This window comes from Sciurus carolinensis, chromosome 6 (genome assembly GCF_902686445.1).
Source record: "Sciurus carolinensis chromosome 6, mSciCar1.2, whole genome shotgun sequence".
Taxonomy (NCBI): domain Eukaryota; kingdom Metazoa; phylum Chordata; class Mammalia; order Rodentia; family Sciuridae; genus Sciurus; species Sciurus carolinensis.
In genome coordinates this window covers 120,490,948-120,779,305 of record NC_062218.1, presented here as the reverse complement: position 1 = coordinate 120,779,305, position 288,358 = coordinate 120,490,948, and the positions used below count along the sequence as shown (strand labels likewise).

Below are 288,358 nucleotides of genomic sequence, written 5' to 3'. Positions count from 1 at the left end.
TAAAATCCCAATAGAATCATCTGAAAAAAATATCCAAAAGAGTAAAGGAGTTTAATGAATTTGCCAAGCACAGAATAATCATTAGGAAAATATCATCAAAAGACCTAAGAGAGAGAGATTTGTATCCCTACCTCACTCTACATACAGAAATAAGTTCAAAATGATGTAAAAGATTAAAATGAACAGACCCTAAAGATGGGTTACCAGAAAGCATATACAAAGACTTTCTAAATTCTCTAAACTTGACTACAAAAGTAGAAATCATAAACAAAAATGATTAATGTGACTACATAAAAATTTTGCAATCTCTACATAACTGAAATAAAAACCATAAAACAAGATGAAAAGCAAACTATAAACTAGGGAAAATATTTGCAACATATATAGTAAAATATGTTAAGCCCACAAGTCAAAGAATAAAAATACCCCAAAAGACATATGAATAGAGAATGTGAATACACAATTGAAAGAGAAAATACAAGAACATGAAGGAAAAAAAATAATGCCAAGTTAAACATCACATACACTTTTACCTATTAATAAGAAAGTATGTTATTAGCAAGAACTTCTCCCAAATGTTAATTATGTCTATCTCTGAGAAATAGAAGTATATGTGGTATGTATTTTCTTATTTTTCTTACCTATATTTTCTAAATTTTGTATGAGAAACATGTAAATTTTGATAAATAGATAACAGAAATAGTTTTATAACCATTCTGTCCATTCATTTCCACGTGTAAGAAGATAATTGTTCTAAAAAAAAAAAAAAAAAAACCACTCCTGTAACCACCTGTATGTCAAGGGAAGGACCACCCAAAGAAAACCAAGACGTCTGAAGTGTTTACCACTTAATCTTGGAAACAGGAAGTCCACCAGTCCAACTTTCAGGATCGTCTTTCATGACAGAGAGGAAAGGTAAGTATGGTGGTGGGGAATGAGCAGGCTTACAGTCGTAATCTGTCATGCAACAGTAAGAACTCTGCCTCCTACGGAAGTTATTCTATTTATTCGTTCATTCTAAAATTTAAATTCAGAAGTTTAGAAATGATATTAAAATCAAACTGGATCAAAGGGCCAGATGTTGCAGGCAGGATGACTAATCAAACAGAGCTTGGGTAATGTGTTCCACGCTTTGCTCAATGGGAAGTAATTACTCTAACATTAGCTTTACAGTGTTTAAACAACCATTTCATTATATTTTTTTCTACACTGATTAAATTTTCTCGGCATTTCTAATGCATCATTACATCTGCCTTGCATTTAGATAATACACAGCATTGCTACCCATTAAAAAGTCCCTATTCTCTTTCATCACCTTAATAAATCTAATTTGGTTTTATTTGCATAAAGTTTGCTAAAGAGTGATTACTTCTTCTATGAATATCATACCTTGGGTGGAAACATCTCATCTATCACTTGGCTAAAAACAGTTGTTCACAGAGGTGCAAGTGTACTCCTTAGCATAGTCACTACAAGTGTTTTGGAGTAAAAGAAAATTCATAGTTCAACTGTCACTGCAGAATTACTATAATGCTTCCCAAGACTGCTGAGGGGTGGATGTAAGAGCCATAGGACCATCTAAGGCACTTTGTTTCTTGTTCCTAAATTTATAGCCTGAGGAATTATAATAGAGAACAACAACATTGAGAATAATAAACTCGCATTTTAGACTTCTGCTTCAGTATTCACATTTGCCCTCAACACATAGAGACTCAGGACATTGTAGCTCCTACTCAAGTAAATGGACTGTAAAGTAATCTCAGGAAGAGATTAGCTAAGATGAAAAGCAGTACAAGGGTATCAAATATGCCAGGCAATCACTTATAGAAACTAAAACTGTGCTAAGTTCTCTGGGGAACTTTTTTAAGCATTGCAAATAAATGGATCATGTTGGTGAACTATTATGTGGTGACATTGATTCTGCCTTTTGAACTTAGGGTTTTGATAATTGAAATTCAAAACCACTGAACAAGTGCCCTTGGAAATCAGTTGAAAGAACACAAGGTCCTAAAGGGGAAGAGAATATCAACTGGAGTCAAATGTGCTGTACTCTGCATTTGCAAGAAAGATGCTGATAATGGGGATGGAGTGGAGGAGACAACCTCTCATGTAAGCCTTGTGGCAGAATAAAGCTCAGCAAAAACAGATTCCACCTAGCATTTGGATTCACCCTCGTGTCTGATTCTATGTTGCCATTCATTCCATAAACATAAGCCACCAGTGTTTACTTTCACCAATGCCATGTACTATAAAATTTACTAAATCCAAGTTCAAAGTCTTGTATTTCAAGACCCTGAAACTTCTCCTCTTATACAGATCACTCTCTTCCTGGTCTCCACTTCCTGGGTTCTTGAGCACCCTCATGGGCCTCTGTCTACAGCTCACTGTAGGGTCCCATGCTGCCTGTTCCACTTCATCCCGGTCTCATTAATGAATCCTAAAAATACAGCAGGAATTATAGTCATGGTCTCTGCTAGGCTTGTGTCCAGTGATGAGCCAGGGGTCAAAGACAAGTTGCAAGTTTTTATTCTTAAAAAATAGAATTCTATGTAAAAAGGAGCTTGACTTCAGAACTAGCTATCTAAGTAACTAACTATGAAATCTTTAAGGTATGAGAAGCCTAAGAATTACAAGGGCAATATGATAATTTTTCCTTTATTCCAGGAGAGAAGAGCTGGGAATGCAACCTGCTCAGTATGACCCATTGCCTCTCCCGCTCCAAGATTCCTGTGTGGATTCCTGGGTCTCTGATTCCAGGTGTGTTATTTTCTTAACTCTCTTCTCTCTACTAGAATTATCATCTTTTGTGTAAAACATACATACAACTTTTCTTTGTTCTAGACCACTAGAATAATAAGTGCTTTTATTTGTTATTGCTCAAATTATCCAGTGGTCAAAACCCTTATTTCAACACAATTAATCTCATCTACCTATAAAGAGGAAATAAACAGATTTGATCAATACACCCCAAGTTGGGACTAACTAGTGGTGAGGTGAATGCTAACTCTGAGAAAGGCTGGGCTTTGGGCATTTCCAGGCACTGAGTCCAGTCTCTACGTGAGTCTCTTGCCTGCATGTAGCTACGTGCTCAGGCATGTTTCCAGAGATGCAAGGACACCAACCAGACCCCTTAGCTTAGCTTGTACTTTGTTCTTTTAAGTTCTACGGTAGAGTATACACATATGAAAAAAAGGAAATGGTGATTATTCTTAGAAAAAATAAATTAAGAATATAAAATCCATTGTTATTACCTTGTACTATCACCAGGATGGAATCCTGAGGAGTTCCCCAAAAAGTGAACCTCAATAAAGTCTGGGGGCAGGGTAGGGTGTAGTGTTGAAGAGAAATTTGCTGGCTTCACCTTAGCTAGGCATATTTTTAAATGCAAAATCTATAGTGTAGAGACATGATCTAAGAGGGTATTTTTAGTCCTCTTTGTGTTGGTGACATGACTTGTTAATCATTACCTACTAGGTATTATATTCTTTTCTTCTTTGTTTTTGATGAAAAATCTTTATTAATTTTCCCAGTAGGGAGTTTTATCATTCTGTTTTGTGAACTTAAACAGTACCACCTTGATGTAACATGGAGGTTTTGATCAAGAGTATGACATGCAGATGAAGTAATCAGATCCTAAAACTATAAATCATGGAGTAATCTATTGGTCAAGAAAAAACATTCTCAGACCTGTTTTTTTAGGTCCAGGTCAGGAGAGAGGTTATTTATGGACTTGTGGATAAGATCTAATAATTGACTTAATAGCTTATTTGTGACCAAAGTTAATGAAAGTAGAATTTCAAATCTGTACTTTAAAGCATGTAAAGTGAACTTTAAATCATGACCACTCTGATTTTGTCCCACATGTCTCCCTTCTACCTATTTTTATGTTTTCTATCCTGTCTCAATATAACATATGAATATTTGGACTAAATCATAGATTAAACTCTGCTGGGCTATCATTTAGCATTTAGCAATATAATTTTGTAGAAGTCTTCAGAATGTTCCAGACCAGGGATCTATAAGTGTAGTTCCACCCCAAAAACATTAACCTCACTTGCTAACTTGTCAAATTCTCTGGCTCAATTCCAGGTCCAGGGAATTAAAAAGCCCTGTGCAATCTGGGATTTAACTGCCCCCTCCAATGATTCTGAAACAGGTCAAAATTTGAGAAGCACTATTTTAGACTAACCAGTCTCCCAAATTTCACTGACTTTGTAAGAGTTTCTTAACAGATTTTTGGTTACGGGGGAACCCTAAAATAGATACCTAACCACATGCATCAATTAACACAGTATCCAGCAACCCATGGAAGAGAATGAGAACATCCCTATGGGGTTTCAGGCCAGATGAAGGGTATGATAATGGACTCTTCAAAGTATCACCAAAGAGAAGAGGAAGGTTAGACTGAGCAGCAGGTCTTCATATTAGTGGAGTCTATGGCTCTTAGGGCAGTCTATAAATCTTTGAGGTCCCTTGGGATCCTGTAGTTTTATGTGTACAGGAACAGAAGGGGCCAGTAGGTTGGTCAGAGAGAGAACATAGGGATCAATAGGTATGAAGGGCAGCAGCAGCACAGACTGCGTGGTCTCACCAGGAGCTGCAGAATGATGGACAGCAGACCACAGAGCAGAGAGATTGCTTACGTGTAAGAATCTCTGCTTCCCAAGGATATATAGAAGGAGAAACTTGGAATCAGGATGCAAAAATAGACAGAACTATTTATTAGCAAAGTCACTGGGTGTCAGCATATTGATTTAAACAGTTTTGCTACACATGAGGTGCCATTCTTTTAAAAAGTAAAACTAAGAAACATAAGGGATATATGAAAAAGTCTACATATATCTAGTGTCATGGTATGTATATGAGGTGTTCCTCAAAAGCTCCTATTAATGAAGGATTACTTAGAGGTAAAATGATTAGCTTATTAAAGGTATAACCTATTCAATCCATCTTAGTTTGAATGGACTGACTAGGTGGTAACTGTAAGCAGGTGGAGCATGGCTGGAAAAGGTGGGTCACTGGGGCATGCCCTGGAAATGTTCTTCTTCAGTCCCTTCTTCTTCTTCCTTCTCTCTGCTTTCTGACCTTGCTTGTTTTCCTCTGCTGGGCCCTTCTCCTATGATGTGCTGCCTAATCTTGGGCCCAGAGCAATAGAATTAACCATCTATGGAATGAAACCTCTGAAACTGTGAGCCCCAAATAAACTTTTCCTCCTCTTAAGTTGTTCTTGTCAGATATTTTGGTCACAGCAATGCAGGAACTGACTAAAACATCTAGTGTATATAGGAGTAAAAAAAAAAAAAAAATTCCAATGTTTCCATTACCTGCTTCTCTGACAGACCTGTTACTTGCCTCAGCAGAATGGTTTGGCATAGAATGAACCACACGAAGGTTCTCACATCATTTCTTACCACAGCCTCCTCTAAGTCATCACTCACTGCCACAGGTGCTGCTGAGGAAACTTTTCCCATGGGGAAGGTCCTAATCCTCCCCTAGCTAGGATACCACCTGAGCTATATGGGATGATAATTCTGCCCTGTCCCCTCCCCCAATACTCCCTAGTCCTTCTAGGTTATCCCTCCTACTCCACTTTTTATCCCCAACTTTATGTGTATTCTCCAATAGGGTCTCATTTTCTGTCTTTCCCCAAGCCCTTAAACCCTTGCCCTGTACCCTATATTTAGTCAGAGGCAAACTCCTCTTTATCCTCACTCTGCTTCTTGCTCCAACTGAAATGTGGTAACAGTTCAAGGATATGGTGTCTCCTGTGCCTCCTCAGCAGTGTTTTTTTGTTTGTTTGTTTTGTTTTCTCTCCTGTAAAAATTTAACCCTTTAATTGAAGTTTTTTCCCCACCTCCAGAGATTGAATCCAGGGCTTCACACATGCTAGGCAAGCATAGTACCACAGAGCTATATCACTAGTTCTTTTTATTTTGTATTTTAGGACAGGGTCTCCCTAAATTGTGCAGCTGGCCTCTAACTTTTTGATCTTCCTACTTCGGCATCCCAAGTCACTGGGATTATAGTTGTGCACCACCAGAACTGGCCCAAGTTGGAGATTTTTGATCCCTACCTACCTGCTGCCACCCGCAGCAACAATTCTACGGGAAGGAATCAGAGGCGGACTGGGAATGAACAACTTCTATTCTCTTTTTCTGGGCTGCTTTCTTGCTTGCTTGTTCACTAGTTTATAGAGGAAGAGAGGCTTGCTTGCTTGCTTTCAAAGAGGGTATGCTTATTAGAGAGGCTACGCTTTCAGAGGAGCTATTTCTTAGAGTTCTGCTGCTTCTTCTTAGAGGTATGTCCTGCATCCTGCATCCTAAAGGTGTGTGCTAGAGGTGCATGCTAGAGGTGCTTCTTAGTGGTGCGTCTGCCGTACTGCGTCCTTCATTCTGCGATCTAGAGATGTGTCCGTTCTCTTCCGAGGTGAAGAGAATGTCTTATATACACTAAAGCAGCCAATGAGCTTAGGATTAAATAGCACGATTGGAGCACGCGCCATGGTACCAATCAAGAAAGAATGAGGGACATGTGTTGACCACTAGCACAGAAGAGAATCAGGCAAAAGGTCATGAGAGATCACGCCATGTCAATACTAATTATGCGCCACCTCTTGGCCCAAAGCCAGCTGCCATCTTAGGGCTACTTAAACATGTCTCTTCAACTACCTGTTACTGCCAGGACCTGTGTCTTCCTCCCCTTCTCTGAACTTCATCACTAGCCACTAGTGCTGTCATCAACTGACCTTGCAGTCATTTCCCTTCACTAAGAGACAGACCACATGATTTGATTGTGGTTTTATCTCTGACTTTTTCAACATTTCTGGCAAGCTCAATATCCATCTGTACCAGGTTCTCTATGTCCTGGTCTCTCATTCTCTAGACCCTTTATCTACTTGCTCCAGGTGTTGCCATCACACTACCTCCCCCACTCTCTAGTGCCTCCTGAACTTCCAGATCACTTACTTATGTGGAGATTCTCATCATTCTTCCTCCCGGCAGGGACTTCCAGTCCATGCATCTCCCTGCACTACATCTCCCCGTCCATCACCCTTCATGCTCTCACTTCCCTCCCACCCAGCTCTGCTCCATCTTAAAAATAATCCTTTGACCCACCTCTCACTCCATATTCTGCCCATTTCTCTCCTTTCTTCACAGAAAAGCTTTTCATGCCTCTCCTAGATCTATTTACTCCAATCAAGTTGTATGCACCACTTCAAAAAAAAGGGTTTCTGTCAAGATCATCACCAACCTCCATCTTAAATCCTTTTTCTGCTCCCATTTCAGTCAATCTCTGAGAAACTTTTGCCACAATTGAAAACCCCCTAGAGGATGTCATGTCACCCCCCTTGTGAGGATGTCACAAGGTTCAGTCCTTGGCACTCTTCTCTTCTCTACCTTGATGATCCCAAGGATGTCTCCTCTGATACCTTTCTGTTGTGTATATAGATACAACGAGTGGGACCAGAGAGATGCTAGGGCAATACTACAGAGTACACCTGGTGAATGTTTCCTTCCCCTCACCAAGTCATGTTATCATGACATTACCTGAGTCCACAGCAAGTTGAGGCAACAAAATCTAAACCATCCACAAGACTCCTCTAGTCGTGTCCTTACTTTTATCCTACTTCAGAATGCTAATGGTTAGGCCATGGCTACTCAACACGACAGAATTATTGGTCTCTAGGATCAGTTTTCACATATTTAAAGTAAATATAACTTTTCTAAAACACTCTAATAAGGATTAAACAAAGAAAGCACAAATCAAAGAGTTTGCACATATAGGTGGTAAGTGCCTATTCCTGTACCCGTTCAGACAGTGAATCTCAAAGAAAAATAATTATGACTAAGGTAATCAGGAAAAGCTTAAAAAAGAATTAGCAGTAAGTTGAACTTTGAAACTGAAAATAATTTTGAAAAGAAATCACAAATAAAGACACAAAGAAGAAGAAAAACAAAGTAAATATGGACAGAGGTATGTACACCAAATTGCTGGGGCATAGTGTTGAAGATTAGCCATAGCCTGCTCTCATCAGTCTTCATAGGACCTAAAGTCCTGACTCTGCACTTCAGTCCCGAGCATCTGCTGACAGGACACAATGATACTAACTGCCTCTCTCGTCATGGCCTGTTGTCTATGACCAGGATCCTCAGCTTGCTATTCAGTTTATCTGTCCTGACTTACTCATCTTACCTGCTTCCAAGGTCTTTTCAGAACTGCTTCAATACCCTAACATGCTCTCATCTCAGTCCTAGGGCACTGGCCTGTCTATCAGCACCCAACCTCCAACTCCACCAGGAAGAGACCACTAGGCAAACTAGAGCAATTGTCCCCATTTGAGGGGAAAAACTAATCTAGAATGAAAAGGGCAGGTGTAGGACATACTATGAATTTAAAATTAATGTAACTACTAGGAATAACTCCACAAATAAGAATCAACCTCCAGGAATAGAAAAACAACAATAAAAAATAGGAAAATAAAGAGAAGCTAGGTAAGAAAGATGAGCTCAGCTCTGACACATTGATCATTTCCCAATATTCAATCAACCTTTATTTACAGATGAAATAAAACAGGTTTGGGCCCTGTCTAGATGAAGTTTTAGAGATCTGCACTATGATATGTCACAATCTTTTGACCAAGTATTCACATTTTTAACTTGCATTTTTAAAATGCAGCTGTCATTTTAGAAGACCAAATCAGACAGAAAACTATTTTCTACTTGGCCTTTGTTCTGACTTCAATTCTCTTGGAAATATCCAAGAAGGTCTCAGTTGTCTAGTGGGAATGTCAGTGAACATAACTGATTTCACCTGGAACACAGAGGCGCCTCTGCAAAGCTAGAACCATAAACCACTAAGCCTAGAAAAACATTCACTTTTCAATATTGAAGGAAGGGATTGCTGAACTCCATGCTTCACATCTCAGAATAAAAGCATTTGGTGAATAACTCAATAAGCTTAAGCTAGAAGCCAGAAACACTACCAACAAGGAACCATTAGATTTCACCAACTGTGGTAAATATAGGTTTTGTGGCTACTATTCTTGGTCTTTTGTTTGAATAGCTTTTTAGATTCCTAGCTAAAATAGTAGGATTTATTTAAATTAGTACAAAACCCAAAATAACCTTATTAAGGATTAAATATTTTCCATCCAGATGGTTCCTTACTGGAAAGAAAAAAAAGATAAAGGAAGGAAGGAAGGAGGGAGAGGAGGGTAAAAGGGGAAGGAAAGAGAAGGGAAATTACATCATGTTTGACCCCAAGAGTTTATTTCCCTGATCATTTTATTTCTCCTTATTTGTAACTGTTTTATAACAGTCTTATTCAGATATGTCACATACCATACACTTTGCTTATTTAGAATATAAAAGACAATGGGTTTTAGTACATTCACAGCTGTGTAACCATCACCACAACCACCTCAGAACATGTCCATCACTTCAAAAGGAAATTTAGTCCCCTTTAGCATTAACTCCCTTTGTATTTTTAAACTATATAGATGCATCATATGAAGGGGGTTTGATCAATGTAAAATAAATCAGTGGTATTGAATTCTGACTAGATACTGACCTGCTGAAATCGCTGAGCCTCCTCCCTATGAGGAAGTCAGCACACATTATTGATAAGAGGCTTAAGATCAGCCTCAACTGAGGCTTCCTCCTCAAAATAGCTAGAATAATTTGAAAAGAGTTGAAATAGGAATGAGTACCTGACCAGGTGGTTCAAAATTATTTAATCTCTGTCCTTCTCTAAAATCTTCTCTCGTTGCTGTAGAAGTACTGTGCTAGCTATAGTTATACCAGATCTGATCCTAGAGAAAACCTGTTTGTTAATTACACAATAAAGGAATAAGAAAGTTGCATTATAGATATTTTACCCTATTAGTTCATAATACCACCTGACGAATGCACCTCACCAAACTATCCTGAGTTTTTCCATTCCTCTGCAACCAAAGTCTCCTTAATCCAAAACTGGGATTGGACCACCATTTGACCCAGCTATCCCACTCCTCGGCCTATACCCAAAGGACTTAAAATCAGCATACTACAGAGATACAGCCACATCAATGTTCATAGTTGCTCAATTCACAATAGCCAGAGTGTGGAACCAATCTAGATGTCCTTCAATTGATGAATGGATAAAGAAACTGTGGTACATATACACAATGGAATATTACTCAGCCAGAAAGAATGATAAAATTATGGCATTTGCAGGCAAATGGATGAAATTGGAGAATGTCATGCTAAGTGAGATAAGCCCATCTCAAAAAACCAAAGGACGAATGATCTCACTTATAAGTGGATGATGATACATAATGGGGGCTGGGAGGGGGGCAAGAATGGAGGAAGGAAGGACTGTATAGAGGGAAAAGAGGGGTGGGAGGGGTGGAGGGAAGGGAAAAAATAACAGAATGAAAAAAAAACTGGGACTGGTTTGCTATTCAGGTTCAGTAATCTTGTCCATGACTCTTCCATTCTAAAGGATGAAATTTACATTGCAGATCTTCTATAGTGTGCCTGTACATCTTGAATAATCATGAACAGGGTTTATTTGGTTCTTGCTATAATGGGTAGAATTGAGGAAAGTGGAATGTATTTTCTTCCCTCATAGCTTTTAAGTTCGCACAACATTTATTTCCTTTACCCTGTACAAATGAGTGACTGTTCTACGACATCTTAGAAGCCTCCTGAACACCAGTGCACAATGAGAGACACTGATGAGAGTATTTCTTCCCCTGGGTGGGTAAGGATATGGGCCTTCTTAGTTCAGGTGTACGCATCAGACACTAAGCCACTTGAGACCAACTGTCAAGGATCCTACGTTCCCTGATTTAAAAAGTAAAACCCTCTCATGAAACTGGGGTGTTGCCTGCCAGCAGGGTCATTACCATGGTGAAGAAATAGGTAGAGAAATCATTCTTCACCCTAACAGATGAGTTTTCCCTCACAAAACTGATGAATATAGAATACCTTCTTAGACTCAAAGGCAAAAAGTACAGGGAATTTTATGGAAAATGAGAACTTTCTAAGAATTAGTTTTAAATTGAATTTTCTGCTCTTGAGATATTTGATAAACTCCCTGTCTCTCCCACTAAAGGTCATGCCAAAAAAATAACGTATATGATTATCCACAGTGATCATTGATCTGGGCTAGGGCTTAGTAGTGGCAAGTTTATACCCAAAGTTCAACAAAAACTGTTTATTTATGAGGAAATTATTTGCAATTTAGCATCTTCTAATTTTAAAAGCAAGTTCTAATTTGAATTTTTCTTTGGAATTGCAAGGAGTATGCTCTAATAAAAAAATCAAGGATGAAAAATGTGAGGATTATGGGGAGGAAAGAGATTTTAGCAGCTGTATAGGAGGGTGGGGCATGGGACCTAGACTCACATCTGGCTTTAAATCCTTGTCTTCAAGTCATTCTACAACTGCTATGAATGAGAATTTATTCCCATGAATAAGAGCAATTGCTACAAAGCAATTTAGCCCAAGATAGACAGTAGAATTGACATCAAAGTTGGTTTCTTTTTAGTAAATGTTTTAATGAGTTTTGATAATATAAAACATTTGAAGTATCTTTATATTTATATATAAATTACTATCTAGATATTTCAATTGTAGAGTCACATTTGACATGTGAACAACACAAATGAATTAGAATATAATAGATAATTTGAATTATAGTCCCAAGATGCAAAAACAACATAAACATAAATTAAATGTCATAAATATATATGAGCATAACTTAGAGCTGCAACTTGTCTTAATAAATATGTTTTAGGAGCCAATACTATTTCTGTACTTTATGATGGGAAACTACTGATAGAAAATCAGGGGGGGAATGGTGAGGTTTTCGCCATGAATTTACAGTCCGTTCATACAAATCAAACATCAGAAAAAATTCTGTAGTCCTCACACGTAGTTTAATTCCCCTTTTTAAAAACTAGTTAGAGTTATACAGCAGTGATGCCAACTAACATCACAATGTGGCACTAAGTAGCACAGATTAATAATTATGTGCTTATATTCTTTAGAATTCTACTTTTTTAATTATTTTTTTATTTTTACAGACTGCATTTTGATTCATTGTACACAAATGGGGTGCATCTTTTCATTTCTATGGTTGTGCACAATTTAGATTCATACCGTTCATATAATCATACAAGTACACAGGGTAATGATGTCTGTCTCATTTCACCATTTTTCATACCCCCCTCTTCCCTCTCATGTCCCTCTACATAATCTAAAGTTCCTCCATTCTTCTCTCACCCCCCAACCCCCCACTCCCATTATATATCATCATCAATTTATCAGGGAAAACATTCAGCCTTTGGTTTCACTTACCATGATATTCTCCAATTCCATCCATTTATCTGCAAATGCCATAATTTTAATCTTCTTCATGGGTGAATAATATTCCATTGCATATATATACCACAGTTTCCTTATCCATTCATCTGTTGAAGGGCATGTCTAGGTTGGTTTCACAATCTAGCTATTGTGAATTGAGCTGCTATAAACATTGATGTGACTGCAATACTGTAGTATGCTAATTTTAAGTCCTTTGGGTAAAAACCGAGGAGTAGGTTAACTGGGTCAAAATATGGGTCTGTTCCAAGTTTTCTGAGGAATATCCACACTGCATTCCAGAGTGGCTGCATCAATTTACAACTCCACCAGCAATGTAAATGTGTGCCTTTTTCCCCACATCCACGCCAACATCTATTATTGTTTGTGTTCTTGATAATAGCCATTCTAATTGGGGTGAGATGGAATCTTAGGGTAGCTTTGATTTGCATTTCTCTTATTACTAGAGATGCTGAACACTTTTTTATAACTGGAAATCCATATGCAGTAAAATTAAATTAAACCTCTATCTCTCACCCTGCACAAAACTCAACTCAAAATGGATAGAGGACTTAGGAATTAGACCAGAGACCTTGCACCAAATAGAAGACAAATTAGGCCCGAATCTTCATCATGTTGGCTTAGGATCAGATTTCCTTAACAAGACTCCCAAAGCACAAGAAATCAAAGCAAGAATCAATAAATGGGAAGGACTCAAACTAAAAATCTTTTTTCTCAGCAAAGGAAATAATCAGGAATGTGAAGAGAGAGCCTACAGAGTGGGAGAAAATCTTTTCCACACGCACTTCAGATAGAGCACTTATCTCCAAAATTTATAAAGAACTTACAAAACTTTATACCAAAAACACAAAGAACCCAATCAATAAATAGGTCAAGGAACTGGAGAGACACTTTACAGAAGAAGATATACAGGCAATTAATAAATATATGAAAAAGTGTTCAACATCTCTAGTAGTTAGAGAAATGCTCATCAGAATTCTACTTTTTCACCTGTGTGCTAGCTAATGATTTATAAAACAGAGATTCTAACAAACCAAATCTTGAAAGAGACTAGAGGAAGCAGGGCACACCAACTGGTACATTTTTAGAACATGAACCACAAGTTATCTCAAAATCCTCAACCCTGAGGATGCCTGTAACCTATATTTCATTTTTGATAGTATTAAACGTTGGGTGTATTCTAATCAGTTACCTACTTGGATAACTTTTCCAAGTATGAGATGTTTTAATTTTCTAGCCAACACAGTCATATTTTTTCCTCCCACAAAAAAATAAAGAACCAAGAGCCATAAATTATATCCTGAATTTCTGTTCCTTGACCCATCCTAATCTATAGCTTTTTGCCTTTTATAGGATTTACCCAACACGGTTCATCCATCTGATCTGCCTAGTCAAGTCCTTGCTAACTAAATAAAGGGGGGTGGGTCCTTGAGCCACTGTAGTTCAACATTCACAGCAATCCCCTGGGCAGGAGGCCAATCAGGGTTCCCTGGGAATCTTGGTTTCTGGATGGAGCGGTCCTCTGTCTTCACCATGTCAGTGTGGGGAGGATCCCTGCAGCAGTTTTAATGTATTTACACAACAGGATTTTTTCCAAAGTGTTGGCCCAGGATAAAAGCAAAGGCATAACTAAAGACCCACAGTCTGGAAGTTTCACAATAAGTCCTGCTTAAGAAATCAAAAAGACTACCATGAGAGAGAGGTATTCATGAGAGAACACAGCGTGTTAGAAAGTGTCAGGGGGCAGACTGCTAGAGGAAGTAAAAACAAAATGCATGGAAAGGGCCAGAAAGAAGCAGGAAGAGCCACTGGGTGGCTTTTTATGTGAGCCAGTTATGCAATTCTGGAGGAAGAGCTTCAGCTGACCTCACTGGCCTGCCTAGGTTTTTTCTGTACAATCATCTGGCAATGTTCAAGAAAGAAAGCTTAGCACTGTTAAGAGGAAATGCCCCTGGATCTTCCCTCACCTTGCTTCTCTCAAGCAGTCTGAACATCCTAGGGAGGCAGTTTTGTCTTTTGAAGAATGAGGATAAAGAATTTATTTGCCAGAAGACAAAGCAGTTTGAAGTATAAGGTTGTCAACTGACAAACATATGGAGGGAAAAAGATCATGTATATTCTTTAAGACTGGCACTGGAATTGGGCCTTAAAGTTCTACCTGTGGTTTCATCAGTTCCACCCAAGAGGAATTGCCTCCGCCACTGGACTACATGATCAGGACCCTCTTAAGCACCGTTTGTTCATACCAGATACTGCAGCCAAAGTCTAAAGTTTTTAATTAGCTAGAACAATCTGCAGTATTGTAAAAGCCTTGCAATTAAGCAATGCTAATTACCAGTGAATTATATATCAGCCATTTAAACAGAAAATACATTTCTCTCTGCTGGTTACTTTCATGTCTTGCACAGTTAAATCTGCCCTGATGGGCAGCAGTCACTTGCAAGACACAGAATTCTATAAAAGCCATCTGCCACTGGTCACAGTCACTGCCTCCTCTCAGGGTGGCATCCACCAAGGGTAAGGGAGTGGCATAACCAGAGGAAACACTAGGATCTCAGGGATAAAATGAGGTATTTCCTACTCTTCATGAGGCTGATTGTAATCATAGCCAGAACTGTAAGAAGAAGAGATAGAATGGAAATCCAAAGCAAGCTGGAGAAAGAACCAAAGGCCTGGTTTGCAGGCACAGAAAGTCAAAGCCTTCTTTAACCTGCAGGTCAGGGACAACTTTGCTCCAAGGAATCTGTAAGGCATTGGAGAAAGCTCCCCAAAAGTCCAGCGTAAGAACAAAGAGAAAAATACAAAAAGCCTGCAATTAAAGACAATTAAGCCAGTATATGAGAAGGGAAATAGGAAAACCAGCTTTCCTGCAAAGGTCAGCTGCAAACTAGGGCTGGACAACGTGAAATCTGTACAGAGGAAAGGTTTGCCAACTTCATCAGGGAGGGGAGTGGCTAGGGGAGATCAGAACTTGACATATAAGAGGCTTAAGTCCTGAAGAATTAAGAAAAAGATGCCTACCAGGAATGCCAGGAAAAGAGGACACACATGCAGGATACTGGAAACAACAGGACCAAGGGTCTCCAGGTCCTAGAGACAAACTTCCTCCACTGACCAGGAATCTGGCTTCTAGCTCTAGGCCCATATCTTGAAGTCAAGAATTGAAGGAAAGGATCTGGTTCCACCCTGGCTACTCTATCACCCTCCACCCTCCTCTTTTATCCTTATGTCTTTTAATCTTTTTTACCTCTTTTATCCTCTCATCTGCTTTTCTTAATTCATACTGGCATCTAGATGTCTCCCAACCCCCTTTCTTGTCAATTATTCCTCCTCTTCTTTCCTTTCCTCTCTTTTTTGTGTTTCCATTCCTTTATCTCTTTCTTCTCCTTCCACTCTCAAATTTCATTACTATAATTTCATCAATGTGGAATTTTGACAAATTGTTCCAATAGGGGGAGACGGAGAATTGTAGAAGTGACAGATTAAGGGTATTGAAGTGAGTATAATTCATGCTACTCTTTCTGTATACAATTTTTAAACTAAAAGATCAAAATAAATTTGCAGACCGATTCCAGGACTTCTTCCTAACTCACCATCCAGGGAAGACACATTGCTTTTACTTAGTTCATCAGCAATGCTCTGAAACATACCCTTGAAGGTTACAGCAGCAGTCTATCCACAGCCCGGAAACTACATGGAATTTACACTCCTCAGAGAACATCCTCCCACAGTTCCAAACAGGATGAAATGTTAGCATCAAATAAAACAACCTTTCTTGTTTCATTTTTTCTGTTGCTTTCAAGCTTAGAAAATTGTCCCTTTAGTTTAATAGCTGCCTGTATCTTCTATGTGTTTTATGTGTTTGTATTTTACACTTAACTCTTTAAACTTTTTTGAGATTTATTTTTATATATGAGATAGGATTGGGAGGAAACTGATTTCCCCAAAACTGTGAACTAATCTATGACTTTCCCATTGATTTATAATTATTCCTTTATCATATTTTAAGTTTGGGTATACTGGTATCATACTAATGCCCTATTAAAGAATGACATATAATAAGCCCCTTTCGACTGTATAGAGGGAAAAGAGAAGTGTGAGTGGTGGGGGGAGGAAAAAATAACAGAATGAATCAAACACCATTACCCCATGTAAATGTATGATTACACAAATGGTATGCCTCTACTTCACGTACAGAGAAACAAGATGTACCCCATTTGTATACAATAAAAAAAAAAAAAAGCCCCTTTCCCTTAACTACCTACAACAGTGACAGTTTCAGGGAGTTTGTGATTTTTCCCTGCGGTCACCATTACATGAGTAATATCATCACTAGTGTGTAGCACAATTCATAAAGGAGGTCTCACTGTGAGGAGTTTGAGTTGTTCTCAGCAACACCAAAAGATTCAGATTGCCACAAACGAAATCCAAAACAAATCTTAAACCTTCTCATCAGTTCCTCGGTTTTACATCCCTATGAAGAACTCAAATCCAGGTGACTAAGATGATGTAAAGCAACCCCAGAGAAAATCCTCCTCACTCTGCTGCAGGTGTGTTCTTTTCAGGAGACAGAAAACCAAACCCTTAGATGAGATTTTCCTTGCATTGTTTAAAGTCTCTGCAATCAGGAGGTTAAAGGAGACAAATCAAATTCTGTCAGGGGAAGTTGTGCTCAGCCACAACACAGTACTAACTTCATTTAGACAGACAATAGACATCTATCAAGATCCTCCCACCAAGACCTTCAGCTGTCTGGGACCATGAAAATGTAGCAAGATATCTAAAGACCTGGAATATAAAACCATGCTCCCTGTCCCAGTTTCTTTAACAGCCTGAAAAATTAGTTATTGAAGACAACAAAATGAGTATCAAAAAGAAAAGGGAACCTCAGAATATGGAAGCATTAAATAAGCTTACCCACATACTTTTTATTTTTTATAGAAACATCATTGTACTCTGACAGAAAGACCAGTTTAAAAAGTTGCTTATGACCTTCTGATATATTCCCCTGGGTAGATGAAGCACAGATTTCCCAGCACAAAGTGATGTTCCTAACTGTGCTAAGAGAATCTTAAATCACTACAATTTAAAAATGTGAGCTCTCATTTAAAAATAAACTAGCTACTACAATAACTACAAATGAAACAGTCTCAAGAGAAAATTCCTATCAAGGTTTGAAATCATTTTGTCAATTGTAACTTCCACTCTTCAAAATTCTTTGTTTCTCAGTCTCCTTCAATACTCTGAATTAATTAAATCATCCCTGACTTCTTTCCACACCTCACCTAGCAGAGTAATTTATAAGTATGTTTTTATGGCACAAGCTTTTTGTGTGTGTGAGAGAAAGAGATTTATTGATTGATTTTGAGAATGAATAGATTAATTCAAGTTTTTGCTATGAACTATTAGCTCATAATTTGAAAAGATTTCCCTATACCCTATGCAAACACAATCACAAATTTAAAATAATTAAAGAGCAAAAGAGGCTCTAAACTCCAAACTTACAGAACTGATAAATTTGTGATTATTTGTGTCTAAAGAGGAGATTCTTTCTAAAAGTCTCACTGCTAGTTTCCTTTAAGTAAAAATTTCGCTTGGAGTTTTTAAAATAGTTGTACATTTCTAAAAATTCTAGCCACAAGTAACTTTTCACATAAACAGGTGTTACACAAAAGAAACAAAACTTTCATATGTTTACCTTCAAACCATATCACTCGGTTTATAGTGTGTTAAAAATCTGACACATAATTTTCTCACAAGAATACTTCATCTTGGAGGGAGGGTTGGTGGAAGAGTCCTGGTCAGATAAACAATAATGGCAGAGTAGAAAAGGGTAGCATGAAGAAGACTCTCGAGGTGTGTAAAAAGCAAAGATTTCCCCTCTAGCCAGCTGAGGTTTATGTTGTCTGGTCAGTGGGCAAGACCAGGACTTGTTGTCACAACCCATCATCCTCAAGATTGCAGACCATCAGGTGAAAGCAGGCACAATGAAACAAACATACTGTGCTGTAGACAATGTGTTGTTCTTCAGAGGACAGTGAAAAACATTGTCTTAGCCCAGGCAAGCATATCGGCATGATGGCATCATAGACATCGGAGATCCAACAGAATCTTGTTACTCCATTACTATTTGTCATATTACACCAGTGGGTAATCAGCAAATTTGGCTAATATGTAAGGTCGAAGCTGAATTTAAGTTGCAGGGGAAGCAAGCAAAAGTCTGTCCCCCTGAACTTGGCCTAAAAGTCGAGATGGAGAAGGTATGAATTGGGGAAGTACTTCACATGGCAACAATTGCAGAACATGAGTGTAATCCTAACTGTAAGCAAATCATATTTATTAAATATGGTAACTGTAGTTCTCACAAAAAAGGCAATAGCCAGTGTTCATTTAACAGTCAAAAAAAAAAAAAATAGAACCTGCTGATGAGAAATTATTGACTTGGGGAACAAATAGAAGTGAATGAATAGACCCCAAGGAAAAAGCAATGAACCTGGTCCCGTGGGTGCCCAAAGGAAGATCCTATATTCATGCATCTGATTTTGGGGGTCTTACATATAATCAACTCAAATTCACTTTTCAAGTCCAACATCTACTCTTAAAATTGAATCTACTGTTCATGAGCTCTGTTAGCTTGATCTCTGGTCCCAAGCCCTTCCCAAGACGTTGATGTCCTCTGGGCATCTGAGTGATGCAGTGTAAAGACCCAGAGTCCTTCACATTCTCTTTCACACTTGGGAGACTGAGGATTCATGTATTTAAAGATCAGGGGCATAAAAGAAGCAACTTACAGACTCAGTGTACAGGGTGAGATTTTTTTAAATCAATATTCAGTTTCATAACTGGGAATCCATGAAGAGAGAACAAACCATGGAAAAACAATTTTACGGTGATTGAGATGATACAGGTTCCTGGAAAAGAAAAACAGTTCAGTTTTTAAGGACAAATAAACAAAGTCAGTTCAAGCATTGAAACAGAGTATAAAAAAGATATGGCAGTAGACTGAAAGAGCACATTGGGTCTTGAATAACTTAAGTGTTTCAAGCAGTGAAAGGAGATGTGCCTAAATGATCACCAGCACCCTCCACAGCAGCCTTAGCCTGAGAGCAGGGACTGTATCTCTCCTGTTTTCATCCAGGAAGCACTGGCAACCTGCACTTCCTATTGAAATCGAGTGATGAATGACAGTCAAAACGAACAATGTGTTGGTAAATTTTGTACTCTTCCTATTCAAATTGGAACAAATTAAATCAGAGCAAACTAATTTTCTACCAATCTCATATATGCCAACAGAATTCTTAAAGGACTATCTGACAGAACAGGGAACTTAAATTCAAATACCTTATAGAAGATCTAAGTCAGGAGAATTTTTGCGAACAAAAATAAACAAGGAAACACACTTAAACATTAGGTTTTAAAACTAATAATCTAGACTAGTGAACATTTACTATTTTCATGTTTTTAGTTCCACAATGACACCGACTTTCACTAGACTTGTGGCAGTCATTTTAACCAGGAGCAACCAGAAATGAGAAAAATGACCTAGATCAGCCAGCAGCTCTCCCCACAAGCAGGCTTTATATCCAAAACACATTGTGTCCTGAGTGGCTAGAGCAACTTTCTGTAAAGATGAATTCAAATTTTATATGATGTTACTTGCTTTCCCCTTGGTGAAAATCTCTCAGCTGGCTCAAAGCTTTTATCTATGTCTTTTTTTTTTTTTTATCTGAATAAGCAGTGATAAGTATTTTGTATCATGGGCATGGGGTCTTATCCTTCATTGAGAAAAGAGATCCCATTTATTTCAGTCACTGCTAATTCCCCAACAGAACTGACAAAACCCCACCATTGTTCCAGCAGCTATATGCAGAGCCCCATGGGATGAACAGTAATTCTTTTAAAATCAATCAGGTAATCCTAATGCTCTTGGCTAGTGATTTGCTTACAACTGGGCATGTTCCCTACTTCTGATCAATGAAATAAAGTATTTTCTTCTATGATACAGAGGGAAATATAAGGACAAAAATTTTCACCTCTACCTCCTTATATCAAGTGTCTCCTCCAAGTTCACCAGTTGTGACCGAGTTGAGTTTCTTTAAAAAATCTCATGGTAGAGATCGCACCCAAGTCCTCTTAAGATAACTGCAGATCATGTACAAAACATACATCCTCAGAGTATCTACTGGCCACTTAAAGGGAGGAAAAGTATGTACGACAAGCAAATAGACCAGCATGATCTGTACAGGGTCTGTTCAATTTAACAACAGGAGAAGACACCTGACCTAGGGACAAAAAGGTGGAAGAAGGGGGAAGTCTCACGGATGTGAGCTTGATCATTCTTGAGCAGGTACTGCCTTCACCTGTGGACATCCGACTCAGACTCCTTCACTCTTCCAATGTAGATTTTCACTAGCAGTTCTCCAGGGAGATTCTAGGCTGTAGTCTCAGATTGGGGCTATATCATTGGTCCCTCTTGTTCTGAAGTTCCAGTTTCTTGAACTGAATAGCTACTGGTTCTTCCAGCTCTCCAGCCTGTAGACAACCATTATGGGACCATCTGGCTTATGATCCCATAAACCAATATAATAAATCCTCTTTTATAATCACACATATACAAATCCTGTTGGTTCCATTCCTCTAGAGAAGCCTAACAGTGGATCAGACATTTGTCATTTAAAGACAGGTTCAAAAAGAAAAGTTACTTTTCTCTCCCTCCCCCAGCCCCTGAGTACCTACCTCCCTCCTCCTCTTCCTCCTCCTCTTCTTCCTCCTCCTCCTCCTCCTCCTCCTTCTTCTTCTTCTTCTTCTTCTTCTTCTTCTTCTTCTTCTTCTTCTTCTTTTTACTCTCTTTCTCTCCCTCTTTCTCTCTTTCTCTCTCTCATTTAATCAAAAGAGAATTGACAGTTGGTGAGGAGGGAATGGATCTAGGAGACCATGAAAAGTTGGGACTAGGTCAGCTACTATTGCTACATGTAAAAAACTTCAGAGAAAGGTGTTGACTGAGAACAGATAACTGAGCACTACTCAGAGATGGCCTCCAGGAAAACGTGGAGAGAATAGTTTGGTTTCTGCTGGCTTTCCTATATGTGGATTTCTTCCTAGCAGGAGATTCTTTTAGATGCTTATTTTATTTAAACTCCTCCTAACATTTTGCAAGTAATCCCTCTCTTCTATAGGTTTCTTCTTCCTTGCTTCTCTGACAAGAGGCTCCTCTGCTTTGTTTTCTGCCTGTCATTTCTTCTCAATCTCCTTAGAGGGCTGCTTTTCCTCTGCCAATCCTTCAAAGGTTAAGAATACTGGGTCTCCCCATAAGACCTTTCCATTCACATGTCCTCAACGCTAGCTGGAAGCTCTCAGAACATTTTTTTTATTCTGTCCAACTAACATGCCTGCTTGGAAAAATCACATTTGCCTTTATTAAAATAATAACTCAGTTATTTATCACATGACTTTACATTTTTCATTTCTAAGGGTGGTTTCTAACTCTGTAACAAAGGCTGACATAAAGTTCTCAACACTATGGTTCCTAAATTTGTAATGACAGTCCTTCAACAAGCACCTGAGGAACACATTTTAGTAAAAGAATCTAGAGCAATAAAATAGTAAAACTCAGCTATCTTCTGTTTAAATTTGTTCAAAGGATTCTGTTTTTTTATATACAGGAATCTTATAATTTTTATAAAGAAAAGTATGTAATCAAGTAATTATGAGAAATAAAGTTAGCTATGAGTTGGAACAAAAATCACTGTGTGTGCATATATGTATGTGTGTGTGTGTGTGTGTGTGTGTGAATGTGTAGTAAGAAGGTAGTCAGGAATGGAATCGTATCAGAGAATTGAAAAGAAATTTAGATCATAATATCCCATTGTCTCAGTTTATAGACAAGGCATCAGAGAACCCATGATTTTCCCACAGCAATACAGCTTACTCATGGTAGAGTTGGACAGTCATAGAGCTCACCTGACTTCTTGCCCAGCACTCTTGCTAGTTCCCCATGATTTAGCAACTGTTCTCAAACATATCAAGAGCAAAATGACAAGAAGGCCCTTGAGGATTGAAGACAACCTAGTCAGAAGGGCACTTATCCTCTCCACAGAATCTCCCTCTATTACAGCACTTTCTTCACCTTAAGCTCCTGCATATGGGAGCAGGAGGCAGATGTTCTGAGAGCAGGGGTGTGAGAAAGGAAAACTCACACCTTCTCTTTGATGAGCTTGGAAGGACTCAAACTGCTCTCTCTTGAGTAGTAAAGACAGCCGCTGAGATGTGGCAAAGATTTGATCTAAGATCTTGAAGTCCCACACTCATGAAATCACCCCAGGAAGAGAAATAGGATAAACTTTAAATTACATTTTGTAATTTAAGCCAGGGTGTGAAATAAATTAAAATTAGAAAAAGTGATGACAGATTAGAGGTTAATAGGAAATATGCCAAATTATTTCATTAGAAAATCACTCTAAATTACTGTATTTAAATACAGGAAGGCTATTCTTTTCAATATTTCCAATGTTCAACTTTTTTTAAGATGCCCATGTGAATATGTATGTGTGTTAATGCATACATATTTGTATCTATATATGTGCATATATTTACATATGCATTTGTTTACTAAGAAAGGAGAGAGAGTGAGAAAGTGAAACTGTTGGAGCTTGAACAGAGAAGCTCATCTGAATTGGGAAAAATAAAATCCTGTAGTTCAATCACCAGGCATCTGCTACTTAGTAATAGCATCACCAGTTTGTAAGTTTAGCTTTTTTAAAGGGTAAAAATGAATCTTTTAAAAAGCACATTCAAGTTTTAAAGTTACAGACACTATATAGTTATAGTCATATATTTATTATATAAAAATAAATATATAACTATAAATAGCTAAAAATATATGTAACTATATCTATAACTATATATAGCTATGTCTAACCAGATATAAAACTAGAAATATGTAAGTAATAATAAATACAAAAAACAAGAAAAAATTTTGCAGATTCTAATTGAATTTTTCATATATTATACCAAGAGAAAATATTCAAATTTCTCAATGGAGGACAACATTACCAAAAGACAAGAGAGTTATTGAACTGTGCTTTGATTGAATGACTACACTGAGTCCAAAATTTCAGGAACATTTTACTGCCTACTTGGTGCAGCCAGCCTATGCCAGATCATTTATACCCAGGGATACCCACTACAGGGTACAGTTAACATCTTTCTCTCTAGAACAGCATTGCCCACAGCCAAAGTGTAGCATATGCTTCAGAAGCTAATTTTTTAACACTGCAGGCATGGGTTAAAATACACTTTAATAGAATTGTTCAGAACCAACCTGCAAATCTCAGAATCTCTGCAATATTCTTTATTAGCCTTCACACTTAAATCTTAGTTCCAAATCAAACTCTTTTGCCCAAAGTCACCTTCTCCCAACTCCAAGCAGATCTTCATTTTTTCCCTTCCCTTCCCCACAAACCCCTTGAACATTCTCCCAAATGTGGCCCCACCCATGGACATTGAACACATTAAAGACTGACTTCTCAGCTCTCCAGTTTTCCAAATCCTTTATTCTATTTTCCATGATGGTCAAGTTTCATTAAATCTTGCCCTACACCCTCACACTTTTTAATGATTCCATCTTTTCATATAATTTCTAATTATCTACTTCTTAGGTCCTTCCCCTCAGAACCACCTGCTGAGACTTACACTCACTCCAAATCGAGCAGATCCATCTCAAACAGTGATCCTCACTCCCTGCAGACACTAACCTACATTAAAGTCAATACACAATATCATCACTCTCAGTCCACTAGGTAAAAGTGTTCACAAACATTTCAGGAAGTTTTCTGTAGCAAGAAAAATTTCAAAGTCCAACAGAAATGAATTTTTGTCCTTGGAGACTGTCACTAGCACCCCAGTTCACCACAGTACTTAGCCTCAGGAAAGCAAGTAATTCACTTATCTGTTGTATTTTTAATGTCTTTACCTCTTGTCAGTGCACTGCTCTGTTTATAAGCTGCAAAATGTTTGGGATCAAATGTCTGCTCCTCAAATCTGCTACTTTTGGCAGGGTTTTCAGCAATACCTCAGGGTACTATTTTGGACAATTTCAGGAATTCTCTGTGTAAGCTTACATAGGGCCATTCTCTTAAAATGCACTGGGTTGCACATTCTCATTTGGTACATATTATCTAGCAGAAAAAAAAATGTCCTAAGTTTAGTGCAGCAAGAGCAAAGAAAGAAAGAAAAAGAAAAAAGTATGTTGTACTCTTCCCTCTGAACCACCAACTAAATCACCCCCCTAGCAGACAGCATATTGCATTTACTGTCTGTTCACTAACTAGAAGGTAAGCTCCAAGGAAGGCAGGCATTTATCTTTGGTCTCTGGTTAATCCCATTGGCCTATAAATAACACTATAAATAAAAGTGCCTGGTACAAAGTATAAGTTCAATAAATATATTTCTAATTTATTATTAATTAATTTCCTGCTATAAAAGTTTATCCTGAATGTTTTGGCACTTATGTAGAAACAAGATGTATACTTTGAATTGGAAAAATATCTCATGGGTTTTGAGTAAAGACTAAAAGGAGCTCATGAACATTTCATTCTACACTAATGTTACACATTATTCTATGAGGGATGAAAAACATAACATTCCTTTGTGTTCCAAATTGAATCAAGTCTGGCCCAAGACCCCACAGTAAAACATTCTTCAAAAAATTGAATAAAAGTCATCTTTGAATTACTTCCCATTTCTACTCTTTCAAACAAAAAAATCTAGAGCTATGGAATTCAAAGGTATGGGACTAGGGTCAGTTTCTTGGTCACTGATACTCTTGATTCATTCTCTCTCTATCCCACACTCCGCCATGGGGACTTTTGGTGACACTCCCAAGATGATAACATCTACTACTGGCCACAAGCATGGCCATTTCCACATGAGATTCCAAAATCCAAAAGGGAATTGCTTCCCTGGCATCAGATCTCCACCACTAACTAAAACTATGAGCCCTGATTCCTTTCCCAGTCCTCAAGTGTCATCCAGCATTCTAGAATTCCTCTCAGTTGCCTTTTAACAAGCAGAATACAGTTGTCCATACCCACGTTATCTTCTGTCATGATAGTGTAAAACAGCCTATTTAAGTGAATAGACTCCAGAAACACAGAAAGATCTGATCTGTGTTTCTCAGGAAACAAAATAATCCAAGCATTTGGATTATGTGGTGGCAGAGAGGGGAAATTTCAGTTAGGACTGAGTTCAGTTGCTTGTGGTATAAACTACAAAACAATGACCTAAAAAAAATCGACTTTTATCTCTCTTAATTTTTATCTCACACAGAGCTGGAATGGAGACTTCTATCCTAATGCTCCAGGACCCTTAGCATGTCACCTCATGTCTCATGGCAATTGCTCAAGCATTGGCCTTATGCTAATAAGCAGAAAAGTAAAGGGTAAGGGTGAGCGCCAGATGTCTTTTAAGATTCCCTTGGGCAGCTATAATCTTTCATTACAGCTCATTGGCCAGTACCTACTTACCCAGCCAGACTGTTTAAAATAGAAGCTGAAAAATGTCATCTTTAACTCACATGGCCATATTAGATACTGGGAAAGGCAACTAACTGTCTATAGTATGGAAGTTGAACATTGATTCTGCTCTTTCCCAATAAGTTGGCAGGAATGAAATGCAAAACTCAAAGATTTCTCAATAGGACATCAAGTTGTATTAAAATTTTGATAAATAATTCTTTCCCTCTTCCAAATTTAAGATGCACATCATGTTTCAATTGCCACTTGCCCCTCACTTTGGATCAAGGTTAAGGATAGAGACAAAGTTATTTGTCATCAGGATCTTCTCATAAGACTAAGTCTCAGATAGATGAAAAGATATTCATGAGAAATATAGTAATAAAAGAATGAGAGGCAAGAGAAGCAAAATCTAAAATCAGGCCTAATTTCAATTCTGTGAAGGTTGGGCATGAGGCATTGAAGTAATAGAGTAGGTGATATTAATGGTTCTCACCTCTTCTCCCACCGAATTATATGCTTGAAGAATTTGCATTATTGGTTTATATCCCCCAGAATCTTCTATGTAGCCAGCACATAACTTTGTTGCATTGAATTGAAATGGATAATAATGTAAACAGACATGAGAACTTCTGTGAAAAGAAGACAATACAGAGTTGAAAATGTTTTAAAACTGATATTATTTCAGAAAAGAGCAGTGCACCAAAAGTCGATGTACCTGGGTTCTATAACTCTCTTCAGTAGTTATTGCTTATTTGACCCCAGTTTCACCATGTGAAAGTGGAAATTTTACCTCTACCCCTGTCCTCCTCCTTCAGATTTTAATGACAAATAAGTGTTACTTGCAAAGGATTTATAGGATATTCCTCTTTTGTGTGCTTCCTAAATCTACAAGACAAGTACACAAGATCAAGGAATCTGCAACTTGAGGGATAATCCAAACAAAAGGACACAGGAAGCCAGATTGGGGTGAAGTGCCAAGCTGCAAGGCATTGGGGAACCTGCCAATACAGCTTCCTGAAGCATTCAAAATAATGATCAGAAGCAGCAAACACTAATCTCACAGGGAAAGACCTGCGTGGCAGCAGCTAGATCCTCTGCCTCCGGTCAGAGCCTCTGACCAGGTTCCCATCCATTTTATGCCACTGCCATGATCATAATAAATACAATGAGTAGTGTTGTGCTCAGGCATCCTTGAAAGGCCCAGGAATCATCAGGAAATAAGCACTCTGACTTGAGAGGATTTTCCAACCACCATTCAAACACACCAGTCATATACTTCCCACTTGAAGGATTCTACTCAATGTCTTTTGGAAAATCACGATGTGGTTTTAATTAAAATTGAGACTTTATCACCAAATGAGGTAGAGGGCTATCTTTACTTCTGGTCAGTTATTTATGAGGATATTAAACTGTGTCTCTGGGTCTTGAAAATAGGGGAAATTGATCAAGTTTAGGGAAGGTTACTCAGATGAAGAGATAATTTGATCTGAAGTTGAAGAATTAAAATTATCAAGTGAAAAGAAAGAGGAAGAAATGTCCAGACAAGGGAACAGCCTGTGCCAAGCCCCAGTGGTAGGAGACAACAAAACCTATTCACAGAACTGGAAGAAGAGCAGTTTGAGTGGAGCATGAAGAACAAAGATGAGGCGTCAGTCAGGATTCTTTGGTTGTGAGCCACAGAAGTCAACTCTGCCTCAATGTTCATAGGATTTCATGTCATCAAATTTACTGTTCATCTCACGAATACATTTTTGCATCTAGAATGAAATGGCTTGGGTACTGGGGTGAGGGAGGCAGCAGGCACAGACTGCTTTGGGAAGTAGAGACTTCACAGTCAGAAAGTAAGAGAAAGAGTTGTTCTAAGATATGGATGCAGAGCCAAAGAGGGCTCATTTTGAGATTAGGAAGTCTGAAGTACATTCAAATGCCAATGAGAGAGAGAGGTTGAGTATGCAAGAAAGAAGGAATAATACTTAGTACAGGTTTACAAGTAGCAAATAAGTAAAAATAAAAAGATCTAAGTGAGAATCAAGATGTAATAAGACTCAGATTCAACTCTTAAGACTATTGACTCAACTTTCCATTCCATCTTTCTCTGCCTGAGTGACCTCATGAAAGTCCCTAATTACAGGCTACCTTTAGATTATTATAAAAATTCAGTGAGTTACCTGTAATCCCAGAAACTCAGGGGCTGAGACAGGAGGATCGCAAGGTTGAGGCCAGTCTCAATCAATGATTTAGCCAGGCCCTAAGCAACTTAGTGAGAACCTGTCTCAATATAAAAATAAAAAGAGCTGGGGATGTGGCTCAGTGGTAAAGCATCCCTGGGTTCAATTCTTGGTACCAAAAAAGAAATTTTTTTTAGCAAGTTAATATGTGGGAACTTCTTAGAGATTTACAAGGGTTAGTTATTTCTGTTGTTGCTGGATTTTGTCATCCATCTATATCTTCTGAAAGATGTAGAAACTGTCTGCTCAGATTTCTCTCAAGGGCCTCCAAAAGCTAAAGGCACTATGGTTATCAAGAACAGTAAGGATAATTATAACCCAAAGGGACTTTTCATTTATATGATAAAGTCTAATATGATTGTTTTTGGTTGACAAAGCTCTTGAAACCTAAAAATATAATCAAAAACATAATTTCTAGATAGTACTTTTTCAGTCTTTAGGGTTTTAGTATTGTTTTGGGGGGATACTAGAGATGGAATCTAGGGAGTTTTATACCACTGAGTCACATCCCCAATCCTTTTTATTTTATTTTTTATTTTGAGACAGGGACTCACTAAATTGCCTCTTTAGGGCCTCCTCACTAAGTAAGTTGCTGAGCCTGACCTCAAACTTGCAGTCCTTCTGCCTCAGCCTTCCAAATCCCTTAGATTACAGTCAAACACCACTATGACCAGCAGTCTTTGTTTTTGAACCACGAGTACTTTTTAACTTGACTGATATACCAGAATTGAGACATATGTCAACATATTTTACTTATTTAGTTAACTTTAGAAGTTAAATTTCTCAGGAATTTTTTGGCCCCAAGTTTGGTAAACAAAGGAACTATTAAAATGGTCTAGGGCTGATGAAAATTTGGAGAAAGTCAAACAAAGTTAATTATTTTTATTATCCTTTGTTTTATAAGGTGAGAGACCAAATCTTGGTTATTGTTGGAGAGAAAAGATTTTTTTTTTCTCTTTCATAGTCACAGCCCCTATAACAAAAGAAAATTAACAAGACAAAAGCATAACAAATTCATTTAAGATGTTTTATATAACAGGAAAGATTTTAGAAATGAAGATTCAAACAGAAACCTGTATTTTTATGCTTATATCTAACGAGGACATGGACAGCTGTAGAGAATAATGAGGCAAAGGGGGTATAATCTAATGGCAATAAGCAGGAGGGAACTTAAGGCCTGTTGGTTTAGATTATTCTCTTGCCCTGTCTTCAGCAATGAGGACCTTCCTGTCCTATAGGTATGGAGAAGGCACCTCTCACTGGAGGGTCTGATAAACTGCTTCAGCAGAAGGATAGTCAGTCAGGTTTTACGAGCTGCTTAGGAGACAAGGGCAAGAATGTCCTTTCTGTTTCTGAGGTTTCTAAAAAGTCAAGGTGCAATATTTGCAGGCAGAGGATCGGGGTGGAGGGTGCCCTATCATTACCTAATGTCAATTTTGAAACTTTAAAAATATCTTAGCAGTTCCATTATTTTGAAATTGGGAAAGGCAAAAATCAAGACAAGCTGCTAGGATTACATGTATAATTCCGATTCTGTAACTATATGTTAGATAATATATATTAAAATTATAAATTCTTATGCTTCCTTTTCATAAGAATTTCAAGAGTAAACATTTTTTAAATGATTTTCACATTAAACAATTTTATATTTTATAATAGTAAATAATTTATGAAACACTGATAATATATTATGTCTTTAATATGAATAAGGAAATTTAGAAAGTTTATTCATGAGAAATTTGCATTTGTCTTATAAAATTTGAGTATTTTTAGACTGTGGTAAGAGTGAGAATATCTAGTTGTTCTTAAATCAAATTCTTAAGTTATTCTTGTAATCTGGCAACTGAGGCCATTAGTTTAACTCATATTTGAACTGTTTTATTCTGCAGAACTTCAAATATAAAAAGAAAAGTTTTACTGAGAAGAGCTAAAGGGGGGGAATGAGACCATGGGAAGTGGGGAGGAAGCTAACAGAGGGTAATAGGGAAGGTGGACACAATCAAATTGTTACAAACATATAAAAATGTAACAAGGAAACCTATTATTTTGTAAAAGTAATAGGCACTAATAATTATAATTTATCATTTTTTAAAAGAGCTAAAGTATTTTAAGTATCAGATGTGAATTTTTTTCTTTTTAAAATTATTCTCTTTTCGAATTCACATATGTTCTCTTTTTGCATTTTGATTCATTGTACACAAAATGGGGTACATCATTTCATTTCTATGGTTGTACACGATGTAGATTCATACCTTTCGTGTAATCATACATGTCATAGGGTAATGATGTCTGTCTCATTCCACCATTTTTCATACCCCCACTCCCTCTCATTTCCCTCTTCATAATCTAAAGTTCCTCCATTCTTCTCTCATGCCACCACCCCCCTACCCCCATTATATATCATCATTTCACTGATAAGTATCAGGGAAAACATTCAGCCTTTGGTTTTGGGGGATTGGCTTATTTCACTTAGCATGATATTCTCCAACAAAAAAGCTCCCAAAGAGTTTGAGCAACCTTGTACTCTAACTCATTTCTCTCTCATATAAAGTGCTTCTTAAATAAGCTTGTTAATGTCAAAAGTTCCCCCAAAGTTGGAAATGGGTATAAAGTTTCATTCTGTGAATCAGTCATTATTACAGTATATGATTACATGACCTGTGTAACTCTACATCACATACAACCAGACAAATGAGAAGTTATACGCCATTTATGTTTGATGTGTCAAATGCATTCTACTGTCATGTATAACTAATTAGAACAAATTTTTAAGAAATTTCAGTTATTCTAGATGAATAAGTTCTAGAGATCTGCTTTATATCATGATACTTATAGTGAACAGTACAATATCATACATTTCAAATTTTGTGAAGTGGATAGATCTCATGTTAAGTGTTATTATCATAAGTACAGAGGAGGCACAAGGAAACCAAGGGAGGTGCTAAATATGTTTATTGTCTTAACTGTGACAAATGTATCATGGATGTTTGTATATGCTTGAACTCATCAAATTACATACTTTAAACGTGTAGGTTTTTTTATTTTTTTAGTTGTCAATGGACCTTTGTTTTTTATTTATATGCAGTGCTGAGAATTGAACCCAGTGCCTCACATATGCTAGGCAAGGGCTCTACCACCGAGCTACCACCCCAGCCCAATGTGTACTTTTTTGTATAACCATTATACCCTCAATAAATTTGTTAGAAATTTTTTAAAAAGTTCCCCCAAAGTAGTCATTTCAAATGTCTATTGGTAAAGTTATATTTTTCAAAAGATAAACACAGGAATGTAGATACACAAGTCAAAGTTCTTCCAAGAAGTAGTACAAATTTATCAGCAAGGATACCAATGGGAAACTGACTAGCTCTGGTCAAGTGAAAATAATGCTTGTGTATCTTTCAGATCAAAATCAATAGCCTCTAATAGACACAGTATATGGAAAAGAAATCTCTGCAGAAAACAATTTCTTTTTGTTTGTTGTTTGTTTGTTTGTTTTTTATGTTGTGCTGGGGATGGAACCCAGGACCCTGTGCATATTAAGCACACACTACCACTGAGCTACATCCCCAGTCCCATAAAAGACAGTTTCTTTAATCAGACAAGGATAAAATGCACCAAGCCAAATTTGCCACGATGATGTAAATCCAATGAGAATTTCTAAACTCATTAGATCCTGGCACCTGCTTGAGGGAACTTTATGAGATCTCTGTGTCCTCTTGCCCTATGATCTCCTTAGAGACATAAACAGTATATGGACATTCAGCAGGCCAGATGATAGCAACAAATCAATGCTTTGGGAGACCTTAGCCAGGGAAAATGAGTAGAAATCTAATCAGATAACCAAAGTCCTAGGGACCAAAGTTAAGATAAACCTCATGCTGCTAAAGGGCTCAACTAAATAATCCAAGAGCAATTCAGTGCTAAATTTACCTCATAGCCGTGGGCAGACTGGCCTTTAGTAGGTAGAGACTGACCCAAGGGGTCTCAAAGGTGCACACTGTTACTGAGGTGAAGTCTCTGAAGAAAATTTTATCCAAATCTCAGTAAAAACTACAGCTGATAAGACCCAGTATCCAAGGGCCACTAGAAGCACAAAGTTAGGTTCATTCACTTGCAGCAGCATGTTGACCTGTCAAGCAGCTCAAGCAATAGGAGTTAAGGAAAGGCACTGTCAGGCTGGGGGTGATTATATTTAATGGTCTTGGCAGGGATTTTTTTCAGAATTTGTAGACAATGCTGCTGGAAGTGTCAGCAATTATCTATTTAGAACACACAAGTTCATTCAGAGTTGCTATCAGATCAGCTTTGTCTATGCTCTCATTTAGAACTTATAAGTCTGAAAACTTTGGTGTTAAGAAGGTTTGAATTTAGATCATCTGTGACACATTTCATGTCTGGGTTTTGAATGGTTTATCTATTTTGCAAGTCAAGTGTATTTTTTAGTTCTCGTTCCTCTTACAGTTATCAACCCTTCCTTTGGAGGCAGCGTTTATTTAATCCTTCTGCTATCCTTAATACCACGTTATTGCTATCCATTTTTTACAGATGAGTCTGATCCTCAAAATGCATGCTAGGTGCAGGGATAGAGCCAGGATTCACACAAGGGTCTGTCTCCAAAGCCTGTACCCTTGTTCACTAACCTGGGCATTCCCCTGGAAGTTGAACCCTGTCTCTGCTACTTATTAACCTTACGAGTAACAAGGTGTGGATTTTTCTCTGGAGCCACACTTCCTCCACCTTGTGTGATCTTGGTGGGATGTTCAGAGTTCCTAGCACCTCAGGGACTGAAGCAGATCCCTCCCAACTGTCCCTTAGTTCCTTCCACCCACATCTCTGAGGCCTCCCTAATTCCTGGCTTATCTGAGGCTAATCTAGTTTTTCCCTTTAATTTAGGCCATCTCACATATTTCTAGTAAAGTCTATTCTTCATTGGGTTATCCAGAAACTATTTCTATTATTTGTGAAAGTTCCTCATCACAACAGTGACAAGTATATGCCTCTTGGAATCAATGTGAAGATTAAACAAAATATTGCTTACAAAGCAGTTAGCTCAATACCTAATACACAGTAAATATCTTAGCTACTCTTACTACTATTGATACCAATAATAACAATTGTGGATATCCAGAATGAGACAGATTTAGCAGCCCCCACTACAGAAAATTGATTTTCTCTTCCTGATCATCAAGTACCCTTGTCTAATTATGGCATGAACTGAATTAAAAATCTGCTCTAAGGACTATTTCTTTGCCATCTTGCTCCATTTTTAGAAAGTGGTAATTCCATCTATAGGTTTATACAGACCTGCTGTCCCAAAGAAGTTGTTTTATTTTTCCTAGGACCATTAATGCAACTTGGATAAGGAGATCTAGACCTGTGGTTGGCCTATTTAATGGTTGGCTGGGCAAGTAACCATAGAAGGAAAGTAATTTGGTTACCTTTTCACAATAATATGAAAGAAAAGAAAAACTTCCCACAAAAAGTCCATACTGCACAGCTGTTATTGAAGGTGATTCTGGCAAGAAAATACATTTACCAGCCTTCCTTGTATTCAGAGATTTGACTAGATCCTGCTAATGAAATGTGAGTAGAAGTAATGTCTATCACTTTCTGGATTTGGCTTTAAAACGGGAAGTAGACAAGAGCAATGGGCAACAAATCCTGGTTTGCCTCCGCCTCATAGCCTTCTCACTTACTTACTTAAAGCAAAGGACTTGGAGATTTTAGGGCAATGTAGACCTGCAGGATGGTAGGAGCCAGGATCCCAAATTACCACATTGAGGAAAGCTCTCTTCCACTAACCAGGGAAACTCACAGTGTTATAGAACTGAAATTTTGTGGCGAATTTGTTGCAGTAGCTATCACCCTAACCAAAACAAAAGTTGAAATTCCAATTTAAACACTCACACATAATTACAAATCTTTCCTTAACATGGTTACAATTTAAGGCAAGATATAAAGAAATGGTAATCAAAGGCAAATGTTAAGACATTTCTGATTAAGCTTTATATGTGAGCATCACAATCTGCTGATCCCAATAATGTGATTCTTATAGACAAATGGTTTATTTTTTACCTCCTCACACCTGAAAACTAGGATAAGTTCCCAGATGTAATAGTAAATATCAAAAAAAAAAAAAAATGGCCTGTAGGAAGTATTGAATCTTCTTATGAGGAAGAGGGGAAATACAGTTTGCTCCCAACAGTTCAACTGAAAAATATTTTTCTAGGCCCAACTATATTTCCCATCAACCTTTTCTAACAATCAAAACTGTAACCAGGAAATACACATCACAGCTATACATCAAAACAGTTTTGCTTCAGAAAGTCTACCATCTGCTTTATGCTGTCGTGTATCTATCTGCTTAAACTTATCAGAACAGGTTAACTGTCTTGATGCCCCTCCATTTAGCAATCCCAACATCCCTCCCTCTGTTTGTCTGATTTGCATCTTTTCACTTTTTATTTCAAATTACTGTATTCATATTAAGTTAGGACTATGAATGCTTTCTGATCATCTTCCTCCAACCAGAAAATTTCTTCAACATCTGATCTTACCAATTTACTGCTACACTTCTCTCCAGCCCCAGAATTTCAAATAATCATAAAAAAATTATTAAATTCCTTGAGATGATCCTTTCAGAGGTGAGCACTGCTTGGACTGGGCCCTTTCCTTCCTAAACCTACATTTTAGACACTGTTTGACTCAACGGTTTTCAAACCAATAAAAAGTAGTGTCTTAACATTAAGCAATTAAAACCTTAGACAAAGTGAATTCTTGCTCATTTGAAAAAGGATTGGACTCATGGAAGAATTCAAGATGAAATATAAGTACAAGACTGGCAGTTAAATATTTCTTGCTTGTATTTTTTAGGGTGTGTGTTTTCCTGAAACAATTTAATGCACTAACTTTATATGTTGAAGTGCATATTACTTAGTTTACTGGAAATTCCTGGGTTTTCTATAAATTAGAAGGCAGCAAGGCATCATAAAGGATATAACAACCTGTATATGAAAAAACTCCATTCACATTATATCCTGGGAAAGGAAAAGGTGGCATTGAAAACAGAAGTAAGCAGTACTAACTGTATCATAGGCTTCCTTTCATTCCCACAGGTAATAATATAACAGCTTTCTTCGGTTCCCTCTGCTGAATGTAAATGCAGTTTTATAAGCGTTTTGAATGTCTACTGTAGAAAGACTGTGGAAATTAAAAGATGAGTAAGTCATGTTCTCAGGCTTCAAGGGGCTTCTGGTCCAGAGAAATAGATACCACAAAGGGAATTAGATCTGGGATAATGAAAAAGCTCCAGAGATAGATAGTGGTGAGGGCTGCACAATAGTAGGAACGTATTTAGTGCCACTGAACTATGCACTTAAAATGGTTGAGATGGAATATTTTATGTTACGTATATTTTACCACATAGAAAAAGGAAATTAGAAACTCTTTCCTCTCCTTCTTCTGTCAGAGGAAGAATAAATAAAAATAAATCAAGTGGTGCTAGCACTACTTCTTGAGTGAGAAAGAATTAGAAGAAGTGTAGTTTTGTTTTTGTTTTTGTTTTTCTATTTGGGACACTGTCAGGCCCAGGCAGCTGGTAGTCTCAGTTGCACCTCAGCACCATCTGGGCTGTGTGTTACTCCTATAGGGTAAGATTGGAGTCAGGCCAAGGGTAAAGGCTCCTTCCTGGAGATGTGCATGCCTATAAGATCTCTGAGTAAAACGAATGATGTTGAAAAGTTGCTCACTTTACAGATGCAATGGTTTGGATATGGTGAGATTGTCCCCTCAAGAGTGCAGGTGCTGGGTGGGAGTCTAGTGCCTCTGTGATGATGAGAGAGTTGATAACAGTTTTTAAGAGGTGGACTAGCGGAAGGTCCTTGGGTCAAAGGGGGTGCACCTTCCAAAGGTCCTAAAGTATTTTTCATGGATCCTGGTTAATTTTCATGAGAGAGTTGTTAGAAAACCTGAGGCTGCCCCCCACCCTTGACTCTCTCTGGTGATGTGATTTCCTCCTCCCTCATGTTCCCATGAGATGATATAGCCCACTCCAGAGCCTGCACCATACTATTTGGACTTTCAGGTTTCAACACCATGAGCTTAAGTCTCTTTTCTTTATAAAGTTAACCTGTCTCTGATATTCCATTACAGTAACACAAAATTGATGAATACAAGTTGCTAAATAAAGGCAGCACCTTGCTCAAGCTTTCACAAAAGAGCAAGGCTAGTTTCATGGGCTTGAAACCAGTTCAATCACAGAGGGCTTCAAGCTCAGAATGGCTTCCTGTGCAGTGCTCTGTTGTGAACATCTCAAATTCTTTTTCTTCCTTCCTTCCTTTCTTTCTTTCTTTCTTTCTTTCTTTCTTTTTCTTTCTTTCATGGGCCTTTTTATTCCTCAACCTACATTTTATACACTGTTTGACTAAGCAGTTGCCCAGCCTGAGCCTCAAACTTGCAAACCTCCTGCCTCAGCTTCCCAAGTCCCTGGGATTATAAGTGTGCACCACCATGCCCAGCTTCAAGCTTCTTAATTTCTATTTTTTAGAAATGTAATAAGTAGGTAGGTAGCAAGTCCTGCAGAGGAAGGAGGATTTAGCCCTTTTTCCCTCCAGAACCTTGGGAAGTCCAGAGAAGGGCTATTCTCAGGAGAATGCAGCATGAAACATTTCTCACACTGAGAAGACAAACAAAACTGAGGGGGAGAAAATCTCCAATGGAAAGAAGTTGTCTTACCAGACCAAGAAATCCAAAACCTGGAGTTGCATGAATGTGTAGGAGTGGGATGAGATATGCACACAGTCAGAGCTCAGGCAACTTATAAGCTTCTCTTCAAAACCACAAGGCAACTTATGAGTTTACTAGAACTTCCACTTACAGAAAATCTGTCTTAGAATACTCAGGCTTTCAAAAATGTCTTTATATATTGACATTAAACTGAGTCATATGGGCCTGCTAGACGGTAATGGAACAAAGGCTGAGATGGGAAAGTCAGCTTTGTCCCTTTCCTTCTGAGCTCCCACTAAGAAAGGCCTTGATAAAGTTCTCCATCACCCCACATTCAGACTTGCAGGAGATTTTCTGCAGTAATGGAAACCCCCACAATGCAGGAGGTGCCAAACAAGCTCCAAACCCCATGGCTCACACATCCCATGGTAAAGACTGTCCCACGTGGAAAAGGAAGGGTTCCAGGGTTCCCAGTGCTGTATTGACAAATGCATTATGTCATTGTCACATAATGTTTATCCGTTTTTTACTCTCAATTTTTTATCATATATGTATATATTAACTGGCCTATTGAGGCCAGTAAGCTCATTGGAATATAAACTTGATTTTTGTTTTTCCTGTTTTTTTTTTCTCTTATAGCTATCCCTATATAAGTAATACCTCCCTTAATATCATCTCAACCCAATTCCACAAGTTTTCAGACACTGTTATACTCAGTTTTTTTCACTTCTGTGACTGCAAGATCTGACCAGCACAACAGTAGAGGAGAAAAAGCTTATTTGAGGGCTCGTGGTTTCAGAGGTCTCGATCCATAGACAGCAGGCTCCTTTCCTTGGGCTTAAGGTGAAGCAGAACATCATGGCAGAAGAGTGTGTCAGAAGGAAGCAACTCACATAATGATCAGAGAGCAGAGAGAAAGACTCCACTTGCCAGGTACAAAATATATACCCCCAAGTATATTTGTCCCACCTCCTCCAGCCACACTCCACCTGCCTTCAGTTACCACTCAATTAATCCCATCTGGTGATTAATTCACTGATTAGGTTAAGGCTCTCATAACCAATCACTTCTCCTCTGAACCTGATTACATTGTCTCACATGTGAGATTTTAGAGGACACCACATCTAAACCATAACACTGACTTACACAAACAGTACCCTTTCCATTTCTAAGACTCAGTCCTATTAATTTAAAAAACTTCGGGGGCTGGGGCTGTAGCTCAGTGGCAGAGCGCTTGCCTAGCACGTTGTGAGGCACTGGATTCGATCCTAGCACCACATAAAAATAAGTAAGGGCATGCGTCCACATACAACAACAACAACAACAAAATAATAATTAAAAAAAAAAAAACTTCAACCTGGTATTTAATTCAGATCCTTTTATCTACCTTCACCCCACCTCCAACCTAAGAATAGACCAGAGCTTTGACTTGACTGACCTGAAGTGGATAGGTAGGTGGCACAGTCTAACTTCCACCTTCTCTTCTACCTTTCCTACCCACTGCTGCTTCCTCCCTGTGGAAGGAAGGGTGGGGCTGACTGAATCCAGCTGTTGTCCTCCTGAGTTTTTAGTAACTGCCATTCTCGCTCACTGTATATACGCTTCAGGTGGCTAGGAAGGGTGGAGGGCAGCCCCAACATCACTCACTGGTAGAAAGTTCAATTCCCTGGTAAAACGTACATCCCAAAAAGGAACAAAAATGGCAGCCAGCATTTTGAAAGGTTGCCCTTTAAAGAAAAAAAAAAATTCACCTGGGACCTACACTTGGCCTTAGGAAAAGAAAGCATCTCTTCACAGAATGTGAATGGGGGGCTCTTTTTCTTCCCCTTGTTTGACTATGTAGAAGGAGGGTGGTTGGTGGCAGAGCTGCTTTCTGAATTTGTGTGCATCCTAACCCTGAGGGGAGATAGCCGAGCATCCTACTAGCTTTGCTCTGAACTTAGAATGTAGAGTTTAGCCATTATTCAGTGGTAATCTGACAGTTTTTATGTTACATTTATATTAACTTTATTTAAAATAAGAATTATTATAATAATATATGGCCTGTGGATGATGTTAATGGTGTATATAGAGAACACTTTTATCACACAGCAAAGGGACTCTTCACCAAGCCTACAGAAGGATTGAGGACAATTTGATAGAGGAGCAAATGTCTTACCTAAGTCAAAATTGAAAAGTAGAAATTTTCCTACTAGAAATATAGAGACGAAGCAAGGTTTCTCAGCCTTGGCATTATTGACATTCAGGCAACATAGTTCTTGATTGTGTGAGGCTATGCATGTATTCCTTTACACACTAGGTAACAGTAGCTCCTTTCCTCAAGTTATAACAAACAAAAAGATCTCCAGACATTGCCAATTGGTTGAAATTGCCCCTGGTTGAAAAGCACTGGGGAAGAATCTTAAAGGCAGAGAGAAAATCATAGCTAAAAGTACTAGATATGAAAGAGCATGCCACTTCTGTTCACGTACTATATTACAGGAGTATGAAGTAAATGCAGAAAGTGTTGAGTATAGGAATGAGAAACCTGGGACCCTGATAAGGGCAGGGTGTTTAGGCCTGCAGACATGATGGTGAGCCACAGAAACAGAAGGACATACCTGGATTTGAACTTCAGACAAATGGCAAGAGGGCATGGAAGGAGCAGGACTTCAGGTTGTTGCTCACTCAGGAGCTTTGTTGAAAGTCAAGACCATAGGTGATGAAAATCTCCTGAGCTGGAGGAGTGGAAGGAAACTGAGATTGAGGTGCCTTGGAGAAACACAACTGATGACAGACCAATTAGGAGGGATAGGCTTATCACATTCCTGGGTTAGGAGGAGAAAAAAGCTTGGAAGTGTTGAGTTGTGGATGCTCTCTTGTTGGTGAATTTAAGAGTTTAGCTTCCTTCCATTTTGACAGTTTTCTGAATTTTTCAAGAATGAAACATTCTGAGAATTCAAGTGACAAAAATATTTATATTTTGGCCCTGAGCTCTTTAAGTAACTTATTTAACACACAAAGCATCACAAACAAACTGCTAGGCTTTGTCAATAGTTTAGAATCCCTCATTTCAAACTTATTTTGACATTACTTCAACAAGATTCAAACTACCAATGAAAAGTTATCATGGTTTCAATATTATCTCTAGAAAACAAATTTTAAATACATAATTTTAAAAGAGAGAAAGAGAGAAAGGCCAAGGTACTGCCTATAAAGAGAAAAAGGAAACTCTTTACAAAGAATTCAATACTAATGACTTTGTCCTAGGTTGTCACTTTTCCCCAGGAGAGAACAGGGCAACAACCTTACTTTGATACATTACAAATCAATTCCAATGCAATCTTATTTCTGTAAAGGAAAACTATCAACCAACAGAATAGATATAAAAGCAAAGCTATACTGTTATAGCACTGATAAACAAGCATCATTATTTTTTTGTTTTTGTTGTTGTTGTTTTTGCAGTAATGGGAATTGAACCCAGGGCCTCATGCATGCTAGGCAAGCATTCTACTGCTGAGGTAAATTGCCAGCCCTACAGCATCAGTAATTTTTAATATCCTATATGGAGTAAATCTTCTAAAAGGATATTTGTCTTCTAAACAAACTTCTTGTGGTAAGCAACCCAGCAAGTTAAACTCCCCTTATTATCCTCTTTTTTTCCTGTTCTTTCTAGTGACCCAGATCATTTAAACTGATGCATATACATAAAAAAAAATCCTGATAAACAGCAGCTAAGAGAGAACAAGAAAGGGGCAGAATTCAGCTCCAGTGATATAAATCTCTAAATGCAAATCCAAAACTTGACACAAGGCTACAACAGTGCCCCCAAATGACACAAAAGGGCATTTGCCTGATTTCTTTTTCCATGGGTTAATGTTGCAAGAACATAAAAAAGATTCCATTTCCTGCTGGACATATTCATTACCAACGACTTGCAGGTCCAAATGAAGATCTGGAGACTCTCCAAACAACATAATGAGAGGAGGAAGGAAATGAAGAAAATAGGGGAGGAGGAGAGTTAAGAGCAATTTGCACTTCTCTTTATGTTCCAAGCTTGTTTAACTGACTATAATCAATATCACTATTTACTGGATTTCAGCTAAGTTGCAAGGCAGGTGTCTGCATTAGGAAAGCCAACTTCCAGGTTGAAACATTACATATGGGATAGGACAAGGGTAACTATACTTCTTAGGCATCTCTTGATTAATGGTACCTGTGTTTCATTCCTGGTTACCCATTGCAAATTGGTCCTCTACCTAACATAGTCCTAGTAAGTAAAACAGGAATGATGCAGCCAAAATATTCTGTGAATAAAGGCTATGTTTGATGTCTACTTTGACCTCATTAGAATTACCTCCAAAGCAGTGCAACTCAAAGTATGGTTCACAGACCAGTAGCATTATCATCTAGAAATGTATTAGAAATCCTGAATGACAAACGTCACCCTATATTTACTGAATGTATCAGAATTTTATTTTTAATAAGATGTGCAAGTGATATTGGTGGTTCAAGGACCACATTTTGATAGCATTGCCCTAAAACCATACCACTAATCTGCAAACTGTCCCTAGTTCACTACTAGATGAGTACAGAATTTGAATGTAAGCATTTAAAATACTTATAGTTATTTGACCTTGTGGTCATATCTAGGCACATACGTAGTGAGGACTCATCTCTTACAATAGAAAGATTTTCAGGTCTCGTGATAAGTTAGATGTGGCACAAGCAACTACCAATCATGGACAAAAGAATCACTTGTTGTCTTGATGGATTTTTAAAAATTTTTTAATAGTGCTTTATAAGTATACATAATAGTGGGATTCATTGTGACATGTTTGCATATGCACACAACATACTTTGGTCAGTTTCGTAACCTAGTATCTCATTATCCCTCCCCTCCTCTCTCCCTGGTCCCCTTCTAATTTTCATGAGATTTCTCTCCCTGCTTCCCCACTTCTTTTTCCCCCTTTTTCCTCTTTAGTTTCCACATATGAGAGAAAACATATGACCCTTGACTTTCTGAATTTGGCTTATTTCACTTAACATAATGTTCTCAAGTCCCATCCATTTTTCTGCAAATGACATAACTTTATTCTTCTTTATGGCTAAATAAAACTCCATTGAATATATATATATAAAAAAATATATATATATATCACATTTTCTTATGCATTTATTGTTAATGAATACCTAGACAGGTTTCATAATTTGGCTATTGTGAATTGTGCTCCTGTGAACACAGATTTTCATGTATTGCTACAGTCTGATGACTTTAATTTAATATGGAGGAATTGCACAGCTGGGTCATTTGGTAGTTCCATTCTTAGTCTTTTGATAAACTTCTACACTGATGTCCATAGTGCTGTACTAATTTAAAATCCCACCCAGTGTGAAAGTCCTTCTTCCCCACATTCTCACTAGCATTTATTATTATTTGTGTTCTTGATGACTGTCATTCTAACTGGAATGAGATGAAACCTCGGTATAGTCTGATTTGCATCACCGTGATTGCTGAAGATGTTGAATATTTTTTCACATTATTTGTTGGCAATTTGTATTTCTTCTTTTGAGAAGTGTCTATTTAGTTCCTATACCCATTTATTGATTTGGTTATTTGGGTTTTGGTGGTAAGCTTTAAAAATACTTTTTATAGTCTAGATATTAATTCTCTGTCAGAAGAGTAGCTAGCAAAGATTTTCTCTGATTCTACAGTTTTCTCTTCACATTCTTAATTTTTTTTTACCATGCACAAACTTTTTAATTTGATGCCATCACATTTGTTAATTCTTGGTATTATTTCCTGAGCTTTAGGGGTCCTATTTAGGGTGTGTTAAGAGTTAGTCAGCTTTTTGTCACTATGACCAAAAGATCTGATGAGAACAACTTAGAGGAGGAAAAGTTTATTTTGTCTCACAGTTTTGGAGGTTCAGCCCATGGTCTGCCAACTCCATACCTCTGGTCCCAGTGTCACGGCAGAAAGGCATGGCAGAGGACAGCTCCTCAGTTCACAACATTCAGGAAGCAGAGAGAGCTCTGCTCACCAGGGACAAAATATAAACCCGTGACCCACTTCCTCCAGTCACACCCTACCTGCCAATAATCACCACCCAGGACAGTATTCCTTCCAAATTATAAATCCAGCAAGTGGTTTAATACAGTGACTAGGCTACAGCTCTCAAAAATCCAATCACATCACCTCTGAATGTTCCTGCATTGTCTCATGCATGAACTCTTTTTTTATCGTAAACAAATGGGATACATGTTGTTTCTCTGTTTGTACATGGAGTAAAGGCATACCATTTGTGTAATCATACATTTACATAGGGTAATGTTGTTTGATTCATTCTGTTATTTTTTCCCTTCCCTCCACCCCTCCCACCCCTCTTTTCCCTCTATACAGTCCTTCCTTCCTCCATTCTTGCCCCCTCCCACCCCCCATTATGTGTCATCATCTGCTCATCAGTGAGATCATTCGTCTTTTGATTTTTTGAGATTGGCTTATCTCACTTAGCATGATATTCTCCAATTTCATCCATTTGCCTGCAAATGCCATCATTTTATCATTCTTTATGGTTGAGTAATATTCCATTGTATATATATATATATATATATATATATATATATATATATATATATACCATAGTTTCTTTATCCATTCATCAATCGAAGGACATCTAGGTTGGTTTCACAATCTGGCTATGGTGAATTGAGCAGCAATGAACATTGATGTGGCTGTATCTCTATAGTATGCTGATTTTAAGTCCTTTGGGTATAGGCCAAGGAGTGGGATAGCTGGTCAAATAGTGGTTCCATTCCACGCTTTCTGAGGAATCTCCATACTACTTTCCAGAGTGGCTGCACTAATTTGCAACCCCACCAGCAATGTATGAGTGTACCTTTCTCCCCACAAGCTCGCCAACAACTACTGTTGCTTGTGTTCTTGATAATCGCCATTCTAATTGGGGTGAGATGGAATCTTAGTGTAGTTTTGATTTGCATTTCTCTTATTACTAGAGATGTTGAACATTTTTTCATATATCTGTTGATTGCTTGTACATCTTCTTCTGTGAAGTATCTGTTCATTTCCTTAACCCATTTGTTGATTGGATTATTTGTATTCTTGGTGTAGAGTTTTTTGAGTTCTTTATATATTCTGGAAATAAGTGCTTTATCTGAAGTATGAGTGGCAAAGATTTTCTCCCACTCTGTAGGCTCTCTCTTCACATTGCTGATAGTTTCCTTTGCAGAGAAAGCTTTTTAGTTTGAATCTATCCCAGTTGTTGATTCTTGCTTTTATTTCTTGTGCTATGGGAGTCCTGTTAAGGAAGTCTGATCTTAAGCCGACATGTTGAAGATTTGGACCTACTTTTTCTTCTATAAGATGCAGGGTCTCTGGTCTGATTCTGAGGTCCTTGATCCATTGTGAGTTGATTTTTGTGCAGGGTGAGAGATGGGGGTTTAATTTCATTCTGTTGCATATGGATTTCCAGTTTTCCCAGCACCATTTGTTGAAGAGGCTATCTTTTCTCCATTGCATATTTTTGGCCCCTTTGTCTAGTATGAGAAAATTGTATTTATTTGGGTTTGTGTCCATGTCCTCTATTCTGTACCATTGATCTACCTGTCTATTTTGGTACCAATACCATGCCATTTTTGTTACTATTGCTTTGTAGTAGAGTTGAAGATCTGGTATTGTGATACCCCCTGCTTCACTCTTCCTACAAAGGATTGCTTTAGCTATTCTGGCTTTCTTATTCTTCCAGATATGCATGAACTTTTAAAAAATTAATTTTATTGTAGTTGGACACAATATCTTTATTTTTATGTGGTGCTGAGGATCAAACCCAGTGCCTCACACATGGTAGGCAAGGGCTTTACCACTGAGCTACAACCCCAGCCTTCATGCATGAACTTTTGAGGGACATCTCATAACAAACCATAAGAGATTACATGTTGGAGTGTTGACCCTGTTTTCTTCCAGTAGTGGCAGAATTTCTGGCCTAATTCTTGGGTGTGGGGTAAGAGAAAAGAATCTATTCTTATTCTTCTATATATGGATAACCAAATCTCCCCAGCACCATTTGTTTAAAAGGCTGTCTTTTCTCCAATGTATGCTTTGGGCGCATTTATCAAGGATCAGATGAATGTGTCTGTGTGAGTTTAATTCTGTCTTCTACCCTGTTCTATTTGTCTATGTGTCTGTTTTATGCTGGTAGCATGCAGTTTTTGTTACTATAGCTCTGTAGTATAATTTGATGTCAGGTATATTGATACCTCCAGCTTTGCTTTTTTTTTTTTTTTTTTTTTGGCTTAGAATTGCTTTGTCTGTTCTGGGTCTTTTATTTTTCCATATGAATTAGTACTGTTTTTTCTATTTCTGCAAAGAATTCATTGATGTTTTGCTAGGCATCACATTGAATCTATAGATAACTTTTATTAATATGACTATTTAACAATATTAATTCTCTCTCCATAAACATGGAAGGTCTTTCCATCTTCTAGTGTCTTATTGAAGTTCTTTCTTCAGTGTTATGTAATTTTCATTATGGAATGTTTCACCTCCATGGTGAGATTTATTGCTAAAAATTTTTTGTTTTGTTTTCATTTTGAGTCTACTTTGAATGGAATTGTCTTCCCAATTTCTTTTTTGGCAGATATATTATTGGTATATCAGAAAGCTATTGATTATTGTATGTTGACATTGTATCCCACTTTGCCAAATTTGTTTATTAGCTCTAGAAGTCTTCTGGTGGAGTTCTCTGGATCTTGTAAATAAAGGATCATATCATGTCATGATGGATTTTAATGGAAATTAGTCCTTAATCATAGTGTCTAAAAGCACTACTTTAAAGCAGAAGTCAGCACATTTTTTTTTTTCTACAAAGAGATGGTTAGTAAATATCTCCGGCTCTATAGACAATAGGTCTCCGTCATGAGTGCTTAATTCTGTCACTATAAAATGACAGTGGACAATATGTAAGCAAGTGATCATGACTGTATTTCAATAAAACTTTATTTAATAAAATAGGTGGAGGGCTAGATTCAGCCCACAGGTAGTTCTATGCCAACTCTTGTTTTAAAGGATGAGTGTTATCCAAATACGATGCCACCAGAAGATGTGCTGAATTCACCTGGCCCAATATAAACCCTTCATTTTTCTGTATATTTATGTGACACATAGTAATTATACATATTTATGGGGCACAGAGTAATATTTCAATAATATATACAATGTGTTATGGTCAGAACAGTGTAATTAGTGTTATCTATCACCTCAAATATTCATTGTTTGTATGTGTTGGTAACATACAAAATTCTCTCTATTGGCGATTTTAAAATATACAACTAATTATTGTCAACTGTGCTATAGAACATTAGAAGTTATTCCTCCTATCCAACTACACACCTGTACAGGTTAAACATCCTCTCCATTCCCCCTTCCACCCTACCTCTTCCAGTCTCTCAACTTCTTTTAGAAGTTCTTTTCTACTCTCAACTTCTATGAGATCAACTTTTTTAGCTTCCTCATATGAGAGAGAATGTGCAGAATTTGTCTTTCTGTGCCTGGTTTATTTCATTTAACATAAGATCTTCAGGCCTATCTGTTTTGCTGCAAATGACAGGATTTCATTCTTTATATGGCTGGATAATATTCTATTGTATATATAAATCATATTTTCCTCCTCCATTCAGGTGTTCATTCAGTGTATGAACACCTAGGTTTATTCCATATCTTGGCTTTTGTGAATAGTGCAGCAATAAATGCAGTAGTGCAGATATCTCTTCTGAATACTGATTTCCTCTCCTTCCAGTAGTGGAATTGCTGGATCCTGTGATAGTTCTATTTCTAGTTTTTGAGGAACCTACATCTGTTTTCCATAATGACTGTACTAATTTATGTTCTCACCAACAGCATGAGAGTCCTTCTGGCTCTGCATACTCACAAACCTTTATTTGTAGAAACTGAGGATAAAGTGGAACACACAGTCAAGGTCCCCTGCTTTTATCAGTGATTTTCCCTACCTGCAGTAGCCACAAGAGAAATAAAAACTGCTCCTCCCCTTGTGTTCCTATAATGTGGGAAGTCCATTAGGACAAGAGCTAACACCTCTGGACAATCCTCAGCTACCCGAGAAAAATAAGAGAATCAAAAAGGAAATGTTTGTATCAGAGAAAATATTAAGTCTCTCTTCCTCCACTTCGGGGGTTTGTAAACTATAGCCCACACACCAAATCCAGCCTGCTGCCCATTTCCATGAATAAAGTTTTATTGAAACAAGATTATGCCATTCATTTGTGTATTGCTTATGGCTGCCTTCAAACTGCAGAAGTAGTGTTGAATAGTTGTAACTAAGACCCTGTGGCCTTCAAAGCCTACACTATTTACTGTTTGGGTCATAACCCAGGCCCCTTTTTCAGAAATCTATAAGCAGATTGTTTTTTGTCATCAGTAGGACTACTTCCAACTACTTCCACTGGAAAATCTTCCTCAAGTAAACAAAATGGCACAGATCCTTCTTGCTGAGTTTCTCCCAGTTTCTTAATAGCTTTCAAATAAGTAAGTCCTTGAACTATTAAAACTCCATAGATGGAGTTATTTATTCATGAAGTAGTCTACTTTTCATGTAAAGGAAGCAATAACTTGGTACCTTTTTACATTGAATTTATACAAAGAATATCAAAAGCCTTGACACACACAAAGTTTGACAGGGTGGACAATATCAAACCTGCATCTAGGCCTCTTGGAACAGTACCAAAGTTGGTGTGCGGAACAGGGAGAATAGTTGCTAAACAAACAATTTCTCTTATTTCCCAGAGAATTGGGGGCTGTTTTTGTTAAAGTTTCAAAGAATGGAAAGCATCATAAATACAGGGAGAAAACTTCAACACACAAACCTTCCAGACTTTGAATTCACAGTACACTTCTAACACCCCAGGAAAGTAGGCTACAATGGTTTGAGTAAGAGCATAAACACACACACACACACACACACACGCACACACACACGCACACTGTGTAACATGGTACTAACAAAACACAGTTGTTTCACTTTTAGACAGTTGGAGGGCAGCAAGTGCTGCATCATTTAGCTAGTTCTCCAGATGAACCTTATAAATACTACTAGTGCCACCTTCTGGTCATCTGGTTCTATTGCATGCCTCTTGTCAAAAAGCTTCATTTGTGGCTGGAGTTGTGGCTAAGTGGTAGAGCATCCACCTAGCACAGGTGAGGCACTGGTTTGAGCCTCAGCAACATATAAAAATAAATAAAACAAAGGTATTGTGTCCACCTACAAATAAAAAATACATTTTTTTAAAAAAGCTTCATTTTCCCCAAGTAATGTGTATCATAAATCATGGACCCCCTAGGAAAAGAGATCCTCAGGGATGTCTCAAGAACCATATTGATTATAGAAAGCCCAGACCAAGTTGACCTTAAACTAACTTTGTTTGGGGGGTGGAGTACCAGGGATTGAACTCAGGGGCACTCAACCACTGAGCCACATCCCCAGCCCTATTTTGTATTTTATTTAGAGACAGGGTCTCACTGAGTTGCTTCACGCCTCACTGTTGCTGAAGCTGGCTTTGAACTCAAGATCCTCCTGCCTCAGCCTCCCAAGCTTCTCGGATTACAAGCATGCACCACCATGCCCAGCTTGAAATAACTTTTAGGATCAGATGTTCCCTTGAGCTGACTGGTTAGTCACATTACAAAGATCAGGAGAAATTCCCACTCTACTTCTTGATTCCAAAATCTTGAGAACTCCTCAGTGGCAAGAGAAATGTGGCTATATGATTAATCTTTGACTACCTCACAGCTCTCCCATTCCCTAAAGACATCCAGGAAAAGGGCAAGTCACTAGAGATGACAGGTAAGTCACCCTTTGGAGCCACTTTACCCGGGCAAAGAGGAAAGCAAGCCCCACTCAATTCCTAGGTATTAGAACAGGTTTCTTAAGCAGGCTTCCATGCTCCTCATGGGAATACCATGGAAGCCAGAGAATGGTAGGAAAGCTAGTTGCTCTTCAGGTTTGCATCTCTTACTGCAGAAACTGGGTTAATAAACAAAGGGACCATCCAGAAACTGCCAGGCATAGTCCTCCGACACAGTTACAAGAATCAAACCCAACTTCTTCCCAGACCAGAGCTCTCTTCCTTCCTTGTCTTTGGGCCTAAACATACACTGAATAGAGAACAGAGCAGGGCCTGGATAAGAGGTTTTAAAGGAAGGAAAGGCTTAAAACATGACAGGGTGGAAAGGTCCAAAGAGAAATACATGAGGGCATGGGGGGAAAGTGAGACCTTAGCTGTCTCTCCCTTGACAGAAATGTGGTCCCAGCCTCCCTATACAAATCCTTTTGCTTCTGATTTGAAAAACATTTGGCTTTCTGAAAAGTAAAAACTACCTGAGACCTTTTCTTAATCCATCTTGTACAGTCTGAGTTGACGTCAACAAGTCACAAAGGGAGTTTCTACCAGTCCTCCTGGACCCTGTAATGATGACAGTGAGACAGGACCAGGATGGCCCAGAATCCCAGAGGGAGGGAGCGGAAGGATGTTCATAGGATCCTCTGGGCTCTGTCAGGAGGAGTGAGAAATGCATCCCCCTGAGGAGAAAAGGCATTTGTCTCAAAGACAAATGATTGTGTTGGGGGAAAATGTCATACTTTATGAAGCCAATGGTAAAAGGAAGCAAACTGCTGTCTCCTTGGAATGTTAGAAAACCAGTCTGTGTGCTTAGAAGATGCTGTTATTATTTATAATTATAGCTGTGACTTATAGGTGAATACCATCTTCTTTTATCAGATAGGCATTTATTATCTCTGTTTTACTGATGATGAAACTGAGGTATAGGTAAGATCAGTGACTTTTCCAGAGTCAAAAGGGAACAGGTAGAAATCATCCCAGTTCTGATCCCAAAGCTGTGCTCTGTCTACTCTGCCCATACTTCCATGATCATACTCTTTATTTTTCTCTCACAAAATAGTCTTCAAAATGAGCAATTGTATTGCAATGTCTGCATTTCTGAAATGAGGACCCAAAACACAGTTTCCACATTGGGATCGTAATGCAGACATGCTCCTCTGCACTACTCACTCCTTCCTCCAAACTCCAACTGAAATGGGACAGGGGCTTTGAAGTTGGCTACAGCACCAGCCCTTCTTGCAGCCAGAGCCACAGTAGATGTTCCAACTCTTACACAGTCTTAGTTCAGGTCACTACAGCAAAGCACCATAGATTGGGTGACTTATAATCAACAAAAAAAATGTATTTTTCATGCTCTGGAAGACTAGAAGTCTAAGATCATTGTGTCAACATGGCTTCTCTTGAAAGGCCTCTTCCAGGTTACAGACGGCTGACTTCTTGTTGTCTCCTCACACAGCAGAAAAAGTATTCCCTGCGTTTCCTTTCATAAGGGCACTTATCCTACTCATGAGTGTCCCACCCCCATGACATCATTACCACCCGACCTCATCATCTTCTAATACACTACAGGCTAAGATTCCAACATTGGTTTAAGAAAGATACAAATATCATTCCATTGCACCCAATCAATAGCCTGAAATACACTTCCCATACTCAGCCCCACACAGTCATCATCTCTTTGCCATCTTTCACTCTTTCTCTGGACCCTGCTAGGGTGAGAGAAGGGCTTATGATGTGTGGTAGGTCCTGATCCATGATACAGTTTCACCAGCCACAGACCTCCCACAGCAGATGCTAATGGCTTGATGATCAACATGTATCTGAAACATTTCCACAGTAACCAGAGAAGACCCCAAAGACAGCACACAGACCCAGAAAAGGACTAGGTATCCTATACTGACCTCCTTGAGCTCACCTTCAATGATACCACATGGCACCATGGGGAGCAGAAAGTGGAGGAGCAAATCTTTGAAAGAGAAGAAATATGCTTTTCAGGTAAGAAGTTTGAATCTTGAATTTGAATGAATATTCATCCAAAGAACACAAGCAAACTCAACAGAAACTTCAAAAACAGAAGAGGCCAAGTTACCAAAATACCAAGAACTGGAATGTTTTCTATTTATTTCTTTCTGCTACCAACTGAAATATAGGATGGAGGACAAGATGAGATTACTAATGTGAATAACAAATATTATTTTTTCTTTGTACATTTAAATTCTTATGTGTTAATGTTGTCCCATGTGTATGTGTGTGTCAGTTTTATGTTAAATAGCCTCATATTCTTTTGACCTGGTGAGTCCAGAGTTCAGCAAGGCATTTTTTTAAAAGCCTCCCATGACATCTTTGTGGACAAGATGGAGAAATGCAGGACAGATGATAGAGCACTTAAGTGAACTCTCATGTTGCCTGTATTTTGTTCCTTTGTGCACATCAAATTTTCAGGGAAACATTAACAAAAGAGGATTTTCCTGTAAGAGAAGGACCAGAATGATGAAGAATCTGGTAATCCTCTCCTAGGAAGGATGGATGCTTTATCTTAGAAAAATGAAGAGTCTGGGAGAAGGAGCGGAGGGGATATGCGTCTTTGTTAAAGTAGAATGAGTATCAGTTGGAGGTAACCAAGGTTCAAACCATGAATCTTTCTTCACTACAAGATGCTTTGTGTCCTCCTTATTCATTTGCCATGCTGTGTATTGTGACTCCACTATTTTCCACAATATTTACAGGTCAGAATAAGCAGTTGTTACGATTTGGATATGAGGTGTTCCCCAAAAGCCCACATGTGAGACAATGCAAGAAGGTTCAGAGGAGACACGATTGGGTGTGAAAGTCTTAACCCAATCAGTGAATTAATCCCCTGATAGGGATTAACTGAGTGGTAACTGAAGTGGTAGGGTGTGGCTGGAGGAGGTGGGCATTGGGGGCGTGGCTTTGAGGTACATATTTGTATCCGACAAGTGGACACTTCTCTCTCTCTCCACTGCCTGACCATCACATGAGCTGCTTCCCTCTGCCACACTCTCCAGTCATGATGTCCTGCCTCACCTTGAACCCTGAGGAATGGAGCTGGACTTCTATGGACTAAGACTTCTGAAACTGTGAGCCCCTAAATAAACTTTTCCTCCTCTACAGTTGTTCTGGTCAGGTCCTTCAGTCACAGCAGTGAAAAAGATGACTGAAACAGTGGTGCAGGATGCCTCCTCTCCCTCTGTGCATCCTCCTCTCCCTCTGTCCTGCCTCCTCTCCCTCTGTGCATCCTCCTCTCCCTCTGTCCTGCCTCCTCTCTCTCTGTCCACTCTCCTCTCCCTCTGTCCATCCTCCCGCTGAGAGATAAAAAGTCAGAGGTAATGAGGTGACAGCAAAACTAGGAATGCTGGGAGAAGAATCAGCAGCCCCAAGGAGGTGCCCTAAGTTCATATTCTCATGTGGTATCTCTGGTGCAAGTCCAAATGGAAGGCAACAGGGTTCTATCACAAAGCAGAGGAAATATGCTTCAAAATTGTCAAGTAGGGTAGAGATGGTAGGAAGGCAAAATCTGGAGCAAGTCTGTGTCCAGGGAAATTGTTACAGGAACTGGTGGTGATGGTGTAACACCGCCAAGTGCAAACCCAGCAGAAACACAGCTAGAAAGCTAACTTCAACCATCCACCACCCTGGTTAGAAGAAAGATCACCCCACCACCACCACCACCCCCTAAAAAGAAACTGCTGAAGGAGAAAGACATAGAGAAAGCCCAGAATGAAGGGGATTCATCTGGCCCAGAGAAGATCAAGAAAGCTGCCCCCATCCTAGACCTGGACCACAAAATTGCCTAATTGCACCCACATTAGGATGATTGTTTGACTTAAATATAATTGGTCTTTAAGTTATTTCTTATTCCTACATCCTTGGGAAAAATAATATATTAAACCATTTCAATGCATTAATACTTTAGTGCTACTTCTTTCCAATAATGGCTTTCATCTCTAGTATTGGCAAATAGCTAGGATCCAGGCTGCAAGATTAGAAATCTACTTTACTTGGTTTAGGTAACTGATGGAAAACCAAATTCTGGCATGATGCACTGCCTGGGACTGGAGTGTCTTTGCAGACATAGCAGAGAGGAACCCAGACAGCAAGGTGGTCTGAAAATCCTCAGTATGAGTATCTGGAGGTGAGGACAAGTAGAATCTGGGACCTGGGGAACAGGAGAGAGACAACAGGAGAAGATGTATGAAGACTCCAAAGGCAACCTCATCCACCTCAGAGTTCACCAGAGAATCAGGCCTGTCCATTGCTGCTTTATTTCATGTCTCTTTGTCAACAGAAAAATGTACATGTATTTACTCAGTGAATTTCTACAATATTTCAAAAAAAATTCTTAACAGAAAAGCTAAAAGAAAACCACTTGCTCATTCATAAAATTAGATTTCTTGCCAAAATTAGATCGCTTTACCTGAGATCCTTAAGACTAAATTTTAGACCTTTGCCTTTTGCAAAATACAAGGGTGCAATCTCCCTTTACCCATTTTTCATACTCAAAACCCAGTAAATAACTAGAAAATATGGGATGGGGAAAACATGCAGGAAACCAAACAAAACGCTGCAAAGTCTGTGCTTTCAACACATGAACTTGACTTATTTGTAAGCCAGCTGATTCTTCCTTAGAAACAGAAAAGAAAAGAGAAGCCCAGGAATATCCTAAAAGCAGGGTACACTAATAGTTAGAAGTGACAATTTTCAGGGGAAAAAAGAGAAATATAATAAAACCAAGTAGAAAGTCTAACAACCAGGGGTCAAGTGCAGAGGAACAGAGCTCTAGTTGCTTTAAAGCCCTTGAGGATATTGGAACATCAAAGTTCACAGTTAAGGTTCAGTTGTTAGGAAAAGAATAAGACTAAATGATTCAGGAATACTTATCAACAAATCATGTCTGGCAACACTTATTATGGGTATCTTATGTTGGTGTCCTACTAGTAATTGAAATTATTTACTATTTTCAATGTATCCCTGGGCATGTCAGAGTTAAACATTAAATTACTGAACTCAGATCTTGAAATGATGAGAGATAACACTTTAGGAAAATGTGGAAAGAGTTAACATAAGCAATAAATTAAAATATTAAAGGGACACAAATATCTCTCAACAAACACACAAAAAAGGATTTATTATAAAACAACATGGTACAAAAAGATGCCAGTGGGAAAGGATCAGAGAATGACCAGACTGACCTATGACAGTCCCTCACTTCTGACGCCGTGAGGCGGAGAAAGAGCACAGAGGCTCCCAACCTGATAAGTCAGGTGTTCAGTGTTATTAGGTAAGGGTCTTCCTATTCCAACTCACTTGCTGGAACCTGACACTGACTTAGGTATTCCCTAAAGAGGATGCAATGGTCTAAATATTTTTATTCCTCCCCAAATTCATATATTGAAGTACTAACCCCCAAGGCAATAGTATAATGAAATGGGGCCTTTGGGAAGGCAATTAGAGGCTGAGGACAGTCTTTATAAATGGGATTTTACCCTTATAAAATATGCCAAGGAAGCTAGTTTGTCCCTCCTGCCATGTGAGCACACAGAAGGTGCCAGCTATGAACCAGAAAATGAGCCCTACCAGATAGCTAGTCTGCTGATGCCTTGATCTTAAGACTTCTCAGTGAGTAATAGATGTTTGTTATTTACAAGTCACCCAGGTTAAGGTGTTTTTGTTTTAACAGCCACGATGGACTAAGATAGAGGAGTCATCTGCCATAGATCTAAAAAGAGCTCATTCCACCCCACCCAGCAGTCTATGTCAAAGACACATCAAACAGAACATCATTTGTGAGAAGTTCACAAGGATTCCTAGGACTTAGATGGAAAGAAGACAGACTATAAAGTGAATTTCCTAATTAATACACTCCGTATCAATATATTTTCTTTAAAAAGTCTACATGTAAAAAATGTTAAATATGATTGAACTTGCACAGGTCAGCATGAAAGTCAGAAAATGTATCAGGTACTGAGAATAATAAATTTTGTTGACACAACTAGTGCTCTTATAAAATATTATTTCTTCTTTAATAAACTATTTTAAAGGACAGGAGAATCACGTTTTTAAGTAAGGTAAATTTCAGTGTATGTGGTAAATGATTGTTGAGTTTCCCACTTCCATTCTATCTTTTCATGCCTCTGATTTTTGTTTGAGAACTTGCTCTTTGTTAGTCTCATGGAGAGTTCAAGTCATTGACCCAGGCCTAAGCCAACCAGTGCGTGGTATTTCCCTACATCACAGTGAAGGTTCAGAGGTGGGTGTGACCTTACTCATTTCAATCAGAGTGAAACCCCACAAACTTTACAGGACTACCTGGAAAAAAGACAGAAAAGTAGTGAGGATATGAGGTAGGAACAACACAGCTGACCACTGGGAATTTAGCTCAGAGAAAGCAAAAAACAAGATATAGAGAGAAACAGGGGCCCAGTAATCCCATCTGAGCCCCTTCATTAAACAGCCCTACATATACCTTTCACTTTCAATAGCCATTAAATTCCCCTTTTGCTTAGGCTAATTTGGTTGTTTTTTTGTTGTTGTTGTTAATAACCACTAAAATCACAGGTTGTAAAGATTTCAAATAAGTGAGATGTTACTATACGTAAATGAATATTTATAGAGCCAAAATATGTATAAATAATTACATAATTTTTGTTCTAATTAGTTATACATAATAGTAGAATGCATTTTGACACATCATACATAAATGGAGTGTAACTTCTTATTCTTCTGGTTGTACGTGATATAGAATCACATCAGCCATGTAGTTATATGTGCACACAGGGTAATAATGCCAGATTCATTCTACTGACCTTCCTACCCCTATACCCCACCCCCTCCCTTTACTCCCCTCTGCCTAGTCCAAAGTTCCTCTATTCTTCCCTAGCCACCACACCCCTTATTGTGAACTAGCATCCACATATCAGAGAAAACATTAGGCCTTTGCCAAATTGACTTATTTCACTTATCATGATAGTCTCCAGTTACATCCATTCACCCGCAAATGCCATAATTTCATTCTTCTTTAAGGCTAAGTAATACTCCATTGTGTATATATACCACATTTTCTTTATCCATTCATCTGTTGAAGGACACCTAGGTTGGTTCTATAGTTTAGTTCTATGAGTTGAGCTCCTATAAACATTGATGTAACTCTGTCACCGTAGTATGCTGATTTTAAGTCCTTTGGGTATAAATTGAGGAGTGGGATAGCTATGTCAAATGGTACTTTTCACTTGCATCTATAGATCATGTTTTCCTCTTCAGCTAAACCTTAGGAATTATGAATTCTTCCTAATCATGTCTTCTTTTTTTTTTTTTTTTTTTTTTTTTTTTTTTGTGGTGCTGGGGATTGAACCCAGGGCCTTGTGCTTGCAAGGCAAGCACTCTACCAACTGAGCTATCTCCCCAGCCCCATGTCTTCTATTTTTTGCAGCTGTAACCTAAAGTATATGGGCTATTTCCTCTTGTCACCTTATGCCCCCAAAATAGGGATTCTTTTTTTCTCTTTGTATTATCCTTAAATTTTTCCCACTAAAATTTTTCATTTTTAAAAAATTTTCTTAACTCTCTTCAACTGAGATCTACTATGTAAAATTTCCTCTAGCGTGAAAACTTTCCTTGAAAATTGCCATGAGTGAAAAGATTGCATTTGAAAAAATAATTCATAAATTATTTTTAGGGATTATTCTCAGACGTAAATACTGTATTTGAAAACAGAAATCACCAAAACAGGGACAGACCTCAACAGATCAGCAAGGCTTTCTTCATTAAGCAGCAGGAGAGAAAATGGCAACCGGTTACAAGCAGGCTCTGATTTTTTTTTTTTTTTTTTTTTTTTTGAAATTTAAAAGACTTATATTTCTGAAAGAATCAAAAAGAACAAAATACTTATGAGTTAACTAAATCAAGGAGGTGAAAGACTTGTACATCAAAAAATATGAAAAATTGCTGGAAGTAATTAAGGAGGTCACAAATACATGGAAAGATACCTATGTTCATGGATTGGAACACTTAGTATTGTTAAGATGTCTGTACAACCCAAAGTGATCTACATATTCAATACAAACACTATTGAAATCCCAATAATGCTTTTTGCAGAAATAGAAAAATTTCTCCTAAAATCAATATGGAATCTCGTAGAATACTAAATAGTTAAAATCATCTTGAAAACAAAGTTAGAAGTCTCATGCTTCAAAAGTTATTACAAAACATCAATAAACAAAATAGTGTGGTATTGGCAAAAGACAGACATGTACATCAATTGAACAGAACAGAATAAAGATCCCAGATATAAACCTTTGTATATATGGTCGAATAATATCCAGCAAAGGTGCCAAGTCTGATTTTTATAGAGTTTAAGTGAAACTTGAATCATTGCAGAACACATCGATTGGGCAGTCAGGGGAGCAGTTGTGAAAGTTCAAAGCCCATTGTTGCTGGGAAATGGTGAAAGTCCAGAGCCCGCTATTTGCCTCCCCAACCCAACCGCCCACATCCAACCCTGGAGATTCATTGTCCTCCTTCCTCCCTGGGGCTTGTTGTTCCCCTCTCTCCCTGGGGGTTGTTGCTTCCCATATCCTTCAGTATTTGGTCTACATAACACTAAATTGCATATACAATATATAGAAGTAGTTTTAAAAGTGATTAGGGACCCAATCCAAAATACAAATAACTGCCTGTGAGTAAAACAGTAGAAGTTAAGACACTTTCTGCATCCATCAATGTGAGTCTAGTGTGAAGGCGTGCTATCAACTGATCATACATTAGGTTGTCATCTCAAACCCAAGTCACTCTGCCTCAGCCTCAGAACCAGTCCCCAGATCTTCCACTAGGTCAGCCTAATTTCCCCCAGACCAGCTCAAGCTGGCTCTTTCTCTCAGTAGTGTTCATACACCCTGGGATAGAGACAGTTTTCAAAGTGTTTCTTTTTGATTATAAATGAAGTGGTCATTGAAGCCAGGAAAGCCTCCTCCTTGTGGGGCTGACCTCAGACCATGCCCACATTCCTCAGAGGTAAGAACAGCAGCTGGAGCTGAAAAAATGTCAGTCAGCAGTTTTGCACACATGAAATTTGATTCATTTGCACGATATATGTGGAGACCACTGTTTGTATCTAACTAAGCATATTAGCTGTTTTCCTTGTGAGAACACAAAAGAGTCACTGAGAGTGAAAAGAAATCCCTATCTGATGAGAGGAAACCTGAGGGGCTTCCAGCAGGGCTCTGTGCTGCAGGCCTCATTTCATCCCCAATGACTTGGCAGAGGCCTATTTAAAGGAGGTCACAGGTACTTACCTTTCTTCCCCGTCTGTTTCAATCTGTTTTATGGAGGTGAGAAAATGCCAATGCCAATGCTCATCCTCGAGCCCTCAATGCATTCATTCTGCAGATTTTCTTCATGACAAAAGGAATGTCACTATAATAGATTAAGCCTTGTTTAGTCGTAAGATAGATTTCTTCCCTCAGCTACACTGATTATGTCCACCCAGTTCTGTCATTTCTACAAGTGACGCTTTTGAGAACAGAATAGTGGTGAGCACTGAATGGCCTAATACATCCTTAAATATCACCAACCTCTAGTAATACTGCAACACTGCTCACAAGTAACCACACAGGAGGCGAGAAGCTTGAAATATTACTTACAACTGCAGTTATTTGATTGTTAAGCTAACACGTGGAAAGTAAGATACAAAGAATCCTGAAGAGTTGATGTTCCAAAAATCTAACTACATTTGCCCTTGTTTGTATGTTTAAATATGTTAGTCATTAGCCTCAGTTAGTGTATGTTTTCATTCAACAAATATTAATTAAATGTGTACTTTATGACAGGCACTGAGCTCTATGCTAAATACATACAATAATGAAAAAGAAATATCTGCCTCAAAGTTTTTTCCTTTGGGCAAGGAAAACAAGAAAATAGGCAAGATTCTATAGTAAAGGTTGTAGATTGTTGAGGAAAATGTAAAATGTATATGTATATAGATGTGTTACCAAAATGGGTCACAGTTAACTGCCAAGAAGCTTCTCAGGGGGCCTCACCCTGGTAAATTTCCATGTACATGGCCTGATCTGCTCCCTGGAAGTTTCAGCAATCTGATTTTGTCACCTCTGAGCATGAATCTATCTCTGTGCATCAGTTTATATTGACTGAGTTTATCAACATTAATGTATAACCCAGAACTCTAATTAATCAGTTTACAATAAAACTTCACATTGTCACATAGATCATGGATAGAAGTCATTCTATTTCTGAAGATATATCTACCTATACACTCAATCTCACTTATACTCAGAAGAGCATTCAAATGGGTATAGAATCAAAACTAGGGGAATTCTTTGATGAGTTCAGGCAATGAAGACATGAGACATCCATCTCCACACTTGAGATACCTGGTGAGGATACCTGATTAGTTAAGACCATAGTTACATTATCCCTGACCAAGGTGAGAGAATGCATTTCCTGCTGACCAAACTACATCCTCAGTAACTAATTTAAGTTTTAATATATCTCATTTTAGTGTGTGTACATTTTTTTCTAGCTGCAAATTAAGAGCAAAATAAAAATCACCCATAATCACCTTCTATATTTTAGAATGTATTCTCCCCCAATCTTTATCCCATTTGTAAAAGTAAATTGATAGATGAATATGTGTGTGTGCATGTATATAGAAAGGTAGGTACATAAATAAGCAGAAGACCATTAGCCTGACAGTGTCCCCATACTTTTCTACCTAATAAATCACAACCTAATGTAGCGGTATATTTATATTTTATATACATATATATGTATATGGATACATATATAACCACAAACTAGAGATGTTTCAATGTTTCATGTTGTTAGTATGGTGTTTAGTTTCAAAGATATTAAGATCAGCATCTAAAATAATTTAAAGTAATTGAAATATTTGTAACAGTATCTTGCCAAATAAAAAGATAATGCAGGAATACATTGAGCAGAAATTTTTTAAAGTCCCACATTATCTTTTTTTGAATTTTTAAAATCTGACTTGTTCTCTCATCTCTTATACCTTTAATTCCCCCACACACGAACACCTTCTCATTTAGTCTCAAACCAACAACCTCTTGTGCTCATTCCATTTTCTTCTTGAACTTCTTCCATTGTGACTCTGGCTATTACCCCAATCAGCATCAGCACTGTTTACCATGAATCTTCTCCACTAATCTGTAAGCAAAGCGAGGGAAGCAACTATGTCTTTCTTCTTTCCCACTGAGTCCCAGTACCAAGCAGGATGTGCTTAGCACAGTTGTTGATCACTGTACAAACACACACACACACACACACACACACACACACACACACATACACACATATACACCTATACAGTGTCTTATAGAATCAAATTAATCCTCTATATACCTTTGAATCACATTTTATATTGTGAGCAATTTTCCAAGTTGTAATTTCATCTTATATACCATATCTTATTTATTCTATAATATTCCATTATAGAACTGTTTCATAGTTACATCATTTCCTTATCTATATATTTCTTTACTTTTTCTGTGTAAATAATGCATCAAAAAACAGCATTTATATAATCATCTCTGATTAATTCCTTAAAATAATTTTTTAGAAATGGAATTGTTGGACTTGATTCAATGAACTTTATCAAGCCTCAATGCACATTGCCAAATTGCTTTATAGAGAATACTTGCAACTATTTCATTCAGGTAGAGTGGCTTTCTCCCTGAACCCTTAATGGTAGGCACAGAGTACTAAGGTTTGTTTTTATCTTTTCAAAACTGAAATTTGAGAAATAATATATTTCTACTATATATATTAGTTCCTTCAGGAAGCACAGACCTGACCTGGGATACAGCATATGCTAAATCCTATGAGTTATACAGTTAAAGTTTCCAAGGTGACCCAATGTCCCCTATTTCCAAATTGATGCCTTAAGTTTGTTCAGAATAAGTCCTCACTGCTGCTCCTAGAAGAGATACTAGATGTCCCCATGTGCAGTAGAAAGAAGCATGAACAACTCTGGAGAGAATATGGAAGGCTTTTGAAGAAAAAAATAATCAAAAGAATTTTGATGAACGTTTTACAACTCAGACATTGAAGGTAAGTGCATGTACTCGGTGGGCTTCAATGAGTCATGTGTCCTCACATCCAAGTCCTTGCATAGTCACCTTCCACACTGAATCTAAGTCTGGCTAATGTGATCTGCTTTGGTCAAGGGAACATTAGCAAACATGACCCAGCAGCAACTATATAAGCATCTTTCCACTGGAATTTGCCCCTACCATCTGAAGAAGCCCAGGTGAAAGACCAAAGTCAAAAAGTCATTCCAGTGACCCCAGTTGAGACACCAGGCACATGAGTATGGCCATATTAGACCAGCAGCCCCAACCAAGCTGCTGAGTGCAGGTACAAGAGTGAGCTCAAATTAAACTAACAGAAAAATCATCCAGATAATGTTGTTTTCAACTGTAAATCTAAGTGGTTTGTGGTACAGAAATTGATAACTGATCCAACACATTCTAAGCTTAAGAAATGGCATTCATTTGGCATGTACTGAGGAGAAAACTTGCATGTTTTTTAAAGTAATTGGATGATGTGACAAGGGCTGCAATATTTGAAAGTAGTAGGACAGAGAAAGGAGTGCTCTCTACTTGGTTGGTCAGAGGTTTCACAGGGAAAAAAATACATGAATTTTGTCTTGAAAGATAACCCAACAAACTAAGAAAAAGATTCTAATAAGCAGAGGAAACAATGACATTGTAGAAGTGAGAAGCCAAACTGGATGTTCAAGAAACTGTACATGATTTTACCCAGGAAGAGTAGAGATAGTTATTGTGGAGAAGCAAAAAATGAAACTCTTTAGACTCAGATAAGAATGAAATAAAATCCTAGTGTCCCATTTTGTAGCATTATGTGGAAGAGTCAGAATAGAAGTCAGTGTGTGCTCTTAAGCCTTCACTCTTAAGCCTGTCTCTCTAGAATGCCCAATATATTTCTGCAGGATCTGAATGCATCACTGGTGTATAATGTCACATTTCAGTTTGACCACAGGTGATAAGGAATTTGGTTGAGGAGAAGTATTCATCAGTGTTAGGTCATATCTCACTTTGTATAACTCATTCAGTAATAAGTTCATTCCAGTCCAATATCTAACTTATCATATGATTCAGAAAACTTTTTGAAAATTGTCATTATTATTACAGCAATACGATATAACTTAACCCAGCAAACAAATTTAACAAGACGTGGGGAATGGATATAGAGATCTGAATAATATCCAACAAAAAAGACATGAAACTAGCAGCAACAACATTTAAAAGGTCACATTAATTGTTTATGCTAATTAAAGAATTAGATCCAAAGTTGTTATTTTAAGCAAGTCACTGAATATACAGATATTGAAAGTAAAATGAAGCAGTGTCTGATCTTTAGCTGGCAATAGTAATTTAATGACTAAGTCTCTGAACTCTTTTTCCACACAGAGGCAGAATTTTACATTAGTAAGAATAAAATGTGACAAATAAAAGGATAGTGGGAAGACAAAATCAAAATTTAGTTTGTATATATTCATGCTGGTATTAGCTGTGCAATTATTGTGGTATGTACAAGGGAGAACCGTCACTTGTAATTTGGTCTTGGAAAATGTGCAAGGCAGCAAGTCCCAGACCCAGCTCTCTACAGAGATATACACTGTGAACATTAACTGACCCCAGAATAGACTGAGCTCCTTTAACCTCATTAGCTGTTGCTATCTACAGAAGAGTCTATCTCTGGATCCAGATAAGGAATGACAGACCATGCAACAAAATTAGTGAGGGTCAATAGAACAAGAGTCAGCAGTTAATCGATTACAAAAGGAAAGCTTCAGTGAAAGGAGACAGACCCCTGTTTTCTTAGGATAATCAAATGCCTGACTCATGTAGTCTCATAAAATTGACCTTTTTTTTTTTTTCTTGGTCTAATTGACTGATGCCTAAGTATTACATAAATCTTAGGTATCCTCAAGATAAGACTATATTACTAAACCCAGACATCTGATTACTTTCATTCCACATGAGTGACAGTCCAGTGAAATAGATGGATGTCTTTCCCACCAAGACAAGCTTGCTTTGAAAGTGTCCAAGGAGCACTGTATAAGCATTTCTGAGGAACCATGCTGATGAGATAAAACTTCACTATCAGCGGTAGAGATGAAGTTGTAACTACAAAATACATTAGACACAGAACTGCCACTCTAATTTCTGTTTTGCTTATTCAAAACTGACTTCAGTCTGGTATTTTATAACCTAAGATTCTATTTTAAATATTCAAATATTAGACTTAGAGGGGATTTGAAAACTTTTCTAACCCAATAAATCACCCTACTTTCAAGTATAGTATCTCTGGAGATCAGACCATAAATGTGCATGAAGAAAGGAAAGGGGGAAAAACAAACTGTTAAAATGAAAACCAAAATCTCAAATCAGCACATTTCATTTTTTGAATCATTATAATTGCAAGAAAATTCCCCCATAAATTGAGGCTAAATATGATTCTCAAAATTTCTACTCCAGTGGCACCTTCTGGAAATTCATATGATTAATCTAAGTACATTTGTTTTTGTGTGCAAACAAAACTGTATTATTTAAACCTAATATTTTCTACTCTCACAACACTTTAGTGTTTATTTAAGGAAGCCTCCCATCAATTCCTATCTTTTCACACAAATATTTTTCATGAACTTAATTATATATCCTTAAAATAAGTAGTTTCTAGAAGCTTTTAATTCCTCTCCAGATGTGGTGACACATGTCTGTAGTAATCCCAACAACCTAGGAGGCTGAGGCAGGAGTATAGTAAGTTTGAGGCCAGTCTTTGCAACTTAGGAAGGTCCTAAGTAACTAAGAGAGACTCTATCTCAGGGATGTGACTCAGTGGTAGAGTGACCCTGGTTTCAATCCCCAAGACCAAAAAAAAAAAAAGTTTAATCTATTACCTCAATCAGTAATTATTTATAGGAACACCTTAAAATGCATGTATTTATTTTTATATCTTTATAAAATACATATATGTCATTTTGCTATTATATTAGCATATTGTAAGATACATACAAAAGTGATAGGAGAAGATCTAGAGATGACAGAAAATTGAAATCTTGCAAGTCATGGGGGTGGGGGTAATAGTTGAGTGAAGTAACCAGAAAGGGTATTAAGGAAATTCACAATATAGATTTGCAGAAAGACTTAGAAACTAGAGACAACATGTAAAAGTTGTGGTGGTAGCTAAAAATATGATAATTAACAGATTCTATTTCTATTCCATGTTGCTGAATGACATCCCTCACATAGCAGCCTACCCTGTAGATTGGTTTACTTTATAGAAAGTTTTGCATGGTTGAGTGAATCAAAGTTGTGAAATGAGAGTAATTAAGTTAAATTTCACATGCATGGAAAAGTAAAACCTCCAACCTCTTTCCTTAACTCAGCTAACAGACTAAGGTTAGTCAAGTTTATTCCATCCTTGCATGAGACTTGTGAGTCCTCTCTGGGGGAATGGAGTTGATCAAAGAAGAGCTACACCATTTTGCAATTCCAGCATGGAAAGAATCAGCTCACTGACTTATTCACTTACCGTGAAGATCTCCAAAAGAAGATCACATGAAGAGAAATTTCATTAAGCTTTTCCCTCTCACTTCCTGCCTTGCCATGGGATCTCTCCATCTTACACATGCTTCTACCATTGTGAGGCCATCTACCATGAGGCACTCACCGAGGTCAAACATATGAGACCACCCAATCTTGAACTTTCAGTCTCCAAAGCTTGAGCCAATTAGCTTAGTTTCTTTATAAAGTACTCAACCTTGGGTATTTTGTTATAGTAACAGAAAACAAAGAGTTTAAGAAAAAGTATTGTACACATGAAACAAAAATAGTCTGCCATAATAAAAATATATTCATAGAAAAAGATTTTTTTTTTGGAAATAAAAGTTTTAGAAAAACAATTCAACATAAGGATTAGAAGATACAGTTGATAAAATAAACTGGAAAGTAGAACTAAAAATGAAGAGACATATCAGGAGATTGATTCAGCAAGATGACAGAATAAGAGTTCCTCTAGCTTATCCCCTCACAGAAACATCAATATGAACAATTCATGCACAAACACATCTTTATGAAACCTAAGGAATTCAAGTGAGAAATTATAGAACTTGGGTAGACCAGAGAAATAAGAAAAGACGCATTGACAAGAGTAAGAAGGACAGTTTCATATTATGCAGATCACCACTCCCTGAGCCTGCATAGCACAGTATGAGAGTCAGCCTCTATATAGGAAGAAAAGTCAAATGAGCACCTGACTTTACCAAGAACCCCAGCCTCAGACTACCTCAGTGGATCTTGGTACTAAGTCAATTGCTATTATTTAAATGTGTGCTCTCCAAAATTCAGGTGTTTAAACTTAATGATGAGTACAATAGTACTGAGGTGGGCAGCCTTTAAGAGTCGATTAAGTCATAAAGGTTTAATGTTCATGAATGAGCTAATACTTTTATAAAAATAGGTTTCTAATAGCATTAATTATTCTTGCTTTTTCAACCTCTGCCATGAATAGACAGCATTCAATTCCTCTGGATACAACAATAAGCACCATACAGGGTGGAAACACTGTGCCTCTCACCAGACATTGACACTCTGAAGCACTTGATCTTGAACTCCCAAACTCCAAACTTGTGAGGAAACATTTCTATCGTTTTTAAATTACTCCGTTTCTGATATTTTGTTATAGTAGTATAAACAGACACTGACAATGTAGAACCAAACTTCAGACCAGCTCTCAAAGACCCAGGTTCTGGCCTTCCCCAATACCAGGCCAACCCATAGGGACCCAGATTTCAGGACAGCCCCACAGATTCAGAATACTAGCCCATCCCCATGTACTATTATAAAGACACCCTAAAGATCCCTAGAACCAAACCAGCACCTAGGATCTAGGATTACCACCACAAATCCAGAAACCAGGACTACATGGTGGAATCTGCTCTTGGACCCAGGAGCCAGGACCACACCAGTAAACCCAAGCTTACAGGTTAGTCTGGGTAGACCCAGGTACCAGAACAACCCTTGAGTGGACTGACCTTTTTTTTGAGGGCCATTCTGCCCCAGGGCTTTAGCAGAAATTCCGCACAGGTATCCTCGCCAACTCACCAAAAATCTCTGGATAGGTTTATGTTATGGTTTGTGTGTGAGATGTCCCCCAAAACCTCATGTACGAGACGCTGCAAGAATATTTTCAGAGGTGAAATGATTAGATTATGAGAGCTGTGACAGACCTAACAGTGGATTAATCAATTTGATGGATTAATAACCTGAAATGACTACTGTACTAGGTGGTAACCATAAGCATATAGGGTGTGGCTGGAGGAAGCAGGCCACTGGGGTGGGTGTGCCCTTGGGGAGTATATAAAATTGCATATCTTGTCCTTGGCTCCTTGTGCATCCACACCCTCTCCTCCGCCCCCACCCCTGCTTCCAGGTTGCTGGGAACTGAGCAGCCTTCCTCTGACAGGTACTCCAGTCATGATGTTCTGCCTTGTCTTAGGCCCAGAGCAATGGAGTTTGCCAACCATGAACTGAAACTTTGAAATCATGAAGCAAAATAAACTTTTCCTCTTCTAGGTTATTCTTTTCAGGTATATTGGTCACAGTCACTAAATGCTGACCCACACAACTAACTAGTAAAGGGCTTTACCTGCTGAACCCAATCTATAAAGACCAGTACAGGCACCTACTTCTTAAAATGTTCACATACCCAAAAAGGCCAACAGGAGATGAATAATCGGGCAAATATGACACCACCAAAGAAACAAAATAAAGTGCCAGTCACTGACCCTAAGGAAATGCAGATCTATGAACTGCCTAAGAATTAAAAATAAATGTCTTAAAGAAACCCAGAGAGCTGCAAGAGAACATAGAAAGACAACTAAATGAAAATGTGAAAATGATATTTAAACTAAAGGAGAAGTTCAACAGAGAGAGAAGAGAGAGAGAGAGAGAGAGAGAGACAGAGACAGAGACAGAGAGACAGACAGACACTTCACTTGGCAGAATACCCCAAAGGCACACCTGTAATCCCAGCCACTTGGGAGGTTGAAGCAGGAGGATTGTGAGTTTTAAGCCAGCCTCAGCAACTTAGCAAGGCCCTACACAACTCAGTAAGACTCTGTCTCTAAATAAAATACAAAAAAGGACTGTGGATGTAGCTCAGTGGTTAAGTGCCCCTATGTTCAATCCCCAGTACCAAAAAAAAAAAAAAAGAAAAAAAAAAAAAGAAAAGAAAAGAAACATATGAGAAAAATAAATAAAAGATGTTATATTGGCAAGAAAGAATTAAAATTATCTCTATTTCCAGATGACATGATCCTATATGTAGAAAATTTCAAAAACTTCAAAAAAGTGAATTAAGTAAAGTTACAGTATACAAAATCAAAATATAAAAATTTGTGGCATGTTTGTATGCAAATAATAACCTTGCCAAAAGAAATCAAGAAAACAATTATTTTATTATAGCACCAAAAATAAATATCTTATAAATAAACTTAATCAAGGAGGTGAAAATTTGGCACACCAAAGGCTATAAAAATACAAACTGATGCAAGAATTTGAAGATAACACAAATAAATGGGGCAAATATTTCATGTTAATGATCAGAAGATTAATACTTTTAAATGTTCATATCACCCAATGCAATATACAGTTTTAACACCATCCCCTCAAATCCCACGTTATTTACAAAAACAGAAAAAAAATCTTTAGATTTGTATGGAACCACAAAAGATTTCAAATATCAAAAGCAGTTATGAGACAGAAAAACAAAATTGGAGGCAACATCTATTTAAAATTATATTACAATTTAACATAATTATAATATACTGTACTATATATAGTATAATATATATTGTATATATATACAATATATACTATATTATATATATACAGTATACTATATATATACAATATATACTATATATATATACACATATATATCTGTATACATTTTAATTTTAAAGGGACTTCCATAATATTTTCCATAATAGTTGTACCAATCTATGTTCTCACCCATATGAGAATGGTATGGTATAGCATAAAACAGAAGTGTAGGTCATGGAACAGAACAGAAAAAAATAAATAATCTGAACAAGGGCACCCAGAAGACATAATGGACATGTTAGACATGTTAGACATGTTAGAAAAATTGGATTTTCATATACGGGAAAATGATATGTTAAAAAAAAAACTGGATTTTCATATATAGGAAAATGAAGATTGTATACAAAAGCAACTCAAAACAGATGACTTAAACATATGAATGGAAGCCATAAAGCTCATACAAGAAAGCATAGGAGACCACCTCATTGACATAGCCTTATCAATGACTTCTTATATATAACATCAAAAGCTCAGTCAATAAAACCAAAACTCCGCTTATCAGCGAGATCATTCGTCCTTTAGTTTTTTGAGATTGGCTTATCTCACTTAGCATGATATTCTCCAATTTCATCCGTTTGCCTGTAAATGCCATAATTTTATCATTCTTCATTGCGGAGTAATATTCCATTGTATATATATATGCCACAGTTTCTTTATCCATTCATCAACTGAAGGGCATCTAGGTTGGTTCCACAATCTGGCTATGGTGAATTGAGCAGCAATGAACATTGATGTGGCTGTATCTCTGTAGTATGCTGATTTTAAGTCCTTTGAGTATAGGCCAAGGAGTGAGATAGCTGGGTCAAATGGTGTTTCCATTCCAAGCTTTCTGAGGAATCTCCATACTGCTTTCCACAGTGGCTGCACTAATTTGCAACCCCACCAGCAATGGGGGTGGGAGGGGTTAGCATTAGGTTTAGGGTTAGGTTTAGGGTTAGGGATAAGGAGAGCGGTAAGAATGAAGGAAAGAAGGACTGTATAGAGGGGAAAGAGGGGTGGGAGGGGTGGGGGGGAAGGAAAAAAAAATAATCAAACATCATTGCCCTATGTAAACGTATGATTACACGAATGGTATGCCTTGACTCTATGTACAAATAGAGAAACAACATGTATCCCATTTGTATACAATAATAAAAAAAATAAAATAAAATAAAAAAACAAATAAATAAATAAATAAATAAAACCAAAACTAAGAAACTCAAACTCAAAAGTTTCTGCACCGTCAAGGAAAACAATTTTTAAAAAATGAAAAGGCAGCTTATGGATATGGAAAAAATGCTTGCAAACCATACATCTGATAATTTATACAAAATTTAAAAAGAGCTCATACAACTCAATAAGAAAACGCATCATTCAATTCAAAAGTGGACAAATGATCTGGATAGACATTTCTTCAAAGGGGACTTAAAAATGGCTAACAGGTATTAAAGAGGTACTCAATATCACTAATCAAAGAAATACTAATGAGAACAACTGAGATATCACCTCACACCCATTAGGATAGCTATAATCAAAAGTTGGCAAATAGCAAGTGTTGGCAAGGATGTGGACAAAAGGGAACCCTTGAACACTTTGGGTGAGAACGTAGATTGGTGCAACCATTATGGAAAATACTATGGAGGTTCCTTTAAAATTAAAATAGAACTACCATATTATACAGCATCTCTCTGAGGAGTATATACTCAAAAGAAATGAAATAATCACCTTATAAAGGTATCTGCACTCCCACATTCATTCCAGCACTAGTCACAATACCCAAAATACAGAAATAAGTCTGTCGACAAATGGATAAGAAACTTTGGTAAATATATACAGTGGAATATTTTTAAAACAGGCGATTCTGCTTATTACTACTAAACTAATTAACTAAATAATGTTTGGGTCTATAGGACAATATATTAAATAAAAGAAATCAGAGACAAAAAGGAAAGTATTGCATGATCTCACATGAACGTGGAATCCCCATACAAGGCACAGAGATAGAGAATAAAAGAGTGGTTACCAGTGGCAGGTAAGGGACAGAGAAAATAGGGAGATTTAGATCAGAGGATACAAAGTAGCAGATATGTAGGATGAACAAACCTAAAGATCTAATATATAACATGAGTTCCATAGTTTATATATTACATTTAAGACTTTGCTAAGTGAATAGATTTATAGCTGCTTTTGCCATCCTGGGGAAGGGAGAACTATGTCAAATAATGGATATGTCGATTTGTTTCACTAAAGTAACCATTTTATTTATGCACCATATAACACCATGTTGTACCCTTAAATACATACTATAAAGTTTAATAAAGCAATAATGTAACTTTAAAATTTCTCAAAGAATAGGTTTAAATATTTCTACCATAAAAAACGATGATGTGATAAATGATGTTAATTAGCTTTATTTGATCATTCCCCAACACATACATATATCAAAACTTCACATTGTACCCCATAAACATATACAATTATCATTAGTCAATTAAAAATTAAAGGATGAAATATCTTATGAAGAAAAAGATTTCTAAAGTTTGAAACAGTCCTTATCAGAACTATCAATCAAGACCTTTTCAGATAAACAAATTCTCAAAAAACTTCTCTTAGACATATCTTTTATCAAGAAGCCATCTCCAGCAAAATGAGAGATTAAATCAAGAAAAAGGAAAGCAGTAGTTAAAGAAAACTGGGGGGAAAAAAAAAACAAAGAAAAGAGGCAAGAGAAATTCCCAGAATAATGGAGACCTAGATAGCAGACCTAGATAGTAATGATTATCACAATTGTAGAAACACTAATTATTTCATTAAACAAAAATTTTGTATACTTACGCCAAGACATTGGCAGTAAGGCAAAAATATGAATACGTAAAATACAGGAGAACAAGATTCTTAATCTTTTATAATAACAGATCATATTTAAAACAGAAAAATCTAGAAACTGTAATGTAGGTGTATTATTTATAAATGCAGAGGTAAACTGCAAATGAAACAGCCTTTGTGGGAAAGAGATGAAGCAGCAATGGGTGTAACTAGAAAACACTTTTTATTATAATCCCTTTTTTTTCATTTTTAAACTCTTTGTCTTTATATATATGTTTAAATATACAGGTTAGTTTCAAGACGGCGGCCTAGAGGGCGGCTGCATTTCATGTTGCTCCAGGACGCAGGATGAAAAAGAGGAGATAGTGAGAGACTTGGGACCAACTCAAAGCTGCCGGGTGAGTCTCTCCCGTTGGGGAGGCGTCCCGGATGGGGCGGTAGCCCCGGAACGCAGGGAATTTGTGAAGTGGAGTTACTCGGCGAGACGCCCCTCCCCCCACTGGAGCGGTAAACATGGACAACTGGGATCATCGTAGAGGAGGTGGCTCAGCACAGCGCTTGGACTTGGAGCAACCACTGGGGCTCCGGGCGGCTGCCTGAGGAGGAGCTGCGTGGCGAGCTGTTTAGACCCAGAACGACCGCTTCTGAACACTGGGGGGTTGCCTGGAGGAAGAGGAGAAGCACGGTGGGTCGCTTGGTCTAGGAGTGACTGCATCGGAGCCACAGGCGGTTGCCAGAGAAGGAGCTGCGAGGTGAGCTGTTTGGACTCAGAACGACCGCTCCTGAACACCTGGGGGGTTGCCTGGAGGAAGAGGAGAAACACGGTGGGTCGCTTGGTCTAGGAGTGACTGCATCGGAGCCATAGGCGGTTGCCAGAGGAGGAGGCGAGTGGTGAGTTGATTGCACTCAAAGCGACCGCTCCTGAACACCGGTGGCCTGCCTGGAGGAGGAGCGCGGTGGGTCACTTGGTCTCGGAGCCACCGCCCCTGAACACCCGAGGGGCTACCCCGAGGAGGAGGAGGAGGAACAGGGCGGGTCACTTGGGCTTGGAGTGACTGCCTAGGGCTACGGGAGGTTGGCAGGAGGAGGAGACGCGAAGTGAATTGCTTGGACTCCTAGTGACTGCGTCAGAAACCGGGCTGCTGTCCGGTGGAGGAGGTGTGTGGCGGGTCTCTGGGTATCGGAGCTATTGTACAGGGCTCCAGGTGGCAGCTCAGAGGATAGCCAGGTGATTAGGTGCAGAGTAGGGTCCCAGGAGCCAGGTGGCTTCTTGCTGGAAGAGCCACACAGAGACACGCCTAGGGGCGGAGCGAAGTTTCCAGGACTGCGGGCAGATTATCTGGGAGAGGCAGCCTAAGGAGACTCGCCTGCGGAGGGTGAGGCTCCCAGGCCCAGGAGGTAGGTCCGGGCCCCTGGGAACGTTGCAGAGTAAGGCAACCCAGCCCAGGCAGTAGTTGTAGATTGAGGGGAACCTCTAGGAGGGGAACTGACCAGCGAGACGTCCCCACCGAGTGAGTCTTCCCTACCGGGAGAGGTTTTCCCACAGGGACAGTAAAACCAGAGACACAGGCACAAACAGGACTTGCCTCAGCCCGCAGCCTAGTTCCCCATTGGATGACCATTGGTCAACAAGTGGAGACACCTCTGACCACTAGCAGGGAATATATGCCACCTGAGGGTCACCACCCTAGAGAGGCAGCTTCCTCGTGGAGCTCCGCATTATCAACTTCCTCCAAGACTTCAGGCTACTGAAGGATAAGAGGGATATACTAGCAATCTTCAGGGACATTATAAGTTGATAGAGGAAATCTGCAATATCTTAATGACCCACTGATTCCTGAACAACATGAGAAAACAAGGGAAGAAAATGCCCCAAACAAATCTAGATGTTACATCAATAGAATCCAACGACAGCATGGCAGAAGAAATGACAGAAAGGGAGTTCAGAATGTACATAATTAAAATGATTAGGGAAGCAAACGAGGAGATGAAAGAGCAAATGCAGGCATTGAATGGTGAGATGAAAAAGCAAATGCAGGCATTGAATGATCGCACCAATCGACAGTTAACAGAGCAAATTCAGGAAGCAAAAGATCATTTCAATAAAGAGTTAGAGATATTGAAAAAAAACCAAACAGAAATCCTTGAAATGAAGGAAAAAATAAACCAAATTAAGAACTCCATAGAAAGCATAACCAATAGGATACAACACCTGGAAGACAGAACTTCAGATATTGAAGACAAAATATTTAACCTCGAAAACAAAGTTGAACAAACAGAGAAGATGGTAAGAAATCATGAACAGAATCTGCAAGAACTATGGGATATCATGAAAAGGCCAAATTTGAGAATTATTGGGATTGAGGAAGGCTTAGAGAAACAAACCAAAGGAATGAACAATCTATTCAATGAAATAATATCAGAAAATTTCCCAAATCTGAAGAATGAAATGGAAAATCAAGCACAAGAGGCTTATAGGACTCCAAATACACAAAATTACAACAGACCCACACCAAGGCACATTACAATGAAAATACCTAACATACAAAATAAAGACAGAATTTTAAAGGCTGTGAGAGAAAAGAACCAAATTACATTCAGGGGGAAACCAATACGGATATCAGCAGATTTTTCAATCCAGACCCTAAAAGCTAGAAGGGCCTGGAACAACATTTTTCAAGCTCTGAAAGAAAATGGATGCCAACCAAGAATCTTATACCCAGCAAAGCTTACCTTCAAATTTGACGATGAAATAAAATCTTTCCATGATAAACAAAAGCTAAAAGAATTTACAAAAAGAAAACCAGCATTACAGAACATTCTTGGCAAAATATTTCATGAGGAAGAAATAAAAAATAAAGCAGCAAATCAGCAAAGGGAGGAATTATCCTAAAGGAACTGTCAAATAAAGGAGGAACCAAGATGTGTCAAAAATTTTAAATATGAACCAAATGACTGGGAATACAAATCATATCTCAATAATAACCCTGAATGTTAATGGCCTGAATTCATCAATCAAAAGACATAGACTGGCAGATTGGATTAAAAAGAAAGATCCAACAATATGTTGCCTGCAAGAGACTCACCTCATAGAAAGAGATACCCATAGACTAAAGGTGAAAGGATGGGGAAAAACATACCATGCACATGGGCTCAGCAAAAAAGCTGGAGTATCCATCCTCATTTCAGATAATGTGGACTTCAAGCCAATGTTAGTTAGAAGGGATAAAGAAGGACATTTCATACTGCTTAAGGGAAGCATAAATCAGCAAGATATAACAATCATAAACATCTATGCCCCAAACAGTGGCTCATCCATGTATGTTAAACAAATCCTTCTCAATTTTAGAAACCAAATAGACCATAACACAATAATACTACGTGATTTTAACACGCCTCTTTCACCACTGGACAGATCTTCCAAACAAAAATTGAACAAAGAAACCATAGATCTCAATAACACAATCAACAATTTAGACTTAACAGACATTTATAGAATATACCATCCAACCAAGAGCGAATATACTTTCTTCTCAGCAGCACATGGATCCTTCTCTAAAATAGACCATATATTATGCCACAAAGCTAATGTCAGCAAATACAAGAAGATAGAGACACTACCTTGTATTCTATCAGATCATAATGGATTGCAGTTAGAAATAAATGAAAGAGTAAAAAACAGAAACTACTCCAACACCTGGAGATTAAACAATATGCTACTATATGATGAATGAATAACAGAAGATATTAGGAAGGAAATTTAAAAATTCTTAGAGGTAAACGAGAACAAAGAAACAACATATCAAAATCTCTGGGACACTATGAAAGCGGTACTTAGAGGAAGATTTATTTCATGGAGCGCATTTAATAAAAGAAGTAAAACTCAACAAATCAACGACCTAACACTACAGCTCAAAGCCCTAGAAAAAGAAGAACAGACCAACACCAAAAGTAGTAGAAGACAGGAAATAGTTAAACTCAGAGCTGAAATCAACGAAATTGAAACAAAAGAAACAATACAAAAAATTGACAAAACAAATAGTTGGTTCTTCGAAAAAATAAACAAAATTGATAAACCTTTAGCTACACTAACAAAGAGAAGACGAGAGAAAACCCAAATCACTAAAATTTGGAATGAACAAGGAAATATCACAACAGACACAAATGAAATACAAAACATAATTAGAAGCTATTTTGAAAATCTATACTCCAACAAAATAGAAAATTTCGAAGACATCAACAGGTTTCTAGAGACATATGAATTGCCTAAACTGAACGAGGAGGACATACACAATTTAAATAGACCAATTTCAAGTAATGAAATAGAAGAAGTCATCAAAAGCCTACCAACAAAGAAAAGTCCAGGACCAGATGGGTTCTCAGCCGAGTTCTACAAAACTTTTAAAGAAGAACTCATTCCAATACTTCTCAAAGTATTCCAGAAAATAGAAGAGGAGGGAACTCTCCCAAACTCATTCTATGAAGCCAATATAACCCTGATTCCTAAACCAGACAGAGACACATCGAGGAAAGAAAATTTCAGACCAATATCCTTAATGAACATCGACGCAAATATTCTCAACAAAATTTTAGCAAATCGCATACAAAAACATATTAAAAAGATAGTGCACCATGATCAAGTGGGTTTCATCCCAGGGATGCAAAGTTGGTTCAACATCAGGAAATCAATAAATGTCATTCACCATATCAATAGACTTAAAGTCAAGAATCACATGATTATTTCGATAGATGCAGAAAAAGCATTTGATAAAATACAGCATCCCTTCATGCTCAAAACACTAGAAAAAATAGGGATAGTGGGAACATTCCTTAACATTGTAAAGGCCATCTACGCTAAGCCCATGGCTAATATCATTCTAAATGATGAAAAACTGAAAGCATTCCCTCTAAAAACTGGAACAAGACAGGGATGCCCTCTTTCACCACTTCTATTCAATATCATCCTTGAAACTCTAGCCAGAGCAATTAGACAGACAAAAGAAATTAAAGGGATACGAATAGGAAAAGAAGAACTCAAACTATCCCTATTTGCTGATGATATGATTGTATACTTAGAGGAACCAGGAAATTCCACCAGAAAACTTTTAGAACGCATAAGTGAATTCAGTAAAGTAGTAGGATATAAAATCAATGCACATAAATCTAAGGCATTTCTATACATAAGCAATGAATCTTCAGAAAGAGAAATCAGGAAAACTACCCCATTCACAATAGCTTTGAAAAAAATAAAATACTTGGGAATCAATCTCACAAAAGAGGTGAAAGACCTCTACAATGAGAACTACAGAACACTAAAGAAAGAAATTAAAGAAAACCTCAGAAGATGGAAAGATCTCCCATGTTCTTGGATAGGAAGAATTAATATTGTCAAAATGGCCATACTACCAAAAGTGCTATACAGATTCAATGCAATTCCAATTAAAATCCCAATGATGTACCTTACAGAAATAGAGCAAGAAATTATGAAATTCATCTGGAAGAATAAAAAACCCAGAATAGCTAAAGCAATCCTTGGCAGAAAGAGTGAAGCAGGGGGTATTTCAATACCAGATCTTCAACTCTACTACAAAGCAATAGTAACAAAAACGGCATGGTATTGGTACCAAAATAGAAAGGTGGATCAATGGTACAGAATAGAGGACACGGACACAAACCCAAATAAATACAATTTTCTCATACTAGACAAAGGGGCCAAAAATATGCAATGGAGAAAAGATAGCCTCTTCAACAAATGGTGCTGGGAGAATTGGAAATCCATATGCAACAGAATGAAACGAAACCCATATCTCTCACCATGCACGAAACTAAACTCAAAATGGATTAAGGATCTTGGAATCAGACCAGAGACCTTGCATCTTACAGAAGAAAAAGTAGGTCCAGAGCTTCAACATGTCGGCTTAGGACCAGACTTCCTCAACAGGACTCCCATAGCACAAGAAATAAAAGCAAGAATTAATAACTGGGATAGATTCAAACTAAAAAGCTTTCTCTCAGCAAAGGAAACTATCAGCAATGCAAAGAAAGAGCCTACAGAGTGGGAGAAAATCTTTGCCAATCATACTTCAGATAGAGCACTAATCTCCAGAATCTATAAAGAACTCAAAAAACTCTACACCAAGAATGCAAGTAATCCAATTGAGAAATGGGCTAAGGAAATGAATAGACACTTCACAGAAGAAGATCTACAAGCAATCAACAAACATATGGAAAAATGTTCAACATCTCTAGTAATAAGAGAAATGCAAATCAAAACCACCCTAAGATTCCATCTCACCCCAATTAGAATGGCGATTATCAAGAATACAAGCAACAACAGGTGTTGGCGAGGATGTGGGGAGAAAGGTACACTCTTACATTGCTGGTGGGGCTGCAAATTAGTGCAGCCACTCTGGAAAGCAGTGTGGAGATTCCTTAGAAAACTTGGAATGGAAACACCATTTGACCCAGCTATCCCACTCCTTGGCCTATACCCAAAGGACTTAAAATCAGCATATTACAGAGATACAGCCACATCAATGTTCATAGCTGCTCAGTTCACAATAGCCAGATTGTGGAACCAACCTAGATGTCCTTCAATTGATGAATGGAGAAAGAAAATGTGGTATATATATACAATGGAATATTACTCAGCCATAAAGAACGATAAAATTAGGGCATTTGCAGGCAAATGGATGAAACTGGAGAATATCATGCTAAGTGAGATAAGCCAATCTCAAAAAACCAAAGGAAGAATGATATCGCTAATAAGTGGATGATGACACATAATGGGGGGTGGGAAGGGTTAGTGTTGGGGTTGGAGTTGGGTTTAGGGAGGGGGGCAGGAATGGAGGAAGGAAGGACTGTATAGATGGAGGGGAAGGGTGGGAGGGGAGGGGGGGAAGGGACAAAATGGCAGAATGAATCAAACAACATTGCCCTGTGTGGATTTGTGATTGCACAGATGGTATGCCTTTATGGCATGTACAGACAGAGGGGCAACATGTATCCCATTTGTTTACAATTTTATAATAAAAAAAAAAAAAAATGAACCTAATGACCAGGAATACAAATCATATCTCAGTAATAACCCTGAATGTTAATGGCCTGAATTCATCAATCAAAAGACATAGACTGGCAGATTGGATTAAAAAGAAAGATCCAACAATATGTTGCTTGCAAGAGACTCACCTCATAGAAAGAGATACCCATAGACTAAAGGTGAAAGGATGGGGAAAAACATACCATGCACATGGACTCAGCAAAAAAGCTGGAGTATCCATCCTCATTTCAGATAATGTGGACTTCAAGCCAATGTTAGTCAGAAGGGATGAGGAAGGACATTTCATACTGCTTAAGGGAAGCATAAATCAGCAAGATATAACAATCATAAACATCTATGCCCCAAACAGTGGCTCATCCACATATGTCAAACAAATCCTTCTCAATTTTAGAAACCAAATAGAACATAACACAATAATACTAGGTGATTTTAACACGCCTCTCTCACCACTAGACAGATCTTCCAAACAAAAATTGAACAAAGAAACCATAGATCTCAATAACAAAATCAATAATTTAGACTTAACAGACATTTATAGAATATACCATCCAACCAAGAGCGAATATACTTTCTTCTCAGCAGCACATGGATCCTTCTCTAAAATAGACCATATATTATGCCACAAAGCTAATGTCAGCAAATACAAGAAGATAGAGACACTACCTTGTATTCTATCAGATCATAATGGATTGCAGTTAGAAATAAATGAAAGAGTAAAAAACAGAAACTACTCCAACACCTGGAGATTAAACAATATGCTATTATATGATGAATGGATAACAAAAGATATTAGGAAGGAAATTAAAAAATTCTTAGAGGTAAACCAGAACAAAGAAACATCATATCAAAATCTCTGGGACACTATGAAAGCAGTACTTAGAGGAAGATTTATTTCATGGAGCGCATTTAATAAATTAAGTAAAACTTAAAAAAAACGACCTAACACTACAACTCAAGACCTAGAAAAGAAGAACAGACCAACACCAAAAGTAGTAGAAGACAGGAAATAGTCAAACTCAGAGCTGAAATCAATGAAATTGAAACAAAAGAAACAATACAAAAAATTGACAAAATAAATAGTTGGTTCTTCGAAAAAATAAACAAAATTGATAAACCTTTAGCCACACTAACAAAGAGAAGACGAGAGAAAACCCAAATCACTAAAATTTGGAATGAACAAGGAAATATCACAACAGACACAAATGAAATACAAAACATAATTAGAAGCTATTTTGAAAATCTATACTCCAACAAAATAGAAAATTTCGAAGACATCAACAGGTTTCTAGAGACATATGAATTGCCTAAACTGAACAAGGAGGACATACACAATTTAAATAGACCAATTTCAAGTAATGAAATAGAAGAAGTCATCAAAAGCCTTCCAACAAAGAAAAATCCAGGACCAGATGGGTTCTCAGCCGAGTTCTACAAAACTTTTAAAGAAGAACTCATTCCAATACTTCTCAAAGTATTCCAGAAAATAGAAGAGGAGGGAACTCTCCCAAACTCATTCTATGAAGCCAATATAACCCTGATTCCTAAACCAGACAGAGACACATCGAGGAAAGAAAATTTCAGACCAATATCCTTAATGAACATCGACGCAAATATTCTCAACAAAATTTTAGCAAATCGCATACAAAAACATAATAAAAAGATAGTGCACCATGATCAAGTGGGTTTCATCCCAGGGATGCAAAGTTGGTTCAACATCAGGAAATCAATAAATGTCATTCACCATATCAATAGGCTTAAAGTCAAGAATCACATGATTATTTCGATAGATGCAGAAAAAGCATTTGATAAAATACAGCATCCCTTCATGCTCAAAACACTAGAAAAAATAGGGATAGTGGGAACATTCCTTAACATTGTAAAGGCCATCTACGCTAAGCCCATGGCTAATATCATTCTAAATGATGAAAAACTGAAAGCATTCCCTCTAAAAACTGGAACAAGACAGGGATGCCCTCTTTCACCACTTCTATTCAATATCATCCTTGAAACTCTAGCCAGAGCAATTAGACAGACAAAAGAAATTAAAGGGATACGAATAGGAAAAGAAGAACTCAAACTATCCCTATTTGCTGATGATATGATTGTATACTTAGAGGAACCAGGAAATTCCACCAGAAAACTTTTAGAACGCATAAGTGAATTCAGTAAAGTAGTAGGATATAAAATCAATGCACATAAATCTAAGGCATTTCTATACATAAGCAATGAATCTTCAGAAAGAGAAATCAGGAAAACTACCCCATTCACAATAGCTTTGAAAAAAATAAAATACTTGGGAATCAATCTCACAAAAGAGGTGAAAGACCTCTACAATGAGAACTACAGAACACTAAAGAAAGAAATTAAAGAAAACCTCAGAAGATGGAAAGATCTCCCATGTTCTTGGATAGGAAGAATTAATATTGTCAAAATGGCCATACTACCAAAAGTGCTATACAGATTCAATGCAATTCCAATTAAAATCCCAATGATGTACCTTACAGAAATAGAGCAAGAAATTATGAAATTCATCTGGAAGAATAAAAAACCCAGAATAGCTAAAGCAATCCTTGGCAGAAAGAGTGAAGCAGGGGGTATTTCAATACCAGATCTTCAACTCTACTACAAAGCAATAGTAACAAAAACGGCATGGTATTGGTACCAAAATAGAAAGGTGGATCAATGGTACAGAATAGAGGACACGGACACAAACCCAAATAAATACAATTTTCTCATACTAGACAAAGGGGCCAAAAATATGCAATGGAGAAAAGATAGCCTCTTCAACAAATGGTGCTGGGAGAATTGGAAATCCATATGCAACAGAATGAAACTAAACCCATATCTCTCACCATGCACGAAACTAAACTCAAAATGGATTAAGGATCTCGGAATCAGACCAGAGACCTTGCATCTTACAGAAGAAAAAGTAGGTCCAGAGCTTCAACATGTCGGCTTAGGACCAGACTTCCTCAAACAGGACTCCCATAGCACAAGAAATAAAAGCAAGAATTAATAACTGGGATAGATTCAAACTAAAAAGCTTTCTCTCAGCAAAGGAAACTATCAGCAATGCAAAGAAAGAGCCTACAGAGTGGGAGAAAATCTTTGCCAATCATACTTCAGATAGAGCACTAATCTCCAGAATCTATAAAGAACTCAAAAAACTCTACACCAAGAATGCAAGTAATCCAATTGAGAAATGGGCTAAGGAAATGAATAGACACTTCACAGAAGAAGATCTACAAGCAATCAACAAACATATGGAAAAATGTTCAACATCTCTAGTAATAAGAGAAATGCAAATCAAAACCACCCTAAGATTCCATCTCACCCCAATTAGAATGGCGATTATCAAGAATACAAGCAACAACAGGTGTTGGCGAGGATATGGGGAGAAAGGTACACTCATACATTGCTGGTGGGAATGCAAATTAGTGCAGCCACTCTGGAAAGCAGTATGGAGACTCCTTAGAAAACTTGGAATGGAACCACCATTTGACCCAGCTATCCCACTCCTTGGCCTATACCCAAAGGATTTAAAATCAGCCTATTACAGAGATACAGCCACATCAATGTTCATAGCTGCTCAGTTCACAATAGCCAGATTGTGGAACCAACCTAGATGTCTTTCAATTGATGAATGGATAAAGAAACTGTGGTATATATATATACAATGGAATATTACTCTGCCATAAAGAATGATAAAATTATGGCATTTGCAGGCAAATGGATGAAACTGGAGAATATCATGCTAAGTGAGATAAGCCAATCTCAAAAAACCAAAAGAAGAATGATATCGCTAATAAGTGGATGAGGACACATAATGGGGGATGGAAGAGTTAGTGTTAGGGTTAGAGTTAGGTTTAGGGAGGGGGGGCAAGAATGGAGGAAGGAAGGACTGTATAGAGGGAAAAGAGGGGTGGGAGGGGTGGGGGGAAGGGAAAAAAATAACAGAATGAATCAAACATTACCCTATGTAAATTTATGATTACACAAAAGGTATGCCTTTACGCCATGTACAAACAGAGAAACAACATATATCCCATTTGTGTACAATAATAAAAAAAATTAAAAATAAATAAATAAATATACATACACAAGTATATATATTTCATTCACACATAAAAAAGTTGTTATAGGGAAAATTTAATAAGTCTACTATTTTCTTCCTAATACTTAAAGGATTGTGAATCAAGTTGGGTGTGTTCTCCACTTTGGAGACCATGATTTTATACAATAAGATACAATGTTATTTTAATCAAGCCTTTCTAGAAACTTTGCATGTAAGTAATATGCAGAGAACACTCTGGCCTATCTCAAATAATTTATAAAAGACATTTCATTTAGAGCCAGGTATCTGCCTAGACTAAGTCATTTCTAAGTGTCCAGCAACCCTATGTCCTTTTCCTGCAAAAAAAAAAAAGAGATTCTCATACCACAGTGTTCAGAAAATCACCTGGAACATAGATAAAAAATACAGATTCCACATTGTGCATAGCTCAGTGCATTTCTGTTCAGTAAAAACTACACTAGGACCTGGGAATCTGCATTTTTACTATTGTCACTGGTGATTTTATGTCATTGATGTCAGGTCTTAAGAAGGAAACATAAAGGTGCCCTTCTTAAATTCCATGCATTAGAGTCAAGGGTTGGTAAACTTTTTGTAGAAGGGGCTAAATAGTTAATATTTTAAGCTCCACTAGCAATAAAGTCTTTATCGCAGTCACTCATCTATACTGTCAAAGTGTGAAAATAGTCATAAATAATATGTAAAGGAAGGAATGTGGCTATGTTCCAATAACAATGTAGAAATGGACACAGAAATTTGACTTTCATGTAATTTTTACTAAATATTATTACTAAATATTATTATTATTTCAATTTTTTTCTACCATTTTAAAAATTTAAAAACCATTCACAGTTCCAGGGTCTTGTGAAGAGTGGGCTTTATTTGCCATCAGGCAATAGTTTACTGACCCCTGCTTTAGGGTACTGCACAATCAGTTATGGTTTGGGTATGAAGTGTCCCCCTAAAACTCCTGTATTAATGCAGGTGGTGCAATGATTAGGTTGTGAGAGTGTGGACTAATCAGTGGATTAAATCATTTGGTGGACTAATAATTTGAAAGAACTACTAACTGGGTGGTAACTGTAGGCAGGTAGGGTTTGGCTGGAGGAAGCAGGTCACTGGCCAGGTACCTTTGGGGTTTTTATTTACCTGGTGCTTCATTTGCTCTGTTTCTGCTTCCTGGCTGCCTTGAGCTGATTAGCTTTCCTTCATTTCACCCTTCCTCCAAGATGCTATGCTCACCTTGGGCCCGGAGTAATGGAATCAGTCAATCATTGACTGAACCTCTGAAACTGTAAGCCAACTTAAACTTTTCCTCCTCTGTTGCTCTTGTCAGTTATTTTGGACACAGCAATGAAAGTTGACTAACATAACCACTAAATAAGCACTGACCCACAAGAGCACTTGGAGAGAAGGAAGCTCTAGAAACCAAAACTAAAAAAGATCTGTGACTCAACATAAATCAACCATCTAACTCTTAATACAAACAGAATTAACTGTGTAAAATTGGTCCTTCCTCTCTTCCACACGTATTCTATCAGGGAGAATGATTTATGACCTCCTTTCATCCTCTATGGTCTTACCCCATTCTTTCAGAAATTTCTTTGATGATTATATTAATCTGATTTCACCCACATAAAAATACTGATTAGAAAGGTGAAGCACAGCATGCTCTCCTCCAAATCTTCTTTTTCTTTTAGATTAGGATTTCCTTCAAGAATCAGGCTTTCTATGGGACTTAAAATTACCTTCTTAACTTATCCATATATATTTTTGAGGTTGTATAAGTAATTCAGAATTTAGGACATCCACTAATACACTTAAAAGTTTAAATTTGTCTGAATCGCTAACTACTGTCTGTCATACTGGACAAGAGTTTTTAGCATCCCAATATATCACTCATTCTTCTTCTCATTTATTTGATAATATTATGAATAATAATATAAAATATATGGATTAATAAGAGTATATAATTATAATTAAAACTGTTTTAGAGTAATGGATCTCTAAATTGAATTGGGGATCATAAATATGATCATTTTGACATCAGTTATTAGGGTTTCAGAAGTAGTCCCTTGACCAGAACATTAGGATGATATTTTTTTCAGGTTTCAGGCTTCCATTAAAGATAGTCTGATATCTGTGAGGTCTTACCTGTCTTGCATTTTTCCTTTTCAAGCATCCATATTTAAAGTAGAAATTATTTCAATTAAATACTAACTTCTAATTAAGCTTTTCCCCTTTAATATTTAGTATAAAAATATATATGCCAAGCTGACTTGTATTTTCTAATCAAAATGTTGTCATTATTTTAAATTTTGCAAATAACCAAATAAACTAACCAGTATATCTTCTTATATCTTCAAGTTACAAATGAGAGTGCTTTGCAATAATATATTTGAGACAATTCCAAAAATCAAATTTGCATATTAAAGGTTCAAGTTATCTACCTTTGAGTTCATCATGAAAGGCAAATAATGATTCTAAAATGTAGTATTTAATAGTCTGTTAGAAATTGAAAATAAAAAGGAAACACACTTCTGTGAAGGGTCTCTTTTCAGTAGACACTGTAATAATTGCAGGGCCCTGAAAATGAGTTGCCTATAATCTACTAGCAGCTCAGGTCCATTTGCCTCTTAGGTACCACTTCAAATTCAGACAAATATTTTCAAAAAGTAAATGAAACTGTGATTTGTCCAGTCCTTTCATTGTTACTGATTCAATCAATTATCCAACATTGAAATTCCTTCAAGACATTCAAAAAATGTAAATGTTAGCAGCAGCCAAAAAAGCAGATGTGTAAAAATGTAGACAAGAGAAGCAAGTTTTGGCATTTCAGCTTTATACTTGGTTTAATTTCACAGGGACCTATGTTATTTCCAAATCAGTCTGAATTATTCCCTAAAATTACACCACACACACACACACACACACACACACACACACACACACACATAGTCCCCCAACCTCTCTCCCTCCCATTTACTGCTCCACATCCACCCCACTTTTGACACTCTCCAGAAAAGCTAGCATCTCAACAATTTAACATTCATTTTCTAAAATTAGAATGTTTCCTCAGGTGCTCACTCTATAACATATGCTTGTAATGTGTTGTCTCAACTTAAGGAGTAAAAATAAAAATAAAACAAAGCATCAAGATCTCAATAAAAACTTGCAATTTACAAGAAAGCAACAGGGACATAACCACTTTTGCAATACTCTCTGGCATAAATCTTCAATATCCCCTGCTCTCCTCCAGATATAAACATGCTAGAGAGATGAAAAGAACAATGGAATGTGAGCAGCCTTTGAAACTAGGATTGAGTAGGGTTTTCACTAACCTGCTGCTTCTTTCTGTTATTCTTTATGATGCACCTAATGAACTTTTAAAGAGTCTGTCCATTCTAAAGCTGATTACTACACATCCTTTAACAGCAATTTGTTGATGATTCCTATATAATGAAATTTATCCTCAAAGACTGCCATTAAAATTAAAAATGTGTAAAATATTTCAAGTGTAGAGTGAAGCAGTAGGATATGCCCTCATGGATTGTCCCTGTCTCCACCACAAGGAACAAAGACTGAGCCACACAATATACACACAGTGTATAATGAAATATGATCATTTCCCACCAAAAGACTTACACTAATACATCTAGAAAACTTCCACATGCACAGCAAAATCTGAAATAATCTTAAACAGACAAAAGCAATACTTTAAGTTGATTTTTTGAACCATAAGATCAGACAAACAGTGATAGCAATGTTAGCAGCCCCACCCAAAGCACACTATTAGGAGGATGGAAATGCCTTTCTTAGTACCTTCTTTGACTAGACAGAGTTAAATGTAAGTACACACAGCAACACTAAGACAAAAACTGTAGGTTCAAATGACAACAGAAGACAGGCAGGTAGTATAAATGATGGGTTAGGCCAGGGAGAAGTAGAAATAAGAATGTTGCCTAAAGGGGGCTGGTAACACTGACCTCCATTCTATTGTTGCCAGAGAGACTAAATCTTTTAAATTTTTTAAAGAAGGTAGAAATCTTGATTTTTAAGTAAGATTCCCCAATGTGAAATTCCAGTAGCTGCTTTAAAAAATTAAACAGGGTGTAAGTCATGATAAAAGTTAGTCTATGAACCCCTAGTCTGTCATACATACCCTAGAGAAATTATCATAATCCCTACTACTCTGTCATGCTGGAGCAACTCTTTGGAAGAGTATGTAACAAAATTGAGAAAAGTACCACAGAATTATGCTTCATTATGACATTTCCCAGGGCCAAACACTGGGTACTTTGGTCAGAGAAACATGGGATCATGACCAGAAGTGAACTAAGGTAATGCTGACTCTCTCTGTCAATGACTACCTTAGTAGGTGAGATGTAAAAGTGAAGTGGCAGAGAATGCCGAGAGCCTCTACAGAAGGCGGCTGGCCTTCTGCAGGCAGATGATCTAGCAAACAGAGCTGGAGGACAAAGTTCTAGCACATCATACAGATGTAGCCCTAAGGCTGGGCTCCCAGCTCCTCATCATGCCAGAGGTGCTCCCCACCAAGAATTCAACCCCAATTCCAGGAGCAGGGCCCCCTGCTAAATGTAGCTGTGTTTCATTCCTCTGCACTGTTTCAGAGGTGACAGGCACCAAGGCACTCACTGCACACCTCCTAAGTTTTCTGCAATAGATGCTATCACAGGCCTGGGTGTGCATTCTGGTCACTCAATCTTGGGAGACCTTTAAATGGACCTAGAGGAGGATTTAGGAAGGAAGCAAAGAGAAGCTCATTATGCAGGTCTAGACTTTAGATGAGAAGGATGATAGGAGTCTTTGAGATAGGAATATGGTCGAGCCCAGGTGCCTAAGGTTGAAGATAAAATGGTGATTTAGGGAGGATAGAATAGGCATAAATGGATTTAACAGCAATTCTCCTTGGTCAGAGCTCTCAGTACTCGTCGACAAATCAGGGTCCAGTGAAAGAAAAGAGAGCCAAGATTCACAACTAGTAGTAGGAAGCTAATTGTTTTTCTTACAAGAAAGAAGACTGCTTAAAGAGTGCTATAATGTTACAACTGGCAGCTACATCACGATCAGCTCCAGATTTCTCTGGAGAAAATTCCCACATCTAGATACAGATCTCAAAATGTTAGGATCCAGAGCAGCATGCTCACAATCCAGAGCACCCTCTCTGCACCAGGAGGATCAGACTAGCTGCTTACTAAGACTGTACTACATTTCTTTGTGTGTAGCATAACTGTGAATGTAACTGTCAAGAGGCCTTCAGGGCTCTTCTGCTGCTGGTCCTGCGAGTTTCATTCTTTAATAGTTCTCCTGGGCAGGTTGACAACCTGCACTCTAATGCAATGACAAACCATTAGCTGGTCCATCTTCAGCACTCAGCAGGAGACAGTCATAATATAAAGTCAAGGAGGAGTAATTGGGGAGGGAACAGTAAGGCTTTAAGTGTAAAGCCCTTAAGCAATAAATTTGGCCTTTGCCTCAAATGGTAACATACACAGTCTAAAATTCAGTGTGTTGCAGGGACCAATATTTCTCTTTACTCTTGCTGATTTTTGAGTGAGCCAGACAGTTTGAGAGCACGATCTTTGGTATTATGAAGTGGATGTGACATAGATTTTGTCATTCATTTCCTTCTCAAAAGGAGTGGGAAGATCCACCATTGACATTGTGTTTGAAATGTTGTCTCCAAGTCTGTTGCAGAACTTCTATTGGAACCTTAAAAGCTGATAATCAGAAGCATGGCTTATAATAAAATCAGGCTAAATCACTCTAAGAATAAAAAAGAGAATTTTGAGGATTATTTTTTCTAATATATGGGTAAACAAGTTGAAATGGGAGAAATTCTTCTGATGTAAAACCTGTGGCTTATAAAACACTGCAATTGTGCATGGCTAATTGGTGGGATCACAGGAATGCATAATAAAAACTTTTATTTGCAAAAGTAGAAAACTCGGATTTCAGATTAGATCACTTAAGAACATACTTTATAGAAAAAAAGGCATTAGAGATCTATGAGCCATCTGTGACCCTATTTCCATTGCATACTTTATGAAGCTCTAAAATAAAAAGTTAAAAGAAGTTCTATGAGATGCATAATGTCTATTAATGAATCATTATTTTAGAATTTTTCATATATCGCCCAATTCTCTTTTCTATATTACAATAATATATTTAAGGCCTACTTATACCATAATATAATTTCAGAAATATTCTTCTATATTTCTTCATAGGTTTTTTTTTATTATGCCTGCTTATTCACAAATACCTAAATAATTAAAGAAAAGAGATCTCAACATTAGCCTTGAAATATACGTCGCTTTCTTTGTTGCGTGTGTGTTGGTGTGCACATATTATGTATAGTGCAGGACTTATAAATAGAAAGCATTTTTTTTTTTTTTTTACCTTTTGGGGAAACTCTATATTCACATCAAGTAGTGCTGGTACAACTCCAGACAACAAGCACTCAAGCTCCTTCTGGTTCTATTTTTTAAAAGATCATTTTGACAGCTCTAATTATGGCACACAGAAATGCCAGTCAGGTAGCTGAACTTGCGTTTCAAAGACTAGCCCTCAGGACTAGATTTATTAAATATTAAATATGAGCATTAAGAATATCATGCATTTTACATAGAACATGACTTTCTCACTGGAATCATTGGTCAGTCCAGTCCCTTGCTACTATCTTACCTGAATTATGCACAAGGCATGACATTTTCCTGCAGAAATCAGCAAGTTAACTGGAACAACCTTTCTGCAGTATGGCCCTGTCAACGTATATTATGCTTCTTTTTCTGAATTATATTCTGATGATAATAAAGTGAAGTAGGTTAAGAAAAGAAAATTAATTTTCTTTATAAAAAATACTAATGAAGCTGTTACTTCTGGCAGAGATTCACATGTTAAGCCCAGCAACATCCTGGGCTTAAAAGGAAATATCAAATTCTTTTCCCTACTCAAAAAAGAAGTGGATGTGACATGATTTCTAAAGTGATAAGGAATTAATGACTAGATCACAAGGAGTGAGACAAACATTGTAATAGAACAAGTATATTAAAAAAAATTTATTGTTGTTGTATTCTCCGTTTTAAAGACCTGGATAGAATTAAAAGATTTACTAAAGACTACTGATGATTAAATTACTGTGATTAAAAGTTAAAGGAAAGTAACAGATCATGTGCCTACGATTAACATTTCATTTATTTCTACTAGACTAATAACTACAAAAAAGAATATTAATTGTGTGATCGGGTTTTTAAGAATAGAATTTATTTGAGGAACAAGCATCTGTATAAAAATATCCTTGCATCATCAAGTTTTCCTACCTAAAACTCAAAATATAGAAATGAGTTGTAAATGTAATCATTCTGATGACCCTGAAACACTGTACCTATCTTCTGAAATGCAATTTCAGTTGCAAAGATACTAATCATGTTCAATATCTTCTTAATGTTAAATATAAATTATTGGAAAGTGGATATATTTTATGCATCTTAACTCACAAATAATTATAATACACAATTAGAAAGAATAATACATTCTCCAAAAATTCCATATAAATCTGAGTTCTACTGTTCTTTTAGAGTTGTTAATAAATCTTCAAGAGTGAAAACTCAAGGAATTTTTCTTTTGCAAGATTTGTGTTGATGGCTCCCAAGAGATGAACTAGAGAAAAATTTATCTTATGAGATGTGCAAAGGGAACCAATTTGTTTTATTATGCAGGCAGGATACTCTCTTCTATATCTTTATCTCAGGTGCAAGAAAGGACTTCTATCCAGTAGAAGGAAAATTCTTTCATATAATTATCTTTGCAGCAGTAAACATGGATTTGCTTTTTCTTTCAAATGCAGGCTAAAATAAGTTCTTCTGTGCTATACTGAGATATATTAGAGACAAGTTTCTCTTGTAGCATAGGAAGTACAGAGTGATAGCATGTAGATCTCAGGAATAATAAAAACCCAAGTTCAAAGTTGATTATGCCACAATCCGCTGTTGCCATTTCATTTAGAAAAAAAAATTAAAGCCTCAGCCTCCTTGTTTGTGATATATATATCATATATATTTGTGATATATATATACACATACATGCATATACATACACATACATATATATATATATATATACATATACATACATACATATATATATGTTAGCTTTCCATTACTGTGACAAACTACTTAAGACATTCGACTTAGAGAAAAGATAGTTGGGTGTGGTGGCACCCACCTTTAATCCTAGCAGTTCAAGAGGCTGAGACAGGAGGATTATAAGTTCAAATACTCAGCAATTTAGCAAGGTCCTAAGCAACATATCAAGACTCTGTCTCAAAATAAAAAATAAAACTGGCTAGGAATGTGGCTCAGTGGGTAAGCACCCTTGGATTCAATCCCTGATACCAAAAAATTAGAGAAAGAGAAAAGTTGAAGGTTTCAGTCCATGGTTGATTGGCCTACGGGTGGTGAAATAAGCTGCTCACCTGGTAGCAACTAGAAAGAGAGAGAAAGAAACCAACATCCTATAATCCCTTCAAGGGAACACCCCAATGACCTAACTTCCTTCCAACATCTACACCTTTTAAAGGTGTCACTACTGACCATGGCATAATACATGGGCATTTGGGGGTCATTCCAGATCCAAACTATGTCATCTATCTTTTGTGTGTGTGTATGTGTATACTTTGAAAGAATGTAAGAGTTGATAATAAAAAGCAACAGTCTTGTGGCTGGGGGTTTAGCTCAGTGGTAGGTCACTTGCGTAGCATGTGCAAGGTCCTGGGATCAATCCCCGGGGTTGTTTCCCAGGGTGGTAATGTTGGGAGGTGGTATGGACCTTTAAGAGGAGGTCTGGAGGAAGTCCTTGGTCAATTAGGGCCTGCTCTTGAAAGGAATTGTAGGACCCAACTTTCTCTGGCTTTTTTGAGATGTGACCACATGCTATTATATATATGCTCACCATGATGTGCTGCCATCCACTGCCCTCACAAGGGGCCAAGTCAATGGGTCACCTAACTAGGACTTTGAACCTCCAAAACTATCAGAAAAATAAATCTCTTTTTCTTCATAAGTAGCCTGTGTCAGGTATTTCATTATAGAGATGAGAAGCTGACTAATACAAGAGACTTACTTGAAGGCCAAAAAAAAAAAAAAACAGCTATTATATCCCTTTGTCCACAACCAGTCATAAAAGATGCTATAGGATTTCATCTTCTGGTGTGAAAGGCTTCTCACAGTACTGCTACTGTTGAAGAGAGATTATTAGGAGGACATTTGACTTGTTTATACAGTTAATAATGTGATGAGTAATAATTTCTTAAGAACCCTAAAAGCATAATTCATTGATACAGTTGACAATAATATGACTAAATTTACTGTATAACAAATATTATTCTCATGATGGGTATATTCATAATAGGAGATTTATAACATTGACAGGAGAACCAGTCCCTTGGTTAAAAGAGGCCACACCTGAAAAACCTCATCCTCTTCCAGATTTGACATACATCCAGAGACCCAGGACTCTGAGCTATTGCCATAATTACATGAATTTTGTGGAGCATGGCTCCCAAATGAATATATTTTGAATATGGAAGGATGTGAATTGTTCACTTGCAAAATATGGATGCCAAGAATTCTTATCATTCCTGTACATGCATACCAATCCTCTCATCAAGAGATGGAGTTTTGTTTCATTTTGTTTAAAATTCAATTTACTTCCTAATTTTCACTGAAGAGAATATGGTAAGAATTATGTTATGTGAATTCCAGGACTCAGGCTACAAGGGTCCTAAAAACTACTGCTTTCACTTTCTTTTGGGGCTGAGACACTATGTCAAATAATCTGGTCAATCTACTGAGTAGGTTACACTGGAAAGAGACCCTGGGAGTCTGTTGCTGCCATTCTAGCTGAGACAAAAGTCATGCAGATGAAGCCGTCTTGGATCATCTGATGACTACAGCTGCATGAGTAATCCCAGATTAGCAGAGGAACTGTCCGTTTACTTGAGACCAGATCATATCCAAATACGGATCAAGTAAATGGTGGTTGCCTTAAAGCACTAAGTTTGAGGTGGTTTGTTATGAAGCTGTAGATACTAAACGTGAAGACATTTGTGATCATGTAAATAATCACCAAGCACAACTTCAGTAGAGAAGGATCTTAATAATTAGGTAGACAAGATAACACAATCTGTGTATGTTAGTCATCTTCCCCTGCCACCATCCCAGCTCCTGCCCTTGGCTCATGAACACTGTGACCATGAAGACAAGGATGAAAGTTACATGTGGACTTAGCAACATGAATTACCACTTGCCAAGCCTGATCTGACTACATAGTGATGTGCCCAAACTTTAAGTGCTCAAGATTCAGAAAGTAACAGAGTCCAGCACTACTCCATGGCTGGAACAACCAGACATTTAGCAACAGGTTAACTATACTGAACTATTTCCATCATGGAAAAAGCAGTGCTTTATTCTCAATGGGATAAACATTTACCATGGATAATGATTTGTCTTCTCTGCCCACAAAGCTTGTATCAAAACTACATTTGAGGACTTGGAAAATTTTTTATTCATTGTCATGATGTTACATGCAGCATTGTTTCTGAGCAGGGAACTCCTTTTATAGCAAATAAAAGACACTTGCATATTGGAATTTACTGGTATTACCACATTTCCTAACAACTTGAAGCAGTTGGTCTAATAAAATGTGGAATGACCATTTGAAGACTCATTTCTGACAAAAAATGGAATAACTGTAAGGTTGAGGTTATATTTTCCAAGAAGGGTATATGCTCTAGGTCAGCAATTAATATATTGTACAACTTTTTTTACAGTCACGGTTCCAGAAATAAAGAAGCAGAAATGGGACTGACTCCTTCTTCAACTCTAATGATCAACTAGCAAAAATTTTGTTTCCTGTCCCTGCAATTCTAAAATCAACTGGTTTATATAGCTCAGTTTCTAAGGGAAGAATATTTCCATCATGAGAGAGAATAGTGGTTTTATTAAACTGGAAGTTGAGATTTCTGCACACCAATTTTGGTTCTTCATGCCAGAAAACCAACAGGAAAACAAGAGGCTTACAGTACCAAGGAAAACTGGGTTTCCAAGAACAAAGTAAGGGTGAGAAGTTTGTCTAGGATGGAGATTTTATAGTGCATCTCTCAGTTCTCACATGTTCTGTGATAAATTAATGGAAAACTAAAAGAACCCAACAGAAGCCAGTCTTCTTTGTCACTGATCCTTCAAGAATTAAGGTTAAGATCCACTTACCATGCAAGGAACCAAGATCAGCTGAGTAACTGTTGAAGGCAAAGGAAATGTTGAAGGGGTAGTAGAAAAAGAAAATAAATAAAACCACATGCGCAGTTACAGAAATAATGAGTTGTAATGGTTATTTTGATGTGTGTGTGTGTGTGTGTGTGTGTGTGTGTCTTCTCCCTCCTATACCCCTTTTAACAGAAGATATCGTAATAATGGTTAACATATACTTTTATGTCTCCATATTTAAGTTACAGAATATAAGAGGTGGTATGAGGTCCAGTTGTAAGAGAAATAAACATCACCCAAAGATAGATCAAATTGTACTTTGTATATCTTTTTCCAGGAAGAAATTAGCATGTTTTCAGTTGTTCCAGAGATAACTATGCCACAGTAAATAAAAGCACATTTTATTATTGTTCTTATTTGGATGTTAGATATAATTAAAAGAGATAGATATGAAAATCAAGTAAAAGGAAGATTGTAAAGTGACCATAGTCACTGTATTATCAACTTGATTAAACTGGAAACTCTATTTCCCAGAATTCCATTTCATTTTAGAATCCAGGTTAAAGTTAGCCTGAAGAGGAAGGTGCTTGAGATTTGGGAGGTGTACATAAAGCAACATCCATTACTCTCTGAAAGTCAGATAATGTGCCTGGTAAATAAAGAGAATCCTGGTAGCTTGTCTTCAAAGTCTCCTTTTCTCTTTTCTTCCCTGTCATGCTACCTACACAGCAGCAGCCCTGGCCCACTAGCAGATGCCTGACTGAGAACGCAGAGACAGTGGCTATTTAGAAGCAACACTCTTCACAAGTTTCCCTTTACATTCTCACTTTGGTGGCGAATAGTGCTTCACTTCTCAGATACTTCCCTTCAACATCTCACTTGCCCACCTGTACCAGTGCCTCAGGAAGACTAGGTAGTGACTCCTTTTCTGATTCTCTACTCCCCTTTTTGAACCTTCTCTTTTTCAGTTCCTCATAATTGTATAAGGTCTTACTATAAGAAATTCCTTTTCTATAACAATATTGGTTCTACTTCTCAAACTTAACCCCAATATAAGGTCAAGGCACAGATAATGTCCTATTCAGTTTCGTGCTGCTGTAACAGGTTGGGCAATTTATAAGACAGAAATTTATTTTGTTATAGACCTTAAAAATGAAAAATTCAAGATTGATGGGCTGATATCTAGCAAGAGCCTTCTTTCTGCATCATCCCAGGATGGAAGGCAAAAAGGCAACAGAACAAAGAGACAAATCTGCCTTTTTTTAAAGATACCAATCGTACCCAGGAGGGAGGAACCCTCACTGCCTAATCTCTCTTAGCCTCACCTCTTAATAGTGTTATAGTGGCAATTCAATTTCAACATAAATTTTGTAGAGGACATGCAAACCATAGGTTTTGGGCAGGGGGAGTGAGGGGAGGATACTATCTCTTTTTCTAATATAAAACATTTAAGCTACAAAATTTCCCTTTAAGGACTGCTTTAAATGTACCTCACAAATTGTCATTATAACTAGTTTCAAAATATTTACTAATTTTCTTAATAACTCTTTGACCCAGAGGTTATTTAGAAGTGTGTTGCTTAATTGTCAATTACTGATTTCAACTAATTTACACTGTATCCTGGAACATGCTCTGTTGACTTTCAATCATTTGTAGTTTTAAAATTTAAGACACAGACAATGGTCTGTCCTGAATGTTCTATATGCACTTAAAGAGCCTCATATATCCTGAGTTTTGCAGTATAATGCTCTACAAATGTCGATTAGGTCAAGCAGGTTAACAGTGTTATTCAAAATCTACATCTTTTTTGTATTTTTCCAATTTTGTATTTTTCCTTTGGTTCTGTCAAGTTTGCTTCATGTATTTATAAATTCTGATTTTGGTACATACACATTTAGAATTGTTTTCTCTTAATGAACTGATCCTCTTTACCACTGATAATCTTTGCTTGTAGTCTATTTCATATGAGATTAATACAGTGTACCAAATTTCTTTTGATGGCCATAGTATATCTCTTTCATGCTTTTACTTTCAAGATTTTGTTAAAAAAATATTAATGTCTGTTATAAATGTCATACTGTTGGCTCTCACTATTTTATTCAGTGTGATTAATTCTGTCTTTCAATTGGGACGTTTAGTCTGTTTACATGTAATGTAAATTATTAATATACATGGCTATAAACTTAAGTTTGCTTTTTGTTTTCTATTTGTCACCTCTGTTCTTTATTACTATTCTTTCTTTCCTAGTGTCCTTAGGGTTAATTGAATATATGTTTAGTGTTTCATGGTGGTTCATTTTATTTTCTCTATTGACTTTTTACTTTATGCTTTCTTCAATTATTGATCTGACCAGCTGTTCCAAGGAAATGCTCTGATGACAGAAATATTCTATATCTTTGCTAAACACAATAGTCATTAGTCATATATGTCTGTGGAACAGCTGAAATATAGCCAGAGCAACTGAGGAATTGAATTTATTAAGTTAATTAAGTTTTAAATGAATGAAAATAGGTGTGGTTAATGGCTTTCATACTAAACAAAGCAAATATAGGAATTACAAAATGCTTCCTCATTCAAAGTGATTTTCATATCACTTTGGAAGCAAAACTACATTTACACTTCTTTGAATCATTTATTGCTACCATATATTTTAATGACAAAACAAAAAGTTGGTTCTTTGAAAAAATAAGTAAGATTGATAAACCCTTAGCCACACTAACAAAAAGAAAGAGAGAAAACTCAAATTACTAAAATTTGTGAGGAAAAAGGAAATACCACAATGGACACTACTAAAATACAGAAGATAATTAGAAAGCATATTGAAAATTTATACTCAAATAAAATATAAAACCCTGAAGATATTGATGAATTTCTAGAGAACTATGATCTACCCAAACTGATACAGGAGGACATACACAATTTAAACACATCAATTTCAAGCAATGAAATGGAAGAAACCATCAAAAGTCTACCAACCAAGAAAAGCCCAGGAACAGATGGATTCTCATCCAAGTTCTATAAGACCTTCAAAGAAGAATTAACACCAATACTCCTCAAATTATTCCATGAAATAGTAAAGGAGGGAACCCTTCCAAACCATACTATGAGGCTAGTATCACCCTTATACCAAAACCAGACAAAGATACATCAAGGAAAGAAAACCTCAGACCAATAGCCCTGATGAACATTGATGCAAAAATTCTCAGTAAAATTCTGGTAAATCACATACAAAACATATTGAAAATATAGTGCACCAGGATCAAGTGGTGTTCATCCCTGGAATGCAAGGTTGGTTCAACATATGGAAATCAATAGACGTAATACATCTCATCAATAGACTTAATGTTAAGAATCATATGATCATCTCAATGGATGCACAAAAAGCATTTGACAAAATATAGCACCCCTTCATACTCAAAACACTAGAACAACTAGGGATAGTAGGAACATATCTCAATATTATAAAAGTTATCTATGCTAAGCCCAAGGTCAACATCATTTTAAATAGAGAAAAATTGAAAGCATTCCGTCTAAAAACTGGAACAAGACAGGAGTGCCCATTTCATCAATTTTATTCAACATAGACCTTGAAACTAGAGCAAGAACAATCAGAAAGACCAAAGAAATTAAAGGGATACAAATAGGAAAAGAAGAAATCAAACTATCACTATTTGTTGACAACATGATACTATATTTAGAAGATCCAAAAAATTCCACTAGAAAACTTCTAGATCTAGAACACATAAATGAATTCAGCAATGTAGCAGAATATAAAAATCAACACTCATAATTTAAAAGCATTTCTAAACATAAGTTACAAATCCAGTGCAAGAGAAATTAGGAAAACTAACCATTCACAACAGCCTCAAAAAAAAAAAAAAATACTTGGGCTTCAACCTAACAAAAGAGGTGAAAGACCTCTACAATGAAAACTATAGAACACTAAAGAAAAAAATTGAAGAAAACCTTAGAAGATGGAAAGATCTCCCATGTTCTTGGATAGGCAGAATTAATATTGTCAAAATGGCCATACTACAAAAAGTGTTATACAGATTCAATGCAATTCCTATTAAAATTCCAATGACATTCTTCATGGAACTACAAAAAGTAATCATGAAGTTCATTTGGAAGAATAAGAGACCCATAATAACCAAGGCAATCCTTAGCAAGAAGAGTGAAGCAGGAGGCATCACAATACCAGACCTTAAACTATACCACAGAGCAATAGTAACAAAAACAAAAACAGCATGGAATTGGCAACAAAATAGACATGTAGACCAAAGGTACAGAATAGAAGACCCAGAGACAAACCCACATAAATATGGTTAAATCATACTAGGCAAAGGTGCCAAAAACATACAATGGAGAAAAGATAGCCTGTTCAACAAATGGTGCTGGCAAAACTGGAAATTCATATATAACAAAATGAAATTAAACATCTATCTTTCACCCTGCACAAAAATCAACTCAAAGTGGATCAAAGACTTAGGCACTAGAACAGAGACCCTGTGCCTACTAGAAGAAAAAGTAGGCCCAAATCTTCACCATGTTGGCCTAGGACCTGACTTTCTTAACAAGACTACTAAAAGTGCAAGAAGTAAAATTAAGAATCCACATATGGGATGAATTCAAACTAAAACGTTTCTTTTCAGCAAAGAAACATCAATAACATGAAGAGAGAAAGCCTACAGAATGGGAAAAAATCTTTACCACATGCACTACCAATAGAGCACTAATCTCCAGGACAAATGAAGAACTCAAAAAAACACCAAAATCCCCACAAATAACCCAATCAATAAATGGGCTAAGGAAAGGAACAGACACTTCACAGAAGAAATACGACTGATTAACAAACATGAAAAAATGTTCATCTCACTTCAGTCAGAATGGCAATTATCAAGAATACAAGCAATAAAAAGTTTTAGCAAGGATGTGGGGGGAAATGTACACTCATACATTGTTGGTGGGACTGCAGATTGGTGCAATCATTTGAGAAAGTAGTATGGAGATTCCCAAGGAAACTTGGAATGGACCCACTATTTGACCCAGCTATCCCACTCCTTGGTTTATACCCAAAGGACTTAAAATCAGCATACTACAGTGACGCAGCCACATCAATGTGTACAGCATCTCAAATCACAATTAGATAAACTACAGGACCAACCTAGATGCCCTTCAACAGATGAATGGATAAAGAAAATGTGGTACATATACCCAATGGAATATTACTCAGACTTAAAAAAGAATGAAATTATGGCAACTGCAAGTAAATGGATGGAACTAGAGAATATCATGCTAAGTGAAACAAGTCAATCCCCAAACACCGAAGGTCAAATGTTTTCTCTTCCCTTTAATTTCTCCCACCTTTCTGGTCATTATATTCAGACTTTCCTATAAATATTAGGGATTATTTTCTATGAACATTGTAGAAACTCTGGATCTGAAGAGTGTTGAGTTTGAGTTTTGTTCTAATAGTCAATCACCTTAAATTTTTGCAGGCTTGATTTTATGCTGTTAGGGTGAACTCTACTTCTCTTTTGCTGTTAATCCTAGAGCTAATCACTTAGTCCTGGGATTTAGTTTTTTCTCCAAACGAGGTTTTAATGGATGGAAAGTCTGTGGTTTATACCCAATCCCTCTAACTTGGCAAAATTTAAATCCTCCAACTCTGTCTCCATTGAGTTTGGCAACCTGCTGAAATCTCTGTCCAGTTCGCTTGTCTTCCAGCTTTTCTTTATTTTTTGTAGTTGTAGATGGACAGAATGTCTTTGTTTATTTTTATGTGGTGCTATAAGGATTGAAACCAGTGCCTCATCCATGCTAGGCAACTGCTCTGCCACTGAGTTACAGGCCCCTACCTTCTACTTTGTTTTCCTTATGGGCTTCTTGGAGTCCCACCCACTCAGGCAAAATTCATAGGTCAGCCAATAATTTAACAGCAAGTTATATGTAGGGTCCCCCTTCCACAACTCAATTTCTACTCACTCTACAATCCCAAACTCTGTCCTTAGTTCTACTCACTCTCTACCTGTGTGGACTGGATAGGGTTCTCAGGATAAAAGTCACATAAAAGTAAATGTCATTCAAGGTGGGGTCCTTTCTTTGAAGGTTAAGATCTTACTCTCAAATGAACTCACACAGTTTTCTTTTTTCTTTTTTTAATTTGGGAGGTTTTTGCTGAGAATTTTTGATTGTTGTATTTGTGGAATTTTTTTTTCTGATATAAGTCAATGGGCCAAACTAAAATTTTGCTTTTTATGTTTATGGTTCACCTCCAGTCTCTCATTGTCCTACAAAAGAATCCAAACATATCTTCCCATTTGAATACTTTCTATTATTTATTCTCCATACAGCATAATGATTATTTTAAAACATAAAAACAGATTATGTTGCTCTCTAGCTCCTGTACCTATGACTAACTGAAAAAGAACTTTCACAAGATACCAACCAGTTATGATTAACATTTGCCATGCCTCCTTAGGCCTCCTAATTTGAACTATAATGTGTCATATTAGCTTTTTAAATTCAAGAACATATGGGTTTGGCCTAATTTCCCTCTCCCTGAATCTCTAGAGAATTCCTAGAATGTGCTCTGTTTTGAGCCTTTAGCAGGTCACATGATTAAAAATACCTTACCGTGTGTCTATTAAAAGCACAAGAGTAAATTAAATGAGGTAGGTAGATAAAAGCACCTAGAAAAATCCAATCCAATAAATGAGTAATAATAATAAAACTGTGTCAAAGTCTTTGGAAAATGGTAAGCTAGTCAAAATAATCAAACTTTATACTTTGATATGAAAATTGTCTTTATATATCCTTAGTACTAATTCACACCTCCAGTGTGTTAAATTTGTTACATAATCTTCATTACTTTATATTTTCATATAAGTCACTTCCCCATAAACAATCACCTGGAGGATTTAGACACTGCATGTTCTGACCTTAAGGTGAATCCCTTATCTCAGACATCAAGTCATCTTCATCCAATCAGAAGTACAAATCTTCCAGGTTAGTTATCATTGTATCAACTCACCTCTAGGGTTTTCTATATAACCCATTTCTTACCGTTCATAGCCTTACAAATTTCATTCTATTTTTAAAAACTCATGGCCAGTCATCAACAGAATAACTATGTTACCCTGTTTAGCAAATACTGTATCATTTTACTATTTTTCTAGTCCACATCCATTTGAAAAAAGTGCCCTAATTTATATAATAAATTTAATCATTAGTGAACTTCCCTTCCTCTAGATATTTCCCTTACCATAAGAGAAACCTGATGTCCCCAGAGGACACTGCTTATCCTGTAGCCTTCTCAAACGGATGCCACTTTTGCACTTACTTCCCTTACATCCCCAAACCTAGAGACAAGGTGTGTTTCCACAGAGATGGCCAATGTCATTTCCCAACTCAGTCTCTTCCCATTTCATTAAAAACTTCAACTCCCTTTGACATTATTACACTTTACCCTCCTTGTTAACATTACCTGTTGCTTTCCTGTCATCTCTGCTCATTCACTGACAAATTTAGAATCTATTTTCTACCACTCTTGTTCTCTTCTTGAGAACTTCCAGATCCCAAAAGTAAGTCTTCTAATTTCATATCCTCTTGATTCTCTTAACATTCATAGCTCTAAACATGTTTTTCTAAGTTTCAGTATCATTTCTATATTCATACATTGCTGTTATTATCATCAATATTATTAATAACTGTACAAAACCTTGAAATATCAATTTCAAACTTCCTGTTCTCTGCCCCTCACCATCCAGTTTATTTACTGCACAATACCCATTCGAATAATTTTCTGACTTCATTAAAATTTCTAGTCAATGACCACACCAATATTTTACTATCCATAGACTGGCTGTCTTTCTTATCCTCCTTACCCAGCCTAGATTCCTTAGTCTAGTACTATAACAAATTTACTCCCTATCAACACCCCAATCCAATTATTTCCTTACTGTAGAATGTGGCGCCCATATGCACACACACAATCACATCACCATGGTGGCTATATCTGCTTCAATTTTATAATTATACCTGAAAGGGGCAAACAACAATGCCAGTAAGTTCCCCCACTTCTTCTAGATTAACTATTTGTTTCCTCTTTCACTCCATACATACATCTCAATATCTCTCTATACACTTCACTGATAACTTAGTCACTTTCTTCAGTAGAGGAAAAAAAATGATAAAAGAAATGTAGACATCAGCAGTGGAAACATGGAAAATGTGGCATTAATTCTATAGACAGAGCCTATGAACCAGCACTTAACATGTTCCTAAAGAAACAACTTACACACAGTCATCCTGGTCCTGCTCTGACTTAATAGCCCTATAACAATGTATTTTTCATAGGGTTGAGAAGTTTTTATCCAAGACTACTCCTTTGATAAGAGGAAAACAAACTGCACTGACTGGAGACTAAAGAGTTCAGTGGTCTCAAGATCTGTTATATTAAGTTCCAGACAAAATCAGGTGCCATGGGCCAGAATGACCAAAGTTGCTTTAGGTCTTTAGCATATTTTTTAATTTTTAAAATTTTATTACAATTATAAATTTGCACTCCTTTGGATTTCACTTAGACCCTCGTGAGTAAGACATACAAAATAGAGATTTAGAAACCTAATGCAATCCAACTGCCAGTTAAGAGCTAGGAGCGGGTGCTTGGGCGGGACCTTCTGGAATTTCCCCCTAAAATCCCCAATAAAAGCTGGGGCACAAATAAGGAAATTGTTGCTCTTCTCTCTGAGAGGATCCACTCTCTCCCTTGAGGATGCTTCCCCCACCTTCTTCTTTCTCTTGTAATAAGCTTTGCTATACTTTTACTACACCTCATATCTTGCTTGAAATCTCCTCTTGCAAAGACAGAAGAGCCGAGAACACATGCAACTTCTAATAACAAGATGAAATTTATCTCATTTTTTCCTTCAGTCAAGTTTACCAACCTACCCAGACTACTAGTCTTAATGTCTTCTTTTTAAATCCTCACCTTTGATCTTTTCGAACTATTATTTTTCTGAAATGCCTTTCGTAACTACTGTGAGTAAATCTCATCACATTCTACAACAGAATTATTTTTGTGTCAGTTATGAATACTTGAAATTATTTTACTATGGTTGAATTCCAATCTCCAGAATTTCAACTTGTTGAACACAGGAATTCTGTCTTCTATATCAGTTTATTCTCTAGTACCTAAAAGAGTACCTGACATATAGGAAATGCTAAATAAAAATATATATTGAATAAATATATGGTTTATTGGACTAATTCCTAAGAACTAGTAATTAAGTAAACCAAGATCTATTTACTTGGAGACATAAAAGAGTTTACAGAAACTGCTCATATATACTGAAGTCTGATTTTTATACAGATATTCAAATCTATTTCACTAATGACATACCATTATCCAAAATAATGGTAGATGAATGAGTATATACATACCCAAGAGACTCTGTTTCTGCTGCTAAATACTAGAAATGATTCATATATTTCATATTAAATATTTATGATATTTTAGTAACGGATTATTGAGACTTATCAGAAAAATAAAACAAAGTAACTACATTTAAAAAAATTATTCAAGTAACTTTTGTAACCAACAAAAAATAATAAAGGCATTTTCCCAAATAACTTTATTATTAGCAATTTAACTATTTCTTTCAAAATTAAAATGAAGCTTGGCATTATATTAATAATTTACTGAATACTGGATATTACAAATCAGAAATGCTTAGCTCTAAGTAAAAACTATTATTCTACTCCTTCAGTGAAGGCTTTAATAGACCAGGACACATAAAACAAATGAAATCAATTAGTATAAGTGAAAAACCAAAACCTGCTATTGTAATTTATGAAATAAACACTTTATAAATTAAAGAATTAGTCACCTTTTAATATATTTTACTCTAAGTGTCTTTGTTTCTATTTTTACCATATTTACTAAATGGATTATTTTTATAGACTATATATGTTTTGAGTGAAAGTCTTGGGTGTCATTGTTTGCCACACAGAATTTGCATTTGCAAGTTCTGAAAGTTACTAAAAAAATACGTCTTAATATATGATGTCAAAACACTGCTTTTGTTTCTATAATCTTTGACAATTACATATTTTAGTCATCTTTTTCACTGCTATGACTTAAAGATCTGACCAGAACAATTTTAGGGGAGGAAAAAAGTTTATTTGAGGATTCACAGATTCAGAGGTCTCAGTCCATAGACAGGCAGCACCATTCCCTGGAGCTTGAGGTGAGGCTGAACATCATGATAGAAGAGTGTGGCAAAGGGAAGCGGCTCGCATGAAGATCAGAAAGCAGAGAGAGACTCCACTCACCAGATACAAAATATATACCACCCCAAAGGCAGGTCCCCAGGTACCCACCTCCACCTGCCACACCCTACCCATCTCCAATTACCACTCAATTAATCCCATCAGGGAATTAATTTACTGATTGTGTTAAGGCTCTCATAATCAATCATTCCTCCTCTACAACTTCTTGCATTTCCTCACACATGAGCTTTTGGAGGATACCTAACATCTAAACCATAATATTACAGAAATTGAAAAAGGGACATTTAAATTTTAGACCCAAATCTGGATTTTTAATATACATTTTAAAATAGTTCTTCATTTATTTTACTGGGGAATAAGCAATTTTAAAAGTAAAACTTTTAATTAAAAAATAGTAAACATATATGCCTATAAGATTTGATGACCACATTGGAAATCACTATCATTTTTCATATCAACTCATGTTTCCCAAAAAACATTACACACACACACACACGCACACACACACAATGTAAGGGGTTTTCCCCCTTTAAATAATATATTTGAAGGTAGAAATGGATAAATGCTACTAGCATGCAAAATCAATGAGAAATATACCTGTGAAAAAGATAATCCTGAGGTAGATGTACTTTTTAAAAATGTTTTAATTCCTTATTTCTTTTTTAAAAACTTTTTTTGCATGTATTTATATATATATGTATATATATATTTTTTTTTTTAGTTGTTCATGGACCTTTACTTTATTCATTTATTTATATGTGATGCTAAGAATTGAACCTAGTGCCTCACACATGCTAGGCAAGTGCTTTACCACTGAGCCACAACCTCAGCTCATAATTCCTTAATAGATTTCTAAACAAGAAAAACAGTAAGTCATACAGTATGATTTCCTATTCAAAATGTTATCTTATCAAAGGACATTCTTATCAAAGTATATCTATTTGTTTTTTAAAAGTCTTACATTTAAAAATTTTCTTTTAAAATTAATTCTATGTTTAGTTCAATTGAGTAATTGTTAAACACTAAAAAACGAACAAACAATTGCTTATTAAATATGCTTTTATAAAACAGTAAGAAAGATGCTATGGTTTGAATATTTGTGTCCCCTCAAAATTTACAAACTGAAACTCTAACTCCCCAAGGATAATGGCATTAGGCATGGGACCTTTGGGAGATGATTTGGTAATGAGAGCAGGGCCTTCATGATTAGTATCAGTGTAAAAGGGTGAGCTCACCCTACTAGCATGTGAGGACACAGCAGAAAGCACCATCTCTGAACCAGAAAGCAAGACCTCACCAGACACGGAATCTGCTGGCATCTTGATCTTGTACTTCCCAGGCTTCAAAACTATGAGAAAGAAATTCCTGAGTAGTTTATAAACTACTCAGTTCAGTATTCTACTATAGCAATTAGAATGAACTAAGACAGGGGTCAAATAATTGGCATGCTGTAAAAAGTCCTAGAGTACTCCATCCTGCACAAATTTTAAGTAGAAAGTCATCATCGATTCAGACCTCTATAGGAACCTTTAGCAAAGAAAAATAGTTATTCAAGATACATGAATAATTTATAAAAACAAAAGACCTAACATACATGATAAGTTTAGAAACAATGGGGGTCATGAAAGTGAAAGAAGGAAAGAGGATTCTGGGAAAGAGAAACAAAGTATGAAGAGAAAAGAAGGGGAATATGCTTTAAACCAATCCAGGAAATCCAAATTTAGATTGGATGAATTAAGAAATTATTATTCATTCTTAAAAAAAAAAGTCTACTTATAGGACACAATTAAATGCAAAGTTTCATTACATCTAAAACATAGTATTATTTATTTATAAAAATATCCATTCATAACTATTTAAAGGAATACATCTACATAATAATGTACAGTTACATAAAAGTTTTTAACTTACTGGGCCGGGAATCTAGCTCAGTGTTGAGCACTTGCCCAGCATGTGGAATGCCCTAGGTTCAATGCCCAGAACAAATTTAAAAGGAAAAAGAAAAAAGAAAAAAAAAAAGAAATTTTGAGTTTATTAGTCTGGCCTAATCTTTTATTGTAACATCAACAAAATTTACTTCTATTCTAATAACAAATGCATCCAAGAGTCAAAAATTTACCTCCCTGAAAGCTAGCAAATTTGATGAGGAAACAAGAAGTTACATAGCAGTACTTTTCTATATAATTAATGGTAGTGAGGAATGTGTTTCTTTCAAAATCTTCAAAACAAAACCTAAAATATGAGTGAGCTTGTCTAAGAAAAGCTGTGTTTGGAATCCTAAAGTTCAGGAGGAAAACTTTTCCTAATATAACTGTCATATTCCACATACAATTGATCACAACTCCAGGTGTAGAAAGTTGCCACATCCTGTGATTTACCTTGTATACTCCAGTTTTCAACCCTTTTATGTGTGAGAACCTCTCGAAATAGCATCCCTCAGTACACATAGTGATTTTAAACCTATCATAAATGCGTTAAGAGAACAGTCATTTTGTGCGTGAGGAAATACTATTCTCTGAGTTAACATGATTCAAATAACAACTCACAAAACAATCTGTACTATATCAAAGTGCAGTTAGAGTGTACACATAAAGTCGACTATCAGCTACAAATCCAAAAATATGAAACTAGTTAGGGAAATCAAGCAAACATAAAGCATCTGAATTCAAAAGCCAACTAATACAACAAAAAAATAACAATTTTTAAAAGTCATGTTAAATTTGTGGTTAAAATACACACGTACTTCTACATATTCTGAGAACTTTTAGTAACTAAAAATAATAAAATTTAAAACTTACTTAAAACTGTTTACTAAGAACAGTTGACTAGACAAGAACTGTATGCCAGAGAAGATTAAGTGGAATCACCTTGTTAATAGATTAAATGGAATTACCATGTTAACAGGTTAGTAAAATTAAGTTAAAAAATAATTAAAATCAGTTAAGAAATGAGTAAAATAATTTAGAAAACTACATAAACTTTCTTAAAAAAAATTTATACATTTCCTGAAACAGAATTTTAGGCTTTTCAAGTACTCAAAAAATAGTCTAAAATGCATTTAAAAAAGATAAAAGTGGACATTATTTTTAAAAGTCAACATAAATTGTAGTTTTGAAAATATAAATGGCACCTTATGGAGGTTTTTCTTAAATCAGTAATAACACTAGAGGAAATTTGTGAAGTTTGATTTCAACATAAAAATTTACTGCAAGATGATTTTAACCACTTAAGAAATAATTACACATTATTATTTCTTTGTTAATACAAATAATGTTAATTAGGTATTAATAATAATACCTAATTTAAATTAGGTATTTCAGATAATTGCGCTAATTTGTTTTTAAATCCAAAAATAAGCCAACAATGCAAAACAGAAATCTAACTTTTGTTCATTATTTTAAAGTCTTTTCTGCATAGTTTCCCTAAACATTCATTATAATTCTAATTGTGACTAGCCTTATAGCTTTTAGTAAAGGTCTAATCTAGGTCAATGATAAATAAATGAGCAAGAAAATTGTTAGAAACTGCCCTTGGTATATACTCATTTTATGCGCACGCGCACGCGCGCGCACACACACACACACACACACACACACACACACACACACCTTTATCATGCTTTCCTTTAAATTGCATGTTTAGCTTTTCCTTCCAACTGAACTTGGGATTAATGGAAACTCTAAAACTCTAGATATCATAAAGAGAGACCAAAACAAAGTCCTTTCTTTTTGCTAACATGTAACCTAACAGTAGTAGATTTAAGTTGGATATAAATAAACATTGTATATATTTCTCTTATGCTATATGAAAACTCAGAAAATATTTCCCTGACAGGGTAGGGGAAATCTGATGTCTCAAATCAAAAGTTTCACTCATTAAAACAGATTTAAATAGCCCAACTTAAAGAAATGTGTTCTTAAAATTACAGTTGTATTATATTCTACTTCAGTTATTTCCATATGGAAACAATAAAATCTAGTTTATCAGTTAGTCAATAAACCTGTTCAATGAATGCTAAAAAATCAAAATTTATCTAGAATTATAACAAATGGGAATGTATGCTATTTCAAAATAACATGCAAAAATTCAGGCAATATTCAGAATACTTAAATCACATTGCCTGAGTTGAGGTTTAGCTCCTATAGAATAAAGCTTTCTTATTCTTTTATACTCTTTCATGAAATAAAATTTTGATCTAAACTATTTGATTAACATTATTTTCTTTTGCTATATGTACAGGATGCATTCCATTATCGGCCTATGCCTAGTTACCCAGAAATATTAATGGAATAATACTGTTTCAATTAGGCACAATTTTCTTCCACTTTAAAACCAGAATTTTTCTAAGCCTAGTACTATAACTAATCATATTTTAAATTATGGATTTAAAAAATGTAGTAGAGGCACATTTTTTAAACAAATACAGTATAAAATTTTGCTTTTCAGAGTCAGTGAAATTTTTGTTTTATGCTGTATGGCTATTTGCTTTACTTCCTTCTTCACAACAAAATTAGAGCAACCTTCATTCTTTAGAGTCAGAAATACACAGGCCTAAACTGTATTAAAACATAACATGGTATTTTCAGTTAAAAAGACAGGTAATCTAGCACCAAAAGAATAATTTGTACTAAATTTTAACACTATTCATTAATAGTTCCATTTTCCTGAGTTTGCGTTTGTTTCTTGGCATTGGCTTAGGATATAAGCCATTTTTCAGAAGATATTCCTTGCTGAGACGAATTTGAGCACCATGCTGAAGCTGGAAAGAGCATAAAGCTTGAAGAGGACGAAGCAAAGTCTGTTAAAGAAAAAAAAGAAACTGAAAATTTATCTGTGACAAATCATGATACCCTACGTTTTTCTTTCAAAAACAAAGGTAATATTGTCAATATTTCTATATAGGCAATAAAGTCTAAACCAAGTTTTACACTTTATTCAAACATGATAAAAATTGTTGCTATAGTACTAAGTTACTCTGTAACAAGCAGACAAAAGAAACCTTTAGATACAAAGATAAATACAATGAATTAGTTAATTCAGTTTCAATAACAAAGAAATGCAAACTTACTGACAATGACAACTGAAGGGTGACAGTGACAGGTTAGTGGTTTACTTCTCTCACACTAGTCCATGGACCACATGCAAGTTAGAGACCTGGGCTTTATGCATACGAAATCATTCTACCTACACGTGTACCTTTCTAAGTTCAAACACCTATTGGGCCAAGCATGGAATAGAAACACATAAACTGGGTAGACTTACAAGCTAACAGAGAAGATGGGGGTTGTAATACAACTATAGTACACACTCTATAAAGTTATTTAAATTAAAAAAAAAAACTTAAAAGATACTATGTCAGTGTTTTAAATACATTTTGGGTCAGATTCTTTTCTTGGGCTTACTCTGCTTTAAACCTTTTAATAGCAAAAATTTTTGACTGACTAGATCAGTAAAGGAACATAAAGAAAAACTCTTAAGAACAAGAATTTCACAATACCTATGTGAAAATTTATTTCTCCACATATACAACATAAGGGTAGAAAAGGGTTTGAATTTACAACAAACTGTTACGAATTGTGGCAGTAACTGAAAGTCACTTCACCATATCCATTATGGTCATCCATATTTAAGGAACCCCAAATTTTAGTAAGGTGGCAAAGTGTCCAGCTAGTAATTGACTAATGTCTTAGACTACCCATGGAGAGGTAATAAAAGTCCTGAGTGGGGCTTCCAGAGATACTCTTTAAAATAATAAGTTTAGCACAGGAACTTTTGCCCTTTCTTTCTGCTTAAAACATGATTGCTAGAAAAAGGACAACCATCATGTAACCACTAGGCATAAATATGAAGATTAAAGTCAAATATATAAGATGATGGAGAGAAAGAAGAAATCTGGGTCTCCAGTGTCCTTTCCTAGGTGCATTCACAACCCAGAACCACTCATCTCAGAACATCTAATTTACAGGAGAAAAATGAACACCCACTGATTTTATTTTATTTATTTAATTTTTATTTTTTATTTATTCTTTTTAGATATACATTACAGTAGAGTGTATTTTGACATACATACATAGAGTGTAACTTATTCAAATTTGGATCCCATTCTTGTAGTTGTACATGAGATGCAGTTATACTGGTTGTGTATTCATATATGAACATAGGAAAACTATATCCAATTCATTCTACTATATTTCCCTTCATTCCCCTTCTTCTAATCCAAAAACTTCTATTCTTTCCTCCTTCCCCCACATATCAGAAACAACATTCAGCCTTTGATTTTTCTGGGATTGGTTTATTTCACTTAGCATGATAGTCTCCAGTTCCACCCACTTGATGGCAAATGCCAAAATGTCATTCTTCTTTATGGTTGAGTAATAATCCATAGTGTATCTAAACCACATTTTCTTTGTCCATTCATCTGTTGAAGGGCACCTGGGTTGGTTACATAGCTTTGCTATTATGAATTGAGCTGCTATAAACATTGATATGGTTTCATCAGCGTAGTATGCTGATTTTAAGTCCTCTGGGAAAATTCTTAGAAGTAAACAAGAACAAACATCATATCAAAATCTCTGGGACACTATGAAAGCAGTACTTAGAGGAAGATTTATTTCATGGGGCACATTCAACAAAAGAAGTAGAAATCAACAAATAAACGACTTAACACTACAGCTCAAAGCCCTAGAAAAAGAAGAGCAGACCAACACCAAAAGTAGTAGAAGACAGGAAATAGTTAAAATCAGAGCCAAAATCAACGAAAATGAAACAAAAGAAACAATACAAAAAATTGACAAAATAAATAGTTGGTTCTTCGAAAAAATAAACAAAATTGATAAACTCTTAGCCACACTAACAAAGAGAAAGAGGGAGAAAACTCAAATTACTAAAATTCGGAATGAACAAGGAAATATCACAACAGACACAAGTGAAATACAAAACATAATCAGAAGCTATGTTGAAAATCTATACTCCAACAAAACACAAAACCTCGAAGACATCAACAAGTTTCTAGAGACATATGAATTACCTAAACTGAACGAGGAGGACATATACAACTTAAATATCAATTGGATCCCATTCTTGTAGTTGTACATGAGATGCAGTTATACTGGTTGTGTATTCATATTAAACCAATTTCAAGCAATGAAATAGAAGAGGTCATCAAAAGCCTACCAACAAAGAAAAGTCCAGGACCACATGGGTTCTCAGCCGAGTTCTACAAAACCTTTAAAGAAGAGCTCATTCCAATACTCCTCAAAGTATTCTATGAAATAAAAGAGGAGGGAACCCTCCCAAACTCGTTCTATGAAGCCAATATTACCCTGATACCTAAACCAGACAGAGACACATCTAGGAAAGAAAATTTCAGACCAATATCCTTAATGAACATCGATGCAAAAATTCTCAACAAAATTTTAGCAAATCACATACAAAAATATATTAAAAAGATAGTGCACCATGATCAAGTGGGTTTTATCCCAGGGATGCAAGGTTGGTTCAACATCCGGAAATCAATAAATGTCATTCACTATATCAACAGACTTAAAGTTAAGAATCACATGATTATTTCGATAGATGCAGAAAAAGCATTTGATAAAATACAGCATCCCTTCATGCTCAAAACACTAGAAAAAATTGGGGTAGTGGGAACATTCCTTAACATTATAAAGGTCATCTATGCTAAGCCCATGGCCAATATCATTCTAAATGGTGAAAAACTGAACCCCCTAAAAACTGGAACAAGGCAGGGATGCCCTCTTTCACCACTACTATTCAACATCATCCTTGAGACTCTAGCCAGAGAAATTAGACAAACCAAAGAAATTAAAGGGATACGAATAGGAAAAGAAGAACTCAAACTATCCCTGTTCGCTGATGACATGATTATATATTTAGAGGAACCTGGAAATTCTACCAGGAAACTTTTAGAACTCCTAAGTGAATTCAGTAAAGTAGCAGGTTACAAGATCAATGCTCATAAATTCAATGCATTTTTATACATAAGTGATGAAATCTTCAGAAAGAGAAATTAGGAAAACTACCCCATTCACAATAGCATCAAAAAAAAAAAAAAACTTGGGAATCAATCTCACAAAAGAGGTGAAAGACCTCTACAATGAGAACTACAGAACACTAAAGAAAGAAATTAAAGAAAACCTTAGAAGATGGAAAGATCTCCCATGTTCCTGGATAGGCAGAATTAATATTGTCAAAATGGCCATACTACCTAAAGTGCTATACAGATTCCATGCAATTCCAATTAAAATCCCAATGATGTACCTCAAAGAATTACAGCAAGCAATTATGAAATTCATCTGGAAGAATAAAAAACCCAGAATAGCTAAAGCAATCCTCAGTAGAAAGAGCGAAGCAGGGGGTATCGCAATACCAGACCTTCAACTCTATTACAAAGCAATAGTAACAAAAATGGCATGGTATTGGTACCAAAATAGGTAGATCAATGGTACAGAATAGAGGACACAGACACAAACCCAAATAAATACAATTTTCTCGTACTAGACAAAGGGGCCAAAAATATGCAATGGAGAAAAGATAGCCTCTTCAACAAATGGTGCTGGGAAAACTGGAAATCCATATGCAACAGAATGAAATTAAATTCCTATCTCTCACCCTACACAAAACTCAACTCAAAATGGATCAAGGACCTTGGAATCAGACCAGAGACCTTGTATCTTATAGAAGAAAAAGTAGGTCCAAACCTTCAACTTGTCAGCTTAGGATCAGACTTCCTTAACAGGATTCCCATAGCACAAGAAATAAAAGCAAGAATCAACAACTGGGATAGATTCAAACTAAAAAGCTTTCTCTCCGCAAAGGAAACTATCAGTAATGTGAAGAGAGAGCCTACAGAGTGGGAGAATATCTTTGCCATCCATACTTCAGATAGAGCGCTAATTTCCAGAATCTATAAAGAACTCAAAAAACTCTACACCAAGAATGCAAATAATCCAATCGACAAATGGGCTAAGGAAATGAACAGACACTTCACAGAAGATGATGTACAAGCAATCAACAGATATATGAAAAAATGTTCAACATCTCTAGTAATAAGAGAAATGCAAATCAAAACTACCCTAAGTTTTCATCTCACCCCAATTAGAATGGCAATTATCAAGAATACAAGCAACAATAGGTATTGGCGAGGATGTGGGGAAAAAGATATACTCATACATTGCTGATGGGGTTGCAAATTATTGCAGCCACTCTGGAAAGCAGTATGGAGATTCCTCAGAAAGCTTGGAATGGAAACACCATTTGACCCAGCTATCCCACTCCTTGGCCTATACCCAAAGGACTTAAAATCAGCATACTACAGAGATACAGCCACATCAATGTTCATTGCTGCTCAATTCACCATAGCCAGATTGTGGAACCAACCTAGATGCCCTTCAGTTGATGAATGGATAAAGAAACTGTGGCATATTTATACAATGGAATATTACTCCGCAATGAAGAATGATAAAATGATGGCATTTGCAGGCAAATGGATGAAATTGGAGAATATCATGCAAAGTGAGATAAGCCAATCTCAAAAAACTAAAGGACAAATTATCTCGCTGATAAGTGGATGAGGACATATAATGGGGGGTGGGAGGGGTTAGCGTTAGGGTTAGGGTTAGGTCCAGGGTTAGGAATAAGGATGGTGGTAAGAATGAAGGAAAAAAGGACTGTATAGAGGGAAAAGAGGGGTGGGAGGGGTGGGGGGGAAGGGAAAAAATAATGAATCAAACATCATTGCCCTATATAAATTTATGATTACACAAATGGTATGCCTTTACTCCATGTACAAATAGAGAAACAACATGTATCCCATTTGTATACAATAATAAAAAAAAAAAAGTCCTCTGGGTATAAACTAAGGAGTGGTTTCTGAGGAATCTCCATACTGCTTTTCAGAATGGGTGCACCACTTTGCAACCCCACCAGCAACAAGAGTGAACTTTTTCCCCACGTCCTTGCCAACATTTATTGTTACTTGTATTCTTGAAAACTGCCATTCTGACTGGAGTGAGATAAAACCTTAGAGTAGTTTTAATTTGAATTTCTCTAATTGCTAGAGATGTTGAACGTTTTTTTCATATATTTGTTGACGATTCATATTTCTTCTGTGAAGTACCTGTTTGGTGCTAAATTTTTTAAGTTCTTTGTATATTCTAAAGATTAATGCTCTATCTGAGGTGCTGGTGGTAAAGACTTTCTCCCATTCTGTAGGCTCTCTGTTCATAGTCTTGATTATTTCCTTCATTGTAAAGAAGCTATTTAGTTTGATACCATCCCATTTATTGAATCTTGATTTTACTTCTCATGCACTAGGAGTCTTATTGAAGAAATCGATTCCTAAGATAACATGATGGAGAATTGGGCCTACATTTTCTTCTAGTAGGCACAGGGTCTCTGGTCTAATGCCTAGGTACTTGATCCACTTTGAGTTCAGTTCTGTGCAGGGTGAGACAGGAGTCTTATTTCATTTTGCTACATATGGATTTCCAGTTTCCCCAGCACCATTTATTAAGAGGTTATCTTTTCTGCAATGTACGTTTGCACCTTTGTCCAGTATGAGATAGCTGTATTTATGTGGGTTTGTCTCTGTGTCTTTTATTCCATTGGTCTTCAAGTCTGTTTTGGTGCCAATACTGTGCTGGTTTTGTTTCTATAGCTCTGTAGTATAATTTAAGGTTTGGTAATGTGATGCCTCCTGAATGTCTCATTCAGTTGATTCAACACTGATGTATAGGAATACAATTGATTTATGGGTGTTGATTTTATTTATTTGCTTATTATTTGTTCTATTTAGTTATACATGACAGCAGAAAGCATTTTGATTCATTGTACACAAATGGAGTACAAATTTTTATTTCTCTGGTTGTATTTGATGTAGAGTCACACCATTCATGCAATTTTACATATATATATGATAATAATATTTGTCTCATTCCACTGTCTTTCCCACTCATTCCCTTCTGCCCAATCCAAAGTTCCTCCATTCTTCCCTTATCCCCTTCCCACTATGTATCAGCATCCACTTATCAGAGAAAACATTTGGCCTTTGGTTTTGGGGGATTGGCTTAACTTGCTTAGCATGATATTCTCCAACTCCATTCATTTACCTGAAAAATATCATAATTTTATCTTCTTTAAGGCTGAGTAATATTCCATTGTGTATATATACCACATTTTATTTACCCATGCATCTACTGAAGAGCATCGAGGTTGGTTCCTCAGTTTAGCTATTGTGCATTGAGTTACTACAAACATTGATGTGGCTGTGTCATTGCAGAATGCTTATTTTAAGTCCTTTGGGTATAAACTAAGGAGTGGGATAGCTGGGTCTAATGGTGATTCCATTCCAAGTTTTCTAAGGAATCTCCATACTGATTTCCAGAGTGGTTGCACCAATTTTCAATCCTGCCAGCAATGTATGAGTGTACTCTTTCAACCACATCCTTGCCAACACTTATTATTGCTTGTATTCTTCATCATAGCCATTCTAATTAGAGAGAGATGAAATCTTAGAGTAGTACTGATTTGCATTTCTCTAATTACTAGAAATGTTGAACATTTTTTCATATATTTCTTGATTGATTATATATCTTCTTCTGTGAAGTGTCTGCTCAGTTCCTTAGCCCATTTATCGATTGGGTTATTTGTATTTTTGGTGTTAAATTTTTTGAGTTCTTTATAAATCCTGGAGATTAGTGCTCTAAGGTGGGTGTGGTAAAGATTTTCTCCCACTTTGTAGGCTCTCTCTTCACATTATTGTTTCCTTTGCTAAGAAGAAGTTTTTTAGTTTGAGTCCATCCCATTTATTGATTCTTGATTTTATTTCTTGCACTTTAGCAATCTTGTGAAGGAAGTCTGGTCCTAAGATAAAGATTTGGGTCTATTTTTTCTTCTATTTGCTGCAGGGTCTCTGGTTTAATACCTGGGTCTTTGATCCATTTTGAGTTGAGTTTTATGCAGGGTGAGAAACAGAGGTTTAATTTCATTTTGTTACATAAGAATTTCCAGTTTTGCCAGCACCATTTGTTGAACAGGCTATCTTTTCTCCATTGTATGTTTTTGGCATCTTTGTCTAGTATGATTTAACCATATTTATGTGGGTTTGTCTCTGTGTCATCTATTCTGTACCTTTGGTCTACATGTCTATTTTGTTGCCAATTCCATGCTGTTTTTATTACTATTGCTCTGTGGTATAGTTTAAGGTCTGTTATTGTGATGCTTCCTGCTTCACTCTTCTTGCTAAGGATTGCCTTGGCTATTCTGGGTCTCTTATTTTTCCAAATGAACTTCATAATTGCTTTATGTAGTTCCATGAAGAATGTCATTGGAATTTTAATAGGAATTGCATTGAATCTGTATAACACTTTTTTATAGTATGGCCATTTTGACAATATTAATTCTGCTATCCAAGAATATGGGAGATCTTTCCATCTTTTAAGGTCTTCTTCAATTTTTTCCTTTAGTGTTCTATAGTTTTCATTGTAGAGGTCTTTCACTGCTTTTGTTAGATTGATTTCCAAGTTTTTTTTTTTTTTTTTTTTTTGAGGCTATTGTGAATGGTTAGTTTTCCTAATTTCTCTTTTAGAGGATTCATAACTTATGAATAAAAAATGCATTATATTTATGGGTGTCGATTTCATATTCCGCTACATTGCTGAATTCATTTATGAGTTCTAGGAGTTTTCTAGTGGAAAATTTTGGGTCTTCTAAATACAGAATCATGTCATCAGCAAATAGTGATAGTTTGATTTCCTCTTTCCTATTTGTATACCTTCGATTTCTTTGGTCTGTCTAATTGCTCTAGCTAGAGTTTCAAGAACTATGGTGAATAAAAGTGGCGAAAGAGGAATTTTCCATCTTGTTCCAGTTTTTGGAGGGAATATTTTCAATTTTCCTCCATTTAGATGGGCTTACATAGACAGCTTTTATAATATTGAGATATGTTCCTACTATTCCTAGTTTTTCTAGTGTTTTGAATATGAAGGGGTGCTGTATTTTGTCAAAGACTTTTTCTGCATGTGAGATAATCATGTGATTCTTGTCCCTAAGTCTACTGATAAGATGAATTGCATTTATTGATTTAAGCATGTCAAACCAACCTTGTATCCCTGGAGCGAACCCCACTTGATCCTGGTGCACTGTTTTTAATATGTTTTTGTATGCAATTTTCCAGAATTTCTTTGAGAATTTTTGCATCTCTATTCATCAGGGATATTGATCTGAAGTTTCCTTTCCTTGATGTGTCTTTGTCTGGTTTTGGTATCAGGGTGATACTAGTTTCATAAAATGAGTTTGGAAGGGTTCCCTCCTTTTCTATTTCATGGAATAATTTGAGGAAGATTGGTGTTAGTTCTTCTTTGAGGATCCTGTAGTACTCAGCTGAAAATCTGTCGGGACCTAGGCTCTTTTTGATTGTAGGCTTGATGGCATCTTCAATTTCATTCTTGAAATTGATCTGTTTAAATTTTCTCTGTCCTGATTCAGTTTGGGTAGATTATATGTCTCTAGAAATTTGTTGTCTTACAAGATTTTCTATCTTATTTGAGTATAAATTTTCAAAATAGTTTGAGATTATCATCTGTATTTCAGTAGTGTCCACTGTGCTATTTCCTTTTTCATCACAAACTTTTGTAATTTGAGTTTTCTCTCTTTCTCTTCATTAGTGTAGCTAGGGGTTTATCAATTTTATTTATTCATCAAAGAACCAATTTTTTGTTTCTTTGACTTTTTGAATTTTTTGTTACAATTTATCCATTTAGGCTCCGATTTTAATTATTTCCTGTCTTCTACTGCTTCTGGTGCTTATTTGTTCTTCTTTTTCTAGGCTTTGAGATATAATGTTTGGTTATTTATTTGGTGATTTTCTATTTTTTTTAATGAATGAACTCAGTGCAATGAACTTTCAGAACTGTCTTCATAAGTGTGGCAGAGATTTTCATAAGTTGTGTTGCTATTATTATTACCTCTGAGTATTCTTTTAATTCATCCACGATTTCTTCTGCTATCCATTGGTCATTCAATAGAGTATTATTTAGTCTCCATGTGTTAGAATAGCTTCTGTTTTTTAATTTTGTTGTTGATTTCTAATTTCATTCCATTATGATCTGATAGAATGCAAGGTATTATCTCTATTTTTTGGTATTTGCTAGGAGTTGCTTGTGGCCTAAGGTACAGTCTACTTTATAGAAGGGTCCGTGTGCTGCTGAGAAGAAAGTGTATTCAGTCATCGATGGATGAAATATTATATGTATGTCTGTTAAATTATTGATTGTATTTTTTAGTTCTATAGTTTCTTTCTTTAGTTTTTGTTTGGAGTATCTCTTCAGTGTCGAGAGAGGTACATTAAAGTCACCTAGTATTATTGTGTTGTGGTTTATTTGATTCTTTAAATTGAGAAGGCTGTGTTTGATATATGTAGATACTCCATTGTTTAGGGCATAAATATTTACAATTGTTATGTCTTGTTGATGTATAATTCCCTTAAGTAATATGAAACACTATTGAATTTAACTGCTGCTTAAATGCAGTCAAACACAATTCTTAATCAATATATACCAATGGAAAAAAGGATGAATATTTTGCTTTACAAAATATAACTGTTGAAAGTCCCTCAGGTATATTCTCATAATTTTTCAAAACAAAACAGGAGGTAAAATGGGTAAATAAGTATATATTACTCTACAGAGGGGACACAGTGAACGACCAAATTGTAAAACATCATACGATATCTAGGAAACATAACTGGGACTATATACAGATTGAAACAACTAAAGCGTCTATTGATATTTTAAGACATTTATTACATTCTTCATATATAGGAGAATACTAATGTTCTTTTAGTCAAGAACCTGGAGTTTTTCTTAAAGATAAGATTCTGGGCTGGGGATATGGCTCAGTTGGTAGAGTGCTTGCCTTGTATGTATAGCACCCTGGGTTCAATCCCCAGTACCACTAAGAAAAAAAAAAAAAAAAAAGATAAGGTACTATCAATTTACTGAGGTAATTAAGGGAATGAATGTTGGAGATAGATCTATAAGCGGTCCACCTCCTTCTAGGTGATAGTCACTTGGGTTACTAACGAATATTCCAGTGTTCCTTAATGGTAAATGATCAGGTTACATTATCACCCTTTGAAGTTAGGCATGGCCTAAAGAAATGTGAACTAAAGTAATGTGTGTCACCTCTGGGCAGAAGTGTTAAAAGTGGTATAGGATTTACCACCTTACTTGCCTCTTCCTTGATGAAAGTGGAATGATATATCCAGATATTTTCTCTACCAATTCAGGTTCCCAACTGACTTCAATGAGCAAAGGTCCTCCAGGCAATACCACTGGACAGCATCAAAGAGCCTGTTGTCAAGTGATGCCATTTTAAGTTCTTACAGTCTAACCTGGACTCCCTTGACCAATTGCTATCACTTACCAGGTATGTATTTTAAGTTACATAACCTCTCTTTGCCCCATTTTTTATATCTAAAATAAAAAAAATAATACCCATCCCACAAGCCTTTTATCATAGTACTGAGATGATGCAATAAAATACTGAACATACTACTTGATAATAAATGATAATGTTTCCATATAAATAAAGATCATCATATCTGAGGCAATATGAAAGTCTGAGAGACTGACTGATTTAGGGAAACAAAGAAAATCCTCCACTTAAAAGTAAGTTAATTTCTAAATGTGTATTTGAAGAAACCAGTGCTTTTCTTTTGCCTGTATGTGCAGAGACTCTTTTTAAGGGACCATTACCACCAGCCTTAAAGCTTTTTCACATTTATGTTTTCTTTTAATTTTTTTAAAGCCCAAGTCATGCTACTTTTGGGAGCTAGGTTTTCAAGTCATGCCACTTCCAGGTGCTTGAAAAATGCTCTGGAATAAAGGAAGAGAATGAATGAAAAGACTGACAGAGCTATCCATTCTGAGTTCTTTATTTTGAGGGATCCTATTTCTGAAGAATTAAGCCATGAAAATTTACCACTCTTTTGTATCATCTTAAGGTTTTATTAGAATGTCCCTAATTAAAAGTTATTGAGCAAAAATGTATTTCATAGCTTTCTTCTCCAGGAAAGGAGAACACCTGTGTTCAGCACATACTATAACTTTGTCTATACCTATGTTCAAAACAGACATGCTAATTTTTTACTGAAATTGATTTGAAGGGCTAGACTTAGAGTTCCCCCACATAATAAAGTGAGTTTTACTATAAATTGGGGGTTAATTTTTGCCATCTGTAGTAATAAGCAACTTGAAATCTTTCACTACACATCTCTTCTGCTCATACTGCCACCAACCATCTTATCAACCCATACAAAATCACAGGTTATTGTCAAACCTTGTTTTTCTACTCCTAGTCATATAGTATGGTTACTCTTTGAGACCAAAGTAAGCAAAACAAGAGCTTCAGAACCTTGTTATTACTTTAGGATTTTATGTTAAATTTAATCCACAGACAGCAACACAAGATGAAGAGAGCAAAGAATTTATCAACATTCCATGTCTTGAACTTTGCTTGTTCTTAGATATTATATTCAGAACATAAGATATTTTCCAAGTGTCAATTGCATGATAAAGATTCTTTTTTTTTTTTTCGTTTTTTTGCTTTTAAGATACCATATCGCAAAGCACTAACTTAGCAAGAATCAATGTCAGCTTTTACCTTATGTCATCAATGAATGCTTTTCATTGAACAGTAAAAGTAGTAAAAGTTTGAAAATAATGATATGTTGATGAAGAAGAACCCCTAAAACAATATCAAGAAAGTTGTTCTAAATATATAGGGTTATATCAATTTTTGATAAAAGTTCCTTCTCAATTTTAAAACAACTCATTGTTGATCAGAATCAAGAGTATTTGTAAAATAGAGTGTGAAACATTCTTGGCTAATGGTTCTGTTGTTATAATGATAGATTAATTAATGCCAGATATTATACCTATAAAACTGGGAAGTAGGGTAGCAGCAGCAGCATTAATAGCAATAATACAACGCTTATCCCTAATCCTAACCCAGGTTTAACTATACCTACTATTACTATAAATACCATCATTACCAACAGAGAAGTTTCCATTTAGGATTGCAGTAAAGATCTAATTGTAACTGTGGAAAAAAGAGAAGACAGCTCAGAGAAGGCTCTTTCTAGACTCAAAAGAAGGAGAGGGAAAAATCAAGATTTAAGTCTATCTTCAAAGAATATTTTATTTTTCTAAAGATATGGACTTTTAACAAGACTTTGGTTTGATAACTGAGCCTAGAATATTACATTGACAAAAAGGGAAACACATATATTACACAGAAAGCAACTTTAAAAAGCAGTCCTAGGTTGTGTCTTTCTGTTAAGGTTCTAAAAAAGTGTGCGTTGGTTTTGTTGTTGTTGTCTGGTTTGGTTTCTGTTTTTTTCTCGAGGATACAAAGTTTGAAAAGATGATTTTGAATTAAAAAATAGAAAAACAAGTGCAGGAGAATATAAAGTGCTGTGTTGATAATGGCTGGGTTCATGGAAGTAGGCAATAAAGTTAAAGAAAAGGGAAAAAAGTTTGAGAACACTCCTTAGTTAGTGTTCTTGGTGACTTTTTTTCTCAAAGGAAAGTAAAATTGCCTAGTCTTTGTTAAAGACTACTTACACATATATACACCCCCTAAAAAAGCTCACTTATGAAAGCATGCTTCTTTCAAAAAAGGAAAATCTCCAACTTTTGATATTTTTTACAGTTTAGGATCAGGAAGAGAAAAAGACAATTCAATGCATGCTTCTGGCACTCTTTAACACTCCTTGCTCTTGAGACACTTTTGTTCTCTTTAGGATTAATATCTTGGTAACTAATCCAGTTACTTTGAACCAAGCTTTTATCCATTACTGAAATTTCCTTCATGGCTAAGACAAATCCTATAATAGTAACTACAGTGTATAATGAGAGAGAAAGAGTACCTTCTCATGCCTATGTCATGGTGTGTGTGTGTGTGTGTGTGTGTGTGTGTGTGGTGTAGCAGGGGGAGTTATAAACATTATCCTCTGACTTTTCTTCTTCAGTTGTGGTTATCAAAATATTTCAATTATTAAAAACCCTAAAAATTTACATTTTATTTAGATATATTTTTCTTTTGCTGTAAACATAAAATTTCTTACATGTTCCAAAATACTGAGATGTTAATAAGCTCATTAAAACATGACTCTTTGCAGATAATTATTAATTATATATGCAATCTCAGACTTTCATGGAAATTAAACAGAATGATGATTGTAGGTTATATCCTTTTCATATTCTGTAGGTGTTTCTCTTTTTTTAAAAAAAGTATCATTTCTAAACTCGAAACAAGTATAATAAGATAAAGAAGATATTAGCATATCTTCAAATAAAGGCACCAATGCAAAAAATAATAATCTTGCAATAGAATGTTCTTTTAATTAAAAAGAAAAATGCTGAACACAAGGGAATATAAACTTCTAAAAAAAAAAAAGAAACAGAAAATACTAAAAGAAAAATCTAGCCAAAAAGCTATTTAATGTTGTGCTACTTAAATGCAATTTAGCATATTACAAATGTTGTTTGCACAGTTTAGTATGAATATTTAAATAATGCAATCTAGAATGCTATACTAACACAGAAAAGCACCAGAGGGGAAAAGAGAGTTAGAAAAGTACATACATTCCTATCACGGATACATTCTACTTGTCATTTGAGTTACAAATTTAACAAATTAAACATGTCTAAATTTTCTAAATAAAATATAACTGAACTCCTACTTTCAAAAACTATGACTTTTCACAAACCTCCTGTATATGACTATTCTTCTCCAAGATGGAAAGAGCAACAGCAGCACACTCCAGTGTAGAAAGGCACGTATTGGTTGGCTGCATCCGAATGACATACTGACTGGAAACGCTAGTTTTTAACTGCACCTGAAACCAAAACCAAAATAACAAAATGAAATTTTGATTTTAATTTAAAATTACAATGTTTGTGTCTTAAATATTAATTACTTTCCATCTAAAATTGCTAGTAGTTTAGAAATAACTGATTATATCAATTCTTTCATATATAATATCTTTTTCTTCTTGTCACTGTTAAATAGTAGAAGGAAGATGATGGTTACACATTTATTGACAGAGATGATATATCCAAAATATATATAAAGTTCTACATATCCAAAATACAGACTAATAGAAAAGTTATATATTGGCGATCCAAGATGGCGGCCTAGAGGGAGACTGCACCCCCAGTTGCTCCAGAACCCAGGAGTTAAGAAGGGGAGGCATTGAGAGGCTCGGACTGAAATAGAGCCACAGGTGAGTCTGCCCACTGGGTAAAGCTTGGCCCGGGTGGCAGGCCCAGATAGAGGTGGCTTATCGGAGCCGGGCAGGGCAGCTAGAGTCATCCACAGGCAGCCCTGCGCACTCCGGCGGTGGGCCCCGCCCACACAGCTAGCTTCTCCAGGTTCTCGGAACGGAACCGGCCCGCTAGTGAGAGCCTTTCTGACCAGAACAAGCTCCGAGTCCCGGAGCCAGTGCAGCGCAACGTACTTCGGCACACAAGCAGCTTCAGGGACCAGGATAGGGCAGCCAGAGACTTCCCCAAGTAGCCTGGACCCCTGCGGTGGGAGGTGCCTTCCAAGGCTAGCTTCTCAGACCAGACCGCCCAGTGAGAGGCTTTCTACATAGAACCAGCCACAAGTCCCCGAACCAACGGAGAGCTTCGATCCGCAAGCAGCCTCTGGGATCAGGGCAGGGCAGCTAGAGACCTCTTCAGGCGGCTCTGCCCACTCCGGCTGCAGGCTCTCTTCATGGGGCGATCCAAGATGGCGGCCTAGAGGGAGACTGCACCCCCAGTCGCTCCAGAACCCAGGAGTTAAGAAGGGGAGGCATTGAGGGACTCGGACTGAAAGAGAGCCACAGGTGAGTCTGCCCACTGGGTAAAGCTCGGCCCGGGTGGCAGGCCCAGATAGAGGTGGCTTATTGGAATAGGGCAGGGCAGCTAGAGTCTTCCCCAGGTAGCCTTCCACACTCCGGCAGTGGGCTCCTCCCACATGGCCAGCTGCACGGTGCAGGCCCACAGTGAGAGCATTTCCGCACAGAACCAGCTCCAAACCATGGAACCAGTAGGGGGCTAGGGGCAGTTTTCTTCGGATGCGCTGCTTTATCAGATTCCTCCAAGACATCAGGCTACTGAAGGCTGGGAGGTGATACACTGGAAATCTACCGGGACACTATAAGCCAATAGCGGAAAACTGCAATATCTCAGGGTCCCACTGACAGCTGACCAATATGAGAAACAAGGGAAGAAAATGTCCCAAACAAACCTAGATACTACATCAATAAAACCCAATGACAGCACAGCAGAAGAAATGTCAGAAAGGGAGTTCAGAATGTACGTAATTAAAACGATCAGGGAAGCTAATGAGGAGATGAAAGAGCAAATGCAGGCACTGAAGGAGGAGATGAAAGAGCAAATGCAGGCATTAAATGATCACACCAATCAACAGTTAAAAGACCAAATACGGGAAGCAAGAGATCATTTCAATAAAGAGTTAGAGATACTGAAAAAAAAAACAAACTGAAATACTTGAAATGAAGGAAACAATAAACCAAGTTAAAAACTCCATAGAAAGCATAACCAATAGGATAGAACACCTGGAAGACAGAACCTCAGACATTGAAGACAAATTATTTAATCTTGAAAGCAAAGTTGGCCAAACAGAGAAGATGGTAAGAAATCATGAACAGAATCTACAAGAATTATGGGATATCATGAAAAGGCCAAATTTAAGAATTATTGGGATTGAGGAAGGCTTAGAGAAACAAACCAAAGGAATGAACAATCTATTCAATGAAATAATATCAGAAAATTTCCCAAATCTGAAGAATGAAATGGAAAACCAAGTACAAGAGGCTTATAGAACTCCAAACATACAAAATTACAACAGACCCACACCAAGGCACATTATTATGAAAATACCTAACACACAAAATAAAGACAGAATTTTAAAGGCCGCGAGAGAAAAGAATCAAATTACATTCAGAGGGAAACCAATAAGAATATCAGCAGATTTTTCAATCCAGACCCTAAAAGCTAGAAGGGCCTGGAACAACATATACCAAGCCCTGAAAGAAACGGATGCCAACCAAGAATCTTATACCCAGCAAAACTTACCTTCAAATTTGACGATGAAATAAGATCCTTCCATGATAAACAAAAGCTAAAGGAATTTACAAAAAGAAAGCCAGCATTACAGAACATTCTCAGCAAAATATTCTATGAGGAAGAGATGAAAAACAATGATGCAAATCAGCAACAGGAGGCGCTAGCCTAAAGGAATAGCCAAATAAAGGAGAAACCAAATCATGTCAAAAACAAATATGAGTCAATTGACTGGGAATACAAATCATATCACAATAATAACCCTGAATGTCAATGGCCTGAATTCATCAATCAAAAGACACAGACTGGCAGATTGGATTAAAAAGAAAAATCCAACAATATGCTGCCTGCAAGAGACTCATCTCATAGAAAGAGACACCCATAGACTAAAGGTGAAAGGATGGGGAAAAACATACCATGCACACGGACACAGCAAAAAAGCTGGAGTATCCATCCTCATTTCAGATAATGTGGACTTCAAACCAAAACTAGTCAGAAGGGATAAAGAAGGACATTACATGATGCTTAAGGGAAGCATAAATCAGCAAGACATAACAATCATAAATATCTATGCAGCGAACATTGGCTCATCCACGTACGTCAAACAAATCCTTCTCAATTCCAGAAATCCAATAGACCACAACACAATAATACTAGGCGATTTTAACACACCTCTCTCACCACTGGATAGATCGTCCAAACAAAAATTGAATAAAGAAACTATAGATCTCAACAACACAATCAACAATTTAGACTTAACGGACATATATAGACTATACCATCCAACAAAGAATGAATACACTTTCTTCTCAGCAGCACATGGATCCTTCTCTAAAATAGACCATATTTTATGCCACAAAGCTAATGTTAGCAAATACAAGAAGATAGAGATACTACCTTGTACTCTATCAGATCATAATGGATTGAAATTAGAAATAAATGACAGAATAAAAAACAGAAACTTCTCCAATACCTGGAGATTAAATAATACACTATTATATGATGAATAGATAACAGAAGACATCAGGAGGGAAATAAAAAAATTCTTAGAAGTAAACGAGAACAAAGACTCATCATATCTAAATCTCTGGGACACTATGAAAGCAGTACTTAGAGGAAGATTTATTTCATGGGGCGCATTCAAAAAAAGAAGTAGAAATCAACAAATAAACGACTTAACACTACAGCTCAAAGTGCTAGAAAAAGAACAGCAGACCAATACCAAAAGAAGTAGAAGACAGGAAATAGTTAAAATCAGAGCCGAAATCAACGAAATCGAAACAAAAGAAACAATTGGAAAAATTAACAAAATAAATAGTTGGTCCTTTGAAAAAATAAATAAAATTGATAAACCCTTAGCCACACTAACAAAGAGAAAGAGGGAGAAAACTCAAATTACTAAAATTCGGAATGAACAAGGAAACATCACAACAGACACGAGTGAAATACAAAACATAATTAGAAGCTATTTTGAAAATCTATACTCCAACAAAACAGAAAACCTCGAAGACATCAACAAGTTTCTAGAGACATATGAACTACCTAAACTGAACGAGGAGGACATACACAACTTAAATAAACCAATTTCAAGCAATGAAATAGAAGAGGTCATCAAAAGCCTACCAACAAAGAAAAGTCCAGGACCAGATGGGTTCTCAGCCGAGTTCTACAAAACCTTTAAAGAAGAGCTCATTCCAATACTCCTCAAACTATAGAAGAGGAGGGAACCCTCCCAAACTCGTTCTATGAAGCCAATATCACCCTGATACCTAAACCAGACAGAGACACATCTAGGAAAGAAAATTTCAGACCAATATCCTTAATGAACATCGACGCAAAAATTCTCAACAAAATTTTAGCAAATCGCATACAAATATATATTAAAAAGATAGTGCACCACGATCAAGTGGGTTTTATCCCAGGGATGCAAGGTTGGTTCAACATTCGGAAATCAATAAATGTCATTCACCATATCAACAGACTTAAAGTTAAGAATCACATGATTATTTCAATAGATGCAGAAAAAGCATTCGATAAAATACAGCATCCCTTCATGATCAAAACACTAGAAAAAATTGGGGTAGTGGGAACATTCCTTAACATTATAAAGGCAATCTACACTAAGCCCATGGCTAATATCATTCTAAATGGTGAAAAACTGAAAGCGTTCCCCCTAAAAACTGGAACAAGGAAGGGATGCCCTCTTTCACCGCTTCTATTCAACATCGTCCTTGAGACTCTAGCCAGAGCAATCAGACAAACCAAAGAAATTAAAGGGATACGAATAGGAAAAGAAGAACTCAAACTATCCCTGTTCGCTGATGACATGATTATATATTTAGAGGAACCTGGAAATTCCACCAGGAAACTTTTAGAACTCATAAGTGAATTCAGTAAAGTAGCAGGTTACAAGATCAATGCTCATAAATCCAATGCATTTTTATACATAAGTGATGAATCTTCAGAAAGAGAAATTAGGAAAACCACCCCATTCACAATAGCATCGAAAAAAATAAAATACTTGGGAATCAATCTCACAAAAGAGGTGAAAGACCTCTACAATGAGAACTACAGAACACTAAAGAAAGAAATTAAAGAAAACCTTAGAAGATGGAAAGATCTCCCATGTTCCTGGATAGGCAGAATTAATATTGTCAAAATGGCCATACTACCTAAAGTGCTATACAGATTCAATGCAATTCCAATTAAAATCCCAATGATGTACCTTGCAGAAATAGAGCAAGCAATTATGAAATTCATCTGGAAGAATAAAAAACCTAGAATAGCTAAAGCAATCCTCAGTAGCAAGAGCGAAGCAGGGGGTATCGCAATACCAGATCTTCAACTCTACTACAAAGCAATAGTAACAAAAACGGCATGGTATTGGTACCAAAATAGACAGGTAGATCAATGGTACAGAATAGAGGACATGGACACAAACCCAAATAAATACAATTTTCTCTTACTAGACAAAGGTTCCAAAAATATGCAATGGAGGAAAGATAGCCTCTTCAACAAATGGTGCTGGTAAAACTGGAAAACCATATGCAATAGAATGAAATTAAACCCCTATCTCTCACCCTACACAAAACTCAACTCAAAATGGATCAAGGACCTCGGAATCAGACCAGAGACCCTGCATCTTATAGAAGAAAAAGTAGGTCCAAATCTTCAACTTCTTGGCTTAGGATCAGACTTCCTTAACAGGACTCCCATAGCACAAGAAATAAAAGCAAGAATCAACAACTGGGATAGATTCAAACTAAAAAGCTTTCTCTCAGCAAAGGAAACTATCGGCAATGTGAAGAGAGAGCCTACAGAGTGGGAGAATATCTTTGCCAATCATACTTCAATAGAGCACTGATCTCCAGAATCTATAAAGAACTCAAAAAACTCTACACGAAGAATACAAATAATCCAATCAACAAATGGTCTAAGGAAATGAACAGACACTTCACAGAAGAAGATGTACAAGTAATCAACAGATATATGAAGAAATGTTCAACATCCCTAGTAATAAGAGAAATGCAAATCAAAACTACCCTACGATTTCATCTCACCCCAATTAGAATGGCGATTATCAAGAATACAAGCAACAATAGGTGTTGGTGAGGATGTGGTGAAAAAGGAACACTCATACATTGCTGGTGGGGTTGCAAATTAGTGCAGCCACTCTGGAAAGCAGTGTGGAGATTCCTCAGAAAGCTTGGAATGGAAACACCATTTGACCTAGCTATCCCACTCCTTGGCCTATACCCAAAGGACTTAAAATCAGCATACTACAGAGATACAGCCACATCAATGTTCATTGCTGCTCAATTCACCATAGCCAGATTGTGGAACCAACCTAGATGCCCTTCAGTTGATGAATGGATAAAGAAACTGTGGCATATTTATACAATGGAATATTACTCCGCAATGAAGAATGATAAAATTATGGCATTTGTAGGCAAATGGACGAAATTGGAGAATATCATGCTAAGTGAGATAAGCCAATCTCAAAAAACTAAAGGACGAATGATCTCGCTGATAAGCGGATGAGGACATATAATGGGGGGTAGGAGGGGTTAGCATTAGGTTTAGGGTTAGGTTTAGGGTTAGGGATAAGGAGAGCGGTAAGAATGAAGGAAAGAAGGGCTGTACAGAGGGAAAAGAGGGGTGGGAGGGGTGGGGGGAAGGGAAAAAAAATAAACATCATTGCCCTATGTAAACGTATGATTACACAAATGGTATGCCTTGACTCTATGTACAAATAGAGAAACAACATGTATCCCATTTGTATACAATTAAAAAAAAAATACAGACTAATAATTCCCACCTAGTGGGGAAAAATAAACACTTTATGAAGAAAGATATAAGAAAGGAACACAAGTATATGAAAGTGTTCAAATGATCTAATGAGGATTAAAGTCACAGTGGAATAATATTTCACACTCATTAAAATAGTTACAATCAAAAAGACTAATACCACCAAATGACAAAGCTATAGAACAAAGTAAACTCTCATACACTGTAGTAGAATTTAAAATGATATAATCACTTTGGAGAATTATTTGACCAATTTTTAAAAGTCATGGTTTATCCTGTTCTTTTTTTAAATTATTTTTATGTATATTTTTAATTGTTGATGGACCTTTTTAAAAATATTTCTTTAGTTATTGATGAACCTTTATTTAATTTTTTTATTTATATATAGTGCTGAGAATTGAACCCAGTGCCTCACACGTTAGGTAAGTGCTCTATCACTGAGCCACAACAACCCCAGCCACTGTTATTTTTTAAAGTAAACTGCTATGAGTATGCCTGTGTAGATATGCATATAAAGATACACACAAACATATGTAATTTTCTCTTAGGTAAGAAATAGTATGCTATACATACTTTATACACATATTTCTCCATGGATATATTATTTTAGCTGAAACCTGATGACTAAGACAGAGTCAAACATGAAAAAAAGTCAACAGAAAATCAAAAGTCAACATTTGAGATTTTTGTTTCCTATTTTAAGTAAATAAAATTCAAACAATCTTATAAAGTCACACTCCTAGCCCACATTATAAACAAAATCACATTTAAGGATATGTAGGTAGATGATAATTTTAATTTTTACTTCCTCAGGTGCTTTCTCTTATTTTTTTAAAATTCTCAAAGTAGTATGAAAATCTTATCTCTTTAAATGTTCAAAATTCTCTCATTCATGACATCTTATCCTTCAATTCCTTCCCTCTTCTGTGTCTTATGCAGTCCCTCATGATGATATGGTTCTTCTACTCTGTGCTTTTTGGCTTAAAACTATTTTTTCTCTAAGACTTTCTTCCTTCAGAGAGGGAAGAGGGGAGTGTGATGCTATGACTGCTGCTTAGTGGGCACTATGAGAATGTATTTGATTGTGGGATATATACTTTTAAAGCAGATTAATAATATCTTGGGTATGATTATATTAAAATTACTTTGCATTGCTCCTAATGGAAAAGATGTGAAGGAGATTCAGGGAAAGGAAGGATAGAAATGGTTAAGAAATACATATAGTGATAAAAGAAAGCCCATAATTAAATAACTGCAAGAATATTCACAATGTTGATTAACTGTAATTACCAGCAGTTTTAATGATCCATCAAAGATACTGGTAGAACAGAGAATAGTCAACTACTGCTTTCGATACTTAATCCCAAATTTTCCTTGGAGGAATTTATAATAGACATCCTATTACCACAAAATCTTTGGGACATAGGCAAAATTCACAATTTTACTTACTGGAATGAATTTTACTTTTTAAAAGACATTTATTATTTTGGGAGGAGTTTTATTTCCTACTGTAAGAAAATTCAGAATTTGAAATTTATCACGTCAAAAGACTTAAGAATATCCTTCATGAATCATCTCTCCAAGAATAACTAAAAGACTAGATAGCTAATACATATCATACTGTTAACATATTTACTATTAGATAACAGCGTGTTAAATGTGGTCTCGTAGCTTCTCCTTTCATGTTTTTGTGCTATTCCACCTTCATCACACACTCCATTCAATTAGCAAATGAGCAAGAGCAGAAAGAAACCCTGTTGGTCCATACTCTTGAGAAGTCACAGGCATAATTTCTAAGAAGGTTTCTTGTCTTTCTAAATAAAAAGTCATGAAAATTCAAGGCAAAATTATTCTTTAAAAGTGGGGAAAGGGCTGAGGGTGTAGCTCAGTAGTAGAGTGCATACCCAATGAGTGAGGCCCTGGGTTCTATACCAAGCGCTACTTTAAAACAAGCAGAGGTGGGGGAAATTAACATATGATTAAAATGTGGTATAAGAAAGATGATAACTGTATAGAGGGAAAGGAGGGGTGGGAGAGGTGGAGGGGGGAAATAAAAGAATGAATCAAACACCATTACCCTATGTAAATGTATGATTACACAAATGGTATGCCTCTACTTCATGTGCAACCAGAGAAACAAGTTGTACCCCATTTGTTTACAATAAAAAAAAGAAAGAGGATAGGTCAAAAAAAACCATGATTTTATAATACAAAAATTAATCAATCTCAGTCATGTCATTAAGTTTCTTAGTTTCCCTCAGTTCATCCTCCCCTATAAAATCAGATAACTAGTTCCAATGGTGTCAATTCTGACTGATAGCTGAATTTATCATTTAGCTATCAGTCCTAAGATTAGATACAGAGATATTGCAAGTTTTGAAGTCATGCTGTCTCAAATAATGCTTTAGTAATTTTCTCTTTTTGGAAGTTGGTTCTCTATGATATAAGCTGAATACTTCTAATGAGAAACAGGAAAACCACTGGTTGGTTCAAATTCTATTGGTATAGTTTGTGGACTTATAATTTAGCTTTCATTTTAGAAATAGTCCACTCTTATAGATCATATTTCAAAACTTAGCTTCAGACCTTTTCCATTGGTTCTCTGAATCAGCTAAAAGTTTTAATTTCTGGAAATTCTTTTGTTATAATACCTTCTTTCTTTTCCATTATATTGGGTTTATTTTTAATATATAAGAATACCACAACTCAAGAGACTGAGGCAGGAGGATTGCACATTCAAAGCTAGCCACAGCAATTTAGCAAGGCCCTAAGCAACTTTAGTGAGATCCTGTATCAAAATAAAAAATAAAACAGGCTGGGGATGTAGCTCATTGGTTAAGCACCTCTGGGTTCAATCCCTGGCACCAAGAAAAAAAAAGAGAATACCAGATAACAGTTTTGATGACTATGATCATTGTTCAGGTGCCTTTTTTAAAAAGGCTTTTACAAATTTCTCCTTCCTATTCATACATTTAGCTCTTTCTATTACTACAAGTGATAGTGCCATTAAAAGTTTGAATGACATACATACTCAGTGGTTTAGTAGTGGCCTTTAGGGCTAAAACAAATATTGGAGGAAATAACAAGTTGTGGCATATGTTTGCATATCATTAAATATTTTAAAAAATAATTTGTTATGAAACATTAATTAATTTTTTTTTTTAAGAGTAGGCAAGCGGCTGACTTATTTATTGTGGAACATTAATTAATTCTTTTGGCAGGAAAAACTAACAAAGACCTTAAAATTTACATTAGAATTTTAATTCAACTCCCCCATAATATCGCATTTTAATAATCTGATGATGATCACTTTTTCTCTATAATCAAGCTATCTTAAGTCAAGTTCATTACCGTTCAAAACTGTGGTGTGTCTCAACTATTAAGACTTTCTAATCACTTGATCATATTACTTACAGGTTTCTAGGAAAATAAGCCTATTTTCCATGCTCTCTGAAACAATTCTAGACTAGAATAGGCTAAACAAACTTCTTTTTAGTAGCATCCTGAAGTCTTACCATTTAGAGACACACATAAAAATCTCCTTTCTGCAGCAGACTTATTTCTATGATCTTTCACAGGCTAGATTCATTATCTGAGTTTATGAGCTGCCCTTTGAAAGAGAGGCACTAAACTTTCTTCTAACCACAATCCCTCAATTCATTTCCCTCTTTTCATTTCCTTGGTTTAGTTCAACTATATGATCTAACAGTGGTAAAAGTCCAGCTTTGGCGTCAGATATATGCCAAATCTAACACAGATTTAGCCATTTATATATAAGGTTTCACGCAGTTATAAATAATGAAAATAAATAAATTGCTTCATTTAATTCTCATAAAGACCCTATGAAGTAGGTACCTTCATTATCTTCACTTTATAGAAAAGGAAACCAAAGCAGAGAGACATGAAGCAAAGTTCTCAAGGTTCCAAAATTAGTCATATCAGAGCAGAGGCTTATTCAGGAGCCTGAGTTCTTCACCACCAGGTTAATAACTAAGTGGATAAACTTGTAGGCAATTCCCAGCATACTAAACAAGGCTGTTCTGCTGGGAAAAAAGGCTGGGGTACCCTGAGGAATAGCCTGGTGTATCTTCTGAACATAATCGTTTAAGATGATGAGGGAGGGGTCTTTTACACAAGTATTAAAGTTACTTGCAAATATCAGTATCTCTGCCTTGCTCCAGCTGTGACATACGATGAAGCCTGCAAGGTATTTACAAAGAGTAGAGATTCCAGGAATTAACACTGAAACTCAAAAAATATAATAAAAATAAAGTTCAAAGCGGCATCAGTTGTAGATCAAATGGAAATATTAGTACTACTGCTCAAACACATTATCATTTAAATTATTTTGTTTTCAGCTTGTTTGAAATCTGCAATTCATAACAGTTCTACAGAAAAGCATGAGTCCAAAATTTTATGTTTATGTGTGTGTGTGTATTCGTAGAATATGTTTGGTTTAAAATTTAGCTCTTTCCTACAGAATCTTTATGCTAACACATCAATAAGAACATTATATATTACTTTTGATGTTAAAAACACAAACATGTAGTTGAAGAGTCTAAACATAAAGCACTTAAAATTTTTCAGTTTGAGCAATCTAAATAATGATACATAATTAAGAACTGAGTGACATATTTAGTCAAACATTGTGATTACTAGATTTTCCTCTTAAGAACAATATTTAATCTTCCCTGTCTTCCACTAAACTCCAATGTATCCCATATCTGAAGACCCTAGAAACTATGGACATGGTAATATATCAAAAGGAAAAAAAATCCACATAGATTCATAAGATCACAGGACTGAATGTAATCTTTAGAAATAAATAATCCAACAGGGCTCAGGTTGTGGTTCAGTGGAGAGTGCTTGCCTAGCATGTGTGAGGCACTAGGTTTAATCCTCAGCACCACATAAAAAATAAATAAAATGAAGTGGAAAAAAAATTAAATAATCCAGCTTCTTGCTGTTAGGTATGAGTAGTCTTTAAAAAGATTTTGTATTCACAAAATTAAAAGTTTTAGCAGAGCACAGTGAAGCATGCCAATAAACCCAGCAACTCAGGAGGCCGAGGCAGGAGGATGGAAAGTTCAAGACTAGCCTTAACAAGGTCCTTGGCAACTATCGAGACCTAGTCTAAAAACAAAAAAATTTAAAAAGAGGCTGGGGATGTGGTTTGGTGGTAAAGCACTGCTGGGTTCAATCCCCAGTACCATCCCTATTCAAAAAAAAGTTTTAAGTAATATTGAAATACAGGGCTGGGAATGTAGCTCCAAGATAAAGCACTTGCCTAGCATGTACAAGGGCCTAGGCTTAATCTCCAGCAGTGCAAAAAATATATATCTATGTATATAATATATGTATACTAATGAACTTCTCATAATAAACTAAAATTAGATCTCATTTCTTTAAAAAAAGAATTAATGGAGCCTGAAATTAAGAATTTCTTAGCTTAGGAGCCCGCCAGCCCCCAAACACCAAGGTCGGACACCATCGATGAGCCCATCCCCCTCACCCCTAGGTCAGAAGCCAACACTGAGCCCACCACCCCACACCAAGGTCAGACCCAGTGCTGAGCCCCCCAGCCCGCCCCCACACTGAGAATGGAGGCCTGTAGCGGAGCCTGCCCACCTGCCCCCTACTGCTGAGGGATACTGCACCTGCCTCCATGCTAACTCATCACACCCTCGCTGGGCTCCCCAGCTTCTTTGGAGGCTGGTGCAGGCATTTTGAATTATTCCCGAGGGCATAGTCATCATCATTGGAAGGGCAGCTTCCTTCCTGAGACACCTTTGAGGTGTCCTTTGACAGGTACCCCTATTTACTCACTTACATCCTATACCCTTCCCCATCCTCTTGTTCACAACTAGAAATAATGTAAATAGTAATCAAACTGATCCTGTTTATTTTAATAATGTTGAAGTCTTTATAGGGGCTATCTGATTCAGGGCTGCATTTTCTCTGTATTGGGTGCTACTGGTATTGATCTTCCCTTCAAAGGAGAGGTGGTGGAAAACTGCAGGATCATAATAAGCCTGCAAGGGGGGAACTTCAGTATCTCTTATCTTCACTGCAAGAGGGGAATATATACAAACAACATGAAAAAACAGGGGAAGAAAGAGTCCCCAACAAACCAAGACTATTGTGATAGACTCCAGTGACAACATGGAGTAGAAATGACAGAAAAAGAATTTAGAATCTGCATACTTAAAATGATTCATGAAGCAAAAGATGAGATAAGTGAGCAAATGCAGGCAATGCATGACCATTCCAGTAAACAGTTAAGAGAGAAAATGCAGGAAGCAAAAGAACACTTCAATAAAGAGATGGAGATTCTGAAAACAAACAAACAAACAAACAGAAATACTCCAAATGAAAGAAACAATAAACCAAATTAAAAACTCAATAGAAAGTATCACCAACAGAATAGATCTCGTGGAATACAGAAACTCAGACAATGAAGACAAAATATTTAATCTTGAAAATAAAGTTGAACACACTGAGAAGATGTTAAGAAGTCATGAACGGAAGCTCCAAGAATTAAGGGATATCATGAAAAGAACGAATTAAAGAATTATTGGGATTGAGGAAGGCACAGAGGTACAAACCAAAGGCATGAACAACCTGTTCAATGAAATAATATCAGAAAATTTCCCAAACCTGAAAAATGAAATGGAAAATTAAATACAAGAGGCTTACAGATCACCAGGTGCACAAAACTACAACAGATCCACACCAAGACACATTATAATGAAAATACCTCACATACAAAATAAAGATAGGATTTTAAAGGCTGAGAGAGAAAAGTGTCAGATTACATATAAGGGGAAACCAATATGGATATCAGCAGATTTCTCAGCCCAGACTCTAAAAGCAAGAAGGGCCTAGAACAATATATTTCAAGCTCTGAAAGAACACGGATGCCAACCAAGAATCCTATATCCAGAAGAATTAACCTTCGGATTTGATGATGAAAAAAATCTTTCCACAAAAAAAGTTAAAAGAATTTACAAATAGAAAGCCTGTACTACAAAATATTCTCAGCAAAATATTTCGTGAAGAGGAAGTGAAAAGCAACATTACAAGTCAGCAAAGGGAGGAACTACCCTAAAGGAAAAGTCAATCAAAGGACAAGTAAAAAACCAAAAATAAGCCAAAATGACCATGAATACAAATCATATCTCAATAATAACCCTGAATGTCAATGGCCTAAACTCAACAATCAAAAGACAAAGACTGGCAGATTGGATTAAAAAGAAAGACCCAACAATATGTTGCCTTCAAGAGACTCATCTCATAGAAAAAGACATCCACAGACTAAAAGTGAAAGGATGGGGAAAAAACATAGCATGCACATGGATCCAATAAAAAAGCAGGGGTCTCCAACCTCATATCAGATAAAGTGGACTTCAAACCTAAGTTAGTCAGAAGGGATAAAGAAGGACATTTCATACTGCTTAAGGAAAACATAAAACAGCAAGATATAACACTTTTAAATATTTATGCCCCAAACAATGGAGCATCCATGTATATCAAACAAACCCTTCTCAATTTTAAGAATCAGATAGAACAAAACACATTAATAGTGGGGGACTTTAACACACAGCTCTCACCACTGAATGGATCCTCCAAACAAAAACTGAACAAAGAAACTATAGAACTAAATAATACAATCAATAATATAGACTTAATGGATATTTACAGAGTATTTCATACACCATCGAGCGAATATACTTTCTTCTCAGCAGCTCATGGATCCTTCTCCAAAATAGACCATATGCTATGCCACAAAGAAGCCATTAGTAAATACAAAAATAAAATAGAGATCCTACCCTGTATACTATCAGACCATAATGGAATGCAATTAGAAATGAACAATAAAATAACAAACTAAAACTACTCATACACCTGGAGACTAAATAATATGCTATTGAATAATGCAATGAAAACAGAAGACATCAGGGAAGAAATTTAAAAATTCTTAGAGGTAAATGAAAACAGTGACAAAACATATCAAAATCTCTGGGACACTATGAAAGCAGTACTAAGAGGAAAAAGTTCATTGCATTGAGCTCATACACTAAAAAAATAAAAAGTCAACAACTAAATGACCTAACATTACATCTTAAAGCCCTAGAAAAAGAACAGATCAACACCAAAAATAGTAGAAGACAGGAAATAATTAAAATCAGAGCGGAAATCAATGAAATTGAAACAAGAGAAATAATTCAAAAAATTAACAAAAAGTTGGTTCTTTGAAAAAGTAAACAAAATTGATAAACCCCTAGCCACACTAATGAAGAAAAGGAGAGAAAACTCAAATTACTAGAATTTGTGATGGAGAAGGAAAGATCACAACAGACACCACTGAAATACATAACATAATTAGAAGCTACTTTGAAAATCTATACTCCAACAAAATACAAAATATCAAAGACAATGACAAATTTTTAGAGACATATGATCCTCCCAAACCGAATCAGGAAGAAGTACACAATCTAAACAGATCAATTTCAAATACCAAAACAGAAGAAGCCATCAAAAGTCTACCAACCAAGAAAAGTCCAGGACCAGATGGATTCTCAGCTGAATTCTACAAGACCTTTAAAGAAGAACTGATACCAATACTCCTCAAAGTATTCCAGGAAACAAAAAAAGAGGGAAACCTTCCAATTCATTCTATGAGGCTAGTATCACTCTGATACCAAAACCAGACAAAGACACATCAAGGAAAGAAAACTTTAGACCAATATCCCTGATGATATTGGACTAATATCCCTGATGTTAAAATCCTTAACAAAATACTGGCAAATCAAATACAAAAATATATTAAAAACTACCCTAATATTCCACCTCACCCCAATTAGAATGGCGATTATCAAGAAAACAAGCAATAACAGCTGTTGGTGAGGATGTGGGGAAAAAGGTACACTCATACATTGCTGGTGGAGATGCAAATGAGTGCAGCCACTCTGGAAAGCAGTGTGGAGATTTCTAGGAAACTTGGAATGGAACCACCATTTGACCCAGCTATCCCACTCCTTGGCCTATACCCAAAGGACTTAAAATCAGCATACTACAGAGATACAGCCACATCAACGTTCATAGCTGCTCAATTCACAATAGCCAGATTGTGGAACCAACCCAGATGTCCTTCAATTGATGAATGGATAAAGAAACTGTGATATATATATCTATATCTATATCTATATCTATATCTATCTATCTATATATATATATAAACACACACACACACACACATACACAATGGAATATTACTCAGCCATAAAGAATAATAAAATCATGGTATTTGCAGGCAAATGGATTAAATTAGAGAATATCATGCTAAGTGAGATAAGCCAATCTCAAAAAACCAAAGGACGAATGATATCGCTAATAAGTGGATGATGACACATAATGGGTGGGTGGGACGGGGGCAAGAATGGAGGAAGGAGGGACTATATAGAGGGAAAAGAGGGGTGGGAGGGGTGGGGGGGGAGGAAAAAATAACAATGAATCAAACACCATTACCCTATGTAAATGTATGATTACGCAAATGGTATGCCGTTACTCCATGTACAAACAGAAACAACATGTATTCCATTTGTTTACAATAAAAATAAATTTAAAAAAAAGAAATGAGAGGCTAATAACTTAATAAAAAAATATATATATTAAAAAGATAGTGCATCATGATCAAGTGGGGTTTATTTCAGGGGTGCAAGGTTGGTTCAACATCCGGAAATCCATAAATGTAATTCATCACATCAATAGGCTTAAAGTTAAGAATCACATGATTATTTCAATAGCTGCTGAAAAAACATTTGATAAAATTTAGCACCCCTTCATTCTTAAAATATTAAAAATTAGGAATAGTAGGACCATACCTCAACATCGTAAAGGCTATCTATGGTAAGCTCACGGCCAACATCATTCTATTTTTTGATCATCTAGAAATCTTTATAAATTGTAAATTTGCATAATAGAAGCAATATTTATCAACAGTTCAACCTGGTCTTTGGCATATTACGTAGCAGGCCACTTTGTGGTGTAGTTTGAAGTTGGATATGTCTGAGAAGATCTGGCTCTATCTCATTAGCTGTGTGTCTCCAAGAAGTTACCTAAAATGAGCCTTTTTGTACACCTATAAAATAAGGGTAAAGATGCTAACTCTCTTGCTGTGAGTCTCATGGAATCATGCAGTGAGACATTTGGTCAGCTATTAATCATTGTACAAATAGTCACCATTCATCACTCCAAGATTCTTCCTACAGCCTTCCCTACAGGGACCTGTTTCTCTCACTTTCCTTCACTTTCTGCTCAAAACTTTGCATGAGAATTTGTGTCTCAGTCTGGAATAAATTTTAAGATAATGTTGTACCTTTTTCTCTCATTCTTGTTCTTAGCTGCACTTTTTTTCTTTTCCCCAACATCATTAATGGAGAAAAACTGAAAGCATTCCCTCTAAAAACTGGAACAAGAAAGGGATGCCCTCTTTCAGGACTTCTATTCAACATTGTCCTTGAAACACTTGCCAGAGCAATTAGACAGACCAAAGAAATTAAAGGGATACAAATAGGAAAAGAAGAACTCAAGCTGTCACTATTTGCTGATGACATGATCCCATATTTAGAAGATCCAAAAAACTCCACTAGAAAACTTCTAGAACTAATAAATGAATTGAGCAAAGTTGCAGGATATAAAATCAATATGCATAAATCTAATGCATTTCTATTCATAAGTGATGAATTCTCTGAAAGAGAAATTAGAAAAACCACTCCATTCACAATAGCCTCAAAAATAATAAAATACTTGGGAATTAATCTAACAAAAGAGGTGAAAGACATCTACAATGAAAACTACAGAACATTAAAGAAAGAAATTGAAGAAAACCTTAGAAGATGGAAAGAACACCCATGTACTTGGATAGGCAAAATTAACATTATTAAATGGCCAATCGACCAAAGGCGCTATAGAGATTCAATGCAATTCCAATTAAAATCCCAATGACATTCCTCATAGAAATAGAGAAAGCAATCATGAACTTCATCTGGAAGAACAAGTGACCTCGAATAGTCAAAACAATCCTAAGTAGAAAAGGTCAAACAGGAGGTATCACAATACCAGACATTAAACTATACTACAGAGCAATAGTAACAAAAGCAGTATGGTATTGGCACCAAAACAGACAGGCAGACCAATGGTACAGAATAGAAGATACAGAGACAAAACCACATAAAAACAGTCACCTCATACTAGACAAAGGAGCCAAAAACATACAATGAAGGAAAGACAACCTGTTCAACAAATGGTGCTGGCAAAACTGGAAATCCATATGCAGTAAAATGAAATTAAACCTCTATCTCTCACCCTGCACAAAACTCAACTCAAAATGGATCAAGGACATAGTAAGAGCAGAGACCCTGAACCTAATAGAATACAAAATAAGCCTGAATCTTCATCATGTTGGCTTAGGACCAGACTTCCTTCACAAGATTGCTAAAGTGCAAGAAATAAAATCAAGAAACAATAAATGGGCTGATCGAAGATGGCAGACTAGAGGGAGGCTGTGTTTCTTGTCGCTCCATAACTCCGGTCTTAAGCAGAAGATATCTGTTTCTTGGTGAGGCAGTTTTTGCTGCTTATCAATCCCCTGTTGTTTACCCCATTTGTCTGCTGTGATCACCTGCAGTTTGTCAGCATATCGACGCCTTTTTTGAATGCAGATTGCTTACTGGCAGGCGCCTATCATCTGCCATTTGCCTGCCTCTTGCCTGTCCATCCCCTGTCTTACACCTATCCATCACCCACTGCACGAGGTTCACCTCCCGATCATCCAACAACAGTCAGCAAACTGATCTCTGACCGCCAGTGGAGCACCAGGTGCCTGCTGTTGCCTGGAAGTTCACTATTACAGTACCTGCAGGTTTGGTTACACGTGGCTGCTGCCATTTTGAGACAACAGCCAGGCCCCGTAGTACCCCTGGCCGGACTGACTGAACCCCATCTCCAGGATCCCTCAGCCCAACCAATCACTCCCTGCCTCTGGGGCCCTCACGTCCACTGACTGCTCCCTGCCGCCAGGATCCCCAGACCAACTGACTGCACCTGGCCTCCAGGATCCTGCAACCACACCAAACTCACCCAACCTCCAGGACCCCTGCCTGACCAACCACATCCCACCTCCGGGACCTCCAGCTGAGCACGTCCACAACCTGAGCTGCAGCCCCCCATTTGCTGACACATTTGGAAGCCAGAGCTCCGATCTTTAGATGGGGCAAATCCCATCCTGAGACACCTGCTGGAGGCTTGAAGCTCATGTCAGGTACCTCTCATGCATCAGGCTACTGAAGACCGAGAGGTTTGATTACTATATGACTGTTATACTGTAGATTTTTTTTTCTCTTTATTGAAAAATTTTGTTTTTATTTCTTTACTTTTCTTGCTCTCTCTTCCTTTTGTTTACCTGTTCCCTCAGAGTCTCTTTCTCCCTTTTTTGCATGCTAACATCCAATTTCTTTTGATTACACTCTCACACTTTCTATTATCTAGAACTTCTGTATATTCTTTTCTTATTCCATTAACAGCCACATTCTACATCCATCTGCATACTCTTTGTCCTCCATTAGAAACTGCAGACCTTATTGCAAATCTGTTTGTTTTACTGAAGATAATATTTGAACTCATTCTGTTTATTATGACAATTTTGTTATTGTCCTCATAGGGGCTATCTGGTCTAGGATTGCATAATGTCTGAATTGGGCACTGCTAATATTGATCTCCCCTTAAAGAAAGGGTTTTGGAAACATATAGGGCCACTGTAAGCCTATAGGGGGAAATCTGCAATACCCCAGATCTGCACTGCTAGAGGGGAAGATACATGAACAAGATGAAAAAACAAGGGAAGAAAATGATCCAAACAAACCTAGATTCGATATTAATAGAATCCAATGACAGTATGTTAGAAGAAATGTCAGAAAAGGACTTCAGATTATACAGGAATAAGATGATTCGCGAAGCAAAGGATCAGATAAGCGAGCAAATGCAGGAAATGAATGATAATACCAATAAGCTGAAAGAGCACCTGCAGGAAGCAAAAGATCATTTCAACAAAGAGATAGAAATTCTCAAAAAAACAAAACAAACAGAAGTCCTTGAAATGAAGGAAACGATAAACCAAATTAAAAACTCAATGGAAAGCATCACCAAAAGACTAGACCACTTGGAAGACAGAACCTCAGACAATGAAGACAAAATATTTAATCTTGAAAATAAAGTTGCCTAAACAGAGAAAATGGTAAGAAATCATGAACAGAATCTCCAAGAACTATGGGATATCATGAAGAGACCAAATTTAAGAATTATTGGAAATGAGGAAGGCACAGAGATACAAACCAAAGGAATGAACAACCTATTCAATGAAATAATATCAGAAAATTTCCCAAACCTGAAAAATGAAATGGAAAGTCAAATACAAGAGGCTTACAGAACACCAGGTGCACAAAATTACAACAGATCCACACCAAGGCACATTATAATGAAAATGCCTAACATTCAAAATAAAGATAGGATTTTGAAGACTCAATAAATGGGATGGACTCAAACTAAAAAGTTTTTTCTCAGCAAAGGATACAATCAAGAATGTGAAGAGAGAGCCTACAGAGTGGGAGTAAATCTTTTTCACATGTACCTCAGATAGAACACTAATCTCCAAAATTTATAAAGAACTTACAAAACTTTACACCAAAAATACAAAGAAACCAGTCAATAAATGGGCCAAGGAACTGGACAGACAATTTACAGACGAAGACAAACAGGCCTACTAAATATATGAAAAAGTGTTCAACATCTCTAGTAATTAGAGAAATGTAAATGAAAACTCTAAGATTTCATCTTACTCCAATTAGAATGGTTATTATCAAGAACACAAACAATAATAGATGTTGGCATGGATGTGGGGGAAAAGGCACACTTTTACATTGCTGGTGGAGTTGCAAATTGGTGCAGCCACTCTGGAAAGCAGTGTGGAGAATCCTCAGAAAACTTGGAATGGACGCACCTTTTGACCCAGTTATCCCACTCCTGGGTTTATACCCAAAGGACTTAAAATCAGCATACTACAGTAACACAGCCACATCAATGTTTACAGTGGCTCAATTCACAATAGCTAGATTGTGGGACCAACCTAGATGACCTTCTACAGATGAATGGATAAAGAAACTGTGGTATATATACACAATGGAATATTATTCAGTCATAAAGAAGAACAATATTATTTGCAAATAAATAGATGGAACTGGAGAATACCATGCTAAGAGAAATAAGCCAATCCCAAAAAAACCAAAGGCCAAATGTTTTCCCTGATAAGTAGAGAATGATATATAACAGGGGTGGGGAGGGTGAAGAGGGAGAGAATGGGGGAACTTTAGATCATGCAGAAGGAAATGGAGGGAGGAGGGTATAAAAAATGGTGGAATGAGACAGACATCATTACCCTATGTACATGTATGAATCTACATTGTGTACAACCATGGAGACAAAATGATGTATTCCATTTGTGTGCAATGAATCAAAATGCCATCTGTAAAAAATTAAAAGATAAATAAAAAAAAATAAGAAAACAAGAATTTCTTCGCTTATTCACAATAACTTTAGAGTGATTTCAGTAAGTGAACAAAACATTCTGACATTAAACAATGCCAAAAAAAAGAATGACACTCTAAGTTATAAGTGTTACGTCTTCGTATTACATTCCACTGACCCAGTTCCTTTCTTTTTTTTTTTTTCAACAACAGTTAACCAGGACAAGTCTCAGTTGAACAATGCTATAAAAACTTTTGCAATGTCCAACTAAAGTTTAAATTGCCCAACTAAAGTGTGTTTACATGTGGCTATTTTTCACATTGGAATTATATCTATTTTTCAAAATTCTTTATTAGAAAATTCTAATTAGAAACTTATTTAAGATATTAGAAATTGATCTACTAATATGCCAATGTAATAGCCAATTTAAAACGTCTTACTAGTCAAATATTTTCAACCAAAGAGAAATTTCATTTAGAATCAGCAGTTCTATCAGTTTCAAAATCTGTCACAGCATCATTAACAGCTATTGAAAAAATGAATTGTAAATTAGCCTAAGTGTGGAATACAACATTAAATAATTACATCAGAAGTTCATGTGCCAAATACAACTTTTATTTAAAATTTACTCTGAGTTAAATTGTATGCAACTTCATTTGGCTAAAAGCACCTGTCTCTTCTATAACCTTGAACAAAAATAACATGCACAAATTGGGAGGCAGAAAAGCACAGCAACTAAAAGCACGAGCTCTGAAGTTAGACACACTAAGTTTAAACTGACAAAATAACTGGATTAAACAAATCTCTTAAACTCTCAGTTCCTAAAACATAAAAACCTTAGAGGGTGAGTACATTTTAAAAAGCTACCACACAGGAAATGTCCAGCAATGTCTGGCAAAAGCATTTCATACTGGCCTAGATGTTGATGAGGAGGTCCTGCTGCTGCTGATGTTAAGAAGGACGATGGTGATGGTGATTTCCAATGCTTCTTTTACAATCCATAAATAAATGTGAAGTAATTCGGCTTTACTATATAATGCCAGGGGCAATGGTCTAGTCAAAGGTGTGGTCAAAGGTGCAGAATGACACAGGACTCATGACACCCAAAAGAACATCAACTTTTACGTGAGGATGGAAAAAGGAAAGCTATAAATAGATAGAGAAATGGCAATGTATGAAGCAGGCAAAAGAAACAGGAGAGAGAGGTTTTACTGAATGACAGAGGAGAAAGGGTTATTCTGTCAGATAAATAATACTAGAGTTAAGGTTTGGGCTAGGGATACAGCTCAATGGTAGAGCATTTGACTAGCATGTGCAAGGTTCTAGTTACCAAAATTAACACACCACACACACACACACACATACATACAGATAAATGGCATAAATATTTTCATTAAAGATATATTTATATTTTATACTTTTATTATTTTATTTATTTTTATGTAGTGTTGAGGATCAAACCCAGTGCCTTACATATGTGAGGCAAGCGTTTTTACTACTAAGCCACAACCCTAGTCCATAAAGATTTAGAGACAAGGAAAAGTTTAGGTTTTTACTCTTTTGCCCTTGAAGTACAAGGTTTGAGCACCATTAAAATTTGCAGTAATTACCAAAATAAATAGATTGTATGTCTTTCGGTGCCCAAACAACACTATATAACAGAAAAGACATACTAAGAATTAACAATAATTTTTGAAAATCACTTTTTACATGAAAATTCTTAGATGACTGATTGTCTTATCTACCCATTGTTTTCAATGCATTCTCTTATCTTCCTCTACCTCTGCACTTATGATAACAAAAGTGGAAGAGAGACACAAACTGTTGGTTAGCAGTAGGTTGCCATGTTTCTTTGAATAATACACAGCACAGAACACATAGAGAAGACACTGTGGGTTACAGTTTTTTAAAAGAGAAAATTATAAAATGAAAAGCATCAGAACTTTTAAGACTGTTGTTATTTATAGCAAATAGTTTGACTTTGTTTACAACTGAAACAAGTATGTAAACTTGCAAATGCTTACATGTGTTTCTCAATAATTACAATCTAGATTTTTTCTAATAAATTTTACTATGCACACTTAAGGTATTCAATATGGTGTTATGAGATACAGAGAGACAGTAAAAAGGATAATTATAGTGAAGTAAATTAGCATATTCATCATTTCAGTTACTCTTGTTTTTGTGGCAAGAGCAGATAAAATCTACTCAGCATGAATCACACATACAGTACAATTTGTGGTCCTTGTATTGTATGTTAGATTTCTAGAATTATCATTCCTACAAATCTGACACTTGGTTTTCTCTTACCTACATCTCCCCAATTCCTACTCCCCCATCCCAACCTTGGTAAAACCATTTTAATCTCTATCTACACAGTTAATTTTTTAAAAGATTCCACATATATGTGAGATCACACAATATTTTTTCTTTCTGTGTCTGACTTATTTCACTTAGCACAATATCCTCCAGACTAATTCATGCTATGGCAAATGGCAAAATTGTGTTCTCTTCTGGGTTGAATAATATTCCATTGTATGTGCACACCACTGTTTCTTTATGCTTCTGTCTGCTGACAGACACTTTGGTTGTTTTCATATCTTGGTTATTGTTGTAACGAGGTTGTTGTGCATAATGTTGTAACGAACATGAGAAATGGCCCAGAAATGGGATTGCTTCGTCATTCTGTAATTCTATTTTTAATTTCTTGGGAAATTTCAATACTGCTTACCATGATAGCTGTACCAGTCAACACTCCCACTAATAGTTTGTCATTTACTAAGCAATGTTACAAAAAACTTAAATAAAAGGAAACATATACAATATTCATGGAAAAAAACACAATATTATATAGAAGTCTTGAAATTTGTTCTATGAGTTAATGGAAGATCAATAAGAATCTCAAGAAATATTTTTGGGGAATTTTATTAACCTGATTCTGAAATTATGTTAATGAAAAGTACAAAAATATCAAGATAACCTTGATGAAAAGCAGTAGGATTTTTCCTATCAGGTAGACTTAATATAAAGCAATTAATTAAGATAGCATGGAACTGGTACAGAGACACACAGACCATTAGAATAGTATTTAAAGCACAGAAGTAAATTTTCATGCATATGCACAAATGTTGAATGATGGTGGTAACATTGCAAAGCAGTGTTATTTTAAAAGGCCTTTTCAGTAAGTGCTGAAACAACTGGGTAGCCATAGAAGGGAGGGTGAGGTGAAACTGGACTTGGCTCATACCAAACAAAAAAACTCAGTTATGAGTACATTAAAGACAAATATAAAAGAAAAACTCAAGTTTTTAAAAGATACATAAAAGGTTATAAACCCAAAATAGGAATGAATGTCTTTAACAAAATAGAAAACACTAATTTATAAAAAAAATAAAAAAAATTACAATGAAGGTCAGAATATGGTAACCTTGAGGAATAAAAGAAGGAGTAGTGAGATGGGTAGGTATTATGTATGGTAGCAAAAGGAGTCTTTTAGGGATGTATAATGTTTTAGCAATGTTCTATTTCTTAACATGAATAATGGCTATAAGAATGTTAACTTTTTAAGCATTTCTTACTCAACATGTATTTTTATGCACACCTATAACATTATTAGAAATTCTCATAAGTAGCCAGGCGCGGTGACACATGACTGTAATCCCAGGGGTTGGGGAGGCTAAGGCAGGAGGATCGTGGATTCAAAGCCAGCCTCAGCAACTTAGTGAGGCCCTATAAAAATGGATGGGAATGTGGCTCAGTGGTTAAGCACCCCTGAGTTCAATCCCTAGTACCAAAAGAAAAAAAGAAAAGAAAGGAAGAAAGGAAGAAATTCTCATAAATATTACCTTAATAAATGTGCTTTCCAATTAGAAGTTTTTTCTACTATGCAAAATACCAAAATCAAATTAAAGCAGAAGATAATTGTCAGTAATCAGCTGTGTGACTTTAGATAGGTTACTTATTTTTCAGGGTTAAATTTTCCTAACATATGAAATAATAAGTCTATTCCCCTCTGAATTCTTAAGATTCCATCAGATTTTAAAATTCTTGGATTCTCTTGATTTCCTAACAGTCAGTTGAACACTCAATAGGGCTTTGATTAAATCTCACATTATGCGTCCTTTGTTTTTTCAGCAAAATGGAAGAAAAATGTACACACAGAGTTAAGTTGAAATACATGAAAATATATTTCACTGTTATTTAAAGAACAATAATTAGCCACATTATGAGCAAAATTAGTATGTTCTTCTCATTACAACTGAGTGCCAGGGATATAAGTAGGTCTGATTGGTTAATAAAGTTTTAAAACTCAAATACATAATAATCATTTTTCCTAAGAGCTGAAAAGTTTTGAAATTGTGCTTTATATTTTACGGTTGTGAAATTTAATTAACATTATTGTCCCTTCAAGTGCAATTAACATGTTGAGATGTTTGATAATGCCTACACTTGTTCTAATAGACTACATAAGAGTGAAATAGCAAAATCCAAAAGCGAATGGGATTTCTTAAATGAATCCATCCCAACACAGTTTGAACAACATGAAAGTTCCATGTAATAACCATCAAAGACAGATAATGTATTCTCCTCTGAAAGATGGCATAAAGTCAACTTGCCAGTATGAAAAATGCCAGATATGGAATTTGATAAATGAATTCATTTTTAGTGACTGCCACCTGATACACTGATAACCACAACAAACAGTAAAAAGAATGTGGGAAAAGTATGTGAGATAAAAAATTCTTGCAAATCAGCAAAGGGAGGAACTGTCAAATAAAGGAGGAACCAAGTCGTTGTCAAAAAAATAAATAAATAAATAAAATTTTAAAAATGAACCAAATGACCGGGAATACAAATCATATCTCAATAATAACCATGAATGTTAATGGCCTGAATTCATCAATCAAAAGACATAGACTGGCAGATTGGATTAAAAAGAAAGATCCAACAATATGTTGCCTGCAAGAGACTCACCTCATACAAAGAGATACCCACAGACTAAAGGTGAAAGGATGGGGAAAACATACCATGCACATGGACTCAGCAAAAAAGCTGGAGTATCCATCCTCATTTCAGATAATGTGGACTTCAAGCCAAACTTAGAAGGGATGAAGAAGGACATTTCATACTGCTTAAGGGAAGCATAAATCAGCAAGATATAACAATCATAAACATCTATGCCCCAAACAGTGGCTCATCCATGTATGTCAAACAAATCCTTCTCAATTTTAGATACCAAATACACCATAACACAATAATACTAGGTGATTTTAACACGCCTCTCTCACCACTGAACAGATCTTCCAAACAAAAATTGAACAAAGAAACCATAGATCTCAATAACAAAATCAATAATTTAGACTTCACAGACATTTATAGAATAAACCATCCAACCAAGAGCGAATACACTTTCTTCTCAGAAGCACATGGATCCTTCTCTAAAATAGACCATATATTATGCCACAAAGCTAATGTTAGCAAATACAAGAAGATAGAGACACTACCTTGTATTCTATCAGATCATAATGGATTGAAGTTAGAAATAAATGAAAGAGCAAAAAAAAGAAACTACTCCAACACCTGGAGATTAAACAATGTGCTATTATATGATGAATGGATAACAGAAGATATTAGGAAGGAAATTAAAAAATTCTTAGAGGTAAATGAGAACAAAGAAACATCATATCAAAATCTCTGGGACACTATGAAAGCAGTACTTAGAGGAAAATTTATTTCACGGAGCGCATTCAGTAAAAGAAGTAAAACTCAACAAATCAACGACCTAACACTGCAGCTCAAAGCCCTAGAAAAAGAAGAACAGACCAACACCAAAAGTAGTAGAAGACAGGAAATAGTTAAACTCAGAGCTGAAATCAACAAAATTGAAACACAAGAAACAATACAAAAAATTGACAAAATAAATAGTTGGTTCTTCGAAAAAATAAACAAAATTGATAAACCCTTAGCCACACTAACAAAGAGAAGATGAGAGAAAACCCAAATCACTAAAATTCAGAATGAACAAGGAAATATCACAACAGACACAAATGAAATACAAAACATAATTAGAAGCTATTTTGAAAATCTATACTCCAACAAAATAGAAAATTTCGAAGATATCAACAGGTTTCTAGAGACATATGAATTGCCTAAACTGAACAAGGAGGACATACACAATTTAAATAGACCAATTTCAAGTAATGAAATAGAAGAAGTCATCAAAAGCCTACCAACAAAGAAAAGTCCAGGACCAGATGGGTTCTCAGTCGAGTTCTACAAAACCTTTAAAGAAGAGCTCATTCCAATACTTCTCAAAGTATTCCATAAAATAGAAGAGGAGGGAACCCTCCCAAACTCATTCTATGAAGCCAATATTACCCTGATACCTAAACCAGACAGAGACACATTGAGGAAAGAAAATTTCAGACCAATATCTTTAATGAACATCGACACAAAAATTCTCAACAAAATTTTAGCAAATCGCATACAAAAACATATTAAAAAGATAGTGCACCACAATCAAGTGGGTTTTATCCCAGGGATGCAAGGTTGGTTCAACATCAGGAAATCAATAAATGTCATTCACCATATCAATAGACTTAAAGTCAAGAATCACATGATTATTTCAATACATGCAGAAAAAGCATTTGATAAAATACAGCACCGCTTCAAGCTCAAAACACTAGAAAAAATAGGGAGAGTGGGAACATTCCTTAACATTGTAAAGGCCATCAATGCTAAGCCCATGGTTAATATCATTCTAAATGGTGAAAAACTGAAAGCATTCCCCCTAAAAACTGGAACAAGGCAGGGATGCCCTCTTTCACCACTTCTATTCAATATCGTCCTTGAAACTCTAGCCAGAGCAATTAGACAGACCAAAGAAATTAAAGGGATACGAATAGGAAAAGAAGAACTCAAACTATCCCTATTTGCTGATGATATGATTATATACTTAGAGGAACCAGGAAATTCCACCAGAAAACTTTTAGATCTCATAAGTGAATTCAGTAAAGTAGTAGTTGATCAATGCACATAAATCTAAGGCATTTTTATACATAAGTGATGAATCTTCAGAAAGAGAAATTAGGAAAACTACCCCATTCACAATAGCATTGAAAAAAATAAAATACTTGGGAATCAATCTCACAAAAGAGGTGAAAGACCTCTACAATGAGAACTACAGAACACTAAAGAAAGAAATTAAAGAAAACCTCAGAAGATAGAATGATCTCCCATGTTCTTGGATAGGAAGAATTAATATTGTCAAAATGGCCATACTACCAAAAGTGCTATACAGAGTCAATGCAATCCCAATTAAAATCCCAATGATGTACCTTACAGAAATAGAGCAAGAAATTATGAAATTCATCTGGAAGAATAAAAATCCCAGAATAGCTAAAGCAATCCTTGGCAGAAAGAGTGAAGCAGGGGATATCGCACTACCCGATCTTCAACTCTACTACAAAGCAATAGTAACAAAAACGGCATGGTATTGGTACCAAAATAGAAAGGTGGATCAATGGTACAGAATAGAGGACACAGACACAAACTCAAATAAATACAATTTTCTCATACTAGACAAAGGGGCCAAAAATATGCAATGGAGAAAAGATAGCCTCTTCAACAAATGGTGCTGGGAGAATTGGAAATCCATATGCAACAGAATGAAACTAAACCCATATCTCTCACCATGCACGAAACTAAACTCAAAATGGATTAAGGACCTCAGAATCAGACCAGAGACCCTGCATCTTATAGAAGAAAAAGTAGGTCCAGAGCTTCAACATGTCGGCTTAGGACCAGACTTCCTCAACAGGACTCTCATAGCACAAGAAATAAAAGCAAGAATCAATAACTGGGATAGATTCAAACTAAAAAGCTTTCTCTCAGCAAAGGAAACTATCAGCAATGCGAAGAAAGAGCCTACAGAGTGGGAGAAAATCTTTGCCAATCATTCTTCAGATAGAGCACTAATCTCCAGAATCTATAAAGAACTCAAAAAACTCTACACCAAGAATACAAATAATCCAATAGACAAATGGGCTAAGGAAATGCATAGACACTTCACAGAAGAAGATCTACAAGCAATTAACAAATATATGGAAAAATGTTCAACATCTCTAGTAATAAGAGAAATGCAAATCAAAACTACCCTAAGATTCCATCTCACCCCAATTAGAATGGTGATTATCAAGAATACAAGCAACAACAGGTGTTGGCGAGGATGTGGGGAGAAAGGTACACTCATACATTGCTGGTGGGGCTGCAAATTAGTGCAGCCACTCTGGAAAGCAATGTGGAGACTCCTTAGAAAACATGGAATTGAACCACCATTTGACCCAGCTATCCCACTCCTTGGCCTATACCCAAAGGACTTAAAATCAGCATATTACAGAGATACAGCCACATCAATGTTCATAGCTGCTCAGTTTACAATAGCCAGATTGTGGAACCAACCTAGATGTCCTTCAATTGATGAATGGATAAAGAAACTGTGGTATATATATACAATGGAATATTACTCAGCCATAAAGAATGATAAAATTATGGCATTTGTAGGCAAATGGATGAAATTGGAGAATATCATGCTAAGTGAGATAAGCCAATCTCAAAAAACCAAAGGACGAATGATATCGCTAATAAGTGGATGATGACACATAATGGGGGGTAGGAGGGGTTAGTGTTAAGGTTAGAGTTAGGGTTAGGGAGGGGGGCAAGAATGGAGGAAGGAAGGACTGTATAGAGGGAAAAGAGGGGTTGGAAGGGTGGGGCGAAGGGCAAAAATAACAGAAAGAATCAAACAGTATTACCCTATGTAAATTTATGATTACACAAATGGTATGCCTTTACGCCATGTACAAACAGAGAAACAACATGTATCCCATTTGTTTACAATAAAAAAAATGAATGAAAAAAATTTCTTTATTAAATTACAGGGAATTCTTTTCTTTTCAGTAGGGGGATTCTGATTTCAAATTAAAACTGAATTTTTATAAAGATTACCATTCATCTTTTGAAATTATTTAATGGAAATTCCATTACATAGTCAATCAAAACAGTGGTATGTTTTATTTGTATAAGCACTAATTTTAAGTATCACAAAGATGATATATAATATTTAACAAGCTGTGGTTTATTCTGCTTTTTACCTTCTGCTCAATGAATGCTTTCTTATAGTTTATACCAATATCATCTTATTGAGATTCACATTTCTTAATCCATATAAAAACTTTATATATATTTAATTAATTGGGAATATTTAAAACTTAATTCCATCTACATTAATTATTTCTCTATTAGACAAGGTCAACATCCTAACACAGGGACACAAAACCACAAAATCTTTTAAACTAATAGCATGGCTTCTATCTTCAAAAACTCCCCAATTGCAGTATTCGATTTCAAATCATCATCATCTCTAACCTGGATTCCTGAAAACATTTAACTAGATATTGCTTCTAACTCAGCCTTCTTATAAATCATTCTCAATGCACCAGCCAGATGATTAAATAAACAAATGAATCATGCTATTACTTAGATTAGAATCCATAAATAGCTTGTAACAAAGTAAAATCCTTATAATAGCCCTATAAATCATCTATTTTATCAAAACCACACTCTTCTCACCCCCTTACTACCTACCAGTCAGACTAAGGGTGGTGGTCTACAAGTTTCTTTATCCTACTCCTTGCCTGGATAACTACTATTTATCTAGTTCTCAAATGCTAGAGAGGTCTTCCTGAATCCAACCTGAATAAAATCTGCATTTTAAAGCACCCCTTATTCTGTTTGCAGGAAAGCAGGTTAGAGATAATGATGATAACTTGAAATTAAATACTGTAACTGGGGCGAGAATTATTTAAGATAGAAGCCATGCTAATAGTTAAAAAGATTTTGTGGCTTTGTGTCCCTTATTAGAATGTTGACCTTGTCTAAAAGAGAAATAATCAATGTAGATGGAATTAAGTTCATATCATTGTAATTACATACTAATTTCAGTGGTTATTTATTGTACTTAGTTTTGTGTTCTAGTGTCTAGAACAGTGCCCCAAAATAGTAGATGCTACTCAATAAATATGAGTCACACTAATGAACACTGATCACAGTCACACATAACAACTATAGTTATGAATTATCCATGCCAAATCCAGCCACAAATACCTAAATTTAGGACTTCTGGTGACTTTTGGGGGGAAGGAGTTGTAGGGACGAAGAATGGAGAGAGGGACTATTTAAAGAGTTTAGGGATTTGTGTCTGAATTAAAACTTTAAAAACTGATAAACTACTATAAATAATTAACAAATTTTACATAGAAAATTGAAAATTGGGAGGCAACATGAAAAAAAATTGGTGTGCCCAGAAGCAGTCTTAAAGGTGGATGCTCTTCAGAACATCTGTCATCCTATCATTTGATCATTTTATAACACAGGCAGCAACAGCATTAAAGTGGGTGATATCAAAGAAAACTTTCTTGAAGCATTTATTTTCAATTCAAAATGGAGTTTTATCTGGTGTTTGTCATAAATCTACATTTTCTTCTCTTCCAGATGACCATAATTGCAAAGTAAAGCGTACTTTGACATCTGATAGCAGGACAATGGTATGCTACCACCCTTCTGTGGATGTCCCATGTGAACACACACAACCTATCCCTAAACCAGATCCTGTGCACAATAATGAAGAAGCACATGATCAAGTGCTAAAAACCAGATTAGAAGAAAAAGATAAACACCTTGAGCAAGGACCCATGAAAGAAAAACTTAGCAAAATGTTATTTACTACTGAGCATCATTGGTATCCTCATGGACAGCATCACAGATGTCGTAAGAATCTGAATCCTCCAAAAGACAGATGATATTGAGATTCTTGGGAGAATCAAAGAAAAGTGCTATCCAATATCTCATTTGCCATTTAAGAATATGCAATCTGGTATATTCACTAATATGCTATATAGTAAAATGATAATAATATGTCTTTTCATGTTAGAATATATATTTATTTTTTCTTTTTTAACTATTTTTTTAATTTTTTACAGACTGCATTTTGATTCACTGTACACAAGATGGGTACATCATTTCATTTCTATGGTTGTACATGATGTAGATTTATACCATCTGTGTAATCATACATGTACATAGGGTAATGATGTCTGTCTCATTCCACCATTTTTCATATACTCCCTCCCTCTCATTTCCTTCTACATAATCTAAAGTTCCTCCATTCTTCTCTCACTCCCCACCCCCCACCCCCATTATATATCATAATCCACTTATCAGGGAAAACATTTGGCCTTTGGTTTTTTGGAATTGGCTTACTTCACACAGCATGATATTCTCCAATTCCATCCATTTATTTGCAAATGCCATAATATTATTCTTCTTTATGGCTGAATGATATTCTGTTGTGTATGTATACCACAGTTTCTTTATCCATTTTTAAAAAAGGGAAAACTGAAAATTGGAAAACAGTAATAGTCATAATTTGTATCTTTTGAGAGACTTGATTAAGTCTATAAAGCAGGATAGCACACTGATTGCACCAAATTCCTTCAAGAATTAGAAATTTAGACATTCACTCTATTAAATAAAAAAATACATTCCTATTTAAACTGAGGAATCTATTAAAAGTGCTTAGAATTTATGATCCAAATGATTAAACTGTGTTTAATTATAAAATATGCCATGCTTATCTAATTCTTTCTTAGAAGTATTTTAAAAATTACTTTCTCTTACTCTATGAATTCTAATTTTTTATAATGCAAAACACACATCCAAAGATTTTCTTCAATTTCTTTTCGTATCCAGGAACTTTTGTTCAACCAAAGCAAAACTTAGCATGTTATTATCTATGTTGAGAATATAGGTAAGTTGTCTTTTCTAAAAATTATGCTTCAATTTAAAGTGATATTTTTAGAGTACATATCAGGAGAAAAATTTCTTAAGGGAATAAACATGGAATATTTTATATGTATTGTCCTAAGAAAAGTAGATGACACAAAACCTTTTCCTACAACCATTATATTTGTCTACGTACACACACACACACACACACACACACACACACACAGTGTATGAGATACCAAAGTTTTCTAAATTATCAAATAGGCATAGACTTGATATGATGGGACACCAGAATTTCATGATCACATATATATTATTCATAGATTTCAAAGACATTTCACATTCTATATAAAGTTTTACTATTATTATTAACACATATTAATTATACAATTTAATGAGTTTCACTATGGCATTTCCATACATATATTGAGCTTTGATTATGTCTTCCCTCCCTTCTCCTATCATTCACTTCCTCTCTTCTACTTCTCTCTTTCACCCTCTTTCTAGACCCTAACAGTTCTTTTTCTATTAGATCCTCTTTTTTTATTTGTTGTCTTTTAGTTTCCACATCTGAGAAAACATGCAATATTTGTCTTTTGGTGTCTAGCTTATTTTACTGAACATGTTTTCCAGTTCCACCCATTTTCCTGCAAATGGCAGGATTTCATTCTTCTGTATAGCTGAATAATACTCCATTTGTATGTATACCATATTTTATTTATCCATTCATCTGTGGATGGGCACCTAGGCTGTTTCTAAATCTTGGCTATTGCTGCAAAGAACCTGGGTATGCAAGCATGTTTTTTGTATGCTGACTTCATTAACTTCAGATATACTCAGAAGTGGCATTTGGCACCACTGTAAAGAATCAGTTGACTGAAGATGTTTGGATTTATTTCTGGGTCTCTGATTCTACTTTTGTTCCACTGTTCTACAGATCTCTTTTTATGCCAATGCCATACAAATATAGCTGGATCATATGGTGTTCTAGTTTTAATTTTTTTTAGGAACCTCCACACTGTTTTCCATAGTCCTTGTAGTAATTTGCATTCCTACCAACAGTACATAAGAGTTCCTTTTTCTCACTTTCACCGGCCTTTCTTTCTTTATTTTTAATAGCTACTCTAACTGGGATAAGATGGTATCTCAAGGTAGTTGGGTTTGTTGTTGTTTTTTTTTTTTTTTTTTTGGTTGTGGATAGACATAATACCTTTATTTTATCTATCTATATATTTATTTATTTTTATGTGGTGCTAGGATTGAACCCAAAGCCTCACATATGCTAGGCAAATGCTCTACCACCAAGTTACAACTCCAGCCCTCGAGGTAGTTTTAATTTGCATTTCCCTGCTAGTAGTTTTGATTTGCATTTCCCTGCTAAGATATGAAGCTTTTTTTCATATATTTATTGGTCATCTGAAATTCCTCTTTTGTGAAGCATCTATTTGGGTTATTTGCCCATTTATCGACTGGATCATTTGGTAGGCTGTTGTTAAGTTTTTTGGGTTCTTTATTTATTTTGGGATATTACTTCTCTGTCAAAAGAATAGTTGGCTAAGATTTTTTCCCATTGTGTAGGCTATCTCTTCACTCTGCTGACCAGAAGCTTTTAATTTGATTTATTTAATCCCATTTGTCAATTCTTTCTTCTGTTTCCTGGGCTACTGGAATCTTATCCAGGAAACTACAGTCTGTGCCATATCTTAAATCATTTCCCCCATATTTTCTGCTAGAAGTTTCAAAGCTTTGTGTCTTCTATTAAGGTCTTTGACTCATTTTCAGTTGGCTTTTGTACAGGGTGAGAGATGGGAGTTTAGTTTCAGTCTTCTATAGATGAATGTCCAGTTTTTCCAGCACCGTTTGTTGAAGAGGCTCTCCAACATGTTTTTAACATCTTTGATAGTCAGTTGGTTGAAGATGCATGGATTTTTCTTGATCTTCTGTTCCACTGATCTACAGGTCTCTTTTAGTGTCAATACCATAACTGCTTTTGTTACTATGGTTCTGTAGCATGTTTTGAAATCAGGTACTGTGATTCTTTCAGCTTTGTTTTTTTTTGTTTTTGTTTTTTTGTTTTTGTTTTTGTTTTTGTTTTTGCTCAATATTGTTTTAACTATTTGGGATATTTGTGTTTCCGTAAGAGTTTTAGGATTGTTATTTCTAGGTCTGTGAAGAATGCCATTGATAATAGAAACTGCAATGAATCTGTAGATTGTTTTCAGTAATATGGTTATTTTTAACAATATTAATTCACTCAACCCATGAATATGGGAGGTCTTTCCCCCTTCTAGCATCTTCAGTTTATTCAGTGTCTTAAAATTTTCATTGTAGAGTGCTTTCACATCCTTAGGTTTATTGATTTTTTTGTGAGTGTGGTTATTGTACATGGAATTGCTTTCCTAATTTCTTTCTCAGCAAGTTCATCATTGGTATCTAGAAGACTTCTGATTTTTGTATATTGATTTTTGTATTCTGCAATTTTACTTAATTTATCAGTTCTAAAATTCTTTTGGTAAGTCTTTAGGATTTCATATAACTTGACTTCCTCCTTTTCTATTTATATCCTTTTTATTAATTTCTCTTGCCTAATTACTCTGGCTAGAATTTATACTACTATATTGAAGAATAGTACAAGTGAACATCCTTGTCTTGTTCCTGATCTCAGAGAAAACACTTCCAGTTTTTCCCCATTGAGTATGAAGCTGGCTAGAAGTGTGTCTTAGTTGAGATATGATACTTAATTTGTTCTTGGCTTTTATCATGAGGGCTAGTGAATTTTATCAAAGACTTTTTTTCTATATCTATTTGAGATAATTATGTGATTTTAACCTTCATTCTATTTATGTACTATATTATGTTTATTGATTTGCATATATTAAGCCAACTTTGCTAAATATTTAACTATAAATATCTTATTTTAATAACCACAGTATTTAAATTTTTGTTCCTTTAAAATTAAAATGTTGGGAGTGATAGCTCAGTAGTATAGCACTTGCCTAGCATGTTTGATCCTCAGCACCACATAAAAATAAACAAAATAAAGGTATTGTGAAAAAAATTCTTAAAAAAATTAAAATGCTGATTATCTTTTATCCAAATTTCATATAATAACATTTACATTTTGTTATTGATGATAAAAAGCTATTAAAAAGGAAGTGTCTTGCTGACAAAGGATATTCACTGCACAACTTTAAAATAAACTTTTACTAAAGATGAATGGCTTGGAATTATTTAATAATATTGTATAAGTGAATAATTAAGCATATTATATCCATAAAGAAAATACTAACCCAAATTTAACTAACAAAATACTATATGAAAGATATAGATGGTTACTGGAAAATCTGAAAAGAGAGTAAATATTGGACCTCATGATTTTCAAAAATAAATATCCTTGGTATTAAATCTGACAAAATGGCTTAATAGGATGGAATATAACTCAAGGTCACCACACTCCTTAGCAAACTATTGGAAAATTTTACATTTGTGCTTTTATTTCCTGTAATTATCACTGTCTTTTCTACAATCTTCATTGTTTTTTCTAAATATAAGCAATTTTTTTCTCATCATAAAGAAGCATGTTGGCTGCCTCTGTGTGACTGCAGTAGGTTGATCCTAGTCTTCTTGAACATGGAATATTTAGTTAAAAGTGAGGTTAGGGAGAAAGTGGGGCAGGATCACTTTGACCAAGAAAATTATCCATGTATTATGGAAGCTCTAAGAGACTATTCATGGAAACTCTCCTCTGAAATTTGAATCCACAGGTAATTATTGATCACCCTGCCTGTGATGAAAGTAAAAAATAAATGAAAATCTTAACTGTTAAGTATAAAAGACTTACAAAACTTAGAAAAGTACAGCATAAATGTTAAAAAGTCATCTAGAGATAATGAATATTAACTGTATAAAATTTATACTTCTAACACTTCAATTTTTAAAATATAGTTATTTTTAACATCTACAGAAAACAGTAGGTAATATTTGAGTTATGAAGTGTAAGACTAAAACTGACACCCCTAGAAACTCTAATAACTAATTTAAAAAAGAGAATAGACCAAAATGATTGACACTTTCAGGATGCTTCATCCTAAATTCTCCACATCCTGAGAGAGAAAGAAGAAGAGGGAGAAGATAACCACTACTCTACATTTTTTATAATTCTCTTACTTTTAGGAATCATACATAAAACATCATTAAATTTTGCCTATTTTTAAACTTTATGTTTTAAAAAGGTAGGTATTCTTCTGTGTCTTCTCTTTTTAGCAGTATTCTATAATAGGGATTCATTTGTATTGATTCTTATAGCTACAATACATATATTTTCATTTCAGTCTTCCTAGTTACTGAAACATTTGGGATATTTAAAGTTACTTGTTATTAAAAGAAAAGTAATAAAAATTCATGTATCTTGGTCTAGGAGTGCAGGAATTTCACCAAAGCACATGCCTCGGAGTAGAACTGGTCAGTACTGGATTATAAAAATCTGCGATTTAATGAAATACTGGCTAATTGTGTTCCAAAATAGTAACACTTTATATGCCTTTTAGTAGTGAATAAGAGTTCCATTTGCTCCATAACATCTCCTGTATTTGGTATTATTAGACTTTTAAGAATTGTTTGCCAATCTAGTGGGAATAAAATGGTCTTTGTGAATATTTTGTATATTTTTTCTTTTTTTCTATGGTATTTGTCAGTTTATGAAACTCCTGTATATCCTTTACTTTCATTCCAATGAAACCAAGGAAAGATTTTTTTATTGTCTATTTTTTAACAAAGAAATGGGATACATGCATTTTTTTCATTAAAACTCTTTTATAATTTAGGAGACCTCAACAGTACTCTCTACCCTGTCACTAACTAGGTGAGTGAACTTCCTATTTGTCTGTGTGTGTGTTAATAACTTTTTTTTAATGAAGTATAATTGGTGTGTATGTTATGTATATAAATATATATAATGCAAAGTCTTGATATGTATAGGACTTAATATATTTTTACAAAGTGAGTTTTTATTTTGGCCATATGGTGGTTTATTTCTACTTTCCTATTAACAAACACTGTCATGAACCTTGTCATATGCTCATTGACCATTGTGGAGGGGTGGTGATAAACACTGATTCAAATTTTTTGCCCATTTTTTGCAATATCAGGTTCTCTACCTTCTTACTAATTAATTTGTAGGATCCCTTATATATTACAGATTATCTCTTCACTGTGAGTTAGAATTTCACTCTAATGTCTTTTGAAGTTAATTTTAATGAAATGAATTTATAAATCTTTTGTAGTTATTGCTTTTTATATTGTATTTAAGGAACCTCACATATTTAAGTCACCTAAAGTAATGAGTGATAACAGTGACTGGCAGACACAGTACTAAATATTTGTCTTCTCCTACCAGCCAGAATAGAATATCTCATGATTCAAGGGTATTAAATTAGGTATACATAAGGGCTTTATTCTCTTTTATAATAGAGAATAAATAGCTCTAGAGTGAGCACTGGAAAAGTGTTTGTGCAACTGGAGTTGCTTGTTTCCTCTTATACATCTGTTTATCATCATGAAAATATACCTGGTATAGCTTACAGAAGGATGAGAAGCAAGTGGTACAGAATTTAATCACATCAGTGACCTAGTCAGCCTTTACTAGTTATTAGACTAAATCCAGTCAAGATCAATAGACTTCACCTAGAAAATACCCCACAGACCCACATCCATTTATGTGCACAATAAATTACTGCTATATGCTACTAAGATTTTGTGTATACACAGCATTATTGTGGCAATAAAAATATATAAACATTCATATGACACAAAAGATTTTGGCCTTAGAGAGACTGCAAAACCTTGGGATATTTCCAAATGAGATATTTCCTGCCATTTAAAGAGAGAAGACATAAAGATAAAGTACTAAGGGTTTCAGAAAAGAAAACTGAAGTCAGATAAGCTACATAATTTCAAAAACAGATTTCCCTATACAGGTTACTGATTTCAACAGAGACCTGTAGAATTAATAGCACTAAGACTGTTGGAGTTGGTGAGAACAGTTTCTCTGGAAAATATGTGACTGTCTTCCCAGTGTCTGTTTTTTAAAACTGTGTATGTTAGAGGCTCCTCAACTATTTCAAAAAAGTCCAAAAATAAAATAATACAATGAACCACATTTGTATACAATATCCAGACTCCACAATTATCAACATTTTTCCAGTTCTGTTTCGTCTATCCCCACTTTTTCTTCTCCTCCCTTTTTTTTTCTTTTTAATGCTAAACCAAAAGACAAATTTTGTGCTATTTTATTCCTAAAAGTTTCCATGTATAAATATAAGTGATTAGGAATTAAAATCATTACCATACCTTTATTAAATCTAACAGAATTACTAATTATACCTTCATATCATCAAATAACAAATCTTTAGTCACATTTCCAAACTGTCTCAAAAATGTTTACAATTGATTTTTTTCAAATTATGATACAAAGTCCACACATTTAAGGTCCAATTCCTTCTTTTAAATAAGACTATTTCAAAGATAGTATGCTAATATTTCAAATCCATTGCAGCCTATTATGAGACACACAATACCTCATCATTCCGCCATTAGTGATGGGAACTAGAAATTCATCACAAATTTAAGTGTCAACATTCTGATTTCTCCATAAGAGAGTTTCTACTTGTCTACTCATTCAGCAACCATTGATAATCACTACCTAGAACCACTATTTCAGTGAAGAGTTGCAAGACTGCAATTTTTCTAAGTCTAGATTTCCTCATATTTATTAGTTAAAATTTGTATATAAAAAAGTCTTTTTCCACTAACTATTTAGTAACCCTGAAATACAATGTCCATAAGAAAGGAAGGATAAAGGGAAAGAATAGAGTACTTATAGATTTACAGAATGAGATGAAAATCTAATGCATGTCAGTGAAAACCAATATTTGATTTATCATTTGTATTTTTAGTATCATGAATTCATGGCATGTTTTGCAGGTTTCAGATAATAAACATTTTTAAATGCTGTGATTAGTATTTTAGATACTTAGATTCTCCCATCTCCTGGGCCACTTTAATTGGCTCCTGTATCTTTTTAATATAATGTCCTTAGTTTTGATGCTACCTTTGTTCTTGGTACCAATATTTGGGTTCATTTTTTCTTCTGGATATAATTATTTGTTCATGTAAAATATTTATACAGTTCTAGTGTGTATGTATAACAAGACATGCTTACAGAAATTTTGCTTCAATGTCTGCCCCTCTACCTATTCTTTCCCTCACTCCTAAATAACGATTTTGGATTTATTATTCTACAGCTTTATATGAAAATATAAACAGTGCATATTATATAGAAATATATATTTTATATTAACATGTTATACTAGCTATGTTACTATGTAATATGTTATAAAAGTTTATTGTTTATAATATATATCAATTTTAATAGGTAACCTTAAATGAATATAACATATATAAATTCACTTTCCTTTTTTACACCAAAAGTAGCATATTATAAACACAGTTTAGCACCTTGCACTTTCCCCTTTATCCTTAAGAATATCTACATATTATCCTTTTTTATGTTCCTTTTTTGCAATCAAATACAAACTGATCATGTGGCTATACTACAGTTTATGCAACCAGTCCATTTTCGATACTTAAACTGTTTGTCTAGTCATTTGATACTTAAAAAGACAAAAACACAATAAATAGCATTGCATTAATCTTTGGGCTGGAATCATAGCAATCACTGCATCAAAGGAGTATTTGCTAAATACCATCAAATTACCCTTGACAGCACTATAACATTCTGTATTCCTTCAAATGATACATGAAAGCCCATGTTTACCTACAGTCTTAATAATAGAATATGCTGTTTGGGATTTTTGATGACTTAACAGTACAGACATGGTATCTGGGTAGAGTTTTAATATGCATTATCCTTGTTAGGACTGAGCTTGAGCCTCTTTTTCATATATCTGAGGGCAATATATTAGTTTATTGTTGCTATGATCAAAATACCCTACCAGAACAACTTAGAGAAAGCAAGGATTTTGGCTCACAGTCTCAGAGGTTCATCTATGGTCAGCCATCTGCATAACTCTGGGCCCAAGGTGAGGCAGAACATTTAGGCAAAGGGGCACAGCAAAGGAAAGCAGCTCAGGACATGAAAGGAAACAGAGAAAAAGCTCTGCTCATCAGGGACGAACTATAAACCCCAAAGGCACACCACAGTGACCTACTTCTTCCAGCCATACCTTACCTGCATACAGTTACCACCCAGTTAATCTGTAGCAGTGGATCAATCCACAGATTTAGGTTACAATTATCATAATGTAATCATTTCACCTCTAACATTTTTGTATTTTCTCCAATATAAGCTTTAGGGGGACACTTCACATCTAAACCATAACAATTTAAAACAACAACAAAAAAAAGTTTATTAATTCTGCCTATTCTCCTACAAAATTATTAATCTTTCATTTCTAAAAATGATTACATCATGTGATATAAGTTGTAAGTTTTTTCCTTGCTTATCTTTTGTCTTTGCTTAAGTCCACATCCACTTTCAAAATAAGCTATTTTGAAAATCTATACTCCAACAAAACAGAAAATCTTGAAGACATAGACAGGTTTGTAGAGACACATGATCCACCCAAACTGAATCTGGATGACATACACAATTTACATAGATAGTTTCAAGCAGTGAAATATAAGTCATCAAAATCCTACCAACCAAGAAAAGTCTAGGACCAGATGGATTCTCAGCCGAGTTTTACAAGACCTTCAAAGAAGAACTCATTCCAATACTCCTCAAAGTATCCCATGAAATAGAAAAGGAAGGAACCAAACTCATTCTATGAAGCTAATATCATAATACCAACACCAGACAAAGACACATCGAGGAAAGAAAACTTTAGACCAATATCCCTAATGAACATACATGCAAAAATTCTTGGGGATCCAAGATGGCGGACTAGAGGGAGGCTGCGTTTCTTGTCCCTCTGTAACTCCGGTTTCAAGCAGAGGATATCTGTTTCTTTGTGAGGCAGTTTTTGCTGCTTATCGATTCCCTGGTGTTTACCCCATTTGTTTGCTGTGCTTACCTGCAGTCAGCCAGCATATCGACGCCTTTTTTGAGTGCAGATTGCTCACTGTCAGGTGCCTATCATCTGCCATTTGCCTGCCTCTGGCCGGTCCATCCCCTGCCTTACACCTATCCATCACCCAACGCAGGAGGTTCACCTCCTGATCATCCAACAACAGTCAGCAAACTGATTGCCAACCGCCACTGGAGCACCAGCTGCCTGCTGTTGCCTGGAACTTCTCTGTCACAGTACCTGCAGGTTTGATTACACGTGCCTGCCGCCATTTTGAGACAACAGCTAGGCCCCATAGGACGGCTGGACGGACTGAATGAGCCCTGTGTCCAGGATCCCTCAGCCCAACCGATCACTCCCTGTCTCTGGGGCCCTCACATCGACTGACTGCTCCCTGCCGCCAGGATCCCCAGACCAACTGACTGCGTCCTATCACCGGGACCCCAGACCGACTATTGCACCCGGCCTCCAGGATCCTGCAACCACACCAAACACACTGGACCTCCAGGACCCCGGCCTGACCAACCGCATCCCGCCTCCAGGACCTCCAGCTGACCACGTCCACAATCTGAGCTGCAGCTCCCCATTTGCCAACACATTTCGAAGCCAGAGTGGCCATCTTGGATAATCCTGGAAGCCAGAGCTCCAATCTTTAGATGGGGCAAATCCCATCCTGAGACGCCTGCTGGAGGCTTGAAGCTCACTGTCAGGTACCTCTCATGCATCAGGCTACTGAACACTGGGAGGTTTCATTACTATATGACTGTTATACTGTAGATTTTCTTTTGTCTCCTATTGAAAAAATTTAAGTTTTTATTTCTTTACCTTTCTTGCTCTCTTTTCCTTTTGTTCACCTGTTCCCTCAGTCTCTTTCTCCCTTTTTTGCATGCTAACATCCAATTTCTTTTGATTACACTCTCACACTTTCTATTATCTAGAACTTCTGTATATTCTTTTCTTATTCCATTAACAGCCACATTCTACATCCATCTGCATACTCTTTGTCCTCCATTAGAAACTGCAGACCTTATTGCAAATTTGTTTTATTGAAGATAATATTTGAACTCATTCTGTTTATTATAACAATTTTGTTATTGTCCTCATAGGGGCTATTTGGTCTAGGATTGCATAGTGACTGAATTGGGCACTGCTAATATTGATCTCCCCTTAAAGAAAGGGTTTTGGAAACATATAGGGCCACTATAAGCCTATAGGGGGAAATCTGCAATACCCCAGATCTGCACTGCTAGAGGGGAAGATACATGAACAACAAGAAAAAACAAGGGAAGAAAATGATCCAAACAAACCTAGATTCGATATTAATAGAATCCAATGACAGTATGTTAGAAGAAATGTCAGAAAAGGACTTCAGATTATACAGGAATAAGATGATTCGCGAAGCAAAGGATCAGATAAGAGAGCAAATGCAGGAAATGAATGATAATACCAATAAGCTGAAAGAGCACCTGCAGGAAGCAAAAGATCATTTCAACAAAGAGATAGAAATTCTCAAAAAAACAAAACAAACAGAAGTCCTTGAAATGAAAGAAACAATAAACCAAATAAAAAACTCAATGGAAAGCATCACCAAAAGACTAGATCACTTGGAAGACAGAACCTCAGACAATGAAGACAAAATACTTAATCTTGAAAATAAAGTTGCCCAAACAGAGAAAATGGTAAGAAATCATGAACAGAATCTCCAAGAACTATGGGATATCATGAAGAGACCAAATTTAAGAGTTATTGGGAATGAGGAAGGCACAGAGATACAAACCAAAGGAATGACCAACCTATTCAATGAAATAATATCAGAAAATTTCCCAAGCCTGAAGAATGAAATGGAAAATCAAATACAAGAGGCTTACAGAACACCAAATGCACAAAATCACAACAGATTCACACCAAGGTACATTATAATGAAAATGCCTAATATTCAAAATAAAGATGGGATTTTGAAGGCCGCGAGAGAAAAGCATCAGATTACATATAGGGGGAGACCAATAGGGATAGTAGCCAACTTCTCAACCCAGACTCTAAAAGCTAGAAGAGCCTGGAACAACATATTTCAAGCTCTGAAAGAACATGGTTGCCAACCAAGAATCTTATACCCACCAAAACTAACCTTCAGATTTGAAGATGAAATAAAATCCTTCCATGATAAACAAAAGTTAAAAGAATTTACAAATAGATAGCCTGCACTACAGAATGCTCTCCACAAAATATTCCATGAGGAGGAAATGAAAAACAACAATGGAGGTCAGCAAAGGGAGGAACTACCTTAGAGAAAAACCACTTCAAGGAGAAACCAAGCCAACTTAAAAACCAAAAATAAGTCAAATGACTGGGAATACAAATCATACCTCAATAATAACCCTGAATGTTAATGGCCTAAACTCATCAATCAAAAGACATAGACTGGTAGAATGGATTAAAAAGAAAGATCCAACAATATGCTGCCTGCAAGAGACTCATCTCATAGAAAAAGACATCCACAGACTAAAAGTGAAAGGATGGGAAAAAACCTACCATGCACATGGACTCAGTAAAAAAGCGGGCGTTTCCATCCTTATATCAGATAAAGTGGACTTCAAGCCAAAGTTAGTCAGAAGGGATAAAGAAGGACATTTCATATTGCTTAAGGGAACCATATATCAGGAAGACATAACGATAGTAAATATTTATGCCACAAACAATGGTGCATCCCTGTACATCAAACAAATCCTTCTCAATTTCAGGAATCACAGAGACCACAACACAATAATTCTGGGTGACTTTAACACACCGCTCTCACCACTAGAGAGATCTTCCAAACAAAAACCGAACAAAGAAACCATAGAACTCAATAACACAATCAACAACCTAGACTTAATAGACATATATAGAATATTCCATCCATCAATGAGCGGATTCACTTTCTTCAAGCAGCACATGGAACCTTCTCAAAAATAGACCATATGTTATGCCACAAAGCAGCCCTTAGGAAATGCAAAAAAATAGAGATACTGCCTTGTGTTCTATCAGATCATAATGGACTGAGAGTAGAAATAAATGACAAAATAAAAAACAGAAATTACTCCAACACCTGGAGACTAAATAATATGCTATTGAGTGAAACATGGATAACAGAAAATATCAGGGAGGAGATAAATAAATTCTTAGAGGTCAATGAGAATGACGATACAACATATTTAAACCTCTGGGACACTATGAAAGCGGTACTAAGAGGAAAATTCATTGCATGGAGCGCATTCCAGAAAAGAATGAAAAGTCAACAACTAAATGACCTAACATTACAGCTCAAAGTCCTAGAAAAAGAAGAACAGAATAGAATAACAGCAAAAGTAATAGAAGACAGGAAATAATTAAAATCAGAGCTGAAATCAATGAAATTGAAACAAAAGAAACAATTCAAAAAATTGACAAAACAAAAAGTTGGTTCTTTGAGAAAGTAAACAAAATAGACAAACCCTTAGCCACACTACCAAAGAGAAGGAGAGAGAAAACTCAAATTACTAAAATTCGTGATGAAAAAGGAAATATCATGACAGACACCACTGAGATACAGAACATAATGAGAAGTTACTTTGAAAATCTGTATTCCAACAAAATAGAAACTACTGAAGACATTGACAAATTTCTACAGACATATGCTCCTCCCAAACTGAACCAGGAGGACATACACAATTTAAACAGATCAATATCAAGCAATGAAATAGAAGAAACCATTAAAAACCTACCATCCAAGAAAAGTCCAGGACCAGACGGATTCTCAGCCGAGTTCTACAAGACCTTCAAAGAAGATCTCATTCCAATACTTCTCAAAGTATTCCAGGAAACAGAAAAAAGAGAGTACCCTACCAAACTCATTCTATGAAGCTAATATGACCCTCATACCCAAACCAGGAAAAGACACATCAAGGAAAGAAAATTTTAGACCAATATCCTTGATGAATATAGATGCAAAGATCCTTAACAAAATACTGGCAAACCATATCCAAAAGCATATTAAGAAAATCATGCACCACGAACAAGTGGGGTTCATCCCTGGAATGCAAGGATGGTTTAACATCCGTAAATCAATAAACGTAATCCATCATGTCAATAGACTTAAGGATAAGAATCATATGATTATTTCAATTGATGCAAAAAAAGCATTTGACAAAATACAACACCACTTCATGCTCAAAACACTAGAAGAAATAGGGATAGTAGGAACATACCAGAACACTGTAAAGGCTATTTATGCTATGCCCATGGCCAACATCATTCTTAATGGAGAAAAACTGAAACCATTCCCTTTAAAAACAGGAAAAAGACAGGGATGTCCTCTTTCACCACTTCTATTCAACACTGTCCTCGAAACTCTAGCCAGAGCAATTAGGCAGACTAAAGAAATTCAAGGGATACGAATAGGAAAAGAGGAACTTAAGCTGTCACTATTTGCGGATGACATGATTCTATGGTTAGAGGATCCAGAAAACTTCTTCAGAAATCTTCTAGACCTCATCAATGAATTCAGCAAAATAGCAGCCTATAAAATCAACATGCATAAATCTAAAGCATTTTTATACACAAGCGACGAAAGAGCTGAAAGGGAAATGAGGAAAACAACTCCATTTGCAATAGCCTCAAAAAAAAAATAAAATACTTGGGCATCAATCTAACCAAAGAGGTAAAAGATCTCTACAATGAAAACTAAAAAACATTGAAGAAAGAAATTAAGGAAGACCTTACAAGATGGAAAGATCTCCCATGTTCTTGGATAGGCAGAATTAATATTGTCAAAATGGCCATACTACCTAACGTGCTATACAGATTCAATGCAATTCCAATTAAAATCCCAATGATGTACCTTACAGAAATAGAGCAAGCAATCATGAAATTCATCTGGAAGGATAAGAAACCCAGAATAGCTAAAATGATCCTTAGCAGGAAGAATGAAGCAGGGGTATCGCAATACCAGAACTTCAACTCTACTACAAAGCAATAGTAACAAAAACAGCATGGTATTGGTACCAAAATAGACAGGTAGATCAATGGTACAGAACAGAGGACATGGACACAAACCCAAATAAATACAATTTTCTCATACTACACAAAGGGGCCAAAAATATGCAATGGAGAAAAGATAGCCTCTTCAACAAATGGTGCTGGGAAAACTGGAAATCCATATGCAATAGAATGAAACTAAACCCCTATATCTCACCCTGCACAAAAATCAACTCAGAATGGATCAAGGACTTGAAATCAGACCAGAGACCCTGCATCTTGTAGAAGAAAAAGTAGGTCCAAATCTTCACCTTGTTGGCTTAGGATCAGACTTCCTTAACAGGACTCCCATAGCACAAGAAATAAAAGCAAGAATCAACAACTGGGATAGATTCAAACTAAATAGCTTTCTCTCAGCAAAGGAAACTATCAGCCATGCGAAGACAGAGCCTACAGAGTGGGAGAATATCTTTGTCACTCATACTTCAGATAGAGCACTAATTTCCAGAATATATAAAGAACTCAAAAAACTCTACACCAACCATACAAATAACCCAATCAACAAATGGGCTAAGGAAATGAACAGACACTTCACAGAAGAAGATATACAAGCAATCACCAAACATATGAAAAAGAGTTCACCGTCTTTAGTAATAAGAGAAATGCAAATCAAAACTACACTAAGCTTCCATCTCACCCCAATTAGAATGGCAATTATCAAGAATACAAGCAACAATAGGTGTTGGCAGGATGTGGGGAAAAAGGTACACTCATACATTGCTGGTGGGGATGCAAATTATTGCAGCCACTCTGGAAAGCAGTGTGGAGATTCTTTAGAAAACATGGAATGGAACCACCATTTGACCCAGCTATCCCACTCCTCGGCCTATGATTTTTTAAGGACTTAAAATCAGCATACTACAGAGATACAGCCACATCAATGTTCACAGCTGCTCAATTCACAATAGCCAGACTGTGGAACCAACCTAGATGTCCTTCAATTGAGGAATGGATATAGAAACTGTGGTATATATATACAATGGAATATTACTCAGCTATAAAGAATAATAAAATTATGGCATTTGCAGGCAAATGGATGAAATTGGAGAATATCATGCTAAGTGAGATAAGCCAATCTCAAAAATCCAAAAGGACGAATGATCTCACTGATAAGCGGATGATGACACATAATGGGGGGTGGGAGGGGGGCAAGAATGGAGGAAGGAGGGACTGTATAGAGGGAAAAGAGGGGTGGGTAGGAGTTGGGGGGAAGGAAAAAATAACAGAATGAATCAAACATCATTACCCTATGTAAATGTATGATTACGCAAATGGTATGCTGTTACTCCATGTACAAACAGAAACAACATGTGTCCCATTTGTTTACAATAAAAATAAATTTTAAAAAAATTTTTCATCAAAAAAAATTCTTGACAAAATTTTAGCAAATCGCATAAAAAAACATATTAAAAAGATATTGCAACATGATCAATTCCCTTCATTTCTTAATAGAAGACAGAAAGATGGAACATTAATTTATAAGCACAATTTTATTGCTTTAAACTAGAACTAGGCTTAAAGGACAGTTGTCTCTAAATACTATTTTTAAATGCTTTCAGATCCAGAAGTTCTAAAAAATAAAAGATGATTATTGTTAAATCTCTCCCAATAGTTACATGGATATATGTGATGCAGTTTTTATTCACAGGTTCACCTGGAAATTGCTTACCATAAAGATTCTTTTTAATTGATACATAATGATTGCAAATTTTTATAGGTTACAGTGTGATATTTCAATACATGAATATAATGTATAATGATCATATCAAGGTAACCAGCATAGACAGTCCCTCAAACATTTATCATTTCTTTATGTTGGAAATATTCAAAGTTCTGTCTTCTATTTTGAAAAAACATAAAAATTGTCAGTTATAGGCACCCTGCTGCAATACAGGACATTAGAACTTAGCCTGAGGTTTGATGTTGTAGTAATACCATGGAAAGCATCTGTCAGAGACCATTTTAACGTTTTCCAAACTAAAATTATTTCTATGTTCAAGTCTCATCTATCTATTCCAACAGTATAGAGTGAAACACAGAAATTAAAAAATTTTCCCCAAGGCAAATTTTGGCCCTGCTCAAAGGCATTATCTTGATTCAGCCTACTTTTGGAAGTACACAGCTTCTAATGCAGTAGTTGCCCTATAGTATTCTCAACCTCAGCCCCAGTTTGGCAACAACCTAAGAACATAGATGGGCATCAAAGTGTTAAAAGAGAATAACCTCAAGTTCACTATTTACCTTTTTTTTTTCTTTCAGTAAACATCTACTGAGTACCTACTACGTGCTTGTTGCCTAGAAGAGAGATTAGGCAGAGACAAAAGGGGGACATTTAGAAAATGAACAAATAGATAAATAAATAATATTATTTGCCAATAAGTCTCAAGAAGAAAATAAAATGGACTGATAAGTCAAAGTAAATGAAGAGGTGCCTTTAGATTGGATAATTAGGAGTTCCTCACTCTGAGGAAGTGACACTTGAGTTGAGATTTCAATTCAAAAGAACCAGACTCGCAGGAATCTGAGAAAGAGTTCTGAGTAGAGTGAACAGAAACAATAAAAGGGCTAAGCAATAATGCCATGTGCAAGGAAAACAGTGTGTCCAAGCACAGTGAGAAACTGAGGGCATCCTTGTTGCATTCAGAGGACTTTAAATGTCTATCCCTAGGGTAAGGAAAAGGAATATGAGAAATACAACAGAGAGAAAGGAAATGGTATCAAGTCAGTTCTGGCTTCTTTACTGTCTTTGTATATTAGTCTTTTAGAATGATTAAAAATTACTTTGTATTTGCATCTCAAAACAGGGTAATAAACTTAAGAACACCTGAAAATATTTTATACATATATGCTCAGTTATACCACTGTCCTTCTCATTTTGAGGTAAGAAATTTAATATTGGTTTTCTACCCAATAACCATTTACCCCCGTGTTACAGTTTAGATTTTGAATGACTCCAAAGACTCATGTGTTAAAGTGCCCATGGTGGTACTATTGGGGAGATGATGGTGACTTTCAGAGGTGAGGCCTAGTGGAAGGTCTTTAGGTCACTAGGAGCATGCCCTTGAAGGGGACTGGAACCCCCAGGGCCCTCCTCACTCTCTATGCATCCTGCCATGTATTTCCTTCCATGATGTGCTGCCTCACCACAGGCAAAAAGCAATGGGGTGGATTGATCATGAACTGAAACCTCCAAAACTATGAGTAGAAATAAGCCTTCTCTCTTTATGAGGTACTAATAAGACAGTCTGATATAGTAGCAGAAAGCTTACAACCTTACTAACAGAACTGCCAATTCATGCAGATGGTCAGTTAACAATGTGCTCAAAGTAGGTGAGGCCAGCCTCAGGGGATGAATTATAATTAGTCCAAGCAAGTTGTGACAATTCCGTTATTCTTTTCCAATCATTACTTTAGTGGTGACCATATGAGCCTATTTTGTTTAATGAGACATAAGGACAGAGACTGATATGTCACTTTGGGGAAATTTTTTGTCAGATGAAAAGAGAGATGCTGAGAAGATTAAACTAGGCTTTATTCCTCCTGCTTCTTACTTTGAATATTTTTATGTGAAAGCTGATCAAGAGCCCTGATGTTGGGTTGCTGAATTATCAACCTCTATCTTCTATCTTTTAGAAGAGAGTCTATTGGGGCGTGGGGGGGTGGTTACCGGGGATTGAACTCAGGAGCACTTGGCTACTGAGTCACATCCCCAGCCCTATTTTGTAATTTATTGAGAGACAGGGTCTCACTGAGTTGCTTAGCACCTCACTTTTGCTGAAGCTGGCTTTGAACTCTCAATCCTCCTGCCTTATCCTCCTGAGCCACTGGGATTACAGGCATGTGCCACCACACCCAGCAAGCCTATGTTTTCTAAGTCAAGTTTTGTCACATATTCTGCTACTTATAGGCACCAGCATCTTCAACAATATTCATGGATACTGTATTGTGTTTTTCAATTCATATTTTTTACTTTGGGTTATTTAATGTTGTAGTACTTCGTAGTCCTCCAAATGTTCTGAATTTTAAAACAAATGAAAGCTATTCCCAGGAAAGACAGAAGATCCACGTTGACTCCACAGACATACTCCTATAAGTTAAGTGTATACAAGTTATGTGTTGCCTATATTATTCTGAATCTTTTCTACTGTGCTATTCCACCTTCAAATTAATTGTCATCACGCAGTATCAGAAAAAGTCACGACAGACAACTATTTTGTATTACTTTCAAATGAAATAAAAATGTTCTTTCCATATTCTTAATATATAAATCAGCAGATCTGAGGGGTAAAAAACAGTAAAAAGTAACCACCAAATCATAGGGAAAAACATCTCATTCAACAAGTCCTTTAATATAAAAGGGAATATACATTTAATACTACTTTACTCTTTTTTGAGTTAATCATATAGTTACTGCAGAAAGAAGTTCTTAACAGACAGAACTACTGTAATTTTCTATGAGTACTTACATGTGTGAGACTTCATACAGGAAGGAGACCTATGATTTCTTTTTTTTTTTTGCGGTGCTGGGGATCGAACCCAGGGTTACACTCTACCAACTGAGTTATATCCCCAGCCCAAGACCTATGATTTCTATTTCAAGTTAATAAAGAAGTTTTCATTTCAAAAAGGTTTTGGGTCATTGTGTTATTATTGTACACTGTACTTAAAAGTCATGAAGTTTGAAAGGAGAAAGTAATTATAGACACTCTCATGTAAGAAGCAGATCAAAGCCCTGACATTATACATTTACCATTTACAAAGCACCTAATATGTACTGTACCTTTTATAAAGATTATCCCATTTAGTTTCAATGATTTGATTAGTGTGTGTCTATATACACATACACAGTAATATATATATTACTATATATAGTATATATATAGTAATATATACTATATATACTATATACTATATATATGCTATATACTATATATACTATATATACTATATATATATACTATATATATATTACTATATATATATAGTTGAACACTATATATATGATTATTCCTATTTCCAAATTAGGAGACTGAAACTCAAAAAACATAATTACACAATATGTTCAAAGCAATTAGCTAATGAAACAGAGACGATTATAACAGTTTCTGTCCAGGCAAGGATCTGTTCATTATATAATGTCAGACATTAATATCAAAGATCACATTAAAAAGTCCTTCACAATCTGGGCTCTATCCTACTCTGTGACCTCTTCTTTTCTTGTCCCTTATTTCCCGAGGACCCTGAACTGCCTATAGTTTCTTTTATACATGATGTTCCTTTTCACCTCCAAGATCTTACTTGTATCCTCCTTTCCTTATATAAGTACCCTTTTCCTTTCTTTTCTCCTCTTCTCCTTTGTGACTTCTATACATTCCTTAGGTAATACCCCTTCTTTAGGAAACATATTGTAATTTCCCCTGTCAGGATATGTAATATTTCTCGTTTCCCAAAACACCCACTATCATTTTTCTTGGCATACTGCTTGGTAATTACATTCATGTGGTTATCTACCTCCTCTCTACTCTGCCTTGTTCCTTTAGTACAGAAATCTTACTTTTCTCCATCTTTGCATTGTAATGCCAAACAAAAGGACTGGGCATAAACATAGTAAGTAAACACATGTGCAAGCAAACAATATTAACATGTTAAAAGGACAGAGGAACCAACCTAAAGGAGTTGCCAATGGCCAAAGCTAAAACAAGTTGGGCAAAAAAAATATTGTAGATTTGGGTTATATCCCAAAGAATAAAACAAATACCCATGAGTCAATGTGAACAGGAATAAATGATTAAACATTGGAATAAGAACAGAAGATTCTTTTAGATACTCTCTTATGGAGAAGCCCACATAATATATTTAGATATTCCACTTTCCAGAAGATGGATCTTAATTCCCCTTTCCTTCAATGTGAGCTGGATTTACTGATTTGATTCCAATGAATCAGGAGTAGAAGTACAAATTTTCAGAGAAAACAGCAGACACCACTTTAAACGAGTGATCCAAATTAACAACATCAGAGACAATTTGATATCATGTACTCTAGTATAATAAGAAGGGTACTTCACCTGTTATATATACTTTATCAAAATTTGTAACATTGGTATCATTGTGAGACTATATCGGATTAACCCAAATTGAGCAAAAAGTACTTGATTAGGATTTCTCATAAATGTCTAGGTCATGTAAAACAAGGATTATGAAAAACAGTAACTATGAAACAGTCAAAATTAGAAGAGACTAAAGAGACGTGACTAGATAACAACATGGTATGCTGAAATGGCCCTAGAACAGAAAAAAGATATCACAGAAAATATTAGCAATATTTGAAGAAGTCTGTAGTTTAATTAATAATACTGTACAAAGATTAAATTGTTAATTATGACAAACACACCGTAGTTGTTTACTATGTTAATATTAGGGAAAGTCGAATGACAGGTACAGGAACTCCACATACTGTCCTTCCAACTTTTCTGTAAAATAATTCCAAAATAAGAAACTCTTTTTAAAACTACATATGAAAATCAGTGAAAAATAAGAATAAAGACATACAATTAAAAAGAAAGTATAACTGCACACTCTACCAAGCTGCAAAAAATTAAAATCCAAAGAAAAATGAACTATTTTAGTGTCAAAAATTAAATCTATGCACTGACTTACTTTCTGAAGCCTAAATATTATTTCCTATCTTCTCCTACAGTAGTTTTCTTTTAATATCAACCTGACATATATTTTAATTTAATAATACTTCCAGAGATATTTTGTGCTGAAAGCAAATACATATATATGATGTCCCTCCCATATTCATTTGTACCTAAATGGTACTACACTATGTATACTCTTCTGTATCCTTTTGTGGAGAAGGGCTTTTTTTTCCACTTACATTATAGCTTAGGGATCCTTTTAAGACTTTTAATAACTGTCAACTCTACTAGATACTTCTACTGATTTAAATGCTTCAATTGTTGAAGTGATTGTTTGAAATAAAGTAGGCATTAACAGGAAAAAGGACATAGAGATGGAAAGGAATTCATTTATGCATAAAATAATTATGTCAGCAATAATCAAAGGAGTTTAATAAATATTACTTTAAAATACTACACTAACACAAAAATATTCAAATCTAAAGTAGTATCTCTGACACCTTTCCCACATTTAAGTTGGAAACAAGGTGCAAAAAGGTTTCTTTGTAACCATTTTGTCTATAAAGAAAAATCACCAATTAGGGAAAATAAATATTTCCCTGAATCTCATAAAGCAAGTAGGCAAATGTTTTGGGGATTAATAAAAGGCAGACTTGTCTATTGCCAAGGATTAGAATTTGCAAGTATTTGAATCTTCAAAGATAAGAAAAATTTAGGTCATAAATTATATACCATAAACATTTAAAATTAAAAGCTTTTTCCTATTTTATCTAGTTAATGAATAAAAGACACTAGGAGATACTAATTTTTTTTGTTAATAAACTGTATGAGTACACTAAAAATAAAGAAAACTTGGAAAACATAAAAGTATTTTAGTTCTTGAACTAAACAAAAGTCTTAAACAATAATTAAATGTGGAAAAAGTTTTAGCTAAATCTGTTCAAAGAGGAAGGTTCTACATATTCTAATTATGATTTAATTACATAGCCCTATTTAGAAGATTATAGGAAAATGCAAGATCTTCATTGGGATTTTCATTATATATTGTAGACTATATACACACACACACACACACACACACACATACACACACCCACACACCAGGGATCGAACCATTGAACCCAGAGGTACTTAACCACTGAGTCACATCCCCAATCCATTTTGAATTTTATTTAGAGACAGAGTTTCACTGAGTTGCTTAGGGCCTCACTAAGTTGCTGAGGCTGGCTTGGAACTCACAATTCTCTGGCCTCAGCCTCTCAAGCTGCTGGAATTACAGGTGTGTGCCACCACGCCAGCAAGAACCTCTTTAATGGAAAGGGAAATAACAAAACATAAATTCGTAATTTTGTGAAGACTGCATTTAAGGACTATAGTTTCATATATAAATTTTAATCCCTCTGTTTCAGGGAAAATACCCCACTTCCAGGGCTTACGTATATGTGTTTTATGTTTACATTTATATGTCAAAAACCCTCAAAATTTTTCAAATAAGTCTTCGCTACTTTAATTACTCACGCCTTTGAATTTTGTCAAGTCTATTAGACAAAGATTTAAAATTTTTTCTTTTGTTGTTTTATGTCAAATGCAACCAACAGGGGCGTAAAATTTAAAACTAAGTAATACAATAAAGAATACTCTTAAATTTTAACAAAATGAAGAGCTACAATTTTAAATTTTCTATTAAGAAACGCTTTTAGTTTTTTATGTTTCCTGGGCAATCAGTCCAAAAGTCTAAGTTAATAGCACATGTTACTTAACATGTTCCACACTATCAAATAACATAAAAGAAGCATGAATAATCCTGTACAAATATTTCAGAATCACAAATGTAAATATGTACTTCTATATTTTTACTTTCCCCTTTGGTTTGTTTATAAACATACTATATAGCAAAATATTATTTATATAGTATACAACAAAAATATTGGATAAACAAACCTATATACACGTGAATTTAAAGAGTATAATAAAATAAAAATGAATTTTTTTTTACAGTGCTGGAAATGGAATCAAGGGCCTTGTGCATAGTAGGCAGGCACTCTACCACTGAGCTATATCCCCAGTCCATATAAATAAAATGTACAAGAAACAACAGTAATTGAAGAGTCATTAAATCTCAAAGAAGACATACTCCTTGAGTTGCCTTATTTGGCTTCATTTTTTAAAGTGAGGACATGGATAAAATTTAAAATGTCCTCATTTTATCTCACGGATTCAGATTAAACATTTTAAAAATGGCAATACTGAATTTTTTATTTTTTCATAAATTATAGAATATAACCTATTTGTTTAGGGTTCAATAAATCTGAAAAACGAAAACCCCTTCCAAGTTGGTTAGTGACACAAACAGTTAAGTAAGGCCTTTATCTTCCTCCTAAACCTTAATAGCCTCAGAGTCTATTCTAGCTGACAACCAGTAAAAGTGTATGAAACGTACTCAGCTCTAAACAGGGTGCATTTGTGTGTATGTGTTCATGTTCTGGGAAGGAGAATAACTGATGATCCTTGAACTGAAAATGCCTTAATACGCTACATTTTAGAATAAATAAACATGATAGTTATGAATCTAAAAATTGCTAAATTTTGATATGCTTAAAAAACTTTATTCTCCCACTTAAAATTAATTAGTTGTTTTACACTAGATAAGCTGTTTAAATCTCCTGAGTTTCTGTTTCCTCACTGAAAACATGGGACAGTAACAGGGAATTTATATTTATAAAATTTTGTGATTATTTTTTAAAAAATCATCAAAAGCATTCAAACTAAACATTCTCAAAGACAACACAAGAGTGATCTCAGAATCAGACACACACTCTTTGCTGCAAGAAAGTCATTTATCAATTCATTTGTAATAAAGGTGGGGCAATTGACGAAACGGAATAAAGGGTATGAAGTAATGATTTATATACTTTATAGGCAGAATGCATAATCCTTCATTGAAAATTGAATGGCATATGTAATCTAACTCAAAGTAACTGACCAAAAAGAGTCTTAAGAATAATTCTGAAAGATTTTAAAGAATTCCATAGGAAAAAAACAATTCCTTAAAACTGTACTCCAGTTAAACATGTTCTCTATCAATTATTTGTATTACCTGCTTTTTATCCTTTTTATTGAGAGAGCTTTTCAGGACTGCAGATTAATTCAGAACTCTCTTTAGCCAGAGTGGCTTCAAAACTAGGCCTGCCAATTTCTAACAGTGTACCCTTAAATTACACAGCCCCTCGGATCTTCCTCTTTCTTTACTACTGTGAAAACATATCAGAGAAATACATGATTAAATCTAGATGGCAGATGAAACCCAAGAATCTAATTCCTCCCATGTAAGATTCCTTACACTGATAGAAAAGAAAAACACGCAGAAATATATAGGCATCCATAACAACATTTTAAAACAATAAAAATGCACCGCTGAAGAAATTAAGAAGATAGCAATAAAAGGAAAAATATCCTATGGTCATGCATTGGAAGACTTAATATTGTTGAGATGTCGATATTACCCAAAGCAATCTACAAATTCAAAACATCCCTATTAAAATCCCAGTGGTGTTTTAGTAGAAATAGAAAAATCCATCCTAAAATTCACATCAATTCTCAAGAGATCCTGAATAACCAAAATAATCTTGAAAAAGAACAAAGTTGGAGGCGTCACACCTGATTTCAAAACTTACTACAAAGCTTTGTCAATCAAATAGTATGGTTCTGGCATAAAAACTCATGTACAAAATAATGGAATAGAATAGAGAACCCAAAATAAACCCTGGAACATATGGTCAAATTATTTTCAAGAAGAGTTCCAAGACCATACAAAGGAAAAAGACAGTCTTTTCAACAAATGGTGTTGGGAATACTAGAAACCCATGTGTAAAAGAATGAAGTCAGGCCCTTTTCTTGTGCAATAAACAAAAATACATTCAGAATAGATCTAAGACCTAAATTTAGGAATAAAACTGTTAGAAAAAAGAGGAGGGGGAAGCTTCATAAGACTGGGTTTCACAATAATTCCCTGGATATGACACCAAATGCACAGGCAACAAAATAAAAATATAGGCAAATCAGACTGCATGAAAATTAAAAACTGTGCATCAAAGAACACAACAGAGTAAAAAATACAATTCACGGAATGGGAAAAAATATTTGCAAATCGTATATCTAATAAAAGATTAATATGCAGAACATATAAGAACACCTATGATGTAACAAAAAACAGCCTGATTAAACATGGGCAAAGGTCTTGAATAGAAAATGCTCCAAAGAAAATAACAAGTGATTTTCCTATCTCAGCCTCCCAAGGAGCAGGGACTACCGGTATGTGTCACTATACCAAGCTTAAACATCACTTTTAAAATATCATTTAAATCACATGAATTTTACAAGAATATGATTCAAATACAAGGTTTGTGTCCTTTTCTACAAGAGATTTATTTGACTCTAAATACCACAATCTAAGATGCCATTTTTTAAAAATGAGTTGCTTATTTAAAAGAATGAGAGTGGAGGTCTGGGGTTGTAGCTCAGTGATACAGCCCTTGCCTAGGATGGGTAAGGCACTGGGTTTAATCCTCAGCACCACATAAAATGCAAATAAATAAACAATAAAGGTTAAATTCTTTTTTAAAAAATGAATCAGATTTGAGTACTTGAAAAGTTCATAAACTGAAGAAATAGCATGGTTTATAACAGTATTAATAATTTGAAAATATTATTTCTTTCTAATTACTATCAACATTATTTGAAACTCACATTTTTTCTAGAGCCTCAATATTCTCTTTAAAAAGGAAGAAAGATCAAATATGACTAGTTTAGGGAATAAAACTACTTGAAAAAACTTTTATAGGAAAGAGGTAGAAAATAAAGCTAACAAAAATGAGACTTATGGTGGTACTATGAACTTTACAAATATTTAGAGTTCTATAAGTAATAAACAGAAGAGATAGAATATCTCTTAAAATTACATCAGATTTTTGTAAATTTATAGTTTCTTTTTCTGTGGATAATTTTGTAGTTACAAGACGAGAAAGGTACAGGCAAAGGGAAATATGGACACTATGGTGAATATTTATCAACTCTGTTTATAATGTTCTTACTAATATTTTTCCAAAGCATTAATATTTGACAGAAATGTATACCTCTCACTTCACTAACAGATTTGTTAATTTATATGCAAATATTGCACTATAGTTCTCTTTGAATGCATTTCAAAACTCACCCACAAAACCAAAACAATACTAAAGTCTTCATTTTTTTGGTTATTTCAGGAAATATTATGCTGCTTCCCTTAATATGAATCAAGAAATTTTAACTATGCAATATATTATGAAGCTGTTCTACAGAAATCAATGCCTGGAACCACAACAGTATCCTAGAAAACAGTTCTATGTCACACAAATTTTGTATTAACTAAAGTTGAACTACTTTATCAGCATACTTATATACAAAATTCACCAAACACATATTTAAATTTATTTTAGTATAGTGCATTCTATTTTGCCAAACTTGAAAGAATTTGTTTCCATAAAATATTTCACCACTAATCTCTACTTTGGCCAATTAAAACTTTTTTTAAAAAAATCATACAAATAGCCCTCCTGTCGCACCACTGCCATGTGGACCTCCCACACCCCAAGGGCTCCATCTACCAACCCAGGGCTCCCCTGGCCATCTCCATCCTGGAACACCACAGCTGCTATCATAACCCCCTTTATTTGGTAGCCTCCACCTTGGGACATGGCCAGTAAAAGCACTACATCTCTGAACAGGTCACCCAGTGCCACCACTCAGCCCACCTTCAATGCCCCAACTCTAAAAGCAGCTACCTCTATTTTGGGACACCTCCACCACCATCTTGGGTTACCCCCACTGCTGCCCCACCATCTTTAGTTGGGGCAGTTTTCATCTTGGGACATTGGCCAGGGCCTGGAAGTCCAACATCAAAGTACCTACAGGTTTGCCCCCAACCCCACCACCAACTGGGGGTGCAGCCACTTCCATCTACGGACAACAGACAGAACGTGGAAGACCATCACCAAGGTCTCTGCAAGTTTGGTTACACCTGAGGTCTCCCTGTTAGGTGGGCTAATGGGCTAATAATAATATTGCTGCAGAGGCAGAAGAGGGCTTTGCACAGGGCCAGCAGGTTGGAAGACGGTGTGAGGGCATCTAGATCCTGGCTTGCCCAGTCAACCAGACTGGCACCCACCAGGTTCCTAGAGCCAACTAGGAGAGCGCTTGCTGGGACCCGTCACCAGTCCAGACCCCATTTCCCTCCCCATTCCAGCACAGGTCCCAGCACAATGCCCTCAGGACCTCTGGAGAGGTTCCTGATTGGGAAGTCGAAAGGGTGGGGCAGGAGAGATGCAGTTTAAAGACTAAATTAAGGATAGGAATTGTGGGGTCCACAGGCAATGTAAGGGACTAAGACCAGCCTCCTACATCACACGAGTGAACCCCAAAGGACATTCCTGGGGTGCAATATTCAAATGGGGACCAGCAATTGCTGTACCCTGCCTCCAGGTATTCCACTTCCAAGACTAAGCCTCCCACCCTAGTAACCTTCACCATCCCGAGGGTGGAGATACCAGCAAACTCCAGGCAATACCACCTATAGGATGAGGAAGAAAGTGGAGAAGATACAGAACTCCAACAGAAACAACTATTCAATTTTCCTTTGAGATTTTTTTCTTTTTTTCCACTCTCACATCCCTAACATTTTTTAAACCAAGTACTTTCAAACTTCAGGCTATTAAGGACTTCACAGTCTGAATAGTATATTACAGACTTGTATATACCTTTTATTTTTACATTTTTTCTTCTTCTTTTCTTATGTTTTTATTATTTTATTTTATTTTTACTCTCCATAGTTTCCTCTCACTTATCTGTTTCCCTGGAATCTCTTTCATTCTCTTCTCCTGTTAACAGCAAACTTCTCTTGATTCCTCTCTCACTCTTCCTATGATTTAATACCTTTATATTCTCATCTCCTACCTCACAGACATCATATCCTACACCCCCCTGACCTCTCTTTATCCACCGGTAGAAACTGTAGACCTTTTTGCAAACCTACTCTTTATATTTTAGATAATAATCAAACACATCATTTCTGTTTATTGTGAAAAAACTGTAAACGTCTTCATAGGAGCTATTTGGTTTAAGGCTGCATATTGTTTGCATTAGGTACTATTAATATTGATCTCCCCCTAAAAGGTGAGGCACTGGAAGCCAGTAAGAACACTATAAGTCTACAGGGTAGGAATAATAGTCTACCTTGGATTCGCACTGCTATAGGGGAAGACATAAAAACAACATGAAAAAACAAGGGAGGAAAGATCTCAAAACAAACCAAAATGCTAGGATAATAGAATCCATTGACAGTACAGCAGAAAAAATGTCAGAGAAGGAGTTCAGAATTTACATAGCTAAAATGATCTGTGAGGTAAAGGATGATATACAACAGCAAAGGCAGTCAGCAAAAGATCACTTCAATAAATAGTTAAGAGACCAAATGCAGATAGCAAAATATTATTTCTATGAAGAGATAAGAGATTCTTAAAAAAAAAAAAAAAAAAAAGAGGAGTTTTCAAGATGGCGGACTAGAGGGTGGCTGCATTTCATGTTGCTCCAGGACTCAGGATTCAAAAGAGGAGATAGTGAGAGACTTGGGACAAACTCAAAGCCACCAGGTGAGTCTCTCCTGTTGAAGAGGTGTCCCGTAAGGGGCGGTAGTCCCAGAACGCAGGGAACTTTGTGAAGTAGAGCTGCCTGGTGAGACACCCCTCCCCCCGCTGGAGCAGTGAACTCGGACAACTGGGAGCATTGTGGAGGAGGCCTCTGAGGACGACGCTGGGACTCGGAGCAACGCACCAGGGCTCGGGGACGCTGCCCAGAGGAGGAGCTGCACAGCGAGCTGTTTGGACTCAGAGCGACCGCTCCTGAACACCGGGGGGTGCTGCCCGGAGGAGGAGGAGGAGTGCGGTGGGTTGCTTGGACATGGAGAGACTGCACCAGAGCTCCGGGCGACTGCGCAGAGGAGGAGGCAAGTGGTGAGCTGCTTGGACTCAAAGCGACCGATTCTGAACACCGGGGGGCTGCCCGGAGTAGGAGGAGGAGCGGGGTGGGTCGCTTGGTCTCGGAGCAACCGCTCCTGAACACCTGGGGGCCTGCCTGCTGCCTGGAGGAGGAGGAGGAGCGCGCAGGTCGCTTGGACTCAGAGTGACTGCCCAGGGATATGGGCGGTTGGCAGGAGGAGGAGGCGCGCAGTGAGTTGCTTGGACTCCTAGCGACCGCACCGGAACACCTGGCGGCTGCCCGGAGGAAGAGGTGTGTGGCAGGTCACTGAGACTCGAGCAACTCTACAGGGCTCCAGGTGGCTGCTTAGAGGAGGGGCCGCATAGCCAGGCAATTAGGTGCAGAGCAGGGTCCCAGGACCTAGGAGGCGTCTTGGTAGAAGAGCCGCACAGAGACAAGCTGAGGGGTGGAGCGAAGGTTCCAGGACTGCGGGCAGATTCTCTGAGGAGAGGCAGCCTAAGGAGACTCGTCTGCGAAGGGTGAGGCTCCCAGGCCCAGCAGGTATGTCCGGGCCCCTGGGAACGTTGCAGAGGAAGGCAGCCTAGCCCAGGTGGTAGTTGTGGATTGAGGGGAACCTCTACGAGGGGAACTGACCAGCAAGAACTCCCCACGGGGTGAGTCTTCACTGCCGGGTAAGGTTTTCCCACAAGGACAGTAAAATCAGAGACACAGGCACAAACAGGCCTTGCCTCAGCCCGCAGCCTACTTCCCCTTTGGATGACCATTGGTCAACAAGTAGAGGCACCTCTGCCCACTAGCAGGGAATATACCCCACCTGAGGGTCACCAACCCTAGAGAGGCAGCTTCCTTGTGGAGCACTGCATTATCAACTTCCTCCAAGACTTCAGGCTACTGAAGGATAAGAGGGGATATACTAGCAATCTTCAGGGACATTATAAGTCAATAGAAGAAATCTGCAATATCTTAGCGGTCCACTGATACCTGAACAATATGAGAAAACAAGGGAAGAAAATGCCCCAAACAAATCTAGATGTTACATCAATAAAATCCAACAACAGCATGGCAGAAGAAATGACAGAAAGGGAGTTCAGAATGTACATAATTAAAATGATCAGAGAAGCAAACGAGGAGATGAAAGAGAAAATGCAGGCACTGAATGATGAGATGAAAGAGCAATTGCAGGCACTGAATAATCGCACCAATCGACAGTTAAAAGAGCAAATACAGGAAGCAAAAGATCATTTCAATAAAGAGTTAGAGATATTGAAAAAAAAGCAAACAGAAATCCTTGAAATGAAGGAAAAAATAAACCAAATTAAGAACTCCATAGAAAGCACAACCAATAGGATAGAACACCTGGAAGACAGAACCTCAGATATTGAAGACAAAATATTTAACCTTGAAAACAAAGTTGAACAAACAGAGAAGATGGTAAGAAATCATGAACAGAATCTCCAAGAACTATGGGATATCATGAAAAGGCCAAATTTAAGAATTATTGGGATTGAGGAAGGCTTAGAGAAACAAACCAAAGGAATGAACACTCTATTCAATGAAATAATTTCAGAAAACTTCCCACATCTGAAGAATGAAATGGAAAATCACGTACAAGAGGCTTATAGGACTCCAAATACACAAAATTACAACAGACCCACGCCAAGGCACATTATAATGAAAATACCTAACATACAAAATAAAAACAGAATTTTAAAGGCTGTGAAAGAAAAGAACCAAATTTCATTCATGGGGAAACCAATATGGATATCGGCAGATTTTTCAATCCAGACCCTAAAAGCTAGAAGGGCCTGGAACAACATTTTTCAAGCCCTTAAAGAAAATGGATGCCAACCAAGAATCTTATACCCAGCAAAACCTACCTTCAAATTTGACAATGAAATAAAATCCTTCCATGATAAACAAAAGCTAAAAGAATTTACAAAAAGAAAGACAGCATTACAGAACATTATCAGCAAAATATTCCATGAGGAAGAGATGAAAAACAAAGAAGCAAATCAGCAAAGGGAGGAATTATCCTAAAGGAATTGTCAAATAAAGGAGAAATCAAGTCATGTCAAAAAAAATAAATAAATAAAATTTAAAAAATGAACCAAATGACCGGGAGTACAAATCATATCTCAATAATAACCCTGAAATGTTAATGGCCTGAACTCATCAATCAAAAGACATAGACTGGCAGATTGGATTAAAAAGAAAGATCCAACAATATGTTGCCTGCAAGAGACTCACCTCATAGAAAAAGATACCCATAGACTAAAGGTGAAAGGATGGGGAAAAACATACCATACACATGAACTCAGTAAAAAAGCTGGAGTATCCATCCTCATTTCAGATAATGTGGACTTCAAGCCAATGTTAGTTAGAAGGGATAAAGAAGGACATTTCATACTGCTTAAGGGAAGCATAAATCAGCAAGATATAACAATCATAAACATCTATGCCCCAAAGAGTGGCTGATCCACGTATGTCAAACAAATTCTTCTCCATTTCAGAAACCAAATACACTATAACACAATAATACTAGGTGATTTTAACACGCCTCTCTCACCACTGGACAGATCTTCCAAACAAAAATTGAACAAACAAACCATAGATCTCAATAACACAATCAATAATTTAGACTTAACTGATATTTATAGAATATACCATCCAACCAAAAGCGAATACACTTTCTTCTCAGCAGCACATGGATCCTTCTCTAAGATAGACCATATATTATGCCACAAAGCTAACGTTAGCAAATACAAGAAGATAGAGACACTGCCTTGTATTCTATCAGATCATAATGGATTGAAGTTAGAAATAAATGAAAGAGCAAAAAACAGAAACTACTCCAACACCTGGAGATTAAACAATATGCTATTATATGATCAATGGATAACAGAAGATATTAGGAAGGAAATTAAAAAATTCTTAGAGGTAAATGAGAACAAAGAAACATCATATCAAAATCTCTGGGACACTATGAAAGCAGTACTTAGAGGAAAATTTATTTCATGGAGCGCATTCAATAAAAGAAGTAAAACTCAACAAATCAACGACCTAACACTGCAGCTCAAAGCCCTAGAAAAAGAAGAACAGACCAACACCAAAAGTAGTAGAAGACAGGAAATAGTTAAACTCAGAGCTGAAATCAACGAAATTGAAACAAAAGAAACAATACAAAAAATTGACAAAATAAATAGTTGGTTCTTCGAAAAAAAAACAAAATCGATAAACCTTTAGCCAAACTAACAAAGAGAAGATGAGAGAAAACCCAGATCACTAAAATGCGGAATGAACAAGGTAATATCACAAAAGACACGAGTGAAATACAAAACATAATTAGAAGCTATTTTGAAAATCTATACTGCAACAAAATAGAAAATTTTGAAGATATCAACAGGTTTCTAGAGACATATGAATTGCCTAAGATGAAACAAGGAGGACATACACAATTTAAATAGACCAATTTCAAGTAATGAAATAGAAGAAGTCATCAAAAGCCTACCAACAAAGAAAATTCCAGGACCAGATGGGTTCTCAGCCGAGTTCTACAAAACCTTTAAAGAAGAGCTCATTCCAATACTCCTCAAACTATTCCATGAAATAGAAGAGGAAGGAACCTTCCCAAACTAATTCTATGAAGCCAATATCACCCTGATACCTAAACCAGACAGAGACACATCTAGGAAAAAAAATTTCAGACCAAAATCCTTAATGAACATCGACGCAAATATTCTCAACAAAATTTTAGCAAATCGCATACAAAAACATATTAAAAAGATAGTGCACCATGATCAAGTGGGTTTCATCCCAGGGATGCAAGGTTGGTTCAACATCAGGAAATCAATAAATGTCATTCACCATATCAATAGACTTAAAGTCAAGAATCACATGATTATTTCAATACATGCAGAAAAAGCATTTGATAAAATACAGCACCCCTTCATGCTCAAAACACTAGAAAAAATAGGGGTAGTGGGAACATTCCTTAACATTGTAAAGGCCATCAATGCTAAGCCCATGGCTAATATCATTCTAAATGGTGAAAAACTGAAAGCGTTCCCCCTAAAAACTGGAACAAGGCAGCGATGCCCTCTTTCACCACTTCTATTCAATATCGTCCTTGAAACTCTAGCCAGAGCAATTAGGCAGGCCAAAGAAATTAAAGGGATACGAATAGGAAAAGAAGAACTCAAACTATCCCTATTTGCTGATGATATGATTATATACTTAGAGGAACCAGGAAATTCCACCAGAAAACTTTTAGAACTCATAAGTGAATTCAGTAAAGTAGCAGGATATAAGATCAATGCACATAAATCTAAGGCATTTTTATACATAAGTGATGAATCTTCAGAAAGAGAAATTAGGAAAACCACCCCATTCACAATAGCATCAAAAAAATAAAATACTTGGGAATCAATCTCACAAAAGAGGTGAAAGACCTCTACAATGAGAACTACAGAACACTAAAGAAAGAAATTAAAGAAAACCTTAGAAGATGGAAAGATTTCCCATGTTCTTGGATAGGCAGAATTAATATTGTCAAAATGGCCATACTATCAAAAGTGCTATACAGAGTCAATGCAATTCCAATTAAAATCCCAATGATGTACCTTACAGAAATAGAACAAGCAATTATGAAATTCATCTGGAAGAATAAGAAACCCAGAATAGCTGAAGCAATCCTTAGCAGAAAGAGTGAAGCAGCAGGTATCGCACTACCAGATCTTCAACTCTACTACAAAGCAATAGTAACAAAAACGGCATGGTATTGGTACCAAAATAGAAAGGCAGATCAATGGTTCAGAATAGAGGACACAGACACAAACCCAAATAAATACAATTTTCTCATACTAGACAAAGGGGCCAAAAATATGCAATGGAGAAAAGATAGCCTCTTCAACAAATGGTGCTGGGAGAATTGGAAATCCATATGCAACAGAATGAAACTAAACCCATATCTCTCACCATGCACGAAACTAAACTCAAAATGGATTAAGGACCTCGGAATCAGACCAGAGACCCTGCATCTTATAGAAGAAAAAGTAGGTCCAGATATTCAACATGTCAGCTTAGGACCAGACTTCCTCAACAGGACTCCCATAGCACAAGAAATAAAAGCAAGAATCAACAACTGGGATAGATTCAAACTAAAAAGCTTTTTCTCAGCAAAGGAAACTATCAGCAATGCAAAGAAAGAGCCTACAGAGTGGGAGAAAATCTTTGCCAATCATACTTCAGATAGAGCACTAATTTCCAGAATCTATAAAGAACTCAAAAAACTCTACACCAAGAATGCAAATAATCCAATCGACAAATGGGCTAAGGAAATGAATAGACACTTCACAGAAGAAGATCTACAAGCAATCAACAAACATATGGAAAAATGTTCAACATCTCTAGTAATAAGAGAAATGCAAATCAAAACCACCCTAAGATTCCATCTCACCCCAATTAGAATGGTGATTATCAAGAATACAAGCAGCAACAGGTGTTGGCGAGGATGTGGGGAGAAAGGTACACTCATACATTGCTGGTGGGAATGCAAATTAGTGCAGCCACTCTGGAAAGCAGTGTGGAGAGTTCTTAGAAAACTTGGAATGGAACCACCATTTGACCCAGCTATCCCATCTGTGGCCTATACCCAAAGGACTTAAAATCAGCATACTACAGGGATACAGCCACATCAATGTTCATAGCTGTTCAATTCACAATAGCCAGATTGTGGAACCAACCTAGATGTCCTTCAATTGATGAATGGATAAAGAAATGGTGGTGTATATATACAATGGAATATTACTCAGCCATAAAGAATGATAAAATTATGGCATTTGCAGGCAAATGGATGAAATTGGAGATTATCATGCTAAGTGAGATAAGCCAATCTCAGAAAACCAAAGGATGAATGATATCGCTAATAAGTGGATGATGACACAAAATGGGGGGTGGGAGGGGTTAGTGTTAGGATTAGAGTTAGGGTTAGGGAGGGGGGCAAGAATGGAGGAAGGAAGAACTGTATAGAGGGAAAAGAGTGGTGGGAGGGGTGCGGGGAAGGGGAAAAATAACAGAATGAATCAAACAACATTACCCTATGTAAATTTATGATTACACAAATGATATGCCTTTACGCCATGTACAAACAGAGAAACAACATGTATCCAATTTGTTTACAATAATAAATAAATAAATAAAATAAAAAGAAATAAAAAAAAATAAATCCTTGAAGAAAACAATAAAACAAATTTAAAATTCAATAGAAAGCATCATCACAAGACTAGATCAATTGGAAGAAAGAACTTCAAGCAATGAAGACAAAATGTAATCCCTAAAGGGGAAACAAAAAAAGAAGTTCAAAAATCCCAATGCACCCAAGAGGCCTCCATCAGCCTTCTTCTTCATCTGTTCTTAGAATCATTCAAAAATCAAAAGGAGAACACCCTGGCCTATTCACTGGTGAAGTTGCAAAGAAACTTAGAGAGATGTGGAATAACACTGCTACAGATGATAAGCAGCCTTATGAAAAGAAAGTTGCTACGCTGAAAGAAAAATACGAAAAGGATATTGCTGCCTACCAAGCTAAAGGAAAACCAGATACAGCAAAAAAGGGAGTTGTCAAGGCTGAAAAAAGCAAGAAAAAGAAGGAAGAGGAGGAAGGTGAGGAAGATGAACAGGATAAGGGAGAAAAGGAAGATGAAGATGAAGAACGTGATAATAATGAATAAGTTGGTTCTAGTGCAGTTGTTTTTTCTTGCCTACAACATATTTAACCCCTCTCTACCCACCTCACTCCCTTTAAGAAAAAAATTGAAAAGTAAGGCTGTGTTAAGATTTGTTTTAAACTGTACAGTCTTTTTTGTATAGTTAACACACTACCAAATGTGTCTTTAGATAGCCCTGTCCTCACCAGGACAGGTATTTTCAATAGCCACCAACTTTGCCTGGTACAGTATGGAGACTGTAAATTGGCATGGAAATTTAAAGTATGTTCTTGATGGTGCACAGCACAAATCAGTTATATATGGGACAGTAGTTTTTCATCCTCAGCATCTCTGATGCAGCTTATATGAAATAACTGTTGTTTTGTTAACTGAATACCACTCTGCAATTGCAAAAAAAAAAAAAATGTTGCAGCTGTTTTGTTGACATTCTGAATGCTTCTAAGTAAATACAATTTTTTTATTAAAAAAATGAACCAAAATGATCGGTTGTACAAATCATGTTGAATAATAACACTGAATATCAATGGCCCAAAATTATTAAGCAAAATACTGAAATATTCGATTTTTAAAAAACACCCAACAATATGCTGTCTTCAAGAGACTAATCTTATAGAAAAAGACATCCACAGACTGAAGGTTAAGGATGGGAAAAAACATATCACTCACATGGAATGCAGAAACAAGCAAAGGTTTTTCACCCTCATAATGGATAAAGTGAATTTCAAGCCAAAAGTTAGAATAAAGAGAAATTAAGAAAACTAACCATTCACAATAGCCTCAAAAAAAATAAAATAAAATACTTGGGAATCAATCTAACTAAAGAGGTAAAAGACCTCTACAATTAAAACTATAGAACACTAAAGAAAGAAATTGAAGAAGACCTTAGAAAATGAAACTATCTCCCATGTTCTTGGTTAGGTAGAATTAATATTGTCAAAATGGACATACTACAAAAAGTATTATACAGAGTCAATGCAATTCCTATTAAAATTCCAATGACATTCTTCCTGGAACTACAAAAAGCAATCATGAAATTCATTTGGAAAAATAAGTGACCCAGAATAGCCAAAGCAATCCTTAGCAAGAAGAGTGAAGCAGGAGGCATCACCAGACTTTAAACTATATACCACAGAGCTAAAGTAACAAAAACGACATGGAATTGGCACCAAAATAGACATGTAGACCAATAGTAAAGAATAGAAGACATAGAGACAAACCCATGTAAATAAAGTTATCTCATACTAGACAAAGGCACCAAAAACATACAGTGGAGAAAAGATAGCCTGTTCAACAAATGGTGCTAGGAAAACTGGAAATCCTTATGTAACAAAATGAAATTAAACCTCTATCTCTCACCCTGCACAAAACCCAACTCAAAATGGATCAAAGACCTAGGAATTAGACCAGAGACCCTGCACCAAATAGAAGAAAAAGTAGACCCAAATCTTTATCATGTTGGCTTAGGACCAGACTTTTTTCACAAGACTCCTGAAGTGCAAGAAATAAAATCAAGAATCAATAAATGGAATGGATTCAAACTAAAAGGCTTCTTCTCAGCAAAAGAAACAATAACATGAAGAAAGAGCCTACAAAGTGGGAGAAAATCTTTACCACACCCACCTCAGAGCACTAATCTCCAGGATTTATAAAGAACTCAAAAAACTTAACACCAAAAATAAAAATAACCAAACCAATAAATGGGCTAAGGAACTGAACAGACACTTCACAGAAGAAGATATATAATCAATCAAGAAATATATGAGAAAATGTTCAACATCTCTAGCAATTAGAAATGCATATCAAAAATACTCTAAGATTTCATCTCACCCTAGTCAGAATGGCAATTATGAAGAATACAAGCAACAATAAGTATTGGCAAAGATATGAGGAAAAAGGTACATTCATACATTGCTGGCGGGAGTGCAGATTGGTGCAACCACTTGGAAAGCAGTATGGAGATTCCTCAGAAAACTTGGAATGGACCCACCATTGACCCAGCTATCCTACTTCTTGGCTTATACCCAAAGGACTTAAAATCAGCATCCTACAATGAGACAGCCACATTAATGTTCATAGCAGCTCAAAGCACAATAGCTAAACTGAGGAATCAACCTAGACGCCTTTCAATAGATGAATAGATAAAGAAACTGTGTTAGATATACACAATGGGATGTTACTCAGTCTTGAAGAAGAATAAAAGTGTGGCATTTGCAGGTAAATGGATGGAGTTGGAGAATATAATGCTAAGCAAAATAAGTCAATTCCAAAAATCCTAAGGCCAAATGTTTTCTGACATGTGGATGCTGATCCATAATGGGGGTGGGGAGTGGGAGGAGCAAGGGAAGACTGTAGGAACTTTAGATTGGGCAGAGGGGAGTGAAGGGAGGGGAGGGGGTGTGGGGGTGGGAAAGATGGTAGAATGAGATGAACATTATTATCCTATATACATGTATTACTGCATGAATGGTGTGACTCTGCATTATATACAACCTGAGAAATGAAAAGTTGTGCTCCATTTGTGTACAATGATTCAAAATGCATTCTGCTATCATGTATAACTAATTAGGACAAATTTTTTTAAAATTGTGCATACAACTTTCCTCTTCACAAAACTATTTTTTCAAATATTCCCTAATACTTCCTATACCATATCTCGAGGCTGCTAAAATAAGTTTTAAAAAACAAAGCAGAGAAAAGATAAGTAGAGTAGATGAAGGGGATTGAGGAGAAGGAAGAAGGGACAGGATAAGGAGAAGAATAGTACAATGATTCTGAAAGAACTTTCTTATGTTCATGCATGGATGTGGCACAGTGGGTCCTGGCATCAGGTGTATCCACAGGACACTTATAAAAAAAAAAAAAGTAAACTGTCAATGGATTGAAGAGAGATCACTGGAGTGGAGCAGGGAGTGCTGGGTTCTGAAATGGAGCTGGTTATGTTCCATGCTTTTGTGATTACATCAAGAATTTTTTAAGTCACTGCTTAAAAAAAAAAAATTTCTAATGAGGCTGAGTACAGTGACACATGACTAAGATTCTAGCTACTCAGGAGGCTGAGGTAGGAGGGCTGACTGTAGGTTCATGGCCAGTTTAAGTAACTTAGCAAGGCCCTATACCAAAATAAAATTTAAAAGAAGGGGGGGGTAGCTCAGTGGTAGAGTGCTTGCCTAGCATGTGCTAGGCCCTGGGCTCAGAACCCAGTACAGAAAACAAAAATCCCACAGAACCACAATCTAATCTTGTTTATGTTTTATTAATCATATTTTATCATAGACTATGCTTATTCAATGAAATTAGTAATCAAGTAATCAGTCTCTATCCTCTGTTCTATAATTTCTCATCCACCCAATCATCCATTCATCTCTAATATTTATTGGACTACTGTATGTAACAGGCACTATTCTAGAGCACTGGAAAAAATAACTGAAATATCTGCCTTTAAGATGTTTGCAGTCATTGAAGATTCTGAGTGTAAAAGAAAAAATTCCTTTCTCAATTATCTTGGGGTCTACAAAGACATACAGACAAATAAATGAAGAATTATTATAGCATATTGTAAATCCCTGTGACAGGAATATGTTATGGGCACTACAGAAAGAGATGAGAGAAAATCCCTATAACCACAGATGCACAAACAGGAAAGCAATTTGGGAAAAAAGGCAAGAATTGAGCCTATAGGACAAAATGTAAGTTAATCTGAGGAATGTGTTCAGGACTTTTAGAAACAAGGAATGACATGAAAACCAAGAAGAGAATTCAAGTAGAAGTAACAGAACCAGTCTCTTAGTAATAATACAGAGTTGGAACAGCTAAAGGACAGAGAAGATACTATGTGCTACAATATCTACCTCTGCTCAATATTATTTCATGTATATTCAGCTTATATTGAAATTATTTTGTTTAAATAGATGAAATATTCTCAGAAGTATTTCTTAACTAATTGGGATTCTACAATTATCTCCCCCCAAAAGTTTAATTTTAAAAAGCTTGGTGGGGATTTTTAAAACCTGATTAGAATTACATTTTTGAGAATAATTTTAGTAAGAAAATATAATCCTTTGATTCCCTAATTCTAAAGGGTGAAAAATTTAGGTAAGTCATTAATATTAATTCAAAAAAATCCAACTTGACAATAGGAAAAATAAAGGCTAATCTATTTTTAAAAAGTGTTGCTCTATTCTGGATATTCTCCCAAAAGCAAAAAGTTAAGGAAAAGCAATTTGAAATTGCTGTTATTAAAAAAAAAAATTCTGGCCACTTTGGGTGAATGTATAATACGGCTGAAAGAATGAGAACTTTAGGTGAGTTTCAACCTAGATCTGCCAAGTTTTAGACTATGGCAATTAAAACAGCTATGAACATTCTTATGCAATTCTTTGGACATATATTTTCATTTCTCTTTGGTAGATAACCAGAAGTGAAATGGCTAGCTCATATTTTATGTGCATATTTAACTTTTTAAGAAGCTGACAAACTATTTTCCAGAGAAGTAATATCATTCATATTACCACCAATAGTATGTGAGCACTCCAATTGTTATACAGTTTTGCCAACATATAGCATAGAATCTTTTTAATTTTAGTCATTCTCACAGGTGTATAATGTATCTCATTGGGGTTTTATCTGCATTTCTCTAAGAACTAATGATGTTAAGCTCTCTTGTTGATGTTGTTAAACATCTTTTCATGTACTTCTTTGCCATTCATATATCCTCTTTGGAAAAGTGAATGTTGAAAACGTTTACCTATTTTTTAATAGAAATGTTTCTTATTGAAAACTCTTGAAAGTCCTTTATATCATCTGAATGCAAGTTTCTTCTCAGATCATTCTTGACAAATATTTTCTCTTCATCTGTGTCTCTTAAAATAAGTATATACCTTTTGTGTCTTTTGAAGAAAAGAAGTTTTAATTTTGATGAAAAGTCCAAGTCTATTTTTTTTTTATGGGTCATGTTTTTTTTGAAATCTTAGACAAACCCAAAATCACAAAGAAAATTCTTCCTAGGGTTCTGCCCTTTCACTTCACAGGTACCTTTTGCAAATAACAATTCAAGAGTAATTGGACAACTAATCAGTTCAGGATTTATAAAAGCTATTACCAGAAAAATAAGTAGAAAATTGAAAAGGAAAAACAAATGGCAAAGGAAGAATAACTTAACATCAAGCAATAAATTACAGTTCATCCATATATGAAATTCAAAACAGCAACAAAACTTAATGAAGAAACTCTTCACACACAGAGAAAGAGCAGGTCCTAAAATGAACTGCCTAATGAAAAAAGCAAGCAATGTAACACCAAGTACCTATCACATATCTAAGGTAGCAAGCATGTACATATATATTAAGTTGTAAGTAAGTAAAATGACTTTGGAAAAATACACAACAGTCAATATTTTTGTTGCCGTTAGAAGGGGCTCTGATTAAATGGGGCATGAAAGTGGGAAGAATACTTTCCATTGAATACTTTTTTACCTTTTGAATTTTCTGCCATATGAATGTATTACTTTCATAAATTAAATCGAATTTTACAAATTTAACTAAATTAAATCAATGAAACAACTATATGCTAATTATAGTCTTTCAATAAGTATTTAAGTTGGGGGAACCAATACGGCTGAAGAGAGGCAAACTATGCTTTCTAGCTCTCCATGGCCCAGCATCCAAGTATCTGAATAACAGTAACTCAGTGAGGTGACTGAGGGAATTCATGGGCATTCAATACTGGACATTCAGAGACTTGGAAAGATCAGGAAATGCTGATCTTTGGTTCAGATGGTGAGAAAGACTGCATCAGTGCAGAGCTTACAAATGACCACAGAGGGGAGGAGTAACACCAAGGGAAAGACAGAGAGGGTCAGTGGAGAAATTTGGCACAGAAACAGCTGCAGAACAGATAGGCTATCTGAATTTAACTGATCCAGGAGCTGCACAGTGGGGTAGAACTTGAAGAGAGCCCAGCATTTCTCAACTTACAGGTGGAGAGATGTGGCAAGGAACCATCTTGTGGAGGTCACACGAGGGCTTGCTACTTTGGGAACCTTGGAGGTCACAGCAAATACTGCCACACTGTCTTGGCCAGCATCTACCTTGTGACTCAATGTGGCCTTGCAGAGTATCACTGAAGCAGGCAAAGAGATTATATGAAGTGAAATTCAGGTTGGAAATATGGAAGAGAGTCCAGGTCACATTCCTTTTGGGTCTGATGGCTCAGGCAATCAGCTGAAGAGGGTCAGGAAACTGCACAGGCATACATGATCGCATACATGGATTGGGACTTGGAAGGCTTTTGAGAGAGAATCTGTGGGAAGAAGAGCTAGCCAAGATCCAATCACACAAGAAAGATTAGCATCGGCCCAACCCTGAGGGTGCATGGATCTAATTTGTCCAGAGAAGACTCCAATTAAGAGAATAATCAATTCAGATCATCACTGGCTTGTCCCTGGGAGTACATGGTTCTAATCTTTTTGGAGTAAACTCCAGAACATGGTACAGCCCAATCTATGCCACCTTGCACTGGTGAGCAGGGAACTTAAGAGCCATTTCAACCTGCTTTGAATCAAGGTCACTCTACCTGGCAGGCTAGCAAGTAATGCAAAAAGAGGAAAGGGTTAATATCCTCAACCTATGCTTTCTCTAAGAGGTGCACAGCCCAAAGAGACATAGAAAGAAGTAGAGATTGGCATAGTGGTAAATATACATTCCTTTCACGGTTTCAATCACCTCAGTAAAGATAATAATGCTTTCATTTTTCATTAATGTATTTTTTATATTTGCTGACTGGTTCATGTGTGTATATACATGTTTTTCTTTTTCTAATCTTCACCTCTTTTTATAATTTTTTGTTATTCTTTTTTTTTCTTATCCTTCCAGTAGTCAAATTTTCTTGCTCTCTCCCTCTCTTTTTTAACTTAATTTTAATTTTTATTTCTTAACAGCCTTCACTTTCTACCTTTCTTCTGCTTTCTCTTTTCATTTTTTTGAGTATCATAACTTTTCTTTTGCCTTCCTCTTACCATTTCCTCTTTCTTAATTAACTATTTTTATCATTCAAAAACTGGTTTGGTTTACATAATGTCTGCCCCCACCACCATTCCTTTTGTTGTTGTTAGTGCTGTGTTGTGTATGTTGTAGTTGGCACCTGGTGTTTACTTTAATGCTGTTTCTGGTTCACTACTATTTATTATTGTTATTGTTTTTCATTCCTCCCTTTCTGAAAAGTACTGGGAATCTAACATGATAGTTTCAGTTTGTAGGGTAGATACTCTGTCACTGAGTTCCATTAATAGACCAGTTAAGAGACAGTACCCATTGCTCCACACATAAACCCACCACTCTCAAACACTGGCAAACACATTAACAAAAAAATAGGGGAGATAAAATCCCCAGCTGATGAGCAGGCCCAAAGTAGATTATAGCTTGTAACCAGGGAGTGGGTAGATAAAGACCTCATCCTGGATATCTGCTCCTATAGAAACAGCACAGAGAAACAACAACAGAACAGGGATTTTTATTCCCATAGTCTTTTATAACACACTCCACTGTCCACAATATAATTTCCTTATCTGCTACAAGGACCCAAATCTGTAAGACCTTCAGAGAAAGTAGAATCATCAAGTTCTGCAACAAGATACAGTGTCAAAGTACACTAGCTTCTACCAAAGCAGTAGCAGGGAAACATTACAAAATCCGCTTGAAAAGATATTCAGCAAATCCCAACAACTGAACTTTCCAAGACACATTATCATCCAGAGAGGGTTGTGCCCTAAAAAGGGCTTAACATAAAAGTGGAAGAGAAATACAATCCAAGAGATGTGCAAATCTCAACACAGGAAAAAAAAAAAAAAAAAGAAATATGAACAAACAAGGCAACATGACACAGCCCAAGCTTCATAACTCTCTTGCCATTGATTCCAAAGATATTAAAGTAGATGAACCACAAGAATTCAAAAGAATTATTATTTTAAAAATTCAATCTATTCCAAGAGAAAAAAAATGACCAAATTAAGGAAGACAATGTAAGATATGAATGAAAATTCTATAATGAGATAGAGATACTAAAAAAGAATAATACAGAAATCTTGGAAATAAAAAACTCAGTAAGAAAAAAAATCACTGAAAAGTCTAACATATAGACTAGATCAATAGAAGAGAATTTCAGAACTTGAAGACAAGATAAATGAACTAGAACATGCAGACACTAATTTTTTTTTAAAATAGGAAACTATGAAAAGAACATCCAAGCTCTCTGGGATAACATTAAAAGGCCTACCTTAAGATTCAGATCTTGAAGGAGTAGTAAGAATAATACACTAATGGCATAGGAAACCCATTCCATAAAACAATAGCAGAAGATTTCCCAAACGCTGAGAATGAGATGGACACTCTGGTATTATAGGCATTTAGGACCCCAAATAGATCCAAACAGAAAAGAACCTCTCCACAACATATCATAGTTAAGATGTCAAAATATCAGAAAAAATGAAGAATATTAATAGCTGAAAAAGAGAAACACCAAATTGCTTATAAAGGCAAACCCTTCAAAATAACAACACATTTCTCAAAGGAACTAAAGGACATGAGGGCTTATTACTATATTTAAATCTCACAACCATTTATTAAGTAAATGTTATTATGATTACCATTTTACAAATGAGGAAACAAAGGGCAGAGAGATGATTTGTCATAAACCACATATAAATTGTGAAGACAAGTATAAAGAAAGTCAATTTGCCTTCAGGGCCTCAGCTCCTAAGCATTATACCCTAAGGCCTATCCTACACACTTCATTATAACAGGCATAATAAAGTTCAAATCAGATAGCTTTGTATATGTAGCAATAATACACATTTTATAAACTCTGAGGTTCTCAGATTTTTAATTAATTACTTAAACACTTATGTATCTTTGAAAACAGGTAGGCCTTATTTTTAGACGGAATATAATGCTAAGGATGTAAATTAAAGCAATTGTCAAAACACAAATTCTTGATCTCCTAAGTTTTATGACCTAATGACATGAATTACTGTCTTTAATTCTGATGTCAAATAAACATATAGGTAAAAAGTGTGTTCTAAAATGTGCATAGGGCTGGGTACAGTGGCATACACTTGTAATCCCAGTGACTCAGAGACTGAGGTAGGAGGATCACAAGTTCAAAGTCACCCTCAGAAACTTTGGGAGGTCCTAACACAACTTGGTGAGACCCTATCCCAAATAAAAAATTAAAAGGGCTGGGGATGTAGCTCAGTGGTTGAGCACCTCTGGGTTCAATCCCTGGTACCAAATAAATAAATTAAATGTGTATAGGCAATTAGAAAGTAAATAGAAGGCCAGAGCAGAAATTCATGGAGGGTTATGAAATTCTGCTAAGTAAACAATACCTAATTTTTATGTAACAATTATAACCAATGAGATTTCATTAGTAACCTCTAAAAGTAATTAGAGTTTTTTAAAACATGTCTTCTTTCTTCTTTTTAAATTTGGCTAAATTTCTTCCCTTTGTATTCAGGTTATTTTTGAAGTCTATATATAATTTTTTCCTGATTCTTTAAAAAAATAATTTCATGATGAATATGGCACGGTATTAGAAGGTCAAGTATTTTTTTAGCCATCTGTTCTCACTATGCAATGCTCATCAATTCAGAAACAGAGGCAGTATTACCCTCATGCCCTATAATTGACGTACATAATCATACCAGCTGCCTAACTATGCCAAGCATGGCTGTCATGCAAACAGCTCTTCTTTTTCTGAATTAATTGTGTCCACTGGACCAACTTAATTCACTGCATCTCCAGCATTTCCTTTGCCAATTGTGGCAGCTGTTACACAAAAATCTACAGTGCATACATTGCCAATCACAGCATAGTCTCAAATATGGCTATGCAAAACATCTCCAAGTAATGTCCTCCTCCAAAAAGTGTACATAATCAGAGGTTTAAACATCATCAATAAATACTATGGCTCACTAGCAGTTACAGTAATTCATCATATACAATGATGCTTTCAGATATGATGCAACCGAGTAAGATTTATTGAATCAAGGCCACTAGTACTTAATAAATATACAAAATGTATTATGAACCTAACAGAATGGTTGAAGCAACCAGGATTTGTTTGTTTCTTCTATTTAGTTATACATGACAGGAGAATGAATTTTCATTCATTGTACACAAATTGGTTGTACACAATGTAGAGTCACACCATTCGTGTAATCATATATGTACATATAGGGTAAAGATGTTTATCCCATTCCACCATCTTTCCTTCCCCCTCACCCTCTGCCCTCCCCTCATTTCCCACTACCCAATCCAACATTTGTCCATTCTTCCCTTACCCCTGCCCCCCAGTTAAGTATCAGCATTGACTTATCAGAGAAAACATTTGGCCTTTGGTTTTTGGGGATTGGCTTATTACATTTAGCAGAATAGTCTCCAAATCCATCCATTTACCTGCAAATGTCATAATTTTATTCTTCTTTAAGGCTGAGTAATATTCCATTGTATATATACCACAGTTTATCCATTCATCTGTTGAAGGGCATCTAGGTTGGTTCCACAATCTAGCTATTGTGAACTGAGCTGCTATAAACATTGATGTGGTTGCATCTCTGTAGTATGCTGATTTTAAGTTCTTTGGGTATAAACTGAGGAGTGGGATAGCTGGGTCAAATAGTGGGGCCATTCCAAGTTTTCTAAGGAATCTCCATACTGATTTCCAGAGTGGTTGCACCAATTTGCAATTCCTCCAGGAAGGTATGAGTGTACCTTTTCCCACACATTCTTGCCAACACTTGTTATTGCTTGTATTCTTGAAAAGAGCCATTCTAATTTGGAGTGAGATGAAATCTTAGGGCAGTTTTGATTTGTATTTCCCTAATTACTAGAGATGTTGAAATTTTTTCATATATTTGTTAATCAACTATATATCTCCTTCTGTTAAGAGTCTGCTCAGTTCCTTAGTCCATTTACTGACTGGCTTATTTGTATTTTTGATAGTAAGTTTTTTGAGTTCTTTATAAATTCTATCTGAAGTGCATGTGGTAAAGATTTTCTCCCACTCTGTAGGCTCTCTCTTCACATTACTGATTGTTTCCTTTGCTGAGAAAAAGCTTTTTAGTTTGAATCTATCCCATTTATTCATTCTTGGTTTTATTTCTTGTGCTTTAGGAGAAGTGTTAAGGAAGTCAGGTCCTAAGGTGACACAATGAAGATTTGGGCATACTTTTTCTCCTATTAGGCATGGGGGTCTCTAGTCTAATTGAGTTGAGTTTTGTGCAGGGTGAGAGATAGGAGTTTAGTTTCATTCTGCTGCATATGGATTTCCAGTTTTCCCAGCACCATTTGTTGAAGAGGCTATCTTTTCTCCATTCTGTTTTTGACACTGTATTAGTCATGCTTCTCTAGAGGAACAGAATCAACAGGAAATATGAATATAAAAAGGGGATTTACAGGCCCAGGAGGTAGGTTCGGGTCCCTGGGAACGTTGCAGAGGAAGGCAGCCCAGCCGAGGCAGTAGTTGTAGATTGAGGGGAACCTCTACGAGGGGAACTGACCAGCAAGAACTCCCCACGGGGTGAGTCTTCCCTGCTGGGTAAGGTTTTCCCACAAGGACAGTAAAATCAGAGACACAGGCACAAACAGGCCTTGCCTCAGCCCGCAAGCCTACTTCCCCTTTGGATGACCATTGGTCAACAAGTAGGGGCACCTCTGCCCACTAGCAGGGAATATACCCCACCTGAGGGTCACCACCCCTAGAGAGGCAGCTTCCTTGTGGAGCACCGCATTATCAACTTCCTCCAAGACTTCAGGCTACTGAAGGATAAGAGGGGATATACTAGCAATCTTCAGGGACATTATAAGTCAATAGAGGAAATCTGCAATATCTTAATGATCACTGATTCCTGAACAATATGAGAAAACAAGGGAAGAAAATGCCCCAAACAAATCTAGATGTTACATCAATAAAATCCAACGACAGCATGGCAGAAGAAATGACAGAAAGGGAGTTCAGAATGTACATAATTAAAATGATCAGAGAAGCAAACGAGGAGATGAAAGAGCAAATGCAGGCATTGAATAATGAGATGAAAGAGCAAATGCAGGCACTGAATAAACGCACCAATCGACAGTTAAAAGAGCAAATACAGGAAGCAAAAGATCATTTCAATAAAGAGTTAGAGATATTGAAAAAAAAAAAAACAGAAATCCTTGAAATGAAGGAAACAATAAACCAAATTAAGAACTCCATAGAAAGCACAACCAATAGGATAGAACACCTGGAAGACAGAACCTCAAATACTGAAGACAAAATATTTAACCTTGAAAACAAAGTTGAACAAACAGAGAAGATGGTAAGAAATCATGAACAGAATCTCCAAGAACTATGGGATATTATGAAAAGGCCAAATTTAAGAATTATTGGGATTCAGGAAGGCTTAGAGAAACAAACCAAAGGAATGAACAATCTATTCAATGAAATAATTTCAGAAAATTTCCCAAATCTGAAGAATGAAATGGAAAATCAAGTTCAAGACGCTTATAGGACTCCAAATACACAAAATTACAACAGACCCACACCAAGGTACATTATAATGAAAATACCTAACATACAAAATAAAGACAGAATTTTAAAGGATGTGAGAGAAAAGAACCAAATTACATTCAGGGGGAAACCAATACGGATATCAGCAGATTTTTCAATCCAGACCCTAAAAGCTAGAAGGGCCTGGAACAACATTTTTCAAGCTCTGAAAGAAAATGGATGTCAACCAAGAATCTTATACCCAGCAAAACTTACCTTCAAATTTGATGATGAAATAAAATCATTCCATGATAAACAAAAGTTAAAAGAATTTACAAAAAGAAGATCAGGATTACAGAACATTCTCAGCAAAATATTCCATGAGAAAGAGATAAAAAACAAAGAAGCAAATCAGCAAAGGGAGGAATTATCCTAAAGGAACTGTCAAATAAAGGAGGAACCAAGTCGTTGTCAAAAAAATAAATAAATAAATAAAATTTAAAGAATGAACCAAATGACCAGGAATACAAATCATATCTCAATAATAACCCTGAATGTTAACGGACTGAATTCATCAATCAAAAGACATAGACTGGCAGATTGGATTAAAAAGAAAGATCCAACAATATGTTGCCTGCAAGAGACTCACCTCATAGAAAAAGATACCCATAGACTAAAGGTGAAAGGATGGGGAAAAACATACCATGCACATGGACTCAGTAAAAAAGCTGGAGTATCCATCCTCATTTCAGATAATGTGGACTTCAAGCCAAAGTTACTCAGAAGGGATAAAGAAGGACATTTCATACTTCTTAAGGGAAGCATAAATCAGCAAGACATAACAATCATAAACATCTATGCCCCAAACAGTGGCTCATCCATGTATGTCAAACAAATCCTTCTCAATTTTAGATACCAAATACACCATAACACAATAATACTAGGTGATTTTAACATGCCTCTCTCACCACTGGACAGATCTTCCAAACAAAAATTGAACAAACAAACCATAGATCTCAATAACACAATCAATAATTTAGACTTAACTGACATTTATAGAATATACCATTCAACCAAGAGCGAATACACTTTCTTCTTAGCAGCACATGGATCCTTCTCTAAAATAGACCATATATAATGCCACAAAGCTAATGTTAGCAAATACAAGAAGACAGAGACACTACCTTGTATTCTATCAGATCATAATGGATTGAAGTTAGAAATAAATGAAAGAGTAAAAAACAGAAACTACTCCAACACCTGGAGATTGAACAATATGCTATTATATGATGAATGGATAACAGAAGATATTAGGAAGGAAATTAAAAAATTCTTAGAGGTAAATGAGAACAAAGAAACATCATATCAAAATCTGTGGGACGCTATGAAAGCAGTACTTAGAGGAAAATTTATTTCATGGAGCGCATTCAATAAAAGAAGTAAAACTCAACAAATCAACGACCTAACACTACAGCTCAAAGCCCTAGAAAAAGAAGAACAGACCAACACCAAAAGTAGTAGAAGACAGGAAATAGTTAAACTCAGAGCTGAAATCAACAAAATTGAAACACAAGAAACAATACAAAAAATTGACAAAATAAATAGTTGGTTCTTCGAAAAAAAAACAAAATTGATAAACCCTTAGCCACACTAACAAAGAGAAGATGAGAGAAAACCCAAATCACTAAAATTCAGAATGAACAAGGAAATATCACAACAGACACGAGTGAAATACAAAACATAATTAGAAGCTATTTTGAAAATCTATACTCCAACAAAATAGAAAATTTCGAAGATATCAACAGGTTTCTAGAGACATATGAATTGCCTAAACTGAACGAGGAGGACATACACAATTTAAATAGACCAATTTCAAGTAATGAAATAGAAGAAGTCATCAAAAGCCTACCAACAAAGAAAAGTCCAGGACCAGATGGGTTCTCAGCCGAGTTCTACAAAACCTTTAAAGAAGAGCTCATTCCAATACTTCTCAAAGTATTCCATAAAATAGAAGAGGAGGGAACCCTCCCAAACTCATTCTATGAAGCCAATATTACCCTGATACCTAAACCAGACAGAGACACATTGAGGAAAGAAAATTTCAGACCAAAATCCTTAATGAACATCGACGCAAAAATTCTCAACAAAATTTTAGCAAATCGCATACAAAAACATATTAAAAAGATAGTGCACCACAATCAAGTGGGTTTTATCCCAGGGATGCAAGGTTGGTTCAACATCAGGAAATCAATAAATGTCATTCACCATATCAATAGACTTAAAGTCAAGAATCACATGATTATTTCAATACATGCAGAAAAAGCATTTGATAAAATACAGCACCGCTTCAAGCTCAAAACACTAGAAAAAATAGGGAGAGTGGGAACATTCCTTAACATTATAAAGGCCATCTATGCTAAGCCCATGGTTAATATCATTCTAAATGGTGAAAAACTGAAAGCATTCCCCCTAAAAACTGGAACAAGGCAGGGATGCCCTCTTTCACCACTTCTATTCAATATCATCCTTGAAACTCTAGCCAGAGCAATTAGACAGACCAAAGAAATTAAAGGGATACGAATAGGAAAAGAAGAACTCAAACTATCCCTATTTGCTGATGATATGATTATATACTTAGAGGAACCAGGAAATTCCACCAGAAAACTTTTAGAACTCATAAGTGAATTCAGTAAAGTAGCGGGATATAAGATCAATGCACATAAATCTAAGGCATTTTTATACATAAGTGATGAATCTTCAGAAAGAGAAATTAGGAAAACCACCCCATTCACAATAGCATCAAAAAAAATAAAACACTTGGGAATCAATCTCACAAAAGAGGTGAAAGACCTCTACAATGAGAACTACAGAACACTAAAGAAAGAAATTAAAGAAAACCTCAGAAGATGGAAAGATCTCCCATGTTCTTGAATAGGAAGAATTAATATTGTCAAAATGGCTATACTACCAAAAGTGCTATACAGAGTCAATGCAATTCCAATTAAAATCCCAATGATGTACCTTACAGAAATAGAGCAAGCAATTATGAAATTCATCTGGAAGATTAAAAAACCCAGAATAGCTGAAGCAATCCTTGGCAGAAAGAGTGAAGCAGGGGGTATCGCAATACCCGATCTTCAACTCTACTACAAAGCAATAGTAACAAAAACGGCATGGTATTGGTACCAAAATAGAAAGGCAGATCAATGGTTCAGAATAGAGGACACGGACACAAACCCAAATAAATACAATTTTCTCATACTAGACAAAGGGGCCAAAAATATGCAATGGAGAAAAGATAGCCTCTTCAACAAATGGTGCTGGGAGAATTGGAAATCCATATGCAACAGAATGAAACTAAACCCATATCTCTCACCATGCACGAAACTAAACTCAAAATGGATTAAGGACCTCGGAATCAGACCAGAGACCTTGCATCTTACAGAAGAAAAAGTAGGTCCAGATTTTCAACATGTCAGCTTAGGACCAGACTTCCTCAACAGGACTCCCATAGCACAAGAAATAAAGGCAAGAATCAATAACTGGGATAGATTCAAACTAAAAAGCTTTCTCTCAGCAAAGGAAACTATCAGCAATGCGAAGAAAGAGCCTACAGAGTGGGAGAAAATCTTTGCCAATCATACTTCAGATAGAGCACTGATCTCCAGAATCTATAAAGAACGCAAAATACTCTACACCAAGAATGCACATAATCCAATCAACAAATGGGCTAAGGAAATGAAGACACTTCACAGCAGAAGATCTACAAGCAATCAACAAACATATGGAAAAATGTTCAACATCTCTAGTAATAAGAGAAATGCAAATCAAAACCACCCTAAGATTCCATCTCACCCCAATTAGAATGGTGATTATCAAGAATACAAGCAACAACAGGTGTTGGCGAGGATGTGGGGAGAAAGGTACACTCTTACATTGCTGGTGGGAATGCAAATTAGTGCAGCCACTCTGGAAAGCAATGTGGAGACTCCTTAGAAAACTCGGAATGGAACCACCATTTGACCCAGCTATTCCACTCCTTGGCCTATACCCAAAGGATTTAAAATCAGTATACTACAGAGATACAGCCACATCAATGTTCATAGCTGCTCAGTTTACAATAGCCAGATTATGGAACCAACCTAGATGTCCTTCAATTGATGAATGGATAAAGAAAATGTGGTATATATATACAATGGAATATTACTCAGCCATAAAGAATGATAAAATTATGGCATTTGCAGGCAAATGGATGAAATTGGAGAATATCATGCTAAGTGAGATAAGCCAATCTCAAAAAACCAAAGGACGAATGATATCGCTAATAAGTGGATGATGACACATAATGGGGGGGTAGGAGGGGTTAGTGTTAGGGTTAGAGTTAGGGTTAGGGAGGGGGCAAGAATGGAGGGAGGAAGGACTGTATAGAGGGAAAAGAGGGGTTGGAGGGGTGGGGGGAAGGGAAAAAATAACAGAATGAATCAAACAACATTACCCTATGTAAATATATGATTACACAAATGGTATGCCTTTACGCCATGTACAGAGAAACAACATGAATCCCATTTGTTTGCAATAAAAAAAAATGTATATTTAAAAAAAATAAATAAATAAATAAAGAATACAAGCAACAACAGGTGTTGGCGAGGATGTGGGGAGAAAGGTACTCTCATACATTGCTGGTGGGGCTGCAAATTAGTGCAGCCACTCTGGAAAGCAGTGTGGAGACTCCTTAGAGAACGTGGAATGGAACCACCATTTGACCCAGCTATCCCACTCCTTGGCCTATACCCAAAGGACTTAAAATCAGTATACTACAGAGATACAGCCACATCAATGTTCATAGCTGCTCAGTTCACAATAGCCAGATTGTGGAACCAACCTAGATGTCCTTCAATTGATGAATGGATAAAGAAAATGTGGTATATATATACAATGGAATATTACTCAGCCATAAAGAATGATAAAATTATGGCATTTGCAGGCAAATGGATGAAATTGGAGAATATCATGCTAAGTGAGATAAGCCAATCTCAAAAAACCAAAGGACGAATGATATCGCTAATAAGTGGATGATGACACATAATGGGGGGTGGGAGGGGTTAGTGTTAGGGTTAGAGTTAGGGTTAGGGAGGGGGCAAGAATGGAGGAAGGAAGGACTGTATAGAGTGAAAAGAGGGTGGGAGTGTTGGGGGGAGGGAAAAAATAACAGAATGAATCAAACAACATTACTCTATGTAAATTTATGATTACACAAATGGTATGCCTTTACGCCATGTACAAACAGAGAAACAACATGTATCCCATTTGTTTACAATAAAAAAAAAAAGGGGGGGATTTACTAGATTGGCCTACACAACCAGAAGCTGAATCGTCCACAAGGGCCTACCGCAGGTTAGGGAGCTGGAAGAACCAGTAGCTGCACAGCCAAGAAGCAGAAGCCCCAGAACAAGAAGGATCAACATTGCTTCCCCAGTTTAATACCTTGGCTTCCAGAAACTACCTGGAGAATCAATGGCAGGGATGATTTGGAAGATTGAAGAAGCGAGTGTCCAATATCCTCAGACGATTGAAGCAGCAATGAAGAACCCATTCAGAAAGAGTCAAGCTTGCATCTGCAACTCCTTCCTTGTTCCTCCAACTTTTATTCCGTTCAAGCCACCATTCTATTGGGCAGTGCTGCCCAAACTTAGGGAAGGCCTTCATGTCAGTTCACTATCCCACATTCCAATCATTCCTACACATGACCTCACTGACATATCTAGAAGCCTTTTAATCCAATCAAGTTGACAATTCAAATTAACCATTACAGGCACCTTTGTTGTTGGGACTAATGACACATTAACTAACTCAGGCTGACTCCTTATTCCCTGGCGAGTGAGCTAGATCAAGGCCTCAAAGGCGGTTTCAATAGTTAATAAGGATAACTCAGACCAACCTCAGGGATTGGTTAACAACAGTTCTGCTAACGTGATCAGCTCGTGCTTGCTATATAGTCCTATGGGACTCTCACCTGCGTGAATCCCCATGCCTTGCTGACCTTTAAGCTGATTGGTTCTCACCTCGCCTCCACCCTACATAAAACTGTGTGATTTCCTCAATAAAGGAGATTCCTGCTGTGCCTCATGCGCTGACACACCTCCCGCCTCTGGTGTGTTTCCTTTGCCACCGACACTCATCACCCTGCTCGGCCCCCGTATTCTCCTCAGGCAGGCCCTGGGGAGGTACATCGGACCTTGTTGCCCGACAGGGAGCAACACTTTGTCTAATATGAGATAACTGTATTCATGTGAGTTTGTCTCTGTATCTTCTATTCTGTACCATTGGTCTACCTCTCTATTTTGCCAATACCATGCCATTTTTGTTACGTTAGCTCTGTGGTATAGTTTAAGGTCTGGTATTGTGATAGCTTCTACTTCATTCTTCCTGCTATGGATTGCTTTGGCTATTCTGGGTCTCTTATTTTTCCAAATGAATTTCATGATGCTTTTTGTAGCTCCATGAAGAATGTCATTGGGATTTTAATAGGAATTTCATTGAATCTATATAACACTTTTGGTGGTATGGCCATTTTGACAATATTAATTCTGCGTACTGAAGAACATGGGAGATCTTTCCATCTTCTAAGGTCTTTTTTAATTTCTTTAGTGCTCTGTAATTTTCATTTTAGAGGTCTTTCGCCTCTTTTGTTAGAATGATTCTCAAGTATTTTTTTTTCTTTTGATGGCTATTGTGAATGAGGTAGTTTTCTAATTTTTCTTTCAGAGGATTTACAACTTATGAATAAAAATGCATTAGATTTATGAGTGTTGATTTTATATCCTGCTACATTGATGAACACATTTATGAGTTCTAGAAGTTTTCTGGTGGAGTTTTTTGGATCCTCTAAATTTAGAATCATGTCATCAGCAAATAGTGATAGTTTGAGTTCTTCTTTTCCTATTCATGTCCCTTTAATTTCTTTGGTCTGTCTGCTCTGGCTACAGTTTCAAGGAAAATACTGAAGAAGTGGTGAAAGAGGACATTCCTGTCTTGTTCCAGTTTTTAGAGCGAATGCTTTCAATATTTCTCCATTTAGAATAATGCTGCCCATGGGCTTAGCATAGACGGTCTTTGCAATGTTTAGGTATGTTCCTACTATTCCTAGTTTTTCTAGTGTTTTGAACATGAAGGAGTACTCTATTTTGTCAAATGCTTTTTCTGCATCTATTGAGATGATCATATGATTCTTAACATTAAGTCTATTGATGGGATGAATTACATTTACTGATTTCAGGATGTTGAACCAATCTTGCATCCCTGGGATGAACCCCACTTGATCATGGTGCACGGTCTTTTTAATATGTTTTTGTATGTGATTTGCCAGAATTTTCTTAATTTTTGCACTTATGTTCATCAGGGATATTGGTCTCAAGTTTTCTTTCTTTAATGTGTCTTTGCCTGTTTTTGGTATCAGGGTAATACCAGCTTCATAGAATGAGTTTGGAAGGGTTCCCTCTTTCTATTTCATGGAATACTTTGAGAAGTTTTGGTTTTAGTTCTTTGAATGTCTTGTAGAACTCAGCTGAGAATTCAACTGAACCCAGTCTTTTCTTGGTTGGTAGGTTTTTGAAGGCATCTTCTATTTCATTGCTTGAAACTGATCAGTTTAAATTGTGTATGTCCTCCTGATTCAGTTTGGGTGCATCATATGTCTCTAGAAATTTGTCGATGTCTTTGAGACTTTCTATTTTGTTGTAGTATAGATATTCAAGATAGTTCCTCATTGTGTTTTTATTTCAATAGTGTCTGTTGTGATATTTCCTTTTTCTTCACAAGTTTTAGTAATTTGAGTTTTCTTTCTCTTTATCTTTGTTAGTGTTGCTAAGGGTTGATCAATTTTATTTATTTTTTCAAAGAACAAATTTTTTGTTTTGTCAATTTTTTGAATTGTTTCTTTTATTTCAATTTCATGGATTTCATCTCTGATTTTAATTATTTCCTGTTTCTACTACTTTTGGTGTTAATCTGTTCTTCTACGACTTTGAGATATAATGTTAGGTCATTTCTTTGTTGACTTTTTATTCTTTTATTGAATGAGCTCAATGAAATGAATTTTTCTCTTAGAACTGTTTTCATAGTGTCCCAGAGATTTTAATATGTTGTATCAGTGTTCTTATCTACCTCTAAGAATTTTTTATCTCTTTCTTGATATCTTCTGCTATCCATGCATCATTCAGTAGTGCATTATTTAGTCTCCAGGTATTGGAGTAGCTTCTATTTCTATTTTATCACTGATTTCTAATTTATTCCATTATGATCTCACAGAATGCAAGGTATTATCTCTATTTTTCTGTATTTGCTAAGAAGCAACTAGGTTTAACAATAAATTACTAGTGATTGAATCAAGATACAACTGTGCTTATTGTAAATGTCTCTTAACTTTAAACATCGCGAACACACTCACAAATTTTATTCAAGAAAACAAATTAATCTATCTTAGTGCTAATAAAAATGCCTTGTCAAAATACAAAATATTTATAAATTGAACTTCATTAAAATTAAAAACACCTGTTCTTCAAAATCCAACATTAAAAAATACAAAGGCAAGACAGATTATAATAGAATATTTGCAATACATAAATCTGATAAAGGATTTTTTGCAGGATATATTTAAAGCTCTTGCATCTCAATAATAAATACTCTCCCCCATACAGAAAAGGACAGACAATTCACTAAACAAGAAATATGGATGGAAAATAAAAACATGAAAAGACGCTTACCATCACTATTCATGAGGGAAATACAAATGCAAATTAAAACCAGGAGATACCAGGGTTAATACTGAAAACAATGGCAAGAATTGGCAAGGATGTAGAATAACTGTAAGTTGTATACAATGCTAAGGGGAAGTAAAATGGTATAACTACTTTGTGTAACTGGCAATTTCTTATAAACAAAAGACAAAGAAATTCCACTCCTACATGAAATGAAAATAAATGAAAACATATGACATAAAAAGACTTGTAAATGAATGTTCAAATCAGTTCCAACCATTCTTTAAGCATTCTTAGGAACATTATACATCTCTCTGTCTATGCTATTCTTGGCCTCTTCATCTAAACTGAATCCTTCTACTACTTTTAAATGTGTGTAAGTGTCTCCTATTTGGGAAAAAATAAATACCTTCTATTACAGTTCTCACAATTACATCCAGTTTCCACCTCACTTCTTTTCTTTCCAAACCAGTCAAAACAGTTCTACACTAACTGGATAAATTTCCTCATCTTTATTCATCCCTTAAGTCAGAAAGCCTGGTATCCATTCTATCACCACATTGAAATAGTCTTACTAAAAATCAACACTGCAACCACAATATCATGTCACTAAAAGTAACAGACACTTCCCAGTCTTCCTTTTAACTCATCTCAGAAGAGCATTCAACTCCTATGACACTCTCTGCTCTTGTTCCCAAGACACCAGCCTCCCTTGGTTTTCCTTTTATCTCTCTGGCTATAAATTCTCTCTCCTTTAAGGTAGGATTTTCCTTCAGGATTTTATCCTTCTTCCCTGGCCATTAAATATAAAAGTTACTCAAAGTCCATCTTAAATACTGTTTTCTTTTTACTTTATATTCTCATTCTAGATAATATCATTCATACCCTGGCTACCCTTAACCACCTACCTCAAAAAAAAACTGACAAGTTGTAACTACTCCTTTTAAATCAAAACAGGCAATTATTAATTTAATTTAAAGAGATCTGAATTCTCAATGTCTTTTAAATGGGAATAGTTCAGAAAATATGGTAAGCACAAACACTCTACACCTAGTTAATAGTTTAGGTTTCTCATAAGGAAGTGGGATGCCCTAACGGAAAGCGCATAAGAGTTCTTCTTGTGGTCTTAATTTTAATATATGCCATGAGAAAAGGGAAGGAGGGAGGTATGAATGAGTTCAGAAAACACAGCTGTCACAAAAGCAGGTGACAACACTGCAAATTACTATGTTCTAAGTGGCATCACAATAATGTACTCTAGATTTCAAAAAGGCAGAAGAAAGAATTTTGGAAGTTTTCACTGTAAAATGATATATGTTTGTGGGAAGCCATCCTTATTTAGCAGAATCAGACTAGGTTGAGTCATGGGATGCAGATATCTGGCTTCTAGGAACTGCCAGGAGGCATGTGGTGCTACGTGTGAGTGGTTCCCTGTCTCCTTCTGGAATAGTCCCCCTAAGAGAATGGCTCCCCTAACTCCACCCAATCCTATCCATCACAGAAGCTCCTCCCAGTCTTGCTCCCTTTACCTGTGTGCTATAAATAAAAGAGAGTTGGCCTACTCGATGTTGTTAGAGGTCAGAGCTAGTATGGCCAGATCCATCACGTCCCCTCTCATTTAAAAAGTTTTGGTGTGGGGGAAAAAGGTACACTCGTACATTGCTGCTGGGGTTGCAAATTAGTGCAGCCACTCTGGAAAGCAGTGTGGAGATTCCTTAGAAAACTTGGAACGGAACCACCATTTGACCAGCTATCCCACTCCTTGGCCTATACCCAAAGGACTTAAAATCAGCATACTACAGTGATGCAGCCACATCAATGTTCATAGCTGCTCAATTCACAATAGCTAGATTGTGGAACCAACCTAGATGCCCTTCAATGAATGAATGGATAAAGAAACTGTGGTATATATACATAATGGAATATTACTCAGCCATAAAGAAGCCATTTGTACACAAATGGGGGTACAACTGTTGAAATTATGGGGGTACAACTGTTAAAATTATGACATTTGCAGGTAAATGAATGCAGTTGGAGAATATCATGCTAAGTGAAATAAGCCAATCCCAAAAAAACCAAAGGCCAAATGATCTTTCTGATAAGCAGATGATGATACATAATGGGGGGTGGGAGGGAGGCAAGAATGGAGGAAGGATGGATTGTATAGAGGAAAAAGAGGGGTGGGTAGGAGTTGGGGGGAAGGAAAAAATAACAGAATGAGACAAACATCATTACCCTATGTACATGTATGATTACACAAATGGTGCAACTCTACTTCGGTACAACCAGAGAAACAATTGTAACCCCATTTGTATACAATGAACCAAAATAAATAAATTTTTAAAAAGAGTATTGGCTCTTGTGTATTTATTGAGTAGAAAAGTTTATGGGTAATTGACTGATTTGTATCCAACATAATCCTCCAGAAGTTAACCCTTTTCTCATCCATGTGGGACATGGCTGAGAGACCTCCACATATATTGGCTGAGATAAATGTGTAATCTGATGTAAACATTATAGAATGTATACATGTAGTGAGCATTACATGTTACTCCACTAATATGTTGGAGTGATGTTTTTATGTATCAGTTAAAATTTTTAAAAATTAAAAATATGAAATATTCCAAATTCTAATGCTAACAAAGTGCCTAATATTCTGCTGACTGCCTTGGTCAAGACTAACAAAACACAAACACCAATTCTGGTGCCCTTAAAACTAACTAGATACTTATGAATGGTAAAGACTAGCAGTGGAGTCTGGAATCACAACACCTCTGTACTCATTATAGTTCTTCCTTTTTTAAGTTTGGTAACCCCCATGGAGCCTCAATTACTCATTTATGACATATAAACATTAATACTTATTTACCTTAGAATCTGTTTAAAGACAGAAATTATATAATACATGCAAATTTTTTTCTAAACAGAGTAATATCCCATAAGATGTAATTTACTGTTAACACTGAAAACAGACATAATTATTAAACATAAAGATTGAATAACACTCACTTAAGAGTTCTGAATGGACTCAAATGTAAAAGTATCAAACTACAACCTAAAGCACATAATAGCTAATGATCAGAGTCAAGGATTTTCACGTTATTTAGAAAGAAGGTCCCAAGGGCTAGTACAGCTACAAACCTGTGAGTAAACAAGAAGTATTTCTAATCCCATTAGAAAAAATTCCACATTAAGAAAAATTTCTAGTCACAGAAAGCAATAATGTTTTTTCCAAAGAGAATTCTTGCCTTAATATGTATTCTAGAGAACAAAATCATGGTGCATCAGAGCCCATACTACTATACGTAGGTGAGATTTTTCATTTTAAATTTTTAAAAAATAAAGCTGGAAAAAGTTGAGATAAAAAACAACTAGAATAGACACTCCCTACAGAGGATATAATAAAAACATTCATTCTCTTAGAAACATAAGAGCCAAAAGAAGATGTTACATGTTAATAAAACCACAGAAGGCATGAATAATATGAACAAAATTATTCAACGAATGAAAAGAAATGTCTTATTTGGAAAAGACAATTTGGGGAAGAAGGAATTAACAACTTCATAAAATGTGGTACTACAGGGAACGCATCAATCCAATTATTCTAGCTAACAATAAAAGTACAAGCTCTTCCAGAAGTACAGTCAGGGTAATCCCTGTCTAGTCAGGGTAATCTGATTTCTAAATTGGCATTTCATAGCCCTAATACTGCAGAGGCCACATGTTGATTCCAGTCAACAGTCCCAGCTGAGCACAGCCTTCCCTCAATTCCTGTCAAAATTGTGGGTATGTGCATAAAGCTATATTAGACCCTCTAGCCCAGGTCAATCATTAGATGAAAATTACTAAGAAAGCTGTGTCAACACCAAGTCAAACTGAACCAAGTCAAATTATTGACAAAAAAATAATATACTAGATTGTTAAAATGCTTTTTGCTTTAAGATATTAAATTTTGTGGAAATTTGTTATGAAATACATCTGGGGTTCCCATGACCACCCACAATGGTCAATGATTTGTTAAGAGTCACAGAATTCAGGATATAGTCAAAGCCATGACTACAATTTATTACAGCAAAAGAAAACAGCAAAACCAGCAAAGAGAAAAGACATATGACACAGTCTGGTTAAAAACAGACCCAAGATTCTAAGAATCCCCTCCCAGTGGAATCATGGCAGATACACTTTAAAACCTCTGGAAATGAACTGTGACAAAATGGGTAGTATGGTCTGCAGGGAAGCTCATTAGAAACACAGTGTCTACAGTTTTTATGGGAGGTCAGTCGTGTAGGTTCCCTCTGCCTGGCACATACAAAAATTTCAGACTCCCAGAGGAAAGTCAGTGTTCATCTTATACAATATTGCTTGCACAAACACCTCAGGCACAGTGAGCCACTCTAACAACTTAGAAAAAGGTTTTGTAGTAGAGCAGAAAAGTTTACCATTCACATGCCCAGTGAAGAATCACCCTTAAAAGCATATTCTAAGGAGAATATGTTATTGTTCTCTATTTGCAGCAATAGAAAACTGGAACAGCAGCCACATGCCATTGTTAAAAACAATGTAAGCTACACAAACCACTGATCTAACCTGACCTAAAATGGCCTATCTCCTGTTCCTGTGAGAAAATTAAGTTAAAAGTAATACAAAGGATCCAGTATTAAAGTGTAATAAATATTTATTTTTGAAATATGCATCATTGCAAAATATCTCAGAGTAAAATTAATATTTGACAATTAACTCAGTCTCAGTCTTTCATACTAGTACATTTCAAGTTGCCTAGAGTGAACCTTGATACAAATTTATTTTGAAGAAAATATATGGGGCCTGGGGTTGTGGCTCAGCAATAGAGCATTTGCCTAGCATATGTGAGGCACTGGGTTTGATGCCCAGCACCACATATGTCACAAATGTTAGTGAATCTAATTGCACTTTTAATACTTCTTGACATGAAATTCCAAATAGACATCAATACAATAATATTGAGTGATTTCACCATATCCTTATCACCAATAAGCAGATCATACAAACATAAAATCAATAAAGACATTTCCAACCTAAATAATACTATCAATCAAATGGACTAACACACAGAATATTCTACAGAAAATCTCACCCCCAAACAGCTGACTTTTTCTTCTCAGTAGTTCATGAAACCTTTTCAAAAATAGATCATATTCTAGGTCACAAAGTAAGTCTTACCAAATACCAAAGTACTGATTCCCATGCATCCTATCAGATCATGATGTAATAAAACTAGAAATCAATAATAAGAAAAATTATAGAAACCAAAAACACATATATACATGGAGACTGAAAAATACTCTTTTGGGGGCTGGGGTTGTAAATGAGGAATGAATTATAAAAGAAATGAGAGAAGAAATTATGAAATTCTTACAAACAAATGAGAACACAAATATATCAAAATTTGGGGGACAGCAATGAAGACAGTTCTAAAAGAAAACATTATAGCATTGAGAGCCTACATTTTAAACAGAAAGATCCCCAAGTGAATATCTAATGCTACACCTTACGGCCTTAGTAAAGGGAGAACAGACTAATGCCAAAATCAGTACAAAACAGAAAATAATTAATATCAGAGCTGAAATTAATGAAATTGAGGATATAAAAACAAGTACACAGGCTCAATGCAACAAGGAGCTGATTCTTTGAAAAGATAAACAAGACTGTGATAAACCCCTAGTCAAACTAACCAAGACAAAGAGGGAGAAGATTCCAGTGAAGACAATTAGAGAAGGAAAAGGAAATATTACCACAGACATTAATGAAATCCAGAGGATTATTAGAAATTATTTCTAAATTCAGAACTCCAATAAACTGGAAAATCCAGGAGATAGTGACAAATTTCTAGATACGCATGACATACACAAATTGTACCAGGAAGATTAAGAAAACCTAAACAGATGAGTATCAAACAATGAAATTAAAACAGCAATTATAAGTGTCCAACAAAGAAAAGACCGGGTCAGATGCAATCTCAGTTGAATTCCATCAGACCTTTACAAAAGTACTAACTCTAGTCTTCCTGAAATTATTCCATGAAATTTAAAAAGAGGAAATACTGCCCAATACACTTCATGAAGCCAGTATATCTGATACAAAAACTAGACAAACACACATCAAGGAAAGAAAACTACATACCAATATTCTTGATAAACATAGATGCAAAAATCATTAATAAAATATTAGTATTTGAAAGCTCATTAAGAATATAGGGGGGATCCAAGATGGCGGACTAGAGGGTGACTGCATCTCCAGTCGCTCCAGAACCCAGGATTCAAGAAGGGGAGGCACTGAGAGACTTGGACTAAAATAGAGCCACGGGGTGAGTCTCCTCCACCTGGTGAAGCTCGGCCTGGGCGGCAGGCCCGGATAGGGGCAGCTTATCAGAGCAGGGCAGGGCAGCTAGAGTCTTCCCCAGGCAGCCCTGCACACACCAGCGGTGGGCTCCTCCCACACAGCCAGCTTCTCCAGCTTCTCGGAATAGGTCCCCCAGTGACAGCCTTTCTGCACAGAACCAGCTCCAAGTCCCAGAGCCAGTGCGGCGAGCTCCAGCCTGCAGGCAGCTTCAGGGACCAGGACAGGGCAGCCAGGGACTTCCCCAAGCAGCCCAGCTCCCTCCGGCGGAAGGAGCCTTTCAAGGCTAGCTCCTCGGGGCAGACCGCCCAGTGAGAGCCTTTCTACACAGAGCCAGCCACAAGTCCCCGAGCCGGTGGAGAGCTCCGACCCGCAGGCAGCCTCTCGGACCAGGGCATGGCAACCAGAGACTTCTCCAGGCGGCCCAACCCCTCCGGCCGCAGGCTCTTTCCACGGGGTGATCCAAGATGGCGGACTAGAGGGTGACTGCATCTCCAGTTGCTCCAGAACCCAGGATTCAAGAAGGGGAGGCATTGAGAGACGCAGACTAAAAGAGAGCCACCGGGTGAGTCTCCCCCACTGGTGAAGCTCGACCTGGGTGGCTGGCCCAGATAGGGGCAGTTTATGAGAGCAGGGCAGGGCAGCTAGAGTCTTCCCCAAGTAGCCCTGCTCACTCCGGCGGTGTGCTCGGCCAGCTTCTCCAGCTTCTCAGAACAGGCCCCCCAATGACAGCCTTTCCACGCAGAGCCAGCTCCAAGCCCTGGAACCAGTAATGGGCTAGGGGCAGCTTTCTTCGGAAGCACTGCATTATCAAGTTCCTCCAAGACTTTAGACTACTGAAGGCTGGGAGGTGATATACTGGAAATCTACCGGGACACTATAAGCCAATAGAGGAAATCCGCAATATCTCAGGGTCCCACTGACAGCTGACCAATATGAGAAAACAAGGGAAGAAAATGTCCCAAACAAACCTAGATACTATATCAATAAAACCCAATGACAGCACAGCAGAAGAAATGTCAGAAAGGGAGTTCAGAATGTACATAATTAAAACAATCAGGGAAGCAAATGAGGATATGAAAGAGCAAATGAAGGCACTGAAGGAGGAGATGAAAGAGCAAATGCAGGCATTAAATGATCACACCAATCAACAGTTAAAAGACCAAATACGGGAAGCAAGAGATCATTTCAATAAAGAGTTAAAGATACTGAAAAAAAAAACAAACAGAAATCCTTGAAATGAAGGAAACAATAAACCAAGTTTAAAACTCCACAGAAAGCATAACCAATAGGATAGAACACCTGGAAGACAGAACTTCAGACATTGAAGACAAAATATTTAATCTTGAAAACAAAGTGACCAAGCAGAGAAGATAGTAAGAAATCATGAACAGAATCTACAAGAATTATGGGATATCATGAAAAGGCCAAATTTAAGAATTATTGGGATTGAGGAAGGCTTAGAGAAACAAACCAAAGGAATGAACAATCCATTCAATGAAATAATTTCAGAAAATTTCCCACATCTGAAGAATGAAATGGAAAACCAAGTACAAGAGGCTTATAGGACTCCAAATATACAAAATTACAACAGACCCACACCAAGGCACATTATAATGAAAATACCTAACATACAAAATAAAGACAGAATTTTAAAGGCCGCAAGAGAAAAGAATCAAATTACATTCAGAGGGAAACCAATAAGAATATCGGCAGATTTTTCAATCCAGACCCTAAAAGCTAGAAGGGCCTGGAACAACATTTACCAAGCCCTGAAAGAAAATGGATGCCAACCAAGAATCTTATAACCAGCAAAACTTACTTTCAGATTTGATGACGAAATAAGATCCTTCCATGATAAACAAAAGCTAAAGGAATTTACAAAAAGAATGCCGGCATTACAGAACATTCTCAGCAAAATATTCCATGAGGAAGAGATGAAAAACAGCGATGCAAATCAGCAACAGGAGGCGCTAGCCTAAAGGAATAGCCAAATAAAGGAGAAACCAAATCATGTCAAAAAACAAAAACTGGTCAAATGACTGGGAATACAAATCATATCACAATAATAACCCTGAATGTTAATGGCCTGAACTCATCAATCAAAAGACATAGATTGGCAGATTGGATTAAAAAGAAAAATCCAACAATATGTTGCCTGCAAGAGACACATCTCATAGAAAGAGATACCCATAGACTAAAGGTGAAAGGATGGGGAAAAACATACCATGCACACGGACAGCAAAAAAGCTGGAGTATCCATCCTCATTTCAGATAATGTGGACTTCAAGCCAAAGTTACTCAGAAGGGATAAAGAAGGACATTACATGCTGCTTAAGGGAAGCATAAATCAGCAAGACATAACAATCATAAATATCTATGCCCCGAACATTGGCTCATCCATGTACATCAAACAAATCCTTCTCAATTCCAGAAATCAAATAGACCACAACACAATACTACTAGGCGATTTTAACACACCTCTCTCACCACTGGATAGATCTTCCAAAAAAAATTGAATAAAGAAACCATAGATCTCAACAACACAATCAATAATTTAGACTAAACGGACATATATAGAATATACCATCCAACAAAGAGTGAATACACGTTCTTCTCAGCAGCACATGGATCCTTCTCTAAAATAGACCATATTTTATGCCACAAAGCTACTGTTAGCAAATACAAAAAGATAGAAATACTACCTTGTATCCTATCAGATCATAATGGATTGATATTAGAAATAAATGACAGAATAAAAAACAGAAACTTCTCCAATACCCGGAGATTAAATAATACACTATTATATGATGAATGGATAACAGAAGACATCAGGAGGGAAATAAAAAAAATTCTTAGAAGTAAACGAGAACAAAGATACATCATATCAAAATCTCTGGGACACTATGAAAGCAGTACTTAGAGGAAAATTTATTTCATGGGGCGCATTCAACAAAAGAAGAAGAAATCAACAAATAAACGACTTAACACTACAGCTCAAAGCCCTAGAAAAAGAAGAGCAGACCAACACCAAAAGAAGTAGAAGACAGGAAACAGTTAAAATCAGAGCCGAAATCAATGAAATTGAAACAAAAGAAATAATTGGAAATATTAACAATATAAATAGTTGGTCCTTTGAAAAAATAAACAAAATTGATAAACCCTTAGCCACACTAACAAAGAGAAAGAGGGAGAAAACTCAAATTACTAAAATTCGGAATAAACAAGGAAATATCACAACAGACACAAGTGAAATACAAAACATAATTAGAAGCTATTTTGAAAATCTATATTCCAACAAAACAGAAAACCTCGAAGACATCAACAAGTTTCTAGAGACATATGAATTACCTAAACTGAACGAGGAGGACATACACAACTTAAATAAATCAATTTCAAGCAATGAAATAGAAGAGGTCATCAAAAGCCTACCAACAAAGAAAAGTCCAGAACCAGATGGGTTCTCAGCCGAGTTCTACAAAACCTTTAAAGAAGAGCTCATTCCAATACTCCTCAAAGTATTCCACGAAATAGAAGAGGAGGGAACCCTCCCAAACTCGTTATATGGAGCCAATATCACCCTGATACCTAAACCAGACAGAGACACATCTAGGAAAGAAAATTTCAGACCAATATCCTTAATGAACATCGACGCAAAAATTCTCAACAAAATTTTAGCAAATCACATACAAAAATAAATTAAAAAGATAGTGCACCACGATCAAGTGGGTTTTATCCCAGGGATGCAAGATTGGTTCAACATCCGGAAATCAATAAATGTCATTCACCATATCAACAGACTTAAAGTTAAGAATCACATGATTATTTCGATAGATGCAGAAAAAACATTCGATAAAATACAGCATCCCTTCATGCTCAAAACACTAGAAAAAATAGGGATAGTGGGAACATTCCTTAACATTGTAAAGGCCATCTACACTAAGACCATGGCCAATATCATTCTAAATGGTGAAAAACTGAAAGCATTCCCCCTAAAAACTGGAACAAGGCAGGGATGCCCTCTTTCACCACTTCTATTCAACATCGTCCTTGAGACTCTAGCCAAAGCAATTAGACAAACCAAAGAAATTAAAGGGATACGAATAGGAAAAGAACTCAAAATATCCCTGTTTGCTGATGACATGAGTATATATTTAGAGGAACCTGGAAATTCCACCAGGAAACTTTTAGAACTCAGTAAAGTAGCAGGTTACAAGTAGCAGGTTACAAGATCAATGCTCATAAATCCAATGCATTTGTATACATAAGTGATGAATCTTCAGAAAGAGAAGTTAGGAAAACCACCCCATTCACAATAGCCTTGAAAAAAATAAAATACTTGGGAATCAATCTCACAAAAGAGGTGAAAGACCTCTACAATGAGAACTACAGAACACTAAAGAAAGAAATTAAAGAAAACCTCAGAAGATGGAAAGATCTCCCATGTTCTTGGATAGGAAGAATTAATATTGTCAAAATGGCTATACTACCAAAAGTGCTATACAGATTCAATGCAATTCCAATTAAAATCCCAATGATGTACCTTACAGAAATAGAGCAAGCAATTATGAAATTCATCTGGAAGAGTAAGAAACCCAGAATAGCTAAAGCAATCCTCAGTAGAAAGAGTGAAGCAGGGGGTATCGCAATACCAGATCTTCAACTCTACTACAAAGCAATAGTAACAAAAACAGCATGGTTTTGGTACCAAAATAGACAGGTAGATCAATGGTACAGAATAGAGGACATGGACATAAACCCAAATAAATATAATTTTCTCATACTACACAAAGGGGCCAAAAATATGCAATGGAGAAAAGATAGCCTCTTCAACAAATGGTGCTGGGAAAACTGGAAAACCATATGCAACAGAATGAAATTAAACCCCTATCTCTCACCCTGCACAAAAATCAACTCAAAATGGATCAAGGACCTCGGAATCAGACCAGAGACCCTGCATCTTATAGAAGAAAAAGTAGGTCCAAACCTTCAACTTGTCAGCTTAGGATCAGACTTCCTTAACAGGACTCCAGTAGCTCAAGAAATAAAAGCAAGACTCAACAACTGGGACAGATTCAAACTAAAAAGCTTTCTCTCAGCAAAGGAAACTATCAGTAATGTGAAGAGAGAGCCTACAGAGTGGGAGAATATCTTTGCCACTCATACATCAGATAGAGCGCTAATTTCCAGAATATATAAAGAACTCAAAAAACTCTACACCAAGAATGCAAATAATCCAATCAACAAATGGGCTAAGGAAATGAACAGACACTTCACAGAAGAAGATCTACAAGCAATCGACAGATATATGAAAAAATGTTCAGCATCTCTAGTAATAAGAGAAATGTAAATCAAAACTACCCTAAGATTCCATCTCGTCCCAATTAGAATGGCTATTATCAAGAACACAAGCAACAATAGGTGTTGGCGAGGATGTGAGGAAAAGGGTACACTCATACATTGCTGGTGGGGTTGCAAATTAGTGCAACCACTCTGGAAAGCAGTGTGGAGATTCCTCAGAAAGCTTGGAATGGAACCACCATTTGACCCAGCTATCCCACTCCTTGGCCCAAAGGACTTAAAATCAGCACACTACAGAGATACAGCCACAACAATGTTCATTGCTGCTCAATTCACCATAGCCAGATTGTGGAACCAACCTAGATGTCCTTCAATTGATGAATGGATAAAGAAAATGTGGTATATATATACAATGGAATATTACTCAGCCATAAAGAATGATAAAATTATGGCATTGGCGGCAAATGGATGAAACTGGAGAATACCATGCTAAGTGAGATAAGCCAATCTCAAAAAACCAAAGGACAAATGATCTCGCTGATAAGCGGATGATGACATATAATGGGGGGTGGGAGGGGTTAGTGTTAGGCTTAGGGTTAGGTTTAGGTTTAGGGTTAGGGAGGGGGACAAGAATGGAGGAAGGAAAGACTGTATAGAGGGAAAATAGGGGTGGGGGTGGTGGAGAAGGGGGGAAAAATGGCAGAATGTATCAAACAACATTGCCCTGTGTAAATTTATGATTATACGAATGGTATGCCTTTACTCCATGTACAGAGATTCAAAATGTATCCCATTTGTTTACAATTTAAAAAAAAAGAAATAATCATTGAAAACTTTCCAAATCATAAGAAAGAAAAGCCAGATTCAATAAGCCCATAGGACTCTGTTTTAGTTAGATTTTTCATCATTGTGACCAAAACACCCAAGAAGAACTTAGAGAAGGCGTTTATTTGGGACTCAGTTTCAGAAGTCTCAGTCCACTGATGGCCAACACCATTGCTCTGAGCCCAAGGTGAGGCAGCATATCATAGGGGAAGGGCCCAGCAGAGGAAAGCTTCTCAGCTCATAGTAGGATCAGGAACAGGTGGAGGGCAGGCGGAGGAAGAAGAGGAAGGAGATGAGGAGGAGGAGGAGGACAAAGATGTTCCCTTTCAGGTCACACCTCCTAAAACACCCCTCCTCCAGCTATTCCACATCTGCCTACGGATATTACTCAGTCAGTCCCTTCAAACTAGGTTGGACTGATGAGAGTATAGTTCTCATAATCTGATCATTTCACCTCTGAATATCCCTGCATTAACTGGAGTTTTGGGGGGATACTTCAAATCCAACCATAACATACTCCAAGTAGACAGAACCTAAAGAGGTTTATTACACTGAGAGACATTATACTTAAACTATTAAAAAATCAATACAAATTTGAAAGCAGCAAGAGAAAAGTAACTTGTCAAGCGGACCTCCTTAAGACTATTGATAAATTTCTGGATAGAAACCCCAAACACCAGAGAGAGTGGTTCCAAAGAATGAAAAAAAAAAAAAAATCCCACAAAGAACCTATACTCTGCAAAGATGTGCTTTATCAGTAAAGCCCTCCCCAAATACAGTTTGTCACCACTAAAACCTGCCTTACAGGAAATACTTCAGGGAGTTCTTCAAATGAAATAAAAATATTCTAAAGAGCAATGTAAAAAGCATATGAAAAAACAAAGTTCACAGGCAAAGTTAAACATATGAATAAAAAATAATTTGACTATGTTACACATTATTACATATTATAATGGTGGTAGGCCAATTATTCAGCTAAAATAAAAGTTATAAGAAAAAAGTATTAAGAATAAATATACTAAAATTTGATTCATAATATAAAAATAAATTCTGACTTTAATAACATATAGGGGGGTAGAGGAATAAAGGTATAGAGATTTTATATGCAACTGAAGTTGTTATCAAATTAAAATAGATGGTCATAAATATATTTATATAAGCGTCATGATAACCATAAAAGAAAAACCTGTAATAGGTATACAAAAGATAAAGAAAAAGGAATCTAACAAAACCACTACAAAAACTGATCAAGTAACAAAAGAAGAGAACAAGAAAGGAACAGAGGAACAAAAAATTGCAAAAAGGACAAAGAAATAACCAAATGACCAAAGTACGCCCTTACCTATCAATAATCACCTTAAATGTAAATGGATTAAAAATTACAAATCCAAAGATAATGAGTAGCTGACTAAATAAAATGTAAGATCCAACAGAATACAGCCTATACGATACTCACTTTAGATATAAGAACGAACATACACTAAAAGTGAAGAGATGGAGAGATGATACTTCATGCAAACAGCAACCAAAAGAGAGTTGAGATGGTTATACTTATAATAGACAAAACAGATTTTAAGTAAAAACTGTCATTAGCAATAAAGACTGTCATTATATAATGATAAATTCAACACAAAAGGAAGATTTAACAATTTTTAAGTATTTATGCACCTAACATTAGACCATTTAAATATATAAAAACAAATACAGATAGTCCTTAATTTGTAATCGTGTGACTTAAGTTTTATTTACTTTACAAATGTACAAAAACAATACATATTCAGTAGAAACTATACTTCAAATTTTTGAATTTTGAACTTTTGCAGGTCCAGTGATACTTGGTACAATAATCTCTTATGTGGCTGGACAGTGGCAGTGAACCACAGATCCTAGCCAGTCACATGTTCACAAAGGTAAAAAATTAATACTCTACAGTTTATTTATTGGCTAATATTCTCTGGGTACAGATACTCGATAAATTATATGAGGTATGCAACAATTATAAAGTAGGCCCTGCATTCAATGATTTTACACAACAGTATATTCTACTGTTCATGTTCTATAAGCACATTTAAGATAGGCAATTGTGGAAACGAAATAACACACTTGAACAACTGCACAAAACAGTGCCACAGTCTGAATGTTTGTATCCATATCAATGTACATGTACCTTACTCTTATAAGTGATGGTATTAAGATGTAGGTCCTTTAGGGGGCAATTACATCATGAGGAGCTATGCTTCACAGATGAGATTAGTGTACTTCTAAAAGAGACCTAACTATTTATTCACCCTTTCTGCTGCATGAGGGCACAAGGAAGACACTGTACAAGAGAGTCAGTGACAGCAGACACTGAAACTACTAGTGCCTTGATCTTGGACTTCCTAAGCTCCAGAATTGTAATAAATTTCTGCACCCCCAAAAAAGTTATGCCCTAAAATGCATAAAATGCAAAACAGATGCATTCAATAGCACCAAAATTCTTCCAACCTCTCCCCATTACCCAGTTCCAAAGTGGTTTCCACATTCTTTCTTTTTTTTTTTTTTTTTTGGGTGCTGGGGATCGAACCCAGGGCCTTGTGCTTGCAAGGCAAGCAATCTACTGACTGAGCTATCTCCGCAGCCCCGGTTTCCACATTCTTAAAGGTTTTTATTACAGCGATTCCCAACTTCTCGGTACCAATTTCTGTCTCAGTTCATTCAGGTTACTAAGACAAAACACCTTAGATTGAATCACTTATTTAAAAAAAGGAAGCCCATGTGTAGGTGTGCATTTAATGTACTCTACAAGGTGCTGTCTACAAGGTGCTGGAACAGGGAGTAAAGGGAAACCAAATCTAGCCAAAACTTCAGTAAGCCTGGCATAGGGCTGCATCTTCAGAGAAGGAGGCAAATTATTCCTTCACAGTAAGACATTGTTAGCAAGTTATATAAAAGATGGCACCTTTCTCAAATTCAATTATCCAGAGGGTACTAATTGTTCATTACTCTCGCAGAGACATAAAATAAGTAAGGTAGCAGAGGCTTTGCTCAGAGCTCCAGGATTTGCTCCCATTAAATATAACTGCTTTCATTTAGGACACAGATCTATATCTGAATTAATCACCATATCCTAAAGACTGGATGAAACAAGCTCCAGCTGAAGTAGCTGGACTGAGAATGACAAGGGCATTTTCCACCCAAATCAAGATCAGTAAGGTGTATCAAAAGACAGGACAGCACAGTTAAGAACAACAAATGTCAGTACCCTCAGGACAAAAAAACAAACTTCTTACTATGGCTGCAAGGCCCGCATCTAGCTCACCAATATCCCTGCAAGTCCATCTTAACTCAGTTTGTATCTCACTAAGTTCCAACTACCCTGGTCTTCAGTTCCTCAACATGCCTTTTTCCTACCTCAGGGCCTTTGACCATATTGTTTTATTCTATTGGAATGTTTTCCACAATTTACTTCATGGATAATTCCTCCTCATCTTTCAGGGCTCAGAGCAAGTATCACCTCCTCTGAGAGGTGTTTTCCTTTCCATGTATTCTCCATCCCAGACTCCTGCAGGTTCCCTTAGAAACACCTATAACAGTATTTCACATATTGTCTGTTAATTTTTGCCTTTCTTTTACAACTCCATGAAAAAAAAAAAAAGCAGAATTCACTTGTACCTTATATCATTAGAGGGATCTAGATGGAGTTCAAATGCTTTGGGTAAATATATGGATTAAAAAGTGAATATATGAATCTATAATGAAAACAAAAAGTAATAAACATACTAAAATTATCAAGAAGATGCAATTCAATTCAAACAAACATGAAAGTGGATACTTGGTGATGATAACTAGTTTGAAAGCATAGACGAAGTCTACATTTACTAAGTGGAAGAAACCACTAATTGATATTCTAATACCTCTAGCTTAAAAGGGTAGGGTGCAGAGGTATGCTGACTCAGTGTGTTGGTCAGTTTTTCATCACTGTGAACTGTGGAGAACTATGACCTGGGGGCTGGGGTTGTGAGCCACAAAGTATCACTTTCATCTCTGTTCAAACTGAATTGATTTCCAGTTTTCCCAGTACTATTTGCTGAAGATGCTATCTTTTCTCCATTGTATGGTTTTGGCACCTTTGCCTGCAATTACAATACAACTGTATTTATGTGGGTTTGTCTCTTTGTCTTCTAGTCTATTCCACTGGTCTTTATGTATGTTTTGGTGCCAATATCATGCTGATTTTGTTATACCTCTGTAGTATAATTTAAGGTCTGGTATTGTGATACCCTCTGCTTCACTTTTCTCATTAAGGACGGCTTTGGCTATTCTGGGCCTCTTATTTTTTCCAAATGAACTTCATGCTTTTTCTATTTCTATAAAGAACATCATTGGAATTTTAATAACAACTGCATTAAATCTGTATAGTGCTTTTGGTAGGTAGTATGGCCATTTTGACAATATTAATTCTGCCTATCCAAGAACATGGGGGATCTTTCCATCTTCTAAGGTCTTCAATTTGCTTCTTTAGAGTTCTATAGTTTTCATTGTAGAGGTCTTTCACCTCTCTTATCAGATTGATTCCCAAATATTTTAATTTTTTTGAGGTTATTGTAAGTAGGATAGTTTTCCTAATTTCTCTTTCAGCTAATTTTTCATTGGTGTACAGAAAGACAACTGATTTATGGGTGTTAATTTTGTATCCTCTAGTTTGCTGAATTCATTTACGAGTTCTAGAAGTTTTCTGGTGGAGTTTCTTAGGTCTTCTATATATAGGATCATGTTGTTGGTAAATAAAAATAGTTTGAGCTCTTCTTTTCCTATTCGTATCCCTGACTGCCTGACTGCTCTGGCTAGAGTTTCAAGGACTATGTTGAACAGTAGTAGTAAAAGTCTTCTGTTCTTTTTTTAAATCTCCTCCTCCTTATTTTGGAATAGCTACTGCATATCAGAGAAAACCTTCTACCTTTGACTTTTGGGGACTGGAATTTTAACTAATCACTAGGAATTCCAACTATGAGTGCGAGTTAAAAAGAGAGTAGCTGATGGTTTTTCTAGACATTGTAGGATCTGAGTTGGTCACACCTCTCCTTTACTATGGACAGTTTATACATAAAGAAAATAATTTTTAAAGTTTAGAGGAAGTCCTCATATCCAGTGGAAGTAATATCACAAACAGTAATGCAAAATGAAAATTTTCATTCTCAAAAAATAAAGATGATGTTGGGTAGACAACAAACAAAAAGTAAATTCCCTCTAAGGGAGTGAAGTTGAGAGACGGGTAGCCACTGGCAGAGTACATGAGATGAAGCCACTCAAGTTCCAAATACATAAGAAATAAGTTGAAAGGAATATTTGAGTCAATGGGAATAAAGAAAGACAAGTAATACCTCAAAGCTGCATTCAGACCTAGATCCATGATATAAAGTTTGTTGGATAAAAATGTTAAGTGTACAGAAATACTAATTCTGTTGCCTTTCTGACTTGACCATTACCTTCCAATATTTACCCTCACATTTTCTTTAAAATTAGAAATAAAAAGGATGTGTGTTCATTATCACTATTTTGTCCAATTACAGTGAATAAGATTCCACATCCTAATTTATAATGTACCACTAATCTACTAAAATATATTTTTAAAAAGGAAATTCAATGAATATTGCCAGAAATGATTTTTCCTTTCAATTTAATATGGATAAACCTTTCCTTATGTAGGAACAATTATAAAAGTTTAGGAAGTGGTATTACAATAAAATGTCTTTTCAACTTAGTCACATTAAATGTCCAACCACTTGTCACTAACAATAATGTTCAGAAAGATTCAGAACAATGCTTTTGAATTACATTAAAGACTTATTAAAGTAGGTGCATCGTGTTTAAATGCAAGAATAAAAGCCACTTCAGGGATTAATCTATTAATTATTGAGATTTTCCAAAGATGTAGCACAGATGTTAGGAAACCTTTCAGTCTTTTCATTCTTCTCCTAAGTATACAAGTATATATTGCTCACTGAAGATGTTTGGAAAATTTTAAAAGGCAAGAAACATCAAATGGAAAATCTCACCACCAAAAGATGACAACAGTATCAATCAGATTTCTTATTTATAAAACACCAACCAATCTGGCATACGTAAATAGAACTGGATCTTATTATAAGCTACTAGACAGTTCACGAAATCATTGAAAGAATTAGAAAAACAGACTCAAAGCTAAACTTTCAGAAGCAATACTCAAGAACACCACAGAAACAGCCTGATGTAGACATTATCTTTTCTCCGTTATTATCAATGCCAGGAACCGAACGTCATTGTAACTACTACTGTTTCCAATGCCAATGTCACTCTTGCATCAAGAATGTGACCTTCGAATCAGTAGGAAACTACCATTACAACTTCTGTCATTATCAAAAGCAAGACATCTTTGCCACCACCAACCCATACCTTAAAAATGATTTCACATAGAGCTCTTCTTCTTACTTGCCAAAGTCTTTCTCACAGGGGGCTCTGACCTGATAAGTAAAGGTAATTTATCTGACTACTAAAAGAGACTGAATAATATATCTATATTTATTTAATTATCCTGACAGAAAACATGGGTTTCTAGATCAGAGAGAGATTTATAATTACTCACAGAACATCTTCTATCAGTTGCCCCAACCTACTATGGAGCAACCCATGCTCATGCAGAAGGAGTTTGAAAGAAGAGGAATTCCAAATCTCAGAGGTTATACAGGAACTGCTGGCACACCTGTTCCTCCTATCCTGCAGAAAGTGAATGAACTCTTGCTGTGGAGAGGAAGGCACAGTACCTAGGTTTTGACAACCCATGAAATATAACCAAATGGCTCTGGGTTTTACTACCATTAAAATGAAAATAAATGACGAGGGTCTTTTAGGTCTATCATCTTTAGAATGCAAACAAATGATACTAGGTCAAAACATCATCTCTAACTTCCAAAACATATACAATATCCATATGACCTTAAAGGAAGGGGTCAGTGCTTTGTGCTCAAAAAGCCCTGAAAATGAAAATGTATGACAGTGGACCAAATACAGGAGAATTAAATTTTAACCTCTAAGTTTCAGATACGAAGCCCACCACAAGGGAATTCCCAAAAGATGATGATAGTCAGCACTGTAAGGGATAACTATCTACCGCATCACTTTAAAATTTTATGTTAATCATTCCTGTTTTTTTCTTATAGTATCTATACTTATATTGAACTAAAAATCATCTCATAGTAAGCTTTGCCTATGTTTGAATAAAGTCTCATGTAATTTAAGTCTCCAACAAAGAGTGGAATTATATTTATTTGAAGCTAGCTATACTATTTGAAATGATGGTAGAAAACCAGGAGTCCCAACAATAAGAACCCCACTTTACACTTATCCTACAGGGAAACTTGGAGTGGTTTTCGCAACATGTCTAGGACTCAGGGATCTTAAAAAAACACCACTTAAGACCATGATTTTGTAAGGATTTCGGAATCAGACCAGAGACCTTGCATCTTACAGAAGAAAAAGTAGGTCCAGAGCTTCAACATGTCAGCTTAGGACCAGACTTCCTCAACAGAACTCCCATAGCACAAGAAATAAAAGCAAGAATTAATAACTGGGATAGATTCGAACTAAAAAGTTTTCTCTCAGCAAAGGAAAATATCAGCAATGCGAAGAAAGAGCCTACAGAGTGGGAGAAAATCTTTGCCAATCATACTTCAGATAGAGCACTGATCTCCAGAATCTATAAAGAACGCAAAATACTCTACACCAAGAATGCACATAATCCAATCAACAAATGGGCTAAGGAAATGAAGACACTTCACAGCAGAAGATCTACAAGCAATCAACAAACATATGGAAAAATGTTCAACATCTCTAGTAATAAGAGAAATGCAAATCAAAACCACCCTAAGATTCCATCTCACCCCAATTAGAATGGTGATTATCAAGAATACAAGCAACAACAGGTGTTGGCGAGGATGTGGGGAGAAAGGTACACTCTTACATTGCTGGTGGGAATGCAAATTAGTGCAGCCACTCTGGAAAGCAATGTGGAGACTCCTTAGAAAACTCGGAATGGAACCACCATTTGACCCAGCTATTCCACTCCTTGGCCTATACCCAAAGGATTTAAAATCAGTATACTACAGAGATACAGCCACATCAATGTTCATAGCTGCTCAGTTTACAATAGCCAGATTATGGAACCAACCTAGATGTCCTTCAATTGATGAATGGATAAAGAAAATGTGGTATATATATACAATGGAATATTACTCAGCCATAAAGAATGATAAAATTATGGCATTTGCAGGCAAATGGATGAAATTGGAGAATATCATGCTAAGTGAGATAAGCCAATCTCAAAAAACCAAAGGACGAATGATATCGCTAATAAGTGGATGATGACACATAATGGGGGGTAGGAGGGGTTAGTGTTAGGGTTAGAGTTAGGGTTAGGGAGGGGGCAAGAATGGAGGGAGGAAGGACTGTATAGAGGGAAAAGAGGGGTTGGAGGGGTGGGGGGAAGGGAAAAAATAACAGAATGAATCAAACAACATTACCCTATGTAAATTTATGATTACACAAATGGTATGCCTTTACGCCATGTACAGAGAAACAACATGTATCCCATTTGTTTGCAATAAAAAAAAATGTATATTTAAAAAAAATAAATAAATAAATAAAGAATACAAGCAACAACAGGTGTTGGCGAGGATGTGGGGAGAAAGGTACTCTCATACATTGCTGGTGGGGCTGCAAATTAGTGCAGCCACTCTGGAAAGCAGTGTGGAGACTCCTTAGAGAACGTGGAATGGAACCACCATTTGACCCAGCTATCCCACTCCTTGGCCTATACCCAAAGGACTTAAAATCAGCATATTACAGAGATACAGCCACATCAATGTTCATAGCTGCTCAGTTCACAATAGCCAGATTGTGGAACCAACCTAGATGTCCTTCAATTGATGAATGGATAAAGAAAATGTGGTATATATATACAATGGAATATTACTCAGCCATAAAGAATGATAAAATTATGGCATTTGCAGGCAAATGGATGAAACTGGAGAATATCATGCTAAGTGAGATAAGCCAGTCTCAAAAAACCAAAGGAAGAATGATATTGCTAATAAGTGGATGATGACACATAATGGGGGGTGGGAGGGGTTAGTGTTGGAATTGGAGTTGGGTTTAGGGAGGGGGGCAGGAATGGAGGAAGGAAGGACTATATAGAGGGAGGGGAGGGTGGGAGGGGTGGGGGAGAAGGGAAAAAAATGGCAGAATGAATCAAACAACATTACCCTATGTAAATTTATGATTACACAAATGGTATGCCTTTACGCCATGTACAGACAGAGAAACAACATGTATCCCATTTGTTTATGATAAAAAAAAAAAAGACCATGATTTTGAAATCTATATGTTAAATTGAACTACTATAATTAATTAAACCACTATCTTTTCTCACTCATTAGATAACTATATCATTGTTTAGTTATTTCATCATTTTAAAAGACATTGTACTCTTGAACCCATTAGCAAGTACAAATCTCTTTTTTCCAAGGAGTTCCCCAATTGTCCCAATTGTGCATTTAATTAATAATATTCCCCAATTATTTGAAATCTCATCTTCCTCACATAAAGGTCTTTAATAACTGTACTCCCACCTCATATCATTTAGCAGACATATGGCTTAACATAAAAATGTACATGAAACAAAAAACTAAAAATTAAAAATTAGAAAACTAATTGGATATAGAAGACATCAAGTAGGAGAAATGCCAGTGGTCATAAAGAAGTAGACTGAAAAATCTAACCACATATATTTAAATTATTTCTGCAGGACAAAAAAGACAGAAACAAAGTTAAAGGACTTTAGCCATTACAGGATAAAATATGTGCAGTTCATGAGAAAAGAAAAAATGGTTCACCTTGTTTATTTGAACAAAGACTATAAACTGGCAAGATATGATAAATAAACCCTTCCTAACCATCACAAAAAAGATTGGCAAAATATGTCACTAAACAATTCACAGAAGAAATGTGCACAGTCTGTTTTATGGTTTGGATATGAGGTGTCCCTCAGAAGCTCCTACATTTATAAGGAAGTAAAACTAATTTGATTATGAGGTCTGAAACCTAACCACTGGATAGATTAGTCATTTGAAAGGACTAATTGGGCAGTAAGTGCAGACAGGCAGGGGATAGTTAAAGGAAGTATGCCACTGAGGGCATGCCTAAGGGATCATATATTGTCCCCTGGCTTCTCCTTTCTCTCTGTGCTTCCTAGCTACCACGAAGTAAACAGATGTCCTCTGTCAAGCCTTTCTGCCATGATGTTCTACCTCAGGTCCAAATGATTGGATTTTGCCATCCATGGACTGAACCTGTGAAATCATAAGCTCAGAATAAATTTTTCCACCTTTAAGTTGTTCTAGTCAGGTATTTTAATCACAGTGATGAAAAGGTAACACAGTGTGTAACACTAAAAAAGTCTTTAGCCTCAGTAAAAGAAATGAAAGTTCAATTAATGAGAGATCAACTGCTTATCAGACCAGCAAATGTTCATAATATCCCTTACTTGAAAGTTTAAATGTGTATTCCTTTTGATCTCATAATTTTACTTTTAGGATACCAGTCTATAAAAACAAATATCACAGTGAATCTTGGCTGAGGACAGATGTCAAAAATGTTTATTTCTTCATAATCTATACTATAAAACACAAACATACATCTCTTTAGGGAAATCACTGATCACTGAATCCACTAATAGATTTATGTTGTAGAATATAATGAAATGTAAGCCAGAACTTGCTGTGGATTGAATCAGATCCCCCCAAAATTCATTAGGCCCTAAACCACAATGTGACCTTACTTGGAAATGGAGCCTGTACAGAGGGGATAAAGATTACTTGAAGTATTAAGGGTGGGGCTCAATCGCACAGGGCTTAATAGGAAAAAGAAACACCAGAGTTCTTTCTTTTCCACTTAAGGTCATGTGCAAGTCAGAAAGAGAGCCCTCATCAGGAACCAAATTAACCAGCACCTGGATCTGAATTTCCAAGTCTCTAGAACTGTGAGAAATAAATTTCTGTTGTTTAAGCTATCCAGTTTAGTATTTTGTTATAACAACCCAAAAGGACTAAAGCCAACTAAGACAGAAGTATACACATTCATTTGGAGAAACACTTCCATGGAAAAGAAAATGGGAATAACTTTATATTGCATTGTCATCTTGTTTCTTTTTTTAAAGAAATAAATATGAGGTAACTATTTATGTGGGTAACTGTATTTAAGTGTTCAACATCTCTATTAATTAGAGAAATACAAGTTAAAACAACTCTAAGATTTCATCTTATTCCAATTAGAATGGCTACTATCAAGAACACAAGCAATAACAGAAGTTGGCATGGATGTGGGGGAAAAGGCACACTTATACATTGCAACTTGAGTTGCAAATTGGTGCAGCCACTCTGGAAAGCAGTGTGGAGATTCCTCAGAAAACTTGGAATGGACCCACCTTTTGACCCAGTTATCCCACTCCTTGGTTTATATCCAAAGGACTTAAAGTTAGTATACTACAGTAACGTAGTCACATCAACATTTATAGCAGCTCAATTCACAATTACTAGATTGTGGAACCAACCTAGATGTCCTTCAACAGATGAATGGATAAAGAAACTGGGGTATATATACACAACGGAATATTATTCGGTCATAAATAAGAATAATATTATGGCATTTGCAGATAAATGGATGGAATTGGAGAATATCATGCTAAGTGATATAAGTCAAGCACAAAACACCAAAGGCCAAATGTTTTCCCTGATAAGTAGATGATGATATATAATTGGGGTGGGGGATGAGGGGTAAAAAAAGAATGGAGGAACTTTAGATTACCTAGAGGGAAATGAAAGGGGGGAGGGGGCAGGGGTATGAAATATGGTGGAATAAGACAGATATCATTACCCTACGTACATGTATAATTACAGAAATGGTATGACTCTACATCATGCACAATGATAGAAACAAAAAGTTGTACCCCATTTGTGTACAATGAATCAAAATGCAGTCTGTAAGAATAAAAGAGAAAGAAAGAAAGAAAGAAAGAAAGAAAGAAAGAAAGAAAGAAAGAAAGAAAGAAAGAAAAAGAAAAAAATCAGTAGAAGCTGCTGCCTCAGGCACCACTGCCATCGATGCCCAAGGTCTTTTCTCCTGCTGCCCTGAGGTTGCCTGGATGTCTTTTCTCTGGGTGATGCTGCCCCCACAGCCATAGCTGCTGCCACCACTGGGACTATCCCATTATATTTGCTGCTGACCCACTGCCCACTGCCACCAACAGTGCCACTACCAATGCCACCACCACCCACAGCCAGAGAGACTTCAGGTTTGGGTTTGCCCACATCTATCATAGGACACCGGTCAGGGCATGGGGGGCTGGGGTGACAGCAGGATTGCTGCCACTGACATCTTGAGGCAAGGCACCTCTGTCTGGGGATGCTGACCAGAACCTGGAGACCCACTGTCGGGTGCCTACAGGTTTGGTTGTGCCTGGGGTCTTACTGCTGGGAATGCTGGTGGCTGCCATCTTGCTGCTGCTTCTCGGGGTCGCTCCTTTGGGTGGAGCTGGTGGTGTCTCTAAAAATTGGAGCAGCACTGAATTCCTGGGACTGCAACATGGCAGAACCTGTGGTATCTGAAACCCAGATCAGTGGGAGAGTGACTGGGTCTGCAAGGGCCCATTTGGGTCTGGCAGTCCTGTGAGAAGTCAGAGACAGGGCAGAGAAACATTTGAACACTGACAGAGAGACTTCGATTTTCCACTAAGATTTATTTTATTTTATTTTTCTATTCTCTAGCATTTCTACCACATTTGGAGCAAGATATTATTTATGCATCAGTTTGTGGAGGAAGGTGATATATGAATGGTGCTTTGCAGTTTTGTTGTATTCTTGTATTTTCAATTTTTTTTCTTTGTATATATTCTTCCTCTCACTTGTCTATTTTACTGGATTCTCATCCTACCTTTTCTCCGACCAACAGCCATGTCTGCTAGTTCCTCTTCCACTGTTCCTGTGGATTTCTACTTCTAGTTTCTCTCTTCCTCCCTCATGAACATCATGTCCTACACTACTTCTGTTCTCTCATTGTGCACCCATTGAAATTGTAAACCCTTTTTAGCAAATTTTATGTTTATATTGTAGACAGTAATTGAACTCATCATTTCTGTTTATCACGAGAAGGCAGTAGACACCTTAGTGGGAGCAATTAGATTTAAGACTATACACTGTTTACGCTGTGTGCTGTTGTTATTGGCATCCCCCTTAAAGGTAAGCACTGGAAACCTTCAGGGACAATATAGGTCTATGGGGTAGAATTTATACTGCATCAGATCCACAACACTAGAAGAGAAAATATACAAACAACATGAAAAAACAGGGTAACAAAGCATCCCAAACAAACAAAGATGCTCCAATAAGAATCCACTGACAACACAGTAAAAGATACATCCAAGAAGGAGTTTACAATGTACATAGTTAAACTGACATATGAAGTAAAGGACGGTATAAAAAGTGAAATCAAAGAGAAAATACAGGAAGTGAAAGATCACGTCAATAAAGAATTAAAGAGTCTAAAAGAAAAAACAAGCAGAAATCCTTGAAACGAAGGAAGCAATAAACCAAATTATAAACTCAATGGAAGCATCACCAACAGATTAGACCACTTGGAAGACAGAATCTCAGTCAATGAAGACAAAATATATAATCTTGAAAATAAAGTTGATCATGCAGAGAAGATGGTAAGAATCCATGAACACAACTTCTAAAGAATTATGAGATAACAAGAAAAAAACCAAACTTAAGAGTTATCAGGACATATGAAGGACCAGAGATACAAACCAAAGGAATGCGCACTCTTTTCAATGACATATATCAGAACATTTCTGAATACTAAAGAATGATATGGGAAATCAAATACAAGAGGTTTATAAGACCCCAAATGTACAAAATTACAGCAGACCCACACCAAGATACATTATAATAAGAATGACTAAAATATAGAATAAGGATAAAATCTTAAAGGTCATGAAAGAAAAAAGCAAATTACATGTAGGAGGAAACCAATTCAGATCTCAACTGTTTTTTAAACCCAGACTCTCAAAGTTAGGCAGTCCTAAAAAATAATTTAAGCTCTGAAAGAAAATGGATGCCAACCAAGAATTTTATATCCAGAAAAATCAAGTTTCAGATTTGAATATGAAATAAACCCTTCCATGATAAACAAAAGTTAAAAGAATTCACAACTAGAAAGCCTGCACTACAAAACATTCTCAACAAAATATTCCATGAAGAAGTGAAAATCAGCAAAGGGAGGAACTACACTAAAGGAACAGTCAATCAAAGGAGAAATTAAGTCAAATTAAAAGCCAGAAATATATCAAAATGACAGGGAATACAAATCATATTTCAATAATAACCCTGAATATTAACTGCCTAAACTCATCAATCAAAAGATAAACTGGCAGATGAAAAAACAAGACCCTACAATATGCTGTCTCCCAGGAACTCACCTCATAGGCAAAGATATCCACAGACTGAAGGTAAAAGGATAGAAAAAAAACATATTACTCACATGGGTTGTATAAACAAGCAGGGATTTCCATCCTCATTTCAGATAAAGCGGACTTCAAGCCAAAGTTAATCAAAAGGGACAAAGAAGGACATTTCTTACTACTTAAAGGAATCATACATCAACAAGACATAACAACTGTAAATATTGATGCCCCCAAAATGAAGCACTCTCGTATATCAAACAAACCCTTCTCAATTTCAAGAATCAAAAAGACCACAACACAATAATAATACTGAGTGACTTTAAGACACCTTTCTCACTGCTGGTCAGATCTTCCAAACAAAAAATAAAGAAAGAAACTAAAGAACTAAACCATACAATCAATTATTTAGACTTAACGACATATATAGAATATTTCATCCATCTTAAAGCAAATACACTTTTTTCTCAGCCACACGTGGATCTTTCTCTAAAACAGACCATACCTTATGACTCAAAGAACTCTTAGTAAATATAAAAAAAGAAAAAAAAAAAAAGAGATGACATCCTGCATTCTATCAAATCATAATGGAATGAAATTAGACAGCAATGATAAAAAGTAGAAGCTACTCTAACACAAGAAGACTAAATAATATACTATTGAAAAACGAATGGATAACAGAAGAAATCAAGAATGAAATAAAAAATATTTAGAGGCAAATGAGAACATCGATACAAAATATCAAAATTTCTGGCACACTATAAAGGCAACACTAAGAGGAACATTTATTATACTGAGCTCATTTATTAGAAGAATAAAAAGTCAACAAGTAAATGACCTAATATTATATCTCAAAGTCCTAGAGAAAGAAGAACAAATCAACACCAAAAACAGTAAGAAGACAGGAAATTATTAAAATCAGGGCTGAAATCAATTTCAAATGAAATTGAAACAAAAGTAACAACTGAAAAAAAACTGACAAGACAAAAAGTTGGTTCTTTGAAAAAATAAATAAAATAATAAACCCCTAGCCTTACTACTGAAGAGAAAAAGAAAAAACTCTCATTACTAAAATACATGATGAAAAAGGAACTATCACAATGGACATGACTAAAATATAAAAGATAATTAGAAACTATTTGAAAAATTTATACTCCATTAAAATAGAAAATATCAAAGACATCGACAAATTTCTAGAGACATATGACTTACCCAAACTGAATCAGGTCACCCATGATTTAAGCAGATAAATATCAAGTAATGAAATAGAAAACACCATCAAAATCCTACCAATCAAGAAAAGACCAGAACCAGATGGATTCTTAACTAAGTTATACAAGACCTTCAAAGAAGAACTAACACCAATACTCCTCAAAGTATTCCAAGAAATAGAAAAGGAGGGAATTCTATCAAACTCATTCTATGAGGTTAATATCATCCTGATACCAAAACCAGACAAAGACACATCAAAGAAAGAAAACTTCAGACCAATATCCCTGGTGAACATAGATACAAAAATTCTCAATAAAATTCTGGCAAATCATTTTTGTATGTACAAAATGTATTAAAAAGATAGTGCATCATGACCAAGTGGGGTTCATCCCAGGGATGCAGATTTGGTTCAACATATGGAAATAAATAAACGTAATGCATCATATCAATAGATATAAAACAAGAATCATATGATCATCTCAAGCATTTGACAAAATACAGCACCCCTTCATGTTCAAAATACCAGAAAAACTAGGGATAATAGAAACATCCTTCACATCATAAAAGCTATATATACTAAATCCAAGTCCAGCATAATTCTAAACAGAAAAATTGAAAGCATTCCCTCTAAAAACTGGAACAATACAAGGATGCACTCTTTCACCACTTCTATTCAACATCATCCTTGAAATTCTAGTTAGAGCAATTACAAAAAGATATTAAAGGGATATGAATAGGTAAAAAAGAACTCAAACTATCACTATTTGCCAATTACATGACTCTATGTTTAGAAGATCCAAAAATTTCCAATAGAAAACTTCTAGAACTAATAAATGAATTCAGCAAAGCATCAGGATATAAAATCAACATCCATAAATCAAATGCATTTCTATATATCAGTAATGAATCCTCTGACAGAGAAGTTAGGAAAACTACCCCTTTCATAATAGCCTCAAAAAAAAAAAAAAATACTTGGGGATCAATCTAACAAAAGAGGTTAAAGACCTCTAAAATGAAAACTACAGAACACTAAAGAAAGAAATTAAAGAAGATCTTAGAATATGTAAAGATCTCCCATGTTCTTGGACAGGCAGAATTTATTATTAAAATGGCCATATTACCAAAACTGTCATACAGAATTAATGCAATTCCAATTAAAATCCCAATAACATTTTTCACAGAACTATGAAAATCAATCATGAAATTCATTTGGAAAAATAACAGACCCAGAAGAGCCAAAGCAATCCATAGCAGGAAGAGTGAAGCAGGAGGTATCACAATACCAGACCTTAAACTATACTACAGAGCTAAAGCAACAAAAACAGCATGGTATTGGCACCAAAACAGACATGAAGACCAATGGTAGAGAACAGAAGACACAGAGACAAACCCACATAAATACAGTTATCTCATGTTAGACAAAGGTGCCAAAAACTACAATGGAGAAAAGATAGCCTCTTCAACAAATGGTGCTGGGGAAACTGATTATTCATATGCAGCAAAATGAAATTAAACTCCTATCTCTCACCTTGCACAAAAATCAACTTAGGACCTGACTTTCTTAACAAGACTCCTAAAGCACAAGAACTAAAATTAAGAATCAATAAATGGCATGGATTCACACTAAAAAGTTGCTTCTCAGCAAAGGAAACGTAAATAGCATGAAGAGAGCCTGCAGAATTAGAGAAAAAATCTTTGCCACCCATACCTCAGATATAGCATTAATCTCCAGAATATATAAAGAACTCAAAAAACTTAATACCAAAAAAAAAAATCAATAAATGAGCTAAGGAACTGAACAGATAATTCACAGAAGAAATACAATCGATCAACAAACAAATGCAAAAATGTTCATCATTTCTTGCAATTAGAGAAATGCAAAACAAAACTACTCTGTGATTTCATCTCACCCAGTCAGAATGACAATTATCAAGAATACAAGCAATAATATGCGTTGGCAAGGATGTGAGGGAAAAGGAATACTCATGCATTGCTGGTGGAACAGCAGATTGGTGTAGCCACTATGGAAAACAGTATGAGACTCCTATGGAAATTTGGAATGGACCCACCATTTGACCCAGCTATCCCACTCCTCAGTTTGTACTCAAAGGATTTAAAATCAGCATACTTCAGTGATGCAGCCACATCAATGTTTAGAGCAGCTCAATTCACAACGCTTAAATTATGGAACCAACCTAGATTCCCTTCAACAGATGAATGGAAAAAGAAAATGTGATATATATACACAATGGAGTATTAGCCATAAAGAAGAATGACTTTATGACATTTGCTAGTAAATGGATGGATCTGGAGGTTATCATGCTAAGTGAAATAAGCTAGTCCCAAAAAGTCAGAGGTGGAATGTTTTTGCTGATACGTGGATGCTAATTCACAATGGAGCGTGGAGAACTAAATTAAGTAGAGGGGAGTAAAGGGAGGGGAGGGGATATGGGGATTGGAAAGACAGTGGAATGAAACAGATATTATTACCTTACGTTCATATATAACTGCATGACTGATGTGATTCTATAACACGTACAATCAGAAAAATGAGAAATTATATCCCATTTATGTATGATATATCAAAGTGCATAAATGCATTCTATTGTCATCAATAACTAATTAAAACAAATTTAAATTTTTTTTAAAAAGGACTCTGACCTTGAAAAAAAAGGAAGAAATCAAAGATCCTCTGTTAATATATGTTGATATAGTACATATGAATACAAAAAAAAGTTGAAAGCAAACATAACATACTTATAACTCAACCCCTGAAAATACTGGGCAGGGGCAGGATAGGGAGTGCAGTTGTAGGACAGAGGAGATAATTACTTTTACTTTGCTTCAAAAAAATAAGTTAAGCAAATGCACATCCTTCTAAACCTTACAAGGTATTTTTAAGTTTAAAATGTATTTTGAATTTTTATAATTCTTCTTTAGCATCAATGAAATCAATTATTTCATTAATTATTGAACTGTGTATTTCAATAAAAGTACCAATTCAAGAAACATGGTTTTTATACAGTAACAGATTTTTATCAACCAGGATACTAATTAGAAACATTAGAACTATATTCACTGAACCCTTCTAACTGTATCAGAGGATAAAGCAAAAAATTTATACTGTCTTCAATGGTTAAAGTTGATCTAATGTGGGTTTCCTTTTTCTTTATGTAGAGAGAATAAATATTATATTGCTCTGTTAATTACATTTCTAAGTGCTAATATATACAAACATTGTGCAGGTACATATGCCCCTTTGCAGAAAAAAAATCCTGGTTTTTATATTAAGGGAACTTTTCAAGATAGAAATGTTCTCTACATCTCAATTATGACAGTGATACAATTGTATGCATTTGCCAGAATCCATCAAATCATATGATTAAAATGAAGAATTTATTGTATAATTATACCTCAGTAAAGCTAATGCTTTCAAAAATAAAAAATGCAGAATGTATCTCAAACCATTTGCAAGGTAGAGAAAAAAGTATTCCCATATTATGGTTATTCTATATTTGTTTTAATATTTTAAGAAATGACAAGGGCAAAGAAAAATACTCAACATAGTCTTAAACAAAAAGTATTTTTCAAAAAATTAAAAGCATCCAAGCTTTTAATTGATGTGTTTTATGCTTCATATGATATCACAATACAAAATGGGTCTTTTCAGTCCTAGAGTTACAGGTCCTTTAATAGAAATACAAAACAGTTAAAACTCCAAGCCTTTTCACTGAAACTCTACAAGTTTCTGCAGTCTACATTTTTATTGAAAGCAAAGGAAAATATATACACTAGTTTTATAATTCATAGTGAAACACTGATTTTTACAAATCACAATAATAAAAGCAACCAATTCAGCAAATGACAAGTGGTGGTGGGAGAGATATTAAAAAAAAAAAAAACTTAAGTTTGAAACATTTTCATGCAAGTGAGACAGTTTGTGCCAAACATGAATCACTCTTGAAAATTTAAACTAAATTTAAAAGAATCGTCTTCACACACTGAAAAATAATAAAACCAAGACCCAAACCACACATAATATGTATTTTCTGGAGACCGGAACAGGCATATCTATGCAGGCTAGACATTAACTGTTCGGGTATTAGGTATACCTATACAGTTAACAGTTCCTAAATTAACACAAACAGCAGGAATCTGCAGTTTCCCTTTCCTACTTCAAAGCATCATCTAGGGATCTTTGTTAAAATGAAAATTCTGAATAGTTCTTAGGTGGGAACTGAGATTATGCATTTCTAAGTTCCCAAGTGTACTGGTCCATGGATCACAGTTTGAGAAGGAAAGCAGAGCACATCCCTTCACATTCTGCTACTGCACACTTACTTCTACCAGATTTATTATACTTCAGAATAAAAATGCCTAAATTTAATGTACTACATTAGACCATATGATTTGTGACATAAAATCACAAATTTAAGTTAATTCTAAAATAAAATTAAACCCAGATTTTTAAAACTAGAATATGCTAGGGTTAGGGTAACATACTGAATTAGAACACAGAAGACATGGATTATACTGCAAGTTCTCCACTTCACTGGGTCATTCATTGCTGGTCTGTAGCTTCCACATTTTTTAAATCTTTAAGATTAAAATCTAAAGAGGATTAATCTTTAAGATTCCTTCCAGTTCAAAAATCCTACCAAGGGATTTGAGAATTTCTCCCAATAAGAGAAGTGAATTCACAGTTGAGAACTCAATAAAAAAATGAATGGAAGAAGCAAGGCAAGGAATTCCATGCCTAGAATTTTGATAACCACTTTTAAATTATCCTTTACATGTATTTAGATCATAGTGCTTATGACATCCTACTTATCACCTAGACACATAAAACAAATAGAAGCAAATGTACTCAAGTTAACTCCACTTCTAGATGTAAATACTATCTACAGGTTCAGAAATCAGTTTGATAGCCTATGAGAAGTACAAACTACTCTAACAAATGAACCAGAAAAATCTAGAAGGTATGAATATATTCTGTCAACAAAATTAACAATGGTATACAAGCCACAAAGCAAATTACTGATATGGGAGGCCTTTGGTATTATGGATTTAACATTCAACTGTTCTAATCATGTCACAAGGTCACTAAAGTTTCATAATTACTTATTTTGCCATGGCACTAATAAAAAGGATGCTATTGGAAAGCACAATACAGAAGTCATTTAGCAAACACTTAGTACAACAGGCTACTCAAAATTTTTATGTCAATGAGGTAGCACTGGCTCCCTACTTTTCCAGAATCTTTTATATTATCAACTCAGTTGAAGTGGGAAAAAAATATAAAAAACTGCTTTTGAGGTGGAAAAGGGGGCATTAAAAAATAAACTAACCCCCAATATTGATAGAAATTTTAAACGAAAATAGTTTTGTATGTAATAAAAAGGACAATGATGACTTTGGCAATTGATCAAATATGTAACATAAACTAGTCCATAATAGCTCTATGTGGACAGAAGAAAAACTTTTCATGAAAATCTCTCAGCCAATGTGTGCTCCCAATAATGCTCTGCTTAGCAAGTGAGAAATTATGCTTTAGTGGATGTCGTAAAGGCAGCAAAGCAAGGATATGTAAATACTCCATGGAAATATATTTATGAAGAAAGCCAGGGGGCCCTACAAACATTTACATGTTCACGTTGGATTTATTTCTAGCAAATGTCAAAAGTCTTATGTGTTAAAATCCTCTGAGGGAAGAGATTTGCTGACAAATGCTCTGGATATGTTAGAATTCCAGATTAAAAGGAGGCTAAGTTAATAGGTTTGAATTACAACTCTTTCATTCCTCAATTACGTAAGTATGAAGTTCCCAACTGGTTACTTGTAGAAAAAAAATAACTTTTTTCTAAAAAGAAAACAACACAGTGGCCTGTGGTGGCACAGTCCTATAATCTCAGCTATTCAGGAGGCTGAGGCAGGAGGATTTCAAATTCAAAGCCAGCCTGGGCAACTTCAGGGAGACCCTTTGTCAAAACAAAATTTATTAAGAAGGGCTGGGGGTATACCACAATAGTAGAGCATTTGCCCAGTTTGTGCAATCCCTTCCCCTAAAAAAAAGAGCAATCTCTGGACTTAAATGTTTGATGCTGATTTTTGTTTCCTTTCCACCATTAGTCTCTTACATATTAGGAGCAAACTTTTTATCCCATGTGGAAACAAATTAAATCAATTAAATTAAGAGCAACAGCTAGGACCAATCTATGAAAAAACAGACGTGAGGTTATATGTGTATTGAAGATGTGATAAAAAGATAACAAATTACATTTAGGAACAAAACTAATTAATTTGTGCTACAATGTTTATAAATTTTGGAAAATTAGACAAAAATTCATTTATTTCTTGCTTTGTGGGTAAGACCATATATAAGAGAATTATTTCAAAATTTATATGGAGCACTAACTTTAAATCAACCAAGAAATGTATAAACAAGCATATATCTTGATTACAAATAAACAATTGCTATATAGCAGACTACAGTATCTAAAGAGTCTGCTATCTGCCCAGACATGCTTTTAAGTGCCCCTTCTGAGAACAACAGTTCATGTACTCTGCCTAATTTAGGCAGTTCTGTTATTAATATCATTCTCCACCCAACCCTAAATGCAGGGTCATCCAGGATTCTACTGTGGGAAGGAGAAATTGTCTTTGTATTAGGACAAATTAAAACAGGATTAATCTGCTACATCCTATAGACAACTTTTTATTAATGGACTATAGAAGGAGAGAAGTTCATTCAAAAGAGAAAAACAGATTAACACAAAAGGAAGCAAACCTCAAAAACGAAGCTGCTTGATAACTAGATCTAGCACAGCTTGAAGACATTTCTAACTACTTGGAATATGATCTATATACTACTTACTTTTATGTTTCAGTTAGTTAAAGTTGAATTCCTGTCAATTACACAAGAAACAGTCAAATTCTTTTTAACTTACTTGTGTCTGTTAAAGCAGGACCCTAACAATGTCTATTATGCAATAAACTAAATTTTTTCTTCTTCCAAAAAAGCTGGAAAACAGGACTACTAATGAATTGAATATTGTCATACACTAAAAATCATCACATATGAATGAGCAATGTTTCAAAAATTAAATAATATTTTAAAATGAAGTAATTTTAAGTGTTATATGTGATAGTTCAGAACTCAATGTAAAAACCATAACAACCATCAGTGTCATTTTACAATTGTATAGATGTCTAAAAGTAAATCTACAGTTACTTCAAAAATCAATATCTTGGGCTGAGGTTGTGGCTCAGTGGCAGAGCGCTTCCCTAGCACATGTGAGGCACTGGATTCAATCCTCAGCACCACATAAAATAAATAAAGATAATGTGTCATCTACAACTAAAAACTTTTTTTAAAAAATACCTTTCAACTCAATTTATCTATTTTTCTATTTATATACATTTATACATCACTTAACAACAGGAATTCATTCTGAGAAATGAATTATTAGGCTACTTTGCCTTATAAACACTGTGTAAAGACTGGTATGTGTAAGATACCCAATGGGAGAGCTCCTGCCTACCATGCACAAGGCCCTACATTCAACCCTCAGTACAGAAAAAAAAATAATATAAACACTAAGAATGCACTTATACAAGCTAAGACAGCTATGATGTCACTACGCTGATTCAATCTTATGAAACTGCTGTCCTATATACAGTCTGTCACTGACATACAAAGGTACTTTGTACTATTCTTGAAACCTTTCTATAAGTTTCAGGTTATTTCAACATAAACGTTTACAATTTGGTATGGTTAAGACCATGAGCCTTAGTCTAAACTGAGTGAGTTCACATTGCAGCTATGCTATGAAACAGATATCTGATAAAAAATAAGTTATTTAACATCTCTGTGCCTCAGTTTCCTTAGCTGTTATCTATGTTTCCTCAACAGTTATAACCTTGTAGGATATGAAGAAAGAGTAAATGAGTTAATGTATGCAAAGCACTTGGAACTGTGACTGGCCCATTCAAAGCACTCAGTTCAGTAGCTACTTTTTAGAACTGTCTAGAACTTAAGTCTTATCTAAAAACTATGTCAGCATTTTGGTCAAAGGAAATGAAAGAACTTGAGATGAAAACCTCAAAAGAAAGGATTTCACTGTTTTTCACTAAGTACATGGCTTGTATGCATCCAACAACAGAGCAGATGAAAATTACTGGAAATTCAAGGATAACACCATTAAAAATATACAAGGACTGAAGTTTTTCATTCATATTTTTTCAGTATCATACAACCCAAGTATGCCAAAAAGAAATGCATAAAAAATGCAATTAATAAACTTAAAAACAATAATGCAAATCTTTACTTGCCTAGAGACTATGTATTTTTATATTCATAGAACATGAAAAAAAATCTATCATTTTTTTCATACAAAAATCATAAACTTATTTAAAATACTGCATCTAATGTTATTTTATCATAATTTAACAAAGTCAAAAATAAGAAAAGAAAAAAACATTGTTAAAAACTCATTGACAATCCACAGATAAAAAAGAAATCAAGACTGGGCACAGTGGTGCCCACCTGTAATCCCAGCAGCTTGGGAGGCTTGCAAGTCCAAAGCCAGCCTCAGCAAAAGTGAGGCACTTAGCAACTCAGTGAGACCCTGTCTCTAAATAAAATACTAAATAGGGCTGGGGATGTGACTCAGTGGTCAAGTGTCACTGAGTTCAATTCCCAGTATCCCCCCCCAAAAAAAAGATTATCAAAATGACCAATTATTTCAATGCTATGGATAGAACAGTTCAACCCAAAATGACAGGATACAATGAAAAGTTAAACTAAGAAGAAATATTGCAGCCTTCTCTCTCTTTATCATTAAAGAAGGAACTCGAAATTTTAACAAAGGAACTTAGTTCTTGTCTTAGTCAAAGTAGGCTATGATAAAAAGATTAGATTTGCTAGAGATGGACACATCTGAAATACCAGTTGTTTGGGAGGCAGGAGGATCTTGAGTTTGAGGCCAACCTGGGCAACTTAGTGAGACCCTGTTTCAAAATGAAAAATAAAAAGGGATGGGGATACAACTCATTGGTGAAGCAACCCTGCATTCATCCCCCAGTACCACCAAAAGGGAAAAAAAAAAAAAAACAGATGGCTTAAAGAACAGACATTTCCTTCTTACAGTGCTGGAGGCTGGAAAATCTGAGATTGGGGTATCAGCATGCTCCAGGTCCTAGTGAGAGCTATTTTTCTAGCTGGAGATGGAAGTCTTCTTGCTGTGTTCTCTTATGGCAAAGAGAAAGAGGGATGGGGTAAAGAGATACATAGTTCATGTCTTATTTAAGGGCACTTATTTCATCATGAGGACTCCATGCTCACGACCTGTCTCCCAAAAGTCCCATGTCCAACTGTTATCACACTGGGAATTAGAGCTCCAACACATGAGTGTGACAGTGCAGGGTCAAAATTCAGATCACAGCAGTACTTGAAGTTCAAATCATAAATGATGCTGGGAAAACTGTATATCCTATAGATTAAAATAAAACTATGCCTTATCTCTTGCCATCTACAAAGAGCAATTCAAACTGAATTAAAGACTTAAATATAAGATCCAAAATTATAAAAATACTAGATTAAAATAGGGGAGATGCTTCACAAAATTGATCTGTACAAAGATTTTCTGAATAAGATTTCAAAAGCACAACCATAGAAACGAAAATTTGTATCCTTATTTGTGTACAATGAATCAAAATGCAGTCTGTAAAAATAAAAAATATTTTTTTAAAAACAGCATAAACAAACAAAAATAGATAAATAGAATTACATCAAACTAAAAAGCTGTACATCAAAGGAAAGAGAGTGAAGAAATAACCTGTAGAATGGGAAACGATATTTGAAAATGGTGCATCTAACAAGGGATTAATATCCAGAAATACATAAGAAAACTAAACAACTCAATGGGGAAAAACAGAATTCAATTAAAAAATTGAAAAAAGATCCCAAATGACATTTATGAAAAGATGTACAAATGAACAGTAAGTATACGAAAATATGCCCAAGATCACTAATTGCAGAACAGCAAATCAAATCACAACAGGTATAACCTCACCTCAATTAGAATGGTCATTATCAAAAAGACAAAAAGTAACAAATACTGGTATGTATATGGGGGTGGGGAAAGGCTAATTCTACACACAGGGTGGAAATGTACATTAATAGAGCCATTATGGAAAACAGTATGGAGACACTGCAAAAAACTATAGAACTATCATGTGATCCAGCAGAACAACTACTACTTATATATCCAAAAGAAAGGAACTCCGTATGTTGGAACATTATCTGTACTCCCAGGTTCATTGCAATACTATTCTTAATAGCCAAGATATGGAGGTAATCTTTATGCATCATTAGATGAATAAAGAAGATGGTGGTGTGTGTGTGTGTGTGTGTTTCTGGGGATACTATTCAGACATAAAAGAGAATGAAATTCTGTAATTTGCAGCAACATGAATGAACCTGGAAATCATGGTAAGTAATCAGGATAAGCCAGGCACAGAGATAAAATACCAAATGATCACACTCAAATATGGAACCTAAAAACAGTTGATCTCATAGAAGCAAAGCAGTGGTTACCAGAGACAGAGGAAGAGAAGGGAAATGGAAAGAGGGAGAAGAAATGTCAATGCATAAAGTTACAGTTAGCAGGAATACATTCTAGTCTTTATTACAGTATAATCAACAATATTGAATGGTATATTTCAAAATAGCTATAACAATGATGCGAATGTTCTCAACATAAAGAAATGAAATGACAAATTTTTGAGGTAATGGGTATGCTAAATACCTTGGTTTAAATACTACACAATGTATACATGTATCAATACATCACATGTAATACATAAACATGTACAATTATTTTGTGCCAATTAAAAATAAAACTTAAGGAGCCTGATCAAAATAGAAATTAATGATAAGTCAATCCCAAAAAATCAAAAGCTGAATGTTCTCTCTGATATACGGTCGCTAACACACAACAAGGAGTCGGGAGAGAATAGAAGTTCAGTGGATTAAACAAAGGGGAATGAAAGAAGGGATCAGGGATAAGAATAGGAAAGACAATGGAATGAATAAGGCATAACTTTCCTATGTTCATATATGAATACACCACCAGTATAACTTCCCATCATGTTCAACCACAAGAATGGGATCCTAATTAGAAAAAGTTATACTCCATGTATGCATAATATGTCAAAATACACTCTACTGTCAGGTATATCTAAAAGAAATTAAGAAAAAAATTAAGGAAATGAAAATAAAGCAGCCATTATAAATGATCTAAAATTTTTCACTTTTCATTTTATTTTTTAGTTGTAGATGGACATGACTTTATTTGTTTGTTTGTTTGTGTATTTATTTATGTGGTGCTGAGGATTGAACCTAGTGCCTCACATGTGCTAGACAAGAGCTCTAACACTGAGCCACAACCCCAGCCCAAATCTTACACTTTCTAAAACTCAAAAAATAAAGAAACCTCTCCTAAATCTTTATGGAAAAATTGTGAGCATGTGTGTGTGCACAAGTATGTGTGTGTGATTAGAAACAAGAAACGTATTCCAGAGAAATTAAAATAATTATTTAATAATGTATACTAGTATATAGCAACCAATGTACTACCTTGGAAGAAAAAGAGAATTCCTTAGAGAAATATAAAAAAGTTATTAAAAAACAGATCCAAATACAAGTAGAAAGCTTGAATACCATAGAAAAGTTTGAACTCAAAAGAGTTCATTCCAGGAACACAAGAATGTTTCAATATTAGAAAATACATCATCATAACTAATTACATCAAAAACCATTGTGATTATAATTGAATAACAAAAAAGTATTTTGTTAAAAAATTTAGTCATTCTGGGCTACGGTTAAGGCTCAGTGGTAGAGTGCTCACTTAGCATGTGTGAGGCACTAGGTTTGAGCCTCAGCATGACATAAAAATAAATAAAATAAAGATATAAAAAAATACATTATTTTTAAAAATTAAGTCATTCCTAATGAGAACTAAGTAAATTAGTAAGTAAATGAAAGTATTTAAGTATTATAACACATCCTTACAAAAAACATTAAATACACATAAATAAAAATAAACCTGGGGGATACTTCCCTGATTAAATGTCTAAGAGACCTTTTTTTTTTTTTTTTTTTAGTACTGAGGATCAACCTAGGGCCTCATGCATGCTTGCAAAGCACTCAGGCACTAATCTTTATCCCTAACCCTTTATATTTTGAAACAGGGTCTTACTAAGCTGCCAGGCTGGCCTCAAACTTACAATCCTCCTGTGTCTATGTACACAGATTAACATATAGAATACCAATAAATTAATATATTAAAAAGTATGTATCCATTCACAGAAAATATAAATAACATGCATTATTATACTTTTTATTTATTTTCTGTCAAAACACTAGTTTACCTGTTTGGGAAGACGGAACAAGGAATTTTTATAGAAAATGTCCTTAGCTTGGCTCCATGTACCATCAATGATGATGATTGTAGAAGGATAAACAGGAGAATCTAATATAAATTCTTCCAAATCTGTAGCTTCAGCCCCTGGATATAATATTAATGTACTAGACTTCCGGCAGACAGTCGAAAGTTCAACATCTCTAGAAGAAAAATGTTTAAGTATTTTTTTGTTAGCTGTGGGGGAAAACAAAAGTTTTATGATGCTTATTGAATGCATAATAAAAAATTCCCCTCTACCTAGTCATTTATCTAATCAAATAAAGATACTAATTAGTTCATAAAGTATTAGTTAAGTGCTCACAATCTTTTGTACTCTACTGATTCGTTAGCCACAATTCTAACCACTCTCCTCCAAGCTTTCCAATCTTTGCTACTGTTCTCCATCTAGGCTTTTCTATCCAGCTGTCAAGGGAATAATTTTAACCCTCCCAAAGAAATATCTGTGTAGAAAAGAAATATTTTAAATTGTCCTAAAATTCATTTACCTTTCTTCACTGAAGCGACGACCAATCTTTACTTTACACTTGTCCTGGGGGAGGCAGGCTGCTAGGAGAGGAACAGTCCGCAACACTTTGTTTTCCTTTAATGAAAAAATTAAATAAGACATAGATTTTTTTTTTCTTTTTTACTTAAACACACTTTGAAAACATTTATGATGAGGCAGGAGCAGGGGCTGGAGTTCAATGGTAGAAAACTTGCTTAATATGCATGAAGCCCTGGGTTCAATTCCTAGTAGTACCAAAAAAAAATTATGATGAACACTGATTCATAACTTTAAACATAATTTTCATAATTCTTTTACTACAGGTCACAGTTTAATAAGAGGTAAAAATTTCTCTGATTTATCAGCATAAGCATAAGTGTATCTTTTTATTCTATGTAGATAAGTCTTTGTTCAATGTAGATATGTTTATAGGTTTACTTATCCAATAAAATATCAATCTTTATAATAGGATTATGAAAAACATAAATCTGTGTTTAGCTAAACTGAATTGTTTTTTCAGACAAGGTTTTCATTTCAATATTAATTACATCCTGTATTATATCAGCTTGAAAATAACAGCCCAGTTCTTTATGACCAGAAAGCAAGAAAGTACACAAAAAACAAAACAATGGGGCATACCAAATGGACACAGAAGCCCACCTTAAAGAGCTCCCAATGCTCAAAATGGAACAATTTGAAAAAAAATAAATAAATAACATAGTATTAGACTACAAAGCATAGCATAATATAGTCTAAAATTATATAAATGTTAGAATAAATAAGTAAATGTGGGAGAAAAAACAAATCTTCCTTACATTTCCAAATAATAAATGTAAATACTCCCCACTCCAAAAAGTGAAGCTTACTGTCTCCCTCCCACTTCAGTATAGACTGGACTTACAGTCAAAGAATAGAGAGAATGGAAAGAGGACCAAATAACTTCAAAGTAGAAATCTAGAGACTGATTCTAAAAATTCCATTCATTTAGCCATCATCAGTGATTTTTTTCCAATATTCAATTCTAGCTTTCAACACTGGGAATCACCTTTTGTTGCCACAAGAATTCTATCTTAAATCCTATTAAGAAGACGTTTACAACTATGCCTTAAGAGTATTTTGAGTATTTCTCCCACATTTTCCAGTATTTCATATAACATACTCTCCTCCTATCATCACTGTGAGACTCTGACATGGATTTAGTCACTTTCTAAACTTTTAGCAAAGTAATACATATTTATATGCTGAATTAAATACTGCCAAAAGATTTCAAATGCCACAACTATTCCCAGATAAAGTCCCTGGTACCATTTCCAAGCAGCAAACACTTTAACTCTTTTAGCTATTTCTTCTACGTTATCTCTGTATTTCCATATAAGGTATACAATTTATTTGTTGATTTATTGATTTTAGATATTATCTATAAATTATCAATTATCATCATAATTATAAGAGCTAATAGTAATGTATATAATTCTAAGTGCAATATATACAGTCATCTTTTCACAGTAAGTCAGTAAAGAAATATATCTTTTATTGTGTCCATTTTACTAATGAGGAAACTGAACCACAGAGAGGTTAATTAACTTGCCCAAGATTACAGAATTTACAGTTATTGAGGATTTGAATCTGACTCCAGAGCCCTTACTTCTTACTACTATACTTTATAACTACAGCCTCTCAGAAAAATGAGTATTTATCTTTCTCACAACAACCACTCCTTACCTTCGCATCTTATATTTTTAGCTAAATCAATAAAGTGTTTATATCATTGTGGCTAAATATACATTGTTCACAAAGTCCAAATAGTTTAATATAACATTTTTTCTTATAAAAGTTTATTTTCTTTTCGAGAAACTTTGTTTTTATCCATAAGTCATTTTCCACACATATATATATCTATTTTTGAAAATGCTCTATCATATCACCTTTATATGATCTCCATCAAGTCTTCTTTTCCCAAAGTTCCCTTCTGGGGCCTATCCAAATGGTTTTTACTCATTTTTTATGGGGTAATCATTAAACTGACATATCTTTTTACCCAAAATAGTGTCCTGAAGATAAACACAGGTAGCCCAGAATTACTGAATTAGAGAAGGACTGGAAAGTTACTTTGTTAATAAGGAAAAGCAATATGGTATATTTGTATATGCATAAAATATATATGTTGCACGCACTATTTTGGATGGATCATCTAAACTGTGAGTAAACTACGGTAAAAAAATTTAAGAGATTTGAAATATATTAAAATTGTCACCAATTAATGAAAACACCTACGTTTTAAAAGCCATCTTATGTCTGGCACTACACAATAATTCCTTCTTCAAAAGCCAGATTGAATTTAAGATGTCCTACATACTGAGTTTAAGCTTCAATTTATAATAGAATCATTCACACTATGCTATGAGTAGTTCTGTATTAACTAATATTTTCCTACGATCTCCTTTCCTCCCCTCTCATTACTACAGTTAATCAAGGGTTAAAACACATATGTACAATGGCACACATATAATTGTAACCAGAATAGAAAAAGATTAGTTAAAACATCTTTAAATATACATATTATAAAATATACATTTGCTGTATTCATTTGAAGAAACTAAAGATTTACTTACCTATTCTCTTTGTAAAAATAAAATGCCAAAGCTACTTCTACTTTAGCAAGAAAAGACATGAAAAACATAAGCTATGACCAAAATTTTTAAAGGAAAGATTTTATTAGCTCTTTACTCCCAAATTTTTCTTCACACAAAATTGTTGGAGTTCTAAATTTCTATACTATTTAATAAAAACATTTTATGAAACGTGTTTCTAAAGCACTTGACTCTATATTATCATATAGTATATAAAATTTTTTTTCTCCAAAAACAGTAAGCACTTATCACTATTTCTTCTTGAAGTATTAAAAAGTTGGGAGGGATGAGTGTTTACCTCTGTGTTACCTTCTGTGCACTCATATTCTATCTAAAACTGTATGGTTTATAAAATCTTACCTCTGCTGGATGCTGAATTATGTACAAGTGGGTAGAGATGTGCAGAGGGTGTACAGGTAGAAATGGACACAAACATACTTTCTGAGGTCGGCTAAAGAGCAAAAAAGAAAAAAAACCTGTAAATCTGTAAAATACAATAATAGGACAATATCCTAATACTTGAACATTATCCCACTGTTATATAAAGAGGTTTGCTAAAGCTGTATTCTTTTCAAAATGAAACACCAAGAATAAACTTAATGAATCACTCTTTAGACATGAAAATTAGGAAGATATTTAAGTAAATTATCTTCCATATAAATTAAAGTACCTCCAAGAATCTACTTAGTGAAAGAATACTAAGTCACCATCATCCTTTTGTTTATGAAGAAACGCTTCTCCTAACTTTCATTCTAAATTTACCCTTAATGGCCTCAGTGAAAAGGTCAAATGAGACTAATTTTTTAAATAATAAATCGAACGAACATTATGGTATTTTAAAATGCAGTTTTGAAAATCTAAAAATTAAATACAACTCTACAGAAATCCAGTTATCTCAATATCTAGAAACCATTATCATTCACCAACTATGCTCTAAAAGTCTATTAAAAGTTGTTTGTCTGGAGTTGTTTAAATTCTTAGCCCACACCACTAACTAACACTGATTTAAACCACAAATCTCTGCAAATATTTAGAACATTAAGTACAGTATCTAACTAGAACAATACTGTTCATGCTGTAAAACATTCCTCTCTCCTCCTATTTACAAGTTTCTCTTACAGCACTGAATTCACTTTTATTATAATCATATAAATTTCCTTTATTTTTCTACTTATACTTCTATTTTAATACTTGACTACCTCTTTTAACTTAGTTTATTTCACATCTGCTTTTCTCTTTCAGACAATGAACCCTCTAAGAACATGCTTTTCATTTAAGTTTGAATCCTCCAGTGCAGTCTTTCTCAAACTTCGTCTTGTATCAGAATCACCTAGAGGACACATCAGACTGCTGAGTCCCACATTCCTAAAGCTTCAGATTCAGTAAGTCTGGGAATTTACATTTCCAACAAGTTCCTGGATGGTGCTGATGTTGTTGGTGTGGGGGTTATGGAGGATGAGGGCATGGAAGACAAAAAGACTAGTTTAAGATGCAAGTCCCTAAAGGTGGAATTTTTTTTTTAATTAAAGTAACTTTGAATTCATTCATATCTAAATCCTGCCCACTTACCCATTTCTGCACCTGAGGACTGGCAAAGCCTTATAAATTTGTGTGAGAAGTAGTAAAAAGAAAAAGTACAAAGCTGTGGGCAAAAGAATTAACCAGACCATTTTCCTCTACATGATATAACTTTGCTAATTAACTAGTTCTGTTACCCTGGCAATCTGACAACTGTATTGCTAGGCAACACCATACGTGATTAAAACGATCCAACTGGTAGACAGCATATGGACTGGAGAGTTACAAAGACCTGATGGGGATACCCTACTTTGAGTTTCCCTAAATTAGGACCCTAGAAATTTGCTAGAGTGTTACAGGATATATTGGCTGCTGTGGGGATAGCAATTATGCTGGTTCCCATTACTGCCCACTGTGAAAAATCATCTTCCAACTTGTAGACCTCTATGCTAGACTGCCACAAGGATTACAGAGAAAAGAACCAAGGCTGCTCCAACGCAAGCTGTTGCTCTCGTCCTATATGTTATGTTTCTGGTATCACATGTGGTCTATAGTTTTCTTAAGCATCTGATGTCAGGTGCTTTGCCTGGCATCCTATCCCAGATAGCTGCAGAGCTTAATTCACTTTGGGGTTTTTGCACCAATGCCCCTTTCTAAAATAATCATTCTCTTCTCCCACTATCACTCTCAATTCTCCTTATCCTGATTTTTCCTCATAATGTTATCATTATTTGACATTATATTATCAGAATGTATCTTTTCTTTCCTACAATGTAAATTACAGAAGGACAAGAAATTGGCCTACCTTTCTCACTGCTATATTCCTAGCATTAGCATAGCAGGCTCTCAAAAACATTGCTGGATACAGGAAGAAATAGCTCTACATTCCCTCTTACCTTCATATTGAGATGCTTTTCTCCTAAAACACAATTTCCTATCCTATATTTTTGTTTTCTTCCATACCAAATTTTGATCTCTCTTCCATGTCCTCTATAGTACTTGAGCAATTAGTTTGTAATATAAATGAAATCCAGAGTGTCAGGTCTCCCTTTGTTATGCTTTGTGATCATTTTAATAAAAGTCAGCATTATAAGGGGCAAAAATATTTGCTGAAGAAAATATTTACTAAAGAAAAAACAATAAAGCACTTTATGTGTAAACAGTGTAATTGTGATGTAAACTAAAATTAACAGCTTTGGATAACGTTTTGATAGTCTCATAAAACATCATTACCTATTTCCTTTAAAGCATATCTATTAACCTAATTTTAATTAAAATTACTATAATAAAATTATAGTTCTTTAAAACACTTTAAAATTTCAACTTTTTATTTAGCAAGTTACTTTATAATCAGAAGTTCTGCCTGTTATCTTAATATTAATCCTTCTCATACTTTCCTCCTCTACATGCTCTGCATGCATTATCATAGTGAACAACTCTCCTATTCAACCATCTCTTACTAAACAAGTGAATAAGTGCAGAGTAATTGCTATCCTCTAGAAGTAAGGTTCTAGAATCATTGCAAAGAACAAAAATATCTCCCTACAGGCAAACACAAATCAGTTTAAATATTTCAAATGGAAAACAAACTAAATAACTTTAAATCCAACAATTTATTCTAATATTTACTGTACTTCCAACCATATTCCAGACATTAAGTACTTGGGACAATTAGCAAAGACTCTGCTATTATGGAGCTAATTTGTTCTCACTATGCCAGAAAGAATTTTGTGAATATTCCTTGCTTCCTATGAACTATTATACTTGACAAGAAACAAGCAATCACAAAACTTCACACCTAAACATACTATCAGTAAATAAAGAGCATTCATTTTAAAATAAAAATCAAGTTACTTCTAGAATTTATATAGTTATAAGGAATAAAAAAACATATAAAGAAATAAAAACTGGTCAATAGATAGAGGTTTGATGAATAATTACCAAAATGTGTTACTGACAACGTCATTGTCTTGGGCATGTCACCCACTTCCAAAGTGCTTCTTCATAAAACTGGTAACAATAAGGCACCAAGAACATTCTAGGGAATAATTACTGAATTACAAGCAAATACAAAAATGTAATCATCAATGCCTATTTTTTGAGCTACTTTATAACAGAATGGCCAAAATAAAATTGAGGTTTTTCCATCCTCTTCATTTACAATGTTATAAATGTATAATAAATACTGTTTTTTTACTCATCATGGTTTATCTTTTCAGAAATCTATACAACACAATTAATGTTAATTATATTCTTAAAATATAATGGAGGCTTCAAACAATTTTCCTAAGGGAATTTTATGAAGGTTTTTTTTCTTCTTTACTCATTAAAGATGTAGAAATAAATATGCAGGCTTCCTGTCAAACTAAGATTAACTTGTTTCCTCAGTGAATGCTGCAATACAAGGGTAATCTGTCACTCTGATCATGCAATCTATGACAGCCTGTAGGATGATAAAATTACATCTGACATACAACTAGAGACGCTAGGACATATAAAATCATCTTTGTAAAGCTTAATTAAATTTCCTACATAATATTCACTGAAAGCTTTCTCCTCATAAGTACTAATTTTAAACAAGATAAGCTCACATAAAGTTTAAAGATTAGTAAACAGATGTATAATTACAACTTTCAAGGATTTCTTTTATCCACTAAACAAAAGCAAATGTAGAACACAGGAAAACAGCACACCTCAAATTTTCCAGGATGCAACAAAATTTTATAATCCCAACAGAGTGAAAAAGCAAAGAACAAAAAGTTTCATAGTTTTTCATTGGGTTAGCTGAATATCTACACTGCATTACACATAAAAATGGCAAAAGCTTTCTAATTTTAATAGGCTTTGGAAAACTAAACACCACAGTGCCCTCTGCTGTCTTTTAAATAAACCAAAATGATCTGTTAAGATAAATGCTAATTTTTAAATTTCTGAAATTACTTATCATAGTCAATGAAAAGAGATCTTCACAAATTTTAATATAATATCATAATGAATTTTCATTTCACAAGTTGAAGAAAAGTAACACCTTCCATATCTGTTTCATGTATCAATAACAGTAAACTCATTCCCCCTCCCAAATTGTTTGTTTTTTTTTTTAATTAGATTCATTTATCTTACAACTGACTTCAGGAGTGAAGGAAATACAGATTTTTAAAAGGAAAAAAAAAATCACTGTTGTAGGATAGGTAGTAATTCTATCAGAACAACAATAGCTTTAGATGAGAGTTTCAGATACCTGTGTCCCAGAGGGCATGCCCAAAGCAATGGAGAAATCAGAAAGATTATCTGAACAGTGGATTCATCTCTTTCTTGCTAACAATGAATCTTATCCTAATTATATAAAGTGCTTTGAAGTAATGAATCATAATAATACATAATACTTAGCACTTTAGTTTATTTCACTATTATTTTTTCCTTTTTAGTATCTATTTTTGTATATAAGTCACATCATCTGTATATAATAAGTGCAAGTAATTATAAATAAGGTAGTATAAATAAGTATCCTATTAGAAATTCAGCCTTATTTTTTTAATCAATTGTGGTATGTTATCCAAATAATTTACATTATTGGCCTAGAGATGTTTGTTCTTATACTAGATCTATAATTAAACAAAGTTTCTGTGTTATTCTAATCAAAGAAATCTTAGAGAGGCCAGATGTCTGCAGACCAAAAGCCTTGCATCCAGAGATGACCACATACAGAAGATATACAAAGCCCCCTACTAAAACTGTAATGAAAAAATGACAAATCAAATAAGAATCTTACTATAACCATGTATATTAATTTATCCTATGATTTACTTAGAAATTTTTCTCTCACATTTTACTCACTATAATCCTAACAGAAACAATTGCTTCATCATTCTGTATGATTCTACCTGTACATTATTGGGTACTGGATATGGAATAAATAATGAGTGAATGGATAAAGAATAACCACATGACTTACTACCTTGTTTTTGTTTTGTTTTGTTTTGTTTTGTTTGCGGTGCTGGGGATCAAATCTTCTGCTCTACTGTTGAGCTACATCCTCAGACTGCACGTAATTTATAAAACAAGATCTGCAGCAGAAATCTATGTTGTTTCCCCACTAAAGGGAACAGCATGAATATACATACTCATAAGCAAGGAATCAAAAACATACTTTACAGAGAATAACATTAATAAACATTTTCATTTTGCTTATTATTTTATCCCCTTCCATTATCTAAAAACTGTCTCTATTTTAAAACACAGATTTTATATGGCTAATTTATTGGGAGAACATTTAGCTTAATGTTATGTAAATGTCAATTTCTTCCAAAGAATATAAAAAGAATTGAGAATCTTCCTTGGCATAAAAATAGAGAAAATGTATTAAGATTTAGATATGTTACTTTACTACATAAGAGAATAGAATATTGTAACGAATAATCTGTGGATTTTGATGGCCTCCCCCCAAAACAGTGGCTTTCCTCAATGCAAACATTTGTGTACAGCTGATAAGTGAGTATTACTGAAAGTCCCAGGGTAACAAAATCTCCATCATGAGGCAATTTATTTCTGGTCATCTGCAGCATTAACATATATAAAATTATTAACTTGCCTACAGAAAAACTACCATAACAGTGAAGATGTTGGATTATTAAAAACACACCAACTTCATAAATAATAATCATGATGTTTCATAGGAGGAAAAGGGAGGGAAAGGAGAAGAGGAGGAAGATGGGGAGAAGGAAAAAGTAAAGAGGAAGATTTTAACATTTATTACACACTTTTATCTTACAAATACTATGCTAAATACTTTATCTTCATTTAATTCTCTGACAAAGGGGGATAGTATTATTGTTATAATTTACAGTTGAAGAAATTAAGGCTTAGAGAGGTTAAATAATTTTCCAAAAAGAAAACAGCTGGAGCTGGAATACAGTACTGTTTCCAAAACACATGCCTTTAATCAATACATTAATTCCACATACACATTTAATGTTCAATGAAATATTTTAACACATAACTCTATCTCCAAACTCAGGTCCCAGAATGCCTACCATTAGAATTAAAACATTAGGAGATAAAACAAATAAACATTAGTTTGAAAGAGGACCTAGAAGGAAAAGGTCAAAGTCCAAACATTTATAAAATTCTCCAGAATAAAATGGATAAAAGCAATTAAGTATATGTGATTAAATACCAGAAGAACTATATAGAGGCAAGCCCACAGGAAGCTAACAGTAGAGTGGAGGAAAGAGACATTCAGAGGTCAAAAGAAGAAACTTAGAAGACAGCAAGAAGGATAAGAACTAGTTACACGTAAGATGTGGCATTGAGTTGGATCTTGAAACAGAGTAGGTTTTCACACAATAGAAATGTGGGAGGAGCTTTGCATACAGAAAAAAAAAGAAACAGAACAAAAGTATAGACCCAAACATTAAAAAAAAAAAAAAAACTTTTTCAAGAGCAGTTCATTGGAAAACAGGGTATGTGAAAGTATGGCAAAGAAAGGAATAAGTGGGCTGGACTGGACATCACACACAATATCTAAACCTAATATATAAGCATGGAAGGTCTCCAAGAAAGGAATAAAAAGAGCAGGACCAGATGTTTAGAATAAACTTCATTGAAAGGGAATTGGATACATGACAAAATGGAGGTTGGGAATCTCTGACAATAAGTAAGAACAATAAAAATTCATGATAGAGCAATAAATAGCACTGAGAAAAAACAGGTTCTAAAGAGGAGTTTAAATAGCACCTCTCCTGTGAAACTTGAAGTAGTGATTCCCTCCTTTTACAACTCTGTGCTCCTAAACCACACTTTTCATGTTACAATACAATTATTTCCTGATACGTATTTCTCCTCTTAAAGATCTTATCTTTCAAAGTTGCTTAGTACCAATACAATATTAAAAAATGGCCCAAGTAAACACATTCAAGGACTTGAATTCTTAGCATAACCAGATGATGTGTAGACAAAGTAGACTGTAGTGGGTTGAGCAGTGTCACCCAAAAAGATGTCTAAGTCCTAAGTATCCTTAGTATCTCTAAATGTGACCTTATTTGGAAATCAGGTATTTGTAGATGTAATTAGGTTAAGAATTTAGGGTGACTTTCAATCCAGTGATTAAATAAGAAAAAGAAAAGAGAGATTTTATACACAGAGAGGGCCAAGTGAGAACAGAGGCAGAGAATGCAGCAATGAGTCTATAAGTCAAGAAACATCAAAAATTACCAAGAGGCTCAGTATGTATTCTCCTGTCAGGGGTGGGCTCTGAGGGCCCCAGAGCCGCACCGTGGCCTGATCTCTAAGATGGCGCCTGGCAGCTTGCCAGACATAGCTGCACTCATATACAAGTTTTAGGAAGTAACTCTGGTTGGCTGTTGTTCATGAGGCAATCCTGGTATCTGCCTGGAGACCGTTCCTTGATAGGCTGACTTTCCTGGTAGTCTACTCTCTGATAGGCTGATGTTCTCAATATAAGTCTGAGACTTGTGGAATTAAAGTTTTTTTTTTGGTTCCTGTGATCAAGAAGAGCGTATGCATTGTGGATGTCCCCGCGGGCGGTGGGCGATCAAATTCTCCCTCAGAGTTTCCAGAGGGAACCAACCCTACTGATACTTTGATTTTGATCTTCTGCCTTCCAAAATTGTGAGAATAAATTTTGTTTGTTTTCTACTACCAGGTTGTAATAATTTTGTACTGGTAGCCCTTAGAAAACAATAGCAGACCCAAGGATAGGTATCTCCTAATACCTTCTCTCTCATTTGCTACTGTGCTTTATCCATATAACAATGTCTCCTGTGAGGAAATTCATATCACTGACACTCCTGGGTATCCTGGACAGAAAGCTATCTTGAGACTATCAAAATTCCACAATGTGTCTGAATATCTATATCAGTTTCCTAGACATACAGCAGAATATAGCTATTTCTCTACTATTCTGGAAAATTTACAAATAAACCTCAAAAGAAAGCTATAAATGTGGGACCTTGATTTATATTCTAAACAAGAGAAAAAAGAACTTTAGTGGGAAAACTGGTGAATTCTGTACATAATTAATAGTGTCGTACCAATGCTCTTTTCTTAGTTTTGATTTATTCCATGAGTCTTTGCATTTCTGTATGTTTTATGAGTCAGACACTAAGATTTTGTTCTGGAGTATCTTTTCAAAGGTGTCTTTACGTAAACAGCCTCAGAAGACAGGGGTAAGTTCTTCTTTTGGAGCAAAGGACAGGTTTTGCTTTAAATCCATTAAAAAAGGTTCAGGAACCATAAATGCAACTGCGATGCAAACACACTGCGTACACATCATCCAATTTGTATTCTCTGTGAAACCCTTATAGGACCTGGAGTGGAAAGCGAGAATAAAGGGAAACTGACACAAACATAAAGCTCATCTTTGACCCAGGAATTTCACATTTTAAAAATGTGGGACATTAACTTTTCCACTTGCAAATAACATAAAATCTCAGATCTTTTACAGTTCTTGATATTATTATAGATAGGGCCTTCCGAGAAACTGAGGCCACATTAAGACTCCCTCTTCAAACCCCTATTCTTGTGACCAATTCAGAAAGATTTCAGACATGTCACTCAAAGTAACAGGAATGAGTTTATTGAAGAGATAGGAAAAGGAAAAGGGGATAGTCTCAAGGGAGAGAGTGGGTCCTCTCAGAGAGGAGAGGGACCAGGTGCCTCTTCTGAACTTCAGTTTTATTAGGGATCTCAGAGAAATTTCCAGAAAGTCCTGCTCAGGTCCACCTCTTGACTTCTGACTGACAGCAAGGTGACATCAGACATTCAAGTCCCCACTACCATGGTAACTCCAGGTCACCCTGGCCCATGCTAATGGATTCTATTTGGATTTTTAACCACACATTCTTACAAATTTTATGGTTAGGAAGAACTATCCTCATCTTCCAGGATCTAGTCTGTGAAAAGGATCACAAAAGTCTCTCCCTTCAAAGTAATTTGGGTTCCTCTTATCAACATTTTTTCCTTCCTTCTTTCCTTGCAGGTAATAGGTAGTTTGCTGAGGAATGAGACACATCCTGTCCACTTAGGCCATGCAGGGCTGCAGGAAAATTGCTTTTGGGGCAAAGAAAGTATGTGGGGATCAGCACAGTGGGCCCATTTTATAGAACCTTGTGTTTTATAGAACCTTGTATTCCCACCCATTCTCATCTATCTGTTCCCTAATAATATTACCATAGTTGTGATTAATTAATGTATTGAGTTATTAGGTGAAGGCTATACAGAGACTCTACTTTGCAACTTTTCAGAAAGTCTAAAATTATTTCAGCCAGGTACAGTAGCCCACACCTTTTACCCCAGGTACTTGGGAGGATGAAGGAGGAGGACTGCCAAGTTCAAAGCCAGTCTAGCATGACCTTGTCTCAAAATAACATTCAAAAATAAAATTATTTCAAAATTAAAAGTTAAAATTAATCAGTAGCCAAATGCCAACTTTTCCATTTCAAAACAATCATAATAATATCATAATAATGAGGTCATCACTGCTACCCTAGAATGGGTATATGTTACATCAGGTTCTCCTTTCTCCTTAGTAAAGCAAAATGAATCAGTTCAGTACTCTTATCACTGTAGAACAATGTCTTATCGTATTTTCTAAAGCTAAAAATGGTAAATTTTAAGTAATTTGCATATTTTACCACAATAAAAAGTTTCTGAAGCTCAAATTTTTTTTTTCTAAATTCACTATAATTCACTTTTCTTTAAGCTAAGGCAGAACATTCTGAGAGTCTTAAAAATATATTTAACATTTATTGAACACTTATTATGCAAAAGGTACTCTGGTCATCTTAAGTTACATGATCCTCCTAAGAACACTATGAAGTAGACAACTATTATTATCTCAGCTTTACAAGTTGGTGAAGCTGAGGTATAAAATGTTTGATGATTCTTTTCAATGTCAGGGAGTATGGATTCAAACCCAGGTAGTCAAACTTTAGTTAGAGCCCTGCTGACAGGATTTGAATAGACATTTTTTCAAAGAAGTAATGCAAATGGCCAGTAAAAATATGAAAAGATGTTCAATATCATTGAAGTAATTCAAATCAAAACCACAATAAGCTATCACTTTACAACTACTAAGGCAGCTATTTAGAAAATAAAAAATAAATTTAAAAAAAAAAAAAGAGGACAAGGCTGTGGCTCAGTGGTAGAGCACTTTCCTGGAATGTGTGAGTCCCTAGGTTAAAAACAATATGAGAATCAGAAACCTCATACATTGTTGGTAGAAAAGTAAAATGGTGCAGCTATTGTGAAAAACAGTTCAGCAAACTCTCAGAAAATTAAGCATAGAACCAAAATGTGACCCAGAAATTCCTAGGTACATATCCAGAAGAATTAAATGTTGACACTAGAACAGATATTCAAGCAGCACTGTTCACAACAGTCAAAAGGTAGAAACAACCTAATGCCTGTGAACAGATGGATGAATAATAGTAAACAAAATGTGGAATACATATACGAAAGGAATAAAATTTTGATATGATACAATGGGCAGACTTGAAAAAATTATGTTAAAATAAGCAAAAACAGATGAACAATATTATATGATTCCACTTATGTGGGCTATCCAGAACAGGTAAATTCACAGAAACAAAAAAGTAACCTAGAAATTGAGAGTAGAATGGAGGTTAACAGTACGGGTAGGAAGGAAGGAGGAAAAGTTGATCAATGGGTACTAGGTTATAACTGTACAGTACAATGGCTACAGGTAAGAATAATGTATTGTACATTTCAAAAAGCTAGAATAAAGTATTTTGAATGTTTTTACAATAAAAAAATCAATGTTGAGGAGATAAATATTTTACCCTGATTTAAACATTATACAATGAATACACGTATCAAAATACCACATGGTACCCCATAAATACATATAATCCTTTATATATTTATTTTTGCAGCAGTAAGAAAAAAAATTACCAGGGGCTGGGGAAGTGATAAGTGGGAAGTGATTGGGGGTAAAATCTATGTTAGGATGATGAAAAAGTTTTGGGTACAGAATGGTGATTATTGAACATTACGTATCTAATGCCACTAAATTGTAAACTTACAGATGGTTGAAATAAAAAATTAGTATATTATGAATATGATACTAACACCAGAGTTTTTCCATAGCCCTATGCTCTGCAGAGTCCAGAAACATACTGCAGGTCTATGCCCTCCCATGTTGCAGCAGACCACAGCAGCTCACTGCCAACTTCTTCTGGGTTCTTCTCTTGAGAATCCAAATAATGAAATCACAGACAAGAGGGAGTGGAAGAGTAGGATTTATTCAAGTGTGAATAGAAACAGAATTCCTATAGGGTAAGAGTGGACTCAAGAGGGGTTGCTGCTTGAGTGTGCTGGTCTAGGGGTTTATACAGCACTAGGGTTAACACTATTGGTCCAAATGTATGGTAATCAGGGTTTGGAAAAGTACCAAAGCTATTGGTCCAAATTTATGCTAATCAGGGTATGGAAACATACTATTGCTATTGGTTAACCCTTGAATCTGACTTTCATTCAGGTCTGCCCCACTTTTGTTTTCTTGTGCAGTCCTGGAATCACGGCTTCCCAGGAGATTGAGATCAAGAATCCAGAATGCTCAGGGATTCAGAGCTGTGGTGCCAGACAAAGCCAGATCTGCAGCAGGTATTCTCACCAGCCCGGAGCCCACAGGGTGACAGGTCGGTGTGCCCTGGCGCCACTGCACCAACATAGCAGGTTGCATGTACCAGCAGCCAGTGATTGCTACTGCACTCCACCCAGCCTAGGGCTTCCGCTCTGACACTCCCAACATTCCACTGCCACTTCTCAGAAGGGATTATTGGACTGACTGAACTAACTATGGGGCTTGGCAGTCAGGGAGCCATGTCAAAACCATAATTTGAAAAAATTAAAGATCAGCCTGCCAAATAACTTGTTTACAAAAACAAACAGATCAGAGATTTTCTACTTGGTCAATCCCTCTAACCTATTACAAGGTCAACAAGTTATTGCAGGCCTTTTCTTTTTGTTTTCCTTGAGTAGCACTGGAACAATTCTTTCACTTACTTTATTTCATGCTCCCTCTTTCCCCATAATCTTTTCACTAAGCTTTCAACAGAGAAAAACAAAAATCAAGCAAATGAAAGCTCAGCAAAATAATCAATTCCTATCAATATCTTCGAATATGTTTTTCTAACTGCAAAGTGAGAAGTCATCAAAAGAAATGAGAATCTGATTATAGTCAAGTAAAAGATTCAGAAGACAGAGGTGTGATCTTAAAAGGGACAATAGTTAAAAACTGCTCATCTCAAATAATTAAAAGTAGCCATGGCCAAAGGAAAAAGATTCTATGTAGAAGGTGGCCAAGAAACACCTCATTGCAGATACTTATCATAGCCAATAGGAAAATAAAGGTTGTTATACTGTTCATTTAAATATAATTCATTATTATGTGGCATGGTAATGAAAGCTAAAGCAGTTGTGCCTCCTACTAGTCACCTGACCCTGACCATCATCTATAAAACACCATTTCAATCACAAGGTTGTCTCATGTATTAAATAAAAATGTACATGTAAAAGCACTTTGTAACTTGTGAACTCCTTTTAAATAATACCAAATTTTAAACTAGATTATTCCTGAATACAGTCTCTAACTTCACAAGCACTAACAGAACAACAAATTATTAATTTTGGGCAAATGCACTTAAGGAATTTATGTGTTTTGATGTTCTTTGAAGAAAACTATTTGAGGGTAATAATTCTTATTTTTCTTGGGGAAAATAAATGAAACATTTTGGAAGCGCTAATGCGGTATTTAAAACTGGTCACTCCTCTTTGGAGACTTAATTAAGATTTAGGAAACATTTCTCTCTTGACATATGTCATCTTTGCTCAAACTTTGAACATGACTAGCTTCCACAGTAATTTATAAATCAGCTTTGCACATGTATTATGAATGAACTACCTCAAAGCATAAACATTATTTTCTATATAACAGAAAAGAACAAACTGCCAATGATTTTCTGATGGGAATATATTTTGATATATACAAAAGATCAAATTTTCAGAATTTCTAATTTTTACCCTGAAAATTATCCTTAATAATCTAGTTGGCCTGAAGTGCACCAAAGTAGTTTTTCTTCTATGTGTTGATACCAATTCAACAATTTCAATTATTCAACTACCCTTGAAATTACCATTTTTCACTTTTCCCACCCAAATACACAAATTGATTTGCACTACTGCTCAGTCAAACCAGGCACAAAGATATATATAAGACCCAGAAACAACAAAAATCTCTATTGGGGACTAGCAGTTAATCACAAATGAGTTAAGCAGGAATGATTTGCAAGCTGTGAAGACTGGAACAGATCATGCCCAATCTACAGGCACAGCCAATACTCAGCTCAACTAACTACTGCTCAGGGAAGTAGTCCCTTAGCTGCCAGATCTTACCAGTCTCTTAAAAGTCAGAAATCTTGACTTTTTTAACTTGATTAGTTAGCAAGTAATCTAAAAGCTAGAAAAATACAGTTCAAAACGTCTATAGGATGCCAATTTGTGGTTCCTTCATTCCTCCTAATCACCTACAGTCTTTTCTCTTTCTCCCCTCCCTTCCCCATCTCCTCCTCTTCACCTTTACCCCCACCTCCCTATCCCCACAACATTAGTATCCACATCACTTTTTTCTCCAGAATAATCATGCATAAAGAATGAGGGAAAAGTAAAGACATGGAGAGCCATCCTTATCTAGCAGAGTCAGGCTAGGTTAAGCCTCATGATGCAGAGGCCTGACTTCTCGGAACTAGCAGACACGGGAGGTCTGTCCGGCACTGGGTGGGGGGGGTGGTGTCATGTGGCACTGGGGGAATGGTTCCCTGTCTGATTCTATAATAGTTTCCCTAAGAAAATGGCTCCCCTAACTCCACTCCATCCCTCCCCAGACCCCTTTACCTGTGTGCTATAAATAAAAAGAGAGTTGGGTTACTCCATGTTATTAGAGGCCAGAACTGGTATGGCCATACCCGTCAGGTCCCTCTCACTTAAAAGGAGTATTGGCTCTTGTGTTTTTATTGATTAGATAAGTTTTTGGGTAATTGACTGATTTATAGCCAACATCATCCTCCAGCAGTTAACCCTTTCCTCATCCACGTGGGATGTGGCTGAGATACCCCCACACTAAGATACATTAAGAAAAGAACTAGAGAAAATAACTTGAGTTCAGGCATTTGTTACTAACTTTAAAAGTATGAAAATTGCCAGGCAAGATAGCACACATCTATAATCTCAGTGATCGTGAAGACTGAAGGAAGACAATCACAAGTTCAATGCCAGCCTGGAAAATTTAATGAAACCCTGTCTCAAAATAAAAACTAAAAAGAGCTAGGAATTGTGGCAGTAGGGGGGGAAAAGTATGAAAATCATAACTACTCTTGCAGCCTTAGTGACCCACTTCAACTGGTGACTATACCTACTATACCAATAAAATGCTAAGATTTCTTCCACAGGAGTGTGAAGTTAGGTATTTGCATGAGCTTGGAAGCAAAGTGACCTGAAGCTAAAGACCCAACTCTGCAACTAGCCTGTTACCTCTACCTCATCAGTACTTAAAAATGAACAGTAAATCCTGGGTTCAATACCCAGCACTGGGAAGAAAAAAAAAAAAAAAAAAAACGTATAATAGAGTGAACAGTATCATGAATTCCAAAAAGTTGTTACAAGAAATGATAAAATATAGTATATAAAGTATCAAGGTCTGGTATATCCCTAGCAGATGACTAATGGTTAATGGGTGCTAAATTCATACATGTGGTTTATTATAATCCCTAAAACTCTGTTCTTTACTTGAGAAGGGCTTGGAGAAAGAAATACTGTTTCAAGGTCTGAATCAGTTTGCATACTTTCCTTGCTGTTTCTTCCCTTAAGCAGATTTTAACACAGTTTTTAGAGATTAGTCCATTATTCTAAATAATGACTTGCAAATGGTTTATTACTTATCCTGAAACTCACAGCAATATCCACAGATGTGAAAATGTAATTGGGATTCCTGTCTTTCTGGAATGACTCTTCCAGTCAAGCCTTTTACCATTACATCACCATCCAGTTTGAAGTTTCTATAAAATAAAGTAGATATAGCTAAAAGTCACCTATAAAAATCAAACTTGCCATCACCATTCAAGTATAATAGTTACTTCAGTGGCTGGTTTGGCAGGTTCTACAGTATTAGGCCCAAACACCCTGACAGAGCTTATTTGGCCTTTTCTAGTTCAACTATCACTAATCTCTGTAGCCTCATTTCTGAACACTCTTCTGCAAAATTCTCTAAATAATATACTCTTGTACATGCTGATCACTCTGTCAGGAACACACTTTTCCCTCCCTCAACTTCTCCTAGTCTCTTCCCTAGTTAACCATAAATATTAGAAGCCAGATTAAATATTTTCACTATATCCTTCTGTTTCAGCTTAGATGTCAATTCCAAGATTTCCATAACGTTTTCCTCATACGCCAACCCAACATAACCATAATTTGGTACACCTTAGGTGTTCCTAAAATGTACTATATGTACTCATCTGTGACAGAAGCTAATTATGTGGAATCCAACAAGAAAAAGACAACGTACTTAACACAGATACTCCATATGATTTTCTAACAAATTTAAAGACTAGTAAAATCTGTGAAGCACTAATTGGTGAATATGTATCCTCTTATCTTCTGACTCTCATTCCTATAATGTCCTAATTTTAAAGACTGCCAAAGGATATCAGATACTTATAAAATAATTTAAAACTTCCCATTCTGATCTTATATAATTTAAGTAAGATTTTAAAAGTTTGCAAAAGGATTTTAATCTAAGCAAAATCATGAAGATTTTCACTTTGAAAAATTCAGAAAATTCCTTTTCCCTATTTTCTTCAGAGTCTCATAGCCTAAATGTTTTTCAAACTCTTTCCAAATACGTTTGGTAGTACCTTATGTGTGTATGTGACGATCAAAAATCTTAATATGGTTCATTACCTATAATTTGAAAAAAACCACCCTAACTCATCATGGAGTGCTCTGCATTCGAATGGATATGTTACCATTCCTTTTTCATCTTTTTATTTCATATTTGTCTACCTATTACAATGTCTGAAAGTATGTTCTCCAAAAACATTTGCTGAACAACTGAACTTTGACAAGTAATTCAAAAAGTATTTGGTGCCTACCATGTCCCATTATCCTTCACCTTCTTATTTCAGCTCTAATAGTGCTAGTGACATATTTTGGGAGATCAACCAAAATTTTGTCCTTATATTAAAAAAACTGATATCTTTGGAAATGGGAGACAATAAAGAGAAAAAAGAGGTTAATGTAATATACCCAGGGTTTTATAAACAAAACACGCAAAGAAAAGAATAAGTTTATAGAATCTATACTGTACAATAATAAATAAATCTGGGATACTTTAAAGAATATCCCACTCATATTTAAGATGTGTTATATTTCTAATAAGCAAGATTCTGCTGAGAAGTTAAATTGAGTTTGTACTTCCCAAACAAACCTAATTTCTAGGGCTCCCTAGGCAGTAACAATTATAAAAATGTGTTTAGCCAAAAGAATACTGTTTAAGTTAATGGCCAAATAATTGAGATTTACTGCTCACTCAAACCTAAGAATGAGGTTTTTAAAAAATATTATAAGCAAAAATGTAAAGAAGTTCATCCAGGAAACTAGTAGAATTCTAGCAGGCCAATCAAATAAAATATAAAATAGTCATTAATTTGTTTATACATTATTGATAGTGCCTAAATATTCTAATTCTAGAATTTTTTTCTAGAACTATTCTATTGAAGCAAATAAAATGCATGACAAGGAGGAGAAAATCTTTTAAAAGAAATTTCATGAGAAATAAGGAAAGTAAAGAAATGTTGGAATGAATTATAATCCTAAAGTATTAACTGAAAGTCAGTAAAAACAAAACCCAGCAAGTCATTTTTATAAGAACAAAAAAATATGTATAAATAACTATTAACCATATGGAATTAATTTTTAAAAAACTATAAACAGCATTCACAATTAGTAGTTTATCCATGATAAAGCTTGTAAAAAATTTAACCAAAGATTCTTCCTTTCACCATCCTATTGAGTCCTCTTCAAAGATTTCTAAAAGGTATCCTCAAACTCCCTTAGACAACTTGTTTAAATGAGTTTCATTCACATACCCCTTTGTGGGAAACATGGTCCCTTCTAGTCACAAATTCTCCGTCCTCCTCAAAGGTTTACTGAGTGTTGACATACAATGTGGTTAGGTCTGATAAAATCATATTACATTGAAAATACTATAGTCAAAAATGTGTTTAAATAACACAATAACTTAGTAACACAGTATATATAGAGTATCAGTCATGATCACAGACTGATGGGGAGTTGTTGCAGCTCATTGCTGCAGCCAGAATCTAAAGAGAAGTACCACATATCCCTAGCCCAGGAAAAGATCAAAGTTCAAATTTGAAGTACAGTTTTAATAAATGCATATTGCTTTTGCATTCTTATAAAGTTGAAAAATTGTAAGTCAAACCATCATTAAGTGGAGGGTCATCCATATAGAGTATATCTAGAAAATACAAAACTATCCTTATATTCACAATCCCTTCCTCTGAAGTCTTACAGTCTAGCCCCTGGAAAAGGTTAAAATGTCCAACGTAAAGTACCCCAAGTATTTACTTCTTTTTTTTTTTGTGGTGCTAGGGATTGAACTCAGGGCCTTGTGCTTGCAAGGCAAGCACTCTACCAGCTGAGCTATCTCCCCAGCCCAAGTATTTACTTCTTAAAGACATTCAACCACATTGTCCTTCTGCTCTTCTTGGAATGCTTTTCCCCAGCTCAGATTTCTCCCAGTTTTCAAATCTATACATAAAAAGTTATCTCTTCAGAGATCTTTTCTAACACTACTTAGGTATTTTCTATCATAGCTTACCATTCCCTTCCATCTTTTTTTTTCAGTCTGTAATTACGTTTTTGGATGAGTATTTAATGTTTTATTACCTGCATCCAGTAAGAGAATAAACACTCACATGGACATGGATTCCACTGTATTGTCAGTGATTAGTTAAGTACACAATAAAAAATGAATGTAGATCTGGTGCTCAGGTGAAAGGTCTGGGCTATAAAAACTGAGGTATGGGTGATACTTGACCGTGAAACCTGGTATGATCACAAGTGAACTGTGTAGGGTTAGAAGAGAAAAGAACCTTAGAACCCAGATCTGAGGAAACCCAACATTTAGAGTTTGGATAGAAAAAGCAGGGATGGGAACAGCTCAGTTAGTGAAGAGCTTGCCTTGCATGCACAAGGCCCTGGGTTCAATCCCCAGCACCACAAAAAAAAATACATAAATAAGTAGAATAGGTAAAGAAGACTAAGTCAGAAAAGTCAAATAAAATCAAAGGGAAACCAAAGAAGAATGTTTCAAGAATTGAGTATCTGACAGGTACTGTGGTGCCTACCTATAATCCCAGCAGCTGGGGAGACTGAGGCAGGAGGATCTCAAGTTCAAAGCCAGCCTCAGCAACTTAGCGAGGCCCTAAGCAACTCAGTGAGATCTGGTCTCTAAATAAAATATTAAAAAGAGCTACAGATGTGGCTCAGTAGTTGAGTGCCCCTGGGTTCCTTCCCCAGTAACCCAAAAAAAAAAAAAAAAAAAAAAAAAAAGTGAGTATTCGACTCCAGAATACTGCCAAAAGAACTAGGAAAAAGTGAGCCACATGCAGTGGTGCATGCCTGTAAAACCAGCTCCTCAGGAGGCTGAGAAGCAAGAGGAGGACCACCAAGTTTGAGCTCAGCCTAGGCAAGGTAGTGAGACCATGTCTTAAAAAAAAGAAAAAAAAAAAATTTAAAGGCCTGGGGATGTAGCTCAGTGACAGATATCTTGCCTAGCAAGCAAGGCCCTAAGTTCAATTTCTAACATGGCAAAATAAAGAAAAGGATCCACATGGAGGTTGCAGATGACTTTAGTGAGATCTATTTTGGGGCAGTGTTAGATGTAATGGCAAACTGCACAATGATTCCAAGGTGAGAAAATAGAGGCATGGTTTAGTCTGGATCTGAAATGTTTGGTTTAATTTAGTTTGGCACTACTGGGAGATGGTGGAATCTTTAAGAAGTGGGGCTAGTGGAAAGAAGATGGAGCCTAGGGGAAGGAAATTAGGTTAAGGGGAGGATGCCCCTGAAAGGGATATTGGGATCTCAGGCCACTTCCTCTCTCTCTACTTCCCAGTGTGCCAGGAGTGAACAGGACTACTCCACTTCCCAGTGCTCCCCACCATGATGTACTGTGTGTGCTTCCACAAGCTCAAAGGAAAGAGCCAAATGACCATGAAACCTCTGAAACCATAAGCCAAAATAAACCTTTCTTCCTTTTAAGTTGATTATATTTTGTCAAAGTTAAGGGAAAGCTGACTTTAAAAAAAAAGGAAAGGATCCACATGGAGGTTGCTGATGACCAATAGCTAGAGACCTGCTGTAATCAGAACAGATGCCTTATACATACATACAGGAGGTAAAGAGAGTGGTATATCTGAAAAGTATGAGAAAAAGCAAGCAGAGGAAGCAAATCACAATCCCAAAGTATACCAGCACACTGAGGTGACCCCAAAAACTATGTAAACAGACATTCTATGAGAGCATTCAATGTTGTTGCTGTTTAGCTTGCCTAAAAAACTTTCGCTCTATTAAACTGTTAAGTACCCCCAGGCAGAGTAGGGACTATACTTTTATTCATCACTTCGAACTTGGGACCTAAAAGAGAGCCTGCGCACTTCAGGCACTCAGTATTTCTAAATAAATTCAGAATTCTGAATACAATCCTAATTATTGTAGTAGACTTCTTGCTTGTCCCTCTCCTCCAAACCATTTTGTTGTTGTTGTTCTGCTTTGCTTTGCTTTTTGTGAGATGTCTATGCCACTTAAGCACTGCAAGTTTTATTGTCATTACGCCTTTAAGAGCTCCCTCTCAGACTCTCAAGTTTCTTGAAAACGGAACTTATGCCTGCTAATCCCTTAATACGCCAATATCTTGCAATAAGTCAGGTTAAATAATCGAACCTAAATAAATGGCTTCTTACTAAAGAGCTGTGTTAGGCATTTTCAATGACTCCAGGTCCACCAACCTAAACTGCGGCACCAAGCACCGCGCTGCAAGAGTCCGCCTCCCCGACAGGGGGCGCTGCACCTGAAGGCCGCCACCTGCCTTAGTCCCCGCCCCCGACCCCGCGGTCACCTGCAGCGGCTGCACTCGGGCCTCCGCTCAGCCGGCTCCACTGGCAACTCCCAGAGCCCCTCTGCACTGGCGCTGTCGGCCTCCGCGTCCAAGGTGGACGCTACCAGCGATGCACCGCCCTCTCGCCTCTCCTCCTCACTAAGCGTCTGAGACCTCGAGGCCCCTGGCGGTCTAGCGACGAGGGCCGGGGTTGTCCGCGCCTCTTTCTGCGGCTCCATGGCCAGCACGCCGGTCAGGCCGTCGCATTGAGGACCTACTGCCGCCGGGGGGCGCCACGCGCTGTAGAAACCGGCTTGCGCCGCGCGGCACCACGCAGCACGCACTCACGCACGCCACGTATGGGGGCGGGTCTCCGATGCCGCGGGCTTGGAATCTCGCCCGGCTGCCGGAAAGGAACGAGCCTATTGGTCGGGGCCCTTTGGGACGTGTCACCTAGAGTCAGAAAAGCGTGAGCTGTGTGGCACAGTAGGTGAAATTAGGCCGCGTTCCTACGACAGGTAAGGGAGTCCTCTCCCAAAGCACCCCAAATACCAAATTTGAATGTAATTCCTTAAAAGTATAGATAAAATGGAATTCTGCATTTCCTACCTTTTGGTTACGGTTCATAAGAATTTACTGACTTCCCAGGGTGAGTGCACCCAGAGCAGTTTCCGCAGGTGGTTGGCATACTCGAAAGTTAAATGACAACAAAGGACTACTGAAAACGGGACTCTTCTGCGTTTCATACTATGTCCTGTGTCCTATACTTTGATATATCTTCATACTCTTCTACAGTACACAGCAAATAATTGTTAAATGAAGTTTTTAAATTGTCCGAGACCCATGGGATCAAGATGCAACGGGAGCCCTGAGCTGGAGTACGTATAAGTTTTATGGTTGAGAAAATAGGCTCTAGAAAGGTAACTGCCTTGCCCAGTATTTCACTGCTGCTGGTAAACGGAAATATGGCCAGGTAGCTGTTTTTAAGAAATCAAAATGTAGTCTTACTTAGAATGAAGATAGAAATGCTTCTTGCCCAAAATGAGTGCTGATTTCTTTTCATTTATTAATGCTTTGTGTTGTTTCTGCTAGCATACAACACAAAGAATTAAACTTGGTTGTCATCAGTCATGTGAGTTGTTTTGTGATCACAATTATCTTAATTCTTTAGTCGTGAAGGATTAATAAAACGGGCTACCAATTATAGTAATGAAGTAAAAATTGTATTTCTTAAAGTGTTTCACTGTTAGCTTTCTCAGTCATCTTAAAATAATATTTGTGAATAGAATACAGGGCTGTTGTTTTCAATAATCCTACACTCTTTCCCCCTGGAAACAACACCCCTCTTTTCTTTTGGAGTATCCTAAGTGAGGGTAGGAAATGCGTGGAAAATCCACCTGTGGTGTAGTAGGATGAGAAAAAGAATTGACACACCAGTTGGAATTGGGAGATAAGCCCAGAGACTATAGGAAAGAAGATGAACCAAAAATTAAAGAAATCCTGGCTATAGATTGAGGAGAATAAGCTTTAACTTTTTTCTTTTCTTATTTTTTTAATGCTGGATATTGAACTGAGGGGTGCATTATCACTGAGCTATGTTCCCAGTTCTTCTTATTTTGTATTTTGAGACAGTGTCACTAAGTTGTTGAAGGTCTCTAAGTTGCTGGGACTGGCTTCCAACTTTCAATTCCCTTACCTCAGCCTCCTGAGTCACTGGGATTACAGGCATGGGCCAGGTATAACCCTTCTGGAGAAACAACTTTTTAGCTGCATAATTAAATTTTTATGTGACTATCTAAACCAAAGGAATCTGCTTATCTCTAGTTTCCAGAAATGTGCTCTTTCCAGGAATGGTGGCAATACACCTTAATCCCAGTGACTTGGGAGGCTAAGGTTGGAGATTGCAAATTGGAGGCCAGCCTCAGTAACTCAGCAAGATCCTATCTCAAAATTTTAAAAAGGGCAGGGATGTGACTCCATGGTAAGTGTCCCTGGATTCAATTCCTATATAAAAAATTTTAAAAAGAAAGAAATATTCTCTTAAATCATTTAAGATTTCTCTGGGCTCTCAACACTGCTGTGAGAGCAAATGAGTCATCTTTGGCTTTCTCTTTAACATCCATATTAGATCATTGACTACTCTGCAAAGGATTCAAAATCCAGCCATGTAGCTTTCCCACTACTTTTGCCCTTATTCATGCTTTACTCATCTCTTGCATAGTCTATTTCCATTGTCATATGTGGTCTGTGCCATCTGTACTTGTCTTTAAAGAAAAACCCCTAATCTGGGCCTACTGGCTTACTTTTGTGATCCCAGTTACTCAGGCAAGAGGATCACAAGTTTGAAATCAACCTCAGCAACTTAAGAAGATCCTCTCTTAAAACAAAATATTCAAAGGACTGGGGATGAAACTCAGTGGTAAAGCACCCCTGGATTCAATCTCCAGATCCCCAGTACCCAAAAAAAAGAAAAAAGAAAACTGTCAGAAGAGATATAGTCAGAAAAGGGAGTCAGTTTCCCCTCTGCAAGGCAGGAAATTCACCCAATATCCAGATTTATGAACTTTGATCCTGAAAAAATGAGAAAATGGGATGTTACCTGTGGCAGACTCGGTTTCAGAAAAAAGACCATCAGTGACCCACCTTCTGGAAAATTCCAAGACACCAGGAAGGGGAATAAAATATCCTTGACAAGATACAACCAATTTACTAGTGGCAAGATATTTTAGTAAGATGTTAACTATGTTTTGTTTTATCTCCCAAGTAGATAACCTGACCATTATACTTCTTTCCACGAGTCTTTGGTTTGAAGACAACTCAGTATCATGCCTGGTGTTGTGGAAAGAAGAGGAGACATGTCAGTGGTGGGGGAAAGGGCCTGGATAATGATATGGTTTGAATATCCTGTGGATCCAGGAAAATGAGAATTCACTGAATATACTTTGATTTAAGTGAAATGAAGATGACTTTTTTTGCTATGTTCATTTTCTATTGCTGTTAAAACAAATTACCACAAATTTAGTGACTTAAAACAACACATATTATCTCAGTTCTATATGTCAGAAATATGGTAATAGATTGCACAGGACTGAAATCTAGATGTTAGACTGTGTTCCTTTGGAGACTCTAAGAATTCTTTCCTTGTTCATTTAGGTTGCAGGCAAAATTCAGTTCCTCATGGTTATTTTCTTTCTGGCTCATCAACTGAGGACTGTATCCAGCTTCTAGAGGTCACCCCTGTTCTTTGTCTCATTGCCCCTTTATTGAAAGCCAGCAATGATGAACTGAGTCCTCTAATTTTTCAAAACTTTCCTACTTCTTCCAATACTTTTCTCTGACCAACCCCTCTTTCTTTACCACTTCCATTTCCGCATAGTTATTCCAGGATAATCTTTGTATTTTAAAGTCAAATCAGCAGCATCTTTAATTCCCTTTTGCCATATAAAATAATACATTCACCAAAGGTAAAAATCATGCCTCTGCCCACTATAAATTTGTTCAACTAAATTTATGATGCAAATTCATTCAAACTACATATGGAAAAAATGGAAATATATACACAAAACATCAATATTTGCATCAAGAGGCTAAAGTTAGGGGTCTGTGTTTTTATTTTTTTCCTTATATTCTACACAATGATTACAAGCAGTATTTTTAGAAAAATGTTGAACATTAACTAAGTATGAAAATTTAATTATCTGCCCTGGGTCTGGTGGCATACCTATAATCCCAGCAACTCAGGAGGCTGAAGCAAGAGGATAACAAGATGGAGACCAGCCTCAGCAATTTAACAAGGCCCTAAACAATTTAGTGAGACTGTATCTCAAAACACAAAGAACAGAGATGTGGATCCATGGTTAAGGGTCCCCTGGGTTCCATCTCTGGTACCAAAAAAAAAAAAAAAAAAAAAATTATCTGACTAGTTCCAAATAATGTAAGTGGAAAATGGTTTTTGTTAATTCCATTCCTTGGTTTCCTTGGATGATCTTTCTATAAGAATGCATTTCTGGTCTTCCATGTATTGGTGATGCTTACATTTAATACAAGTTCTCAGACATTTGCGTGATTATTTTGACCTAACTTGTTCTTAAATGACTTCATTGATGATGGGGATTCTTCTCTTTCTTAAACCCCAGCTTCCTATGTGTTTTGCTGCACCCTTGAACTCTAGTGAAGGGGTCAAACTTTTCTTTGTCCTGCAAGGCCTTCCTTCTGCCTTTTACAACTTGTCACCAAGATCTACTAGACCATTTTTTCATTAGTTAAACCACTGATATAATGTGTACCTTTTTCTTTAAGTTCCTGATACTCTCTCTATATAAAATTTTTTTGTTTTTCTGTCAGGCTTTCTTCAGATCTACTCCAATTTCCTGACTATGCAGTTTTGCTTTTTATTTTCTTTAAATTTTATACGTAATTCACTTAGAAATGTATTATCTTTTACCTACATATGTAGTTTTGATTTTTCGCTATTTTTAAAGCACCTTGTTTATTGGATTCGTATTTTTCAACCACTAGTTTTGTAACACTTATTTTCGTATTTTGAATTAAATAATTAAAATTTAAAAATCCAATTCAGATGACTGGCAAACTGCTTAATTTAATTATTTTAATGAAATGAAACAGTATTTACCAAAATGAGTTGATTTTAGGGCAGAATGGGGACTTTAAGATAGTCTAGACCATTGCTTCTCCATCCTAGCTTACACTGGAATCACCTGAGAAACCTCATCTCTCTCCTCAAATCAGATCATTAGAACCTGAGTGGAAATCTAGCAGGTATCAGTACTGCCATGATCTGTCTTGCATCCTGAGTTGAAAACCACTGATGTAACCTAAGATTCTTCTTTTACAGATGAGTCTCAGAAGAAAATGACCAGGTAGAAAATTCAAGTTTCCTTACATCAAATCTGTGGTGTTTTCCCCTTTACATGTAGTTCTTAATCTTTGGAGTGATTAGAGTCCTCTGTGGAGCATTCATAATGATTTGACATAGTCTTAGGTTCCACCTCAAACTTACTGAAACAGTCTATCACTCCTTAGGTAAACCAGATGGCACCAAAGTTGTGAACCATGGCAGTTTACCTAAAATAATAAGGTTTTGCTTATTTAAAGGAATACAACTAGCCAGGCATAGTGGGAAACACCTGTATTCCCAGCTATTCTGGAGGCTAAGGCAGGAGAATTGCAAATTCAAGGCCAGCCAGGACAACATAGCCAAACCCTGCATCAAAATAAAAATACAAAAGGGCTATGGATGTAGCTGAGTAATAGAGTGCTTGCCGATCATATGTGAAACCCTGAGTTCAATCCCCATTCTTGAAGAAAAAAGGAGCAAAGAAATCTCAGTAATAAACTTTGCGTTTGTGTGTGTGTGTGTGTGTGTGTGTGTATTTTTTTGTTTGTTTTTTAGTTTGGAAGTTTTTTTGTTTTGTTTTTTGTTGTTGTTTTTGTTTTGTTTTTGACAGGTTCATCATTATGTTGCCCAATCTGCTTTCAAACTCCTGAACTCAAATAATACTCCCATTTCAGCCTCCTGAGTAGCTGGGACTCTAAGTACATGCTACCATGCCCAGCTCTCTTCCATTTTAAAAAATTTATTAATCTTTGTTAGAGTATGCATTTTTTAACTCCAACTTAGTGGAGACTTTCACCTCAGCAGTAATTCATTGCTGCAATCTCTTCTTTCCCTTGTTTTTCTTTCCTCTTCTTGTAGTTCTAAATTCTGTAAGATGTTGAAATGAAATGGTAAATAAGTATAAAATTCAAATAGGAAAAATATGACACAATGATTAAAACTAGAATGTCTAAATAGTTACTAAGATCTTGGCTTATATAATATTTCAATCCAAAAAATATTAATAATTCATTAATAGTTTAATCAGTCTTAGAGGAAATGCACATTTATTGAAAACTTTCCATTTGTCAGGCATTGTACTGCAAGCACTACCTCCTAAAATCTTAGCAACTACCTATAAAGTAAACATGATTGTTTCCTCTTTACAAAGAAAGAAACAGGCCTACAGAGATTAAACAACAAGATCACACAGTAACTGTTTAAGATTGAATAAATTGGAATCTTATCAGTGATGAATGCCAAGGTATTTATTTGTCCCTTCTATGAAACTGAATAGACACTAATAGTTCTAGAAATCTCCTCATTTGAGCCAATAACTAAAAAGTTATAAGCCCTGACTATTGTGTTCTGAATTGAAATTAAAGGGAAATAGGGACATATGAAATGAATATCACTTAAAAGATAATGTTTTGTTTAGAGAGTCAAATATGTTTGTATATAGAGTCAAAATCATTGAGTAGAGGAAAAAACCTAAGATACTACTTTTATAGTGAGAAATACATTTTATGTACAATGTGTTTGTATTTAGTCAAAATTGATGAGCAGAGAGAAGTTGTTTTGCTCCTCTGCTTTCTCCAAAGCAACAACCTTACACATGACTTCCTATAGTAGCTTGCAAGGACCTTGAGGACAAGTTTCATCCCCTATCCTTCTTATAGTTAACCTACTTATCAGCAAGAACCCTCAAAAAATGCAGGTACATTTAAGAGTCTGGAATATTAGGGAAAGATCAGAGATAGACATGTGGATTTGAAGGCTAATAGTAATATTATAAAAAAAAAAAAAACTTAAAAAAAGGGAATTCAACTTTACCCTGGAAATTCCTGGTGTTTGCCTGATTTCAGAAGGGCAGGGGTGGGGAATGAGCCACTGCTGGACTATAGCTCCATGAGCTCTTTTCATATCCCTTTCATTAGGCTGTAGGCGTCCAAGAGATCTGGAACATAAAATGACCTCTGGTTCTTCTATAAACATCTATTTTTAGCTTACTGCTCAGGAGGGTGGGATGAGGGTGGAGTTTGTGGTGAAAGGAATGGGAAACAAATGAGTGAGGGAAAACATGAGAATTCTCAAAACAAATTTAAGTTGTTGAAATAGTGTATATATGATTTAAAAGAAATAGAATTCTAAAATAAGTATCCTTTGAATTTAATTATAATACCAACCTAGAAATTCCTGCATGTATGAATGTGATGTAGCCTTGCCACTGACAAACTCTTTTGAACAGTCTGAAATAGAGCAGCATATAATGAATTCCATGCCACAGCAGATGGTACTACAGCAAAGCCCTGGTATTGTTTCTGAAATTATAACTTACATTTGTATAGCACTTTGCAATTTATAATGTTATTTTATTTGTTCTTCCCTGCCACTTTCATAATGTAAATAAGATATCTGTTATCTGTATTTAACAGATGAGAAAAAATGACAGTCTCTGAAAAATGAAGTCTAAATTAACATGTCTATTTTAAGTAATAAAGCTGTGCTTAGAAACCACATCTTCTAATGCCTGGCCTGTTTCTTTTTCTGTGATGCCATAAAGCCTCTTTTGTTCTTCTCACACTGTTCAGTGGTTATTTATTGTTTTCCCAATTTTTAAAGGTACAAAATCAAGATACCTGAGAGCATAATGAATGATTTGACATCATGAAATTACATCAGAAAGAACTAAGATTAGAATTTCTATTTCCTGAATTGCTCTTTCTTAACTAATCCATGATCATTCGCATGATTCAGCTAGAGATGTTTTTACCATTGTCTCTTCTGGCAGCAACTATATAAATACCTTGAGCTGAAACTTAAGAGGTAAACATGCCTAGCATAAGTTCTTTTAAGAATGCTTGTAATTTAATTTTTCTCCAATATTATTATAGCTTTTCAAGTAACCAAAGAGATAGTGGCTGTATTATATGAGCAACATAAATGTTTTTAAAACTGTTTTGCAGAAGGAAGTTTAAAACTCTTGTAATTGCTAAAGCAGATGTGACTATTACCAAAAAAAAAAAAAAAAAAAAGGAAGTTTAAAGAAAAACTAGCATTCAAGTAATTTTAGAATATCAGATTTGAGAATGTATGAGTGCATTCATTGTGGCAGTCACACATGGGAGAATTTAGATTTTACATTTTGGAGACATGTTATACACAAAGCACTTATTCATTAAAAATGCCACACACGGGCATATGATGGATGATTTGTTTATTTTAGAAAATGTGTAAATGCAGTTTAGTCAAGAGAATAGCAAACTGAAATGTTTCTCCTCTAAGTATTTCTTTTCTAAAATACCTTTTTTGTTAAAAAAAAAAAATAACACAAAAGTCATTAATTCTTAAGTTCAAATAGCATTTAGGTACAAGTTCCAGAACTAGAATGTAATATGATAACATATCAACAGACAGCAATTAGTTTTGGCCAGAGGTATATCATTATAGTCACAAGTGACTTGTTACTTGCCCTTGGAAAGTCACTCACATAAAAACACACAGGGGCAGGGGTTGTAGCTCAGTGGTAGAGCACTTGCCTAGCACGTGTGAGGAACTGGGTTCAATCCTGAGCACCACATAAAAATAAGTAAAATAATAAAGGTATTGTGTCCATCTACAACTAAAAATATATATTTAAAAACACATACAGTGGCCAACTGCTATTATAGGCCAATAGTTGAAGACTGAAAAGATCTGTACTCTTCTATACTTATATTCAGCCAAACCAGTATTATTCTAAGATACTGTAAACTATGATGTGAAGATCAGTAGTGTATGTAATCCAAAATATTCCATAACCCCCCAAAAAGAATTAAGGACATGTACTTAACTAAGATCAATATTTGACATCTAAAAGTTCATAACTCCTTTAAAAAGTTTATCTACATGATGAATAATGAAGATCTAACTGGACAAGTGCTAAGTTTTATATTTTGGTTCCCAACTACAATATTCTCAAACCAAAAATCATGATAAATAATCTGAAATAATATGAAATCAATCCTGTGCTAGATACTTCATGAAGTCTGGCCAATACATTTCTATCTCCTACCCCAGTTTCCTGTACCCAGACCCACAAAGTCCTCTTTCCTAGGACAGAAGTTCTCTACCTGAGGAAGTTTAGATTACATAGAGGGAAATGAGAGGGGATAGCATGAAAAATGATGGAATGAGACAGACATCATTACCCTTTGTTCATGTATGATTACATGAATGGTATGAATCCACACCATGCACAACCATAGAAATGAAATGATGTACCCCATTTGTGTACACTGAATCAAAATGCTTTCTGTGAAAATAAAAAAAATAAAACTTTTAAAAAGTTCCCTACCTGGCCCTAAGCTTTGGAAAACATCCTATCTTCCCTTACATAAGACCATCTAAGAGTTCTTTTCTATTATGCTTCTCTATTTTTCTAACTTTTCTATAATAAGCAATTAAAATCAGCTTTTAAGAAGTAATAAAAATGTTTCAGGGGATTTAAGGATCACTAGTTCAAAATGCAAGTAATTCAGTAATAACTAGGAGCTAGCCTTGCCATTTGTTATGTTCTTCTGATTCCCAGTAAGGATCACTAGCCTCATACCTAGGCCTTCCTAGTTGGTAAATCTGTCCTGTTCCTTCTGCCACCACAGAGGACCTCCACTGAGACCCACCTCCTAACACTTTCACCCATGGAACTGGGACCTCCATAACTGCTGGCTTACTCCCCTGGTACTACACACCGTAGCAACCCTCCCTCTCAAATCACCCCTGGATACCTAGTTTCCTAGTGGTGACCACTTTGCTGGCTCATCACTATTACCTGAGGCTGTACCTCCTGGAGACCAAATTCTGTAAGATTTGAGAAGATTACAAACTGATGCCCCATGGAGCAAATTTAACCCACTAACATTTGATTTGGCATACTCAATGTTCAAAATGTTAAATATATTTAAGCCAGCACTCCCTACCATAACTGTCCCTTTATTAATTTTGTTATCTGCCTTGGACTTGATATCATTGAGTTAGATTCTTAGAGAGAGAGCTCCTCCACCATCCCAAGCTCATCACCTCAGCTGAGTTCTACTCTATCCATTACTTCAGCAGAAGATCTCATTTCAAATCTCAATTTTTCTAGTCTTTCTATCCCCATTGACAGCAGTAAGCCCTTTGTGTAAAATGACAACACAATCTTAGATGCTGCAAAGGAGAGATGGGGAAGATACTCTAGAAGTACTAGATGCTGCTCTAGAATTACTGACTTGTTTACTATATCCCTCTAAATTACAACTGCCCTCCAAAGAAATCTAAAAAGAAACTCACCAGAAGAGGGAAGCAAAGAACAACTCAGATTTGCATTTTGATGCAAATCTGATTAACTACTGATGTAAGTATTAACTGAACTTTTTGATGAGTTTGAAACAACCAAGCATGAATATGTATTACCCAACTTCTCCATGTACAGTAGGTTCAGGTCCCTTCCAGAAAGTACTCTCAGCCTCATGCCCACATCCTGTAAGGATTCATTCCTATATTCCTATAACATGTTAAAAAGGTTTGGAGTTTGGAGTCAGGCGCTGTGGTGCACGCTTGTAATCCTATTGGCTTGGGAAGTTAAGGCAGGAGGATCAAGAGTTCAAAGCCAACCTCAGCAATGGTGAGGTACTAAGCAACTCAGTGAGACCCTGTCTCTAAATAAAAATACAAAATAGGACTGGGATGTGGCTCAGCAGTTGAGTGCTCCTGAGTTCAATCCTCAATAATAAATATAAATGTATGTAATTTGGGAAAGTATGTCATATCCGTTCTGGGGAAAGAATTGGAGAGGGAAGGAGTCCAGATAAGTGAAACAAAGAAGGATAAGTCTGAATGGAAGAAAACATGGAAATAGGAAGAAGGGGAATAGGGAAGAGGGGAAAGCAAGGACGCAGAAAAGCAAATTAAGAATTTATTGAGCATATACTAGGTACTAAGTGTATACTTGATCCTTTTATAGATACAATCTCACTTAACATTCACACCCTCTCTTAAATTCAGAGAGATTAAGGATTTACTCAAGGTAAAGGACACAAAGTAACAAAATTGGAATGTAAAGTCATTTTTTGGCTCAAAAGTTGATGCCCTTCCGGTGACACCAAAATTTTCTCAAAGATGGTATATTTTAATCTGTGCAGCAAATGTTACATGAAAGCTCAGTAGTGCTTCACATGAGTTGAATGAATAACCTTCAAAACAATCCTGTGAGCTATGAAGTATGTTTTCTCTTTTCATAGATGAGGAAATTAAGGGTCAAAGAAGTAAATATTACAAATCCAGAGTGCTTACAAATATACTTGCAGTACCACTTGGTGTATGTCACAGGCAGAAGAGGCGAGTTAGGCAGGGTCAGGGTACAACTTAAATCACAACAGAGCTGTGCTTCAAGAGAGGGATCCACCCTCTGTTCCTCTTTCCTTTATAGGGCAAGTTAAGAGTGGACTTACAAGCAGGAGACATAAAGTCTGGGCTGGGGCACTAAATGGTCTGAGTTTAGGTGCCAGCTGTCTGGCAACACTCTTTGTTAGCCTTTATGGGAGGTTGGTTTTAGGCATCACTCTTCTCCTGGAGAGAATGGAAACCGGAAGTGCCTTAGTTGTTTCAGAGACTACCCTTTCCAGTGGCAAGGAAAGAGGTGTCCCCAGCCCCAGCTAGTTCGTCCAGACAATCCACAGAGAACTTCTAGGGTCATTTATTAGCCAATCCATGTTTTTTATTCACCAAAAATAGTGACAGAGGCAGAACTTGAATTTTTATCCCAGAACTCAGGAGTTGGAAAGGTGGTCCTTGATGAATGAAGAAACAGCCAAATCTCATGCTATAGCAAATGCATGTCATTTTACATGACTTATTTGGGATTTCAACTCTTCAAATGTCAGATCAACTGGTAAATGGTTTCAAGTATAAGAAACATTCTAATACTCCAGACACAGCAGAGAAGTGGGGAGGAAACTGTCTCCAACTGAGAGGGAAAGAGGACCTTACAAACTGGCAAAGGAAT

At 36.0% G+C, this 288,358-nt stretch overlaps 2 protein-coding genes across 2 annotated transcripts; one reads left to right on the top strand and one right to left on the bottom strand.

Moving 5' to 3' along the window:
* Nucleotides 1–106,357: 106,357 nt before the first annotated feature.
* Nucleotides 106,358–276,831, bottom strand: Dtwd2 (DTW domain containing 2). Its single transcript, XM_047556430.1, has 6 exons — nucleotides 276,519–276,831; nucleotides 256,124–256,214; nucleotides 253,135–253,229; nucleotides 252,597–252,789; nucleotides 122,018–122,146; nucleotides 106,358–108,022 (listed from the first exon to the last, which is right to left on the bottom strand). The coding sequence occupies exons 1-6, from the start codon at nucleotides 276,734–276,736 to the stop codon at nucleotides 107,852–107,854; spliced, it is 897 nt and encodes a 298-aa protein (XP_047412386.1). The 5' UTR covers nucleotides 276,737–276,831; the 3' UTR covers nucleotides 106,358–107,851.
* On the top strand, nucleotides 153,653–154,129 carry LOC124986918 (39S ribosomal protein L42, mitochondrial-like). The gene has a single exon (XM_047555748.1). The coding sequence runs from the start codon at nucleotides 153,653–153,655 to the stop codon at nucleotides 154,127–154,129; it is 477 nt and encodes a 158-aa protein (XP_047411704.1).
* Nucleotides 276,832–288,358: the final 11,527 nt, after the last annotated feature.

Excerpts from the sequence above, each read along its gene's own strand:
- Dtwd2 (XM_047556430.1), bottom strand. The coding sequence starts at position 276,736 with ATGGAGCCGCAGAAAGAGGCGCGGACAACCCCGGCCCTCGTCGCTAGA. Across the intron at positions 256,215-276,518 it reads CCCGAGTGCAGCCGCTGCAG|CCGACCTCAGAAAGTATGTT; the intron begins GTGACCGCGGGG and ends TTTGCTCTTTAG. Across the intron at positions 122,147-252,596 it reads TGTTCCGTCTTCCCAAACAG|GTGCAGTTAAAAACTAGCGT; the intron begins GTAAACTAGTGT and ends TTTTGGTTTCAG.
- LOC124986918 (XM_047555748.1), top strand. The coding sequence starts at position 153,653 with ATGCTCTTCAGAACATCTGTCATCCTATCATTTGATCATTTTATAACA.